A 255,287-nucleotide genomic window follows, 5' to 3' on the forward strand; every position below is an offset into this window, starting at 1 on the left:
AGCGCATGCAGACCTCTGGAGTTCACAGCTATCTCAGTCGAGATGAACACCCAGAACTCTGTGCTCCCCTTGAGCTCAGGAATTTGAGGTTCTACATAACCCAAGGTACATCAGGGGACAAAACACCAAGAAAGTCCAGCAGTTGAAAACTGGATAGCATTAGGAACAGGTCATTGTGTGCTTGGTCAGGAAAGAAAAACCTAACAGTATATTTGATAATGAACTGAAAAAAGAAACTTAAAAGATATAACTGACCTTTAATAAGTCAAACTGCACAATACTGGTAAATGTGCATATAAGCAGTTAACTTTGTAAAATGCAAAGGGGTGATTACTGGAAAACATCTGGACATTTCAACAGCAGCAGGGAGGAGGTATAATTAGAACATGGCACAAAGAAAAGTTTCTGTAGTGAGTAACAATGGTTTTAGTTTGTTTTGTTTTGTTTGTTTTTTGCCAGTACTAGGGCTTAAACTCAGGGTCTGGGCACCGTGCCTGAGCTTTTTTGCTCAAGGCTATTACTCTACCACTTGAGCCACAGCTGCACTTGTGGCTTTTTGTTGTTCAATTGGAAATAAGAATCTCATGGACTTTCCTTCCTGGGCTGTCTTGGAACTGTGATCCCCAGAACTCAGCCTCCTGACTAGCTAGGATTACAGACATGACTTATCAACACCCAGCCAATAATGTTCTATTCCTTGACTCAAGTGATAATCATAAGATTATTCACCCAAACTAATCATACTCTTACCTATTTACTAGGTGCCACTTATATGTAATTTTGGAATAAATTTTGTATGAAGCCGTGTTGACTTAAATATGCCTCTACCATTTTCAGAATAAAGATTCAATGTTTGGAAGCTGTCACAAGCAATGCTTAAACTCAGTGTCAGTACAGAGGAGGCATTGATTAAGGAAAAAGGTCCCTTTGTGTGCACCTGGCTTGCCTGACACTGAGGTTATACAAAGTATCATGTAGAAGTATTCCATGGACTTTTCCATGAAAAATTCTCTTGTACAGGGCAGAAGTCTGTAATCGTGCCTTCTGAGGTCTATTTCAACTTTTAAATTTATTGGTTTCTTTTTGTTTGGTTGGTTTTTTTGTCGGTTGTGGGGCTTGAACTCTGGGCCTGGGTGCTGTCCCTCAGCTCTTCAGCTCTTCAGCTCAAGGCTAGTGCTGTACCACTTGAGCCACAGCATCACTTCCAGTTTTCTGGTAATTTATTAGAGATGAGTCTCACAGACTAGCAAAGTCTGCTGCCCAGGCTGGCTTTGAACCGCAATCCTCAGATCTCAGCCCCCTGAGTTGCTAGGATTACAGGCATGAGCCACCAGTGCCCAGCTGGTGTTTGTTTTTTTGCCAGTCCTGGGGCTTGAATTCTGGGCCTGGGCACTGTTGCTGAGCTTTGTTTTTGCTCAAGCCTAGCACTCTACCCCTTGAGCTACAGTACCACTTCCAGCTTTTTCTGAGTAATAGTTTATTGGAGATTCTTCTGAGTCTCATGGATTTTCCTTCCCTGGGCTGATTTTGAAACTTGACACTTGTATCTCAGCTTCCTGAGCAGCTAGGATTACAGGCCACTGGCATCCAGCTAAATGTGTCGATTTTAATTTGGAACACTCTCTCAACTTTAAGAGATCACAGATGCCCAATGTAATATAAAATCAAAGCCTTTAAACCATTTTCTGAGTTTATTGTGAATCTGAATCTGTAATATGCTTGTCCATATTTTTTTTCTTTTTTTTCTTTTTTTTTTTGCTTATGTGGTGCTGAGGAATCGAACCCAGGGCCTCAGGCATGCAAAGCAAGCGCTCTACCACTGAGCCACCTTCCCAGCCCACTTGTCCATATTTTTGCATACATAATGTTGCTTGTTGATTTAAGAAGCCATAGCCAAGGTGTGGTGGCTCATACCTGTAATCACAACTACTTAGAGGCAGAAGTAGGAGGATTGAATCCCAGGGCCAACACTGAGCAAAAATTTGAAAACCCATGTGAAAAACCATCACAGCAAAAAAGGAGGGTCAGGGCCATGGTCAAGTGGCAGAGTACATGACCAAGTCAAACTATAGCATCATAAAATGGGGGCGGGGCTGCACATGGGGGGGGGGGGGCGGGGAAGCCAGGCACTGGTAGCTCACACCTGTAATCCTAGCTAGTCAGGAGGCTGAGATCTGAGGATCGCATTTCAAAGCCAGCCCAGGCAGGAAAGTCCATGAGACTCTTTTTTTCTTTTTGGTCTCTCATGGGGCCTGAACTCTGGCCTGGCCGCTGTCCCTTGGCTCTTCAGTTCAAGGCTAGCACTCTACCACTTGAGCCACAGTGCCACTTCCAGCTTTTTCTGCTTATGTTTTACAAAGGAATCAAACCTAGGGCCTCATGCATACAAGGCAAGCACTCTACCACTGATCCACCTTCCAATCCTCACCGCCCCTCCCTCCCCCACCTCCTATGAGAGACTCATATCACCAATTAACCACCAGAAATCAGAAGTGGTGCTATGGTTCAGGTGGTAGAGTGCTCACCTTGAGCTGAAGAGCTGAGGGACATCACCCAGACCCAGACTTCAAGCCCCACAACCGACTGAAAAAATAAAAATAAAAATAGCATTCAGCCAATCAGCACTGGCTCAATCCTATAATCCTAGTTCCTCAGGAGACTGAGATCCTGTGGATTATAATTTGAAGTCAGTTTAGACAGAAAAAGTCAAGAGAGTCTAACTTTAAACCCTTAAAGATGTAGGCTGAAGTAGGCTGATGTAGGCTGGCTCAAATACTGTATCACTGGCTGAAGAAGTCAATGCCTCTGAGTTCAAAGAGCATTTTGGCCTTGGGCAAAATAAGCTTAGGGGCATTGATCAGGCCCTACAATTCAACCCTGCAATTAGCATACACACACACATACAGAGAGACAGAGAGGGAGAGACAGAGAGACAGACAGAGACAGATTCTTGATAAGCTTCACACAATCATGGTGAAATTAGTATAATACCAGAAAGGAAAAGGGACATATAGAATAATAATGATTGGGAGGAGGGTAGATAGAGTGTCTCTTTTTAGAACTAAATATAAACTCGTGCTTCCACAAATATTAACGTTCTCAATTTCCCATTGAAGAAATGAAATTCTTGTATTTATTTCATATAATAAGAACTTGATATTCAGACAGCTGAAATTACTTCCTAGGACAGGGAGGTTCCAAGCAGTGGAGCTGAGATTTGATACCAGGTACGTGGAGTCTAGAATCTGTACACTTAAGTATTGTACTGGACTTAAAAGATATATTACTGTGTGAGCACTCAATACTCCTTTGTTAAATTAAGTTTACAACCTCAAACTAAGAAACACTATAAACATACCTCACGTGAATGACCAGTGAAATTCTTTCTTTATCATTACAATATTTTCAAATTCTAACTCCCCTTTATTGAACACTGATTTAAGAAAATGCATTTTGCTATATACTGCCAAAAATGAAGTCATTATTCCATTCACTTACAGTTAATGTAAATATAGGCTAGATCAGAAGTTCATGCACAATCTATTTAATTATGTGATATAATATTCAGGATTCAATATTTGATGAGTCAAATATTGACTTTGGGAGTCAAAATATTATAATGATTTTATATTAAAAGATTCCAAAGCAACAAGAAGATACACTCATATAATTCCTAAATTCCAGAAGATGAACAATTCAGGGTTTATTAACTATTTTTTAATTAAATTACCTGCTTGGAAGCCAGGCACCAGTGGCTCAGGTCTGTAATCCTAGTTATTCAGGAGGTTTGATCTAAGGATCATGGTTCAAAGCCAGCCTGGACAGGAGAGGCCCTGAGACTCTTATCTCCAATAAACTACCAGAAAACTGGAAGTGGTGCTGTGGCTCACTCCGTAGAGCTCAAGCCCCATAACCGACAAAAACAAAAACAAAAAAATCTGCCTGGCATTCTGCAGAATGGCCAAGTGTATAGAAGTATATAAGTATATAGAAGTACATACATATATAGAAGTATGTAAGGATATAGAAGTATATAAATATATAGAAGCTCACAGTGTTTGTTGCCCTGGGCCCTCTCTTAAAATTATATACTTGGTTTCATCTTATTTTAAAAGTACAGAACCACGAGTGGCAATGCATATTAACCCTTCTCAATGATTCATAATATACTCTGAATGAGTTTACCATCATAATTTAGAGCCACTTTGGATATGAGTAGACACAGAGACACTATAAGTGCTGAACACCAAGCAAATGTTCCTAAGAGAGATGACTCAGAAAACATAGGCAAATAGTAAGTTTGGCATAGTCATGACAATGTCAGTGCCACACAGTTCTAAGGCAGACTGACACCAGGTTTGGTAACCATGACATTATCTCCTAGCCTATCATAAAGGGCCATGGAAACAACCAATGGAAGTTCCAGAACAGACTTCATCCTTCTGGGGTTTTCTGATCGACCTCACCTGGAGCGCATCATCTCCGTGGCTGTCTTCATCTTCTATCTGGTGACTCTGTTAGGAAACACAGCCATCATCCTGGTGTCTTATCTAGACGCCCAGCTCCACACCCCCATGTATTTCTTCTTGTCTAATTTGTCTGCTGTGGACCTCTGTTATACCACTAGCATCATCCCCCAGATGCTGGTAAATCTGTGGGGCCCAACAAAATCTATCACATACGGAGGCTGTGCACTCCAGTTCTTCTTCGCCCTTGATCTGGGAGCCACAGAATGTCTTCTCTTGGCTGTGATGGCCTATGACCGCTATGCTGCTGTGTGCCAGCCTCTCCACTACATGGTCATCATGCACCCTGGGCTTTGCCACAGGATGGTGCTGATCTCCTGGTTGGGGGGGTTGGGAAGTGCCTTAATTCTTTGCTCCTTGACATTGAAGTTGCCAAGATGTGGCCACCGTCTAGTGGATAATTTTTTCTGTGAGATGCCAGCATTGATCAAGATGGCTTGTGTCCATTCAAGAGTCATTGAGGTTTTCGTCTTTACTCTTGGAGTTATATTTCTTCTAGTACCTCTGTCACTGATTCTCATCTCCTACGGAGTCATCACTCAAGCTGTAATGAGGATCAAGTCAGCCAGCAGGTGGAGAAAGGTCCTGAACACCTGTGGCTCCCACCTCACAGTAGTGACTCTGTTCTATGGGACACTCATTTACATGTACATGAGGCCACAGAAAACCAAGTCCCAAGATGAAGGGAAGTTCTTCACTCTCTTTTACACAATCGTCACACCCAGCCTGAATCCTCTGATCTATACTTTAAGAAACAAAGATGTAAAGAGTGCTCTGAGCAGAGTACTGGGAATGGACAAGTGTTCCTCAAAAGTGTGAAGCAAATGGAAATCTCCTACCAGAGTGTAGGGAAACTAAAGAAATAATGGCCTTCCACAACAGAATCTGCACCGGTTATCTTAATTTATCAGCAATTTAACCAAGATTTTATTAAACTTTTAATAAATGAGAAGTACCAGGAAATGTGAGGCAGGTAGAGATCCATGATAATATACAATTCCTAGACATCAAAAACTAGTCAAACATCACTGTCAAATATGTAGCTACAAAATATGGTAGGTACAGAACCATAGATCTACAAAGTGTAACTTCTTTTTTCCCCATGCATTTTTTCCTTGCTGATATGAGAATGTGGAGAGCATCTAGCTTTGGCAATGCACGTGGGAACAATATGAAAAGCTTCCTTATTACTGTGGGGCACTCTGACCGCTGACATTCTGGGTCTCAGTTCTCCAGAAGGTAATTGTGGCCCATGGTTCTCCTTTATCACTATTAGCATTCAATTCATCAGCCCTCACTTAGACAGTAGAACTTAATAAAAACATAGTGTTTCTATTTGGGGCTTCCCCCCTTCCTGAATGTTCTCCAAATTTCTGATTCCAAAAGTGAGTTTTTATCAGTTTGCACAGGGGTTTCCATTGCTGCCTTTTATTCTTATGGACGCAAGGTGGCGCTGTTGGAAAAAATAAACAGTAGAAATGATTGTTCCAGATCTGCACAGGCCATGACGGTCCCAGAAGACTTTCCCTCCCTTGCCGTGGCAATTCTTTCAGTGGTCCTGGCGAACATGAAGTAACACTGGCCCTAGTTTTCAGGTCTTCGGATCTGAAAACCAGTCCCTTCCAGCAGAATGCTTGCAATCCAGGGACTGGCAGAATTGCTCCAATAGGGAGGTTCTGGTGGCCGTGACCCCATTGCCCTCTGCCTCCTAGAGATTCCCACACTTGTGGTCAGTGTTTTCATCCAACAGGAAACAAAAGCAAAGCAAAAGGCGTGGAGGGCGCACCGACTGCGCGCTCTCCTTCCCAAGACTAAAGGACACCTTTTCCCAGACTTCTGTATAGTGACCAGTACGACCTTCGGATACTTTTCTCTGGGACTGGGAGGAGAGAGCTAGGAAGACTAAAATAGCTTGTGAATGAATGAGCATTGAAATAAGAGGCGCCCTGGTCACTGACGTTCTGGATTTCCATTCTCCAAGCTCCCCTCTCCCCACGCCCCTTGACACTGAAACATCTGGGCTGCAGGACAAATTGTAGCCCGAAGACCCCATTTATCTCCAGTGTCTTCTCCCGGAATACCCTTTTCTGATGTCGTTAGCCTTACAATCACTTCGAGTGTCTCTTGGGTGAAGAAGCATTAGTAAATGGGAGAGGGGCCACTGCAATCCCAATCTTTCCTGAATGACTTCCCAGGATCTTTGGGGGGAGGAAAAGAAACAGGACAGGAGTCAATGTGGCAGCGCAGTAACAGCCACCATGACAGGTCTCTGATAAGGCAGGATCAGGGTGACAGAACATAGCATTGTCCTCCAAAGTTCTTGAACCTTCTGAAAGGCTAGAGACTACTCTGAGGCATCAGGAATTAGTGAGCCTGATGCAGTGAGGCAGTATTTTCCCTGTAGAAATACTTTCCAAAGCACTCTAGTGCCTGAAAAGCTGAAGGAGCCACACCTCCTGCTCCTAGTCTTAAATGTTTTGAAATTAGCTCAATAATCAACCATTGCTAAACATGCGGGCAAAATGGATGTCTACATCACCATTGACTGGACCTGATGATGCTTAAGTTCGAGTTGTTTGGACTCTATGAAGTTGAGACAGTGGGAATAAGACTGTTTATGTGATGGTTGTGGATTTTGAAAATGTTCACAGCTTCCCTCTGCTCCCTAGCAACAAGGGAGTTAGAGATTACTGTGTAGACCAACTGTGTCTCGTGTTCATGATTACAACCATGATTGATACCTTGTTTCCTGCACATACCTACAGTAACCTTTCCTGTACTGAACTAAATAGACTTGCTTCCAAGAGCCCAGGGTTCAAGAGCTGGTGAGCCTTGTACCCCATAGTCCCCACTTGCTTAACTCCTTGTCTTTTCCGTGTCTTCAGCTCCAATATCCAGACATGCTGTATCAGGTTGCTAGCAACAATCAGTCCTTGGGAAATCTGAGATTAGAGGAAGCCCCTCTTTCCAATTCCACCTAGCTCACTTCCTAAGTATTCTGGAGTGAGATCCACTTCTTAAAAAGTGATAAGAAGCCCCTGGAGAATTTTAAGGGCCATTATTTGACTTGCACTTCTTTTTATTATCTTACACTACACAGAGGGGAATTCCATTGTTCTATCTCTACACATCTATGTGTTCTGATCAATATGTCCCATTCACAATGTTCCACCCTTTTATCCAAAACAAGTTCAAATGGTTTCTTTATTCAACTTCCCTAGTTATGAACCTGACTTGCAGTTTTAAATACTACTATAGGCTCCTCTGAGGGTGTGTCTAGCGTCTACCCCATGGGAAGGCAATAATGACAAGACCTATATGGTAAGGAACAGATTCACAATAAATGTTAGCACTGACATCACTCACTGATATTCTCGATAAAAGGATGCAGACTCTCAGGTCAGGTGGTGGTATATATGCAGATATTTATTTTTCTCCTTCCCCGATATTCCTTCAGATGCCCGGCCAAATACAGAAATTCAGCACATGTGGCTTATTCACAATAAACATTCTGTGGCCACAGAGGTAAGATCAAAGCATTATTTGGACTTAGAATAATCCACCAATCCACCAATGACAAAGTTCCCTGATTGCGTGTTTATATTCTGTATATACCCTGAGATCATATACACAATAAATAATTTCCATAAATAAAGCACTGAGATAATACAATAAATAAATACCATAAAGCACTGTATATTAGAAGTTATTAAGGGCTCTGGGGCAAAGTAGGGTAAGTGTGAGTAAGAACATGCAGAGGACAAAGACACAATGGTAAATAATGATACATTCCCGCAGAGCAAGCAGTCATTGGCATCAACACTGAGCAGAAGTAGATGGGGAGGAGACTAGGAAAAAACAGTGGACTCTGTGGTTCGTTACTTTCTTACTGGGGGGATTTCTCCTCACTGTGTTTTCTTCTCTTATGCCCATTAGTTAAGGTCCGAGCTCACTCGGAAAGCTTTCCCACACTTCTTTTTGTCGGTCCTGGGGCTAACCTCTGGGCCTGGGTGCTGCCCTTCAGCTCTTCAGCTCAAGGCTAGCAATCTACCACTTGAGCCACAACATCACTTCCAGTTTTGTGGTGGTTTATTGGAGATAAGATTTTCCTGCCCGGGCTGGCTTTGAGCTGTGATCCTCTGATCTCAGCCTCCTGAGTAGCTAGGATTACAGGTGTGAGCCACCGGTGCCCAGCTTCCCACACTTTTCACACGTGTATGGTCTCTCCCCTGTGTGAAGTCTTCTATGTACATTAAGTCCTGAGCTTTGATGAAATGTCTTCCCAAATCTACTACATCCAAAGGGTTTTCATTATGGACTTTGTTGTGAGGCATCAGACCTGAGTTGTAACTGAAGGTTTTCTCACACTGCTAGCATTCATAGGGCTTCTCCCCATGTGGATTTGTCTGTGCTTCATCAGGTCTGACTTCCCTACAAAGGTTTTCCCACGCTGGTTACAACTATATGGCTTCTCCCAGGTGTGAATTATTTTGTTTGGTAAGGTCAGAGCTGCAGCTGCAAGCCTTCCCACACTGCGTGCACTGGTAGGGCTTTTCTCCTGTGTGAATTCTCTTGTGTTTGGTGAGATCTGAATTCCTGATATGGTTTATCTCTGCTGTGTTTTTGTTTGTTTGTGGGTCATGGATCCTGAACTCTGGGCCTGAGTGCCATCTCTCAGCAATTCAGCTTTGAGCCACAGCACCACTTGTAGCTTTTTCTGTTTATGTGGCACTAAGGAATCAATCCTAGAGCTTCATGCATGCGAGGCAAGCACTCTACCACTGAGCCACCTTCCCAGCCCATCTCTGGAGTGGAGTTTTTTATGCTGGGTCAGGGCAGAGCTCTGGCTAAAGGCCTTCCCACGCTCTTCACAGCTTCTCTCCTCCGTGATTCTTGATTCTTTTCTGCAGGACGAGGGTTGATGTCACCCTGGGGGCTTTCCCAAATTCAGCATTTTCACAAGGCCTCTCCTGACATTCATTTCCTCATGAGGAACAAGGCCTGGCTGCCAACACTGTACATGTTCACAGCCTGTGCTGCCTTCACAAACACTGTGCCCACTAGGAATTCTCTTGTACACTACATCACCTGAGCTCATGCTTGACCTTTCCCTTAAATCTTGACCCTTCAGTCCTGGCATGCCCCTCAGAATTTCTTTCTCTTTGTCATTTGCCTCCATAGAATGTGTATTCTTATTTTTTAATGATTCTCCTACAGAGTTTCCACGTTGATTCTTCTGGTACTTTTCAAGGTGACCCAGCTTGCTACCTCGTTTCCAAAAGTCATTTCAACTGATGGCTCACCCCTTGTCTTCATCCTAAGAAAGAAACAAGAATATAAAAGAAAAAGAATAAAAGAAAAGGGAGAAAAGTGGGGGGGGAACACTTTACTGAAGTTGGGGGAGGGGAGGGAAGATGCTGACAATGTGGAGAAAGAACACTGAGCTGGGAGTGGATTTCTCTAAGCCTAGCCAGGCACTGGTGGCTCATGCCTGTAATCCTAACTACTCAGGAGGCTGAGATCTGAGGATCAAGTGGTGAAACCAGCCCAGAAAAGGAAAGTCTATGAGACTCTTATCACCAATTAACCACCAGAAAACCAGAAGTGGACCTAAATAAACTAAATGAAGCTAAAAGAATAGATTGTATCTCCAAAGATCCCATTAGAGAGCTCAACAATATCTAATGCTAACATGTACTCCTACTGATTCAGACATAGGTGTCCTGGGATGGCATTCAAGGAGATACTTTCTAGTAGACCGGTAGACCTTTTGAAAAGGATACTGGATAACAGCAATAAAGATCTCATTGCACAAATTGACCATTGCTACCCTTGTGGGAAGTCTAAGGGTGGTGGGGTAAGAGTATGATAAAATGATGATTATAACTAAAGTGGTAAAAAAAAAAATAAAGTGAGCTGGGATGCAAAGGACTCATATGCTTTTGAGTGATTGCAGATTGTGGTTAATCATCTTTCTAAAAATTGCAAGTTCAATATTGTTACCTAAGAATGATTTATACATTGTGTCCTTATACTAGCAAGATAAAGAAGGAAGGCATAAGGTAGAAACTTCCATTCGAATCTTCATGCTCACCTGCACAGGAGCTTCCGGGAATCTCAGTTGCTTGTGGATCAGGAACATAGGACTCCCAAACCTGCTCCAGCTGGGAGATCACAGCAGGTTTTGAAAACTGGAATGTTCCTTGTAAGGAAGGTAAGAGGATGCAATTTCCCAAAGACTAAAACTCCTACAGAACATAGCTCTAAACATATCATCAGTAAGAAGTCAATAAATCAGCCTCTCAAAACAACAAATTCATGACATATCACAGGAAACCAAATCAGGGAACTAACTTTCTATCTCTGAAAGACACATTTTTAACAAGGCTTGTCTGTTTTTTTCTAATTAAGGTAATCATTTCTGATGGATTAAAAAAGTAAAGCAAAACCAAAGTGGGTGAAGGAAGCCCTTACCTAATAGAAGTAAATTCTCATAATTCTCAAGCATCACATTCCTATAGAGATCCCTCTGAGCTGGAATCAGACACATCCATTCCTTCTGGGTGAAATACACAGCTATGTCTTCAAACATCACCAGCTCCTGAAATAATAAAGACTTATTATCCTGGGAATCGTCTCATAGTGACTTCAATAAAAGAAATAAGGAGCTGCTCACTGGTGGCTCCCTCACCTACAATCCTAAGGCCTCAGGAGGCTGAGATCTGAGGATCGAGATTCAAAGCAAGCTCTGGGGAAGAAAAGGCCATGAGACTGTTAACTCCAATTAACTACCAAAAAGCTTGGAAGTGGAGCTGTGGCTCAAGTCGTAGTGCATGAGGCTTTAGCAAAAAAACTCAGGGACAGTGCTCCTGCCCTGAATTCAAGCCACAGGACCAGCACAACAATAAATAAATAAACAAGGAGATCTGGCTAAAGTGTTACAACATTATTAAAGGTTACGGAAAGGGTAGAGGGGAACAAAAGGGAAAACTATAAGGACATTAGGGGATACGCTAAAAGAGTTAAACCATTAAATAAAACTAAAGACTAAATATATAAACCTTAGAGTGGATTATCAAACACCACCCTGAGGGTGTAAATTATAACTGGTTTTCTTCAGGAAAAAGTATCACTATCCAGGAAGAGAGACTAAAGCCAAGCTTACCAGGGAATGGCTGACCCATAGTGCCTCTTCCTGTGCTCTGCCTTCATGGTGATTTTCACAAGCCAACACAGAGAGAGGCAGGGGAGGCAGATGCTGAGAGAGGAGAAAGTAATCAGTGTAGCCATTCTGGACCAGTTCTGCAAGGGATATTTCCCTTGAATCTATTAATCTTTTCCCAATATGTGCTGAAAACACAAACTATGGGACTGGGGGTCTAGCCCAGCTGAAGGGCTCCCGCCCAGTGCGCAGGCCCTGGGTTCAGTCCTCAGCCCTGGAAACACACACACACACACACACACACACACACACACACACACACACACACACACACACACACACACACACACACACACACACACACACACACACACACACACACACACACACACACACACACACACACACACACACACACAAACTATAATCACATAAACTAGAACCATCTGCTGTCAGCTCAGCTTGCTTCCCTGGTAACACTTGCCCCATTTCCCAATCTGTTAACAAGCTAAAACCCTCCTATGTGTTGTTTTGGAATGTAGGTGGTTGTGTGTGAGCATTTACTCTGAAAAGTCAGTATGCTGTACACTTATAACTCAGAGCTTCCCTTCTAATGTTTTATTGCCATCTGGGATACACTTCTCCCTCTTCTGCCTCATGACCAAAAAAAAAAAAAAAAAAAAAAGATCAGGAGAAAAAGAGAAAAGACTTCGTGAATGGAAGCCCTGCCACATCAATTTTAAAACTCAAAGAATAGAGCAAAGAGAAAAGAATAGTGCAGAGTAAAGAAAGTTAAATCCAAATTTTAGGACTAGGGCAGTAGCAAGATTAAAAGTATAAACCGGGCCGGGCACCGGTGGCTCACGCCTGTAATCCTAGCTACTCAGGAGGCTGAGATCTGAGTATCATGGTTCAAAGCTGGGGGGGGGGGAGGTTGAAAGTCCGTGACATTCTTAGCTCCAATTAACCACCAGAAAACTGGAAGTGGCGCTGTGGCTCAAGTGGTAGAGCACAAGCCTTGAGCTGAAGAACTCAGGGACAGAGCACAGGCCCAGAGTTCAAGCCCCACAACCAATCCAAAAACAAAAACATAAATCCGGGACACCAGACCACCTGGGCTTTATTATCCCCAATTAACCAGCTGTGCCAACAGGAATAAGCATATTCCCTTCTCACAGTGTAAGGTTGCTACCTAAAGATTGGGATAATACTAGAAAATACTTGACTGCGTCGTTTGAGAATTACATCGGCCTGTTCTAAATAGACATACTCAAGTTAGTTGTTTGCCAAGTAAAACTTTAATCATTTAATTTTCAAGGATGGTTTAAAGGATGAGGGGCAAATGAAGAAGGGGGAGGGGGGAAACAGAAGAAAAGAGGAAAGGAAAAAGGTGCCTGGCTGGAGGCACCACCCACATCCCATTCCACCTCACCTCTGCACCCCATGGCCCACCGAGCTCCCCACCAAGCCCACCTGCCCACCTGCCCTCCTGCCCACCTGCCCAGCGGCCTCAGCTCTTCAGCTTTGCCGCAGCATTTTCAGGTCCTGAGTTTTCAGAATTGAGGTCAAGGAAGCCAAAAGACATCTCCAGCCTAGGTCCAAGAAGCCCTGACCCCTCCCACATCTGAGAGACCCGAGCCACCCAGCACCGAGGACCGCTGGGCTCTCCCTGGTTTCCATGGTAACGGGCTTCAAGCCCTTCTAGGATGTGCAGATGATTCTTGTCTTTGGCCCTACCCTTTAGACCCTGAAAAACCGCTTGCTGTCTGAAATACACATAGCTCAGCTTAATTTGGGGCTGTTACCCCGTTTGGGGAAACAGACTGGCTTGAATAGAAAAATTTGTTTTCAGTGCACAATGAAAATAAAGAGGATGGAAACACTGGTTAACGTAAAAGTATGTTTGGGTAAATCCTTAACAAGCCACTGGAATTAGCCCAAAACAAATAATGTAAGTAAATGTATCCTAATTAGACTAGATTATTAAAATGGTTTAAAGAAAGTCCTTTACAGAGGAAGTTTAGCTTTCAAAATGTAGAAAAACTTGTTGAAATAGATAACTCACAATTTAACAACACCTAATGGATTGGTTGTTTTGGTCAAAGAGCATTAATGGATAAAACCATCAGAGGTAAGGTTGATGGGGGGGTGGGGACAAAAAACGTGTTTCCTGCTGCACAGAAAAGAAAAATGAAAGCCAATAGGTGGAACACATCCAGGCCCACACAGTTGACCTAACCTATTCAAGAACTTAATAATTTGATTAAAATATTAATTCAATAATTTATTTATATTGGGCAAGTGAAGAATGCAGTTCGCATCTGAACTAAAAGAAAATTAAGGTTAAATGAGTGAAGCTCTAGGTTCAATCCCAGAACTGGAGGGGGGGTGGGCAGGGAGAGAGAGAATGAGAGAGAGAACCATACTAATGTGCAAATTAAATATTGAATAAAGAGAAAATATTTGTCACCTCGGGTTTTGCCCTGGTGAGTCTGTCGGAAAGCTTAAGAGATTAACTGAAACAAGGTGTTGGATTGTTGCTTTAAAATACTGAAACAAGGAACACAGAGTAGATAAGTGCAGCGAGTTTGGCAAAGCTGTGTTTTCCATCTGAGGGGTAAGATCATGTGGGAAAGTGGGACGTGTATACGCTTCCCTGTCATAAAGGCCTCAACATTGGAGCAGGCTTAAAAATTCGCTAAGAGAATTTATTCCTTTTAATTCTTGAGGACGTAGATTTAGCTCAAAACTGTCCATTCCTGGCCAGCCTTCCCTCCAGAATAGTAAGAATCACTGTGACCACCTTCCTGCAAACCTGCATTCTTCCCACGCTCCCTGAACCCTGGCACAACCCCCTGGGAGCTGACCACCCCCACCGCCCCCCACCCCCCTTACCCCCCACCACCTCCCACCACCCCCCACCACCCCCCACCGCCGCGCCCCAGTCTGGTGCGTAACCAGAGAGTCGTGGCGGTTCCTAGAACGTCGCAGGAAGCGGCGGTTGGCGGACTCGGAAGTGGAGGTTCTTCAGTATTGGCTCTTCTCATTTCTGTGCAAAGTCCCTGAGAGAAGGTGTGCGCGGCATCCCGCGTGGGACTGCGTCTGCAGCTCGGGGTCGGGGGTAGGCAGGCGGCCCTGCGCTGCTACTTGGGTGGTGGGTGCAGGCGCCTGGCACCCCCTGCCCGCCTTCTGGACCCCTCCTCCCTGGGGCCCCCCTGTGGCTGGCGAGCACCTCGCGGTGCTCTGGCTCTGCATTTGAAAAGGAGTCCCTTCCACTCTGGGCTTCTCTCTCCCATTGTACCCACCCCCTCCCATTCTTGCTTCCTGGGGTCCCCTGACCCCTTTCCTTCAGCATCCGTTCATAGATTGATTCGCTCGCACCGGTCTTAATCCAGTGTTGACTAAGGCAGACACACATGTTTGGGGCGAGCAAAAGCGATCAAGACAAACCCGTTTGGTGGTAGTAGAGATTGTAGTATAGTCATATTTACATCTTCCGTTTGTCTTTCTTGGGCTCCCTGATCTCCCATAGATGATTCTTCCGTTCCTCTGCGGAGCTTTTCGCTGTCGTCTCATGCCTCGTTTCTCCAATTGTGCAGGAAAACCAAGATGTGAAAGCACAACTGACCTGATGTTACTGATAAACCTCAAGTCCAGGTCCATGTTTGACGTATCAAGCCAAATAGCACCGTCCCTGTGGGTCAGCAAGGACCTTTTGTCTGGCGCCACCAACACGAGCAGCCCAGAGAGAGGCTGCCAGCTACAGCAGGAGCCACACCGTTGCTTGTTTGATAGTTGGAGCTGAACAACAGGAACAAAGCAAGAGTGATCAAAGTGATCATCTTGTCACCTGGGTGAAAAGATGCAGCAGGTAAGAAGAGGAGAGTCTGTGGCACATCACAAGGAGGAAGACAAAATGAGTCCATGAATAAAAGTCATGGAGTGATGGTGGGCCTGGACTTGAGCTCTCTCCAGATACTGGTTTTCCTACTTGACTTGGTGATCGTTAAAGTTATATAGACAGTAGTTGGGTAAGTATATCAGGTATGGAACCCGATTTTCTCTCCATGTTCGGTATTTCTGGGAGGCATTTTCTGTGAGTCAGGTAGAGTCCCTCATTCTCTCTCCCCTTTTGGCATTTCTGGAAGAAAATTTGGGTTGGTTGCATCTTTCCAGTTAATCTCTTCACCATCAGGGAATTCACTCTGCATCTTGCAATAGGTCATGCTTTCAGAAGAGACACGAAGGCTATCAAGCAAGCTACTTTGGATAGCCACAGATACCCAGCTACTGGAGGATAAAGCTGAGACATACAGATGTCAAGACAGCTGAGATTAGAATAGGGACATAGAGGGCTCTTGAGGGTCAGAGAGAGAAAGAGGGAGAGAGAGATTACTTCTGGAAACCTTTTTGGAAACCCTTAAAATTTTAAATGATACAAGTTCTTGAGAAAAATAAAACTAAGTGGTAAAAGAGGGAATAAAGACTTTCCCATGAAGCACTGGGGAAAATGACAGAAGATGTACTAATGAGAGGCCAAGCTTTAGAAGTATTCTTGGTGGCATATGTGAAGAAGAAAGTGGTTAAGATTTGCATAAAAGGCATGGATAGAAGTGAGACCTAGCAGATGATATTTAGTAGTTGGGGAGTCAAAATCAGGAACAGGGACCAGGCATGGCTCAGGTGGCAGGGCATTTGCCTGGCCAGAATAAGTCCCTCAGTTCAAATGCCAGTATGGCCAGAGAAGCCCAGAAAAATCAGGCTTTTCTATCTTTTTGGTAGAAGACTAAGGACTCCCCAAAGTAGCCTTTTTTGTATATATTTCTAGGTATATAGTTGAGTCTTTCAGAAGAGAAATCTTGAAATGTCTACTACGTAACAGATCAAATGAATATCAATGGGATAGAACAAATTTATTATAAATTTAGAAGTAGAAAATAAACTTGAGGACTCATTGTGTTTCATTTTTTAAAATATATAAATATATGTTATGAATTGATTCTTCTCACCTTCATTCTCTTAACTCTTTGAAGTTTCCTATTTGCAAGACCAGAAAGTCAGCAGTTACCTAACATACACATATATTAATCTCGTCCAAGAAAATACTTGTATATCATTTGAACAAATAGTTTCATGTGTCATTATTTTACATGGAGCCTTTCTTTCAAGTTATTTGTAACTTGAGAGAGAACACAGACCTTTTAATTTCTTTAGCTTAAAAATGACTATGAGTGCTGGGGATGGAGTTGCATACAAATAATCCCAGGAAGAGAATTACTAGTTCAAGATTAACCAGGAATAGTAGCAAGTTCAAAGTGAGCCTCAGCTACATAATGAGACTCTGTCTGGAAAACAGTAATAATAATAATTAATGGTTAATAATAATAGAGACGGGCTGGGAAGTTGGCTTAATGGTAGAGCGCTTGCCTTGCATGCCTGAGGCCATGGATTCGATTCCTCAGCACCACATAAGCAAAAAAAAGAAAAAAGCCAGAAGTGGCGCTGTGGCTCAAGTGGTAGAGCGCTAGCCTTGAGCTGAAGAGCTGAGGGACAGCACCCAGGCCCAGAGTTCAGGCCCCACGACTGGACCCAAAATAATAATAATAATAATAATAATAGAGTCAGTTTAGTTCTAAATTAAAGTTTTGGTTAAACTCAAATGGTAGTTTAAGGATCCTGAGGACAAAGGTGACCCCAGAGTCTCACAGACCAATGACCTCAACATTGGGTGTTTTTTTGTTTTTTTGTTTTTTTTTATTGCTTGCTTGGTTGCTTGGTAACAAGGTTCTCAGTATCTAACCCATGATGGCCTTGAAGTTGCTATGTAGCGAAGACTGGCCTTGAACTCAAAATCCTCCTTCCTCAGTCTCCCAATTGTCTGTAGAACTACAGGCATATGAAGCTTTGCCAAGCTTCCTCTCCCCAAGTCTTTTTGAGGGAATGATTTCTATATTCCAGTATAGGAAGAATGATTATCTTAAAACTGAGAGTCAAATTTGGATATTTTTTTTCTGAATGTGTTTGTAGATAGGTTATTATACAACAAAAACTGTCCAGAGAAAAACATTTCGTAAGAGAGAAGAGACTCATGACCTTACAGTTGGCATGGCTGCCATGCCAGGGGTCTGATACTGAAAACGAAGATCAGAGAAGGAGTAGTGGATATTCTATAAGCAGTAGACTGAACCCATGGGTGAGAGCTGCAGATTCATCTGCATCTGTTAAAGAAATAAGAGCAGTTCTCATTAATGGCATTCTAAACTGACTCTTCACTCACTTTTCTTTCCTCAGCTCTACAAATTCCTCCATATCCTGCCTTAACTAAGGATAGAAGTCAAGGAAAGCTGCCAGGAGCAGATATGTTGAACCAGGACCAAGTGAGCTGAGGCCCTTGCATTTCTCCTGAAAATATATCACTGCCTCCTAAATATGAGCTTATTTTTACTTCATTCTCTGGCTGTATCACTCCCAAATGTCCCTCTTGTGAGGCACATTTTATTGGATGGCAAACCACTTATGGACAGTTTTATTTGTTGTTCATTTTCATTATCAAAATTCCAAATAGCCACCGATGTGTAGAGGCCTTTCACCTCTGTAAGCCTTCTCCTAAAGTACCTGCCCACTGCCTTTGTTTCCAGAGGAAGCTACGGGGCTTTCTCCAGGAACATATTGTTTCAGGAATCTATGACATTTGAGGATGTAGCTGTGAACTTCACTAACAAGGAGTGGCAGAGTCTGACCTACTCACAAAAGGATCTTTACAAAGATGTGATGTTGGAAATTTATGACAACATGATATTCCTTGGTAAGGTCCTCCCTTGCACTTGGTTTAGAGCTTTCTCCCTTCCTTTTATTAAAAAAAAAAGGCTATATTCTTGGTACACATGGGGTCTCCTATTGAAGGTCATAGCCCTCTTCATCATCAGGATCTTACCCAAAATTAGAGTTTTGAGTTGCCTTTGTTATAAAACCAAATAATTTTTTGAGTATCCTAGTTGTTTTTTTCACCTTCTATTTTCCTTGGGTTCTTTCTTCCTCAACCCTCCAAATTTCTCTTAAATGATATATCTTCAGCTCCTAGTTGAAATTGCTTTCTACCAACCTAAAACTTTCTGTACAGATATCCCATTTTCCTAAAAATAAGATGTGACTGTTCTTCTGGGCCTTCCTGAGTATGGCTTTTCTAAGAAAGTCCCTCAAACATGTCCTTCTACCTGTTTCCAGATCCCAGAATAAACCCTCTTCTCTACCTAAGTGGACCCTCCCCTCCTGTCTTCATATGCAAATGAGAGACTGAAGGTATTAAGAGAGTTCTGTGTGGTCCTACTCATTCTTTCTCCTTTTCTGCTATCAGGACTTCTGTTTCCTAAACCTCCTTTGATCTCCCATCTGGAGCAAAGACCCAAGCCTTGTAATCAGCATCCACAGGATGAGGAGTACCTGAGCTGTACCTGTCCAGGTAAGCGACAGAGAAGCTTCCAGTGCCCAACCATCTTCCATGGGACAGAATGATCATAGAATATATTTAGTGGTGGATCACCCATCCTGAATGTCCCAGGAAGGAAATCCATTAAGGAATACTTAGAGAAAAGAATCCAGTAACAATTATTGTGGCATTATCTAATTCGTATCATATTTACCCTCAAAAACAAAATCTCAGAAAAGTCTGCTCCCCTCTGACAGCTTCTCTATCACTCACCTGGATAGCCTACTTAGTATGGAGAAATAGTTGAAAAGTAATTAAAGTATTTAAAAATTTAAGATTCAACTTTAAGCATTTAAAATTCTATAAACTTCTCATTATTTCTATAATTATTTATGCACACTAGGGTCTGCACTCCGGGCTTCCCACTTCCTGCTAGCCCAGGCTAGACTCATGCTCACACTCCTCCTGGCTCAGCTTCCTGAGTGCTGGGATTAGAGGTGTGTGCCATCCTGTCCTGCTAACATGGACACATGTCTGCTGTGTGATTCTTCCCACAGGAGATTCAATGTCAGTGCAGTTTCCTTTCAAGCAGCCATTTTTGACTCTGTGTAGGCTATATTCCTTCCTCATCTTCTCATCTTCTCCTCTCTTTCCCCCTCTTCTCCTCACCTCTCATGTCCCTCTCTTGAGCACTTAAAACTGAGAACTAGTGGTGACAGAATGTTACATGGGGTGGGGGCAGAAAGGGAGGGAGGAAGAGTGAACAAATTCAATCACAGTATTCAATATACATGATATGGAAAATGTGGAGGAGGGAAGGCAAAGGAAGCTTGACATTGTCCAAAAGAGAATTGTACATATTACCTGAATTATGAAATGGGTAACTCCTTTGTATAATGCCTTAATAATAATAAAATTATAGATAGATAGATAGATAGATAGATTTTTTTGGGGGGGGGTCAGTCCTGGGGCTTGAACTCTGGGCCTGGGTGCTGTCTCTCAGCTCTTCAGCTCAAGGCTAACACTCTACCACTTCAGCCACAGCACCACTTCCAGTTTTCTGGTGGTTTATTGGTGATAAGAGTCTCATGGACCATGATCCTCAGATCTCCGCCTCCTTAGCTAGCTAAGATTACAGGCATGAGGCACTGGCACCTGGCTTAAAATTATATTTTTTAAAGTCATTTACTCATCACACAATATTGTATCACTTCTCCCTTCTCACTTATTATGTTACATTTTTTCTTTTCTCATGTAAGTGTCAACTGACAAGCCATGGCCTGAGAAGGAGAAGACAAGTTTAGAACAAGAGATTTTTGAAAACCAAAAAGTCTGCTGCGTAAAACATGACAAAAATCTTCTTAACATTATTGCTGAAGATCTTGCAGCTAGAGGGGTGTGTATACAAGATGACCAGCTAGAGAATCGAGGGGATGTGCCCAGAAGAGAGAAATTGAGAAAAGAAAGAGAAGGCTCTGGGGAATTAACCTTCAAGAAACAAAAAAACAAGAAGGTACTTAGGCACAACTTCAATCCAAACTCTAAATGTATTCCATATGATAACATCCATACAGCCCAAAAATGTCATGAATGTACCCACTGTGGCAAAAACTTCAGCTGGCATTCAGAGCTAATCCTCCATGAAAGAACGAATTCTGGTGAGAAACCTCACGTGTGTACAGAGTGTGGGAAAGCATTCAAGACCAGAAAGCAGTGTTCTCTGCACCAGATAATCCACACAGGGGAGAAACCCTTCGGCTGCACTCAGTGTGAGAAGGCCTTTAACAGCAGATCAGCTCTTTGTCGACATAAGAAAACCCACAGTGGGGAGAAGCCCCATGAGTGCCAGGATTGTGGGAAAGCCTTCAAGACCAGGAACCATCTCAGTATCCATCAGATGATCCACACTGGGAAGAAACCTTACACATGCAATGACTGCGGGAAGTCCTTCCAGTTCAAGCATGCTCTTACCATCCACAGCAGAATCCACACTGGAGAGAAGCCATACAAATGTGGGAAGTGTGGGAAGGCTTTCAGTGGGAGTTCAGATCTCACCAAACACTCAAGAATCCACACCGGCGAGCGACCTTATGAGTGTAACCAATGTGGGAAAGCCTTCTGTCGGAGCTCAGACCTAAGCAAACACAAACGAATCCACTCTCAGGAGAAACACTTTGGGTGCCCGCAGTGTGGAAAAGCCTTCCGTACGAAGGCAGAGCTCAGCCGACATAGCAAGATCCACAGCGAAGAGAAACCTTACAAGTGTGAGCAGTGTGGGAAAGCCTTTCGCCATAACAGTAAGCGCAGGGCTCATGAGCGGGAACACACAGGGGAAAAGCCCTATCCATGTGGGGATTGTGGGAAAACATTCCAGGACCGCCACTGCCTTGCCATCCATCAAAGGATCCACACTGGAGAGAAACCTTATAAGTGCTTGGAGTGTAGCAAAGCATTCAGCTGGAAGTCAAACTTGACCAATCATCGCAGAATCCACACTGGGGAAAAACCTTACAAATGTGAGGTGTGTGGAAAGGCCTTTCATCATAGTTCAGTGCTGAGGCAGCACCAAAGAATCCACACAGGCGAGAAGCCATACACCTGCGATGCATGTGGCACTGCGTTCCGCCAGTGCTCAGCGCTCATTGGACATAAGCGAGTTCATACCGGAGAGAAACCTTACAAGTGTAAGGAGTGTGGAAAAGCTTTCAGAGTGAGCTCAAGTCTTAGTGTACATAAGAAAAGAAAACATGGAGTTCAGAGAACACATGAGCTTGATCAGAGTGGAAAATCTCTCCAGTGATCATTTCCCCAGCCCTTCTCAGGAATCAGTGTTTTCACACACATGCCTGAGTATAATATTCTTTCCATTTTTCCTTCTACCTTTTAGACTGGTCCCTCTTCATATATTAGGTATTAAATGCTTTCTTGGCCCCGTCTTATTCAGCAAACACATTCACTTCCAATAGTTTATCAATCACTTGATAACAATAAATACTAGAGCTTCAGATGCCAATGGTAAGACCCAGTCTTCTGATACTTCTGCCTAGCTATAACTTGGTGACTCGTGTGTGTGTGTGTGTGTGTGTGTGTGTGTGTGTGTGTGTGTGTGTGTGTGTGTGTGTGTGTGTGTGTAAAATTGGTGTGTCCCTCTTCAAATTAGATAACTTGCTGGAACAGCCTACACTATTTCAGTTCAGGACTACACTATTTCTATTCACCAGGTTTGCTTTGTTTTTGTGCTGGTCCCAGGGCCTGAACTCAGGGCCCAAGTGCTGTCCCTGAGCTTTTTTGCTCAAGTCTTTAGTGCTCTAGCACTTGAGTCACAGCTCCATTGCCAGCTTTTTTGTTGTTAATTGGAGATAAGAGTCATGAACTGCCGGGCGCTGGTGGCTCTCGCCTGTAATCCTAGCTACTCAGGAGGCTGAGATCTGAGGATCGCGGTTCAAAGCCAGCCCAGGCAGGAAAGACCGTGAGACTCCTATCTCCAATAAAACCACCAGAAAACTGGAAGTGGTGCTGTAGCTCAAGTGGTAGAGCGCTCGCCTTGAGCTGAAGAGCTGAGGGACAGTGCCCAGGCCCAGAGTTCAAGCCCCACGACCGACAAAAAAAAAAGAGTCATGAACTTTCCTGCCCCAGCTGGTTTCAAACATCAATCCTCATATCTCAGCCTTCTGAGCAGCTAGCATTACAGATGTCAGCCACCACTGCCTGAAATTTATTTTAAGGATAATCTACATGGAAGAGATGAATGGAAAGTTCAGCAATCGGTACTCACAATTTTATACTTTCTCGGGGTGAATTTCCCTCCTAGAACTACAGGGATGGATATGAGAGAAAGTCTTGTAAAGATAAACTTACTAGTAAAGAGGAATTCATATCATGCAGGTAGATAGAGCAGTATTTGTAACTTAAGCAGGTTTCATGGTCCTTCATGTGTAAAGTATTGGTTGAGCAGTATACACTTATTACCTATCATTTCTAAATCTGCCCTTCCCCAATTCCCTTTTTTCTCTGAATTTCAGCAATTCTAACACAATATGGAGAACTTAGGTTTCAATGCTAATCAGTTGTTTTTTTAAGTTTATGCTGAACTATATCTTCAGATTCTCAGGGTTGAAACCCTAAATATAGGATGTGCATTGCCTCTCAGTGGTGTTAGAATCACAGGTGATGTCCAGGCCCATAGAACATTGAAAATTGGTTGTCCATCAGTGAAAACAGTGTAGAAACCCTTCACAACTTATACAGATACAAACCCATGGAAATAGATCTCAACCATCACTGGGCATCTATTAGTGACTGGACTATTTTATCATGCATGTGTTCTCTAGTTTCTTCACGCTTCTAAGTATGGGTCATCATTCAAGACCTACACACAACAATTTTGGAGGAGAACAACAATGCCCTGGAGCCCTAGGAGAACTGTGCTGAATTCTAAATTGCATAGGGCTCCTTTGTACTGTTTCCTCCCTAGTTGTAACTCTAGAACAGGTGGAAGAGACAGAAAGAGATCAGGGAAGGCTTTCAGGAGAAAGCAACTTCCAAGAACAAAAGATTTAGACAATAGGACACAGATGCCAAGTCCACAGATATTCCCACATGGGATGTGGATGCCAAGAAGTGCAGGTCTCCAAGCCGATTCAGTTACCAGAAAGGCAAGGCACTGCTTAAGTCTCTTCCAGTCCATGTAAGGAGGGCCACAAACATGAAATGAGCACACTAAGAAGAGGATGGGGGAAGGGCAGGCACCGATTTGGAGGAATTGGTAGGATCCACATTGAGGTAAGACTCCAGAGGTCTGACATTCATTCACAACGAGGAAGTATGTCCCATGAAAGCATTTTAGCTGCATTCCTTATCTGTTAGTATACACTGCCACCGCGTGTGGATCATATTTACCTCTCAAAAACCGTATTTATCTGATTCTTAGAAGAATACAGTCTCAGAAAGAGGGTGTGAGAAATGTTCAGGATAAAGCATGCCTTATAAAGCAGGACAGGAACTTTTCAGTGCTAAAAGTCCTGGCAGCGGTGGGATTCGAACCCACGCCCCCGAAGAGACTGGAGCCTTAATCCAGCGCCTTAGACCGCTCGGCCACGCTACCACCCCTGCAAGTCAGCTTGCTCCATACTTTCCCTATAGGCAACTGCAGCCTCTTTACACTCTTATTCTGGGTCCTAATTTTCACCCAAACAAAAGAAGTGCACAAAGAAACTCCTAAAACCTGGGACCTGCAAGCACAGACTGAAAGCCCCAAGTGGTAGTGCGGGCGGCTTGTCTGTGCTGCAGAGTTACGTCTCGTGGGAGCTGCAATTCTGTGACAGCTCAATTTTCCAGCTCACTCAAATACATCCCCAAGGTGGAGCACAAGGCCTAGGGCTATTCTTTTTTGAAACAGCAATTTGTCAAAATTCAGATCGTTTAAATCCTGTTGTAATACAAGGTGGTACATAAAGTTCTTCCCGAGCTTCTCTTCTTAATTCTTGTGGCAGTGCTCCTTCTAGAGTCAAAAGATTCCCTTCTGTCAAGGAAATCTAAACCCTTTAAGACTAAACGACTTTGCATAAAAGGCCTTTATGCAAATTGTGATAGAAGATTGCACAAAAGGAAGCTCAAAAGTTACTATTCGCGTTGCCGAAAATGCTATGAGTATCACTAGCCCAAAGCAAGGTGTAATTTGACCCAACTCCCACTGGGGACTAAGAAAAAAAAAATCTAATCTTTTGTGGCTCTTCAGCTTCTGTTGCTGACAGTCTTTCCAGTCAAATAGAAAATTAGTTGCTTTTACCAAATTCCAAACGGTATTTCCTATGGAAATTAATATAATGACTAACAAAAAAAATAGTGACTCCTCCCCAAGAAATAGTTACCCCTACTCTTCCTCAAGCTAAAGCCTCACTTTTCCCTGCCCCTCGGTACATCCTGAGCCAAGAGTCTCTAACTGCTGTGTGTAAAAGGGGGGGGGGGGGAGGGGATCTAGACAAACACATACTACATTTATTTATTCCCTTTGCTCCCATGCTCCCTTTTCCAACTAAACATCAGGATTTCAAAGATAGAATCATCGCGGCATTTTATGATGGCAGGAGAGGGGCAGGGGAGAGGAGAGGCAACAAACTTGATCACCTGGAGAACTTGCTAAAAATGTCTATGTACGGCACAAAGATTCTACACATCTCCTCTCCCTCTTTCTGTCCTTTCCCTCTCCATCTGCCCCACTCCCAACTGGAGTCTCCTGTCCTCTCAGGACTCTGCGCCTATTACCAGTTCTACATCTCTAAAGGAAGAGGGCCAGAGCTTCAGGGAGACTGCCGGCTTTGTAACTACTTGAACCTACAGGGACGCAGAACAAGCACACTCCCCTGCTAAGTATTCATCGGCTCAGTGCTTTGTCAACTTCATCTTGGTTCATCAAGGGCATCCATCCAGGGACTGATTTTTCTCTCCAGTGTTTGCATTTTTGTATGACAAACGAAGAGGAGGAAAAAGAAATCAAACAAACAGAAAAATGACAGTGTTTTGTTTGTTGAGAGAACTTGACTCAACAAGTGGGGGGGGGGGGTCAGGAATCCATTGAGACTATTCTGGAGAAACACTGACCCCTGCAGGACTGCGGGTGTCAGTTCAGTCTGTAGGCCCACAGGGGACCTCAGAACGGTCAGGAAGGGGACATGTTTATTACATTATTACAACTAAGTGTCCTGATAGAAATGCTGGGGTCATATAGCTAAGGAAGCCAACTTAGTGTAGTTCTAGAAGGGCCTGCTTGGAGGAATGCACTGAGGAAAGAAATAAGAGTAAAGGTTGGACTCAGAAAAGATAAGACTCCTAAAGTTAAAAGTAGACTTCTAATGTACTGGGCCGAAGCAGGACGGACCCCAAAACCAGACCACCTCTTTCCCTCTCCCCTAGATTCTCTCCTGAGGGAAAGACAGAGATTCCTGTAGGAGCTCCAGATAAAGGGAATGGAGAGAAGGGGAGGAGGAGGTTTCCCACAGCTGCAAATCATCATCATCATCATCATCATCATCATCTTCATCTTCATCATCATCATCAGGCTTGCCGAGGGGTAGACAAGGGGTCCGGCTTCGCCCAGATCCTAAGATTCCGAGAAATGAGAGGCTCAGCCGTGCTTCTTCAGAAAACACAGACGCAACTGGATTCGGGGAGGAACTTCCATGGGGACGGGTGGGATTCTGCGCCCAGCGACCCAGCGCGCGCGTGCGCCCGGGAGACCCCGGGGACCGCCTTTCCCGCCGGCTGTGCTGGAGCCGCCGCCGTCCCGCGCCAGACCAGCGGCTTTGCCTAAGAAGCGATCCGGAGCTGCTCTCCCGGATTCCTGGGGATCGACGCGTCCTCTCCTCTGCTTGGATTTCCCGACCGCACGGACGGAGGCATGCTCCGGTAGGCCCTTCCGTACCCGCCGGGGACTCGTCAGCATTTGTCATGCCCTGAACTCAGTTCTAGCCTTAAACCGGGAGCCATCGGGTCCTCAATCCGACCTCGAAGGAGCCGCGACCTTCTGATAGCTCGAGTGCAGAGCGTCTCTGAGAGGTCCCTCTAGCTGAATCCCGGGGGTGAACAGATCAGCCTTAAACACACGCACGCACACGCACACGCACGCACACGCACACGCACACGCACGCACACGCGTGCACGCTCCTTACATATCCAAAACAGTGCTGGGTAGCATTGGTTTCCACCACGTCGAAGACTCATTGCTGAGGTTTAAAAAAAAAAAAAAACAGTGGATGTGTTGCTTTCCCTGACCGGGAATCGAACCCGGGCCGCGGCGGTGAGAGCGCCGAATCCTAACCACTAGACCACCAGGGAAGGTGCTAAGGAGTTTCAGCAAAACCCATATAAGCTGAATCTTACATACAAATGGTTCTCTAAGTGCAGCGACGTTTTCCGTTCACGCCACGGACCCCCAGCTCCGAGCCAGCAACGACGCGACAAACGGTGGGAAGGCCGGAAAAGTAATTCCGAAAGGCACGAGGACGGATGGTGTCCGGCTTTCTGCCTGGACCTGTAGGTTGAACCTAGAGTTAGTGTTGTATTTGACTAACTCGCTACAGAAGCTCTTATAAAAGCGAAGTCTTTCCTTCACAAGTTAATGAAGACGTCAATGATAAAGTCATTATGTCTTACTGTTAGCACAGCGTGGGCGGAGCCGAAATAGCTCAGTTGGGAGAGCGTTAGACTGAAGATCTAAAGGTCCCTGGTTCGATCCCGGGTTTCGGCAGAGGTTTAATTTTAGCCTACAAAGCTTGTCATCATTGCATGTCACATTTAGCATCTCATCAAAGACAGTGAAGGAAATCTTCTTGTTTGACTTTTGTATTCTTTACTGTATTCTTTACTATCCTCTTTCTTGGTTTGAACTCGGCTCTGTTCCACGTGTTTCTCCAAACGTATCTTTTCATTCCCATGCAGCGTTTTAAGCTAAAGCTATCAAGTACACACACACACACACACACACACACACACACACACACACACACACCCTCTACCCCTACCCCCAGGACTTTGGACTCTACCTCTTGGGTGTCCTTTTCCCCTAAATCTTAATCCCTGCCAGCTTCTAATACAAAACTAGAGGCGGAAAGATGAAGTTCGATGTGAGCAATATTCACTACAGTGATCTCTCTCTTCCTCCCCATGGCCCTTTCTGGCCCAAGGCCTGAATTCCACAGCAGGCACTCCTGTCTTGCTCTCCCAGATTTTTCCTCCCACCACCAAAATGGTTGCAAGAATGCTGTGTATCCCCACATCAAGCCTGTCAGTTAATGGTTTATCAGCTGAAGTCTGCCTTCCAATTCCAGGGAACCTCTGCTTCGAAGTGCCTCCAGCAATTCCTTTTTAAAAAATGAAAAATAAAAACAGAAATAAGCACCCCACCCCCACCCCAAGAAGCAGCCATTTCTAGGCATGGGTGGCAAAAGACATACAGTCGCAAGAGAATGGAGAATTGAATCCTAAGCTCAAATGACAACTGTTTCAGTTGTCAATAGGTTTGTATCCTGTGCAGAGTTATGTACAGGGTCAAAAAGCCAGAGGCTGAGTTACAACCCCAGTACCAAGAGGAAAATAATAATAATGATGATGGTGGCGGTGGTGGTGGTGGTGGTGATGATGATGATGATGATGTAATTAAAAAGCCTGACACTCACATCTAGCTACACTCACTCCTAGCTACTCAGGAAGCTGAGATCTGAGGATCGCCGTTCAAAGCCAGCCTAGACAGGAAAGTCTGTGAGCCTCTTATCTCCAATTAACCACCAGAAAAGCTGAAGTGGCGCTGTGGCTCAAGAGGTAGAGCACTTGCCTTGAGCTGAAGAACTGAGGGACAGAGCCCAGGCCCAGAGTTCAAGCCCCATGGCCAACAAAAAAATAAAATTTAAAAGAATGAAATAATTGTAGGTACACACACAGTTAGTTATAATACAGTGCCATTCCATATTCCTTTTGCCTAATGGCTTCCACTGGCAACATCTCATGAAACTATAGCAGAAAATTAAAAATCCAAATACTGGCATTAATAAAACATAATACAGAATAGTTGTTTCATCCACCAAGCCTCCAGTCACCCTCTTCATAACCACCCCCATTTCTCTACTACCTCAGCATTAACCTCTGGCAATTGCTTTTTCATTTCTGTAATTCTATCCAGATTATCATTAATCCTGTTATCACAACACTAAGAGACAGAGAATTGAGTTAAGACCAATTTAGGCTCCATGTGGAGTACCAGGCCAGCCTGTTTTTTAAAAAAAGAAAACAACTATATGACCACCATCATACTATATTTGTCTACTTCTCACTGCTAGAACAAAATTTGGGAATATGAGTTCTTTGTACAGAGGTGGGAAGGGGAACTCCTTTCCTGGAGCTGCAGGGGGTAGCTCGGTGAGCCCCATGGCATTGGGCCTTGAGAGGGCTTTGGTAGCTTCATTCCATTATAATGTATGTCATCATCATGGGAACATGTATGAAAGAGCGCATATGTCAGGAAACGTGACAGCCAAGAAGGGGCTTTTACAACCACTTTCTCTGGAAAGCTAATCAGGATTCCGTGAGAAATTACCTTAATCTCTTTCCAGGGAAGCCCCCTTATAACATAATTACCTCTTGACAGACTCTCTTAAAGATCCCACCCTCTCCCAGACATCCCTCCTCCACCCCCCCTCCCCCGTGCATGACTCGTCCAGCACAGGAAACGAGAGACAAGCCACATCCAGACCCGGCATAGCACATATGTGCGCCTTATTGTGATTGGCCGTTTACATTCTCTGCAGGTCTCCACAGAACCATCCAGGTGGCTGAAGACATCAACACTTTGTGCCCTTATTTTTTATTGCTGTGTAATATTTTGCAACTGGGTGTTATCACCATTCCTTGAAGGGCATTTGGGCTGTTTTCAGTTTTTGACTACCATGCATAAAGCTGTCCACAGATCAGCATTTGTGCGTAGGTTTTGGTGTTGTGTGAACACAAATGGTCATGTCTCCAGGATAAATCGTGAGATGCAATTATTGGTGGTGTCGTCATGGTTGCATATCTATTTGTTCGTTTTTTTAAAGAAATGCCAACTCTCTCCAGAGGAGCGATACCAATTCATATTCCCATCAACCATCCACACTGCCTCGTCAGCATTTGGCCTTGCCACTGTTTTTATTTTAGCCAGCCAGACAGGTGTAGGGGCTGTGATTTGTAGTTCCCAAATACTGATCAAGTCTGGTATGCCTGTAATGTGCATTTTCCCATATGCTGATGATATTGAAACTTTTTAGGTTCATTATGTATCTCTCTGTGTGTGTCTCTCTCTCTTTCTCTTTCTGTCTCTGTCTCTGTCTCTGTCTCTGTCTCTCTCTCGCACACACACACACACACACACACACACACACACACACACACACAGTTCTTTGGTGAAATGTCTCTGTATCCATATTCTTCAATCCAACTAGAAGTCTGTGTGGCAGGTTTCGTGCGGAAGTCCATTTTAGACACCGCTGGAAGGTCAGCTTGTGGCAAGCCCCTTCCTTGAACTATAACCGTGTCACGCGGGGAGATCGTTGTTGTTTTGCTTTGGGGTGGGAGGTGGGGGTGAGAAAGAGGGTGGAAAATGTCCCAAGATCGTAGGCCGCGGAGTGTCTTCCGGGCCGGCTGAACGCCTCCCGGATCCCTGCGCGGCGCCCAGTCTGCAGGCAGCGCCGCGCGCACGGCCTCCTCCCCGAAGCCTGTGTGCGACAAAAAGGGTTGGGGGGAAGAAACGCAAGAAGAGGGATGAAAGAAAGAGACCGGGTCTCGTCGGATGTCCCGGGCGGAACTGCAGGCATTGCTCGCAGGCGCAGTCCCACCGCCGCCCAACACGGGGAGTTTGACCTGCTCCGTATCCGGCCTGGGCCGGGTCCCCCCTCCTTAGACAACCTGGTACCCCCGGGCTCCCCCGGGAGCCCCATGTTGGTGCCAGGCCCGGTGCAGACGCCCGCTCCACACAGCGCCGTAGCCCCGAACTCCCGGGCACCCTCGATCCGCCGGCCTCAGCCTCCCAAGAAGCTGGGATTACAGGCGTGCGCCACAGCGCCCGGCGAGGGGCAGTGGCGACACAGCCGTACTGGAGGCTGAGGCCACTGGCGAGGCCCCGCCCACTGCCACCCTAGCTGCCAGGAGTGGCTGGTAAAAATCCAGCTGAACAAGCTCAGGAATCACCGGCAGAGAAGCGGATGGATGGATGGATGGTTTGCTTGGTAGTCGCCAAAAGAGCAGCTAAAAGAAAAAGGAAAGAAAAGGAAAGAGAGAGCTGCAGATTTAGTAAAGGCTGAAGGACTGTGCTGAGCGTGTCTCAACGAACTTCAGTCCGTACCCGAAATCACCTGGGGTTCTTGCTAAAATAATGTCTGCAGAGTGCCAGAAATTAACCCCTTCCTCCCTTCCCTTTCTTTCTGCGTTTCCTTCCCTCTCTTCCTCCTCCTCGTTTTCTTTTCTCTTTTTCTTTCTCACAGTATCTCATCATATGAGCTCTTATAGATATATTAATGTAAGAAGGGCAAATGCAAAGGGTGCAAAACATAGTCATAATGTAAATGAATATAATCCCATAAAACTCCTCGAACAGGTATTAATCACAATTAGTGTCATAAAATCACATTTCGTTCTCTCCGATGATACAGCAGCTCAATTCTTGAATTGTCAATAAAAGCCTGTTTAATATTTGAACCATATTTGTCAAGCTTTTTTCTTTAACAACATGAAGTATTCGCTTCTATCTTGTTGAAGTTCTATATTCTCTCTCTCAAAATACTTCCAAATCTGAAAAGGACATCTCCCTTCTCCCACACTTTGAAGATGTGATTTTGTTTTTCCCAATCAGGCCAACATTTTACCGTCTTTTCTATGGGTGACAAAATGATTGCCATCTTGAACTCTATCTCCTTCCATTTCATGAAGTCAAACATTTCATTCACTATTGCTACACATTTTGAGGAATCTAAAAATGACCATAAACCTTAATAACTCCAAAAGGCTTCACTATGTTGCTTAAGCAAACCACAATCTTGTATAGCAATTGTGATGTAAAAGGACAATTTAGCATATTATGATCTAATGGAATGTGTCCGAATTTGCACTGTCCAGTAGGCAGGTAGATAGGCAAGAGCTACCTGTGCTTGGCCAACAAATCAAAAAAAAAAAAAAAATTTGGTCTAGCACAAAAGGTCAAACCCTACATACAGGCAGGTGCAGATGGCTCCTGTCTGTAATCTTAGCTACTCCGGAGGCTGAGATCTGAGGATGGTGGTTCAAAGCCAGCCCAGGCAGGAAAGTCCACGAGACTCATCTCCAATAAACCACCAGAAAACAGGAGTGGCGCAGTGACTCAAGAGGTAGAGCATTAGCCTTGACCTGAAGAGCTCAGGGACAGCACCCAGGCCCAAGTTCAAGATCCACAACCAAAAAAAAAAAAAAAGCTATGTACATATGACCATATAAGATGATGCTAAGCTGAATGAACCCCAAGATAGAGACACAAGAGGTTTTATCTTTCTTGCTGCTATTTTTAATGTACTTATAATGTACTATGTGATTTTTTTTGTCTCCTTTGTATGTTCTTCCCCCTATCAATTATCCCCTTTTTACACTGTATTTGATTCTGGTACCCTGAATCTTGTATATATGTTTTTTCTAATTTGGGGAGAGGAAGGGAAATAACAAAATGCTAAAATAAGGATACAGGTTGACCCATTGTAACAATGAGATGTACAAAACAGTATGTTGAAAACAAATTTTATAGCTTGGTGAGGAGAGAGAAGTTGGGGAGGTGGGGAGGGAGGGGATGGTAGGGACAAAACAAAGGAGAGGGTAACCATGCTTGATAGGAAATGTACTCATTACCTTACTCATGTAACTGTAACTCCTCTGTACAGTATCTTTACAATAAAAAAAATCAAAAAAAATGTCCTATGCTTCCCATGGTCTTGTTGAATGGTCATACAAACCAAGAAGATAATGCTCAAGATCATTCTCTAGAGAAGAGACAGAATAGTTCCTTTTCTCTCTCTCTCTCTCTCTCTCTCTCTCTCTCTCTCTCTCTCTCTCTCTCTCTCTCTCTCTCTCTCTCTCTCTCTCTTTCTCTCTCTCTCTCTCTCTCTCTCTCTCTCTCTCTCTCTCTCTCTCTCTCTCTCTCTCTCTCTCTCTCTCTCTCTCTCTCTCTCTCTGCTGAGTTGATACATCACTGGCTATTTTGTGAAGAACCAGATTTTCTGATGGAATGAGGCAATCAACCAGGCATACAAGGAGCAAGTGAGTGGTGTCAAAGTTTCCCAGACTTCACCTAAGGAGCTGGAAACTTGAGTGTTAAAGCCAGAGGGGGATGTGTGCAAAAATCCCCTGGCGGATGAAGGGTGAGCCAAAGATAGCTTTTACTGTTTTCTGTTTCCATTATCTCTGTTCTCACAGAGTAGAAGATTGCCAAGAGATTGCATCAGTCATGTTTTACCTATGAACTAAGACCTCCCATTTGTGTCAGAGACCCTTTTCGACTTCCCATGGATAGTCTAGAAAGACAGTAAGAAGTTGAAAAGCGAGTGGGACTTTTGCTACCAACGTTACTAACGTGACTGGTGTGAAAGTAAATGAGATAAACGATCCTTGGGAATCAAAAAAGTTTTGTGTTGTTAAAGAGCAAAAGGCTTGAATGTTTCTTGTGGGAAAGATCTTGAGGTGGGAAAAGGAGAGGGGGGAGAGAGAGGAAGGGCACAGATTTCCTCATCCATGAAGGCACAATGGACTGACGCCCATCAAAGTCAAAGTTACCTTTGGACAGCTGCAACTGTAGGTAAATTTCCACCTGGTGTGAGCACTGGGGGCGGGGATGCCTTCCGTTTAGCAATGACCGGGGGCAAAGGACAGTAGGATCACTAGTGAGTTTGTTTTTTCCAGCTTACTGAGGTTAGTGAAGCCGTTTGAGCCCCTGAAATGTTCTTCGTTGGAGAAGTGTGAGAGGAAGATGATCCACAAAAGTAAAAAACAACTTTAAGCAAAGTAAAATTCAGTTATAAACATTGGTGATGAGAAGCTTGACGCATCTGCCTCCTTAGCGCAGTAGGCAGCGCGTCAGTCTCATAATCTGAAGGTCCTGAGTTCGAACCTCAGAGGGGGCAGTTTGGTTTTGCCGGCACCCCCCACCCACAACTGCCACGGAAAAAGCTGATGTTACTTGGAAATAGATGATATTTAATCAAATACTAAAGTCTGAAGTTTGTTCCTCTTGCTTTACAAGTTCTGTTTCTTCTCCTTGATTTATGATTCATGATTACTATTGCTATATTTTACTCTTATATGGGAATTCGGTCAGCCCGACACAGAAGCCACGTTTTGAGAGGTAGAATTGGGAGTCTTTACTAGAAAACTGGAGACTGCGGTCTGACTCCTGCATCCCCGAATGCAGTTATAACAGAGCTTATGGGGGGGGAGGGGGAATAAAGGCGGGGGGGGGGGGGGGGGGGGGGGGGGGGAATCAAGGTAGATGTCACATGATAAGGTAACTAACCAAACTTGTTTTACTGAAGCAAGTTATCTAGGGGGAACAATCAGTAACAACCAAAGGCAAGTATTCTCTGGAGCAAAACTTTCCTGGAGCTAAACAAAGCATGGCATACCTCCAATTTAAAGAATATCACTTCTATATTGCTTAACGACCCACAACGCAACTGCAGATCAAATGAAATCCTATATCACCTCTAGAGCTCTTGGAACTGGGTGAGACTTCCCCAGCATTTAGTAAGATGCCAAAATGGCTCTGAGGACAAGATGACATTACTTAGATCCAGTATCCATAATTCACTAGTAAACAAGCCATTTTTGTCCAACGCCTTTGACTTCGATTTATTTTTTGGAGGACAGCAGCATTCTACCACACAACTTTAATAAAAAGACATTTGTCAACAAATGAAAACTTATTTATTCCATTTTCCCTCACTTTTTTTTTTCATTTTCATACATGCGTGAAATTTTCTTGTCACAGACCTTCTTATACATTCTGATCTATCTCTACTGGTTAAACGGGTTTCCACAAAAAATATCTGGTCCTGAAACCTCCAGAAGGGAGTTGATTTGGAATGATCTCTGTGGACATAAGTAGGTAAGATAAAATAGGGTTGCTTTGGAATAGGGCAGTTCCCCTGGACAGTGACTATTGTCCTTACAAAAAGGCTTTGGGATGAACCATGACACAGGGAAGGTCAGTCTCTGAAGACTAGCAGAGGTTGGCCTTATGTTAATACCCAATGAAGGTCAAGATTTGTCTGTAACTAACTACCAGAGGCTGCGAAGCACCAAGAAGCATTTGTCTCAACTGTCTTCAGGGAACTCAGCCCCACCAATGTCTTGATTTCACACTATCACCCTCTAGAATGAGGTGGAAGGAAGGTAAGATGAAGTCTGTATTGGGGCCAAGACTAGCTCTCTCAACAGTTATCTTCCTGAGAACTTGAGGATGCATACCAAAAAGAACATTTTAAGATCATTTAAAATCTCTTTGTAGAATCAGACACTTTTTAATTCACTCGAGTTTTTTTTTTTTTTTCAGCTCTTCAGGATTGATTTCCAATATGCAAATGTCAGAAATATTTATTCCAAGCCAGAATGTGAACTTGGTATGGGAAGCAATAACAACAGGAAGTTGTTCTGTGCCTCTGAATCAGACAGCAGGGCAGCTATGACATCATGTACCACTGAAAGTCAAGCGGAGCAAAGATGAAGTTTGTTGTATTGTGGTTGCTCCTGATGGAAACACAGAACTTCTGTTACAGGATGCTATCTTCCTAAACAAGGCCAGGGTACAGGGGTTAGATGAAGTTATGCTTTGTATTTAATACTTATCTTTCTTACTTTACTGAACTTGGATGGCCAGAAACTCTTCTTCAGCCATTCATTTACCTATCAGCTCTTGAGTAAGTCACTTCTATCTCACTTTTAAGAGACTTCTACAAATGGTCAAACTCATCCCTTACAAGGAGGTTTTATAGTAAGTTCTCTCTGGCTTGCTCTATCGATCGATCGATCAATCGATCTATCTATCCATCCATTTACTGATTTGCTCACCTATTTTTCAGTTAAATGAGGTTAACACAATTCTATGTACTCTTTCAGGTTAGTTTTCTTCACAAAACCTTAGGTCACTTCATGGAGTGATCCCATGTAAAAGCTAACTATCAGATATTTTGCTTAAAGAGCTTAGACTGGTTTGAGAGGGTTTTTTTTTTTGTTTTTCATGTTTTGCTTATTTTGTTTCTGACATTCTGACCACCTGTCTAATCTGTCCAGTATATATAAAATGTTCCAAATTTCTGTTTTCTGAAAGGTTGCATCAGACCTAAAAGGATATTTAGCGCCCGAACAGGGACTTGAACCCTGGACCCTCAGATTAAAAGTCTGATGCTCTACCGACTGAGCTATCCAGGCCCCTGCAGACCTGCATTCCTCATCAAATCTAGTGTGGAGACAAGTATTTGTGAGGTTCTGATATTTTTTACAATTCCTCTCCTCTCCTCTCCTTTCCTCTCCTCTCCTCTCCTTTCCTCTCCTCTCCTCTCCTCTCCTCTCCTCTCCTCTCTCCTCTCCTCTCCTCTCCTCTCCTCTCCTCTCCTCTCCTCCCTCTCCTCCCTTCCCCTCCCCTCCCCTTCCCTCTTCTCCCCCTCCTCTCTCTCCTCTCGATTCTCTTCTCTCCTCTTCTCTCTTCTCTCCTCTCTTCTCTTCTCTCTCTTCTCCCCTCTCCTCTCCTCTCCTCTCCTCTTCTCTTCTCTTCTCTTCTCTTCTCTTCTCTTCTCTTCTCTTCTCTTCCTTCCTCCCTTCCTCTCTTCCTCCCTTCCCTCCTTTCTCCCTTCCATCTTTCTCTCTCTTCTGTTTAATTTTACATTTGCCTCCTTTTACATATGGCTCTCAACCATTTCTGCCCCACCATCACTTATGGAAAAACATCCACTGTGTATAATGTAGACACTAACTAGAAAGGCAATCACCTATTCAGTTTTGCCTTTCATCCTCAAAACCTCTGTATGCTCAAGAGTGTAGAGACCTTTAGAATGCCTAGCACAAAAGAGCACACAAGAGATTCTGAGAATTATTTTTTTTGAGCATGCTTACTGCTCTGCCCTGAGTTCATGTTAGTGAAAAGAGTCCGTATCTGCCCTTGTGAGTTCACAGTTACACCAATATTGTTTAAAGGGCCATTAAGATAAAAGCTGTCTGGGAAAATTCAGGTTACAAGATATTGGAAGAAACAAACAAGTTATAAATAATCTTATGACCTGAGTTTCCAAATTAAATGATACAATATAAGCAAACTCTTAGAATAATATTTATGCCACTATTTGAAACCATAGTTGAGGGCTGGGGGTATGGCTTACTCAATAGTGCAGCATTTGCCTGGCATATATATGTCAAGCTCCAGAAATCCCCAGCACTGGAGAAAAAAAAAATTTAAGGAATATGTTAATAGATGTAAACGGGGATGAAGAGAATAGAGAAATAAAAAGTAAAAGCCAGGTAAAATTGTGCGGATCATCTCCCCACTCCATTCCGAAGAGACTATTATAAGGTGAAATGAATTCTTTCCAGAGACTAGAATAGTCTTTTCTCAGGAAGTGATATTTAAACTGAGACCTGAAAACATAGGAAATCCATCAGTTGGGCAAAATGTTTGGCTGTAGTATTCTCGGAAATTTCAAGGGCAGAGAACTTTGAAAAGTCAGAAACAAACAAACTGAAGCGTTTCTGTGCAAGAAGCTTGGGGAAATGTGGATGGAGGTGAAAGGTGAGGTGGACAGAAAGTTGGGGCAAAGCCTAACTGACAGGCTCCAAAGTTAGATCTAGAGGTCAGGTGTCATTCTACAAGCAAGATGAAGCAAGCCACTGGGCATTTGAAGCAGGAAGGTACTTGATCAGAAGTACTTAAAAAGATTATACTAGGGTCGTGCAAAGAATGGGTCAGGATTAGGCTAGAGATGTTGTAAAAGCATAAAGTAAACCACTGGAGAGTCAAAGATCATGCCAGACTTGGCCTACCGACTTTGAGACAATGCGCATGTGGTGCAGTGAGACTGGAGAACTTGGGAAAGGAAGTGGAGGACTTGCACCCAGAACACTCCAAGGAGAGAAGGAGGCGCCCCGTGATTTGTTTTTCTCAGTAGCTTATTTCCCAAATAAATAATTTACAGGGAAGGTCCGAGGATGTGTGTGTGTGAGGGGGGTTGGGGGAGAAGCACACTTGAGATCTCTTGAGAGTTCTTTAGAGAGCACAGAGCATTTGTGGAAAGCAGAGGCGATTACTACTAAGTGCTGACCACTCACTAAGCAAGCCCCGAGTAATCAAACAAAAAGCAAGGAGAATGTTGACAGGAAGCAGCCTCTCAAGAGGTACCGGCAAAGCTTGTCCAACCTGGGCTTCCAAATGTCCACACCTACTGGAGGGGTCATTAAAAACGACAAACGATCCATTCCGTCTCATCAAAGCAACTTTAATCGATTTTTTTATTAAAGGAAAAGAAAACACATTCGACCTATTTTTATAAAGGAAAAAGTCCAAGCACAGAAAGAAAAAGGGAGCGTTTACCAAATTCTTTTGTTAGTTCGCTTGTCTTCTTTGGGGTTGAGTGGAAAAAAAGTACACTGCCCCCTCTGAGGTTCGAACTCAGGACCTTCAGATTATGAGACTGACGCGCTGCCTACTGCGCTAAGGAGGCAACTGGCCGACGCCCTCCGACCAATCGCCTACCAACATCACGACAAAAGCGTCGGGACATTTCCTTGGGAAATTTTCAAACCGAGGGGCGAGGGAGCTGTCACCGCCTCTCACAAGAGTTTAGATAACAAAGCCCCGCAGGACAAAGCCAGGGCCGACTTTCAAGTCGGGGCAGCAGCTTTCTCCACTGCTTAAAACCAGAGCTTTGCCAGAAGCGCCGCTCTGTGCAAGGCGAAGAAGACTTGCACGGCCAGAGCTGCGCCCCTGGGCGCACTGGCTTGGGGTCCCTTAACGTGAATGAATCAGGCACCGGGAAAAGGCTCCACCCAGACGATCAGCACGGCTCGCGGCACACGCCTGCACGCTTGTTGCCTCGGGGTGGGGTGGGGGAGGCGGGGGTCCCCCTCCAGCAGGTGTGACACGCCTGGACTCCTCAGAAAATCGTTCTTCTGTGCCACCCCTTCATTCTGTGCCTGAACAACCAGGAGCCTCCTCCCCGCACAGCCTGTAGAGTTCAGCTCGGAGTCTATATGGGAGCTGTCAGAATACCAAGTATGGGGGTGATGGAAAAGAACTTGGGGTGTGATAGGGAGCTGCAGAGTGCTGGAGGGAGACCCAGCCTGCAGGGAACAGAGCTGGGGCGGAGCAGGGCGGGGCGGAGAACTACCAAAAGCTGTTTGATCTCCTTTGGGGAAGCGCGGAGAAAGCGCTACCATGTGGGTGGTAGCGTGGCCGAGCGGTCTAAGGCGCTGGATTAAGGCTCCAGTCTCTTCGGGGGCGTGGGTTCGAATCCCACCGCTGCCAGGTCTATCTTATCCTCTAAGGTATCAGTAGATATTCCCTTTTACACACAACGTGGACACTTTTCACCGTCCCCCAGTCCTGCAGCTCCTTTTTTCCTATTACCTATTTTCCCTGGCCAGAAATAATAATATGCATTTCTCCAAAACAGTATCCAATCCATAACAGGTGTCAGTTAATTACTTCAATTAACAAATACCTAATTAATTGTAAACACACACACACACACACACACCATAATTTGGCACTAATATATTTACTTAGGACTATAGATGCCATTTAAAATATATATACATATATATGTATATTATATATATATATATTATATAAATATATTATTCAATGAATGAAGGCCAAATGTATGGCCATGAGTCTCCTTGAATCTGCTTACAGCCAGAAACAGGTCCAGCCTACACTACTGAAGGAATGAATTCTTCCTAATCTGGAGAAAACCATGTTCATCATCTCCATTGACATCATTTCACATTAGGAACTTTAAACATGTGTCTCACCGCTGTTAGAGTCTACAGAAGACTAGCCATAACTGATAAACATTCCTTCCATGCTACCAGCTGGAGGTGTTTTGGCTTCTCTGGGCAAAGTGTCTATATCTTCCTAGAGATAGTCTCCAGGTTCCTCCCCCTGACTGGCTTTGAATCCTCTAGGCGCCAGCTTACAAAGGGCTTTCTCCTGGAAGATTCTCTAGAGTCTTGTTACAAACTCCTGATTACAATTAGGCACCAAGAATACAGAAAGGAAAAGGAAAAAGGAGACCACCTGCCTTGAGGCCTACCTACTGGAGAAGATAAGACTTAGACACTTCATAGCCTAAATGACACACAAAGTCTTCTGTAAAACAATGAGAAGGAACTATGAATGGCATCTGAGACTTATCTTTACCAGAATGAATAAAATAAATAAATACAGAATAACACAACAGTGTAATATGCAGAATACATTGTTCCTTGGGAAATAATCAGGGGAGAAAAAAAGGGACATTATAGATGTCCCTATAAATGTAATCATGAATGCTTCTGGTTGTGTAGTTACAATGAGTGGATATTTATTTCATAAATAGAATGAGTCCAGGAGTCCATAAGGGATTTTTATTTTAGTCCCAATCTGCCAAGTGTAGAAAAGGACTGGTCAGGCCCCTGCTCAGTCTTCTCTTCCACTGGCTTGGTCCTATTTACCTGGGGACACTAGGGGCATCTAAATGCCAAAATGCTCATCTAGGAGCTGGAACCTGGAAAGGTAAAAGAAGTAAGAGAAAGAGGAGGAAAAAGTAATCCTGTCAATGGAGTAAAGGGGGAATCCTCCAAAAAGTCCAGAGCTGGGCTACCTTGAGCATGCATTCACTTGTTTCTTTGTGCATTCCTTCTGTGTTCATACAATAAGCACTGATTGAGCTTCAGCTGAACAAGAGACCTTGGAATTAGACTTAGACTTAGACTTAGGACATTTTGGAATGGAGGGCAGGTTTTTAGAAGTTCGGGCTCATGCCGGCAGAACCAAAGCATTCATCCGTTGCTCGAGAGACTTTTGCAGACAGAGTAGAATATGTAAGTGAAGCAGTAGAAAGGAGCAATTTGTATTTATTTGCTCCTTTTTAGACCTAAAATCCAGTGTGCCCTTTTGGGAGATGGAAATGCAGGCAAGTCAAAAACTGCAGGTGGTAACAGGTCAGATGATGCCCGGTCCCTGCGATTAAGGGAAATAAATCTGGGAAGAAGGGGCAAACAGTAAGACTTTCAACTGCTTGCCTTCCCATCTCTGCGTTTGCCATTTCTATTGCCCAGCCGCTGAGCACAGATGTTTTCTGTTTCGGGGAAATGACTCCTGTGAACATTTGTGTGTGTGTGTGTGTGTGTGTGTGAAAGAGAGAGAGAGAGAGAGAGAGAGAGAGAGAGAGAGAGAGAGTTAAGAGGCAAGGATAGAACTCTCTTTAAAGAGCTGCTCAATCCTTCATTTCAGTCCACACATCTCACTTTTAGGGAGCACAAGCAAAGAAATCTGAGATGGACAGCCTGTGTCCAGGCGCCGAAGGGAGGTTCCATGGTGTAATGGTTAGCACTCTGGACTCTGAATCCAGCGATCCGAGTTCAAATCTCGGTGGAACCTTTCGCAGCTCCCCTCGTTTTTCCTTCCGAGTTCCTTCCGAGCTCACATTGAACACCTCCTCCCTTGAAGTCCTGCACCCCTTTTTGGTTCGTTTCAGCCTTTAGAAAAGGACGTCCTGGAATATGTGCCCTCGGGCCTCAGCACAGAGCAAAACGTCCTTCCCGATTACGGAACAAATTCAAGAGAGATGAACAAGACAGATGTCACTCGTTCTCGTTAGGATCGAAGAGGAAGGGTAGGCAGAGTCGGGAAAACAAAGAACCGGGGTGGGCGGGGGGGGGGGGGGGACTGAAACTTAGGCGATTGAAGAGGAACGGGAAAAAACAAAGCGGGTAAAAAAAAAGACGTGTCAGAAGTGGGATTCGAACCCACGCCTCCATTCGGAGACCAGAATCCCCACTACGAGGAAGCAAAGCTTGAGTCTGGCGCCTTAGACCACTCGGCCATCCTGACACTGCTGTAGTGTGCTCTTCAGTGAACAAACTCTCCACCTGCCAGGAGGCCTCGCCCGCAGGACGATACTGTGTATGTTTATAGCCTGCATTGGAAAGGTCAGCCTCAATACGTGAACAAGTTTTTCCCCCTCTGTCAAGTCAGGAATGATGTTGCAATGATAGATTTCGGGGGAGTCTCCTCCGAATCCAGCCCGCTTCCTTCTTTTAACCCTTTCCTGGATATCCACCTCAGGGCACAGAGGCCCCTGAAGTGTGAGACTCCAGACACCTGGGTTCTGACCCGGGACCAGGCCACAGAGAACCCCCTCCACCCTGATAGGAAAGCACACACACAGTGGTCTCTGTTTCCCGAGATGCTATCACTGCCTTACCAAAGCTGGCATGTTTTTAAGGGTTATAAAAGTTAACAGAGCAGGGCGCTGTGGCTCAAGTGGTAGAGTGCTTGCTCAGCTGAAGAGCTCAGGGACAGTGCCCAAGCCCAGAGTTCAAGCCCCACGATCGGCCAAAAAAACCAAAAACAGGGGGAGGGGGGAGGCTGGGAAGGGATGTGAAGGGTAAACAAAGGAGGAGGCTGCAATGCTTGGTAAGAAATGTACGCATTATCCTGCCCATGTAATTGTAACCCCTCTGTACAGTATGTTCACAAATAAAATAAAATAAAATTAAAACAAAACCAAAACCAAAACAAAAAAAAAACAAAATAAAGTTAACAGAGTGATGCTTCTATTTGCATGTTTATTGACCATTTGTCCTTTTTCTTTGCACCATCTCTTCAATTTTTTTTCTTTTCTTGTGAAAGTATTTTCTTTCAAGGACACTCACCCCTTTATCCTATTTACTTATATATATATATATATATATTCCTTATTTTTGCTTTATTATTTCAACTGTGTCAAGGTATTTTTCCATGGGGAAGTTATTTGATTTTTTTAATCTTATATAATCTAATTGACTCAGTTATGGCTTCTGGCTTTTGGAGTCACATTTAGAAAGAACTTCTAGATAATTTTATTCATTTTTCGTTCCCCCTAGCCTTTGGTTTTGGATTTTTTTTTTAAGTCATACCTCTAGCCCCGTTTATTCTGGCCATTTCTGAGTCCGTTTTTTTCTCCAGGCCAGCCTGAATCTCAATCCTCCTATTTATATTTCTCACAGTAGCTAGGATGACGGAATGCTATCACCTGCATGAGTTCAAGAACTTCTGTCTGATAAAGTCTCACAAACTTTTTTGTCTAGGCTAGCCTCAAGCTGAAATTCTCAGGATCTCTGCTTCCCAAATAGCTAAGGTTACAGGTTATGAGCCAACAATGCCAGTAGTATTGGGTTTATGGACTCAAGACATTGCTTACCACTTGAGCCCTTTTTTGCTTATTTTTCAGGGTCTCATATTTGGGTCCTCAGTGAGTCTTAGATTGGGATTCTTCTATCCCCACCACTCAAGTACCTAGGATTACAGGCCTGAGCCTCTGAGCCCAGTGTTGGATTGATACTTTGAATTTAAATCTTTCATCAATCGGTAATATATTTTGGTACTAAAAAATGAGATAGTTTTTTCCCCCTCTACGAGCCACTTCTTCAAAGCTCATTTCCTTAATGTACAGCAACAGTCTGCAAGTTCTCTTTACATTATCCTAAATTCTTACTGATGTTTTAGTCTGTTTTTGATGTTTTGGTCTGTTTTTCATATTCTGTTCTGTTTGCTTTTACTTCAAGTATTGCAGCCTTGTGGAGTTTTTTTTGTTTGTTTGTTTGTTTTTGTTTTCAGACTTGTGTTTTCTCTGACTCTTACTTTCCCAGATTAATTCTGGTTAAGTATCTGTTGGCAAAGCATAGATAAAAGGAATTGAAACAGAAATACCTTAGCCCTCATGAGGTTTCATGAGATGTGGAGGCCTGAGAAAGGTTTCCTGGATTTAATTTTTTACTAGTATACACTATTCATACAAAGGGAATTTCACTGTGACAATTTCCACATATGTATCTCGGGCAACCTATCTCTTCTTTAACTCTGGGCCTGGGCGCTGTCCCTCAGCTCTTCCGCTCAAGGCTCATGCATGCAAGGCAAGCGCTCTACCACTGAGCCACCTTCCCAGCTCGGAAATGCATCTCCTCTATCAGTCTCCCCTATCCCACTTCTCCTTAAAACAAGGTTGAACTAGGCACTGGTGGCTCACACCTGTAATTCTAGTTACTCAGAAGGCTGAGATCTGAGAATCACAGTTCAAAGCCAGCCTGGACAGGAAAGCCCATGAGACTCTTATCTCCAATTAACCACCAAAAAGCCAGAAGTGGAGCTATGGCTCAAGTGGTAGTAGAGTGCTAACCTTGAGAAAAAAAAAAAAACAAAAAACAAAACTCAGCACCCAGGGCTGGGAAGGTGGCTCAGTGGTAGAGTGCTTGCCGTGCATGCATGAGGCCCTGGGTTCGATTCCTCAGCACCACATAAGCAAAAAGAAAAAAGCCGGAAGTGGCTCTGCGGCTCAAGTGGTAGAGTGCTAGCCTTGAGCTGAAGAGCTGAGGGACAGTGCCCAGGCCCAGAGTTCAGGCCCCAGGACAGGACCCCCCCCAAAAAACAACAACAACAACTCAGCACCCAGGCTCTGAAATCAGTCCCTAGGTACACACACACAAATAATTTTGATAAGTTTCATTGTTCTATTTTCATACATGAAAATAAACTACTTTGACTATCTACCTCCTCATTCACCCTCTTTGTTAGTTTTCCTCCCTCCCACTAGTACCCATTTTCCCCATCCTAATCTGTTTTACTTTCAGTCATTTTTTAGGGTGTATTAATTGCACCAGGAGATTTCACTAAGGTATTTCAGACTTGCAGACTTGTTTTCCTGGACAACCCTATCACTTTCTATTCTCCAACCCTGCCAGTACTCTGTTGATGAACAACTTTCACTGAGGTTCCTTATGTCTTCATACATAGCTGCATTGTACTTCAAAAGTATTCCCCCTCCATCTCCCATTTTCCCTCTTTCCTTCTCCTTCTCTTACATAGTCCCACAGTTAGAATTATGTTCTAAATGCATGTATGCATATGTATATAGGCACACATACACATGTACATGTTCATAAATATATCTTTCAGGTCCAGCTTCATTTCATGTATATATACATATACATACACACATATGTAACATGTCCATAAATAAATATATATGTCTTTTAGGTCTAGGTTTGTTGGGGGGGGGCTAGCTTTTTTTATATAAGTGAAGATGTATATTTGGCACTTGGGTTATTTTGCTCAACGTGATGTTCTCCAATTTCACCCATTTTCCTGAAAATAACATTTCATTTTTCCTTATGACTGTGGAATATTCCATGATACATTTGCACCATATCTTCTTCATTCATTCAATCTGCTGTTGGACACCTTGACTGGTTCCATAGTTTGCTATTATGAACTTGCCCCTCCCTAAAATGGGCCAAGTTATATAGTAATTTACATTCCTTGAGATATATGCCCAAGGGTGGTAATATAGCAAGGTATTATGGTAGGGTCTACTTTTTTTTTTTTGGGGGGGGGTCCAGTCATGGGGCCTGAACTCTGGGCCTGGGCGCTGTCCCTCAGCTCTTCAGCTCAAGGCTAGCGCTCTACCACCTGAGCCACAGCGCCACTTCCGGCTTTTTTCTTATGTGGTGCTGAAGAATTGAACCCAGGGCCTCGAGCATGCAAGGCAAGTGCTCTACCACTGAGCCACCTTCCCAGCCCCGGTAGGGTCTACTTTGAGGAACTTCCATAACATTTCCATAGAGGATGCACTAGTTTACATTCCCACCAGTAGTAGTATGAGGTTTCCTTCCACCCACTCCCTTGCCCTCCTTACCCTCAACCCACATCTGGGCCACCTTTGTTGTTTTCCTTGATGCTTGACATTCTGACTGTGGAGAGATGTAATCTAGTGCAGTTTTGACTTGTATCTTCTCTATAGTTAAGGATGGTGAGTATTTCTTCATATATCTGTTAGACATTTATATTTCTTTTTCTGAGAACTGCTTTAATTTTCTTACACATTCACTAATTGGATTTTTTGTTATTTTTTTTCCTCTTTGTGTACTTTGGATTAGTGTTTACCTATAGGATAGCTGTGAAAGATTGTCTCCCATTGTGTAGATTGTCTCTTGGTACTAGTAATTGTTTCTTTTGCTGTGTAGAAAGTTTTTAATTTGGTGCTATCCTACTTGTCAATTGTTTTTATTTTCTGGGCAACTGGAGTCCTATTCAGAAAAATAGTTACCTGTGCCTTTAACTTACAGAATTTTGTATATGTTTTTCAGTAGTAGGAGTTCCCTGGATTTGACCAGTACAAATAGAAGACACTGTTTTACACAGTGCTAGTAAGTTGGGTAAAGGTGGCAAATAGGAATTTATTTCAAACAAAACATTTTGGTAATAAAAATTGTATTTTACCTTATCAGGCCTATATATTAAAGGATATAGACAAAGAGAAATTCTGAAGATTTTTTTTCTTTTTTTTTGCTTATATGGTGCTGAGGAATCAAACCCAGGGCCTCATGATGCAAGGCAAGCGCTCTACCACTGAGCCACCTTCCCAGCCCCTTTTGAAGATTTCTGAGCAAAACATGACAGAATAAAAGCAGCATTATAGAGTTTTTAAATATGATTACTTTACTGGAGTTAGTATGTAGGTAGATTACAGGAAAAGACTACAGAAAACTAAGGAAAATGATTGTGTTCATATGGACACTAATTCACTTAAAAATACTTGTAAACTTTCATATGGTTGTAGTAATTTAGATCTGGGGGTAGTATCAAAAATTTAAAAGAACAGGCAAATTGAATGATGTAGCAAATTCCATTAAACCGAGAGGATGGAGGACAGATCATTTGAGAAAGGGAGTTAGTAGAGATTATCATGTCAATCTGTCCTTTTTATTCATACCCTCCCTACCCAACTTATCTATTTTGCTCTACCTTTCCCTACCACCTGATCAGCTGCCTTCAGAGATCATGAAGGGTGAACACTACCAATCCTCACAAAGCTATACTTTAGGCCTGCATGCCTAAAATAAGAAAGCAATGATGGGCAGCCTTATCTAGCCTGCTGCATTCCCTCATACTTCCAGTTTTACAATGCTCCTTTTTGGAGCAAAATACAGTAAAACCATCTCTTAATTTCTCCAAACTTCAAATTTTGACCCCATTTCAAATTAAAGACTAGATTATGGTAAGCCTTATTCCAACTCTAATTCTACTCTATATTTTACTGGAAATGTTCTAGGACTATTTGGGCCTGGGATTTCAGACTCAAAGTGTGGCTCAGAGGAGGATGTGTGTTCAGCATTGTCCACTCCACTCAATTCCTCAGATTTCTTCCCTATGAAGAAAAGCACCTTCACTCTACAGTGAAGTTTTAGAAGCAGAAGTCCCTCATGATCAGGTTCAAGAACAACACAGATAATCCTAAAGGAGAATAGGAAATATGTCAGAAATGAAGAACACAAAAGAGATGGAAATGTATTAGATGTGGCGTACCACATTTATTTATCAGGCTCTGGGACACCAGACGATTTTCGATCTCTTCTTCAGAAAAGAACATTTTTAGGCTCTACTCAATGCAATCCAAACACAATGGGTATTTAACTGCTATTTTATTAAAATTAACAGATAAACTTCCTGATGGCTCAAAAGGTAAAAAATAAAAGTGTTGGGATGTAACTACCATCCCCACTTCATGGGAGAAAAAAACATTGAGTCTTAGAATGATAAACCAACTGCTTGACTACAGACAGGAAGTAGCAGAACCCGGTTTCTCTTTCTCCCCCACAGAAATGTTACTGTAAATAAGTAATGTTTCTGGTAAATAAGCCTCCTATTTTTTTTTCTTTCTAAACATTTTAATTGCTCATAGTGGGTTATCCTCGATACAGCGCTTCACATACCAGATGGGGCCTAACAGCTCTTCCCCATCCTCCAGCCTCACTGACAGGCCAGCTGGCCTTCCTTCCCACTGTCTCCACAATGCCATCTTCCATGCAGAAGGGCTGAGAGGCCTGGGCACCAAAACTCAACAAAAGAGTAGAGGTCCAAAGTGGAGGTTAGGACGGGTCCCCCATAATCACTGCGATCAGCAGACATCCACAGCGCCCGTGACCGGTCCTCTCAGGGCTCAGGACGTCCGGCCCAAGAGCAGGTAGCAGGGCCTCGAGATCCGGCAGAACTGGGACAGTTGGAAATACTCAGGCCCCGAGGCCGAGAACTCGCTTCGCGCGCCTGGGCCAAACCCCGCCCTCCGCCCCGCCCCTTCCGCTCGCACCGGGGCGGGGCCTACGCGGCGGCGGGGATCCGTTCCGACGCGGCCACGTTGTCCTGCGCGCCCTGCGCGCCTTGGCCCTGGGATCCTGGGGGTCCCCTCCCGCGGCACCCCTTTCCTAGGCTTTCCCCTCACCCCAACTTTCGCCGCAGGGCGGTGTGGAGGGGCCGCAGCAGTGTTCCCGGGTAGACTCGGCCGTGGCACCGGGAGCAGGCCTAGCCAACATCCCCCTGAAGAAGGGGCTCGGATCGGGAATCTGGGCCCGAGAAGGCGCCGCCCTCCGTCCGTCCCGCTCCCCGCGCCGCCTCCCCTCGCCGCCCCGGGCAGCCGAGAAGCACCGGGAAGAGTTGGGTTGGGGGGAGTAGAGCTCGGCGCCTGGGCCCCCATGCCCGTGCGCCCCCGCGGGCCCGCGCCATGGCCTCCGGGAGCGTGGCCGAGTGCCTGCAGCAGGAGACCACCTGCCCCGTGTGCCTGCAGTACTTCGCGGAGCCCATGATGCTCGACTGCGGCCACAACATCTGTTGCGCGTGCCTGGCGCGCTGCTGGGGCGCCGCCGAGACCAACGTGTCGTGCCCGCAGTGCCGGGAGACCTTCCCGCAGCGGCACATGCGGCCCAACCGGCACCTGGCCAACGTCACCCAGCTGGTGAAGCAGCTGCGCACCGAGCGGCCGTCGGGGCCCGGCGGCGAGATGGGCGTGTGCGAGAAGCACCGCGAACCCCTGAAGCTGTACTGCGAGGAGGACCAGATGCCCATCTGCGTGGTGTGCGACCGCTCCCGCGAGCACCGCGGCCACAGCGTGCTGCCGCTCGAGGAGGCGGTGGACGGCTTCAAGGTGAGGGCGCCTCGCGCGGCCCCGGACAAAGGGAGGCGCGAGCCAGTGGAGGCCGCCCTGGGTGTGTGTGTGTGCGTGCGTGCTTGTCGGTGTCTGTGTTTCCCGCCTAGAAAATGGCTGAGCCGGACGTGGGCCGTCATTTCCTCTGTCGGCTGCAAAGCCGCCTGCACGCCGATTGGGGAGGGAGAACCTGTAGCTGTCCAGGAAGCCAGAAAAAGTCTTCTCCCCCTCCACCCCATCCTCATCCTCCTTTCCCGACTCGCCCGCACGCTGGCGAGTTCGAACGCGACCCTTGCTTTCTTTGGACATAAAAAGATGTTGTGTCCAAACTCCGATCGTTGCCTGTAATCCTAGCTTTTACTAAGAAGCTGAGATCTTGAGGGTACCCGGTTCAAAGCCAGCCCGGGCAAGAAAAATCTGTGAGACTCTTATCATAGTCCCAATTGAACTATCAGGAAACCAGAAGTGGAGCTGTGGCCCAAAGTGTTAGAGCCTTGAGCCAAAAAAGAACAGGGACAATGCCTGAGTTCAAGCCCCATGACCGATCAAAAGAAACAACAAAAAAATACAAACAACTCTGTAAATATAGATAGGACTGCATCAGAGACCCAGGCATTCTGACCGACTCCCAGATAAATACCAAAACACACTCAGACACGGAGTGGCTGTGTATGCCCATTACTTAATCTATAAACATTTCCTCATGGCTTTTCTGTAAGTAGTCCATGTGTTCTAGTAGCTAATGAGAAAGATCAGAAAACTTACTGCTCATTTAACTAGCCAGGGGACTCTAGAGATAAAACAGTTACTGTGAAGAGTAAGTGAAATCATAGGATGTGCAGAGGCCTTTGAACTGTTAAATACAGTGGCACAGTTACCTGGGGGTGGGGGGGATATAAAATAGTTCTAGTTGATACTGATAATCAGTAAGAACTCGATGCTGTACTTTTTTATTTTGAGGGCTGGAGGAATATGTACACCGTTTTGTTTATGCGTATTCAAGTATGAACGATGACAAGGCTTGTAGAACTTTCAATTCTGTCATTTCACTCATTTTCTCATAACTGTAGTCCATTGGGAGTTTACCTGCTTCACCCATGAGAAACATAAGAGAAGTCATTTTCTCAGTGTGCCTTTGGGAGAGCTACAGCTTAACTTTGAGTCCAGTCACCTTTCCATAAATCCATGCAGTATCCTTCCAGTAAAGGTTTGTCACTGTTTTAAGAAACACAAATTTGGTATTATCACAATAAAAAAAGTTTTTTTAATTAAAAAAAAAAAAGAAACAAATTTGGGGCTGGGAAGATGGCTCAGTGGTAGAGTGCTTGTCTTGCGTGCATGAGGGATTCCTCAGCACCACATAAACAGAAAAGGCCGGAAGTGGCACTGTGGCTCAAGTGATAGAGCGCTGGCCTTGAGCTAAAGAGCTGAGGGACAGGGCCTAGGTCCAGATTTCAAGCCCCACGACCAACCAAAAAACAAAAAAAAGAAAGAAACAACATCTGAGAGCTGTGGTCTTAGCCTGTGCTTTAGGCATAACAGTGTAATCTGAGAAGGGACTTCTTGTTTCTATGTGAGTCCTGGGGTGTCAACTCTGGGCCTGGGCACTTGTCTGAGCTTTTGTGCTCAAAACTAATACTCTACCACTTGAACTTGTTTTAAATTGGAGATGATTTTTTTGGTTTTTTTAGACTCAGTCTGGGTTTGAACAGTGATCCTCAGATTTCAGCCTCCTGCGTAGCTAGGATTAAGAGGCCTAAGCCCCTAGCCCCCAGTTATGAGAGGAGACTTTTACTGGGGACTGGGTATCAGGAGTCTGAGTTCCATGTGTGCTAAGCAGAAGAGCGAGGCTGATGCTAAAGTATATCTGGTCTTGAAATGCCTGTTTTTCTTCAGGAACAAATCCAGAATCAGCTGGACCATCTAAAGAGAGTGAAAGACTTAAAGAAGAGACGGCGGGCTCAGGGTGAGCAGGCACGAGCTGAACTCTTGGTAAGATTATCTGTCAAGGAGTGTTTTTTGTTTTGTTTTGTTTTTTTACAATGCTTCGATTCTGAGTGTATTTTGTTTTGCTTTATGTCAGTACTGGACTGAAACTCAGGTTTTCATGCTCTAGATTGGTGTTTCGTTGTTATATTTGTTTTATTGTAAAGGTGATGTACAGAGGGGGCAAGTCAGGTATTGAATACATTTCTTTTTTTTGTTTTGTTTTGTTTTTGGGTCCAGTCGTGGGGCCTGAACTCTGGGCCTGGGCTCTGTCCCTCAGCTCTTCAGCTCAAGGCTAGGGCTCTACCACTTGAGCCACAGCGCCACTTCCGGCTTTTTTCTTTTTGCTTATGTGGTGCTAAGGAATCAAACCCCGGGCCTCATGCATGCAAGGCAAGCAATCTACCACTGAGCCATCTTCTCAGCCCTTGAATACATTTCTTTTGAACAGTATCCCCCCTCATTTTCTCCCAGTTGGCTTATTTTTTTACTCAAGGTTGGCACTCATCACTTGAGCCATACCTCCACTTCAATTCTGGGTGTTTTGGTTTTTTTTTAACCTCTACTTTAATCTAGCCTCCCAAGATCTGGACAAATGGTGGATGTGCTAATTCTGTTAGAAGATTGGGGAGTGTTGAAATGGAGAAAAAAACAAAGGTGCTTGTGGCTCATGCCTGTAATCCTTTCCTTGCCTATGGCTGAGGAGCAAAGCGATTGGGAAGAAGTAAATATGACAACTAAATGCCTTTCCATGAAAGAAACAGGCAGAATTATTCCTACCAAGGTACCAGTATCATTCTTTGAGAAATATTGAATTAGTTCAACAGGTTTTTTTGTTGTTTGTTTTGGTTTGGCTTGGTTTTGGTCATGGGGCTTGAACTCTGGGCCTGGGCACTGTCTCTCAGTTCTTCAGCTCAAGGTTAGGGCTCTACCACTTGAGCCACAGCACCACTTCTGGTTTTTCTGAGTGATTTATTGGAGATAAGAGTCTCACAGTGATTTTTCTCTCTGGGATGGCTTCGAACCACGATCCTCAGCCTCCTGAGTAGGTAGGATTACAGGCGTGAGCCACCAGTGCCCAGCTAGTAGAACAGTTTTAAGTTTTTGTTCAGACTGGATTTTGTATTTCTAACATACTCTGGTTTGTCTTTGAAAGATTTCATGGTGTGTGTGCATTCATTATAAGATGGGTGGTAGAGGAATGTGTTGGAGGAAGGCGCTCAGGAGCAGTTGAGCGCACAGGTGTTGGTATACTTCTGAAAGGAGCCCGTAGTAAGTATTTTTAGCTTTGTGGCCTTATATGGGCTATGTCACCTTTAATTACCACTGTTACTGTATCTCAAAAGCAACTGCAACCAGTACATAAGTGAATGGGTATGGCTGGGTTCTAGTAAAACTAGTTCTGCATTGCCTCTTGGGATGTTTGCTGATTTGTTTGCTTACATTTTTTGCATCTGGCCTCACTGAAGTCTAGTGTGGCCTGGAGCATCAAAAGTGATGGGATTACAGGTATGCATCACCACATCAGGTATATAACCTCTTACTTAGAACAAAACCATGAAGAATGGTGTCTTTTGAGAGTGAAAGTTGGAGTGGAGAAGGGATGCACATAAGCTTTGTCAAACAAGTTAACACATCCAGTAGCTCACACTTGACCTGTAATCTTAGCTACTCAGGAGGCTAAGATCTAAGGACAGTGGTTCAAGCCAGCACAGGCAGAAAGTCCAGGAGACTCATCTCCAATTTACCAGCAAGTAGAGTATGGCTCTACTTGCCTCAAGCATAAAAAGCTCAGGGACTGCTGGGTGCCTGTGGCTCACGCCTGTAACCCTAGCTACTCAGGAGGCTGAGATCTGAGGATCTCGGTTCAAAGCCAGTTTGGGCATGAAAGTCCGTGAGACTCTTATCTCCAATAAACCACCAGAAAACCAGGAGTGGTGCTGTGGCTCAAGTGGTAGAGTGCTCGCCTTGAGCTGAAGAGCACAGGGACAGTGCCCAAGCCCAGAGTTCAAGCCCCATGACCGACCCCCCATTCCCCCCCCCCCCCCCGCAAAAAAAAAAAAGCTCACAGATAGTGCCTAGGTCTGAGTTCAAGCCCCAGGACAGGTATAAAAAGTTAGCACAGGTTGGTTCTTGGTCTATGCTGGCATTTGATGGGTTATGAGTGATAAAAAAATTAGCACAAAGAGATAACTAAGAGAAACTCTTCCCCCAAACCCCAACCTCCTAAGGCAGAGAAGTTGGGGAGTATCTCTGAAAGACAGAGAAGAGAGAGGACATACTTTACAGATGAAGCACTGTTGTAGGAAATTGTTTATGCTTGATTAGACCAAACCATCCACCACAGGGCAGATACCTGGTCAAGTCCTTTCTCTGTGTGGCAGTCTTTCCTGGCTTTCACTTCCAATAATGTCTTTACCCCCTTTGCCTATGAGGTACAACACAATCAGGTCTCCTTTTTCCTTTTCTGGCTTCTTCCCTTAGCACTTGATGTAACTCATGTTCTCCAGCCACCCAGAATCAACCTTTCCCTTTTCTCTCCATTTTCTTTTCTTTTTCTTTTTTTCTTTTTTTTGGTCAGTTGTGGGACCTGAAATCTGGGCCTGGGCACTGTCCCCCAGCTCTTCAGCTGTAGACCAACGCTCTACCACTTGAGCCTCAGCCCCACTTCTGGCTTTTTCTGCTCATGTGGTGCTAAGGAATCAAACCCAGGACCTCATACATGCAAAGCAAACACTCTACCACTGAGCCACCTTCCCAGCGCCTCTCTGTTTTCTTGCTCACACCATTTCTTCTCCTTGGAGAGCCTTCCTGCTCATACTTATGTGATGAAGTGTTTTGTTCCACAAGACCTGTGTGACCCCTGCTTCGGTGAAGTCTACAGGCTTCCCTCACCACCCTGCACCGCTCATCTTTACCCTTCCATGACAATGTGTATCACGCCAACCCAACTCTCACTTGAATGAGTTCCTGAAGGGAATTTAATTATCACCAGGATGACTCAGCTCCTGGTCATTATGTACCTGGACAGGAAACACTGGAAATAATGAGTGAACATTGTGCTTTTTTGTGGTATGGATGAAATAATGAGGTCTTAGTGTAGGTTGTCATGGGGAATTGTCAGAGGCTCTAAAAGTGAGCCTTTCCTCTTCACTGCTCTTGCCTGTCATTGCTACAGAGCTTGACTCAGATGGAGAGGGAGAAGATTGTTTGGGAGTTTGAGCAGCTGTATCACTCCTTGAAGGAGCATGAATATCGCCTCCTGGCCCGCCTCGAGGAGCTAGACTTGGCCATTTACAACAGCATCAATGGTGCCATCACCCAATTTTCCTGCAACATCTCTCACCTCAGCAGCCTGATCGCTCAGCTGGAGGAGAAGCAGCAGCAGCCCACCAGGGAGCTTCTGCAGGTAAGGCCCTGAGATCCCTTTTAAGAGCGCTCTCAGGAAAAATGGCATTCCTTCTCGTCTGGCAAGTAGTGTCCAGGCCCCCTGTCTTCCTTTTTAAGAAAGAAGCAATTTCTGCTGGAGTGGCAAGCACATGGCAAAGCTAGTGGCATGGTAGAAGGGAAATATGCATACTAGAAGTTGTGGTGACAAAAATTGGATCATCAGGTGCATTGTCTTATAGAGAGGGAGAAGAAGATCTACTGCCCAGGACCACTCTGCGTTGATCAGTGGTGTGATCGTGGGCAAAGCTCTTGACCTCTTGCAACCCCACTGACCATTTGCTCATGATCTGAGGGGCTTAGGATACAAGTCACTGAAACACCTGCCACATTCCATTACCCTGTCATTTCTATAGTGTGCACTGCTGCATTCACAAAACAAGAAGCATTTGAGCAGGCATGTCAGCCTGAGCAATCCTAGGATTTAACTTTGGTAATATTAGGTGGGAGACCTTGGTGCAGGTCTAGCTAGAAAAATCACAGCTAATGAGTACTGTTCTATGCACTGGGATTAATTGATAGGTGTTAGGAAAATGGAGGCTAAAGAAAGAGGAATAGGCCAGACTCTCCATCTCAACAAGTGAGGACTGTTTATTGTATGAGGAACAGCATCGAGGTGCAGCAACCTTCATGTGGGAATGGAGGTTGTATGAGGGACTGGGGCTTATATTGGTCTTAATGAGGAAACAGAAAATTAAAAAAGAAAAAACAGACTACGGTCTCTTAAGGCCAAGGGCGGGGACCCTTGGCCTGACCCAAAATGGAATGCTTTGCCTGGGGTGAGGAAACTTTCAGCCAGGCCTAGGTCAGAATGACCTGCCTGTGGTCAAGCATCATGCACCTGGTGTTTTGCTTGACCTGAGGAAATAAAGCAGTGGTCAGTACTTCAATGGGTAAGTAAACTAGTGTGAAGCTCTGACAGTAAGTGCACAATTATCACAGGTGTTGATAAATGCCAAATACGGATGACAAGAGGTAGTTGTGATGACACACTCCTGTACTTTCAATACTTAAGGAGGCTGAGGTAGGATCACCACAAGTTCAAGGCCAGCCTGGGTCACATAATGAGTTTAAGGCAAACCTAAGCTCCATAGCAAAACTGGCTCACACCTGTAATTGTAGCTACTCAGAAGGCTGAAATCTGAAGATCTCAGTTCAAAGTCAACCAGGGCAGGAAAGTCCCTGGGACTCATGTTTCCAATTAACTACCAGAAAAGCCAGAAGTGGAATTGTGGCTCAAGTGGTAGAGTGTCTACTAATTTTGAGCAGAACTCAAGATAGAGTATAGGTCCTGAGTTTGGGCTCCCCGATAGAGTATAGGTCCTGAGTTTGGGCTCCCAAGACTAATACACACGCTCACACACAAACACACACGGTGAGAGTTAAGCCAAAGTTTAGCACTTTATGGCCCAGGATCTGTTTCTGAATGACCTTGGAGCTTTTTTGTTGTTCTTAGTCATAGGACTTGAAGTCAGGGCCTGGGTGCTGTCCCTGAGCTTTTTTTTTTTTGAGGCTAGCGCTCTGCCAGTTTGAGCCACATCACCACTTCCAGTTTTCTGGTGGTTCACAATCTGGTTTACAGACTTTCTTGAGCCTGGGCTAGCTTTGAACCTTGATCCTCAGATATCAGCCCCCTGAGTAGCTAGGATTACAGGCATGAGCCACCAGTACCTGGCTAAATATTTTTATATATTTTATAATATTTTTAAGATGTTTGGAAAAATCTGAAGGATCTTTCATTGGTAAAATTATATGAAACAAATTCAGTTTCTATTGAAACAGAGCCATGCTCATTCATTCACGTATGTATGTATCACTATATTTTAGCCATCACTACATTTTAGCTACAACAACAGCATTGAGAAGTGGCAACAAAGACTGTGTGGCTCATGAAGCCTAAAATATTTACCACCTAGTTCTTTAAGAAAAAGATTACTTTGATCCCCAGCTTGAATCTTAATAAGTCTTATATTTACTTGCTAGGAAGAGAAGCTCTCCCTTCTGACCACCTGTGGAGAATGACTAGAAGAAAGAGTATTTCAGTCAATAAGGAGAAAGTATAGACAATAGATTAGTGCAGTTGATGTTAAGTAATACCAAAGCTAATAAATTTGGTTTAAAAACATAGTCACCAGTGGTGACGTTTTCTTGAATGTCAAAAAGGAGTAATTTGGGCAGGAGTTGAGTAGTAACTGGGTAAGATTAATGGAGGCCATACAAATAGCCAGCACTGGTTGCTCACGCCTATAATCCTAGTTGGCTAGGATTATAGGTTGAGATCTACAAATCATGGTTTAAAGCCAGTCCTGGCAGTAAAGTCTGTGACATACTTAGCTCCAGTTAACCACCAGAAAACCAGAAGTGGAGCTGTGGCTCAAATTGGTGCAATACTAACCTTGAGCAAGTTCAGGGATAGCACCCAGACCCTGATAGTGATGGGTTATCATAAAGAAAACGGAAATTATGTCATTTGAAGGAAAGTGAATGGAGCTGGGGAAAAATTGTAATATTGAATAAGCCAAGTATCACATGTTTTCACTGATTTGTGGACTTTAAAACATTTGTGTATATTTAGACATACACATATAGAGAAAACAGGAATGTTGTATGGAACATTTTAGGGAATGAAAGAGAGGGGAGAAAGGGAAAATGTTAAAGGACAAGTAATATCAAAATGCATGGTGTCTGTATGAATGCAACATAAAGAAATTCACTGTATGCTTAGAACTTGGGGAAAAACTGTGGCTCAATTGGTAGAGCACTAGCCTTGAGCACAGAGAGGCTCAGGGACAATGCCAAAGTCCTGAACTCAAGTCCCACAACTTACATACAAAAAAAAAAAACAAAACATGAAAATGGAGAAAATAGTTGAGAGATGAGGTAAGCTTGCTGAGCTTTATCTAGAGGGGATTCTTAAACTAGTAAAATATATTTTCAAAATGTACTTGGAGAAGTCTGTTGTAAGAGTCCAGTTGATCCAGGACTGGAAATAAAAGGTTTTTTCCTTTGTTTAAAAAAAAAAAAGAGTCCCCCACGATATAACCCCTGCTTTCACTATATTTGATGTTGGTATAATTTGTGGAGGGGAAGGGAAAAAAACAAATCGTTTAAATAGGGATACAGGTGGACCCATTGCAACAATGAGATGTACAAATCGTTATGTCGAAAAACGAATTTTACAACTTCGGTGGCGGGGATGTGGGGGGGAGATGGGAAGGGGAAACAAAGGAGGAGGCAACAATGCTTGATAAGAAATGTACTCATGCCGGGCGCTGGTGGCTCACGCCTGTAATCCTAGCTACTCAGGAGGCTGAGATCTGAGAATCGCGGTTCAAAGCCAGCCCGGGCAGGAGAGACTGTGAGACTCCTATCTCCAATAAACCACCAGAAAACCGGAAGTGGCGCTGTAGCTCAAGTGGTAGAGTGCTCGCCTTGAGCTGAAGAGCTGAGGGACAGCGCTCAGGCCCAGAGTTCAAGCCCCACGACCGACAAAAAAAAAAAAAAAGAAAGAAATGTACTCATTATCTTGCCCATGTAATTATAACCCCTCTGTACGGTATTTTCACAATTAAAAATAAGTAAATAAGGGAAGGTGGCTCAGTGGTAAGAGTGCTTGCCTTGCATGCCTGAGGCCCTGAGTTCGATTCCTCAGCAACACATAAGCAGAAAAAAGCTGGAAGTGGTGCTGTGGCTCAAGTGGTAGAGTGCTAGCCTTGAGCTGAGGGCCAGCGCCCAGGCCCCCACAACCGACAAAAAATAAAATTAAAAAAAATAAGTAAATAAATAAAATAATAAAAAGGGGCTGGGAAGGTGACTTAGTGGTAGAGTGCTTGCCTAGCATGCATGACGCCCTGGGTTCAATTCCTCAGTACCACATACACAGAATAAGCCAGAAGTGGTGGTGTGGCTCAAGTGGTAGAGTGCTAGCCTTGAGCAAAAGAAGCTCAGGAACAGTGCCCAGGCCCTGAGTTCAGGCCCCAGGACTGGCATAAAAATTTAAAAAAAGAAAAAGAATCCAGTTGAAATGAAAACGGTAAACTGATAAGATTAGGGTGGTAAGTTGTAGGGTGGTAAGTCTGGGGAAAGAGTTGACTATTGTATATAGGTGAAGTTATTTTACAACATAAAGAAAACAAGGGAGGCAGTTGAAGTAGAAGAATAGGATGCCTGAGTTAGAAAATCCTGTTTTCCTTTGCCCAGTTTTTAGCTCCTTGTGACTAAGGTATGTTCTGGGATTCTTGTTCTGGTTTCTCCCAGGAGGGCCATCCAATTGTTAGGTCTTCAAGGAATGCCTGTGAAAGGAAACTCAACTTACAAATAACTTCTCATGGTTATCCTTTTTCTTTCTTTCGTAGGACATCGGAGACACATTGAGCAGGTACAGTTTTCTCTGCCTGTAGTGTTAAATCAAGCACAAGAAGATACCTTATTTGTAAATCCTGAAAGGAGACGAGTCTTGATTTGGACATCTTAACTGAATTGCTGTTTGCCCCTGAAGGTGCTAGACAAAGCTCAGCTTTTGGGAAAACCTGAGAATTATTGACAAATGGTGTGGTGTGTGGGTGTGGTAGAGGTTCGCTTTTGAGATTTCCAGAGATTTCTCAGTGTGAGGACATTTCACTGAGAGGGTAAGGACTTGAAGTGACTTGGGTAGAGTCCAAGGATAGGTCGTAGTTCCTGTGTATTTCAGAATTCTTTGCATTTCATTACTTTTTTTTTTTTCTTTCCTATAATGGGATGGGGGGAATTAAGGAAGGTAAGAGCAGCTTGGAGTTACATAATGAGCCACCTGTATTAAGAGGACTTTGGGGTGGGGAACTCAGTGCAAAAGCACATTCTTATCATGAGCCAGGATCCCTGGGTTTGGTCCCCACTATGAGAAAGGGGTAGGGGTGAGGCGTGAGCACCTCCCCTGAAAATTGTGACAAAATAGAAAGGGATCACTTGAAGGGGCCAAGAAGCTAGGGCACAGTTGAATTTGTAGGATGAATGGCATGAACAAATGGGCTAGGTCTTAAGGACATAATGTTCAGTACAGTAGTGCCTATTAGTTGAGATTGATTTTGAAATTAAAATCTTGAATGGTGGAAATCTTCCTTAGGAAAATGCAGTTAGATTGTATCAGAGCATTTGAGGAGACGAAGAGAGCCTCCTAGATGGGGTAGGTTGACTGGGCAATCAGCAGATAGCATTATACTGATAGAATTGTTATTCTTGAGGGTCCTTGGGGTGGAGCTAATGTGCTAGGACTGGTATAAGATGGCCCTCTAGCTACTTCTTTTTTTTTTTTTTTTTGGGTCCGGTCGTGGGGCCTGAACTCTGGACCTGGGCACTGTCCCTCAGCTCTTCAGCTCAAGGCTAGCGCTCTACCACTTGAGCCACAGCGCCACTTCCGGCTTTTTTTTTCCTGCTTATGTGGTGCTGAGGAATTGAACCCAGGGCCTCATGCACGCAAGGCAGACGCTCTACCACTGAGCCACCTTCCCAGCCCCACTACTTCTTTTTTGATACTAGCCTACTTCTGACTTTACACATGGGAATATATCTCTAGGATTCTAGCAATGTCTGGCAATAGGATTGGGTTTGGCTATGTGAGATAGCAAATAGAAAATTTCATTGGCTTAGTGCTTAAACATAATTTTTTAAAAAATTGCCACCATGTTAAGAAATGGGTGCTTGGGTAGCAGTTGAGCTGATACTCTAAATCCAGTGATCCACAAAGAGTGATTTCTTCCTGTTCACTATTCTGGCATTCCTAAGGTACAATCCTTGATTATACCAAGGGAGAGGCTAAAATGCCAACCAGAAAAAAAAACAAAAGTCATACCACATTCTTTATTACGCAGATCGTGAGATAGTTCTTAACCTCTCATTAGCCAGAACTGAGTCACAAGGTCACATCTGGCTATAAGGAAGACTAACCAGCCATGAGCCATAAAACAGGGAAGATGGGAGAGAGGGTTATTGGGTAGACAACTAACGGTCTTTGCTATAGACTCCCTTGTAGAGGTGAGGAAATCGGGTACCGTGCCCCACAGAGTGCCTATCTGTCTGAAGATGTCATTCTCTCCATGTTTTGGAACCGGAAGATTCTGGACAGTTACCCATCATAAATATCAAGGACTTTGTCATGGAATCTAGTGCTTTCTGGCAAGGTTAGCCTCATAATTCAATTTAATTCAATGAACCTTTCTGAAGGCTTGCTGTTTGTGAACTCATGAGCTAAGTGCTTTGGGGAAAATGAGTGAGATCTCCCTTTTTCTGGTTTAGAGGATTATAGTCTCAGAGGAGGAGATATGAGAAGGTATAGTAGTTGGTTCTAAAGACTGCAGCTGTGTTGGACATTTTAGCCTAAGCTCTGTCCTGGCCCTGGGAAGGTTATAGAGTTGGAGGAAAGCAATCACATATGTTTTTAAATTTAGGGCTGAAAGAATCAGGATCCCTGAGCCCTGGATCACACCTCCAGATCTGCAAGAGAAAATCCACATTTTTGCCCAAAAATGTCTGTTCTTGACCGAGAGTCTGAAGCAGTTTACAGGTAATGTGAAGAGAGAAGTGGGGTCATGAGAAGAAATAGATTTTGATTCTGAATTATTACTTTCCAACTAGATATAACACTGTATACTGAATATGTCTTTTTTTTTTCCTTAGAAAAAATGCAGTCAGATATGGAGAAAATCCAAGGTAAATTTGCCTGTTTACAGGGCTTTTGATTTTGGCGTTTCTTGGGAAGAAGAGCACCTGTAGTAAAAGTGTGAGAAAATGGGTGGGTGATCTTGCTGGCCAACTTCCTGCTATTTTACGTTTCTCTTACCCATTCCTTCCACCCCTTTTTTTCCCCCCCTGGTTTGGTGAGACAGGGTCTTACTATGTATATAGCTCAGCATGATCTTGAACTTCACCATTTTTTGACTTAGCTTCCTGAATGGCTGAGATTACAAGAGTGTAACCTCTTAACATGTTTGTTTGTTTGTTTTTTGTCTGTCATGGGGCTTAAACTCTGGGCCTGGGCACTATCCCTGAGCTCTTCAGCTCAGGGTGAGTGCTCTACCACTTGAGCCACAGCACCACTTCCAACTTTCTGGTGGTTAATTGGAGATAAGAGTCTCATGGACTTTTCTGCCCTGGCTGGCTTTGAACTGGGATCCTCAGATCTCAGCCTTCTGAGTAGCTAGGATTGTAGGCATGAGCCACAGGTGCCCAGCTTCTTACATCTTTTTATTAGTTTTTTATTAGCTTCTTATTAGTTTTTCTAATTAACAGCCTTATTCTACATTGACGAAGGAAGAAAAAAAATCTGGAAATGATTTATCTAAAGATCTCTTTAATTTAGAAAGAACAGACTATCCTGGCTACATTTTACTTGAGCCAGTATTTGTGATTTACTTGAGCCAGTATTTGTGTTACAGGTGCCAAGTAGCCCAAGAGGAATGAATAACAGTAGCTAAGTCAACACCTAGAGGAATCAGGCTGTAGGATTCCAGCCTGCCACTTGATAATACTAGAATATTATTTGCTCATCTTTATATATAAAGTGAGGGAAATAAACACTGTAGAATAAAAACTGATATCTTTTTAGAACTCTGTTCCTTAAAGTTTTATTGGCTTTTAGAGGAAATTTTTCCAGACCTAAGAATTTCTGCACATAAACCACTTCTAGCAGTTAGCTAATTGAATATGAATGTGAAAACAAATTCTTAAGAATTCTGATGGCATTGAAATCCTGGTAACTAGTAGGCCCTATTTTTTTTATAAATCCCCATAATCTTTGAAAATTTCTTTTTATGTAGCATCCCCATTTCATCTTTTGAGATCTATACTTTTATTGGCATCTAGTAATTTTGATTTAGGGAACATATGCTCCATGAGCAACACAAATGGGGAAGAGAGCTTCCTACATTAGCCTTCTGAGTGCTGGTATAGGGTGTAGCCCACCATGCACTTAATACAGGGAATAGCACCAAATCAAATGATATGATTTCATTTACTAATGTTCTTTGCCATTTAAAAAGAATCATATGTCAGCTGTCAAGTTGTTTACCCAGAATGGCAGTGGGTGTCACTGAGCCACCCAGCCTCTAGATGGTTTGTGAAAAGTAAAAGTCAGGAGTGGTATATGACACACGAGAACTGGCTGGCTGGAAAGTGCAGTGGTTCTGTCGTGGCTCAGTTGGATACCTTTTTTTATTTTTTCCTTTTTTTTAACCAATCTGAAGCATGTGGCTATTCTACCCAAGCTCCCCAGTGTCCTTCCCTTAGTGTCCTTGGGTGGATGATGGAAACATACGTTGTGTAAAGTAATAATAAGTGCATGGCTAACAATGGGAGTTCTGATTTATTTTTATTTTTTGTTGGTTGTGGGGCTTGAACTCTGGGCCTGGGGACTGTCCCTCAGCTCTTGATCTCAAGGCAAGCGCTCTACCACTTGAGCCACAGCGCTGCTTCTGGTTTTCTGGTGGTTTATTGGGGATAAGAGTCTCACAAACTTTCCTGTCCTGGCTGGCTTTGAACTCTGATCCTCATAGCTCATCCTCTTGAGTAGCTAGGATTACAGGTGTGAGCCACCGGCACCCGGCTCTGAAATTTTTAATGCCATTGCTATATAATTAGCCAAAGCTTTCTCACTAATTCTGGAAATAGTCACATGGCTTCCATAACTTCTCTTTTCTTTTGGTCTTTCAGAATTGAGAGAAGCTCAATTATACTCAGGTAGGTTGATGGAAGACAAAACCACGGCAAGGCCAGGAGGAATAAGTCCTTGTGAACCCAGTTACCAAGTGGTTTGAGAATTATCTTAATTTAGATCCTTTAAATTATATATGTAGAAATAGCATATGACAACAGTCTATCGTCATTGCTGTTTATAATCTTTACTTCAGAGCTGAAGTGATAGGGAGTTAAGGATTCTAGTGGAAACACACATTTCCCTAAATACAGAAGTTCTACTGTACTGTGTTGCCTCCTTTCCAGTTTCAGGGGCAACATGCTTTTGGCTAGCAAGGATGATTGAGTTCACCTCTTACTCTCAGCTGCCAGAGTCTAGGCATCTTAGTCATCCCACTTCTAAGGTTGAAACCACATCTCCCCTAGATAGCCATCTTCACTCTGTGATTTGGAAAGAGTGGATCTTCTCTGATCCCAGAGCACCCACATCTAACATGTATGTACTTCCCTCTGCTGTTGTGTGGAATCCTTTTCATGAAGAAAAGGATTTCACTTGGACCTCCTTGTTCTGATCTCCACTTCCAGAGCAATTAACCCATTTTCCAAAGGACAATAAATTTTTCTTAGACCATTGCCTATAGACCATATTCCATTGAGATATTACCTGAGTACTTTGTGTCCTGCACAGTCTTAACATGTAGGGTAGTTCAGAAAGAACACAAACGTATAACCACTATCCTGCCTTTACATAGTCTGCTTGTATGTATGAGGTGTACCCACAATGCAAGAAAGAAGTGGGGCCTAGATGTATAGCTCACCAATAGAGTGTGTGCTAGGCATGTGTGTGAGGCCTTGCATTAGTAGTTCTAGCATAGAGAGGGAGGAATGACATTGATCAAAATGCATTGTACTCATAAATTGATGTTGAATTGAAACCCCATTGTACAACCACTTACAGATAACAATCGTGTGTGTGTGTGTGTGTGTGTGTGTGTGTGTGTGTGTGTGTGTGTATTTTGGTATTGGTTCTCAGGCTATCCCTGAGTTTTTCCTCAAAGCTAACATCCTACCACTTAAGCCACAGCTCCACTTCTAGCTTTTTGGGATTAATTGAAGATTAGAGTCTCATAGTCTTTCCTTCCCAGGCTGGCTTGGAACCAGGATCCTCAGATCTCAGCCTCCAGAGTAGCTAGGATTATAGGTGTCTGGCTAAAGATAATAGTTGTTTTTTGTTTGTTTAATTCATCTGTAAAAGAAGACAAAAACCAAGAGTTCTGGGGTTCTCGTCAACTCCATCAGCCTGTCATGAATCTTTTTCTTTTTTTTTGGTCGGTCGTGGGGCTTGAACTCTGGGCCTGGGCGCTGTCCCTCAGCTCTTCAGCTCAAGGCAAGCGCTCTTACCACTTGAGCTACAGCGCCACTTCTGGTTTTCTGGTGGTTTTTTGGAGATAGGAGTCTCATGGTCTCTCCTGCCCGGGCTGGCTTTGAACCGCGATCCTCAGATCTCAGCCTTCTGAGTAGCTAGGATTACAGGCGTGAGCCACTAGCGCCCGGCTGTCATGAATCTTTTGTGAAAATATTTTAGCTTGTGGTTGGGGTTTGCTTTCTGAACATGATATTAGAACTAATGAGAGAATGCCTTTTAGTGCTTTGAAAGCAGGAAGGTACCACATGACTGCAAGAGGCAGTGATCCTGTCAGGGGGAGATACTTTGCCTGGTTAATAGTTTTATGTTTAAAAGCAAATTGGTATAATGGCATGATCTGGTTAAGAAAAACTGAGGAGGGCCTGGCACAAGTGGGTCATGCCTATAATCTTAACTACTCTGGAGGTAGAGACTGGGAGAATAAAGGTTCAGAGTGATCCTCATATATGTATATATGAGGCCCCATATATATCAATTAGTAGCTGGACACAGTGGAACTCCTCTTTATCCTAGAGAGCCATAAATAGGTGGGTTGAGGGCAGGCTGGCTTAGACATACATATGAGATTCTTTGTTAATATGATTATGTGATGCTGTGCCAAACCCTACCCACCTAGAATTTGGAATGGCAGTGTTGGCTACCAAAGCTTTCCAGCTAAAGGATTGTGGACATGTAAGCCTCAAGACTAGGTGTGTGGCTCAAGTGGTAGGATACTTGCCTAGCAAGAATGACATCCAGGGTTCAATCCCTGGTTCTGACTTTAAAAAAAAAAAAAAAAAGCTTCCAGATTTGTATTGTAGTGGATATTGCGGCGTAAGAAAGAATGGATGTGGATAAAATTTTAGTATATTCAGTGTATAATCAATACAGAAGGTAGCCAGCTAATCTAACTGTAATTTTTTAGATGAGAATTTTGCGATGATTCATCATAAAATGGATGTATTCTTTAGTGGGGAGCTCTTACTGTTCCCAGGGAGCTAGGAGAAAAGGCAGTGAAGCCTCCTGACCAAAAGACTGACCCCCTTTGTGTTTCTGCAGTGGATGTGACTCTGGACCCAGACACGGCCTACCCCAGCCTGATCCTCTCTGATAATCTGCGACAAGTACGCTACAGTTACCTCCAACAGGACCTGCCCGACAACCCTGAGCGGTTCAATCTGTTTCCCTGTGTCTTGGGATCTCCATGTTTCATCGCTGGGAGACATTATTGGGAGGTAGAGGTGGGAGATAAAGCCAAGTGGACCATAGGTGTCTGTGAAGACTCGGTGTGCAGAAAAGGTGGAGTAACTTCGGCCCCCCAGAATGGATTCTGGGCAGTGTCGTTGTGGTATGGGAAAGAATATTGGGCACTTACCTCCCCAATGACTGCCCTCCCCCTGCGGACCCCTCTCCAGCGGGTGGGGATTTTCTTGGACTATGATGCTGGTGAGGTCTCCTTCTACAACGTGACAGAGAGGTGTCATACCTTTACTTTCTCACATGCTACCTTCTGTGGGCCTGTCCGGCCCTACTTCAGCCTGAGTTACTCGGGAGGGAAGAGTGCAGCTCCTCTGATCATCTGCCCCATGAGTGGGATTGATGGGTTTTCTGGCCATGTAGGGAATCATGGTCATTCCATGGAGACTTCCCCTTGACAAGGTGAACTAAAGCCACCAGGGTGGTTGGCTCTAATCCTTACCCAGCCACAAGGCATCTTGTTCTTGCCAACTCCTATCCATCAAAGCTGGATTTCCTTACCATTTTCCATGTTCTCTACTATCCTTTCCCAGCCCCTGCAAATTGTAAGATGTTATGAAAAAGTATCAGTATTTCCCAGAAATAAAGAAAAAAAAAGATGTGTCTGTCTCCAATGTTTCACATTTTTCTAGTCTTACAGGACTTAGAATAAAGAATTTGTATATTCCAGTGCTGGTGGCTCATGTCTGTAATCCTAGCTACTCAGGAGGCTGAGATCTGAGGGTCACAGTTCAGAGCCAGCTCAGGCAGGAAGGTCTGTGAGACTCTTATCTCCAATTAACCACCAGAAAACAAGAAGTGGTGCTGTGGCTCAAATGGTAGAGCACTCACCTTGAGCTGAAGAACTCGGGGATAGCACCCAGTCCAAGTTGAAGCCTCACAAATGACAAAAAAAACTATAATCCTTAGATCTCACTCAGCCTCCTGAGTAGCTAGGATTATAGACGTGAGCCATGAGTGCCCAGCTCTTAATTTTTTTTTTTTTTCTGGTTGTAGGGCTTGAACTTTGGGCCTGGGCACTGTCCTCTGCCACTTTGAGCCTTAACACCACTTTTTGTTTTCTGGTGGTTAATTGGAGATAAGAGTCACAGAGCTGGGTGCTCATGGCTTATGTCTGTAATCCTAGTACTCAGGAGGCTGAGATCTGAGGATTGTGGTTCAAAGCCAGCCAGGGCAGCAAAGTCTGTAAGACTCCCTCAATAAACCAGAAAACTGGAAGTGGCACTAAGGCTCAAGTGGTAGAATGCTTGCCTTGTAAAGAGCTGAGGGACAGCGCCCAGGCCCAGAGTTCAAACCCCATGACTAACCCCCTCCCCCCAAATAGCCTCATGGACTTTACTGCCTGGGCTCACTGCAATCCTCAAATCTCAGCCTCCTGAGCAGGATTGCAAGTGTGAGCCACCAGCGCTCGGCTTGTCCAGCTCTTTTTACTTTTATGAAAGGTATTTTTAGGTGCCAAATGTACATCTAGGATTTTCTGCCTGTCATGGTCCACTGTTTCTAGCTCTTATTCCACAGAGTGGTGATTAGGTGTGATCAGTCACACACCATTGCTGGAAGGGTTCTGGGACAATGTTCCAGGGATATACTACCTTCTGCCACTTTTTCCCCTATGTCCTTTGGGGGATAGGGAAAGTGGCCTTCCTAAAATGTGTGCCTTAAAGGGACAGCTCCCTCCCAGTCTCCAGTGGGTCTTGAAGCATTCTGGACTTAGAAGGCTAAATCCAATCCCTTTAAGAAAGCCCTGTGATGGTTCTTAATCCTTCTCTGGATACATGCCTCATTGTTTAAAGGTAAAATAAATATGGATGTTCATACTACTGTTGTTTTCTGGGTCTTGGGAAGATTGGGTTGGAGTGGGAGAGGATATTAATTTTCAGTATGGGTCCATAATCTCATCCTAGCCAATATTTTCTTCCAAGCAGGTGGTTAAGTTTCTCAGTGCCCTATCCCTATTTTCTGTTGGTGTTGAGAAAGTTGTGTTGGATATCTTATATTGGTTGAACCTGTAGTTTTAGTGGGAAAGTGTGTTTATTTTAATTGGTAATGGGATAATGTAGCCCTTCCTAGAATCAGTCAGAGGAGCCAAAACTTGCTTACCAATACAGAACCACCAGTGCAAGCACATGGAGCTGAGAAGGAAAGATCGGCTGAAAGCAATTGGAATCTTTTCTGCTTCTGGACACAGCCTGAGAAGACAATTCTGTGGACTATGGTATACTTACTGCTTTCTAGGCATTGGAGTTCTATGGCAAGTGTAGGTGAAGCTCTACTGATACCAGCCTTGAGCCAAAAAAAAAAATAGCTACACAAGAGCCAGAGGCCTTGAGTTCACACCCCAGTCCTGGTACCAAATTAAAAAATCACTTAGTGACAGCAAAAGCAACTTACCTTCATTCTTTGTTTATTCATTATGATTTAAGGGAGAAAAAGGACTACTGAAACGGGCTTACCTGAGTCTAAATTAGCTAATACTAAATACTCTGTGATACATAAAGTACTATAATCACAAAAAGCCAAGGCTTGTATGAAGAGCTTGAAGCACAGCAACTTATGACATAGGGCCTGTTGTACTTATTTTACAGAAAAACAAGATAAATGACATCTAAGGTACACAGCCAGAAAGCAGCAGAACCAGAATTCAAACTGACATGGAATAGGTGACCACACACATCACATTCTGCCCACAGTGCCTATAGATGATGCTTTTGACATAGAAAGGGCAGAGTAGGGACTAGGTGAATTAAAGTTCCAGTCAGTTGGTCTGGGATGCCAGCCTGCTAACAGTGACTAGACTGGAGGATCTGCAACTGGAAAATGGAGACCTCTCAACATCATACTTCACTTTGACCTAGGCCTGTAGAGGACACTTTTTATCCCTCTAAGGAAGCAAGCCCTTGAAATGGATTCCTAGTTCTTGTTCCAGTGATGGGGCTGTCTCCAAGTTAACTTAGAGGATCTCACATTGAATCAGCTTTAGTAGACCTAGTAGATCTAGTTGCTTTAGAAGCTGTAAATCAAGCATCATCTTAATGTACTTTGTTAAAATCAGTAGCGGCTGGGTGCAATGGAATCCAAGCTATTTAAGAAGCAAAGATGGGTGGGAATGCCATTCAAGGAGGCAAGTCTGGGCAAAACATTAGAGCCGCACTACCTCAACAAAGAAGGCCCTGAGTTCATACCCTAGGACTGTCAACTTCCCCTCTCACACACAAAAAACAAAAGACCAGCAGATTCAACAAAGATGCCTTACATTTGAATAAGGACATATCTGTAAGGACTATTTTTATTAATGTAGAGTGGAAAATACTGATACTATGTCTAATTAAACCCTTTTAATAATATGAACAAAAAGGCCATGGTTGCGTGTGGAATGTGGAGGACAGAAAGGGAGGAGGCTATAGGCTGATAGGTGTATTGATCATCTGTGGTTCTTGGGGTGGTGTGGATTCACAGGCTTTTATTTGAAATTTTAATTAAAAGATTGCCATTTTGAATGGGGTTAACTTACAAATAATCCTAAATTACTCATCTGTAGAAAGCTTGGGCCAATAAAGGCAAACACAGCCCAAGACTTTTTGGGAACCCTTCTGTTTCTTTTACTTGGAACAACTCCAGTTTGTTAGTTAAACTTTAGGGTTTCAGCAAATCTCCAGTTTGCATTTTGCCACACAAAAAACACAAAAATTGTGTATGCATGTATGTGCACACGGGTGTGTCTTTAGCTTTTTTTTTTTTTTTTTACTATAGCCCAGTGTTCAGAGAATACCATCTTCCTCAAAAGCAGAAGAGGCCTAGAAGAGATATGCTCAGAGAATAAAGAGAAACTGAATATAGCCTATGCTGTGAATGTTTAAGAGAGATGTATGTCATAATTGCCACCTGAAGGCCTTATGAAATTAAGAACAAATAGCTCTTCGATGATAAATGAACCTTATTCGGTTGTCATTGGTTTTCTCAAATCCAGACCAGAGTATAGATGGAAGCTACACGCCTCTCAGTAAAAACCAAAAGTGTTCTTAATGTAGCAGTAGTGGGTGTGTTGCTTCTTCTTCTTTTTTTTTTTTTTTTTTTTTTGGTTGATCATGGGGCCTGAACTCTTGGGCCTGGGTGCTGTCCCTCAGCTCTTCAGCTCAAGGCTAGTGCTCTACCACTTGAGCCACAGAGCCACTTCTGGCATTTTTTTCTGCTTATGTGGTGCTGAGGAATCATTGAACCCAGGGCCTCATGCATGCAGCGCTGTTGCTTCTTGACAACTGAAAAACAATGGTTCTTTCATTCAAATACACAATTAAGTAGTGTTGGGCACTGCAGCTGAAACTGGCTTGGCGGGACTACAAGGTAACATGGCTTCTGCCCTTGGAAAAGTTACAAGGCAGTGGGGAAGGAGGGAAAAGGAAGTAGAATTCAACAAAAGGTTTGCAGAAAACAAACATTTTGTGTTGTAGGAGATAGTGTGTGTGCAGCAGTAGTCAGAGGAAAGTTTTATGTTCAGTCTATATGTCTTCCTTGTGCCTTTTTGAACATTTACCCTTTTCACGTATGTATAGACCTTATATAATAATTTTAGGGAGCTTGACTTGGGATGTAGCTCAGTGGTAGAACATGTTCCATGGGTCAGCCTGAATTCAATTTTTAAGCCCTTAAAGTCAAGAGTTTCATTTCAAAGTTGAAATTAAAATCTTGAGTGAGGGGCTGGGAATGTGGCTTAGTGGCAGAGTGCATGCCTAGCATGTATGAAGCCCTGGGTTCGATTTCTCAGAACCACATACACAGAAAAAGCCAGAAATGGTGCTCTGGCTCAAGTGGTAGAGTGCTACCAGAGAGGCTCAGGGACAATGCCCAGGCCCTGAGTCCAAGCCCAGGATTGGCAAAAAAAAAAAAAAAGTTTTGTTTTTTGTTTTCCCCCAAGCTTGAATGATAATAACTTCTCTTCACTTATTGACTGCCATTACAAAACAACACATTCATAACAAAAAAGTTTTCTTGATGTCAGAAGATGTACTCTCTCAAAATATTAAGTAAAATGATTAAGTAAAATGATGTATACTATCAGTATTGTTTTTTTAATTTGCCAGTCCTAGGGTTGGTTTGAATTCAGGGGCTAGAAGCTGTCCCTGAGTTGCTTTGTTTGCTTAAGGCTAGCACTCTACCACTCAAACCACAGTGCTACTTCTAGCTTTTTCTAGTTTCTTGGAAATAAGAGTCTCATGGACTTTCTTGCCCTGGCTTTGAACCACAATCTTCAAATCTCAGCCTCCTGAGTAGTTAGGCTTACAGGTGTGCACCACTAGGACTGGGTTCAGTTTTAAAAGTTGAAGTTAGTCAGGTGCCAGTGGGCTATGGGGGGTAAGAGGAGAAAAAAAAGGGGAGGGGAGGAGGAAGGAGAAAGAAAGGGAGGGAGAGGGAGATACAGAAGGAAAGGGAGAGAGACAGACAGACAGAGACAGAGACAGAGGCAGAGAAGAAAAGGAAAGGGAGACAGAGCCAGAGAGGGAGGAGGAGGGAGATGGAGGGAGAGGGAAGATAAAGGAAAGCTAGCAGTGTATGTATCATATCTATTACATATGAACACATGTGTGACATATGAAAGGATTCCCGTAAACATGTCAGATGTTAATAGTAGTTACCTCTTTGAAGTGAGATTATGAGTAATTTTTAATCTTGACTTTTTCCATATTTTCTACATTTAATAGGTACTTTGAAATTAGAATAAAACACTAATTGTAGGTAATTAAGTTATTGTAATTTCCTTCCAGTAGAGGTATAGTTTATGGAGGAGAAAAAAAATACAGAAAATTTTATATCTTGAAGAAAAATTGAGAAATCAGTGTTCATTGTACTCCTTCCCCTTTTAAAAAAATAACACGAAACCTAACACAGTTATGGAAACCTACTTAGGGACTTCTAAAACTGAAATTATTTCTTTTCATGCAAGAAAGAGAACCTTTGCCTTACAGGAAAAGAAAACTCATGTGTGTGGTACTTAAAAATAGCCTAAGGCTGGCCTGGTGGCTCTTACCTACAATCTTAGCTACTCAGAAGGCTGAGATCTGAGGATAGCTATTCAAGTCAGCCCAGGCAGGAAAGTGAGACTCTTATGTCCAATTAATCACCAAAAGGTTGGAAGTGGAGTTGTGGCTCAAATGGTAGAGTGCTAGCTTTGAGCAAAGAAGCTCAAGTATAGCACCCAGGCTCTGAGTTCAGGCCCCAGGACCTGCACGAAAGTAATATCAGCACTGTTTGTTTGCCATCCTGGGGCTTGAACTCGGGGCCTGGGCAATGTCCCCGAGCCTCTGTGCTCAAGGTGCTCTACCACTTGAGCCAGAGCGGCGTAGTTTATTGGAGGTAAGAGTTGGCTCAGGCTTGTCAGATCTCAGCCTCCAGCGTAGTTAGGGTGACAGGCGTGAGCCCCCCAGCCACCCCTACCCCGCGCCCCGGCTTCGGTACAATTTATAATTAAGACATGCAGACTTGGGTTACTGCTCCCTAAACGCATCCCACACGTAGCAGTCAGGACAGCTGAATTTCAGCACCGTACGTGTACGGTTTGCCCGGCGCCGCCTGCCCTGGGTGGCACTTGGGTGTCCACTTAGCAGAATCATTTCCTGCTGTTTTCAGTCTTCGGGTGTTATTAAAATAAGCAACCTCTCTGGACTTCCAGGCTCAGAGAGCCAACTGCTTGGAGCAAAAGCGAAGGAAAACTGGAAAATCCTGGGTCCGACTAAAATATGGATGCTCCCGCCACTCGCCTTTTAAAACTCCCAGGGAGTGTCGAGCGGTTGGAGGGAAGCGATGGAGTGGGGTGGGGCTCGGGGTGGGGTGGGCTTGGGTGGGAGGAGTGCGAAGGGTGGGGGGTAGTGAAGTGGGTGGCTGCTGCGCATGCGCGATCTGGAGCCGTGCCCCCGCCTGGGGGAGGGTCAACGTGGGGAGGGGGGGGAGGAGACCCGCGGGGTCGCGTTCGGTGCCCCTTAAAGACCTTGCAACGACAAGGCAGTTCTGGGGACCAAAGAGCCCGATCCTCGATCTTTCCCGATGACTGAGCACCGCGATCTGCTTAAGAAGCCGTCAGCAACTGAGGACGATTAACACTCCGATCTGACAAACGGACTCAGGCTCCCAGGCAAAGATCATCTTCTTCCCTTCCTTCCAGAAGGCCCGCGGTGGGCCGTGTGAGCACCCCGTGTGCCTGCGGAGGAGAAACTTGTGCGAGGCCCGGGCCTGAGGCTTCCTAAGACACCGTGTCTACTTTGATGCACCCACTTGCTCCTCTAGTTGTTTTCTGGTTCTCTTCGCCGAGGCGCGTCTTTCCGAGCCGCAGGTGGCGGCGGTGCCCGTGTTTCCCCGCCGCCCGCAGCCCTGACGTGCGCTTCCGCGTCACAGACAAGGCTCCCGCCCGCTATCTACGTTAGGGGAAAAATTTCCTCCGTTCCGCAGGGTGTCAGGATGGCCGAGTGGTCTAAGGCGCCAGACTCAAGCTCAGCTTCCCTGCTTTGGGGATTCTGGTCTCCGAATGGAGGCGTGGGTTCGAATCCCACTTCTGACACAAGCCTTTTTCTTCCTCTACCTTCCGTTTTTGAACATTGATTTGAGCCGCGCACATAACCAAGCGTTCCACTGCATCTATACAACCTTATATACCTGCGTGGCTTTTCTTTTTTATGTTTTTCAGAGACTCACAGGAACTGAAAGGCTAGAAGCGAAAGTACCGCAATCTGCTTAAGAAACCGCGAGATCTGGGGGCAAAGAGGCTGAGGTTTACTGAAGGGGGATCTGATCTGGAGGAGGAAAGATGAGGTGTGAGAATCCGGGAACGCTAGGCTGCAGGGTTCTCCGCCCGGAGACTGGCCGGGATTCCCTCCTGCTTTTCCCCAGATGCCCGTTCTCCCCTGAAGACGTCCTAAGCGCTTTGCTACCCATGCACCTCACCACTCTGGCTGACGGTCTGTCGGTCGTGCCATCCCTAGAGAAAAATTAAACCGGCCCTGTGCTCTTTTGTCCCATGTTTCAAAAGTTATGGGATGAGTTCTCACACACGTCCTAAGCCAATCACGCCGGTTCCCACTCGCGCTGCATCTGCTGATAGTCTGGGTTCTTCAGTCGGAAGTGAGCACTGTCTGGAGCTGTGGCTGTGGCTCTTTCCCCTTCCTCCAAAAAAAAGGGGGGGGGGCAAACAAACTTTTGAATGAAGTATTAATCATAGAATGGCAGAAGGTTTGTAAAGTTTTCTTGAAGGCGTGTGACTTTACGTTACCTGATTTAGGCTCTGGGTTCTGTGGATCAAAATACGTTTTTGTTGTTGTTTTTCAAAATAGAGTGTTTAAATATTTATAAGAGGATTTCTTTGTTGCTTTGTATGTCCCTCCCCCACGGTATAACTCCTGTTTTCACTGTATTTGATGTTGGTATAGTTTGGGGAGAGGAAGGGAATAAACAAATTATTTAAATAGGTTTACAGGTGGATCCATTGCAACAATGAGACATACAAGACATTCTGTCGAAAAATGAACTTTACCTTTGGTGAGGGGGGGAGATGGGAAGGGATGGGAAGGGGAAACAAAGGAGGAGGCAACAATGCTTGATAAGAAATGTACTCATTACCTTGCTCGTGTAATTGTAACCCCTCCGTACGGTATTTTCACAATTAAAAAAAATAGAGTGTTTTAAGAGTCACCTTTAATATATAATTTGGTTCAAAGGTGCCTCTAAAAGGAATCGAGTATGTAATTGCCAATGATAGGCAGATGGTGAGACAACTTGCAATAAAAAATGAATGCAACGGAGCAGTGCTAGCAATGAATCACAGGAAAACTTGTGGGGGTACAAATACCAGCAGGAAGGCCAGCAGAGCGGGTGACTGTGGTCCAATTACTTTATATTTATATATGATAGAGGAACAGAACCTATTGAAATTGTTTTAGAAGAAGAGAAGATGAGGGAGAGTGGAGAGGATGAATTTGATCCGGAAAACTTCCACACGTACTTGGAAATGACTCAATGAAACCCTTTTCTCTTTACAATTAATATATGCTAATCAGCTTGTTATTCACCTCACGGTGGCTGGCATCTAAGAGGTCGGAGGTCAAAGGACCTCATCAAATGGGGACTGTTGATAGGGACTTTGTAGTGTCTGGAGGAGAGAGTAGCATATAACGACAGGACATGAAAGTGTCAACGAACAGAGCCAACAACACTGTCACCTCTTACAGATCCCTTCTGGTCCCACCTCTTAATATATAGGGATTACATTTTCACAGGAGTTTTGATAAGGCCCCATTATCTAATTGTTTATTGGTTCCAACACGTACAAAAGGGCAGGAAGAATTTCTTAATGAGACAGTACCCCAGAAGAAGTGAGGGGAGCTTCCCAGAACTATCCCAGTGACATACTTCCCAGGGAATGGGAACAAGAAAGAATATTTCCTGAGAAAGTTGTAGGCAATAAGAATGCCTTGATTTTAAAAGTGTGTCTGCTGCTATGTTCTGACCATTCTTAGAACTGTTTTTCCCTTTGATCCAGTAGAGCTACTACATGCACCAAACAATATAGTGAGATTATATATTAAAATGTCCCTATGAGTCCAGAGCAAGTAGCTCTCATCTAAGATATGATTTGGGTAATCATTAATCCTACTTTGGTGATATTATTGACTTTGTAGTCCTCTACTCTTTTTTTTAATGTTTTATTTTTTGCGATATTGAGTCTCAATTCCTCATATATGCTAAGCATTAACAGGAATGAAATTTTAATACGTTACAATATGCATGAATCTTAAAAAACATTTTCCTGAGATAGACACAAAAAGACAAATACTGTGTAATTCCTCTTATAGGCAACATCAAGAATAGACAATTTTATAAAGATGGAAAATAGATGAGTGGTAGGTGAACAGGGGCTGAAGGAATTAGAAGTAATTGCTTGACTAGATTGTTGTGATAGTTGTTCAAGTCTGTGAGTAATTAATGCCATCGAATATGTGTGTGTGTGTGTGTGTGTGTGTGTGTGTGTGTGTGTGTGTGTGTTTCACCAGTACATGGGTTTGAACTCAGATCTTTACCTTTACCCAGCTGGCACACTACCATGGAAACTGCAGACCAATTTCCTTTTTTAATATATTTATTTATTTTTATTTTAAAGGTAATGTACAGAAGAGTAAAGATTCAGACCAGTTTCTTGCTGGTCATTTTGGAGATGGACTCTCTCACTCAGACTTTCCCTCCAAATCTGTAGCTTGGATTACAGTTGTGAGCCATGAACCCCAGCTAATACCATTTTTACACTTAAATTACTAAATTGGCAATTTTATGTTATATATGTGTACACACACACACACACACACACACGAAACTCTACCATGCACATAGGCAAAAATCTATTGGTTGATTAACTGACTATTGTTCTGGGATCAAACCAAGGAGCTAATGTTCTATCATTGAACTACACCCACAGCTCCACAAACCCTTGATTTAAACATTGAACCTGTGCCCCCCAAAATGATATATCTTGGCTTACTTTTCTGATTTACCAATTATTAACTGTGTAGCTTTGTACAAAATAAATTAATTAAAAAAGCGTACCTTCCTAAGCCTCAGTTTCTCCTCTCTAAAATAGGAACATTAACAAATGTCTTGTAGTATTATGTGGAAACATGCATTTAATGTGTGTATTCAATGAACACTAACCTCTGCTGTTGTCAAGTTTGGGAATGACTGGCTTTTAGGTTTTAGGCATCAAACCCAGGGCCTCAGAGAGGGACATTATCAATGAACTACACTTGGAGCTGGTGGTCTTTATTATTATTATTATTATTATTATTCTCAGCCTCTTGCTTATTTCTTTTCATAGGTCTTGAAGCAAATTTTAATACTTGAAATATTTTTTCCTCCCAGTGTTAATCAGATTTTATCAAAGTAGTAGAAAGGAAATTTCCTGTGGACAGGCCCTTTTTTTTTTTTTTGTTCACTTGCAAAGCACTTGCCACCCAACAGGAATTTCCTATGTATTGGTTAATAATTGTTATTACTCTTTTTTGTGAACCAGCAGTCAGGTGAGAATAACCAGAAGGGTAAGGAAAATGTTGTAAGTGAAAATTTAAGTATTGTCTAAATTGCTTCATTCTTTAAGAATCAGATCCAAATGGTGATAGGCAAAAAGCTCCCGACCACGAAGGGACTCGAACCCTCAATCTTCTGATCCGGAATCAGACGCCTTATCCATTAGGCCACGCGGCCAAGCGATGAGGAAGTTAGATCACGTAAGACCCAAACAAATGTAACAAAGGTGGGGGAGGGGACTTTCCAACACTGATTGTGAAGATCTGGCTTGATTTAAAAAACAAAACAACTTACTTTAATTAAATTTTACTTAAAGTTAACCATTTAAAGAACCATCTAAAACAGGTTTCAGGAACTATTACAGTATCATTACTTAGATAATTGTTTAAATGTGAACCTGATGAAGTCTTGGACTAAGGAATGACTTGAGAGAGAGGGTCAGAAGAAAGATTCTGAGGTCAAAGATCAATTTGCCATTGTCACACAACCGTTCAGAAAAGAAGACAGAGAAAATCATCCTGATTTTCGGAGAGTAGGATTCCGAAAGGAATATAACCTGGAAACTTCAGAGATGGTTTGGCTGGAAAACGTAAGATTAACCCAAGACTGGAAAATAAAGAAGTTATAATATTTACAAATACTATTGGTTTAAAAAGAGTGGAGCGAATGGCTCTTTTTTAGAGATTTTCATGGAGCTTGAATTACTTCTGTGCTTGGCTTGGCAACTTCTCATGTTTGATTTGGTCTTGACAAGAAGATGTCCACTAATGCACTATGGTTTAATCCACAGAACAATAGTTTTGTGGGGTGGAATCCTGTGGTCATCAAATGTGGATAGCTTAGAAAGATGTAACATATCCATCCCTAGAAGTAAAGCCATGACACCACCATTTACATAGTCTTGGTTTCTTGATAACCTCAAGCTATTTAAAACAAAATGAAATGAGAGCCAAATTTCTTTCCTTCCTACACTTTTACCCACAGACTTTTCCTCATCGCCTTCCATTTTGTTTTTCTCCCAGTAGTTTCTCCCGTAGTATTTTTGAAGACAAAGATGAACTTCATTATCTCTGAATTTTTCAGTCAACATTTTAAATGTGTCTACTATGGATCTTAACTTCTCACTGAAGGCTAAACCCTAAAATTATTAATCAAGGAGAGACCACAGAGTGGAAGTAGGGGATATCTCAGTGTAAGCACAAAATATGAAATAATAACCTGTGTTTCCCTGCCACTCAGAGATCTATACATTCCTGAGCACATAGAGATGAAAAAACATCCCAATTCATTTTAGAAAAACATCTTAACCTTGATTCTAAAAGGTGCATTAGAATGAATGCAGCAAATAATTGAGACCAGGCAAGTTTCAGTAGCTTTTCACCTGAAAGGGGATGACATCAATTTGTGTGCTTGTAGATAGGGATAGTAATTTGTGCCTCAGAGTACAAAGTCGGCTTAAGATGCTTAAACTTAGAAAATCTGGGGATAATGTTTTCCATTGGTATTTCATCAGCCAGTTGCTCAAGATTCTGACATACCAACACTCTGTGACAGGCAAGACCATAAGGACCATTGCCTTCTGCTTCGATACTTTAGAACATGGGACTTTCCTTAACCTCTAGTACTTGGAGGAAACCCAGGGGCCATGGCGATCGAGGGCATTCTGACTGGAAACATCTAGAGATCATTGGGAGATTTTTCAGGCTCATTTGTTTCCAAGCTCACATGATAAAATTCACTAACACAAGATTCCCAGGCCTTCTTTTGGAGAGGTTGTAAATGCTCAGAGTCTCCAGGATGATACCAGGAAAAAAAATGTTTTAATTATGTTTCTTAGGTAATTTATCCACTGAGTTGACCACTATACCACAGTTGGATGAACGGTCGGAAATGCCCGGTGTTTGCATCGAGTGTGGGTAGTGGGGATGTCAGGGACCCCTGGAATCAGCACAGAGCTTTGTAACGATAATCATAGTTGCAGATGAAACCTTTAAAAAGAAAAGGAAAAGCCTTCGTTTGGCGTAACTTCCGATGCCGCGAAGGCTTCCTCCGGAAGGGGGCGCCATAACCGCGGGTGCGGCCGTGCGCCTTTCTTTCCCGCGCGCGTCTCGGTGGTTCTCAGCACCCGAGCCTCGGAGCCCGGGGAGACGCACTCAGTCCACGCGGGTTCCCGAACCCGAGATGCAGCGCGGGAACTCTCAGGAGCCGTCACTGCGGGCGGGCGGGCGGCAGCCGATCTCCAGTCCGTCTCCACCCCCCACGCATCTTTCCCCTCTTAATGTATCCAATCCCCACGGCAGCGTTTAAATACTTTTCTGCTTATTATTATTATTGTTATTATTATTATTCCTCTTCCCTCATTTAAAAAGCAGAGATCACCATCTCAGCCCTCTCCCAGGGGTGACCAAGTCAGACAATCTCTTATCCCCCTACCCCGAAAGCAGCCATCCAGACAGGCTGAGGCCCTGGGGGATCCCGGAGCTAGAGCAGACTTTCGGTACGAGGCAGTATTTAGTTACACAGGACTCAAAGATTGAATTTGACATCGTGGAGCGTAGCCTCCCTATTGGTTGTAACAGGTCATAGAAGAATTTGGAGGAAGGTTGCGTCGTGAGGGGGTGTAGCTCAGTGGTAGAGCGCGTGCTTAGCATGCACGAGGCCCCGGGTTCAATCCCCGGCACCTCCACTTTTTCCAAACTCTACGTTTGCCCACAAATCCAGGGCTGTTTCTCTCTAGTTTGATAATTTTTCCACTTTTTCCAAACTCAACGTTTGCAGACAAATCCAGGGCTGTTTCTCTCTAGTTTGACAAATTTTTTTCCCGTCCTGGATCAGTTCCAGTTCACATGGAAGTCAAAGAAAACAGAAACAATCCAGTATCTTTTGCTTTTAGTACAGATGCGTTTGTGCTCTAGGGGCTTGGCACTCCCTGGGGAGAGAGAGGGGAGCTGTGATCACTGGCAGGAAACAGACGAACCCGGACTGGAAGCCAGGATTTGTTCGGGATTCAAGACTTTCCCCCTCCCCCCCACCTACCCACCGCCCCGCCCCTGCCCCCAGCCCCCAAACAAGCAATGCACCCGATTAACAAACCCAATCACATTCGTTATCCTTACCACCATTATGAAAGAACAAGAAATATGGCTTGCAAGATACATAGGAAATTCTGTTAACAGTCCTTAGTTTGTGGAGCAGCTCCCGAGGACAGGAAAACTGATCCCCCACTTCCCTCCTAACATTCTCCACCTCGTTTCCCCTCTCTTCCCTCCCTCCCCCACCCCATTTTGGCACTCTACGTGCATTTCTTTTTCACTCGGTGTTACTGTTCCTGATTCTACTCAGAGTAAATTTTAGTGTGTCATGTAAGGTTCAGATCTAGATAGAAACCTGTGACAGTGTTCATTAACTTCAGGCTTTTGGTCCTGCCTCGTTGGAAGAAGCAAGCACTTGGTTCAGATCGTTTTAAAAGAGGAGACAAGGTGGGTGAGGCTGTTGGAGAGGGTGACACTGATCGAGATGCCTTTGTTATATGGGATCTATTTTGTGCAATTGCATAAAGAAAATTAAAAAAATTTTGAAGACAGGAGGGGAATGTAAAAAAAAAACACACCTAATAAAACACACTTTGATTCTCACCTCTTTCCTGATGGAAGGGCCCCAGACACACATGTGATCCTTTAACACATATTTCCTATGCATAACCCTGGTAAGAGCCCATTACTAGGTCTCCCGTCAAGCCTAAGGACGCAAACTCGAGCGTTCTGGATTCTTAAGAAGGACGGTCGAATCAGAACAGGCCTTGGGAAAGGCAGTTCACAACTGTTTTGGCAGATAATACTGGGAGCTTGGATAAAGGTGTGGACTTAATGCCCATAGAGACATGTATAAAAGTCAAGGAGACCCAGGGCTAACCATGCAAAAGGATGCAATAGAAGAGGAGAGGAAGAGTGATAGCAGGGCAGTGAGGGTAATTGGGATACATTGTATACATGTCACCATGAAACCTCCTATTGTAAAATGAATGCATGCTAATTAAAATGAACATTGATTTTGGCTTTTACCTTTTCTGCATCTCTGGAGATAATCATGGACAGGTTTTCTGTTTGTTTTTTTTTGGCCTGGATGCTGTCCCTGAGCACTTTTGCTCAGCTCCACTTCCAGCTTTGTTTGATATATGTATGCACTTACTTATTTATTTGGGGTTTAACTGGAGATATATAGTTCACAGACTTTCTTGTACTGGCTGGCTTCAAACTGTGAGCTTCCTATCTGAAACTCCTGAATAGCTTCCATTACCAGCACCCGGGCCCAGGGACAGTTTTACTGTATTTGTCAAGTTGACGGACCGTGTTAATTAATGTCTTTCCTAACCGTGAATGATCTTTGCAATTTAGGAATAAACCCCACCAGGATGTCCTGGTTATTATTTTTAATGTGTGGTTGAATTCCATTTTCTATTTCCTTTAAGCTCTAGGCATTCAATGTCTTATGTGAAATGAGCCTGTAGTTTTCCATTTCATCATTTGAGCAAACAGAAAAGTTATGATAAACACTAAATGCATTTTATAAAGTAAATTGAACTTTATTTTATAAACAGCATCTGTTTTTGTCCTCTCTCCTCATCTGGGAGCTAATATCTCTATACCTGTCTCCTCATCCTACGTTAGACTTTGTGACTCTTTAAGAAGCGGGGTAACAGAGGGAGAGTGCGGACTGTGTTTGCATGTGAGTGCAGAGTGACCGAGTGGGAAGACCCTGTAGTACGAATGGAGGGCCTTTCCATCTAGAAGGTCAGCGATTTGGTTCTCTGCGAGGCGGGTCCCCGGATCCAGCTTGCGATGGAAAAAACAAAACAAAACAAAACAAAACAAAAAAACCCACAAAAAACCAGCAAAATGAAATCACTCAAAAAAAGCAGTTTTCTGCTTTGAATGTATTCCCGAGAGCATGGCTGCGTCAGGGGGGTGTAGCTCAGTGGTAGAGCGCGTGCTTAGCATGCACGAGGCCCCGGGTTCAATCCCCGGCACCTCCAATGTTTTCCTGCCATCCGTGGTGTCCCCCGCCCGCCGTCCTTTCACTGCGTTATTCTTTCCCCTCGCTCACACAGGACATAAGATCCATCCATTTCCCAACCTCTGCCCCGCTTTTACTCGCGCTCGGGCATCACGCAGCGCGGCTGCGTTCGCAAAGACCGAGCCAGAACACAAAGGAAAGCCCCAACCGCAACGAGGCGCCAAATGGACAAGCAGGTTCGTCTCCGGTGGCATTAGGTTAAAAAAAAAAAAGCTGCAAAGAAAAGATACGGATGGGAAGATTGAGCCCGAGGAACAGCCCAAGCTCTCAAACATGTCTCTTAGTCTTTCTTTGTCTTTCTGAGCCCTGGCTGTCCGCGATCACCCTTTGCAAGGCTGCGCAAGTCGAAGAAACGTGGACCCTTGCAGGGCGGGAAGACCAGCAGTGATTCTCCTCGAGGAAGGTTAGGGGCAGCACGCTTCTGCGCCGGAATGGCTCCCTCGGGACGCGCCTGGAGCTGGAGGTCGTCAAAGCCCACAGCTCCACGTCCAGTGTGGTTCTGGACCGAGAATTTCTGACTTTCCTACACGATTCACAGGCTTAATTTTATCTAAGACAGCTGCGCCCTCTATAGGAAAGGGATATTTCAGATGCTTGATCTGGGAGCTTGTTCAAAGGGCCAGCTCAGCTCCCAGTTAGCTCTCCAGAGAGCCCAGCACCTTTTATTTGGGTTGCCAGGTGAGTCCTCCATGCCAGAAAATTTAAGAAGCGCTAGCTTGAATGCCATGACTTAAAGGGATGGATCATATCTGTGGTTGTGTCTAATCTTATAAAGAAAAAAATTGTGCAAATGAGTTTGTGTTGCTGAATTATTTTTTTTAATTTCCGGAATCACTATATATGAATGGAGATGAAGTAAAGTATTTGTTTTCTTTTAGATATTTTTTAAAACAAATCTTGTGCTTACTTCTAATGTGAACTGGGAAGTTAGGTGTTTTTGTACCTTGCCTCATTGTAAATAGGAAAAGTTATCAGAACTCAGAGCTGCCTTCCCACCAGCCCCCACTGACTCTTAAGGACTTGTTTGTATTAACAAAAGGTCTTTAAACAGTGGTAGATTTTTACTTTCTGTGTCTTCCATGTAAGTTTGAAGGCCAGGGCAATAAACCTTGGATTCTAAGAGTCATGGAAAACATGCACTTGTTTGTGTATCACAACCATCAGTAAATAAGTTCTTGATCTCAAATTAGTCTTATTTTACTTTTTCTATGTAGTCACAGTAGTGGGCTGATAGTAGGGAAATGAGGGAACTTGACGTGGCAGTTTTGGAAGGGATCTGAACATGCACAAAACTGCCATTCTATAGTTTTAAGAATGTGTACAAGATGCAACCCATATACATGAAGTCTTAGGTAGGAATATTTTTGCACAAAGATCAGGCTAAGGACAAATATTTTCCACTGAGTAGGTGCCTCAGTTTGGTTAAAAGTGGTCCAGAGTTTTTGTACCTCTAGGGAAAAGACCTAACTGCAAACTAACCACTAACTACTCACAAGGAGGAGTGATTGTGTTTTTTTTTTTTATTTTGTTTTGTTTTTCCTTAGTACTAGGATTGAACCCAGAATTTGGGGCATAATACCATCCAGCTGTGAAACCTCACCAGGGGGTTTTTGTTTTTTTAAGAGTTTTTTTTTTTCAAATGGGAGAGTCATATAAAGCAATACGTTTCTAAGAGTCAAACACAGCCAGTTATAATCAGAAAATTTTCAAGAGGATGGTGTATGTGAAATGCTAAAGCACAGACTAGAAACATGCTCCAGGTTAAAATAATGTGATGGGAAAAAGACCTTAGGATGGCTTGTTCACGGCCATATAAAATGAATAGTATTCATTTTATATTTAACTTAGCTTTCTCCTATTTTATCTATAAAGACAGAGAAGGGCATGGTGTAAGGAACTTAAAAGTAGCTGAATTAAAATCAAGAAGAGACAATTATCTCGATTTAATCATCAAAGACTTACAGATAGTCACTAAGTCATGCTTTTGCCAAAAAACGTCACTAATCCTTGTTTTTGGGGCACCCTGCTGACATCCTGGGGGTATAGCTCAGTGGTAGAGCGCGTGCTTAGCATGCACGAGGCCCTGGGTTCGATCCCCAGTACCTCCATTGTTCTCTAGAGTCCTTTAAAGAAATTGTTGGGCAATTTTTCCTTTACTGTGTGTGTTTGTCAAGGCTGTCTGTGATGTTTCACAACTTGTGTCACAGGTGAAGCTATCACAGACTATTTGGTAGCAACTATATAATCCGTCTGTTATTCTCTCCAAACAATTCTTGCAAGTCATTTAATTTTCTGTCACATAATAGTCACTGTTTAACTACAAAATTTTTGACGAATGAGGAAAAAAAGCAGCCCAAATCTAGTAGACAGAACTAGTAGTTCTTCAGGTCTGCTAGCAAACCTCCAGTCCAAAATGCCAAGAGACTGAATTCCAGAACCTAAGGGCTGGGAAGGTGATTCAGTGGTAGAGCGCTTGCCTTGCATACCTGAGGCCCTGGGTTCGATACCTCATATGAAGGGAAAAAAAAAAAGCTAGAAGTTGTGCTGTGGCTCTAAAGCCCAGGCCCAGACAGAGTTGAAGCCCCAATGCACGACCAAAAGTGTCTCACAGAGTTCAAAATCAGGCTGGAGGAAAGTTCTTTTTTGTAATTTCTTTTTTGTAAAGACAAAGAAGGAACTTGATTCTCCCAATCATAATAGGTTCTTTCCTCTTTTTGCTTCCCCCCGCCTTTTTCAAAAGTTTTAAAGTGTATATTGATTAACTTCAGCGTACTTTAATTAACTGAGGGTTTTCTATATGTGTATATATAATGTATAACTATCTCCTCTATTACATTTCCCTTATCCCATTCCCTTCCTTGCTTTCCCCTAGTTCTTTCATATCCATAATTGTCTGCCTTTACTTCATGTCCTCCCCCCACCAGATTACATCTGAGAGAAAATATATGTATTTATCCTTGCAGAGCTCATTTCCCCTAACAAGGTAATGTCAGCCAATGGACCTTTTTCAATCTCACTCTTTTCCACAGGAAAACAAAACAAAAACAAAACAAAAAACCAAAGACTGCTGAACAGTGTGTCTATGTGTGATGTGGTGTGTTGTGGGGTGGGGTAGGGTGGGATAGGTGAGCTGCTGGGGTTTAAGTTAAGAGTGGATCAATATTGTTTTCTGTCTCTGGGAAAGTTCAGGCTTCACAAACCGGAGAAGAAAAAAAGAAACGTAAGGAAATCGAAAATGTTTTGGGGAGGAAATCCTCTAAATCTTAAATCTGAAGCGATCATGGGAAATAATCATTCTGAAAGCTTCCCATTTTCTGCAATGGGGAATTGTGCTTTAAAACTGCCCAGATATATTGATGGTTTTTATTAAACATTTGTTTTACAAGTGGCCCTTGTTCACAGCAGCAATTTTCCCCCCTGAAAATTCTTGAAATTGTTGCCATTATTACTCAACAAGAGGAATACGACTTGCCCGCACATTTGAATGGGGAACATAGATTTTCTAATGTTGTAGAGTTTTCAAACTACAACTTAAGACCCTACCTACATTGGTGTGTGGCTGGGTGGCAGAGCGTCTACCGAAGCATTTGCTTCCCTGATACCCCAACAACTGGGGGGGGGGGCGGAGGGAGAAAGTAAACAACTAACTAGTAGAGATTTAAGACGCGCCCACATCTAAAAGCTATCTAAGGCGGATGTTCTTCTTATTTTAAATGCACAGTTGGTTTAAATAAAGTAAAATTCTCAAATCTTACTTACCTACGCTAGATCACGGAAAAGAGGCTTGCCCCGGCTATGTCAGGGTTTCCGTAGTGTAGTGGTTATCACGCTCGCCTCACACGCGAGAGGTCCTCGGTTCGAAACCGAGCGGAAACAATGGCTTTACCCTTTTAGGATAGTGTCACAATTCGAGCCCTAAATTTAAACACCAATAAGTTAAGATGGTGGGAATGACTCATTCAGTTCCTTTCTTCTTTCTTTCTCTACAGATAGGTAGATAGATGGATAGATCATCTTCCTCTCTTCTTCCCTCTTTGTGCTGGGGATTTAATCCAGGACCCTGGCCATATTAAAGCACTTTACCACTGAGTACAGTCATGTTTCCTTTCAATAACATGAACAGAAGCATTTCCTTTTGTACCACTATGACAAACATCTGGGACCATAATTTATAAACACACACACACACACACACACATTTAACATCTCACAGTTCTGGAGGCTGAGAAGTCTCAGATCAGGGCTCCAGCGTCTAGAGTCTTATGAAACTCTTTCTGCTGTTTCCACATGTTCTCAGAGGTGGAAGAACAGAAAGGAGCAACAAAACAAAATATTGCAATGTGAGGACAGAGCCCCCATACCCTTATCTCTTCTTAAGAGCCCTACCTTTTAATAATAGTACACTGGGGACACCCTAATTTTACATGGGACACATTCAGGCCATGGTAATACATACTGATTTGGGTATGGATTCTTTGATTAAACATTCCTTAAGAACTATATATAATTTGTTGCTTCTAGCAGTAGTTCTTTTCTAGTCCTTTTTATGGTGTATCTCGTTGTATAAAAACTATACAACATAATATACTATTTTATTCTATTAATGGACATTGAGTGCTCCTAGGGTTTTTTGTTTGTTTGCTTTTGTTTTGATAGAAAGTCTAACTCAATTACAAATAGGCCTGTGAACATCTTTCAAGGGAAATGCTCACAAATTTTTCTTGGATCAAAAGTTATAGGCTTATTTAGTTTTAGCCTATATTTTCAAATATACTTTCCCCAGTGTAGAGTTATAAATTTCTCAGAAATTTGTAAACATTCCAGGCTCAACCACACTTGATATTGTCAGTTCTAGGATAGGTGATTCTAGTGAAAGCAGATACTATTTTATTATATTTTAAGTTCACATTTTCTTGATGTAAACCTTTATATTGCTTATAGCTATTTTGAATTACACCCTCCCCCTTTGGTGAAGTGCATATTAATCTGTCCATTCTAATTAAAATTTGAGGGTTTTTTTATTTGCATTTTTAGGAGTTCTGAGTATATTACAGACAAGAATTCAAATGTACTCTTGTAAAACACAAATAAAATGTTGAGATTATGAAATCTCCTTCCAGATTGAGGTTGAAGATCTAAGACAAAGTTCTGTCCCAACAACTTTCTTTGTGGTTGGGGGAAAATATCCCCAAGTAGTTTGCCTTGGAAGTGGACTAACGGGGTGGAATATTTTAGGAGCAGAAACATAGTTGTTTGGAAATTGCCTAGAGACAATCTTTCGAAAACTACCCATTGTGATATTTTCATACATTCATATATCCACCTATCTATTACTACTTTACTCACACTTTTGAAAATGTATTTTGTGCCAGGTGTTGGTGGCTCACACTTATAAACCTAGCGACCCAGGAAGCTGAGATTTGAGAATCAAGGTTTGAAATCAACTTGAGTGGCCAAATCCCAGACTTAATCACTTCTTAGAATGAAGGCATAGCTCTGTAAGTGGAAAAGGCAGTAGGAGACCCTGAGTACAATCCCCAGTACCAGCATAAATAAACAAAAATATATGTTTCATGGAAAGAAACACATTATAATTCCCATTTCTAATGCCTGGGTCTTTGCACCATTCAGAGTGAATGTATCAGCATAAGAAAGACAAGTAAAAGGAAGAAAATAATGGAAAAGGATTGATTCACTTGAGATTTCTTTAATGGGAAGACAAAAAAAAAAAAAAAAGAAGGTGCAAATAACATGCCAAATAATCCTCTATTCCTTTCTTGCTGCATCATTGAAAGTAAATAGCTTTGTGGGTTTTTTTGGGGGTGTGTGTGGTGTTTATTTATTTATTTATTTGCTGGTCCTGGGTTTGCTGACGGGTTCCCGTCAAATCTGGTCCTTAACATTCCGATTGAACAAACCATAACCATAGCAACTATGAAGCATTTTAAGCAGGAAAAAGCAAAGTTTCTCTAATTGCTCAGTGTCTCGGGCTAAGAGATAATCTGGAAGAAATCAGAAGAATCGGAACTTGATTTCTTGCCAAACGCCGTGGGAGACACTTCACACCTCCTTTCAACTGTTTTCAAGCCACAGATAGAAATGTCTGGAGATTATCAAACGCACGTTTGCAAATCTCCTGCCCTCCATTTCCAGTCCAACGCTCTCCAGAATCAGTGTCGGCCGCCGGTCACTGAGCGCCTGTCTTCTTCCCAAAGCCGAGAATCTCGGCTACTAACCAATGACACAGAGGAACCTGAAGCCTCTGAAAAATAAAACTTATTTCTAGGTGAGCACTAACAGCAGCGACACAAGGGAAGGGGGTGTAGCTCAGTGGTAGAGCGCATGCTTTGCATGTATGAGGCCCCGGGTTCGATCCCCGGCACCTCCATATGCGTTTTTGCTCTGACTGAGTTCTGTTCTAATTTATTCCTTAAGAGACACAGATTCAGCTCTGCTAATTTTTGTCTGTGTTATTCCCACATACATGTAGTAAAAACAACACAACACAACGGATTGCCTTGAACCTCTCCCGACTCGCCTATGAGTCTCAACATCTCCTAAGAGTCGTCTACCCGCAGAGAGAAGACAATAGACAGCGGGCAGGACAGGAGCGGGTTTCTACTGGCGTCTCTTGAACTCGCATAAAAGCTTGCGCCTCGCAGGCAGTTCATGCAGGCTCCCGTTTTGCCCCATTATTAAAGACAAGGAGAAGAGAGGACGGGGGAATCCTTAGGGGGAGGGGTATTGTGTCGCCCCACACCCTCTCTCCTGCAAAAGACACACATAAAAGAGAGGGAAGGATGGGGGAGAGAGGAGGAGGAGGAAGAGAAGGAGGAGGTGGGAGTCAAAGAGGGGGAGGAGGAGGAGGAAGAGGAGGAGGAGGTGGGAGTCAAAGAGGGGGAGGAGGAGGAGGAGAGAGAAGAGAATGAGAGGGAATATGCTACTGATTTCCATACCAGTCTCAATCGACCTGTGCAGAGAACACAGTGAGAAGTTTGGTCCAACAATGAATCTTGGATTGCCGTGAGCCTGGTTTACGTCTGTTAAGTCCAGCACTATGCCAGATTGAGCAGGGGTGGAGAGTTTGAGGCCAGTTGGGGTTACCAACTGAGATCATGTCTCAAAAATCTTTAACGAACAAACAAAACAAAACCACTCTGGGCTGCTGTGGATCGGATGTCTTTTCAGATAAGTGGGTGGCAGGGCGCTGAGAAGGGAATTAGAGGCCTTCGAACACCAAAGTAGAAGCAGTGGTGAATATAAGCAACATATTCTCAATGGGTGTCCCCTGATTCATTTTCCGACATTTCCTCAGTTACTCCAATTTTTGCTTTTAATCTTAAAACGTTGTCTGGAAACTTCTATATCTCTATATAAAGAAGCTTGTTTACTCCAATGGTGTGATGCTCTATTCTCACTGGATTTCTGTCATTGCTCTTAGGTCTCCTACAGTATTTAGAACCTTCCCACTTTTTGATTTAGTGGAGAAATAGGGTCATTCCTAAAACACACATAAATTGTCTTTTCTAAATGCTTGAAGGAGTCCAACAATGACTATGCAAATTGAGATGCTGCAAAGATCAAATTAGATATTCACATAAGTGCATTTGGGACAACCCCAGAGCTTAACAGACAAGGTGATGACTGACAGAAGATCAAACTACGACCCAAACATACTGGTTCTGACAGTTCTTCTCTAATCAGTCAGATACCTTCTTTTTCAGATTTTAGAAAGTTACCTGTTGAATTGGTACACTGCAGGTTGTTGGGTATTAAGGTTAAATCTTTAATCATTTTAGACGATTTTAATGTCCTAATCTGTGTTCAGAATCATTCAAGAGCTTGTCTTTGTATTTTCTGGCACTGTTTTTTTTGTATCTTTCTGGAATCTTTGTTGGTGGAGGAAGATATTTTAGGAAAGGATAATGTGAAAACATGCCCCCTCAAAATCAATTTGGGGACATTTTCTTTTCTCTTAGGGTACTGGAAGTCCCAGTTAGTTGGAAATAGTCCTTATAGGAGACTACCACCAAGGGAAGATCCACGAGGCTTTTGGTGCATGATGCATTTGTCCTCTTAACAGCGCTTCAAGACAAGGTTTGGTTCATAAGACTTCAGACACAGAAAGAAAGCTTAGTAAAAATTCTCTACCTTGTCATGACAGATCATCAGTCAGACTATAAAGGAAACCAGTAATGTGAAAAAGTGTAGCACCTCTTCTGTTTCTAGGGCTATAACTCAGTGGTGGATGATGTGTTTAGCATGCACTAGTACCTGGGTTCCATCTCCAGTGCCTCTACCACACTTGCTCAAAGCTTTCAGAAAGGAAAAAAATGATCAAAGTTATAACAACTTCAAAATTCTTTAAGTTTTAATTTCTTTTCCCAATGCAATCTCACATTTGCTGAGCAAGCAACCCACCATGAAGTAAGATGAAGTCTTTCTATTAACTCAAAACAATTGACATTCTGCCTAATTAAGGAAATGAACAATGCATCAGTAAGCAGCTCTCAAGCAAGGTTCACTGACCTAGCAAAACCTTTACAATGGGAAGTCTTGCTCGAGGTACAGTGGACACTTGAAAGAACAAAGCGGAAGATCTATGGAAATATTCAAACAGTGCCACCAATTAATTTAAAAATGCACAAGAAAATCCTGCTGAGTCTATGCCAATACTTATCCACAATAGGCTGACAACAGACAAGTTAAAACATGTTCTGTGTCCAGTTGTTTTTCTTTCAACTGCCATCACCTCTGCTTATAAGTGTCATTAAAGTACAAAATAATGTGCAGAAATTTTCATCTGAGTGACTGAGAATGAGGAATGGACTTGGGACTGAGATTCTGATATTCCTGAGCCAGAAACTAAATTCAGTAAGGAAGCAGTGTGGCCAAATGAGAATAGAAAATGCTGGGGGAAAATGAGGGGAGGGGGCAGCAGAGGAGAGGTGAGTATTGTGAATAAATCTGGCCAAGCAGGGAGAAGAATTTATTATTTTTTAAAAGGAAGTTTCATTTTTGACTACAAGCTTGACTTGTTTCCTAAAAATTCTTTTGTTGCAATGACATTATACTATGTGTCTTAATGCTTCCTTCTTCAAACAGTAAAAGGAATCATCTGGTACACCTCACAGTGGGGGCATTGTAATGACAGATCCCACTGACTGGCACATAGTGTATGTACTTCCTTTCTGGTCTGAAGTCAAACTTGAATGCTCCTTGCACTGAAATACCTCCTGTAGTGTTTGTTTTAGATATGTCACCAGACCACTGTACCTTTTAGAATAATTGAGATGCTATCTACAGAGCAACCAATTTGACCCTAATTTTACAGAGCCCTCAATTTTATCCCAAATATTGTTGACTTTGAACTCCTTAAAGCAAAGCAATGACACTGATATTGCTGATTTCTCCAGTGATTGACTGATTTATTGACAATGTCTCCTGCCTATAGGAGCTTGTGTTGAACATCTGGCATTAAGCATCTGTATTCCAAGATTTTTAGATACAATGGAAAGGAATGGAAAAGATAAGCAGATGGTTGGTATCATAGATGCCAAGACTTCTCTATTACTTGAGTTGGTCAAAAGCCAAATGTCCATATTACAGAGAATATGCAACCCTTTGTTTGCAAAGTTAATTCAGGTGGGTGGTGGGGCTTTCCTTAGTTTCCTCATTTTCAAATTCCCAGTTAAACCAGGACCTCTCTTCACAGTTTGTGTTCTATTTCAGGTATGAGACATAGCTTTATGAACAGTTTCATGTTCAAGGCATTTGACTTGCTATCTAATTTTTTTCCTCAGAGATAGTGGGATCTGGAAAATTCTAGTTACAGCACCCTAACTTTTCACACTGCTGTGTCGTGTCTATAGGATTAGCTCTTGTGGCTAAAAAAAAAAATGCATATCTATCTATCTATCTGTCTGTCTGCCTATCTATCTATCTATCTATCTATCTATCTATCTATCTATCTATCTATTTTTCCTTTTTGTTGTCTTCAGTACTGTCCTTGAGGTATTTTGCTTGAGGTTAGTGTTCTACCACCTGAGTCACAGCTCCACTTCTGGCTTTTTAGTGGTTTATTGGAGGTAAGAGTCTCACCGACTTTCCTGCCCAGGATGGCTTCAAACTGTGATCCTTAGATCTCAGCCTGCTGAGTAGTTAAGACTACAGGCATGATCCATGGCACTCAGTTCCTATTTCTTTTTTTTGCTCTTTGTTTTTTCTCTTTAGTTTGGTCTCATAAATAGAATGATAGCAGAAGTGAAAAAACTGGCTAATCCGATAGCCTTCATGGTATTTGTAAGATTTTTTCTTTAATTATTGTGTTACTGCATTATTTATATTTCCTTTCTATCTGAGCAGAAGGAATGAAGCAATTAAAAGCAGAAAAGCACAACAGTGGTTTCTATATTACTAAATGTATGGTATACAGGCTATTAGAAATCAGGCAAAATATGACATTTGTGGAGGTGTTGCGTATCAAACCCAAGACTTCATGCATGCAAAGAATGCGCTATACCACTGAGCTACACCCCCATATAACAAGCACCCTTTCTTTCTTTATTATGCTATGTCAGAAATAATGATGCTCATACTCTGTATTCTTTACAAAGTTCCTCCCCTCTCTCTTTTTTTCCCCTTTTTTGTGAGGCTAACTGAAGTCTGACTAACTTACCTTTCTATCTACAAGTAAAGACCAGAGTATCTTTACCTTAAATCCAGGAAGCATCTTGGTATCCTATATGCAAAATGAAAATATTCTTATTTCTAGTTATTTCCCTCAATCTCGTATCTTGAGAATTGTTTTCATGTTGGCAAGTCCAGAAAAAAGCAGGCAAGGAAGCAAGAGTCAGAGAGGGGAATGTGGTTGTTAGATTCAACTCCTGTCTCTTCTTTCCCAAGCAACCAGTGATCTATTTCCTGTCATGACAGACTGCTTTGCATTTTTTAGGGGTTATTAAGGTTTGGCATTTGGGTCCATAATTTTTCAGCCTGGAATGGAGATATTCTAGGAGTAGATGAATTGTCACTTGGTCTGTAATTCAATCATCTCTTTCTTGGTGTAGTAATTATGCAAGGTCCAGTTCAGTGATTTTAGATTTATTTCAGTGGATTTCCTCCTGCCAACAATTAGGTTTTCTAATCTGATACTAACACTAACATTTCAAGATGTATCTCCAAGAGAAACTATCATGATGTTGCTCAGAGGTATAAGGTGGTATATATGACGTTTTGAATTTGGTATGTATGACGTTTTGAATTTGATTCCCACTAGCCAGGGGAATAAAAAGTGCATAGTTTTAATTTCATTTCTTCAATCACAGTTTTCAGATAGCTACTCACTAACACCCATTGTTTTTCTAACATTTTATCTACTCTTCTAAATGTGATCTGGTGAATTGCCTTCAGTACCACCCTGATTGTAGTCCCCAGTCTTCTACAGCACTCAGGAAGAAGAGGAGAGAACAGAAGAGAAAAAATATCCCACTAGATTTGTCATCAGGAGATGGAATCCTGAACCCACATGAAGGGCAGTTAGCTTTGGTGCCATTTTTAGTATCTTGGAAAATTATAAAAGGCTAAAGAACTGAGATGGGGGAAAAAAACCAAGAAAATTTTCTTTAGTTTTCTTAATTTTCTGAACTTGCCTGGGTCCATCACCAGATGTGAAACATGGAATGCGTTCTTTGGAATACCTATCCCTTTTTCCCTCTCCACCCAACCCTGCCAGGAATTAGATCCAACAGTATGAGTAGAAAACAATAGGTTTTAACTTTTTCTAGCTGGCAAGCTCATCCAACAGTAACACTTAAAAATGTGCAACATTCTTAAAAAAAAAAATTGAAAACAATTGAAGAAAAAGAAAAAATAAACACAAAAAGTCTGCTCACAAGTAGCCGAGATAGCTCAGTTGGGAGAGTGTTAGACTGAAGATCTAAAGGTCCCTGGTTCAATCCCGGGTCTCGGCAGACTTTTGTTTACTTTGATCCCTGTCAACCTTACAAACTTTCTATAATTTACAAGTTGTGTTTTATAATTGAGATGTGGTAGAACAACAGAGCATGGGACTTTAGCAATGGGAACCTGTGTAATGTGTGTGTCTTGTTCCCCCCCCCCCCATCTCCATCCACACAGCGATTGGGGTTGAATTTTTAATTTTAATGTTGTGCAAATTAAAAATGTACTCTATAAACTTTGTGCTGAGAATTTATAATTTAAAAATGTCTTAATTAAAATGATATTAAAGAGTAAATTCTAAAAATTCCATCATGTGTGCAGGGAGGGAGGGGAGGAGGAAGAGAGGGAGAGAGAGAGAGATTTGTATTTTAGTATCTTTTATGGCGACTGTCGTACGTTTTTTGAGTAAGGGACTCGACTTGGTACCTTGAGTTGCACTGGGCCTCTGTGCATTATGTAGCTGGCGCTGAACAGTATTAAATGAGAATCCTAGTATAGTGAGTGTCACAAGTTTCTTGCTCTCCTCCTCCTTTGACAACCCCACCCCCAGTTGAATTATAGTCCTCAACCCTGGCGACCGTTGTATTAAAATCCTCGCCCACATCCACACACTGAACGCCAATTGATCGTTCTCCCGTCTTCACACGATATAAAGATTGGACTATGAACTAATACCACACAAGAAAATCCCAGTGGAAAGTGAGTTTTGGAAAATTTTAACAACCCCCCAAAACAAGGTAAGACACTGTCTTCAAAGCACTACTGCTTTGCTTTTCTCATAAAGTTGAGCGGGTGTAAGAAAACCTGGTTGCTTTGTATCCAAAGGCTTTGGAGGTTTCATGTAATGCACAAATTCGGGATTGGAGAGGAGTTTGAGAGAAGAAACCAGAAAAGGAGGTTTTAGAAAGAAGAATCCTTCCTTCCAAGGTCACCTGCAAGGCCCCGCTGGGATTTGAACCCAGGATCTCCTGTTTACTAGACAGGCGCTTTAACCAACTAAGCCACGGAGCCCACATCATGTACTTTTTGATTTCCTTTTATCAGAGAGTACAGGTACATAATACTGTAGAAAAATGTTATTAGAACGCCCACATAAATGAACATTTCTCGATGAGAGAAAGTTATAAGAAACTCAGCTTTACATATATACATATATTATGTGTAATATTAGATTCCATATTTCACGGCCTTATTTCAGCACAGCTCCTTCCTTCATGTATGGATTTTCGGTAACTCCTGATGGTCTGTACGGACTGGGGTAGGTGCTGCAGAGACGTCGAGCGACGCCCTTTCCTTTGGGCTTTGCTATAGTGTGGATGGAAATTCCTCCATCTGCAGTGACAGTGACTAGGTAACTCCCATCTCCCTGCTGTACCAGCACACCTCAGTGTCTATTATGACATTCTATCAGCTATATACAATATGACAAAACAATAAAAGAGGATTTCATTACTGAATTTCAACCGTATTAACGATAATAGAGCCCTGGGTTCACTGTTCAGTATTGGTTAAAAAGTAAAAACAAACAAAGACAAAAAGGAAGCAGCGATTTTTTCCAAGTTGAATAGGAAATACAGTTAGGAAGTTTATTTAGCTAATAATACTTGATTCAAGAAGGTCACACTACTCTCAGAACAGAAGCTTATGAAAAGAGTACACCTTGCCGAGACCCGGGATCGAACCAGGGACCTTTAGATCTTCAGTCTAACGCTCTCCCAACTGAGCTATCTCGGCAAGCTCAGAAGTGTTCTTTTGTCTATTTCTTTTACAATACTTAGTTTCAGTTTCCTCCCGCCTTTTTATGAATGCTTCAGAAATTGCTCGATTTTAATTGCTCACCCAGAAAGATTTGCAATTCGTTGTTTTCTGTGTATGTCGATTGGACCTGATTCCTGGCAGTATGAATGGATAGACGGAAGAGGCCGACATGTTTTCAAAGAAGGCATTTCTGCTCCCTGCAGTCCTGGCAGTTGACCTACACACAGCCCAAAAATGTAAAAAGCTAAAGAAAAAAAAAGATTCTTGGGGTTCCTTATTTCTCTCTTATCTTTGTACTTTGGTCTTACCTAATGTTCAAAGATGATGAAAAAATGGAACTAAACAATGACAACTTTGCTAAAAGAATACAGAATATGTGGATACCGACAAACACACTTACATAAAAGCAACTGTCAGGAAGTTAGAAAATTAAAGATGGCATTTCCCATAACAAGTTTTTCTTCACTTAAAAAGAAAAACTCTGGGAGAGGTGAGGGGGGGGGGGAGGGAAAGTAGGAGAAAAATGAGGGAAGGGATAACAAGTTTGGCAAGAAATGTACTTTTTTAAACTTACTTATGTAACTGTAACCCCTCTATACATCACCTTGACACACCAAAACAACACAAAACTCTTTTAAGTTTTTCAAAGAATGTCAGTAAATCATCTTAAGGTTCGTATTTGTTTTCTGTCACTGAAAGAACAATTTAAAAGGAGGGTAGATTGATCTTGCCTCATAGTTTCAGAGATTTCCATGATTCCTTGGCACCATTGTTTCTGGTCTGTGGTGAGACAAAACATCATGACAGAAAGTCATGAAGACTTCAATAAGTAAGTTTCTGATTGGTTCATTGGTTAGTCAAGCAAGGGAAATGTTTACCATAATGAGGTAATAAAATTTGTTTAATTGTAATATCCAAATAAATGTATACTTAAGAAAATAAACCTGTTTAAGACTATTAGACTTAATAGTTTAATAACTGGGTGAGAATAGTTAATAGATGATGAGAGGATAATAAGAGTGACACTGGTATTTAATTTAAATATATGGCAAATGATTGTGTATAATGTTTAATGAGTCAAAAATTGTTAATAATGTTTATCCTTTGTTTATTCAAACAATAAGAATTTAAAATGACTGAAGAAATAAACAGCACAAATCATCTACATGGAACAACTATAGATGAAAAATAAATTCCCTAAGAAGTTAAAAAAATACTAATTCATTCTAACCAGAAGTGAAATCTGAGAAGATACATTATAACCAATGTTGGTAAGCTTATGAGAGGAACAGAAAAAGGTTTATTTGAATAAGTTTAAAGTTTATGAGAAATTTAAGCCTATGGTTATTTATAATGTTATTCACATTTGCCTCAACAATTAGTCCAAGAGAAATACTTGAATGCATCCTTTATTTTTTTGTTCTCAGGGTCAAACCCATGACCTCTTATATGCTAAGCAAGTACCTTATCTTTTCAAGCACATAATATATTATTGAACAAGTTATATCAATAGTGAATTTAATCTGCTCTAGTAGATCCAGCCATTATTACTTTCATACATTTCTGTCAGAAATTGGAAGCTAAGGCCAGGAGGGGTAGAAGAAAGGGGGGTGGTGCATGTCTGAGACAATGATATGTTTGGTGATTTGTATGTAGCCATATATATTTTGGGGGTTGTTACAGTTCAAGCACAGGGTATCATCCACACCTCCAGCCTTACATTTATTAATTTAAATAAAATGCTAAAGAAATAAGATTTTATGGCATATAAAAAACAGTCTATAAAAAGCAAAAAAAAATTCTTATCAGCTAAAAGGGTTAATTGGCAGAGAAAGTATTGTTGGACTTTTATTCATATTAAACATAAATGTATTCTGATCTAAATAATAAACTTTAGCATGTACTAAAATGAATAAGTTTGTGTGATCATAATTTTTTTAAGCCTACTGGTGATAGAGAGTAAAAATTGAAGGTAGGGAACAAGTCAACCAACATGACTTTCCTAGTATGACAGTGTTGGGATTGAATCTGTCTTGATGGAATAAAGATGGATAAAATAGAATAGAAAGCTCAGAAATAAGCTTTCAGATATACCATCAAATCATTTTCATCTAGAGGTCCAAGACCATTAAATGCACAATGAAGTTGGATCATTAAGATCATGCAAAAAGAAAAAGGGAAAGGAATGTGGCTTAGTGGTAGAATGCTTGCCAGGCATGCATGAGGTCCTAGGTTCCATTCCTTGGTACCACATAAACACAAGAAATAAAATTGTAAAAAAGAAAGAAAAAAAGTGAACAGGTAGTAACTCATTACTTATAAGTATGAAGTTCTTTTATGCAGTGCTTCCTTTTTTTTTTTTTTTTTGGTGCAGTACAATCGGTTTTGATATTACTTCCCTCCCCATCATCTTTTTTCCTCATGGTCATATATAGCAGTAAAGAAACAAAAGGTACCGAACAATACAATACAATACATGGAGGTGCTGGGGATCGAACCCAGGGCCTCGTGCATGCTAAGCACGCGCTCTACCACTGAGCTACACCCCCAATGACTTCCAAAATACTTTACAGAAACTCAGGAACCATTTGCCCATATTCCAATACTTAGCTGAAGTAACAGCATCTGCTCTTCAGTTGAGCTGTTTTTGAAACCCTCAAGTTTTCATTCCGGACTAGAAGTTCCCATTAGCTCTGTGAGTGTTTTTCATAATTGCTGAACCCCAACGACCGCTTCTAGCAAACTTCCCGGGCGGGCGAGTCCCAGGAATATAATCGGATTCACCCACTTTCCTGCTAATATTTATTATGTCCCCAGAGAAACATAAACAACAGAGTCAAGGAATACTCAGATCGATACCACGAAAGCTGTTTAGGACACAAGTCCAGGTAGAGAGATAAGAGGGAGATAGAATCGTTCACAGTAATAGCATCAAATGAGTGGTTCGGTAGAACCACCGTGCCCAGCATCCTGCAAACTCGGAGCCCCGTTCTGACCAAGGCATGGCAACCCAAATTGTTTGAAGCCCCAAGAATCAGAGCGAAAAGATTACAAAAGTCTTTTCTGTAGTTTGAGCGCCCGTAACAACAACAATTGTTTCAACCACGAGACGTATAAAAAGGAAACAAAGAAAACCAATTAGCTTTTGGTAAGACTTCCCAACTCCCAAAGCCTCTGTTCTTGGGGCGCAAAAAGTGGATGTTTGGCCATTATTCAAAACGTGCGAAGTTTGGACTCAGTGAGGTGGGAGAGGAATATACTGTAATTCTGAAACTTCCCAGATGATTCTGCAGATCGACAAGGTTGGAGGAGTACCATCAACCTACCCTCTGAGAACTAAAGGCACCCGGAGACCATTGTAGAGGAGGAAGGGGTTCCGGGCGCCGAACGCGTTGGCTCTGCGCAGCAGTTTATGCAGCAAAGAACGCACAGTTCTCCAAACCTCAGAAATTGGGACAAAATAGAATCTTCCTGTGGAATTTATATTTTCAGTCTACTTAACTTAGAAGAATAGAGTCTTCTCTCTTACTTGGTAGAAAACGCAGGACAGACAATGAGAGTTCCTATCCAAACGTTATCTAAAATACTTCCCTAGGAAGACCTTACAGGTGTTTCGATTCCCTTGTCAAGCCTCTTCTGGTCTCCTGATTCTCTTGCTCTTCCGCATCTGCTGCCTTTTCTATTATTCTAACGGGTTTTCCCCGCTACTGTTGCCTTAACTATGTGTGCAGCTGCGAGTTAGAACACAATTTCAGGACTTAAGAATAAAGTCATATACAGAGTCTCTATGATGGATCTTTGTGTATAAACTTCAGATATAAAAGTCTCACAGGCAGAGCAAAAGACACCAGTACAATATTTGCAGAAGAAGGATCTTGAGCAGTGGGGGTGTAGCTCAGTGGTAGAGCGCATGCTTAGCATGCATGAGGCCCTGGGTTCAATCCCCAGCACCTCCAGGTATTTCTTTGGCTGTAGGTAACTTTTCGCCTCTGCAGCTCTGATCAGTTTTTATAGCTATAGGAAAGAGGATGATGGAGAAAGAGGTGAATAATATTAAAATACACTGTACCTACATTTAAATGCGTTGTACCCACATTAAAAAAAAAGTGAGCTGCATAAAAAGAACTCTATACTTGTGGGCAGTGGTCTACTTTCTATTGTTATTATTATTACATGGTCTTGTGTAAGGATCCAACATCATTCTGCATGAGGATATCCAATATTTCTGGGACCATTTCTTGAAATGATTGTCTTTTTCTCCACTTAATGGTGTTGGCTCCTCATTAAATGGTATATCTGAAGGTTTATTTCTGAGCTTTCCATTCTATTTTATCCATCATTGATTACATCAAAGAGTTTAATGAGTAATCTCACATTCCTTTGATTTACTTCACAGTATACTGGGGGAAGGGGAGAAAAGAAGTATCAGAGGAGGAAAACTTTTTTTTTCTTTCATTTTCTCCTTCTTGGCACTATTGGTGCTTGAACTCAGAGCCCGGGGCAACTCGCACTACTGAAGTTATTCCATTTCTTGGGCAACCTCTCCTGCCCTGGCAGTCTGTGTTTATAACAACTTTTGTCTTCATAATTGTGTCTGTGTAAGAGGAGGGATAGAAAACCCATCTTGATTTTCCCTGCCCCCCACTTCCCTTCCACATATACAGAAGGCAGTGGTTAGGATCAATCACTCAATGGCAGGATCTGGTTTCCAACTGCTGAGTGAGGCAGAAAGGAAAAGCCATGTCTCAAAGATTAGAGTGCTTTGCAAACCGGGCAGTGAACATGGAGGTGTGGCCCATATCACTCAGTTGGGAGAGTTGGAAAGGAAGGTTCAAAACACTCCAGAGTCTGAAAGGCCCAAGATTTACAAAGTAAACTCTTCTTGAAGCTTGTAACTTATTCACAAACATCCTCCCACATCCAGTTTTCTCAAGAAAATCTTAAGGCTAAGGAGAGAAAAATACAAATTGCATAGCTTCAAGATTCTTTGACTTAAAAAAGATTGACTTTAGAGGTTAACACTTTTGTTCAGTATTTTAAATCTTTAAATGAAAACATGCCTTAAATACTGTGTCAGTGTGTTATTGGAGGACCTTGGAGGGCTCAGTAAAAACAGACTGAAGGCTTTGATATCAATATATAGATCCTATCAATATATTGATCCTATACACTAGTCTGAAACTATCTAGGGCCATTACCTGTGCTTTTGCCTAAACCACCTGTCTTACTTTAGAGTATTTAGGAACTCTTCTGTTTTCCAGTTCAGCACCATTTGATGCTTTCAGGACTTTAACTTTGCTTCTTTCTTTCTTCCTTCCTTCCTTCCTTCCTTTCTTTCTTTCTTTTCTTTTCTTTCTTTCTTTCTTTCTTTCTTTCTTTCTTTCTTTCTTTCTTTCTTTCTTTCTTTCTTTCTTTCTTTCTTTCCTCCTCCTCCTCCCTCCCTGCCTCCTCCTCCTGCTCCTCCTCCTCCTGCTCCTCCTCTCCCTCTTCTTCTTCTCCCTCTTCTTCTTCTTCTTCTTCTCCTTCTTCTCCCTCTTCCTCTTCTCCCTCTTCCTCTTCTTCTTCTTCCTCTTCTTCTTCTTCCTCTTCCTCTTCTTCCTCTTCCTCTTCTTCCTCTTCTTCTTCTTCTTCTTCTTCTCCTTCTTCTTCTTCTTCTTCTTCTTCTTCTTCTTCTTCTTCTTCTTCTTCTTCTTCTTCTTCTTCTTCTTCTTCTTCTTCTTCTTCTTCTTCTTCTCCTTCTTCTCCTTCTCCTTCTCCTTCTTCTTCTTCTCCCCCCTCCTCCTCCTTCTTCAAATATCTACATCTATATCAGCTTTTTGCTTATGTAAAATTTCCCAACCAACCTGTGTCTACCTACCCTATTAATTCCCCCCCTCCTGGGGATGAGGGTGGGAGTCATTTCATTTAAAGGGGATGGAGTGTTGACTCTGTTCTTTAAACAAGGATGTCAGTATTCCTGCAAGGGATAAAGATGAAGGGGGGCATGGGAACTCAGGGCATCTCAGCATGTGGGATATTTGAACCAGCTTGAGTCAGATGAAAATAAATGTTGACTCAGCATCCCAGGCAACACTGTACCAGATCAAGGAAAGTTATCACTGCCCCTGGATAAGGAGCACTTTTCTCTGGGTTAATATTGTTTTGACATAGGTTGGAGATTTTCTTGGGGCTTGCCTGGAAGATGTAAGTCACTTTCACAGAGTGAGTGGATGAAGAGCAGGCTAATAGGAATGGGAAGGTTCTGGGCTAAGAAATGGTGCTATCTAGCTAGAATCCAATTGTTCCTCTAATGACGTCACTAGATAGTATATCATTCCTTAATCTCAGGAATCATGAGATTTAACACAGTGGGCTGTGTTCGGCCAACACAAAATCAAAAAACAAACCCCATACGAAAAATACTAGGCATGGCTCAAGGTAACAGCTGGGGGTGTAGCTCAGTGGTAGAGCGTGTGCTTCGCATGTACAAGGTCCCTGGTTCAATCCCTGGCACCTCCACTCTTTATTTTCTTCATAATTTCCTTCCTTGCGAGAAAAGGTAGTCCAATGGATTGCCTTTCGCATTGTGATCTCTCATGTCTACTTGAGATTTAGTATGTGTCCCAGCCTCTGGCAACTGTGGCTAAAAGAACACAAGAATGAGGCTAAAAAGGAACGGTCTCCACTGAGGGTCCTCTACTTCCTGAACAAGATGACCGCGCATTCCCACTGAGTTTATCATGGAACACGGTACAGCATGGCTGGGACAAAGAGGAAAAGACAAAAAGTGGTTCATACTACCTTCCAAGTGATCTGCCTGGATTTTCCTGTGGCGATAAAGGTCCTTGAAATGAGGGAAACAGAAAAGAGCTTGCTTTTACACTAATCTTGGAGGTTGGGATTCCATTGTTTCGCTTCCGCCGTCTTCCCGCCCAGCGTCTCTAAGGTACACGCCGCAGCGGATCTCGGGTGCGCACGGAGTTCCATCCCTAGGAAGTCTCGGGACCCCCCAGAGTTTTCTGGTCCTCAGCGTTCCCGCTCCCCCAGCTTGCTTCTCCTCTGTTTATAAAGCTGCTCAAACGGAAAGCAGAAAGATTCAAAGAAGACGAGTTAAATGCTGCCTGGGAAGATTTATTTCTTTGCAGATGAGATAAGACAAAAGTGAGAATTTTGCCCAGAACCTGGACAGTGAGTGAGGGTCTAGCAAACCTAGGGGACCCGGCCGCTGCTTCCTCCTCTTCCTCCTCCTCTCCTTCCTCCCGATCACCCGCCCCTCCCACCCCCATCCCCGTCTTTTTCTGTTGCTAAAAGTTTGAAAGATCCAAAGCGAGTAAAGAGCTAGAAGAACGGTAACCGTAAGATACCTGCATATCTGCTCTCAAAGGAACTCTCCACCGAACGAACGAATGGAAGGCCACGAAGGTGTGTGAGCTGGGGCGCCAGGTATGGAATGAACGGACACTTTTTAATACCTGGACAGCGTCTCAAACCTTATCCGATGATGAACGCACAGAGTGCGCGTTTTCTCCTTTGCCACTACTGTTTTGCATGAAAGTCAAGCCCGAGACGAGTTTTGGATGAAGCCTATGTAGGGCTGGGGGGTGATTTGTATCGTGCATGAAGGTTTCCTGATTCAAAACCAGGCTTGTGTGGGGACCGGGAGGAGGCGAGGTTGGAGTTAAGAGAAGTGGAGAATGGCAGGCTTGCATGTGGATCGTTCACATAGACTATCAGAATGTGATGGGTGGATAGGTCACGCTTCCAGGCTTCGCACCTTTTCTCTTCATTCTCTAGGAATGAGATTCTATTGGAGCCCTGAGGGATTTAAAGGCGGGGGAGGGGGGGAATGTAGAACATTTTGTCCCATGAAAATACCCCACACTTATTTACCCACTCGGTTGGCTTTTTAAAAAGTTTTAAAATTTATTATTATTATTATAAAATGATACACAAGAGGGATTGCAGTTACATAAGTCAGGTTCTGACGGCTTTTGAGATCTCTTGGAGCTGTTTCCATATCTAAAGCTCTTTGGGACACACCAGTGTGGCCAAGTAACAGCTGTGGCTGGTGGCTTCCAGACCAGGGGCAAGTCAAATGGGTGTGGTGAGCACAGGTTGGTGAGTACAGAATTAGGTTCCATTGGTTGCTTTTGGCTTGAAAGTAGGAGGTATGTACATAAAGAGTTGGGTTTCTTTGATAGTTTTCTCAGAATTGAAGAGAAATATTAAGTACCTTAATATATTTACCTTTTATAGACTATTAGAGGACACATTCTTTAGGACCCTGGGTAGCTTAGTTTGTAGGCATTCAGCTTTTAATTGGAGGGTCCAGTGTTCAAGTCCCTGAGTAAGAAAACCTTTTCCTCTCCCTATCCACCCAAAGCCCCCTAAACCCAACTTTCTCTTATTTGTGAGTCACTAAAAGCCCCATGCATCCAGTTTTCTATTTGTAAGTGTCCAGGTGGGAAAAGTAGTTAATGACTGAAGGGATATCTTAATGTGACAGATTCCACATTTTGTAAAGACAACAGGGATGCATCCTCACAGCTTAAATCCATTCTTCTTTCAGGTACTTTTGCAGGGGGAAAAATGCTCTTTTGCTTGTTGATAGGCTCTTTTTGCATTATGGATGTTGAAGAGGCCAGAAAAGAGAAGATTGTGTATGAACATGATTTAATAAAGGTGCTTATGAATTTAAAATGCAGCCTTGTGAACGTTTTTGGCAAACAGTCTCATAGTCTGAAAAATAAAACTCTGCAGGAAATCTCTGATGAGGGTTCAGAAGCTACAGAAGAGAGGGAGGCTTCAGGATGACTTGAAGATTGGGAGATCCATTGAAAATATTCATGGAAAAACTTTACATTAAATTGGAGTGACACTGGCTTTAGATTAATTCTGGATAGCCTGCTATTCCTGAAAATGCCTCAAAACCACCAGGAATTGTTTAGATGTCCAGTCAAGTTTATTGCTACTTTTCTTTTTGTCCTACTCTGCCCATAGGAAACTTTTTGTTTGTTTGTTTTGTTTCATTTTTAAGGTTCATCAAATTCCTAAGAAACAGTTTTGGACTTGAGAGAACCCTGTTGATCTGGCAGAACTCTTTTTGGTTGACTCAAAAGTCTCACCAGAATGCTGGAATATAAGAACAGGAAGCAGTAAGAGTAAGTCTCCTTGAGTGAGAGAATTAAGTTGGCATCACATTTAAATATGTATGCATTTATGTTTGAGGTGGAGAGATAAATCCACTTTGTACTTGGCTCTGGATCTTGATGTAAAGAAAGCCTGATGTCCTTTGTCTGGACAAATCAGTGCTTTACATTGTGCTGGAACAAACTATTCCAAGTGGACTGTTGCATATTCATGATATTCATGATATTCATGACTGTTTCCTTCTGCTTGCATTCAGCTATACCTCAAAAATTATCTCATGAATTACTATGGAAGATCCCATCTTCACACACCATTTTGGAAACATTTATTTGGGGTTCACTTAAGTTACAGAATTTTCTGTGGAACCCCCTCTCTTACTCAGAAGACAAAACATACTTGTGCCAAATACATAGGAAAGCTTAGAACACATGAAGCATACATTGAGTCCACATATGTTCTGAGGGGAAAGAGAACCTAGTTGAGTGTTGTTTTGGAATTCCAGTGAAGATGTGTTAGAATGTCATTTCACTTGAGCACATTGAGATATCATTACAGATACCATGTATGCTATACAAACCCTTTTATGTGGGCCTGTTTCACAGATAGGGAAAGAGTAATGAAGTATGTTCCAAAGGTTGTCCTACATTGCAAACTTTTCAATGGTCTTATAGTAAAGGCTCAGTTTATAGGACTGAATTATTGTTTCAGAGTGTAATACAATACTTATCCAATATAAAAATACACAATTTCATAGATTATACTATTATATGCATCCCCCCCACAAATTTTACATGAGCTATTTATACCAGGCCTATTGGAGGCATGCAGAGGTTATTGCTTAGTGATGTCCAAGCTCCATTTAATATCTTTGACAAAGGGATTTCCATAATTATATCATTGATGAAGTTAAATAAAATAGCAAAATGCCCAAGTTAAATCATCTTTGCAATTAATTTTTTTTTTGTCCCAGTCCTGGGGCTTGAACTCTGCCTAGGCCTTGTCCTTCAACCTTTTTTCTCAAAGCTGGCATTCTAACCTTTGAGCCTCAGCTCCACTTCCTGGCTTTTTTGGAGATTAATTGGAGATAAGAGTCTCACAGACTTTTCTGCCTGGTTGTCTTTGAAACCTGTTCCTCAGATCTCCTCTTCCTGAGCTGCTAAGATTATAAAAGAAAGCATTAAAAAGAAAGATTAAAAGAGAAAGCATTAAATAGCATCCTAATTTTTTTTCCAGTCCTAGGTCTTGAACTCTGGGCCTGGGCACTGACCCTGAGCCTCTTTGCACCCAAGGATAGTGCTCTACCACTTGAGCCACAGCACTACTCTTGCCTTTGAGTAGTTTATTGGAGATAAGAATCTCACAGGGAGTTTTCTGCCTGGGATGGCTTCAAACTGTGATCTTCAGATCTCAGCCTTCTGAATATCTGGGATTACAGGCATGAGCCACCAGCAGCTGTCCACCACAGTTTTTAAATTGGTGGCTCTTATCTGGAATTCTGGCTTGAAGCCAGATAAGGCAGGAAAGTCTGTGAGACTCTTATCTCCAATGAGCTACTGAAAATCAAAAGTGGAGTTTGTGTTCAAGACTCTAAGTTCAAGGCTCACAATGGCACAAAAAGAAAAATTAAAAAAAATTATGTCCCCAGTATAATATGCTTATGGGCTTAGTTTCTGACTCCATTTTACAGGAGTGGTACTGAACCTATCTATCATCATCTATCTATCTATCTATCTATCTATCTATCTATCTATCTATCTATCTATCTATCTATCTATCTATTTTGTGAGGAGATACTAACTTTACTAACTGACTGGGCTAATCCTAGTGGTTTGCTTGCAATATGCAACTAAGAACTATTTCTTTTGCTTTTTCCTTCTCCATGGATAGTAGGCCATGATAGAAGACCAGCATCCACCATCAACATCTCATGGCAGGGTGTATATTTGTAACAATTGATGAACCTATATTGGCATATCATTATAACTTAAAGTCCATAGTATATTTAAGGGCTCACTCTTGGTGTTTTGACAAATGTATGACATATATCTGCCATTTCAGTTTCATCTAGTATTATTTTCTTTGTCTTAAATTCTAATTTGCTTTGCCTAGTCATCCCTTCCTCTTCCCTAACAACATATAGTTGGAATCTACAGTAGTTTCACATTGGCTTTTTCTTAGTAATATGTATTTAAAATTTCTATATGTCTTTTCCTGGCTTGATAGTAGATTTCTTTTCAAGTACTATTCTATTGTCTGGATGTACCATGGTTTATTTATCTATTCACTTATTGAAGTATCATCTTAATCGCTTTTAAGTTTTGGAAAATATGAATAAAGCAGTATACTCATTTGTGTGTAAGTTTTGGGGTTAACATAAGTTTTTAACTCTTGAGGGTAAATACATTAGATGCTATTGCTGTACCACATGGTAAGACTGTTTAGTTTTGTAAGAAATTACCAAACTGTGTTCCAAAATACTGTATGATTGTGCATTCCCACTAGCAATGAGTGTGAATTTCCATAACTCCTCGGCATTTGGGTCAGCATTTGGTGCAAACAGTGTTTAGGATTTTTGGCATTCTGATGGGTGTTGACGGCCTATTTTTAAATTGGATTGCTTGCTTTGTTATTGTCTCATTTTAACAGTCCCTTGTATGTTTTAGATAATAGCCCTACGTTAGATAGGCATCTTGCAAATGTTTTCTGCAAAACTGTGGCTGGTCTTCTCTTTTTTATCCAGTGTCTTTCACAGAGGCTACATTTAACACTTTAACTCCATCCCACTTACCAATCAGTTATTGCTTTTATCCACCACGCCTTTGATGTCGTTTCTACTTTCGAAGAGTCTGTCCTCTGCCATAGAACTTCTGAACCAAGAGACAAAAGCCCTGCCTGTGCCTGCCGCAGCGCGGCCTAAGGCAGAGCTAGCTTTCAATGGGTTATAGCAGAGCAGCCGCAGCCAGAGCTACCACCGACCCGTGCAGATCCACAGTGCAGCTTCACCCAGATTCATTCTTCTGCACCGCAGCCTTATCGAGACTCAGAACAAACTAGGATTCTTTGAGAAGCCAAGATTCATAGATACATGATCTAGTATCAGATGGGCTAGATGATCTGTGGAGTGGGGCGGGGGGCGTTGCCTAGCGGGACAAGGATTAGGGCGGGAGTTACTCATTTTCTCTTACAGGGACTGTTTCTGCTTGCTACTGGGACCTCGTGGAGAGGCGACAGCTCGCGAGATGCAGTTAACTGTTTGATGTAATCAGATGAGGAAAAAAATGGATTGTATTTCCCATGAGTTTACCTGACATCCCCCCGCCCGCCCCCCCCCCCCCAAATCTACGTCTAGCGAGGAAGGGCGGAATCCCGTAATCCTTTCAGTTTGGGATTCGATTTGGTCAATCAAACACTTGTTAGGCTTCTAAAATCGAACTTTGCTCTTAGTCACAATTGGAGAGTTGGATGTTGTCGGTGTGGCTCGGGAGGAGGTTCATTGGACACGATCGGGGTGAGGTTTTAGGTGGAATTTATTCTAAGTCAAACCCCTCCTGATGAAACTTGCAATAATGTGAAATCGGGCTTTCACAATACAGGAAGTCCACCTAAGTGGGGGATTGCAACGGGGGATGTAGCTCAGTGGTAGAGCGCATGCTTCGCATGTATGAGGCCCCGGGTTCGATCCCCGGCATCTCCAGCAGTGTTTTTTTTTTTTTCTCTTGTTTATTCAACTTTTTTCACAGCATCACTTCTTATTTCTTGTCTGTATGTTTATTTCTCTTCCATTTGGTTTACTAGCCTCCCACCACATTTCCTGTGTTTGGGAACCTTCCCTGCTGTCTTTATTATGTTAAAAAGCAGTGCAAAATCTAAGGGACAATTCAAGAGTGAATTCATCCTACCGTGTATACATCCTGGAAGAAAGAACACAACAACATTTAAGATAATGAGTCATCCTCAACTAAATAAGACACTATTCCTGCTGTGCAGTGGGAAACAGTAAATGGAGTGGGGTTTTTGTTTGTTTGTTTCCTGCTAGTCGGGAGCTGGGTGGGAAAGGGGCTGGTATCATGCCTTTTTAGTATTGAGGTGGGATTTGGACATCAGTATTCAAGAATCTACCCCAGGACCATAACAAGAATTTCTTCATGTGCTATAATTATTATCTTATCTTTCTCAAGGTTTCTATGCAAAAGAACGGATCATATCCAGAGAAAGAGTCTGAGACAATAGTAAAGGTTAAACAATAGCCTTGTGGAATTGGAAGACAGCATTGGTTAGAAATTATATTAAGATTGACAACTGGGCATGGGGACACATGCCTGTAATCCAAGCACTTGGGAAGTTGAGGCAGGAGCAGCCCTGTCTCAAAAATATTATAACACTACAAAAACAAAACAGTTATTTAACAAGACAGAGTATTCAACTAATATTGTATTTGGTGCAATGAATAAAGTGAATTTCTTGGCTTACATGAGTCCTGCTTTGTTCTTGCATTCACTCTGGTTCATCTGAGTGCTCTGGAATATAGATAGCAAATGTGTTGTATTGCTTCTGTCCACATTAAAAAAAACACTAAAATGACAACATACATGTCTTTTTCCAACATTGTTAAGAGGAAATCTAAATCTTTATTTAAAAATATTGTTACTTATGTTCCTATATAACTACGCTAAGAGACTGAAACTCAATTGATCATTAACATTAGGTTCTGAACTTTTGTGTATGTACAAACATTTCATATTCAGTGGATAATACAAGAATATAACTGCTTTTTAAGGCTGAGGAACCTTGAAACTTTTGAAGATTGTTGACCATTTGAACAAGAGGAGCATACTTTTGGATTGTGAACATCCAACACAAGGTGTCTGTGCCTTCATCTGTATTTGTTTCATCCACATTGGTCTTTTTAAAGATGCAATATCTTGACTGTATCATTATTTTTTCCTAAAAGTCATTCTAAGTATTTGCATAAGGAAAGATACATTATTTTATTGTATTTTAAATTACTTTATTTTTATCTTTTATTTGAATACCATTTCTAATTTACATGATTTGGGGAGGAAAATTATGTAAATATCTAATTGAAATAATTACAAGGGTACTTTTTTTTCCCTAAGAGGGTATTTTTTGAACACAGTGCCTTGTATTTTCTTTGCTTGCTTGGTAGGCTGGCATTCTACTACTTCAGCCACATCTCCAGCCCTAAGTATGAGTTTTTTAATCATGTTGCAAATATTTGCTGTAGAGAGAGCCTTGGTTCTGTTAAGGTTAAGAACCATGTCTTTAACTACATTATGATTCAGGTATATTGCTGCCTAAGCAAAATTACGTTTTTGCAGACAAAGGAAGAAGGACCAAATGACTACTGGGTAATTAACCCAGTGGCTGTCCATAAGCTATTATACTTAGCAGCAAAGTCTACAAAATCTAGCCTCTTGACTCTTTATTTTTCAGACTTCAACTACAATGGCCTTTTAAAGTAATGCTTAACTGGACTAAGGCAATATCTTCCATAGAGCTTGTTGCCTTGGATGTTCATTCTCTACGATTATGTGATTGGCTTCTTGTCAATCCGGTTCTTATATTAACCCACTTTACCTAATACCCCCCTTTTCCCCTCCTGCCCCCCTTTTGCTCTCTCTCATTTCTTTGCCCTTCTTTTTTTAAGGGAGCACTCTTTGGAAGCTAAAATTATCTTCAAGATACGATATGAACCTACTGATTTGGTCTAAACCTTGATAGCAGCTTTTAGAAAAAGACAAGAAAACCCAGAACATGGAATGAGTATACTTCAAAGTAGACCCATCAAAAATCCCTTTTCTGTGTCAGTGTTCTCAGTGCCTTTTCTGTTTTATTTTAGTTCACATGCTAGGAAGTTCAGGTGCTAGGAAGAGAACCCAGGTCATTACCTCTGCTAGGTAAGCCTTGTACCCCTGAGCATACCCCCCAGATTACAGTGCCTTTTCAAGTCCTGTTTTCGTTCTCCCAGATAAGGAATTTTGGTTGTTTTGTTCAATATATCAGATGTTTGTGTTAAAGTGAACCTGTCTCCCCTCCATTACCAAAGAATAGCCAACTGTCTAGAAATAATCTATTAACAGGATTTTCAATGTACATTCCTCATATCTCTGGGATTTTATGGGCTCCTAATGAAGGAATATTTAATATGTTGCCTTTAAGATGTGAGACAACATTGGACCTATAATTTTTAATGTTTTGCTGTACCCAGAAATTTTTTTCAAGAAAAGTAGAAGTCAAATTGTGTTCTTAACACATGCACACACAGAAGGAAATTTTGGAGGTGATGGTCATGATTGATTTCACTGGTATAGGCATATGGTCTAGTCCATCAAAATATATATTAGATATGTTCAGATAGGTTCATGTAATTATGGTGAATAGCAAGTTTGAAATTTATAGAGCTGCAGGTTGAAGATTTCAAAGTTAATGTATGTTTGGCATTAATTTGTTAACTAATTGGCATGAATTGAGAGGCCAACTCATACTATGGAGGTTCATCTGCTTTATCCAAAGTCTGCTGATTTTCAATGTTAGCCACACCTAAAAAACAAAAACAAAAACAAAAACAACTTTACAGAAACACCTAGTTTGCTGCTTGACCAAGATGAATATTATAGTGTAGCCTATTTGATACATAAAATTGACTTTAACATCTTTGCATGTTAGAAACACCACCCCTGGATATCAGGTATTGATGCAGTCTTTATGCTCTTCTTGTTTTCAGTGTCTTAAATGTCATTGCTTTGTACATTTTTGTTTTTTTTAAAAGACTTTATATCTGGGTTAGTGTTGATAACATGTTTTTATGCATTTTCCATTTCTTGTTGTGGAATTGCGAGAATTCAAGGCAAATATCATGATTTCTCATATTAAAAATCTCCTGAGTAGCCACTGAAAATATTTTACTGCTACTCACTTCTGCAAACTTCTATTTCTTTTCACACCTTTCTTTTCCCTTTTAAAAGTATTGAAAATATTTGTTTATGCAAGGTATTATAGTGAACACTTGGGCTTGTTTTTATAACAGGAATCCCTGCTAGAGTTGGCAGTTTGTCTAACTTTCATCAATGTTGGTTAAAACTCAGGCAACACAGATCAGGACTGACTCAGTTTCCTATGCTGTAAAAAACGCTCTGTCTGGGTTTTGCCTCTAAGGAAGGTCATGAAGCCAGGGGAAAGCCTGTAAAATTGTTTCTCATTGGAAACTACCTTGAAGCTCTGTTCCTGCTTGTCAAGACTGTTTTAAGAAGGAGGGAAGTGGAATTAGGTAGAATGATGGATGGGGTGAGGTTTTAGAAATGTCACAATGAATGACCTCTGTGTAATAAATGTGTGCTACAATGTGAGGTGATCACAATCCCTTGATGACATATTCCTCTCTCTCTCTCTCTCTCTCTCTCTCAGAGAGGTGGAAATTGTAATACTTGTTTAATTTCAAAAAACTTTCAAGTGCTACAAAGGAGTAAATTTTTGTTTCATTTCATAAGGGTGGATTAGAAATATTGCTCCTTAGGTGGCGGGGATGTAGCTCAGTGGTAGAGCGCATGCTTAGCATGCATGAGGTCCCGGGTTCGATCCCCAGCATCTCCAGCCTTTTTGCATCTCTAAATCATCCCTGAACAGTCTGAGCATGCATTGACTTGCCTCCGGTATTGTGTCTTGCTGCCGCTATGTTTGTACCCCTCCTACCGAAAAATTTGATTCTCTGTCTTCAGAGCTTTTATATCGTGATCCATAAAGCAAAAAGGCCAATAAGGATTTGGGATTGTGTTCATGAAAAACCGACTTTATCTTTACAAGCGCCGACACAGAAGATTTTAGTGAACGCATTTGAGTCCTTTGCTCTTAACTTTGATGCTGGGGTTTGGAATAGGGGATAGGCTTCGGGATGCACTTCCGTCTTCGGGTTCACATTTTTAGACTCAAACAGAAATGGATTTTTACCGGAAACAAAATACACTGTTGCCCGGCCCAATGCTCTTCCAAACGCAGCGGTTCTTTGACATCAAACACAAAGAGATGAAACCGAAGCATTTCAACCGACAAGCAACCGACATGCCGACATGCCGTATTCCTACAGTGCCTGCGTTTATCAGCAGCGCTCCCCAAAGAGGCTCGCCTCCCTCCCTCCTTCTCCTCTGCTTCCTCCTCTTTCTCTCCCTCCCTCCCTCCCTCCCCCACTTCTCTGTCTCCCTCTCTCCCTTTGTCTTGGAGCTTCTTGTCACATTAGTAAATAAAAGGAGTTTAGAAAACAACTTTCCTGTGTTTGTTTGATTTTCTCCCAGTCATTGGCAGAACCTCTCTGGTTTGGGGAACATAATGGGGAGGAAAGTACCAAATTCTTTAAAATAGCAGTAGCTGCCTATTATCTCTTATATCAAAATCTAACCTTTTGTTCTCTCAGCTGAAAGTGGACCCAGAGCTTGTACCAATTGATTGTCAAGAAAAGACAGAATTAAGGGTCTTAGCATAGGCTTGTGGGTGTGTAATGCATTACCTTTGGCTTTAGTTTAAATCATGGAACAGTCCTTATTCTTAATATTTATTATAGGCCTATGATAATGTAACTCTCACCTAGCCTTAAAATTACTCAAATATTTTGAACTAAATTTAAAAAATAGCAGTCATAGCACACCCCAATGAGGAAATAATCCATACAGCTTTGCCTTGCCAGTTCCTGAACTTTTTTCTTTTTCTTTTATGTCATTAGTAGGGCTTGAACGTAGGGTCTCATACTCTTTCTTAGCTTTTATGGTTCAAGACTGATGCTCTAAGACTCTACATTCAGCTTTTTGGTGGTTAAATTAGATTAATTAGGTGGTTAGAGTCTCATGGACTGGCTTTGAAGCAGGATCTCAGATCTCACTCCTCCATAACTAGGATTATAGGCTTAAACCACAAATCCTGGCAATTATGGTGTGTTGTACTACCCACAGTTTAGGTGAGAACTCTTATGAGAGTACTTGTTCTTACTACTTATGGTAGTACGCCTGGCAGAGTACTATCTAGTGTCTAGTTTCAAATTGTTTAATTCTAACCTTAACTTAGAGCCCTTCATCTAGCCCAACCCCTTTGTAATGTTAACCATGACCCGAAACTCTAAATGTCACTCTAACTCAAAACCTAACCCCAGTCCACACAATCAATACCATCTCAAAACTAAACCTAACCACCATTGTAGAGCCTAATTCTAAGCCTAACTATGAATGCTGATCAGCCCTAGCCTTATTCCAATATGAACTGTTAACACTCACTGTCACCCTAACCCTACTACTAGTGCTAAACCTAACTCTTAATTCTAACCTTAATACTATATCTAATCCTAGCCACATCCTAAACCTAACCCCAAATTTACCTAACACTAACAAACATAATGTCTAATCCTAATGCTAACCCAAATCCTATGTCTAATTCTAGCTCTAAATCGAACCTTAACCTAATAAATACCAAAATCTAACAACAAACCTAACCAAACCCTAAACCTGACTAATGCCTAATAATAAACTTAACTCTTATTCCTAATAAATTCTTACCTTCTTTATAATGCTAACCCTAGCCTAGTTCTCACCCTAAGTCTAAACCTAACCATACTCACATGCTAAACCTAAACCCAAACCTAAATTTAATGTTCAAATACTAATTTTTTTTTTTTTTTTTTTTTGGGTCCGGTTGTGGGGCCTGAACTCTGGGCCTGGGCGCTGTCCCTCAGCTCTTCAGCTCAAGGCTAGAGCTCTACCACTTGAGCCACAGTGCCACTTCCGGCTTTTTGCTTATGTGGTGCTGAGGAATCGAACCCAGGGCCTCATGCATGCAAGGCAAGCACTCTACCACTGGGCCACCTTCCCAGCCCCTCAAATACTAATTTTAAGCATAACCCTAACCCCAAATTTGCTCTATTCCTAATGCTAACTCTAATCTTAATCCTCATCCTAAATCTAAACCTAACCCTAATCTACAACCTGAACCTCACCTCAAACCTAATCTAACCTTAACCTTAACTATAACATCTACTTCTAACAATAACCCAAAGGCTGATCAACCCCTATTTCTATGCTAACTCTAAACCCTAATTATAAACCTAACCCTAATACATACTTGGAATAACCACAATCTTTTTTTTTTTTTTTTGTCGGTCATGGGGCTTGAACTCCAGGCCTGGGCGCTGTCCCTCAGCTCTTCAGCTCAAGGCGAGCGCTCTACCACTTGAGCTACAGCGCCACTTCCGGTTTTCTGGTGGTTTATTGGAGATAGGAGTCTCATGGTCTTTCCTTCCCCGGGCTGGCTTTGAACCGCGATCCTCAGATCTCAGCCTCCTGAGTAGCTAGGATTACAGGCGTGAGCCACCAGCGCCCGGCTGGAATAACCACAATCTTAATCTAACTCTAACCCTAAATCTAATGCCTTTTTCTTACCCCTTACTCCTGTTCAATCCCATCCCTGTTCATAATGCTAACCCTTACACTATTCCTACATTTCACCCTAACTCTAAACTGAATCCTAATAATATACACTTAATTTCACCCCAAACCTAAACCTAATTCTAATGTATAATTCTAGGGTTAACCCTAACCTTAACCTCATAACCTAATGTTAACCCCACCCCTAAATCCCAATTCCTAGCCTAACTGTAACACTAACCCTAAGCAATTGTCTAAATCTAACCCTAAAACTAACATAACCCAACCCTGTCCCTAATGCAAAACATAACACCTCATGTGAAACTTAAACCTAACTTCTGACCCACATTAACCCTATTCCTAATGCTAACTCAATCCCTAAACTTAATTCAGACTCTAACCCTGATCCTAACACTAATCAGAAGGCTAACCCAATCTCCAAGCTAATCCTAAAACTAACACCTAATTCTAACTTTACCTCTGACCACTGATCAACTATATCATTTTATAATGCCGACCCTAACCTTAATCCTAATTAAAATTCTCAACCTAATTCTACATCTAATTCTCAACCTAATTCTACATCTAAGCCTAATTTAAGTACAAATCTAAACCAAACCCTCACTCTTGTGTCTAATTCTAAGCCTACCTCTAACCCTTGATCTTGGTTATTGTGAATAGTGCAGCAATGAACATGAACGTTCGGGTGACCTTATATCCTGGCTCAAGATGCTCAGGGTAGATGCCAAGGAGAAGTATGGCTGGGTGGTGGGGAAGGTCTATGTTTAGGTTTTTGAGGAACCTCCGGATTGCCTTCCGGAGTGGTTTTACTAGTTTACATTCCCACCGCAGTGCAGTAGAGTTCCTTTTCCCCCACATTCCCAGCATTTATTCTTACCTTATTTTTAATGCTAACCCTAATCCTAATTCTCATTCTTAACATCAACCTAACCCTAACCCACACTCTTAAAACTAACACCAAACCTCACCTAACCCTAACTCCGATTATAACGCCCAAGCTTAACATTAACCCAAACCACTGATCGACTGTAACTCTATAAATAAACTAAACCAAATTTTAATTCTAAACCACACCGGAAACCCAAGCAGGGCAAGTAGCCTCTCTTTTTACACGAGGTTGAGATCTGACAACTGTTTGGAGACGCAATGTTTAGGCGATTGTTTTTCAAAGCACGTGTGTGCTGGTTTCCAACAGCCAGGAATGCCCTTCATTTGATAAACGTTCTAATTGACCCCTTTTGCTAACCCTTAGATGCTTCTGCATTACCTCAAGCAGATGGACCAGAAACTGGTTTACCATCCTCTCGCGTAGCAGCCCAATCTCCCTTCCGCGGATACCGCTCTTTCCCGTGGCTTGATCTGCCCTCCGGACACTCTGAGTATGCTTTTCAGGGTATTGTCTGAGTGTGGTTACGGGTTTTCTGGGCAAGAAGGGAATGATTTTGTTTTTTTCCCCATAACATCGATCTGTTTAAAAAATACTCACATGACCTCAATTAGCAATACATTTCACCTAATCAGATACAATCTGACCAGTAAGGAAAAAAAAAAGGGCAGCCAGGTGGCTCTGTGGCTTAGTTGGCTAAAGCGCCTGTCTCGTAAACAGGAGATCCTGGGTTCGAATCCCAGCAGGGCCTTGTGGGTGTTGTTTTTGCAATTTTAAAGCAAAGAAGCAGCAGGCCAGAGTGACGTTGATTAGTATCAGGCTTGGGCTGATCTTGTTTTCATGAAGCAACAATGGTAGGGTAAATATTAAATCTTATGAGTAGTGAGGTCCTCATTGATACTTTAGACTTGATTGAATGTGGTCTGATTTTTGTTTTTTGTTTTTGTTCTTTTTTGGTGCTAGATATTGAACCCAGACTCTCTCATGCTTACCTCTTAATCACTTAGCAATAACCCCAGCTAGGTTTTTGTTTAAAACCAAAGTTAACTGAGCCCCTTGGTCCTTGTAATCTAGCCAAATGTCCCATTCTCACTGATAGTTTACAAGAACAATTTTCTCAACTTACTATTTCAGGGAATATCATTTTTTTCCTATGCTAATTAATGTCCACTGGTAGCAGTTTACAGAAAGGATTAAGGGGAGACAAGCTAACAAAAACAATTTCTTGCCCTTTCCAAACATTTTTGTAAACTCTTCCCTTACTGGAAGACTGTTCTTCATCTACAATTTTTCCTAGTCACCTTCTTAGTTACAAGTAGCCAACCTGTTAGAAATTACACTAGTCCTACTATATACTACAATGTATTTACTACAGAAAAAATGCTTATTTATTTGTAATTTGGAAACATTTATGATTCAGTTCAAAAGGCTATTAAAATAAGGGGCTGAGGCAGAAATGAACCAATACATTATTTCAGTTTAACGTTTTTGCCATCCCTCCCCATTTTCTATTTCTTCCAAAAAGTATGTAAATTGATAGTTGAAGGCAAGCTTTTTTTTTTTTTTTAATACCGACATTTATTTCTCAATAGAGGAACAAGAGGACAAGATAGGATTTCGATATTTAAAGTTTAAATGGCTTAGAAATATCAATAGCCTTATGAAGCCTTATGAAACTCAAGTATACATTTCTGGAGATTCAACCTTGAAATGTGGACAACAAGAAAGTGGAGATGCTGGGGATCGAACCCAGGACCTCATACATGCAAAGCATGCGCTCTACCACTGAGCTACATCCCCACTGCCACAGTGGCACTGTGGATTGAAGGACTGTTCCTTGTAGTCATTTTACATCTGGTGTAAAAATGTGCTTTGTAGAGTCTGTAGTACAAGAAGTGAGTGAATTTTATAGATCTTGAATGTCAGATAGATTTGTGCAAAAAATGCCAAGAAGACTTTAGATTCATATGAAACTGACAGGCACTGCTTAGAATCAATGCTTGCAAAATTGGCTTTTATTCTCAACAAGACAACAAACAAGCTTTCATACCACAAGCCATTTGGAAAGACTGACGTCAGAAAAAAAAACAAACTACAGATGCATACTGCAAACTTCTGGGAATTTCCCTAAAATATAGTAGAAAGTCTCAGTGCATACAGAAGTCATTCCAGCTGGATAAAGAGCCGAGGTAGATTGGTATACCTTGTCTCAGGTTCTGAACTTGGAATTATTGATAGTCAAGATATGTTTAACTCTCAGCCTGATATAAGGAGAAAAAAACATGATTCAGTAGAGTATATTGTATCCCATGATAAGAGATACAAAAGAGTCTAAGTTATAATAATTTAGGAAACATTTTAACATAAGATGGTGGATCTGAACTTGTGGTCCAGCAGCAGCAGGAAATAACAAGGATGTGAAAGGATGCTCAAATCCATTAGCAACTGTATAATTAAGTAACAGTGAAATATTAAGTTCCACAATTGAAACTGGCAGAAATAGAAATTTGTGCAATGTCACAGCAAAAAAAAAAATCAACAAAATAAAAAGCAACCTGTGGAATGGGATAAGACATTTGCAAATCAATACTGACATAGTACCAAATTTATCTAATCACATCTTATCCTTGATGGGAAATCTATGTATCTATCTCCACAGAGAGAGTATTGGCCATCATTCGTGCAAATGATAATCTATTTATTTTAACCTTACATATGATATCTCTGTTCTCTTCAGAGTTTTCAGTTAATGTGTGTGTGTGTGTGTGTGTGTGTGTGTGTGTGTGTGTGTGATATTTAGATAGCTCTTTGTTCAATATTGTGGCAGTAATTCAGGTCTTGATTGGGGGAGGGGGTTACCTTTTATGCCATGCAAGTGACCTTAGATTCAACTGAAATAGAAAAAAAAATACAATACTGATATCCCTAACCCTAACCCAACAGATGAAAATTACCCATTTAGTGGAAATGCCAAGGACCGAAACCAGAGCCTTATGCATGTAAAGCACTTGGTCTACCAATAAGCCCATCTCCACATAAAGTATACAGGCCCCACATCTGCTTTCAAGGTTACCCTAGCTGTTCCTGTGTCTATGGGGAATTCTAATGAAGTCCTACCACATACTTGTATGTGTTCAGGTGGGAATATTTTTATAGCAACTTTCCTTTCGCTATACTCAGTGATTTTTTTGTTGCCTATCCTTGAAGGAGTAGAGTAGCAAGGTAAATGTGACTATAGGGAGAGGGAGTATATTCTCTACTCTTTTTTTTTTTCAATCACATTTACTAGTTCATATAAATACTTGAAAACAAATAGATCTGTCCTCCCTTTCTGTATTCTTTGCATAATTTACTGAAGTGGCTAATAAATGACTGTAGATATCACAGAAGGAAAATAAAGTTTAAAATATGAAAGGGGTTAATAAATAGCCAAATATTTCTACCCACTGAAAAGATTACCTATTTTTAGGATTAAGTCACTGATTTGCAACTATCATTAAAATGAATCTCATCTGTAAAACAAGGTAATTTATAACTTGATACCAACTTTTGATAGCAATTTAATTTCTATATTTAAAAAATTGCAAAATTTCAACTAGAAAAACAAAGTACTTAGACACCAGTTTGTACTTTAAAAATTTAACCAGCTTTAACAAACAATGACTACTCATCAATTTATGTTAGTAGTGAGGTCCAGAATCTATCTTCCATTAAGCATGTCGATGTTTCTGTATCATTCAGATGAGGAGTGCTTCTAGTGGGAATTAGTGTACAGTCTGTCCTTGATGAAGACAACACTAGACAGGTAATGCTGAATGTGACAAAACCAGTGGGATACATTAAGATATTTCTCCTTTTCTTGAACTGTCAGGTCAACTATAAAGCGATGAAGTCCATAATACAATAGTATATCTGCTAAGGTAAAGTTATTTCCTGTAATGTAGACTTGTGGATATCTTCTTTATTGGAATGTCCGTCCACACGAGTGACTGTATTCTAACCACTGCTGAACTACTGCTTTTTCTTCTGCAGTACTCCACAGCAAATGTTTTTGTTGGCTTGCTTGACTAGGTGAGTGGCTATAGTGGTCAATCCTGTTAGACTTGGACCATTGTTTGTTTGAAGAACTGGAATCTGCCGTTGTATTTATTCTCCTTACTTATTTGGCGCTGTATTTATTCTCCTTACTCAGCCCCAGGGACTTCTCCAACAGCTTCAATTCCATGGCCGCTGCCAACTTCCCTGTTCTCTATTCTTATACTCAATACAAGACAGACTATTAAAAAGAAAGAAAACATAACATTAACAACAATAAAAGTACAATATTATTCCTTTGGTCACTAAAATGTGTGTGATGAGCAGTATCAGTTGGGTGTCCTGTAATTCAATTCAGTTTTGATTCTATTTACCTGGTGTTAACATTTATATGCTTACTTTTTTTTATCACTTTTTTTTTTTTTGAGGAGGTTCTGTGGTTCAAACTCAGGACCTTGAGCAATCTCAGCAGATGCTTATCTCTTGATCCAAGCCTCCATTCCACAGCTTCTCCTTTCTTGAGCCTATGACAGGCAGCATTTTATTGTTCACAGTAATAATGGGGCCCAATGGAGTTCATGTCCATATACAATGATTCAAGAGTGTAAAGTAAGAGGTGACAAACTCAGAAGGAAGAAATCCACAAGGTACTTTTCTGCTATTACAACCCCCCCCCCCACACCAATTCTTTGCTCCAAAAGCTTTTGGGGACAAAGGAGGGGAGTTTGCGGCACTGAGGATTTTTCTTTCCCTTTTACTTTTTTTTTAGCTTTCATAATTCCGTAGAGCAGAAACCAGGCTAGATAACTGTCAAAAGAAGCTGATTACACCCAGGAGTGGAGGTGCTGGGGATCGAACCCAGGGCCTCGTGCATGCTAAGCACGCGCTCTACCACTGAGCTACACCCCCTGATGTTCCTGTGGGTTATTGGATTCCTTCTGTGTCGTGTAAATTAGTTTTTTTTTTTTTTAAAGATTAACCAAATTCCAGGCGAAATAATGCCCAAGAAGATGCTGTGCCCAGCACCACCTCCCTAGGAACAAAGACTTTCAAATATTCTCTGTATCCCCCAAGCCAAATATGTATAGTAAACATCCTCCCCCCACCCAGCCTCCTTTGGCAACTCATTTTGTGTCTTTATTCTGGTGCTGCTGTGTGGGAACCAGCTGAGATTTTCCATAAACCAGAGTGTAGTTTTACATACATCGCCTGGAAATTATCTTCTCCCCACCCCCACCCCCTTTCCATCAGTAAAAGAGTGCTTTCTGCCGATGAGTTAATATTTAGTATTAATTTATCAACTCCATAAGCCATGGTTTCTCCCATACAGCCTAAATATCCACAAAAGGATAGCACATTAACGATGTGAACCAAGGATATGACTGGAGGTGCTGGGGATCGAACCCAGGGCCTCATGCATGCTAAGCATGCGCTCTACCACTGAGCTACACCCCCTGCCGGCCCTCTCTCGGGTTCTTATGTAACACGATTACACAGGTATCTGCCTCTGTTTCTAGCGTAAAATGGGAGTATCTGTTCTGGGAAGCACTGCTAGGATTTTTAGAATAACGCTCGGGCCCTCCGAGGGTTCCTTCCAGCAAACTTCCCGGGCAGCAGTTGCCTTCCACCGCCAAGCGATGCCGGGGGTTATTCTCTTAAATCGTCAACTTGCCTCCTTTCAGACACCTGAAATCCCGGGGAATTGTTCTCATCAGGGGCATCGGTTTCCCGAATGCGGAAGGCAGGGACGGACCGAGGGAGTCCAGGCTCTGGGGGAACACGGGTCAGCGGATCGCCGTCGAAGTCCTGTGTTCATCCCCGAGCTTCACGAGTATCTTCACGGTGGGTACTTGGGCGCACTGCCTTTTACATTTCATACTTGCCAAGCAACCGAATCACGCTGTCCTTGAAAAGTGATGTTTGCTGTGAGATGTACTTGAATGTATGCGCTGCTGGGTGTGGTTGTGAGGACTAGGTCCGGATTAAACCAGAAAAAGGATGATTATCCCAAAATAAACTGCAGGAGGAATAAAACGATTTTGGGACAGCTTCCGTGTGACGAGGTGGCCGAGTGGTTAAGGCGATGGACTGCTAATCCATTGTGCTCTGCACGCGTGGGTTCGAATCCCATCCTCGTCGGTGCAGGAGAGTTTTCTTTAATCCTTTCAATGAGGATCCTTGCTTATCTCTGCCTCCCTGCCTCTCATCTCTGTTGTGTTGTACCTCAGTTTTCAGTACTGAGCAGCAGACCCATTCTCATGTTTGTAAATGAATAATTGAGTAGAATTTCGCCAGGGACTCTGCAGGCTTTCTGAGGAAGTATTGAAAAATTAATTCCGGACTACAGAAAAGCACTGCTGGATGTACTTAATTTTACAGGTTGTTTTTCAACCTACTGTTAACCACACATCATTTTTCAACATCGTCGCTAACTTAAAAGATTCCTCCACTAACAAAATATTTAATTACTGTGGCTTGAGGAGTTCTAGTTTTGAAAAGGAGTGTGCTTTTCTACTTCAAGACAGTTGGAAAAATACACCCCATACTCCATTCCTAATTAGATCTTAGTCTTCTGATCTCCATTTGTTGGGACTTCATGGGAGAGGGGAACACATATTTCTTTTCCTTTAAGTTTTTAACTCACATTATTGCAAAAGAATAAAAAGCCATACAACAAAATCTTACACCCACGGGCAAGTAATTATAAATTTCCTCTGGAATGCCATTAAGAATATATGACTGTACATTACATAAAATAAATATTTCTATTTCTGTGTGTGCGTGTGCGTGTATGCAAGTGTAAATATGCCAGTTCTATTCCTTGAGTGTTGTTCTTGAACTTTTTTGCTCAAGTGTAGCACTCTACCATTGGAACCACAGCTTTTGGTGTTTTGGTAGTTAATTGGTATTAAGAGTCTCCCAGACTTTCCTACCCTGATTGGCTTCCAACTGCCATCTTCAGATCTCAGCCTCCTGAGTAGCTAGGACTATAGGCGTGAGACACCAGCACCTGGCTCAATATTTCTATTCTTCTCTCATAAAGGAATAGTAAAACTGGTAACACATTATGCATATTGGTCTTCATCTTGCTCTTTTTCTCTAATATATCTTTCCAAATCATCACAAAAAGTGATTTCTTACTCTTTACCAAAGATGCATGGCATTCAAATGCACAGGTTATTGCATATTTTTAACCAGTTCTGGGCTGGACAGTTTGTGTTTTCTTCCTGTTTTACTGTTAAAAACTATGTTGTAATAAATAACGAACATGCACATCATTTTGAATGTGTAGCAATAGTCTATGCCTTAATCTATTGCATTGTCATCTTCAGTAATACGTTTTTGAATCTGTGATCTAATGAAGTATTAGATATTTATGGACCTGAGGCTTGAGCTCTGGGCCTGGTGCCATCCCTGATCCTCTTTGTGCTCAAGGCTAGTGTTCTACCACTTGAGCCACAGCATCATTTCTGAGTTTTTGAGTAGTTGGAGATAAGAGTCTCACAGAGTTTCCTGCCCAGGCTGGCTTTGAACTGCAGCCCTCAGAACTCAGCCTCCTGAATAGCCAAGATTACAGGTGTGAGCCACCAGAGCCTGGCTTATATTTATTTTAAAGCCCTGGCTCGAGTATCTATATGTTATAGACAATCATCTAGAATTCTCCTTATTTCTATAAACATCCAGCCCTTGAAAGCTATTCCGGTTTTCAATCTTCCCAGAACTTCCCTGCTGTTATCTTGGAATGTAATTACTTTCTTATTTATCAATTTAGCAGCCCTGAAGGCTTGAACTCAAGTGTCTCAAGGTTGCTAGGAATGTAGTGTACCACATGAACCATGCCGCAGCTCTCAGATACTGATTTATTTCGTCAGTGGTGGGGCTTGAACTCCAGTCCTGGATACGGTCCTTGAATTCTTTCCAAGGCTAGAGCTCTACCACTTTGATCCACGGTGCCACTTCCAATTTTCTGGTAGTAAAAGTCTCAGCCACTTTCCTGCCCAGGCTGGCTTTGAACCATGATCCTCAGATCTTAGCCTCTGAGTAGCTAGGATTGCAGGCCTGAGCCACCAGCGCCCTTATATATATAATATATATATTTAAATTTCATTTTATGTATTTTACCTTGATGTGCTGAAGAGTTTAGGACTTATTACTCCTGTCTATTTAAAACTTTGTTCTCTTTAACCAATAATCCTCCATTTTACCCCACCCCCACAACCACCACCAAGCTTTTGGTACCTATCATTCTACTCATTACTTTGATGAATTCACTTTTTCCACATATAATCCTGTAGTACTTCATTCTATGCCCAGATGATTTTACTCAGAATAATGTTCCCCAGGTTTGTTTTCATTGTTTCAAAGAACAAAATTTCCATTCTTTTTACGGCTGAATAATATTCTATTATATAACTATACCACATTTTCTTCATCCATTCATCCTTCAGTGGATATTCAGGTTGATTCTTAGTTAAGGCATCAGTGTACATGGAAATGCAGATACCTCTTTGTTGATTTAAATTCCTTTGGATATATATTCGGAAGTAGTATTGTTGGATCATATAGTTCTATTTTTAAGTTTTTTTCAGAGTCCTTTTATAATTTTCTTTCCCTCCTCATCCTTGCCAACATTAAGTCTTTTATCTTTTCCATAAAAGTCATTCTTAAAAGGCATTAGGTTACTCATGGTGATTTTAATTTGCATTTCTCAGATGATTCCTGAGGCTGATTATGTTTTTATGTACCTGTTGGCTCTTTGGATGTCTTCATTTGAGAAATGTCTGTTCTAGGTCCACAGCACTTTTAAATTAGGTTGTTCATTTTCTTGCTGTTGCTTGCTTGAATTCTTCACATACTTGTATACTAACTTTGTATTAAACCTACAATGTATTAATTTATTTTTTCTAGTACTGTAACTAAACACCTAAGGTGCGATAACTTATAGACAAGAGATTTATTTAGTTTACAGTTTTGGAAGCTGAAAATCCAAATGGGACAGGTTCTGGTGAAGGTCCTTCTGGTAGATGGCATCATGGTAGCAGTGTGGGCAAAACTCCTTTGAACTCATGTGGTATCCTGAAAAGCAAAAGACACAGTCTGAGACAGAGGTTCTAGGAGAACAATATTCAATCCCTCCTGAGGGACATGGTCATTATAAACAAGAACTTCTTTCTTAAATCAATCACCTCCAGTATCGCCACACTAGGTACCAAGCTTCCATATTCATTAAATTCTCTCAGTGTTTGAAGACTGGTCTTTCCTTCTGTTTATTATTTCATAATGTTTTGGTGGGGGACCCTGGAATCAATTTGAAAAGTCAATGTTGATGGGTTGGAAACCAGTTTTGTCATTCCCCTCTTCCCCCCACAGCCATAGGCAAAGAACAGCTGGGGTTTCTCCGGATTCTACACAGGGAGAATACTTTGGATTTGATTTCATCACAGTAGCATCAACAAAGTGGAAGACAGGATAACATATGTTAAGACAAGCAATAAATAGCACAAAGGAAGAAGTCGTTTCCCTTGCAATTCAATTAGCACAATTACAGTCTAATAAAAACTGGAAGTTCAATCAAGCACTCATAAAGGGAATCTGCAGAATCTGTTTTTACAAGCTTTAAGCTAATTGTCTACAGCATCTCTTTGTAACCAGTTTTAATTCATAATAGGTGCTAATGAGTTCTTGTTCTAATGAATTCTTGGACTCGGTGAGAGGACTCCACTTGCTTTTCTGTTATGTAGAGAAAAATCAAATATCCGGTAAGGAATAAGTCTGAAAATAAATCAGTGAGTTGAAAGATTCTGATGACATAGAAATGGTACTTGTTCTTTTCCCGACTTTAGTCCTTTTCTTTTGGGGAAAATGTACACCCCCTCCTCCCGTTTTCCTCTCCTGCTTTGTGAATGTCCTTTTAGGTTCGATCAGCAATATCTACAAGTCCTTCCTTGTGCACACACTGAGGGTTCTGGGGTACACTTCCTGTCCCTGAGCTCCACCTCCAGGGACCTGTTTCTCGGCTGCTGCAGATGAACTGGTTTGGCAGTTTCTGAAGGAGGAGCGGTCAGTGGCGCTGGCGGCGGATGCCACGCGGGGGGATTCCCGAGGAATCAGCAAAGCCGAGACCGGTCTACCCTACCGCTCCTCTCTCCCCAACACGTGGCAGTGTGGCTTTTAGGGCTGCTCCTTAAGATGCTTGCCGAGGCCGGCTTTGGAGGACCATTTCCAGATCCACGTTGCAGTGGTGGAAACGAAAATGCAAAGGTTGGGGTTGCATTGTCTCGGCACGATGGAGTCGGGAAGAGGGGTCTGACTCGGGAGGTGAGGTCCGCGATCGATCGGGGTAATTTGGTGCCCTTCGGAAGGTCTTATTACTTGTTGCTCTTGGGTAGAGAAGGAGCGCCAAATACCGCGTGCTCACTGTCGTCTTGGAGAGACGTCTTGGAGAGCAGAGGAACGAGTTTTTCTACACTTAGAATGTCAACCCAGAAGTTATAAAAGATTCTTCAGTGAAAGGTCCCACCGAGATTCGAACTCGGATTGCTGGATTCAAAGTCCAGAGTGCTAACCATTACACCATGGGACCGACAATAAAAGGAAGGATAGTCTTGGTTAAATATATCCTTGATAATGAACAATCCAAAAAATGAGATAGGCTAAAGCTTTGTTGCACAAGAGGCAATGGGCATTATGATGAATTGATTGTGTCCCTCTCACTTCCGTTAGGAGGGTAAACTAGCTTTGAGAAGGGGGTGGAAGAGCTAGACGTTGTGAGGTCTGCAGTTTATGCAACTTTATGCCCACCTTAAGAAAAATAATGGACCTTAGAAACATAATATTTGTTATGGGTTATCTGAGGATAAAACTGGAGTAGAGGGAGCTGGCCTAATTTCCATCATAAAAGCATACTTTTTTTTTTTTTTAAACCAACTTTACAGAAACATGTTCTTAAGGCCACTGAAAAGGGTCCTACAAAGACCGGATTTTTAGACTGATGATAAAAGTCATTCTTGGATACAGTTTAGCAATATCTATTAAAACAATTTCTATATCATTAATGGTCTCCTAAAATTTTAAAATAAAAATAAAAATAAACACCAAATCGTTTTGGGGTTGGAGGCATGGCTCAGGTGGTAGAGGGCCAGCTAACAAGCAAAAGCATCAGATACCAAGTTTAAGTCCCAGTCTCCCACAGCAACAACAAATTTCCCAGATTATATATTATGGTACCTGAGACTATGCAAGGGAGAAAGACAACAGAATCCCTGACCATAAACAATGGGAACTAGATGACTTTCTTATTATTTCTTTGTGTTTCCTGTAAGGTCGTGACACCAAAGATTTACTCTTATCCTTATTTCTTCACTTTTTATTCTCCTCTCCCCCCCCCCCCTTTTCCTTTTTCCTTTTGCTTTTGTAACCCTCCCTGTAAGGCAAGTTTTGGTTTATCAGTTTATCCTGCTACCTATAAGCTATATAAGCAGAATTTCTCTGCCTGCTTTTCTAACTTACATCAATAAGACAAAAAACCCAAGCCTATAAACTATACTATACTATACTATACTATATACTATATACTATACTATACTAACTATACTATGGCACAGATGGAGCCAATACTCATGTTTACATTGTAATCCTATAATCACTCTCTACTTTCCCACTCCTTCCCCCAACCTGGGAAACTACTACTTAACACTGTTGCTTACTCTTGACCTCAGCCCATATAGACTAGAACATGGGCTGGAAATTTCTCATAATCAATCTCAGTAAGTACTCAAATGCCAAGGGTTAATATGGTTATTCTTATCCTAGTAACGACACTTTCAGTCAATTCAGAGTTTATTCTTTCCCAATAGATTTTATTTTTACTATGTTTGATGGCTTGCTTGAATTCTCTTGCTGCCCCGATCTTCCTTTAACAATCCAATTGGAGAGTATGACCCAAGGAGAGAATGGGGAAGCAGAGCCACTCAGTAATATGCTCTGGGACCTGTTATTTTTTTAGCACTCTTTACAAGGTGTAGGGCAGAATGAGGTGGGGAGGAAAATGAGGATGCAAGGATTTCCTGTGGGAGGCTTTTCATGCTTCCAGATTTCTGACTGAAGCCAATGTTCACAACTCTTCCCTCTTCAACAGTGTGGTTAAATGCCTTCTCTCCAGTCCTTCCCAGTCTGCAACACCTTCAAATACTTTTCCTGAGAATGCACACTGCTAGAAGAATCATGAGCTACACAGGAAATGTCTGATAAACTCCACAGCAATGTGTGGAGCTCTGAAAAATCCATCCAGATTTTATTTGTTCGTTCTCTGGGGACACTTTCCCATAATTGTGGCGGAAGTGGCTGCTCCTACTCAAGAGGAAAGCTCCTTCTTACTGGGTCTTGGTTTTCACACCAGGCATTGGAGACTAGACCTTACTGGATTAGACCTTAAGAGTCGTTTTCCCAACTCTGCTTTACAGTGATGGTTAATGGAGAGAAGGGCTCGAAATTAACAAGAAAAGGGGGGAGAAGGGATGGAAATTAACAAGGAAAAGGGAGGGAGTGCCAAGGAGCGTTGGGATGCCCTTGGAGATTTGTTTTAGATGCAGACACTCATTCCAGGAAAACCCAGAGCAGCCTCAGAGTGTGGTACTCCTCACCAGCATGGGAGATCACTTGTTTTACTCCTGAGTTAATGGTCTGTAAGTTCCAGACAATTTGCCTCCCCGATTCTACCAGTCCTGCACAAGTTTCCAGAAACACGGGGATGTCTAGCACCATCACGATTCCTGGAGCGGACCGGAAGTGAGCGAGCCTCCGGCCCTGCAAGGACTTCCTGGTGTGCGTGTGTGGAGCCCGCCCCCGCCCGGAAGTGTTTCCCGTGCGCACTGGTCCACGTTTGGCGGTCTGCGCTCTGGGCTGGAGGCTGTGGCCGAGGGAAGGGGATCCTGTGCTTGGTGGGAACAAATCAAAGCCCACCTCCGCTGGTCGGCCCTGGGGTGAGAGGAGTTCAAACTCCAACCTACAGTCTCAACCACAAAAAAAAAAAAAATGTTTTAAAGAAACAATATAAGCCGCAAGGAACCAAGCCATGTTCTTCAGCATATGTCCAATAGTTACAATTCCTCTGACGAGTCCTAATGACAGTTACTATTCCAATCTTTGAACTTAAAAGGTGAGTTTCTTGCTCATCTTAGCAAAGACACCAACTCAAACAGTTCGAGTCCATCGTGATGAGACACAGCTTTATCTTGTTAGGGAGCTTTCTATTGCTGTGACTAGCTTAGTCAGCTTTGAGGGGGAAAGACTGGTTTTGGCTCTTGGTTTCAAGGTTTTTAGTACATTGTCAATTCCTCGTTGTTTTGAGCCTATGGCCAGTGAACAGGAGAGGGATCACCGGGTAGAGCAAAGCTGTTCACCCCATGGAAGAGAAAGGGAGGCATGGGCCAGAGTTGTGATATCAATTAAGGGCATACCTCCAATGACTTGAATTTTTCTACTAGGTCTCCACTTACTAATAAACTCTCAGTAGGGTCATAGGTTAGGGACCACACCTTTAGCATATGGGCATTTAGAGGACATTTAAGACCCATGCTATTCAATATTACTTTAACTTCAACTGGTAAATGCCTGTGGTACTTACAAGCAAGTTGTATATTATTTTCTAATCTTCCTTCTCTTCACAATTAAGCATGACTTATCTTTTACAAAACTACACACTTCAAAAGCCTCAAAAACAAAATTTCCAACAGATAGACATTAAAGACACTGAAGAAAATAGAGGGCTGGGGAAGGGATCCACCTTGAGTTTTGCAGATAACTGGCTGGCACTCCTGGGAGATTATTATCAGAAATATTTGCTGAAACTTCCAGCAGTAAGTTACCCCACCTCATTCCACACACGTCAGGCTTTATCTACCATTGGACTCCTGCTGGATGATGACATGTTAACAGAATGGATGATAATGCTGAATAAAAATGAAAAGACAGTCCTTGGCTTGCCAAAAGTTTTTGGGGTTTCAATCAGGATCACTTGAACGTTTTCTGCTTTTGAACAGGTGTACCTTGTGAAACCTTAGTCTGTTCCTAATTCTGAGAATTGTCTTCTTTTGTCTTAGCTGTTCCTAATTCTGAGAATTGTCTTCTTTTGTCTTAGCTGAGTTGAATATGGAGTCATGTAATTTTGGGGGACCCTAAGACTGGAGGGAAGATTGTAAAATGAAAATAATTCTTTAGAGAAACAGCAGTTTCCCTAAGTTAACATAAAAAAGATAAAAGATAAGATTCTGTAAACAGCCACGTTCAAGGGAAATGCTGGAGGTTGAAGGTAGGGTGAGTGTAGCACACAGCAGGTGGCTCACACAGCTGTATATGTGTTTCTGGTCCCAAAGACTATGATTGTGCTGGTTCAGAACTCAAAAGGTGTGATTGTCCTGCAGGATATTACGGGACTCAGAAAGCATCAGGAGCTACAAAGTTGTCTGCGGGTGGAAGATGATGAGAGCAGAAATCCTGAGGAACAAGAAAGAAGGTATTTAAAGAGGATCTTGGTGGCCCTTTTCTAATTTCCACAGAAAAGGAGCTGACATTTTAAGCATCTCAATGTCTGGTACTTTTCAATGGATAAACAGTTGGCTAGGGCTTTCCACGTGAATAATACACGATAAAAAAAAAACCCCAAATGACTGTAAATGTATACAATTAGCTTACAGTAAATGACTTTAAATATATTAAGATTTCAATGAATATGGTGGTCATCAGAAATTAAATAAAAGTAGTTTTCTGAAACTGCCAGTCAGCCTGGCTCCATGGCTTAGTTGGTTAAAGCGCCTGTCTTGTAAACAGGAGATCCTGGGTTCGAATCCCAGTGGGGCCTCTTTCTGATGGTTGTTTTTTAAGAATCATTCCTTTAGTCTTGCGATCTGGTGCAGAATATAAAAACTTGGTTCCGTTATCGCTCTCCCGGCTCCTTCAATTCCCGCCCCATTACACCCGGACAATATCGCCAGAACTGACTTGAAAGATTCACAAACTTCTTCCCATTGAAAAACGTAGAGAACAAAAAGGCAAGTTAACTTGTTAAAGTTTTTCCGGGAGAGTGCAGGGCGGGAGGGGGGGGGGGAGGGGGGGGGAGTCTGCCTTTTTTGATACCCTTTGGATCCCCATGGCACCTCACGCTCCTTCCACAAGTTCCAGAGACAGAGAATGCAGCCTGCCAAAGACCTTTCTAAACTCTGCGACCCATACTTAAGAAGGGAACACTTACTACTATTTTTGAGATTTTTCTGGGATTTTGTGACTCAAGCTGCCTTTCAATAAACTAAGAAGCAGGGTGATTTAGAGTGCACACTCTGACTCTATATCTCTGTCTCTTTTAGCTGTTTGTTAAATTAATAAATTAGTACATGAATGAATCTATGCTTCCAGTTTCTGTATTTCCTGCCTTTAGGGTTCAAAGCCTCCTCTGGCCCTTCCTTCCCCCTGCTCATCCTGCCTTCCTTCTCTCTCTCCCTCCTTCCTTTCCTTTCCTCTCCCTCCCTCCATCCTTTCCTTTCTCGCTCCCTCTAGATTGTGAACAATAGGAATTTCTCATATGTTGTAAAATGACCTGTAAAAGATGTGTCAATTGATGTCTACTGACATACATTTTAAACCTAAACGTAACATCTCTTGACAAATCAATTTAGCAACAGAGAGCATGTGAGAAATGGACATGCATAACTTCTGATACTGAAAGACTTATTTTTCCTTCAAATAAGGTAAGACATTGGTTAACACAGTGATTTGACAACCTAAATAACAATGGATAGGCTTTTTCCTTGATGCCTTTTCCGCTTTGAACAGAGAATGAGCACATCAGCCAAGTAACTGCCACATAACACCCTGATTGCTTTCTGAACTCTGGAGATGGCAATCAGCATCTTGCAGTCTCTTTGAGGGAAGCTTACATAAAGACCACAGCTGCTAGCTGTAGCAGCACAACTCTGGCTTCAGAGGACACTATCCCCAACTAAGACCATCTAAAATAGTTTCTACAAACTATTTCTGGCAGCTCTTTTCACCCAAGCCACACTTCCTCAGGTGGCACAGCAAAAGGGCTATGTCCTGATTAGTGCAATCAATTGGTCCTTCATTTGCATGAGTCACTGTGCAGTGATTGGTTTCAATACAGTCCATCATTTGCATGAAAGAATGCAAAGATTGATACAAGCACTCTCTTGTTTTTCTTATTTCCCATTGTATAAACAGGCTCTTCAGATCACTTTTGAAATAACCGGAGAGACAACTTCTGGTATTTTTCACATTATATAAATAAAAGGCTTCTGTCCAGTGGTTCCCGCCCCCCTTGCTTAGTTTTAATTTTTATCATTAGACTGGAATTAGCTGGTAACAAGAAAAGAAGATGGCGGCGGCAGTGAGAGAGGGCAGCTGAAGAGTTCAGAGAGTGACTCAGAGTGAGCACAGGCAACAGAGACAAGGAAGGCTGTGAAGAGCTGAAGATAAGAAACATCTGTCAGTGTGAGCCTTGGAAAATCTTGGTCCAGGATGCTGCCAAGCCTTTAGGTCCCAGGTTCCCAAATCCTTTGGGCACGCGAGCTGTGTCACTAACTGCTGTCAGAGCCGAGGGTCCCCACATTTAGAACACATTCAGTAGCAGTTGATTTCTGTTATTGTCTGCTATTGCTACTTCTTACTGCTGGAGACCAAGCATTACAACCACTGCCAAGTTCTAGAGCCACTGGTGATTAAAGCCCTGAGCAATAAACCTCCAACCCACAATAGATCCTTATCTCTCAGGGTCTGCAGCTGTAAGTTTTTGGGATTGTCAGTCCATCCTCCAGCATGTTGGATGCAAGAATTTGGAATCCAATTCAAGAGGAGCCTGTTTCCTATTCATGATTTCTAACAAGAAAGAGCAAAATGCCCTAGCCAGTTGATTGTTAATAGTTATTATGTTAAAGAAGCTAGTATTATTAGAATTTTGTCACCAAAATGAAATATGTGAGCTAGGATAAACTTATAAAGAAAACTTTATTGAACTCCTAGTCTGTAGGTTCCAAGTTCAAGATGGGGCTGGGCTGGTGATAGGTGCATTGTTTAGGTGAAGTTCTAACAGCTGCGTCACAACAGTGAGAGTGCATATGAGAAGAGATCATATCTGAAAATGGAACTCAGCAAGCAATTTCATGGGGCAGGCTCACTTTTATAGCAACTTTTGAGAACTCATGGGTCCCAAATAGCATCTTGAATCTCTTCTATGGACTATCTTCTCCAATAATTTTAAGGCTCCCACCACTTCTTGTGACCAAATTAAAAAAAAATCACTTTCCCTATGTAACTAAAACAGATCTGGAACTCTGTGCAGCACAAGCTGGCCTGAAACTCTCAATCCTAGCTCAGACTCCCAAACTAAGATTGCCAGTGTGCACCACCGTATCTCAGTTCACATTCTGGTGAGTGCAAGCTAGAAAAGCTGGACTAGGAAATAAAATAGGGGAGAAAATTTTATTTCAAGTAAGAATAACACTGGGGATTTTGCAAAGCAATGCTCTCCAGTAACAAAGATGTGAGGATTTTATTGGGGATCCTACACATATGCACATAGGGTGAATAGGGTGGGCACATTACTGAGTATGTTCAGTTTAGTATGAATCAGTGTGTGTGATGTTGGTTACTTCCTCCTTATAAGGAATAGAAGTGGAAATTTCTGGTATTATCCATGTGTTCCAAATTCTAAATAGAGTCTTTTAGGTTTTTTTAAAATTTGTAACTATTGAGCTTCCTGGTGATCATTTTTGTGTATTAAAATATTTTCTTATTTCGTATTGTGTCTCAATCTTGACTGAAAATTGAGTATTGGTATCCATGATTACCATGGGATGTTTAATGCTTTTCTTTCTTTCTTTACAGTTCATGTTATTGTATGACAGAGGCATTGTGGTGCTGCACAAACTTTTCATGTAAAGTTTTGTGTTAGAGGTAGGCATCTGGAGAAATTTGGAAGCTGCATTTTACATTGTCCTGTTATTGTGTAAAGTTGGAGGTTATTTTGCTTTTATGGGTAATTGCAGGATCTTTGAAATAAAAATTAAAAGATCGTGTCATTCTATTAAAATTACATAAAACAACATATAATGGTCCAACTGCCAAAATTGAAGACACATATTATACTTTTTCATGTGTTTTCTTGTGCGGGACCACGTGGCCTAATGGATAAGGCGTCTGACTTCGGATCAGAAGATTGAGGGTTCGAATCCCTTCGTGGTTGGAGCAACCTTTTCCTACTCTTTCAGAACTTGAACTTTCTGCTATTGATTTTCAAATAAGATGAGGTCGCTGGAGATCCGACGGAATGTAAAAGGTGGGGACTTCAGCTTTTGCCAAGATACCTGGGTGAGGGGAGAGTGGTACTGAATGTGATTGAAGGGGATGGAGCATGAGCCACACTTGTAATGGCTTGCGTGGGCTCAGTAGATGGAGCCCAAATGCATCAAAATAAAGGACACCACCCCTATTCCCCCACCACGTTCAGGGACCCACCCATTCTTCCGTCGATCAGTATAGATTAGATATTTAACGCGCAGAGGTATTTATGTTTCTGCATTTTGAGAACTTTGTCATTTTCATTTCAATACCGCCCTCTTTCGAAAGGAAACTGCCACATTCCAAAGGACTTGAAGAACCTATTCAGGTGGGTGTCGAGGCTACGCGCTGCCTCTGTCTCCTCCAGCATTCCTCCACCCCGCTGGGCGAGTTATTCTATCCTCAAAATCCGAGGAATCAGCTTTAAACAGAAAGCAGAAAAAGAAAGAAAAAGAAAGCCAGGTGAAAATGAGAAGACAGGGAACAGCTTCTCCAGAAGAGGAGAGTCCGGCAAGATGCATCCGCGTATTTAGATAACGTGGACAAAGATTATGCTGTAGGAAAAAGGAACTGGATATAAAATTATGTCTAACATGAATGACTAATCATTTTGGTCTCAAGTTTATACCAAGAATGAAAGCTTAGATTATCTTTAGAAAATAAAACATTCTAATTAAGCATATTAGGAATTAAAAAAAAACCTGCACGTGAGTACCTTAATTGAAAAAAAAAAACAGCATTCAATAATTTTCTACTCATCCTAATCTCTGAGCATCCTAGTAAAAGAAAACAATTTCTTTAACATGCTAAATAATATACAATATAGTAAGGTAATTTTTAAAATTAGGATTAATCTTAAAATATGCTTATGCAGTATTGAAAACATTCAGTTTGAGATTGGTCACAAATTAGCAGTACCAGCTCTCACAACTTCTAGTCAAGACTACCCTGTGTACCTCATTCATTGCTTTTTGCAGGCAAATTGAGAAGAAAAGAAAGAGAAGAAAGGAAGAAAGATAAGATGGTTGGAAAGGCAGAAATAAAAGTGGCATTATTTGCAAGTGATACAATTCTACAAAGGTAAGTTATGGGTTATGATAGATCTATTACAATGTAAAGGATTTTAGAATCTGATGGATTTATCAGCCTAAAATGAATACAGAGACAAACCATGTGACACCTGAGAAAATAAAGGACTTTTTTTTTTTGGTCCAGTGGTGGGCCTGAACTCTGGGCCTGGGCGCTGTCCCTCAGCTCTTCACCTCAAGGGCTAGCGCTCTACCACTTGAGAGCGCCACTTCTTTTTTCTGCTTATGTGGTGCTGAGGAATCAAACCCAGGGCCTCATGCATGCAAGGCAAGCACTTTACCACTGAGCCACCTTCCCAGCCCAATAAAGGACTTGTAAACTCTTATCCAGTTTTATATCTAAAAAGCCTTTTTCTTTCATTCTACATAAACCCTAGAATGTGATAGTTAAATTTATCTATGAAACAGATTTCAATCTTTTTTTTTTTTTTTTTTTTTGGTCGGTCGTGGGGCTTGAACTCTGGGCTTGGGCGCTGTCCCTCAGCTCTTCAGCTCAAGGCGAGCGCTCTACCACTTGAGCTACAGCGCCACTCCGGTTTTCTGGTGGTTTATTGGAGATAGGAGTCTCACGGTCTCTCCTGCCCGGGCTGGCTTTGAACCGCGATCCTCAGATCTCAGCCTCCTGAGTAGCTAGGATTACAGGCGTGAGCCACCAGCGCCCGGCTTCAATCTTTATTTTAACTAATCAGGACAATCTTCACACAAGTGTCTGACAAGTATGTGGGATGCAATCCCCATTTTCTCATTCATATTTCCTCTCACTTTAGAGATCTAGAGGCTCTGGGTCCAGGACAGGAACTCTGAACTTGATGCAAGGCACTTAAGGAGCCAGAAGCTAACTTCAGTGTTCAATAACTCAGGATACCTCACAATCTTGGGGTCTTCAGGCTATGGACTCAAGTCTAACTTCTTTTAGACTCTAACTTTGTGCTCAGAACTGTGCTAAATGTTTATGTCCATCATGTATATTTATATAACATGTCTCCTTCAAAAGTAGTGGCTTTAAATAATTTTATTTTTGTTTGCAACACTGCAAGTCAACAATTTGGATCAGTTAGCTGTTGGGGATCAGTTAGCGGATCAGTGCTGTTGGGGGTTTTGTCTCAGGTGCTCATGTGAATGCATTTGTCTGGCAGAATTCATGGTCCTAGTTGGGGACTTTTTGTAACTTAGATTGGATGATCTAATATAATCTCAACTCATTGTGTGGGGGTTGCTACCTACAAATTGGCAGGGATGGCTGAAATGGCTGGAACCCTTTCTCTTTGCGTGTGTACCCTCTAAGAGGCTAAATGGGGTTTCTTCACAGGATAAGCTTAAGGAAGGCAAGAAGGAAATCGAAAGGCTTCTGTGGCCCAACCTTGAAACTCCCACATCACTTTTTTTTTTTTTTTCCGCTTCACGAATTTGCGTGTCATCCTTGCACAGGGGCCATGCTAATCTTCTCTGTATCATTCCAATTTTAGTATATGTGCTGCCGAAGCAAACACCCACATCATCACTTCTATACACGATTTGCACAGCATTGTGTTGGTCAAAGAAAATCACAAGACAACTCAACATATAAGGAGAGAAATAGGCTTTACCTTGTGAGGAAAGCTAGTGTAAAATCACATTACAAAGCAACATGCTTTGTCTCATGGCCATGAGACAACTGATGACTGGTTATCAACAATACTGTAAATAGTCCTTATTGATAAGTCCATGGTACCTCTTGGTAAGTAAATTAGCAGTGGTACTCACTAGACACTATGGTTGAAAATGAACCGTACAACTTGTGGGTGGGGACAGGAAGAAAAAACTGGGAGAGTGAGAGAGGAGAAGATGGTGACACTATCTGAAAAGAATGTACTCTTTACAGTTACATACATCAGGTACATCACCTTTACAATAACAATACATTAAAAAAAAGTTTAATGGCATACACAAAGGCCCTACTCTAAGGCTGTAACCAGTTAAATCCTTTTCTCATTTCCTGAATCTTACTCATGTCTACAGGCATCATGATCTTACAATGGTGATAAAAATCCCAGAGGAAGCTGTAGGAATGGGAAAACAGGACAGAAATTATCTACCAAAATAACTTCTAAAAACCACCATCACCTTTATTTAGTCAAGAAACCAGTAATTTCTCTATGTACCTGAAGGCTGAGCCTGAGATTATGATGGTTTGTTGTTGTTTTTTTTTTAAATATAAAATTCAGTACAGTGAATGACTTTCTGCCAAGTGTTGGCAACCAGTCATCAAAAGGGCTCATGGAATGCTCTCTGTCTCTCAGAGTCTTGAAGAAGTCTGGTTGTAGTTTGTCACAATATATTTCTTTAAAGAGACCTTTAACTTTAATATGTTCTCTCCCTTTGTAGAGGCTAGAGGGCACTAACACCTTGGCATTGCCTGCAGTGCCCTTTGGCATTATGCCACTGGAGTCACAATTAGATGTTCATCACTCAAGGCTAGGAATGTGGTAGTAGTAAAGTGCTTGCCTAGCATGCATGAAACCCTGGGTTTTATTCCTCAGTACCAAAGAAAATGCAGAAGTGGCATGGTGGCTCAAGTGGTAGAGGGCTAGCCTTGAGCCCAAGAAGCTCAGGAGCCAGGCGCCAGTGGCTCATGCTTGTAATCCTAGCTACTCAGGAGGCTGAGATCTGAGGATCGCAGTTCAAAGCCAGCCCAGGCAGGAAAGTCTGTGAGACTCTTATCTCCAATAAAAACCACTAGAAAACCAGAAGTGGCACTGTGACTCAAGCGGTAGAGTGCTCACAGGGACAGTGCCCAGGCCCAGAGTTCAAGTCCCAGGACTGACCCCCCCCCCAAAAAAAAAGAAGCTCAGGGACAATACCCAGGCCCTGAGTTCAAGCCCCAGGACTAGTAAAAACAAATACAAAACAGACTCTAAGAAAGAGTTATTGAGGATTTAGCTCTGTGGTAGAGCATTTATTTAGCATGCTTACTATGTTGATTTACTTCTGGGTTAACACCTAGGGCTGTTAGTAGGTTCCATTTTGAATTTGGTTGTTATCCTGGTCAGAGAATAGAATACACAGCTAGCAAGGGAAGCAGAGTTTATCCAAGGGGAAAACTGGGATGCAATACAAGCACAAAAAGGCATCAGGTATCTCAAGAGACAAAATTGGCCTGAGGCAATTCCTGAAGACAGCTGATAATCATTAGGTGACAACTTTCCAAATATCTGGAATGGCAAATCATTCTGTCTGGGTTAGTTTGTGTAATCAGGGTATTATAACATCACTGGTAAACTGAACAAGAGGAGGAGTTTGGTTCAAAGCTGGGTGCCTGGCTACTCAGGAGGCTGGGATCTGAGGAACAAAGCTCAAAGCTAACCTTGACAGGAAAGCCTGACACTCTGATCTCCAATTTACCACCAAAGCCAGCCAGAAGTGGTGCTGTGGTACAGCTTTAGTCTTGGTTGAAAAAGCCAAGAAACAGAACATAGGCCCCTAGTACTAGTACAAAAGAAAAAAAAAAAGAGTGAAAAGCAAATAAATAAATAGAAGATGAGTCCAAGTGTAATATAGGATTAAACAGACACCACCACAGAGATCTTAGATCCTGCAGAAAACAATTTATTGGAGAAGTAACAAGTTGATTCTAAAGCTAAAACATTTTGGATTAAAGGGAGAAAAATCTCATCTTTCCAAAGATAAAAGAATATCCAGAAATCATAACCTGAAGATGCTAAAAGATCAGGTAGTAAGTTAACACAAAGTATTTTTATAAGGCTAAACAGAAGGAAGTCCCATTTTCAACAACATGGGAATGCCTTCCTTTTAGGTGAATCAATGTTCTCTGTTTCTCCCTTATCCCCATTGGAGAATGACAAATATTGAGTATCCTGGATGAAGACTTCAGAAGGGACAATACATAATTTTTCTAGGAAACAAAAATGTTAGGAATCACAAGCTATATCATATAACTTCATCAGTATTTCTACATCCTCCGGGTAGAGAGAGGAGGACTCAGAATGGCTAAAGAGTTCTTGGAGATATGAGCCCTTCTCCTGGAAGGATAGTCTTCTTTTAGTAGCTATGAATGATTCAATCCTTTTTTTTTTTTTTTTTTGGTCAGTCGTGGGGCTTGAACTCTGGGCTTGGGCGCTGTCCTTGGGCTCTTCAGCTTGAGGAGAGCGCTCTACTGCTTGAGCCACAGCACCACTTCCGGTTCTCTTGTGGTTTATTGGAGATCAGAGTCTCATGGACTTTTCCTGCCCGGGCTGGCTTTGAAGCTCGATTTTCAGATCTCAGCCTCCTGAATAGCTAGGCATGAGCCACCGGCAGCTGGCATGATTCAATCTTTTAACAGAGGGATTCTATTATTTTATTTTTCATCCACATACGTTTTCAAAGAGGAATATCAATAGCTGTCTAAATAGAAATCTATCTACTTGGTAAAGGGTAGAAACTTCAGCAGTTATAGAGGTGACTTAGTCAAGTGGAGTCTGTTTAGAAAAATGTTTGATGAGAAGATGAAGTTTTCCAGCACAGGTCTGTAGATGGGAAGCAAGATGGCTTCTGCTCAAAACTCATCCTTCCTGTTTAGTTTTGAGTTGCTTCAGGTACATCAGAATGTCTAACCTGACTGTGTTGATTGCAGTCCGGTGGAACCAGCGCATGACAGGGACTCCATCAGGTCCCACCAGAAACTTTTCAAAGTTCCAACGGATGTCATGGACTTTTACGGGCTCCCAGGATATATGTCTCAATGAGCCTAGAGTCTCAGAGGGGTGAGGACAGGAGTGCTGAAGGGAGACAGAAAAGAGACAACAACATCATTCCTCTTCTCTGATGACCAACGTAGTTTTATCCATTCTATGCTGGACATTTTAATTTCCTGTGATTCCTAGTAAATGCCGTAAATTCTCCTAATTACCACCTTGGCAACTATCAAGAATTTGCAGATATTAGAGCTGAACTCTGCTCTTTCTGATTTTGACTCCAGGGTCCCATCATATAATCATGTCATATAAGATATGTCAATTCTCCAACTTTCATTTTTCTTTCGGACAAAGTGATTGATTTGGATTAGAATGTGCTTTCCCAGGTCAGTAGCATTTTAATCCATTTCTTTTTGGGAATGACTAAGAACTATTAACATTTTACCAAATAAGAAAAAAATTTAAGACAACATCACTTAATGTTAGAAAGAGCAAGTTGAGCAGTGGGTATAGCTCAAGTGGAAGAGGACTTGTGTAGCAAGCACAAAGTAACACACCCATGCGTGTGCACACACGCGCGCACACACACATACACACTTACACATGATAACATTGTAATCTGGTAAGGGAAGTCTTATAAGTTAGAAGTCTTTAGTTTATGGTACCTTACTTCTTTTTCCAAAGGTACTGGGATTTGAACTCTGGGTCAAGCCTGGGAGGTGCTCAATCATTCGAGCCATGCTCCCAGTCCTTTGTGAGCCCTCATTTCACACTGTTCTATTTTCTTCAACCTACTAAGGATATAGGAAAATGTTACCAGTGCACTGGTATTGGTTCATCGTCCAGTATTTAGGTATACTTCACGCTAGTTATCTTTGGGGCCTTTTCAGTGCTGGCAAAGTCTGTGTCTAAAAGTCAACGTTAAATGAGGTACCCACTACACGATGTTGTATTTATGAATTTCTAGCTCTCTCTTTAGGATAATCTCCTCTAGGACTGGACTGAATTTTTCATGTTAATGTTCTTTTTATTTAGTTTGCCTTATACATAGCAAGCACGTTAAATATTCCTTAAATGAATGAATGAGTGTTAAAGGGCAAGAGATTGCTACTCCACACTATGCCATGAAGGCTAACATTAAATGCGAGTCATCGTGCTGATCTGGAGATTTTATCCACATTAATAATTCCAACTCCAGGCAGCATCCCTAGGGTCCAGTCCACCACATCAGCTGCTAAGAATGTTAGAGAAAAGTTGTATGTGGTGGCATATTCCTGTAATCCTAGCCACATCATACCAATTCTGTGCTAAGACTATTAGGGGAGAGCTGTGTATGATAGTATATGCCTGTAATCCCAGCACTTGGGAGGCTGAAGTGGAAGGATGGAAGGGTCAGCCAGAGCCACAGAGTGAGTTCAAAGCCAGTTTCAATGCACTGTCTCCAAAAACAGACAAGAACATAAGGGAAAGGAGGGACGGTAATTCACTCACCTTCAAGAACGTGAAGACTTTCTGTTCTTTTTCACCATTCACATCCCCTTTTTCAAAAAGCTGGAAATTAGGTACATATCCTCCCCCGGGCCGGATATACCTGCAACAAGCCAAATGTTCCCAGGAGGCAAGTGATTGTAATGGGACCCGGGGATTTGAAAGTCGCTGAAAGGTCAGAGAGGGGCTGAGACAGGAGATGGGAGGAGGGAGGAGAATAAGGGTAGGCGGGGACTCTGGGCTTCTTGATTCACTTTGTTTTTCGCTGTGCCAAGTACCTCTGTTCTCTGGATTTCTACCGTCCACTCAGGTGTCAGCCAAAGACGGAGAGAGAATCTCTGGACATAATCAGAGACATCAGCAGCACACAGGCCATAGTTAAAATCAACTTGCAGATAACCTTGAGCCTGTTAAATCTACTCCCTAGCCAGAAGGTTCACAAGATGGAAGGACCTCTGGAAACAGGACAAGTGGACAAGTAGCTTCTTACTGGGTTCCAAGCAGGCACTTACCTGAGCCCAGGAAGAATCTCCTTGTTTTCTCCTGGTTCTTGCTTTCCAAACTGATTACAGGGAAAGCCCAATATGATCAGGCCCAAGGGCTTCAGCTCCTCCTGGAGTGCATTCAGTTCTGCAGTTAGAAAAGGGATAGCATGGCGGCCTGGCCTATGACCCTCAGTGTAGACAAAGATCCCTGGGGTGACTCATTTTACAGAGAAAGAAGGGGAGGGGGAGACATTTCTAGATCAGGCTGTGAGTGGCATGGCTGTTAGATACTGGGCCTACAGACAGACTCTCTACAGCCCTGTACTCTGGTGCAGTATACTGTAATCACCTAGAGACTCATCATTAAAATCAGGAATGCCCAAGTCCCCATTTTAGAGAGGTTTCTGACCCCATTCCTCTGCGAGGGGGCCCAGAACATTTTTATTACTCAAAACTCCAGTGAGTTTTAGACAAAGCGGGGTTGGAACATCACTGCTCATCAGTTTTCCTTCTCTGATTGGTTAATTGATAGGTTGAGTCTTCCTTTCCTAAAGGGAAAAGACAATGTCAAGGAGACTGGCTTGCTCTGAGCAGAGAGCAGAGGCAAAACAGGGAAATTTCAAGTGGGGCTTCCTGATGCTGTTCAAACATCTTCAGGATAATAAGGATGCATTCTACCTAAAAATCCTTGGTGCTGTGCCCAAACTCAATCTCCAATTGCCTTTACCACTCTCTAGAGGTGTTCTATCCTGTCTCTTCAGATGTCTGTAATCACTTTTGTTAACGTTTTTTGCTCTTGCTAACGGTGGCATGTTTCAACTGTAGCACTGGTTACTCCACTCAGATCTCAGATTTAGCTTATTCAGTGGGTAGCTCCTGTTAGTCTTCCTTCCTTCCTTCCTTCCTTCCTTTGTTCCTTCCTTCCTTCCTTTCTTCCTTCCTTCCTTCCTTCCTTCCTTCCCTCTCTCTCTGTCTTTCTTTCTCTCTTTCTTCCTTCCTTCCTTCCTTCCTTCCTTCCTTCCTTCCTTCCTTCCTTTCTTTCTTTCTTTCTTTCTTTCTTTCTTTCTTTCTTTCTTTCTTTCTTTCTTTCTTTCTTTCTTTCTTTCTTTCTTTCTTTCTTTCTTTCTTTCTTTCTTTCTTTTTCTTTCTTTTGCTAGTCCTGAGGCTTGAGCTCAGAGTCTGGGAGCTGTCCATGAGCTATTTTTGCTCAAGGCTAGTGCTCTACTACTTGAACCACAGCTCCACTTCCAGTTTTTTGGTAGTTAATTGGAGATAAGAGACTCATGGCCTTTGTTGCCTGGGCTGGCTTTGAATGATGATCATCAGATCTCAGCCTCACTAGTAACTAGGATTACAGGCATGAACTATCTGTATTTTAAAAAATAGTGATTGCTTTCTTGTTTTCTGTTTTCACATGTTTCCTCAGGACCTCTCATATCTTTCTGCTTGTCTTCAGTACTGCAGACAATCCTCCCTCTAGGAAAAAGAAATCTTGAGCAACTACTATTCTTCAGTTTCCTCATCTGTTATTTGCTAAGCAGAAATGAAATAAATTGATTTTTAAAGTCCTATAAATGGAGAAAATGAATAAGGTCCAGTAAATATTAGTGGCTTTAAAAGAATGAGGGAATGGACTGAACTCAAAAGTGTTTTATTACTGGATGTAATAGTATATACCTGTAATCCCAATACTAGGGAAACTGAGGCAAGGGGAGCATGTGCTCCTGGCCAGTTTGGGCTACAGAGTAAGATCCTGTCTCAAAAACTAAAAACAAATAAGAACCAAAAGGAAAAACATAGAGTATCTTGGTCAGTTAAAAAAAAATCAAGACAAGAAGAAATAGTTGTTGTATGTTATCAACAGGGAGAGAGCAGAAAAGGAATATTTTATAAATATTGGAGAGAAGGGAAGAGAGCAAAAGATTTTTTTTTCATTTCTGCAAAACACACTAGCATTAAAAACCTCAAATAAGTGGTGTTTTTTTTTTTTTTTAATCTTTTTTGTCTTTTTTTTTGTGTGTCAGTACTGGGGCTTGAACTCAGGTCCTTGCATTTCCACTTAGCATATTTTTGTTTTTTGGCCAAGGCTACAGCTCTACCACTTAAGCCACACCTTTATGTTTGTCTTTTTGCTGGTTAATTAAAGATAATCTCAAGCTGGGCACTGGTGGCTCATGCTTGTAATCCTAGCTACTCAAGAGGCTGAGATCTGAGGATTGCTGTTTAAAGCCTGCCTGGGCAGAAAAGACCGTGAGACTCTGATCTCCAATAAACCACTAGGAAACTGGAAATGGCACTGTGGCTCAAGAGGTAGAGCACTCGCCTTGAGCTGAAGAGCACAGGGACAGTACCCAGGCCCAGAGTTCAAGCCCCACAACCGACAAAAAAAAAAGAAAAAAAAAAAGATAATCTCTTAGGTTTATCTTCCCAGGCAGACTTCTAATCTCAATCCTCAGATCCCAGCTTCCTGAGCAGCTAGGATTACAGACATCTGCCACCAATACCTGATCTTTGACTGACTTCTGACATCAAAGGGTGAAGTCACCCAAATTATTAGTATTAATTTTGGCATGTGATTACAATTAGAATATAAAACCAAGTTAGAATATAAATCACAAAGACGTAGAGCTCTGACTTCTTACCAGGATATTGAGCTGTTAGAGCACAAAAAGTAGCCACGTTGACAAAGAGGACATGCTTGCCAGCATACTGCTTGAACTGAATACGTTCATTCCCATTAATACTGAAGGCCTCGTAGTCATAAATGGTGCCTTTCACATCTTTGTAGCAATCCATCTGGAAGATGTTTTAACATTATTATATCATTAGTAACAACAACTCGACATTGGTATAAATTTCTAGTTAATTTCAGAGCAAGGTGAAAATATTCCCAAAGCTGCCTTTTTGTAGAACATGTTATATGCATAATAATTGTGGCATAATAAGAAAGTATTGTTACCCATAAATTAGTGATGGGTAACTTTCTACCAGAACACAGAGAATTCACTATGTGAATTGCTTCTAACTTCTTGATTCCTTTTTGCCTCTAAGTCATCGTATTCATTATGATCTTACCTTGAACTGCCTTCTACTGTCAGAGGCACACATTTTATCAATAAAACAATTAAAAGTGTGGGAATAGAACTGACACCATACCATGAGACATCTGATTCCAATTCCAGTTGTTTTAGTCCTCTGATTATTTGTCCCCATGGCTTTTATGGATCTCTGATGTCTCTATGACTTTAACTCTACAACTTCTACATTCACTTTTTTCTTTCCATCAAGAAACCTTCATGCATGATCATTTGTGTCTGAGATGACTTGGCTCATCTTCTCCTCCAAACCCCAGTCCCTCAGACCCAGCTGGCATAGCAGGGGAGAAGGTATCTAGGTGGCCTCCATTTGGAGAAGGAGCAGAGAAAGGATCTCACTGCAAAAGAGATCCTTTCTTCTCTACCTATATTCAAGGAACAACCATTTATAGACATGAAGAAGATTAAAAGAGAGGAGAGGTTTATGAAACCCAAAGGAGGAAGAAAACAGCTAACAATCTTACAAGAAGGACTGCAGGTTGAGATCTAGATGAAGCAGGACAGAAGGGTAACCACACTGTAACCTGCAGCCCTCCTCTCTGCAGCTTACTCACCTTCATCTTCTCTGGCTTGGAATTTGTCAAGCCAGAGAAGCCAGGTAGAAGAAGGAGGAAAAGATAGGAGGCTCTTAACTTTGCCTTCATGACTAGTGTTGTAGATCCCTAGTCTGAGCCCTGAGTTCTTTGTGTACCTCCACCGACTTTTGATGCCTTGGCAGAGACTAATGAAAGCCCCTATAGGCCAATGACAGGGCAGCAAAGATTCCTGATGTGTGACAACCAGAAAACTCAAGTCATCTTTTCACCTACTCACACCCCCAGGCACACTCAGTGCTCACCGGTGCCATGAGAATCTGGCAGAATTTATATTAGCCTTCTTAGGTCTTTCAGGACTATTGTGTATCTTTCCTGAGTGGATGGAACTGTCTAGATGTAGATGCCTTCTCCCAGACTTCTCTACAAAAGACACCACATAGACATTCTGAATACCATTTCTAAGGTTAAGGATGTAGCTGAGTAGCAGAGTGTTTGCTTAGCATGCTTAAGATCCCAAGTTCGATGCGCAAAGCAAAACGAACCAAAAAACAACAGAAAATACAAGTATTAAGTATTATACCCAATATTTATTTTGCTTTATTTTATTATTTTGTCAGTTGTAGAGGTTGAACTCAGGACCTCGGTGCGTCCCTGAGCTCTTTTGCTCAAGGCAAGTGCTCTATCACTTTACGACACAACACAACTTCTGATTTTTGGGTGGTTAATTGGAGAGAAGAGTCTCATGGGGACTTTTCTACCTGGGCTGGCTTTAAACCATGATTTTCAGATCTCAGACTCCTGAGTAGCTAGGATTAGCCACCAGTGCCCAGCTAATATTTTATTTTAATTTTTTAATCAAAGAGAGACCACCTAGGATCTATTTGGGAGAGGTGGGAAGAAAGGGGGTGGGTAGGCACAGTATATATCAGCACATTAATATATTTATTATGTAATTGCTTTCAGAAAAATGAGAACCAGACAGGAAATCAAGTGGCTTCTGTGGTAGGATACAATGTTCTTTCACCAATAATCAAAGAAGTATGACTAAGAAAAGATGTATCCTATGTTTATCAGATTGGCAAAAGTTAAGAGGAAAGGTGGCATCCAGCCTGGGTGCAGTCTTCTTACACACTAAGCTTGTATACATGAGGTAGAGGCTGGAAAATACTGCCATTTTTTTTGAGGACACTCTCTTATTCTGAATGCAGTACTTTAAAAAAGGTAAATAACTTTTAAAACTTTGTATTTTGAAATAATTATATTTTTCAGGAAGTTGCAAACACTCCCCTTAACCTAGAAACCAAAGGGCCCAAGATAAATTATGGAAATGAAAGGCAAAGTCATCTCAGAATAAAGATGTTTTACCTTTTAACCAGGACATAAACACCCATCCATTTAGTAGTCATTTATAACACTTGTTCCTCGTCTTTTGGAATAAGTGAGTTGATAAATGTAGTCCTTCAACCATAGGGACTTCTAGATTTCTGACATAAATTAGCATAGTTACTCCCTACCCATCAATCCAATGGAAGTCTGACCATGATTTTCCTCTACACTAGAGCTGTTTTTTCTTTTTCTTTTTTCTTTCCTCAAGTGCTCATGTTTAATTAACTGTAATCCTAAATTCATGATCATTTGTAATTGGAAAAATCTCACTTTAATCTCGTTAATTATCTATGTTCTTTGATTTCCAAACTCCACTTTCCTTTCCCTTACCACAGGCCTATGTAATATGTTTAATACTGCATGCATGTTTGAAAACTTTTATATTCCTTATCAGATTTTTAGCTCCAAAGGGACCTTAGTTTCAAAGGGTTGTGTGTAACTTTCAAGTTTCTGACATTTTGTTATTATTAGGTTATAAAGTATTATGAAATAGAATTCATTTTTAATATTTTTTTGTCTTCAATCTAATTAGTACCACTTTCTTACCTTTGGGAGAGGAAGAGTAGCAAAGAAACAGATATTCCAGATCGTAAAACTGGCAACCTGAGATAATTAACAAACACAGGCTGAAAAATATATTTGGATTAGTAAAGAACCTGGAGGTTGGCTCTCTTTACCACATTTCCCATACTCCCTCCCCTCCCCTGTAGTATCTGTACTACAAACTCAGTTTACAGAGTTCTCATGTTTGTAGAAATGAGAAACTCTTCCATTCCAGCCCCAATTTCTTTTCTTTTCCACTAGCCCTGCGTCTTCCAGGTTCACAAATCCAGTTTCTTTCTCCTCCTTCAAGCTGAAATCTGATGAGGTTTACTCTTCATGCTACTGGAAATTGGACATTCATGGGCTCTCTTAGAAAATAGAAGCTTTTATCATCCCAGATCTCTTATCTCTTCTCAGACGCCTCTAATCTGGGCTCTGGAGCCTTAAATGATAGGCTTACCCAGCCACAAATCTCCTTTAAGGAAGCTTTGCAGTTTTCCTGCTCTAAAGCATCTTCCAAAGATGCTGTTTCACTAGCCCTCCCCATCTATCTCAGCTCATAGTTATACAGATGAAAATATTAAGCCTCTGAACAATGTTCTTCTATTCCTTAAGCATTCCTAACTGTGACTTTGGGCAAATTGTTCTCTGTGCCTCTGAATCTCATCTAAATAACTGGGCTGGAATAGTACAAACTTTACAGAGCTAATTTAAAAAGCAAAGGAGACAAGACATGGATTCTTTTCTAGTTCTTCGGAGTTAGGGTGCAACAGAAGGCCACATTTTTATCACCTTCTAGTCAGTCTCTCATAGCTATTTCACACCTCACCAGAACCACATATCAGATTTTTACCATTTCTTTTCTGGAAGCTGAAATTATCTCCTACTTATCCTCTTAAAGAATCTTAGCCTCTACTTAGTCTCCTAAGGTCTTTTCCCCTTTAATCCTTCTTCCTCAATACCTTGACAGTCAATACGTATGGGAGATAACCCTCTACTGGCATATAGTCAGTAAAGCAAACTAATTTATTATGTCTTTAAACCTGCACTCTCCAGCATGGTATTGAAAGCTCTTAAGCTAAGTTCTCAGCCTTCTTTCCAGGGTCCATTTCCAGACCTGATGAATTCTTTCCATTCCTCAAGATATAACTGATTGATTGACTGCCAGTACTAGGGCTTGAACTCAAAGTCTGTATGCTGTCCCTTAACTTTTTTTTTTTTAACCACTTAAACCCCAGATCCACTTCCAGCTTTTTGGCTGCTAATTGGAATTAAGAATCTCAGAGGCTTTTCAGACCCAGCTGGGTTGGAATTGCAGTCCTCAGATCTCAGCCTCTTGAGTAGTTAGGATTACAGGCAAGAGCCACCTGTGCCTGGCTCATGTGTTCAAATTTGAAATGAAAAGTGAGTTCAGAAGATCAAAGTGGTCAAAGGCATTATAGTATAGACCAACATTACACTAAAGTGGAATTTTTACTCAAACCCTCTTGACTTACTGCCTTTTGGGCTCAATTTCCTGTTATATGTTTGAAAATGCATAAAAGTAAGTGGTGATTTGCTTATCACTTTATGACCTCCTCCTCCAGAAAGAATAAAACTTGGGATTTAACATTAGTCAGTGCTGATCCTGAGCTTTCACTTAAGCAGCTGACCCTGACGTGCAGACGTCTGGGTTTGTCCATAAAAACAGCTGCTTCTTGGAAGTTGGAATGGGGAGACAGTGAGAGGAATAATGTGTACTTCTCTAGGCAGTGTTCTTGTCTATTACACCTGCCTTAATGGGCTGGAGGAGGGTGTGGGAGAGAATACACTATGTTCATGGCCAGCTACAGGAATTCAAGTAACCCACACTAAAGAGAAGAGAAGGCTGTGTGTGTGTGTGTGTGTGTGTGTGTGTGTGTGTGTGTGTGTGTGTGTGTGTGTGTGTGTGTGTGTGTGTGTGTGTGTGTGTGTGTGTGTGTGTGTGTGTGTGTGTGTGTGTGTAGAAAGGGGATGGGGAGAAACTGAATCTACAATCGTTCCAGGGGTCCTTTTGCTTTACCCAGATAAAAAACGTGAGTAGGCAAGAAACTCTTCTAGTACTGAAAGTTCTGGGCCCTTGCATACTTGAGGTTTAAGGGTTGGACTGGCAGACACAGAGGCTCACAGTTACTAGCCCTGAGAGCTGAGGGTCTTATGGATGGACCTGAGCTCTATGTGCTCAGTTTAGAGGCTTATTACTCTGAGCCTACTGTTGTAATAGCTCTTAGGTGCAGAAACTAATGCTTCACTCCCCACCTAGCTAGTGTTTTAACTATTGGGCCTACTGGTGTCTAAGACATTAAAAGTTGGCAGCTTTCTGCAACCCTTTCAAAGCCAGGGTCTGAAGTTTTTCTCCTCTATCTTCTCATAGACTTTTCTTCAACTCTATCTGCTCACACTTTGCTCTCTACTCCTGCCATCTTTCATTGAATCTGCTACTTATGCCTTGTCATTTCTATCCTATTCTCTGAAACTCTTCAGCTGCCTCTTGCCAATACAGCTACTGTTGGCCCTTGCCCCCTTTTTCTGCTCTGTTGCAGCTTCTACCTTCTTGACTCTGTTACCAGCTCACTCTACTAATGATAAAGATAAAAAGTAGAGCAGAATAGAATATTTGGGCCATGGATAGCAGCACATGTGTATAATTCCAGCTACTGGGGAAGTTCAGGCAAGATTGGAAATTCGTTCAGAACAAAGCCAGCAAGACACTATCTTAAAAACCAAACATAAAGGAGGAGGATGTGTTTGCTTAAGGGTAGGATTGGATATGGCTCTAGTGGTAGAGCACTTGTTTAGCATGCTCAAGACCCTGGCTTCAATCTCCATCACAAAACAAGAAGAACAAAAGACCATTTGAGACAAGACCCATATTACACCTATTGTTGCAACACCAGCAAGTGATAAAACAGGGTGATTCCTGGCTGACTTGAAAAGAACAGCTTATATAGTCATAAAGCTGTGTGTAGTATTTGCAAACAGGTATGTGTATGATAAGAGTGATCACACAAATCACAGTAGACCTTTATGCAAATGAAGGACTATGTTTACACCAATCAGATGCATTCTGATGTGCCACTAGGGACACTGTGCCACTGTCCTTCTAGCTTGGGTGAAAATGGCTGCAGAACCTGGAGTTAAAAGAGCCTTGTTGAGCTGGGCACAAGTGGCTCCTACTTGTAAAACTAGCTACTCAGGAAGCTGAGCTCCGAAGGTTGTTGAGCAAAACCAGGCCAGGAAGGAAAGTCCAATTAACCAGCAAACAAACAAACAAAAAACAGATGGGAAGCTCAAGTGGTAGTTTCTTTTTCACTCAAGCCAAACTTGAGTAGAATAAATACAGAGCTCAGGCCCTGAGTTTAAGTCCCAGTACTGACACATACACACAAAGGAAAAGAAGGAAGGAAGGAAGGAAGGAAAGAAAGAAAGAAAGAAAGAAAGAAAGAAAGAGAGAGAAAGAGAGAGAAAGGAGAGAAAGAAAAGAAAAGAAAGCTCCTTTCCAGTCTCTCCACTCCCCCGCACTGTCATATTTCTTTTTTTTTTTTTTTTGTCATATTTCTTGTAGGAAAATTTTCCTCTGCTCCCTCTTACCAGGGTGCAAGAAAGGCATTTAGGGCTCACCCAGATAATCCAGAATAATCCTCCTTGAATAATCCTCCTTAACCATAGCCGCAAAAATCTGCTATAGAAAATACCAGTTCCAAGGATTAAAACCTGATACCTGTGAGGACTATTGTTTACCACGGAGAAGAAAAGGTTGGAATTTGGGATTAAGAACATACTTGGGCAGGGTGCAGGTGGCTCACACCTGTCATCCTAGCTATTCAGGAGGATGAGATCTGAGGCTCGTGGTTCAAAGCTAGACCAGGCAAGAAGGTCCCTGAGACTCTTACCTCCAATAAAGCACCAGAAAATGAGAAGTAGTCCTATGACTCAAGCGGTAGAGTACAAGCCCCACAACTCACACACACACACACACACACACACACACACACACCACACACACACACACACACACACACACACACACACACACACACACACACACACACACACCCATACTTGACTGTGAGTTCCAGTCCAATATATTACTATTTACTAGGTCTGTAACATTTTCATTTTGTATTATTATATCTGAGATGGGAAAAATACTAACCTGGAGATTATTTTAGTGATGATTAAATAGACATCTATCTAAACATTCCTAGCACAATATCAAGAGAGTTTTTTTTGCCTTTTTTTCTTGCCTGTCATATTATATTCTTTCCTTCCCTGTTTTTTCTACTATCTTTCACTTCCATTTATAACTGTATTTCTTCTCTCTCCTCTATTTCTCCTCTATCCTCTTCTCCTTCTCTTGTAGATCAAATCTGCTTATATCACCTGCTCTTACTGATTTTTCCTCACCCAGGTCATGATCCAGTGACTAGACAGACTTGGCGTTGAGAAAAGCTGAGAGTTTGCAGGGACCTACCAAACCAGAACCTGGTGTTGGACCATCAGCAGTAAGAATCAAATTGAAGTAGGGAGCTAGTGGCTCGCACCCATAATCCTACCTATTCAGGAGGCTAAGATCTGAGGATCAAGATTTGAAGCCAGCTCAGGCAGGAAAAGTCCATGAGACTCTTATCTCCAATTAACCCCCCCACACACACACGTCAGAAGTGGAGCTGTAGCTTGAGTAAATGAGTTCAGGACAGTGCCCAGGCCCTGAGTTCAGGTTGAAGAATCAAAAGGGAGTTGCACAAGGTGGCTCACACATGAAATCCCAGCACTCAAGAGACATTAGGACAATAATGAGTTTATAGTCAGCCTGTCCTAAATAGTGAGGCTTTGTCTCCAAAAATCAAAGCAAAAAAAAAAAAAAGGTCAAAAGCAAAGAAAAGCAAATGGGAGATATGTTTTTTCAACCCAACTTAGTTGCCTCTACTTTATTTGATAGCTACCATAACAAAGGCCAATGTCTGTGCAAGATCTCAGTGGTCTTTCCCTTTAATTTTGGGGCTTATTTCTTTCCATATTTGAATTGCACAGGGTGAAATATTTGAGCACTAGAATTCTAGAGTTTGGGAGTCAATCCTCTCATTTCCTGGTCTTGTCAAGGTGAGAATTGTTCAGATTACATCACCAAGAGTTTGGAACGTCTCAAAAAATGGGAAAATACTGACTAGAAAATTTGAAAGGAAGTAAATACAGCCATCTTTTTTTTTTTAGTGATAAACCTTGACTCCTCAGGTGAGTAGATGGATTTTGGTATACAATGTTAAGGAGATAAACCTATTTCCTCCTTCCTAGAGAATAAATAGTAGGACTGTGCCTCTTTTGAGTCATCTGGTTCTGTGGCCAAGTGAGTTTGTTAGCTCTCTTGTCGGGGTAGGGTGGGGATTTCAGAAGCATGTGTTTATTTATGTCCACAGTAGCAGCTTCTCTGGTCCATGAAAGTAAGAATCATGGAAAGAACACATTGCTCTTTCCACATTCTTCCTTTTGTCTCATCAGCCTCTAGAATTATTTCCTGGTGGTGAATGAAGGTAGAATTTGTGGCAGTGGTGACAAAAGCCTCAGGAGAATTTCATGTCAGGATTGGCTGCCTTGATGACCAAGCTTTTGGGGTCACAGCCTGCTCATTGCTCAAGAGTGTTGGAGGATGAGCCAGGAGTAGGCACATCTATGGACAATAACGTAATGGGAAGGAAATGACAGCAAACACATTCCCAACATGTATTGTTAGTATATTTGAAGAAGTCAAAGGAGATTTAAGAAACAGAAAAAAAAATCTCTAGATTTGAAGTCAATTCATAATTTTAAGTTTATATGCACGTTTGTAAGGATTTCTGATGGTTCACCCTTTAAAAAAAAAAATCTGACAACAGGAAGAAGCTGAAGAGCTTGGGACTATGCCACAAGAGGCGAGCCTTCTGCACAGTTTCCCCAAAGATCTTGGGGACCGGTAAGGCCAGATCAGGTATCAATAATCAGGCCTTAGATAATAGGTCTTTGAGAAGAGCCCAGAAACTTGAGACAAAAGATTATATTCCAGGAGAGTTTGTAAGAATACAACCTTGCTTGGACTTCAGTTCCAAGAGGCAGAGAGGCTTTTTTTTATTTGTATTTTTTTATGACCCTGGAAGAGGCAGAGTGGATGGGGAGGGCTGAATGGTAAGAGGCTTAGGCCTGAAGAGGAAGATCCAATCACTTAAATGAGCAAGGGAAGGTCATGAACCTACATTTCATACTGAAAAGCAGTTAGATGAGAGAATAGGAGAGGAAGTAGCCTAGGCACATAACTCAATGGCACAGCCATTCAAATATTCTGCAACAGCTTTCTTGTTATCTTATTAGGACTTCCCAAGAAATAGGTTCATGGATTAAGAGGGTCAGGAATGATCACAATCATTTAAGGACTGCCCAGGGCAGTCCTTGACTCACATTTCAAAGCTTTCTCCTTGCTAGCTTTGCATGGTGAATGCATTCCCCTCATTTGCGGCTTCCTCTAAATCAAGGAGCCTTCTCCAGGGGACAGAGGCTGAGCAAATCAGCTGAAATATTTAGGCCCCTACAGCTGCACTTTATAAGCAGAAAATACAATGGTTTGTTGTCTGAAAGGTAAAAGTTGGAAGGCACCAGGGCAAAGGATGACGCAATAATTTGAGGCAGTGCTTTCCAAAGTTTAGTTTGCATACAAGTCACTGTAATGGGGTGATTTTTTTGTTAAAAAAGCAGATTCTGATTCAGTAGTGGTGGCATATTTCCTGGATTTGGAGCCAATACTTAGGAAGTCCCAGTTGCTTAGAGAGGGGAGGGGACTGATAGTTCAGGTTCCCAAAAGGAAATCCTCTTTCTTTACTCCATCAACACTACCCAAACAAGCAGTGTGGGCCTCCTAATCCAAATGAGGAAGAGTAGAGAGGAGTGAAGGAGAGAGAGAAGAGAGGGGGAAGTGTGGGTGGGTGTGTGGATGGGTGGGTCTGAATGCCACTCTGTGATTGGTTGGCACATCTTCAAACTGGTGCCTGCTGGGTGCTCAAAAAGGATCAGCATCCTTGAGGACCACAGCCTCACCTCTGCCTTGTAGTAGGAGCCATGGTCCAGCAGTTTTGGGCCTTTTATCTTTTCCCACTGTTCCTTGCTGGCTTCGCTCAGGAGACCCTGAAGCCACAGGAGATGAAGGTGGGTGCCCCACATGGGAGCCAGGCTGCTTTCTGATGACCTCCTCAGTTGCCAGAAATTCAAGTAATTCTTTCCTCCCCTTGAAGGATGAGCTTCCCTTTCCAGCTTTTCTGTCCCCTTCTGGTATGGGCGGTAGAGACTGCTCTGCCTAAATCAACTGTGTCTTATGTGGATCTTCTCTGCACCTGGTTGTTCTTTTAGCTGAATATATGGACTAGCCCTGGGCAGTGGGTGATGGTTGCCTTCAGTGCGTTCTCCTTTGCCGATTCCCCACAGATAGCTATTTGGTAGCCCAGAGTCTTTCCCCTTCATGATAGTCTATAACTTGGGGCAAGCTCTATGGCCCGGGAGAATGAGTCATACAGTAGTAAATGGTTTGAAAGGAGAGCTGATCTGGTTGCTTTCAAGCACAGTACTGAATCAGAGACCCAGAGAAAGTGGAGATGACAGTTCTTAGAATTTCAAGATATTGCATGAAGAATCGTTAAGTGCTGGGAAAAAGTAGAGATGTTGGAAACTGTCGGATCATACAGTTACTTCTATCATATTCCAGGTGGATTGTGACAAAGGGGTGACCGGCACCATTTATGAATATGGAGCCCTCACTCTTAATGGTGAGGAGTATATCCAGTTCCAGCAATATGCAGGCAAGCATGTCCTGTTTGTCAACGTGGCCACCTTCTGAGGCTTGACAGCTCAGTATCCTGGTAAGAACTCAAGTTTCAACGCTTTCAGAACTAGCTGTCAGGTAGTCAGAAGGTTCTGCTGGTGTGTTGTTGGGAATGAGAGCTAAGTGATTATGTGACTCTGCTTCTCTTAATCCTGCTACTGTTTTGCTTCTTTGAATGTCAGAAGAATTATCTTCAGATTTGGAAACTAAGGCTTCCTCAGGTTGAATTGGCTGTTCTGTACCACACAGGAAGAACATATACTGTAAAGAACCAAGTGTTAGAAAAAATGTATTATAGAATCTGAGCTTGCAGTGGATGATTTGGGGATGGGTTCAAGGAACTAAAGCTTTGATCTGGATTAGACACTGTCAGGAAATGAAGAAATGGGGATGGTTATGTGATTGAGTTTGTTAATAAATTATACCTTCATAGAGAGAGAAAAAGAAGAAGAAAGCTATAACTGGTTAAAAAACAAATGCAAGCTGGGCACTTGTGGCTCACGCCTGTAATCCTAGCTACTCAGGAGGTTGAGATCTGAGGATTGTGGTTCAAAGCCAGCCTGGGCAGCAAAAGCCGTGAAACTCTCATCTTCAATTAACCACCAGAAAACCAGAAGTGGTGGCTTACTCACCTTGAGCTGAAGAACTGAGGCCCAGAGTTCAAGCCCCATGACCGACCCCCTCCCAAAAAAATAGAAAAAAACAAAACAATGGCAAAATCACTCAGATGGACAAGAATATAGCAATGCAAGATGGTTTTTGTGATTTGTGCAACATTCATATTCTTCCATATGTTCAGATATGATGGTGGAGTGATCCTGTTTTTTGTCTCAACGAATCACTCTTATGGTTTCAATGTGAAATGTCTCCTACGGGCTCATGTCTTGAAGACTTGATCCTCAGCTTCTTAGTTCTAGAAACTTTAGAAGTTGTAGTTAGAAGAATCAAGTCAGTGGAAATGGGCCTTTATAGTTTATACCTGGGTTTCAGACACTTTCTCATTTCCTGCTTTCCTTTGCCATGAGGTTGAAAACCTCTTCCTCCCAATCCTGCCGCCTCGAGGATGTTCTGGGTGCAGGGGCCAAACAGCCCTGAATGGACTCTGAAACTATGATCAAAATAATTGTATAAGATTTTGAGTGTTATTCTATACTGGTGTATGATAGGATAGTTCTCCCATTCATTATTAAGGAATAGTTACGCACTTAAAGATCATGAGACTTTTAAAGAGCATCTCATTCAACTTTGCCAAAGAACTAGACTCATGCATGCTAGTCAAGCATTTTACCACTAAGCTACATTCTCAGCCCATAGTAATATACTTTAATAATAAAAGTTTTTTCTATCTATTCTAAAGAAATATATAGGTCCTGGGTGCCGGTGGCTCATGACTGTAATCCTAGCTACTAAAGGTGCTGAGATGTGAGGATATGTGTTCAAAGCCAGCCAGAGCAGAAGAGCCCTTAAGACGCTTACCTCCAATTAACCACCAACAAAAGCCAGAAGTAGAGCTGTGGCTCAAATGGTAGAATGCTAATCTTGAGCAAAAAAAAAGCTCAGGGACAGTGCCCAGGCCGTGAGTTGAAGCCCCAAGATGGGCTCAAAACAAAACAACAGCAATAATAACAACACAACCATAGGAAGGTACTCTCCATTTAGGGAGAGGTTCCTAGGCAAGAACCTCAGGCAGAGCTGATTCTGATTGACAATAGTTGGGGCTGATTCTGAAAAACAAGTAACTGAGCTGAAAATAGCTGGCAATGAAAATACTGGTACAAGTCCAGCAGACAAGTCAGAGGCTTCCTGACAGTAGTAAAAACCTGTGTAGTAAAAAACCTAGTTCTAAGCAAATGGCATTAGTTAGTTTCTCTGAAATCGATGAGAGGGTGGAGAATGCTCAGGAGCCTGGCTTGGAGTTTCTCTGTTTCCTTCTACCACTGCTAGGGTTCACCTGGAAATGTAACAAGTGTCAGGTAGAGTCATGAGACAGAGGGAAAGGGGATAGGGAGTTATGTCTATTTTGTTTGCTTGTCCTTAGAAAAACATCTGAGCCATTAACCCACAGAGTAATGATGAGAGCAGCATTTGTAGCTAGCTTTTCTTCAGAATCAAATCTAATTCTCCACAAAAAGTCTAATCAATCTGTTTGAGATAAGGCCGCCCATTGGAAGGTAAAACACATCCACTTATGGGAACCACTGCCCAACAAACCTAGCAGTCATTTGGATGAATGTCTGGAAACCTGTTACAGTTTTTGCTCTACTGGCTTGAACCTTCCCTTTCATAGTCTTCAGTTTATTCATATGATCAATGGAAAAGGCCGGTGGTCTTTCACTATCCAAGACAGGCTTTCTGACCCTGCTGATGGGGCTATTCATTTTCTCCTTACAGAACTGAATGCACTACAGGAGGATCTGAAGCAATCCAATGTCATCGTGTTGGGCTTTCCCTGCAACCAGTTTGGAAAACAAGAACCAGGAAAGAACTCAGAGATCCTCTCTGGGCTCAAGTGAGCGTCTGAAAAGGACATTACAGAGGCTGTCATGGTCCTTTTTATTCCTTCTGCTTAGATGTCCTCCCATTCTACAAACTTCTAGGTTGTATGAGAGAGATCAATGGATTCAAAAATATCACCATGATCCTTTGAATTTAATTTAGTCCTATTGGTAGCGTTCAAGTAGTCTCTCTACCTTTAAGAGTATGGAAAGATCTAATGAGAAAAAAATGTCCACAGGAGAGGAGAGAATATAGAGAAAATGGAAATGAAGCCTACTCCTTGAAGTCTTGGTTCCCAAAGATGTCTCTTTCCTCACCTTCCCTGTTTGCAGCTCTTCCCCTTTATCTTTGATTTCCCTTTGTGTGGAATTGTTGTTGGTCATTACTATTTCCTTTTTATTTAATTTATATCCTTTTGGGAACATTCTGGTTCACTGCAGGTATGTGCGTCCAGGTGGTGGCTTTGTCCCTAATTTCCAGCTCTTTGAGAAAGGAGATGTTAATGGAGAAAATGAACAAAAGGTCTATACCTTCTTGAAGGTGAGTGAACATAAACCTTCTAGAGATTGTTTAGGTAGAAATGCTCTAAAAGCAATGGAGCTGGTATCTAGGATTGGGGTGAGATTCCCTAGAAAGAGTTCAAGGATCATGGCAATGTTTATTATTTGGTTTTAAGTAAAAAAAAAAAAACAAAAACCAAAAAACACATATAATAGTTTGACATGGGCTATCTCCCTCTACTGAGTGATAATCATTCATTCACTCAATAATCATTTATCAGGCCCTTGTTTGTATAAGGAGCTGTGTGATATGAATGAACAAATATTATAGGATAGTATCTCTTCCCTGAAGGAGTTAATAGTAAACCAGGACACAAAGATACACATGGGTAAGGAAGAGTGTCCAGATGAGAGCCACAGTATGTTAGAATCACAAAATGCAAAGATAAAAGTACCTCCAAGGGTATTTTAGGTCACCTGTCTTTAAACACTGGCGTGTAGGACAAGGCTAGACTTTGTTGATATTTTCACCCATCTACAGAAAGCAGGAAAACTAGGAGACAATGTGAAGAGTTTCTTAAAAACCTCAGCTTATTCAATAAAATATAAAAGACCACATTTATTCTGATAATTAGTTATGCCAGATATACTGATTTTTTTTCTTGCTCAAAAATAGTAACACCAATTTGAAATAATTAAGACTAATATTTTAAAATTCTTTAATTTGTGAATTTATGGTAATAGTAGATTTTGAATTTTTCTTTTTTCTCTCAGTAGTAAGTAATGGGGTTTGAACTCGGGCCTTTATATTTGCTACGCAGGTGCTCCACCACTTGAGCCAGGTCTTCCACTTTGAACTTTTCTTATTGTCAAAATGAATGTTGATTATCCTAAATTAGTTTCCAATACATAGCCATTAAATCTTACTGGCCCATGCAACTCCCAAGCTCTAGGAACCTATTAGTTTTCGTCCAAAATACCTGAAATTTCAGAAATAATATGATTTGGCCAAGGAAATCAAAGCTATTTTTTCTTTCTGATGCACCATGAACAAATCATGAGAGAGGAGAAAGAGCGAAACCAGGTGCCTGGGAATCATGCCTGTAATCCTAGCTACTCAGGAGGCTGAGGTCTGAGGATCACAGTTAGAAGCCAGCTTAGGCAGGAAAATCTGTGAGACTTAACTGAACTACAAAAAAACCCAAGAAATCACTAAAAACAAAAATGAGGTGGTGGGTCAAGTGGTGGAACACTAGGCTTAAACACAAAAGCTCTGGGACAATGTCCAAGCCCAGAGTTCAAGCTATGGAACTGGTAAAAAAAAAAAAAAAAAAAAAAAGAGAGAGAGAGAGAGAGAAAGAAAGAAAGAAAGAAAGAAAGAAAGAAAGAAAGAAAGAAAGAAAAAGAAAAAGAAAGAGGGAATTCTTTCTGTTTACAATGACAGTTTCTAATGCCTACTAAGACTGGCATTTGGTATACTAGTGCTGACAAATTGAAATGTCAAATCATTAAAATATTAAAGTGCAGGGGCTGGGAAGGTGGCTTAGTGGTAGAGCGCTTGCCTTGCATGTGTGAGGCCCTGGGCTCGATTCCTCAGCACCACATAAGCAAAAAGAAAAAAACCGGAAGTGGTGCTGTGGCTCAAGTGGTAGAGTGCTAGCCTTGAGCTGAAGAGCTGAGGGACAGCGCCCAGGCCGAGTTCAGGCCCCACGACCAGACCAAAAAAATAATAAATAAATAAAAAATAAAATATTAAAGTGTATAATGGTGAGTAGAGGTGGGAAGATTGAACCACCCAGACACATAAATAATTATCTTTTCACAATTTGGGTCTCTGCCTCAGAATTCCTGCCCTCCAACTTCTGAACTTTTGGGCTCATCAAAACAACTCTTTTGGGAACCCATGAAGATCCATGACATCCGCTGGAACTTTGAGAAGTTTCTGGTAGGGCCTGATGGAGTCCCCGTCATGCGCTGGTTCCACAAGATTCCAGTGAGCACGGTCAAGTCAGATATCATTCAGTACCTAAATGTGTCTGATACCCAGTAAGACGCACCAGCCTCTGGCAGAAGCAGCTGCCCTGCTTTCCACCTGAAGGACATGGGAAACAGAGTGTATCTTTACTCCACATTCTTTCCTACCTAAGCTTTCATATTTCCAAACCATTCTCTGCTGTCTACGTAGCTGCACACATTTTGCGTGTGTACAGCCTTTTATGGAGGTGTGCAGCTAGGTGTGTGTGAATAGACTTACAGAAATGGGTTGGGTGATGTATATACATACTTGTGTGCCTATCTAGTCAAATGTTTGATTTTGAAATATCAGGTTTTCCCAAGCTATACTTACAAACATCTTGTGTCTGTAAGAAAATAATCCCTGTAATAAAATATTTTCTATAGTTTAAAAAAAAAAAAGAAAATAATCCCTGTAGATTGTTCCATCTATTCTTCTCTGTCCTGATGGATTAAAGAAAGCAGGAACTGGCAGTAAGACTCTCTAAGTCTCTTCAGCATCCTCTGTCCTCCAAGCTGAACATGCATTATAAAGCTTTCTCTCACATAAATTGACTCTCTCTTCTTCCCCTGTTACCTATAGTTCTTAGAGGATTCTAAAGCAGAGTGAGAGCAGAAAGCCTATCATTTGAAGAGTGGGGCATCTCTATGATGGTAGGTCTCAAATCCCCTATGGGTCAGACTCTACCAGAAATCTTCCTTGGTGCCTGTCCCTTTAGTGCATTCAGGTCAGGCACTTGGGCAAGGATATCCCTTTATTCTGAATGCTGGGCTTTCTCCTCACTCTGAGACTTTCTAAACTTTAAACTCATTCTTCTTATTGTCTCAAATAATAAAGAAAAACTGCATCAACCAGGCTCTGTGTGATATTTTCCTAGTCCCATAGTATGTCTGTAGCCATACCTTCATTCCTGGGCTGGTTTTGAACCACAGTCCTCAGATCTCAGCCTTGTGAGTAGCTAAGATTATAGGTGTGAGCACCAGTGCCCAGCTGTAGCTATATTTCTTCTTTCTCTTACCTATGTGCTTCTGACTTTCTTACGTTGCTCTTTAACATTTTTTTCCAAAAGTACTCTGGAGATTGGCCTGGCACATTTGAGAGCACCAGGGACAATTTGTAGGCATATTGCTCTTGTTCTATGCTCCTGATGCCCTCCAGTGGCTGTCCCTGAAAAGAAATGTTCTAGGGGAAAGCCAAAGCCAGGGAAACCAGATACTTTTATTGGTGGTGGAATGTGAGTCTAGGGGAGGAGCAGGTGTGGGAGTAGCAGTCTAGATGCTGGTGATGATAATAGTTATGTGAAAGTCTTTATTAAGAGAAGACCAAGGGGGAAAAATGTTATTAGTCTCTTCCTCAATCAGTTCCTACAACAGATCTCAGTCCCAAAGGGAATCTATACACTGTATCTTCTGGGAAGAGGTAAGACTGTCCAGAAATGTCTCAGGAGTTCACATCTATCCTGACAGTTAGAAGCTTGATAGTACTAGCATTGTTACTAGTTATCACCACAGGTACAATGATGGCTTCGGAATTTTTGTCTTCCAACCAAAAGTTCCCACCATTTATCATGCAAATCAGATAAACTACTCCAAAAACAAACTACCAGGCATCTACGATCACTAAAGTCTCTGTGGCTCATAAAGTTTTTGGCAAAGGGGTTTAGGCAGATCAGGAAGGCTTGAACAAATCTCAAGCACACACATAACCGAGAGACTGCTCTCAAAAGAAAGGAAATCCTTGAAATAGGACAGGGCAAACGAGAGAGAAGTAAAGATGGGTTTTCTGCTGGAATGTCGCTTCAGGATAAATCACCCTATGCAATCCCTGTGGAAGGGAGAGAGAGAGCGTTGGGATAAGCCCTGACCGGCAGTTATGGGCTTGGAAAACTTTCGAGGTGAAGTATCTCCTTTTGCAGTACTGATGTTAAAACTCAGGGCCTGGCACTTGCTAGGCAAATGGGTTCAATTCTAGTGCAGTTATGGATACTAAATGGCCACCCTATGAAAGCAGGCTCATTAGTAGTCTTATTATTTCCCTAAAATTACATTAAAACGTTTTCAAAATTCTTAAAGCCATTGCTTTTCCTTTCTATGAAATGTCTATTTGCTTCGTTTTCGAGTAAATCCCTTGATGTTTCTTTTATTGAAAATAAGAGCTCTCTCTCTCTCTCTCTCTCTCTCTCTCTCTCTCTCTCTCACACACACACACACACACACACACACACACTCCATTTTAAAATCAATCATTGACAAAAAAAGGTTTAAAAATCACTTTGGGACCGGTTTGGGGCCTTAAATTTTGCAGCTGCTTATGGCGGCTGGAAGTTGATTTCAAAGTGTTTCCTCCCCCTCTACTCGCCTTCGATCTCCATCCACGAGGATAACAAGTCCTTGCTTGTGTCATGAAATCCTTATTTGTGACAAAGACACGCAAAGAAACATCTGTGCGGCCAGATCCACCCCCTCCCCTCGCCTTTTAAAAGTCTTTTATGAGTTCAAGCCCTTCATTCTCCAAGTTCAAATCCGGGACCCATTTGCTTTTGGCGCAGGCCTTTGCATCCTGTCCGGCCCTGGGCAGTGTCCTGTACTGTACTGTACTGTACTCCACTCCAACCCCACGAGCGCAATCGAGCTGGGTCCCTGGTATCTGGGTCTCCTCCGATCCCAGCCTCCCTTCCCTTTAGGCCTCGGTGGTTCTCAGTCTCTGCCAGTGTCTGGGGCCCTGGAGCCCTTCCCCCGGCCTTGTCCCAGGATCACAGCTGCATTCTCGTTCCTAATTCCAGGCCCCGTTCCCTGCAAATCCCCGGGACCCAGCATGCGTGCGTGTGTTCGTGGTAGTGCAAGGACCAGGTAAGAGAGGAGAACGCGTTATCTCGTCTACGAGATTTTTTTCAAAACATCTCGAGTGGAGAATGGAATAAAAAGGCCCGGGAGGAAGAGAAGAGGACCAAGGGAGAAACTGGGTCACACACCCCAGCCTTTTCGGGGTCAGAGGCTTCCAGCATCCACCGACCCCTTCGGGCCAAAGCTGCAAAGCATCCTGCCGCCGGCCACGCCCACCCCTCTGCACCTTTCTCCCAATGGCTCTAAGGGATCAGATGTCATTTGGAGGTTCCAAGAGGACCTAAGCGAGCAGCCACCTGTGGCTGAAGATGGCCTTAGCACCCACCCTGTCACTGGCAAATTGGGCTGTTTCGAGTTCCCTAAGCAAGTGACCGTGTTACTTTTAGCCAGTTATTTTTTTAAATTATCTTTAAGTGGTTGTGCAAAGAAGTTCCCATTCTACAAAACATTATATGAATACAAAGTGTCCGATAACATTGCCACCCAGTCTCAGCCAGTTATTTTATGTTAACGCCTGGAAGATCCAAAGGTAGACTACATACATACACCGACTAAATATTCAGACATCTCATCTATTCGCCTGCCTTGTATTGTATGGTTTTTGTTTTGTTTTAAATCACGAATCGGGTAACCTCACATTTCTGAAATACTTTTTTGTCCTTGCAATGATAGAAAAAAAAATCTGTTGTTTGACTCTGTTAACTGCCTTCGTGTTTTCTTTCCCTCGTGTATTTTTCCCCTTATGTATTTTTATATCTGTAGCACATGCAGAGGAGGAGTGAAACAGCTGGAGTTGGTGTGATTTTGGAACATAACCGAGTATCACCAGATAGTGTGAACTCAATTTTTTCACCCAAATTGAAATAAAATAAGATAGATTTGGCTCTTTTTTTTTCTCCCCCTTGCTGTGGCCCTATGGCTCAGTTGGTTAAAGCGCCTGTCTCGTAAACAGGAGATCCTGGGTTCGACTCCCAGTAGGGCCTTCCTTTCCTTTTTCCTTCTTTGATTTCCCAGATTTCTCACAGTGCCTACAGCATAACTGTACAACTGTACAAATACAAGTTGTTTGACTGAAACCCGGTGAGTTTTCTTACTTTTGAAAAGAAGTAGATTCAAACAATTCAGATTCAAACACTGCCAAAATAATTCATGGGTCTTACCTCAATCACTTATTACATACGTTTAACATTAAATGATGCTGACATGTTTTGGAGCAGCCTCCAGTCACCATGTACCTATTTTAAAGCACTGATATCTATATATGTGTATATATATGTACATAATATAGGTATGTATGTATATCCAGATCCTAACATTCTCCAGCTCTATAACTGATTTCATAAGATAAGAAATTATTGAATAATCAACCTACTATTAATTTATAGAAGAAAACTACACGGTAGGGGCAAGTTTCTTTTTTTTTTTTCTTTTTGCTTTGTTTCTTATTCTTTTGCATTGCTTGGAATAAAATCCAGAGCTCTCCACATGCTAAATAAACACTCTACCACTGATGTTTGGCCAGCTCTATGCTTGTTATTTTGAAGAGGACACTAGGAAAAGTCATGTAGATAGCCATTAACATCATAGCACATGCTTCAGAGTGGTTATCTATAGCAAAGCTAGTAAGAGACTATAAAATATGTAGCTCATCTGTGTGACCTCCCCAAATCGTGATTTTTTAGAAAAAAGCAAGCAACTATGAAGGAACAAGGGATGGTTGGTGTAACTGACACTCAAGCAACTTATAATTATTGGCTGGCAATTATCCAGGAAGTCTATCCTCTGGTGGAATCTTATAAACTGGAGACTTGTTACAAGAACCAGTGAAGCTCCAGGGAGATCTCCAAAAGGGAGGAGGTCTTTACCTGGCCCTTGGGTCCTGGGTTCATGTTACAGTCACAAAATAGAATTTTAGGACATCTCAAGGTCAAGACTAAGAAAATGCATCAGTAAAGCAAGCAAAGGATAGTATACAACCTAGAAATGGGTGTGGGTACATCTGAAGACTGCACAATCATCTGGTGTTCATGGTGAATAAGTATGTTAGGGGTTTAAATTGGCCTTATTATTGAAATAGTGAGAGCAGAATGAAACCAGCTGTCAATTTATCCTCCCAAGAGGTTGTTTTGTTTACCTGACAGTGGGTTCTAGGACCACCCCCCTCCCCCAGATAAAATATCCTTCTTTCATGGGTAAATTCATGATTGTCTAATGAGTTCTACAGAGGAAGACATAATCTTAGAGAGGCACAGGTAACACCTGTCACAGCCCTGTTGATAAAGAGCTGTCTAGTCTAATTCCATGCTATCTCAATTTAATAGCCAAAAGAGAAATCATCCAGGGTATGGCACCAAATGTCCATAGATATTGATGATGCTTATTTTAATGCAGGGATTTTTTTTCCTGCCAGGAAATGAATTCTATTAAAAGCAAAGGACTGACTCTAGGCTGTATCTGTCACCTAACATGGATCAAGGCAGTCACTTGATACCTGGACCCATTGATGGCTTGAGGAAGATACATGGTGCTGAGTTCTGACCAAGCCTCAAGAGCAAGCCTGGGTGAACAAGATGGAAGGGACTTCAGTCTGGAGAGGTAAATTCAACATTGTTTTTCCACTCCCTCTTCTCACTCGACAAGGGTCCCCAGGCCAGAAATGCTCTTGTGAGGATTTTTCAGGTATAGCTATCTGGGCTGCTTTTCTGGGTCGTACAGTGACAATTTCCATAGGGAAATGCCCAACTGAACAATAAACAGGGCTTCTCACAGGATGACAAATGTCATAATAAACTGCATCTTCAAGGAGTTTGATGCATAAGGAGGTTTTATCAGCAAAAAAAAAAAAAAGAGGGAGAAATTTATTCTCATTGAGGTGCTATTGCCAGGCAAAGGTTCTGTTCAATACATCTTGTCTGAAGTGCTGCATCTTAAAGAATATTAACTATAAACTTGATTACAGAAGCATGTACTTATGTGTATAGCATGTACATGGAGTGCATATACAATGTAGAGGGATTTCTTGTGTGCTTTTTCTTTTCTCTTTTTTAGGTCCAGTCCTGCAGCTTGAAGTCAAGGCCTGGGTGTTATCCCTGAGCATTTTGGCTCAAGGCTAGTACTCTACCCCTTGAGCCAGCACTCCACTTCTGGCTTTTTGGTGGTTAATTGGAGGTAAGAGTCTCACAGACTTACCTGCTTGGGCTAGCATCCATTCAAGATCTTCAGATTTCAGACTCTTGAGCAGCTAGGATTACAGGTGGTGTCCAGCTCTTGTGGAGTTTTTTTTTGCTTGTTTTTAAAATGAAGTCCTCCAAATAGTGTGATTTTTGTCCTTGATTTTTCCTCTTGGTAACATTTCTTCTTGGTACTAGCATCTTTTATAACCTGAAGGACACTGTGTCTCTGGATTAGAATGTGAGGGTCTCTGTGTGTGGCACTACGTCAACCCCAAATCACAAATCATCTCTGGGGAATGCATTCATCAGACAAAGAAGAATGGATGGACATATATTGAGATTCCTCAGATCCAGCCAAGGTAGTCCTCACAAGCTCAGGGTTGCCCTGCATAGCTTTATAACTCTCCCACTTGGGTGCAATGTTTAAGATCCAAATGGCTTTTTTTGAGACAGGGTTTACACTCAAAGTGTCCTCAAGTTGGTGAGCTTTGTGTGTGTGTGTGTGTGTGTGTGTGTGTGTAATTGTTGCTTGGGACATCATTCATTCTAGCTTTCACTATCTCTCCCATTCCATTGTGTATTAAGTCCATCGTATGCCCATGGGAACATGCTGTGTTGCTTGGGCTGTGAAAGAAGGCTCCTAGGTCTGATTGGAGCCCAAATGGACATGTGATCCTCCCAACCCCCAGCAGAGGTGTTTCTCTATGGATGCAAGGGTGGTGATTGCCTCTCTATGGTTCAGAGATGGTTGTCCTGTAATCACAATACGCGTCAGTAGCAATTGTCCACATCGTGTTTATTTCCAAATGTTTATTGCCTTCAGCTGCAGGGAAGTTATGGTTTTTGTGGACAGTTTTCTTGCAGGTTTTACTCTAGAAGAAGCCTCCTGCTTTTGAAATTCAGCTTTCATGCTCCTGGTAACTCCAAGCAAGAGTTTGGTCCCCTGGTTAGATGCATACAGGTGTCTTTTAACTGAGGAATTGTGTTGTTTTACTCAAACTGCGCCACCTGGTGGGAGATACTTGATATTGCAAGGCTTCGTCACCAAACAAGTATGTATTAGACTGCGGGCGATTCTCAGAGCCAGAGATGAGACTACTGTAATAGAGGTCCCCAATGTCCCCAGGGCCAAACAATGCCGCCGGGCTCTAGAACCTGATGAAGAGAAGAAATGGATTCCTTCCTGGAGCTCCCAGAAGGAAGGCAGCTCTGCCCTAGTTTCATCTTAGCTCGGGAGAACCTCCAAAAATATGCAGGAAGACACTGTGTTTATTTGAAATGGAAAAAAAATGTGTGCTAATTTTCTAGGGTAGTAGTAGGAGGTAACTAACACAGCCTTACATTATAAGGTAGAACTTGTAATATCCTGTGGTCAGCGGATTTAAAAACTGTTGTGAACAAAGAAAGTGACACAGCAAAAAGACCCAGAATTTTCTTGAAAGATTAATTTGTAGTCACATTAACAATTGCCCTAGAATCTAGACAATATCATAAAACATGATAGGCTGGATAATTTTCTCTTCCTCTGGGCATTTTCTCTCAACTGAATGAACATAGAAAGGTATAAAAACACAGCTGCCCTCTCTGAGGTTCGAACTCAGGACCTTCAGATTATGAGACTGACGCGCTGCCTACTGCGCTAAGAAGGCGCTGGCTGTCAAAGGTTTTGGGTAAATCCATTGGTTCTAATTCTTTCGTGGACACATAGCATTTCTGAAGAGTTTGACTGTTTATGACAAGGTAGGAAATGATGATGGATGTTCTATCGTCTGTTTATTGTTCCTTTAGATATGTTCCTCACTGCTGCCCCAAATTGTGTTAGGATTTTCGCCTTGTTTAAATGCCTCACACAGCATGGGTAAAGATGTAGCTAGAAAGTGATACATTAGAACAAGTGTGAAGACCCCCCAGGCCGCAACAAGGCTCTGGAGTTCCTCACTTGCCTCGGCTTTCTTTACCACCCATGTTACCCACACACCTGAATGCAACTTCAAAAGAGCCCAAGATAAAGACAGATGACATTGGGGGAGGGGAGGCTGGACTGGGGTAACTTAGAATGGAAAACTAACATTCTGGATTGCAAGGTAAGGCAATCTGAGAAAATGTCCTACACTGTCAATTGTGAATCAAGTATCAATCTTCCATGTGCCTTCTCTTTATTTTAGTTACAGAATTCATCTGTGAATTAATGAATTGTGTTGCGGACATCATGTTACTTAATTTGAAAAGCTTCACCATCTGTGAACTAACATCTCACACTATCACTTAACACATTGAACACTTGACACAAAATACTTCTCTGTGAATCCTAATTAACGACACAAAGGAGGATGGCAAGCTTTCTGGAGCGTTTATGACGAGTCAGATAACTCTTTTTCAGCAATTTAAAAGTACTTGCTTGAAAATAAAACTGCTATCTTATTGTTGATTATTAAGGTGTTGTACAGTTGGGGTTGCCATTCAGTAAGTCAGGGAATGAGTACAATTGGTTTTTGAACAATATCAGAGCTAAAGGAAAGTCATATTGTCTCCATTTTACTTAGGAGCAAAGCAAATCAATTAATTTGTTGTGCCCACTTGCCAATGGCGCTGTGGTTTGGAGCCTTGAAAAGGACGGGGAGCCCCGCCCCATTTGCAAACGAATCCTCTCGCTGAATGTTGGGAATGAAGACTTTCAGCGGACCACCGGTCTGCCTACACTGTTCTCTTTCTATGCAAATAAGAAATCCCATTCCAAACCGAGTGCTGGGGTTTGATGCCTGTTGGGTGTTGGCTTCGGTTCCTTTATACGGTCAGGTATCAGAGCTCAGAATGAACCGGTCTCTGGGGTGAAGTTCTAGAATTTTGAGAGCTGAACCTGTTTGCCGATGTGATGGGTGGTTGGAAATCATTTGTATAAAAATGTTCTTAAAAAAAAAAAAAAAAACCAAAAAGAAAAAATTGGTAGAGAGAGCACACTGGTCTCTTTTGTACTATTTAGTTGCAGAAAATATGTGTGGGTGGTAGCGTGGCCGAGCGGTCTAAGGCGCTGGATTAAGGCTCCAGTCTCTTCGGGGGCGTGGGTTCGAATCCCACCGCTGCCAGTTTTCTTGTAACAAGATCTATAAATTGCTTGGGAATACACAGGCGCCTAGTTTCATGAAAGGATCATAACTTAAACAGTTCTGTAACGGCTTAGATCTCACTTAAGAATTACAGTTGGTCTCCAAAGGAACGGTACTTCTTCGTATTTGAAATAGTCATACAGAAATAAGTAGAGCACATGGATTCAATTTTTCTCTATTGTAAGTAAAAGAATACAATCACAATGAAAGTCTACCTCTTTTCCCATCCAGTTCTGTGGAGTCTAGAGTTACATTTAAAGCATGTATTTTGCGCGTGCAAGCCAATAGAAGAGTATTGCTTTCTTCACACTTTATATTTTTCATACTTAGTCTACTGTACTTTGACTTTTCTGCTTCATGTATTTTCATATCAAGAAAGAGCCTCTTCCTTTTGTCTCCATGGCATTCTATTGTGTGGATATATCTTATTTTATCTCAACTGTCGCTTTTAACAACACAAATAATATTTGGATAAGCCAATTGTATATTGGCATCTACAAATATGTGATTTTAGAGAATTTTTTTCTTTTTTCCTCCTGTCCTTATTCTCTCCTTGTTCCTGTTTCTCCTCCTCCTCCTCCTCCTCCTCCTCCTCCTCCTCCTCCTCCTCCTCCTCCTCCTCCTCCTCCTCCTCCCGTTTTCCTCCACCCTCCTCCTCATCCTCCTCTTCCTCATCCTCTTACTCCTTCTTAAAAAAAAGTCTCTGAGCCGGGCGCTGGTGGCTCACGCCTGTAATCCTAGCTACTCAGGAGGCTGAGATCTGAGGATCGCGGTTCAAAGCCAGCCCAGGCAGGAGAGACCATGAGACTCCTATCTCCAATAAACCACCAGAAAACCGGAAGTGGCTCTGTAGCTCAAGTGGTAGAGTGCTCACCTTGAGCTGAAGAGCTAAGGGACAACGCCCAGGCCCAGAGTTCAAGCCCCACGACCGACAAAAAAAAAAAAAAAAAAAAAAAGTCTCTGGGTTATGGCAAAGCGCTTACCTACCAAGCGCAACGTCCTGGGTTCGATCCCCCGTAGCAAGAAAGAAAAGTCGAAAAAATACAGTTAAAAGAAGAAAGTTGATTTTCCTGCTTCTGCCCCCACACTCGTTTTTGTTTCTCTTATTGAAAGTAGCATGAATGGTCTATTCATTATAGTTATAATAGAAATTAATTAGTATGAATTAACAGTCATATTTCTAGAGCTAGTTGTATTTCTTTTTCCAAGAAGTTGATGTCCACATCATTTGCACATTTTTCTTATGAGTTGAAATTATTTTTTTTCTGAGATGAAGAAGGAAAGTTCAACTTTTAAAAATGCAAATCACATTTTCCTCCCACAATTTTTGCTTTTGATTTTTTTTCTCATTTGCTTACGCATTGTTTGAGGGGATGGGAATACAACGTTTTTTTTTCCATGTAGTGAATTACAGCAATCCTTTATTCTTTTTGAAAAAGTTTTCACCACTAACGTTGTATGAAACACTGTCTTACTGATACTTACGCTTGTGCGTTTCCATTCTTTGTAAATTTATGTTTCTTTGAAATTTAGTATCAGAAGACATCCTGATAAAACGTTTTAAAAGGCCGGAAGTGGAGCTGTGGCTCAAGTGGTATAGAACGCTAGCTACGGGCACAAAAGCTCAGACACAGAGGCCTGCCCAGGACCTTTCCTGCCCCCCATAAATAAACAAAAAATACAAACAAATTTGCAAACATGAAGGGGACCACTGATCCTCACCTCGAACTTTGTAATTATAAATCAGTGTAGATTCTCTAACCTTTTCTAACGCACAGTTAATGTTTAAAAAGATCCCGAGGTCTTATCCAGGCTGCCCACGGAGATAAAATAAGATAACCTACTGGATCTGTGTGAGCGTGAGATGAGGAGTGGAGAAAAATGAGCCCAGAGACGCGCGGATGCTCCCGCCACAGTCCCGCGCAGGTGAGACGCCAAGTACCCAAACTCAGCATTCGAGTCTCCATGGAGTTCCTTCCTCCGAGATCCCCATCAACCCTTCGAACGCAGAATCCAAGTTTAAAAAGACAAGGGAAGTGTGCGCTTTAAAGACTATGTCGTTCAGAAAAAATGGATAGTCTCAGTTCTCACTGAATGGTATCCTTGGATGAATTGTAGCGTTTTTGGCTGTAATATTTAAACAGCGGGGAATCTTCCTGCTTGTGTTTGTTCCGCAATGCGTCTAGCTAAGTAAAATCACTTTGTGGAGTCTGTTTTCTTATGGTAAATTACATAAATCGTAGAAACTTTGGATCAGGAGTATTTAACATCCAAGATACAGTATACTAAGCCTAAGTAGCCGGTGGGCTCCATGGCTTAGTTGGTTAAAGCACCTGTCTTGTAAACAGGAGATCCTGGGTTCGACTCCCAGTGGGGCCTTGTTTTCCCTCTCCTTACAGTGGTGATATAAATAGGTATTAAGTAAAATCCTGTTCTGTAGCTGATTTCAAGAATCTGTATAAATGAAAAGTACAAAGTGTACACAAAGTAGTAAAATGTAGAGCATCGGGATATGTGCAAGGTCACACTTGCCTTTGGAGATGGTAAAGAATAGTCAGAAATGAACTAGGCACTCCTCAAAATGACAGTAGATCAAAAGCTGTATTTGTCGATGACCTCTCACTGGGGTTGAGACCTAGGTTTTGAAGGTATAGAGAAAATTGAAAGAATTGTTTATTTTTAAGTTAAGCACTGATCTTTGGTTGATTGATTTCATTTCATATGTTCATATCTTCCATTATTCTGACCATAACTTGACATTATTTATTGACTTCTTTCTATGCACCCAACCACTGTACAGTTCCACGTGCCAGGGGTAGAGCTTATCAAATAAATAAATAAGGCCAAGTCTCCACTCCCCCTCATGGGACTTACAATCTAGAAAGAGAAAGATAATTAAAAAAAATAAAATCTCAGATTGTGATAAAGTCTATGGAGAAAAATCAAAGAAAAATGAAGAGTGTGTGCTATGAGGGATTTTTCTCTGTCCTTCTGATGTATTTTGGTTTCCTCTCTTTTGTATGAGAAGAAATCACAGCGTGATTATAATCTCCATGCTAATACCGCATCTTCTAATAGTGAGTAGACCTTCAGGTTTACTTTTGCTGCAGCCTTAAAGGGTCTCTTTAAGTTTTTCAGCATGACTTTCTAGAGTTTCTCTATTCAGTCTACTTTATCACTCATGATTCTCTAGCTTTGTGCAGATGAGTATCCTTTGTCTTTCCAGAACTTTCTTGTCATAATTTTGTTTTAACTTTACTATAGTTCTTACTCATCTTCTCTTATTTCCCATTGGAAACAAAATGCTTCCAATGCTTAAGGCTTTTTCTGAATTCTGATTTAATTTATTAGTTAGTCTAAGGAAGTTAGGATTATGTTATCTGTTTTACAATATTTTCCAAATATTTTTAGATTGTATTACAGCAATGATCATTCATATTTGCTTATATACTTTAAGTTTTCAAGGAAGGCTTTAGTATTTGAGGAAATAAATAAATTAGCTCCACTGGCATTTAAACTTTAGTTCTACAATTTTTAAAAAGAACATAACAAATCAGTGATTCTCCACACGAGTGTGCCTTCGAATCCCCTAAGGATCTAGTTAAAATACATTGCTTGGGACTCATCCTCAGAGATTTTACTTCTTGTTTGGTCAGTGTCCCAGAAACATGCATTTTAATAAGCATTCCAAATGAGTTTGAAGCAAGTGAATCACATTTGTAACACTGGGTTCAAATATTACACAGAGATGAATTAAAAATCAGGCCCACCCAGCTATCAACTCTTGTAAACAGTCATTTACCCTTTATCACAGGGAAAGGAAGTGTTATTTACTGAAAGTCTACCATTATCCCTGGTCTTTTCAGATAAACTCATTTAATTAACCAATAATCTTGTCACATAAATATTCTAATCATCTCTTTGAAGATGAGAAAATAGATTTAATGATGTTCACTGTACTATTACTCAAAAAGGGCAAATTTTATTTTCAAATATAAGTCGTCTGTCTCTGGAACCCATTGTTTTCCTTCTTCCTTCTCTCCCTCCCTCCTTCTCTCTTCATTCTTTCTTTCCTTCTCTCTTTCTTTTTTCTCTTTTTCTTTCTTACTATTTGTTAACTTTGGACAAATCACTTAGTAATTTTAAGCTTCAAGTTCTTCAGCTATAAATGAGAGCAGCAATTGTATCTTCCTCAAGGAGTTGTTAAGAGCATGAAATGAAATAATTATTATTAATGTTATTAACAACAACAGTAATGATTTTTAAAAATTGGTGGGGGAAATCCCTATCTCCCTTGTTATTAAAATGAGATTAATGAATGGAGAAACTGATGTAATCTATAATCATCACCAAACTGGTAGATAGACAATGGATGCTGTTTCTCTGGGGAGATTTGTTTACCCATTAAAGTCTCTATGGGATCTCTGGTCTGTTGAGTGAAACTGGGTTTTAATCTGCTTTTGGATCAGATCTGGAATGAAGAGAAAGCATTTACTGCCTCCAGAATACATTCTATCTACTACACCAAGACTTTTGGAGGCTTTTATTGGAGCCTTAATGTGATCAGCTCCGTTCCCCTCTGACTTGAGACTTTTAGAATCTGATAATTCTATAAACTTTGTCCTGACTATGCTGCCATAGCTGACCACATCTGCTTAATATATATCCATATGATAAAAGGTACGTGCTAATAGCGATGTCTCTTTCCATCAATATCAGCTTCAATATCCTTGGGTTTTATTTGGTTTTATTAGGGTTTGAGAGGAAAATAAGATTTCTGAGTCATACAGGATCAAGGATGCTAAGATACCTCAATGAGCTAAGTGAATTCTCACTATGCTGAACAAATGACCACCACGTGTTCATCTCAGTCTCAGAATTCTGTCCAAAGATCAGTTGACTAGGAGAGAAAGGAAGGAGTGAGTGTGCCCATCATATGACCAAACAAAAATTCTTTAAAAGCCAAGTACTCTGAAGATCAAATTGAGGATCAAACAATATAGAAAATTCCCAAACGGAGGCGGGAGGGAAGGCATGGTAGGGGAAAAACAAAGGAGGAGGCAACAGTGCTTGATAAGAAAAGTACTCATTACCTTGCTCATGTGGTTGTAGCCCCTCTGTACAGTATTTTCACAATAAAAAACTTCTTTTAAAAAAAAAGAAAGAGATGGTAGGGGGAAAACAATGGAGGGGGTAACAATGTTCAAGAGGAAGTGGAAGTGTACTCATTACCTCACTCATGTAACTGTAACCCTCTGTATAGTATCTCTACAATAAAAAAAATTAAAAAAAAAAAAAAAAAAAAAAAAAAGAAAGAAAGAAAAAAAGAAAATTCCCAACCATCAAATGATTGGGGAAAATTTCTGTCAGGGCAAGATTTTGAGCTGCTCTTTTCTTCTGTGAATTTCTATGGAAACACACTGACTTCCTTTCAACCATAGCTTATTTTCTTTGTTTTTGGAGACATATTCCATGCTTGTATTTGTTTACCATCTCCTACCCCTGCTGGTTAAAATGGCAAAAACAAACTATCCTAGCTATGGGTTCAGGTAGTTCATGATTTTGCAAATGAGTAGCTGGTCAAATTGACCCAGATGTTTCTGATAGAGGCAGGAATCAACCTTCAGGTGAATGGGTCCTCAAGCGATTCCTTATAGGCCAAACTTAAATCTGTACCTTTAAATCAGGTCTTCTTTGCTTAAGTAATCAATTCCAAACTGTCTTAATGAATGCCCGGTTTATTGCATTCATTTTTCTAGTACCTCACATTACTATTTCAGTTTGTGTCAACAAAACCATCAACCTCCATCAGATAGTTGTGTCCTCAGCATCAGTGGGCCTGATCAAGGCTGTTGAAGACCCCTCATGGAGTTCACCCACCTGCTCCTATGAAAGAGTATCAATGACACTTGGATTTGCACCAATGACATGCTTGGGCTTGTTCTGCCCAACTTCATCTGACATTCTTTGGGGGCAGTTACTTCTTTCCCCTCCTTTCTCTTCCTGATACTATCTCATTCCGATGGATGCTCTAAATATGATATACAAATGAACAGGACCATCATAGGAGTGGGCGTGGTACATTGCTTCCCAAAGGTACTGTGCAAGGTGTTTGGATGCTAGATTAAAGTAGTTGCTTTGAAAATAAGTTTATGTGGAAACAGTACATGCACTAGAAAGGTACTAGCATATCCCTTATTAACCCCCCCCAAAACCCTGTACCTCAAAGAAGTGAAGGAAAATATAGCTACCTAACCACATAGAGATTGATGTTTTACATGTCTCATGACACAATAAAGCCACAGTCTTTTCTTAACAAAAAAAGTGTGAAACCATTCTTTTTCTACTAAAGCCTTTGTCAGATGTTTATAATGTTAATATAAAAATTATTCTAGTCACTATTCTTGTGACTTTTACTGAGGATATTCACCACCTCTCTCCCATAAAAGTGTTTTTTTTTCCCTAGTGTTTCAGAATTTCTTCCATTTCAGGACTTAAAAATCATCCTTCTTCCCCATCTTGATTTTAGCAGGTTCCTCCTTTCAAAATTCAATGAAGCCCATGAATGCAAGTTTTCCAGAGGATTTCCTTCTCCTGGGCTTGACCAAATATCCATGGCTGGATCTTCCTCTCTTCTTTCTCCTCCTGACGTCATACATGTTCACATTGTTGGGAAACTTTGCTATCATCCTGGTCTCTCAACTCGATTCTCAGCTCCAAAGTCCCATGTATTTCTTCCTTACCAGCCTTTCCTTTTTGGATCTCTGTTTCACCACCACAACAGTACCTCAAATGCTGTTTAACTTAGGAGGGCCCAACAAAAAGATCACTTACATAGGCTGCATGGCCCAGGCCTATGTATTTCATTGGCTAGGCTGTACTGAATGTGTCCTGCTTGGCATCATGGCCTTAGATCGCTATGTGGCTGTGTGTAAGCCTCTAAGGTACTCTGTAATCATGGACCAGAAGCTCTGTCTGCAACTGTCCAGCACTGCTTGGCTCATCGGTTTGGCCAATTCACTGCTTCAGTCCACCCTCACAGTCCAACTGCCCCTGTGTGGGAATCGGGTGCTGGATCACTTCTTTTGTGAACTGCCTGGTCTTATTAAGATGGCTTGTGGGGACACCACTATCAATGAGATTACCTTAGCAGTGGTGGCCACATTCCTGATCATGGGACCCCTCTCCATGATTCTTGTGTCTTACAGTTACATTGCTCGGACTGTGTTTCGAATCCCTTCTGCTGCTGGGAGACTTAAAGCCTTCAATACTTGCTCATCACACTTACTGGTGGTGTCTTTGTTTTATGGGCCTGGAATCTACATCTACATGCAGCCTTCTGGGGACGGTTCTCAAGATGTTATCAAGGTCTTGACCCTGTTTTACTGTGTCATCACTCCCATGGCCAACCCATTCATCTACACCCTAAGAAACAAGGAGGTAATAGGAGCTATGCAGAGGCTTCTGAGGAAAGCTATTTCATCTAAGAGACTGAGAAAATGATGCTTGTTTTGAATGAATGAGCTCAAGAGTGTCTGAAATACCTTTGTTGATGTTTGTTGACTTTTTTTGTGAGATGGGGTCTCACTATGTAGACAAATCTAGTTTCAAATTAATAATCCAGCTGCTTTTGCCGCTAAAGTGCTAGGATTACAGACATGAACCACATGCTAGGTTGAAATATCCTCTTTTAATTCATATTCCTTTACAACCATGCTCAAAAGTAAAGTCAAGAAAATTTACTTATGCCTACCAGCTACTTTACAACACACCTAAGAGTTTGTGCGCAAATACTTTTCACCTTTCAGTACAGTATCAGGGAAATGTTCAAACCATCTGAAGTTCTGGAATACCCAAATCAGAAGAGTTACCTTGAAAAGTGTCTCATTGTATTACAACTCTAAAGACTTAAAAATAATTATGAAGCTGGGTGCTTGTGGTTCACACCTGTAATCCTGGCTACTCAGGTTGCTGAGATCTGAGGATCATGGTTCAAAGCCAGTGTGGGCAGGAAAGTCTGTGAGAGTCTTATCTCCAGCTAATCACCAGAAAACCAGAAGTGGTGATGTGGCTCAGAGTAGAGAACACTAGCCTTGAGTGAAAGAAATCTCTGGGGCAGCACCCAGGCCTTAAGTTCAAGCCCCACGATAAACAAAAATAAAAATAAAAACAAAAATAATTTAAAACTGGATAAAGTTTTCTTTAAAATATGAAACTATTTTCATGAGTTTTTCTGATAGTTTTAAGAATGTATCACATAAAAGGAAATACAAATAGGAAAAGAAAACATAGATTAATTAATGTGAATTCCATAGGATATTGTGAATAACTTTGATCTTTATTTTAATCACAAATTATAATAAACTTAAATAAAAATGCTGAAGTTCTAAAGTGCTTCCATTAAAAATAAAATATCTTTTTTTAACACAGTTGTGAAAAAAGTTTATTTCTGACAAGTCAATAAATAGGAAAAAAGTGAAAGGCCTCAGGATGAACCACCGCAGGATGATGAAGACATACGTAGCAAACTAAACATTAAAAGTGAGGTTTAAATGGGCAAGGTAGCATATGCCTGCAATCTCAGCATTAAGGATGCTGAGGAAGGATTGAGAGTTAGAGGCTTGGGTTACCTTGAAACACCAACATAGCCTCAAACAAAAAAGCTTGAAGTTATTGCTTTGAAATGGTAGATGACATTACATGTGTACGAAATATAGGACTTAACAGTTGTTCTTATTATAAGAAACCATTTAATAAGCAACAGTAAGTACACAGATACTTTGTATGAGGAAGATAGTCAACATATCATTACTTGGCAAAACTCAAGCAAACAAGTTTGTTTTTTAGATTACAAAGTGGCAGGAGTTCTGAGATCTTTCTGCCAACCCAAGCTAGGAAATATGATCGATGACCATAAGGAAGAGGATGGATCTCACAAACTAGTATTTTAAAAAGTGAGAAATGCTTTGGCCTATGGAAGTCACTTGAATCATTTTATCTCTATTCCAGAGAATTCCTTGAAGCTACAACCAGAAGAGAAGCTGGGAAAACCTTTCTCCAATAGGACAAGACAGAGTCCTTACCCATCACTAGGCAAATGCAGAGAGATGGGGTCTACATTATCCTTTTCATGCCAGAGACATACTGGTAGAGATAGAACATCACCTATTAGACTATTATGTAGTAGTTTTAAAGGAAAAAATACCCAGATAGCTCTAATTTCTGTCAGTGGAGGACTGGCTGAATAAACTGTGGAAAATACAAGCAAGCAGTCACTTCCCAGATGCTGGGGCCTCTTCAGTGACCTGCTCTTCTGGACCTGTGGGTGAATGGATACCAGGGCTCGCTGGCCACCACAAGTCTAGGACCAGATGCTTTGGACATTGGTCACCTGAAGCCATCCAGGGGCTGAATTTTGGTCTCCTTTTCTCCCCTTTCTCTCCTGACTGCCAGAGTCAGATTTTTTTATTTTGTTTTTGTTTTTTTGTTGGTCATGGGGCTTGAACTCTGGGCTTGGGTGCTGTCCCTCAGCTCTTCAGCTCAAGGCAAGCACTCTACCGCTTGAGCCACAGCACCACTTCTGGTTTTCTAGTGGTTTATTGGAGATAAGAGTCTCACGGACTTTCCTGCCCGGACTGGCTTTGAACCGTGATCCTCAAATCTCAGTCTCCTGAGTAGCTAGGTTTACAGGCGTGAGTCACCAGTTCAGAGTCAGATATTTGTGCCTGGTTTGGGCTGACTTCCCTACCCCATCTGGGCCTGTCTGAGCAAATCAGTGTTAATTTCTACTTTTCTAGTTGTTTCAGACAAGAAAAGAATCCCTGATTGTAAGAGATGGCTTTCCTGTAATCCAGAGCACCCTTGACACAGAAATAGGGACACTCCCCCAATCTATGAATCAGTTGTTTTTGAAAGCACATTTTGAAAGAATTTTAAAGAGCAATACTATGTGTGTATGATATTTTGAATGCCATCAGGAGTCTGGGAGTCCTACATTCAATCCTACTAGTATTTTTTTATTTTTTATTTTTTGGTCCGGTCGTGGGGCCTGAACTCTGGGCCTGGGCGCTGTCCCTCAGCTCTTCAGCTCAAGGCTAGTGCTCTACAACTTGAGCCACAGCGCCACTTCTGGCTTTTTTCATTTTGCTTATGTGGTGCTGAGGAATCAAACCCAGGGCTTCAGGCATGCAAGGCAAGTGCTCTACCACTGAGCCACCTTCCCAGCCCCCTACTAGTATTTTTATAATAAAATATGACTATGGGTGGTGGAGGTTCATGTCTGTAATCCTACTTACTCAGGAGGCTGAGATCTGATAACCCCTATCCAAAGCCAGCCCACTAGGAAAGTCCACATGACTGGCACATACACACACACACACACACACACACACACACACACACACACAGAGGTACTATTTCTGTTTATTTTACATATGTTTAAACATAATATGTACACAATCTTATTTTCTCTGCTATAGAGAAAGATGGCATATTGTTTATACTTCTATACCTTGATCTTTAGATATTTATGCATCATAAAAAGAATTACCTCATTCTTTTTACAGGCATGTAGTATTTCAGGTATTCTATCGTTTAACATAACACTTATGTATGAAAGAATTACTATTTAAAAATGTTATTTAAGTCAAGTGCTGGTGGCTTATGTCTGTAATACTAGCTATATACAGTGGGCTGAGATCTGAGAATTACTATGTGAAGACAGTCCAGGCAGAAAAGTCAGACTCTTATCAAAAAGCCAGAAGTAGCTGAACAACTGAGGCTCATGCCTGTAATCCGATCTGAGGATCAAGGTTCCAGCCTAGGCATGCCAATTTGAGAGACTATCTCTACCAGCAAAAAGAATGGAAGTATGGCTCAAGTGGTAGAGCACTAGCAGTAATTGAAAAAGTTAAGGATGAAAGGTCTTTTGTTAAAGCTTCAGTACTGACATAAAAAAGTGGGCAAAGGCATATATGGGGTTAGATGGTGTGGTACAGTACGTGTCTAAAATTCCTGCTACTCAGGAATCCCATGTAGGAGGATTGCAGTCTGAGGTCAGTCCAAGTAAAAAGTGGAAGACCTTATTTGAGTATGTCTAGAGATGTGGTAGAGCACTTTCTTAGCAAGCACATCATCCTGGCTTCAATCCCTGGTACCAGATACACAAAAAATCACAGAGATTGTAGAGTGTAGGTAAGTACAATATGGTAGACTTAAGTATGAAGTAAAACAAACTTTTCATGCAATGATGTTTTTTTGGAAAGTTATATAATATCCAGAGCTCATAACTCTCTTTAATGACTCTCCAAATATCAAGGCAATATGTTTATATAACCCCATTACGTCTGGTCCTAAAAGATTTAAAATATGAACAGGTGAGGCTTTTAAAGGATGTTTCTAATAAAGCAATTATTTTCCATTTGCAACTTGGATTTTGATTTTGTGCTTTCTTTTACAGCTTCTCAATTCTCATTTTTTCTCAAATGGTAAAATACTAAGAAACAAAAAGTGTTATATATGCTGTAGAGGCATATGACTTTGAGTGCAATGATACTATGATTAAAATGACAGTTCACCTTACTACCTTCCCTTGTTGTCTGTCAATTGTGCTTATTCTCTTATGTTTATTATTTTATTAAGGATACAATTTCTCATTTGCTGGGTTGTTTGGTGTACAGTTTTCTAGATTCCTACAAACCAGCTCAGTTTCTGAGGCAGGCCTGAGAATCTGCATTTGAGCTAGTACATCCTGCTTCTTAAATATAAGGGAACTATGACATCATCCAATCTTGAGACATTTGAGAGGCATAACCCAGGATGTATATGCTCCTCTTTCTAGTATCTTGCACTAGACAATATCCCTTAAATTGAAGAGTCAGAAAGTGAGACTGAGAATTAGGAAGGAGACAATGTTCTTTCATGAAAGCTATGGAAATATATGAAATAGGCTGTTAGAGACCGGTGTAGACTACCACCTTCCTAGTTTTTAAAAATAACCAACCAATGTAACAGATCAGTTAGATTAGGAGTAAGACAGTATGTCTACAAAACCAGAACAAAAGGATTGTACCCTTGCACCCTCATCCCCAGGATCAGAAGTGAGGAAATATCTAGGAAGGAAGCAGACCAGATATTGTGTGCTTAATTATATTTAATCCACATAAACCTTGTCTGTGGCCCTAGAGCCCTTATACCATGGAGGTACCCAAGATAAATTACAACTGACACTGTAGCCATATTCAATTACTTCAAGATCATTCACACTGGGGCTGGGAAGGTGGCTCAGTGGTAGAGCACTTGCCTTGCATGCATGAGGCCCTGGGTTTGATTCCTCAGCACCACATAAACAAAAAGAAAAAAAGCCGGAAGTGGCGCTGTGGCTCAGGTGGTAGAGCGCTAGCCTAGAGCTGAAGGGCTGAGGGACAGCGCCCAGGCCCAGAGTTCAGGCCCCACGACCGGACCCCCAAAAAAAAAAAAAAAGATCATTCACACTGACTGTGAACTCAGGGCCTTGCTGCCCCTGAGCTTCGTGCTCAAGGCTAGCACTCTACTTCAGGCTTTTTGCTGGTTAATTGGAAATTAAGAGTTTAACGGACTTTACTGCCCAGGCTAGCTCTGAACCGTGATCCTCAGATCTCAGCTCCCCGAGTAGCAAAGGTTACAGGCGTTGAGTCCCCGGTGCTGGGCTATGGAGAGATTATTTTAACGCAGTATATTGAAAGCCTAAGAAAACGGATGGTCCTCAAATTGTGTTCTCCAGAGCCTTAAGTGTCTTCTTAGATGTTACTTGGCTGTCAGCGAGTGTTTCCTAACAGCTTCATCTGTAATAGTGTCATCCTGGAAACCACGCAGACGTCGTTCAGTGGTGAATGGTCAAATAGTGGGATGTCATACCACGGAATACCATTGCGAGGTAAAAACAAACGAACCATCTAGGTCCATGTAAAAGTTACATGAGTTAATAAGCTCTTTTAAATATAGCTTTCCCATCGAACTCCGGTGCTTCGGCACATCGTCGAGCACATATACGGGCATCGCCGACGAAACACAAGAAACCAGCAGCAGCTGGGCTTTGAGAAGACCGTTGGAAGGGTCCCTTCCATGGTGGGACCTCTGGAGGGCATTCCTTCCAAGCACTTCCAATCCCAGAAATGCTGAAACCCAAATTAAACTACGAGTGGAGAAGGCTGAGAAGTCCCTCTTGAATCTCCAGAGAGATTCCAGCCAGCTTCGACCTAGTCAAGGGGGAAAGGGAAGTGGGACTAAACAGTAGTAAAAGCGAAAGGACAGAGATAACCAATCCCGTTTACGCGCCGGCTGCAGAACCTCCCTCCCCCCTCTCCTATTGGTCCTCTGGAAGAAAAGCAAAGACCACAGAGTGGGAAGCCCCGCCCTCATTTTCCTAGCGCTACCGCAGCAGTGCGCCGTGCGGCTGGAGCTAGCCAGCCTTCCAAAGCCGTCGCTCGGCCGGTGCGAGTCCCTCTGGTGGGTTCCGGTTCCCGGGGAGTCTCATCTTCAGTCCTTCTTCCCGGGGAAAGAGTCCTCAGATGGCCTTCTGCGGCCTCCGGCGAGCGGGACTTGTCCTCCTGGCACGGCGGCTGCCGGCGAGAAGGCGGGGACTACCGCGTCCGGGTGCCCTGGGGTCCCGCGAGCCTGCGCATGCTCGTTCGGGGCGTCCGCGTCCTGTGCCCGTGCGGGTGGCAGGAGTTCCTTTCCAGCCGAGGCCATCCCCAGTCCCCGGGGGAGTGGGGCCCGAGCCCGGGCGGCGAAAGACCGCAGTGAGTCAGTCTGTGACTCCCTCGGTCTCCCGGGTTTGTCTTGGGCCTCAGGTTATGGATCTTCCATTTCCCCGTGTTTGGCTCCTCGGGGTCCCTCCCTGGGAACACTGCTGGGTTCGTGACCGCAGCCAGTTCCCCTGGCCCTTGCGTCCTGCCACCCGTCGACGCCTCGGTTTAAAGAGCCAGACACAGCCCCGCTGGAGAACTCCAAGCGACCTGTGAAAGTAGCAGGATGGCTCCCGTGTTTCCCCTGCCCTCGTTGGAAAACATGAGAAAGACTGGGGCGTCTTTGGGGTTAGTTCACTACTAGACTCAGATGAACCAGTTGATTGAGGGCTTCTGGAGCCGATGTGGATTTGCGCGTGGCTTGTCTTGATCCAGACGTGGTGAAGGCAGGAGGTCATATAGGGTTATCATCTTTGTTCACACACTGGATGAGGGCTCTTCTTTGAGGTTATTGGGACTTAATGCTAACCTGTAGGCCCCAGGAATTTTATCAGCACTTACTGTGACCAGGTGAGGTGATTTTGGGGTGGGAGGCATTTCTTTGAAAGCCAGGGGCGGGTCTTGGACCGGATGTGGTCTTCTGAGGTCCTAGTAACTGTGGAACATAGTTTAGTTGTTGCCCCGGCAACCAGAATCCTTTGTGCCATCTACCTACCTTTAAATTTGGGACTCGAGGGTAGAAGAAATCCATTAAAAAAAACTCTAAAAATCCTATTGTTTTCCTTTATAAATGAAGAATGACACATAAAGACCTGTAACTCGTGGAAAAAATGTCACATGACTATACCACTTCCATGATTGTCACAGTTTCCAAAGCCATCAGACACTGATATGAAATATTTATTTTAGCAAGGCGCTGGTGGTTCAACCTGTAATTCTAGCTACTCAAGTGCTGAGATCTAAGGATCACAGTTCGAAGCCAGCCCTGGCAGAAAAGTCCCCATGAGACTCTAACCTTCCATTAACCACTCTAAAACGAAGTGGTGCTGTGGCTCAAGTGGCAGAGTGCTAACCCTGAACATAAAGAGGCTCAGGAACAGGGTCCAGGCCCTGAGTTCAAGCCTTACAACTGACCAGAAAAAAAAAAAATGTTTTATCCCACTTGTTCCCTCCTTGCCCCCAAGGGGCTTTTTTCTTGGCGGGGGGCGGTGGGGGGGGCGGTCATGGGGCCTGAACTCTCAAGCTCTTCAGCTCAAGGTTAATGCTCTACCACAGAGCCACTTCCGGCTTTTTTTTTCTTTTTTGCTTATGTGGGCCTCAGGCATGCAAGGCAAGCGTTCTACCACTGAGCCATCTTCCCAGCCCCAGCTTGCTTTTTTTTTTGGGGGGGGGGGGGCTTGAACTCTGGGCCAGGGCACTGCTCTTCAGCTTTTCAGCTCAAGGCGAGTGCTCTACTACTTGAGTTCTGGCCTTGAGCAAAAATGCTGAGTATAAGCCTTAGGATTGGAACTAAATAAACAAATAAATGGGGGCTATGATTGTTACAAATGCATGAAGTCCTGGTTTGATCTATAGCACCAGAAAAAGAAAGAAAGAAAGGAAGTGATGAAACCAGGCTTGCTGAGAGTCAAGGTATGTCCATCAGATTCCTAACTTCAATAACCAGAAACAGTGCTAAATTCAGAAAAGCCTTTATGGCCTATGGTATCCAGTCTTCTTCCTCTCAAAATGGTCTTTCAAGCTTTATTAACAAACATTTTTGAAATAAATGAGTAGCACATGCTAATAATTTATAAGAATTCCTATTTTCTCCGAATTTACTTAGTTTTCTAACACAAAGGTCCATCTTTTTCTTTTCATTGTATTATCCAACTAAGTTTTTGGGTAGAAGTGTTAATCAAAGCTCAAGAGTACCTGTTAACATTTTTGTCTGTTTACTTTTGTCTTAGGAAGAACACTAGCTACAAGGCAATACTCCTGAAAAATTGTGAACCCTAAGCTGGAGTGAATCTTCTGCTGAACTCTCTGGCCCCAGAATGGCAGTCCTCTTGCAGGATAGATCTCTTAATAGTTGGCTGATAGTAGAGAAGAGGACTGTGCCAGAGACCAAGAATCAGTCCCGTAAGGAAATCACAGATCTTCTTTGGACTATTTAGGGTGTTACTTCCAGGTATAAAAACTTGAATCTCAAAAAACTTCAGAAGACTCAGGAAACTTGGCTATATGTAAGGAGGAGGTGCTGGAACAGGTCCTTAGTCTAGAATAGGATGATATCCAGAATGTGGAGAGGAGGCATTTGTTATACTGGAAAAATTTCTGTGACAATTTGAATGAAGGATAAGCATAGTGGGAGGGTTTAGGAGGATCCTTTAGGGCTTTATTAGTGAAAGGCTTTGGAAATAGCACAGAAAACAACAAAAGTGAACTTAGGATCCAGGAGATGTCTCAAGCAATTATCCTGATGCTCCCTCCCTGATGTTCATGTGCACCACTGGAACCTTCTCTGTTAGATATTTTTACTGAAGATTTAGGTTCAAAGTATGTTTTCTAAGACCAACTTTGTCTAATTGCCTTCAAGTCCCCAGGGTAAAAGCAGAAGATATACAAGGCAGAGAGATAGTAACCTTGAAATCAAATGTTTCATGTCCAAACTAAGATCCTAGTTTAACTCTCAGCTCTGTTACTTTTTGGTAAGGAAAAGTGAAAACGAGAAAAAAAAAATCTCTGGAGAGACAGAAAAAGAGAACCTCACAAGGGAAGCTTTGTAGTGTCCTGACTCTTGAATATTTGTCTCTATCCATCTCCTACTTATGTGTCTTATTCTTTAAATAGAAACTCAGCCATATGTATGAGGTTTTGATTTTTATTTTTAACCTAATAAACTCCACTAGCTTCAAACTTTGTGAGAAATGATGAAATTACCTGCATTCTTTTAATGTTAATGTATTAATTTACTATTATTTAAGTATATTTTCAATATTTATGTGAAATTGGTTTTTTTTTCAGTTACGGGGCTTGAACTCAGGGCCTAGGTGCTGTCCCTGGGCTCTTCAGCTCAAGGCAAGCACTCTACCACTTGAGCCACAGTGCCCCTTCCATTATTTTCTTTTTTAGTACTTTTTAGATTTAGATTTTACCTTCTGGGATAGAGTATCAGGTGAAGTGGGAGCTTTTCTGAAGCTGGTGGTGAGCAGCTGAGGTTCTAGAGTGGTGTTTATTGACCTAGGGGCTCCTGATGTCACACATTTCTTGGTTAGACTGTTCTTCAGGTTCCTTGATGGTTGGTGGTTCCAGAGGATTTGGGAGGTTGTGTGTGGAAAAGGCTACCCCTTTCAGTCTTCTCACTGTTCCCAAGCACTTACTTTTTCAACTTCATGTTTATTTGCAGTTGAATGACATCCTAAGTCAATTCTCATGGTCCATTCATGCTGGATTCTGCACTAACAGGTTGTATTATTACTTTGATTTGTGTGCCTATACATTCATAGCATTTTGTGCCAGCCTTTGAAGCAATTTTATCAATCAGCAAGTCCCTTACCACATATTTGCGCTATAAATATGTGAGGTATTTCCAGTTTGCCTTGTATTTCCTGCATTGGTTCTTTTTTACAATTTTGCCTTTGATCCTGTGTATATATTATTACAGTGAGTTACTGGTCAATTTATTTTGTAATTGGAGTCATACTGAGTTAATGAAGGTAACGTTGAAGATTTAGAATAACTACCTAGTCTAATTTTAGATATGCTAATTTTTTTATATTTCTACTATAAGTATTATGCTGAATAATGTATTCTTAAAGACACTGGTTTGAATTTTACCCACACAAAAATTCTGCACAAATTAGTCATTTTAGGTATAAATGGTCCTTAGAAATAGGAGAGTTTTCATCCTAGAAATATTTTCCTTCAACAGCCTGTTTTTTGAAATTTTGTGCCCTAAAAAGGTTTTATGATATAGCAGCTGATTTATTTTGCTAGTTTTTATCAACTGAACAAAAATAGACAGATTTAGCCACTCTTATCTGGTAATATGACTACTATAACAATCCATCAACACATTACAGCAATTACTATCATTTTAGCAACTACACAATATTAGTTTTTGGTCCATTAATGCAACACATATTTATGGACCAGGAACTATTTATTTTAGGTATTGTTATTAGAGACATAAAGATACGACCAAATGAAAACATAATGAATGGACATCTAGTTCCTAACAATATACAGCAGATAAATTCCTGCTAAGTACAATAAAGCCCTAGATTTTATGTAAAACAAAATTCTGAAGGTTGATGAGAAGATAGCAGCTAGGGACCCAGGAAAGACGCAGGTGAATTTCCTTGGTAATTTTAATTTGTTTGGCCTCATGTCATGTAGTGTCAGTAGAGACATAAATTGACTGCTAGGAAAGCCTTAATTCAGTAATGCTGAAGTTGAATGTACCTAGGAACTTATTTCAGCTGATTTTTCAGTTCTAAAATTTTAACTACACCCTCAAATTTTAGACTCCACTTTTTTCTGATACTTTCATTTCAAGATTTTCCTAAATGGACCCTGAAGTATTTTTATGATTGCTTTAAAATCTTTGTGAAATTATTCCAGTATCTGTGTTCTTGGTGTTGGTGTCTACTTATTCCTTCACTTTCACTTTCAAGTGAAGATTCTCAGACTTAGTGAAATAGGAGTGGTTTTTTTTTGTTTGTTTGTTTCCTGGATTTTAAAAGATGTGGACATTATGGTCTTTTGGATATTATTTTAATATTGTTTTAGCAAACCTTGAACTGGAAATTACATAGTAATCTGTAGAATTGCTAGACAGAAAATCAGCAAAAATGAAGAACTATTAACACTTTAAAAAATATCCATCAGAACTGGGCACCAATTGCTCATGCTTGTAATCCTACCTACTTATGAGGCTGAGACCTGAGGATCATGGTTCAAAGCTATCCTGTGCAGGAAAGTCCGTGAGACTTAATTTACAAATAAACTACTCAAAAAAGCCAGAAGTGGCACTGTGGCTCAAGTGGTAGAGCACTCACCTTGAGCAAAAGAAGCTCAGAGACAGGGCTCAAGCCCCACGACCACCACCACCAACAAAAAGCTAGAAGTGGAGCTGTAGTTCAAGTGGTAAAGTGCTAGCCTTGAGCAAAAAAGCTCAGGGATAGCACCCAAGGCATTGAGTTCAAGTCCCATGATAGACACAAAAATAAAGCAGGGCTGGAGGCATGGCTTAAATGAAGAACACTAAGTATTAACATGAAACCCTAGTAAGCCAGTTTATTATTCTTTCAACATGAACTGTGCTAGATGCTGAGGATATTCTTGACATTGGTAAACCAGTTACATCTCCTGTTCCCCAGCTTTCTCTAGCTTGATCTACAGGCTATTACTGCCAGATGAAAGAACTGTCATCTTTAGGTTGTACATGTTCTTGACTATATTGAAGATAGATATAAAATGACATGTGAAACTGAAGCCCTTTTAGAAAGTTATTTGAGGAAACAAAAGGTGGGAGCATGATGAAAAGTTTTAGTAATTTAGTTAATACTTGAAATTACAGTATTGTAATGGTTAATTTTATATGTCAACTTTGATGGGTCACAGGGTGTCCAGATATATTGTCAAACATTATTCTGATTATGCCTGTAAAATTGGTTTGAAGATTAACATTTAAATCTGAAGCACATTGTTGAGTTCCAGCATTCAATCAATTGAAGACCTGCCCTTCTCTCAAAGACTATTCATTCTGCCTAATGCCATTGAGCTCGGACATCAGTTTTCCTAACTTTAGGACTCAAACTAAAACTATGGCTTTTAGGTTTCTAGCCTGTTGACTTTTGGACTGGAACTCACCACATCATTGGCTTTCCTGGGTCTTCTAGTTTAATTAAGAATGTCTCTATAATCAAATGACTCAGTGATAAAAACATATTATCACCAACATGTAGGTACTGATTGTTTCTTTGCAGAATCCTATTATATGTTCAGAAAGCAAAAATCATGCAACACATTTTTAATCAGTTTAAGAATTCACACAAAATGACAGTATGGTTTATTGCTGTAACATAAATCATATCACTAGGATGTAAAATTTGTGTCCATTAGATCCCTGAAAAACTGAAGTAGCAGACTTTGAAACTGGCATGAAAAGAGGCGTGTATAAATTTGCTAAAATTTTGGATGCCCACTCAATTCCTAACAAAGTACATATAATAGAAGATTGTTACAACAGAAAATGCATTACGAAGTGTTAAATTATTAAATGTCAAAAGAAAACCTTGCTGCATCCTAATTCCAGAATCTTACAGATATTACAAATATAGAATATCACTGGTGTCAAAAATCAAGCGAGAAACATTAACTGCAAAAATGAAATATAAGTAATACCCTGCTGGGCACTGGTGGCTCACATTTGTATCCTAGCTACTCAGGAGGTTGAGATCTGAGGATCCTGGTTCAAATCCAACCCAGGCAGAGAAGTCCATGAGGCCCTTCAGTTAACCACCAAAAAGCTGGAAGTGGAACCATGGCTCAAGTGGCAGAGCATTAGCCTTGAGTGAAAGAAAAATCAAGGACAGCATCCAGATCCTGAGTTCAAGTCCCAGGACTGCCTCCACTCCAAAAGAAGAGAAAGTAGTCACTCTGAAACTTTTGTAGAAACTACTGAAATACACATTACTTATACAGAGCTGGCTTTAAACAAAAGATTTCTCACTTAAATTCACAGGACTAAAAATTTTACTATGAGGAGGTAAAAAACAAAACAAAACAAAAGATGATTTAACAAAGTATGTTTAAAGCAGATAACCTGAGAAGTTAACTTAATGGCTGAAGTTCTCATTGTGAATAATTAAGGAGCTGCTAGTACACACATGACTTGATAGGCACTGTCCTAGCTGAGCAGCCCCACACATGATTTTTGGAGTCAAATAATTTGAAGACCACGACTGCACATTAATCAAGTTTGAAACCAAAAGTAATACTTGTTGAAAACATTTGGTGTGAATTCACCTGCCTGGGGAACGTGTGAGCTTAGCAGGGATAGGTTTTGTGCAGTTTGCTATGTCGAATGCCTTGGCAGGTGAAAAACCACTGAGCAAAGGGCAACAACTATGTCTCAGAAATGTCCCTATTTCCAAACCTCATACCAAGTGAGATTGAGAGTGAGCCAAACCAGAATATTTCGGATAAACTTCCACAGGCACACTGGAAGCTGGGCAAACTAGTGCTACCTACAAAGGGAGGCTGTATTACTGCACATATACTGTCACTATATTTGATCATACAAGGATATAGCAAGTTAATGTCAATGTTTTTGTAATCTAATATATAAAACGCTTCTGCCTTCTGTAGGCAGTACAGAACAGAATACTGTGGAAAAGATAAGTGCTTTTGTCCAGCCAGCTGCCACTGACTGAATCTTCCACTTAGTGATGTTGGACAGCATTCATTCTTCATGGACTTCCCTTGTTGGTATGCATGAATGAGCCTTATGTCTCAAATACTGTTTCAGGTATTTTCTCCAGTCTTTCTGAAACCTCTCCCACTACCCCAGGACAACTAGGCAGGGTGGAGGCAAAATAGTTTTTACAGCTTTGAGATTTGGGGTATGCCAATGATAACTACAATTCAAGAACCCAGATGGTAAGTTTTGGAAAGTTTATCATTTTATTCTGATCTGATCACTAATTTTCACACTACCTGAATAGATAAGTTTTCTCAAGAATAGCAAAATTAGTGTCAGAAAGAAAATAAGAAAGCATGGAATTCCATTCAGAATGATTTAGTAAAAATAAGAAGCTGTTTAAGGCATTTCTCACTAGAAATCTTAGTCAGGTAAAGAAATATGGATTCTTTTTTTTTTTTTTATTTTTTATTTGCCAGACATCAGGCTTGAGCTCAGGGCCTAGCCACTGTCCCTGAGCTGCTTTTGCTCAAGGCTAGCACTCTACCACTTGAGCCACAGTGCCACTTGCGGCACACCCATGGCTTCATGCATGCTAGGCAAGCACTCTACCATTAAGCCACATTCCCAGCCCAGAAATATGGACTCTCTTTATCACAGTAACCTCACTGTCACCCATGCTCTGGCAAGCCTATTTACTTGGTAAGAAGAGCACGGGATTGACTCAGAATCTAGAACTTGAGGGAAGTAACCAATCTGGAAGCCCACTTAATTCTGATGGGGGAGAAAACACTTCCAGTTCAGTCTCTTCCAGACAACTCTGTCAACACCTTCTCTGTAGAACATAGATCATTTATCTCAGATTCTAGCTTTTAATACATGATGATGTGAATCAGTAAGGTTGAGCTCACAGCATCTATGGCCAGGAAGGGATCTGTGGTGGCTTCATTTCAATGACAAAGAGCACCAACTCTGTCATGTATGGCACAGGTCACTGTGACAGAAGTCTTTTCCCAATGTGGCTTCGCTGATGTTGAACCAGGTATGATGTTCGAGCAAAGCCTTTTCCACATGTGTCACACTGGTAGGGTTTCTCACCAGTGTGGATTTTTAGATGTTCAATAAGGCCTGTATTCTGAGCGAAACTTCTCTCACACTCATTACATTTATAAGACACAGGTGTTTCGGTATTTTCCCACTGGCTTTCCATTCTACCTTGACCTTCCCAGTCAGGCTCCCGAACATTTTTAGCTCCAGTATGGATCCTCTGATGTCTCCGGAGGTGTGAACTACGCCTAAAGGCTTTGCCACACATGATGCATGGGTATGGCTTCTCCCCGGTGTGAATTTTGTGATGCTCAAGGAGGCTGCAGCTCTGGCTGAAGGTTTTCCCGCAGTCATCGCACTCATAGGGCTTCTCCCCAGTGTGGGTTCTCTGGTGTTTGATAAGGTCTGAGCTGTGACTGAAGGCCTTGCCACACTCTTTACACTCGTATGGCTTCTCACCAGTGTGAACGCGCTGATGAGTGATGAGGGCAGAGCTCCCAATGAAGGCTTTTCTGCACTCCTCACACTCGTAGGGTTTTTCTCCAGTGTGGATTCTCTTGTGCTTACTCAGGCCTGAACTCTGAGCAAAACTCTTTCCACATTCCTGGCAAATGTGCCTCCTATTCCCTGTGGCACTTTTCTGCTTTCTTTGTAACCTGCTCTCCTGCTCATATACAGGAATATGGGCAATGTCTTCACCCAGGTGTCTAGGCTCTTGTTCTGAATGCTTTTCAGCTGCAGTCATGTCACTGGTCTTCGTCTGCATTTCCTGACCTGCAACCACAAAGGCCAGTGACTGTCAGTTATATCCTGCACGGCAGGGAGCTGTGTGATGAAAGCCAAGAAGGCAAGAATTAAAGAGGGCTCTGCATGCAGAGTGCAGGAGTAAGGATGGGAATAATGGGGATACCAGGAATGCTGGGGAGAACTGAGAATGCGAACTGGGCCATTGGAAGAAACATATAACTGGGAAAGTACAAGGAAAGATGGAAAGCTGGTGAGAACCAAGGACTGTGCTAGGGGTTGGTAAAGGGGATGGCCCTGAGAGCTCTAGTAATAGTGAGATGGGCCATATACCTAGGATTTGATATTAAAAGGGCTAAGTACAGAAAGTGATAGTAAACAGGGCAAGTAAGAGGATTTATGAAGTATCAGAAACTCAGAAACTGGTTAGTAAAGGGCTATCTTAGATTGCACCCTGGGCAGAATCACTGTCTCTATACAGAAGATACTGGTCCTGAGAAAATGAAGCTGGAGCCTCCACTGTGGCTATGTGACCTTTTCTATATCTCTGCACCTTCACCCCTAAAACCAGGGTCTGTAGCCAATGTCTAAGGTCATTTTAAACACACACTCTATGACTCCATGTCTCATCCTTTCCAAAAGAGTTCCCTCAGCTTTTTCTTCAGTCAGGCCAAAATATAGGAAGGAAGAGGAAGAAAGCAATCTTTTTTGGGGGGGGGAAGGGGTGGAGGAGGAACTCGAGTTTAAACTCAGGGACTTTCCCTTGTTAAGCAGGTACTCTACCACTTGAGATATATTTCCAGCTCTTCCTGCTTTTATTGGTTATCAGATAAGATCTTGCTTTTTTCCAAGGGCTAACTTAGATCATAATCCTTTTATTTATACTTCCCATGTAGTTGGAATGACAGGCACACAACACTATACCTAGCTTTTTATTAGTTAAGATGGAGTCTTGTGAACTTTTTTGTCCAGGCTGGCTTCAAATTGCAGTCCTCCTGATTCAGCCTCCCAAGCAGCTAGTATTACAGGCATGAGCCTCTATAACAAAACTTTTTTTCCCCCCCCAGTGACAAGGATTGAGTTCTTGGTCTTATTCAAAATGGGAGATAAGAGCCTGACACCAGTAGCTCATGCCTATAATCTCAGGAGGCTGAGATCTGAGGTTCACAGTTCAAAGCCAGCCTGGGTAAGGAAGTCTGTGAGAGTCTTTATCGCTGATAAACTACTAAAAAAAAAAAATGCCAGGAGTGCAGCTCTTACTCACATGGTAAAGTGCTAGTCTTGAGCAAAAATGCTCAAAGTCCTAGAAAACTGGCACACACAAACCCAACAAACCCCCGAACAAAAACAAAATGGGAGGTAAGCACTCTATTCCAACCAGCATTTATTGAGCATTTCCCACAAGGGAACAATACTAGAGAGTACAGTTGTATCTAATTCATCCCACTCACCTTGACTACAACACTGGCAAGTCAAAGAATGCAAGATCACAAGTGTTAAGGAGCTAGTCAGTGGTTTGGAAATCCACAAATGTGGTTTGGAATCCAAACATCATGAACTCAATAGTTTCTAAGAATCTCATGGGGTTAGTATGTTCTAATATACAGAGGATGCCAAGAAACCTGAGGAGAAATTAATGCCCATTGGTCTTACCCAGGGAGACCTGGCTGCCATAGTTCTGCCTTTCATCTCTGCAGAGGTTCATCTGAGATGAATCCTGTTGTACCCACCCAGGGGAGAGGGTCATGGTATCTTCCATTTTCAGCAATCCCTAAAGGAACAGAAGTGGTTGACCAAAGAGACAGAGGAAGGAAAAGCTGGGAAGTGCAAACAACTCCCCAAGACAGTAATGAAACCTGAGAAGCCTCTTTATATAAAGTTAGACAGTGATAAGCAACCATGAGCGAGATGAGAATATTCACATCCCATCTACAACTCAGGTAGAGGGCCTAGCTGGGAGATAAAGGTAAAATGGAGACAAAGGAACTTTGCAGAAGCACAACAGTAATAAAAGGCATTAAGGAGGGAAAGGGGCTCCAGCTCACCTGGGACTCTGGAGTGAGTCTGGCAGTTATCATTGGGTCTTCTCCACAGCCTTCCTGGAAAACTAAGAAGGAAAGATGCTCTGCGTGAGATCTACCCTAGCATCCAGCCTTCTTGCCTGTGAAATACAAGTTTAAAAACTGGAAAATTTTCTGCAAAAACAACTTTATATACAGTTGATTCCTTTCCAAAATACATGATCCCTACTAGATTCAATTATAGACCTTAAACAGATCTAATTCTCTCTGCAGATATATAAAAACTATGCAAGAGTTGGATGTGTGGGCTGGGAATGTGGCTTAGTGGAATAGTGCTTGCCTAGCATGCATGAATCCCTGGGGTCAATTCCTCAGTACCACATAAATAGAAAAAGCTAGAACTAGTTCTGTGGCTCAAGTGGTGGAGTGCTAGCCTTCGGCAAAAGAAGCTCAGGAAGAGAACAGAGGCTAAGTTCAGGCCACAGGACTGGCAAAAAAAAAAAAGTTGGATGTGTGTGGATTTGATCCCCAGCACCACCAGTGACAGAGAGAAAGAGAGAGAGTGAGAGAGACAGACAGACAGACCATACAGCCTAGAAGATAACACTCACCTCTGTCTTGTAAGGGTTGGGATTCCAAAGATTCATGCTTAAGTAGAGGCTTCATTGGCTGGAACTGGCTATTTTGTGAGACCTGGGCAGGTGTGAATGGGACCACTTTGGAATAGAGTAGTTCTTGTTCTGGATCACCACCTGGGTCCTAGAAGTCAATCATTTATTTTTATCTTCATTTACTCATCACACATGTCTATACCACTTTCTATGAGCCTGGCACTGCTTTCAAGAACACTACAACTATGGATTCATCTAACAAAGATGACTTCCTTCCTTCCTTTCTCTCTATCTTTTTCTCTTTCTTTTTGGCAGTACTGGGTTTTGAGCTAAGACCTCATACTTGGTATGCAAGTGCTCTACCACTTGAGCCACTCTGCCAGCCTGTCAACAACTGCTTTAGAAGGGAGATACAATTATTGTACTCATTTTACTGATGGAGCAATAAGATGACATACTATAAAATCCCCTAACAGGGCCTGGCATGAGTATTAAGATTTCCTACTGGACATTTATAGTTTGAGTTTCAAATTAATGTCATAGTGTAAATCAGAATTTTGCACAAAGCACTGAGAGAATTTTTTCTCATTGTTACAGAGTTCTGTGAAATGAATCCAAGTCAAGAACATTGGTTTCCTGGTAACTAGTTAGATGGTTCTGGCCCCCAGTTCTCTGAGGGAATGTGTACAAAAACACTGAACCATGCAGAGAGAAACAGTCTCATAAAACAGACAGAAAATGGAACTAAAAACCAAGTTCAAAACCAGTGCTCTGTTAACGTGGATAGGAAAAATAACAGGTTTTATTTTTACTAGTTTCAAAGAAACTAGTCCATTATTAATGGAAGCAACAAACCAATGCATCATTATACATGTTTTCCCTGTACATTGTGAGAAAATATCTTTAGAGTTATTTGCTTATCATCACTTTCAAATGACCAGTTACCTATACCGCCCCTGTCCCCCAACTGGCCCTTAACCTGGGAGGCCAAGAATAGGGCTGGTCCAAGAATAGGAATGGTACCTGATGTTTTCACTCACTGGCTGGTGCTCTACCAACTAAACCATGCCTCCAACCCGGAAATGACCTGTTTTTAACCTTGCCATTAGGCTCATTTTATTTACCCTACTAATTTAATAAAGCATATACATAACTTTATCACAAATTCATTTAGTATTTTGCTAATGATTTCAGCAAGTATGAGTTCTTTTGCAATCTTTTGGTATTTTCCTTTATGTATTTAGAAGTCCTGTTCTGAGAAAGGAGGTCCGGATATGTTTGCCTTATTCCAAAGAGGTTCAGGGTACAAAGAGACTGAGAACTCCGGACCTGAGAGGCATGTCCCTCGCTGGGAGAGTTCAGGATGCACAGATACTAAACCCATTCTTTCTACCTGCGGCATTGGCTCATCCAGCTGCCTCTCCAAATACTCCAGCAGCACCACCACCTCCTCCCCGCTCTCTGGATGTTGCTCCCGCACCCAGCCCTGCAGGTCCCCTGGCAGGATGGTCAGGAACTGCTCCAGCACCAGCAGCTCCAGGATCTGTTCCTTGCTGCGCAGGTCGGGCCGCAGCCACTGTCTGCAGAGCTCCCGCAGCTGGCTCAGCGCCTCTCGGGGGCCCACTGTTTCAGGGTAGCGGAAAGCACGGAAGCACTGGCGAGAATGCTCAGGCCCCTGGGCACCGCTGCCTGGCAAATGAACCTCCTCTGCAAAGGTGGAGGCCTCTTCCTCCTCCACCTTTATGACCAGAAGTCCGATCTGATCCTCTGTCGATTGGTCATCCAGGGCTGTGTTTGCCTTCGACTCTCTAGCCATCTTCAGTGAAAGCAGTACTGTGAGGTCACTGTAACGGCACACTGTTCATTGGCAAGAGATCTCTGAAAAGCAGAAACAAATCAGTTAGCTATTCAACTTGCAGACAGTTGCCTTTCCTCATGCCCAGGACTCTCTAATGAGTGCATCCTAGAACATTCGTGGAGATTTCTTCCCTATGTTCAACTGTCTCTTTGGCTTCATTTTTTGCACCACTCTAAACCTGATCCCCTGCATAAGCTCCCCAAAGATGACCATGAGAATGGGTCTTGCCACCCCCTACATCCTTGACTAATGAACATAAGATCTAGGCTTATTCCCAAACTCTCTAGAGAGGCATCTCAGCGATTGGCTGACCCTGCTTTGTCTTCTGAGGGGGCTGCCTGCTTCTGTCTTTGCCACCCTTTTATCTGCCACTCAAGACAGAGCCAACTTTTTGAAACAACATTCCTTCAGGCTCAGGCCAGTTTTCACCACTAAACCTTCAACATATCCTAGACAACAGACCACAGGAAGGTCACAAAGGCTGCCCTTGCAGAAGTGTAGAGATACTTCTTTGAGTTACTGTTTTCTCAGGTAAGCAGTTCCATGTTGCCTGTCCTCCTCCCAAAACTCACTATTCCCTGGATTCAAGGACCTCACTCTCCAATGCCTAGCATGTGGTAAGTATTATATTAATGTCAGCCTAGTGTATAATCCATTTGACCTTTCTTGTTTTAGGTAAGAGTGGGCCTTGGAATTCTTCTCTTGACCTTTTTCGCTTTCCACATCTTTGAATCACTTGTAAGATTTTAACTCTTTATTTCTAAGCTAAACATTCTTGATCCCTATCCTGAGCTGCTTCCCAGATAGTTCTACCTGGAAATCTTACAAACAAATTCAATTTGATATGTCCCAAATGAAGCTAAAGGAAAGAGAGAGAGAGATAGAGAGGGGGTGGGGTGGGGAGAGGAAGCAGGGACAGGGACCGAAAAAGGATACATATGACCAAAAGATGATGGTGTGGAAGGTGAGTTATGGACACATTATTTGGATTGACTAATTTTTTCTCTACATTTATGTTTGAATTTCCCAAAAATCAAACGAATTCCTACTTTCATTCCATTCTACATAATACAGTACAAAGCATGTATGTGGGGCCAAGGGAGGTAAGAGAAATGACCAGAGCCTAGCCCAGAGTAAATCAGAAGTCTAAGGGGGAGTAAGGAGGGTGTTCACATATGCAGAAGGAGGGAAGCTGTGGAAGGAAAAATAAGGCTGTTTGCCTGACATATGTTACTGTACCCCTTCTGTACATCACCTTTATAATAACAATAAAAATTTGAAAAAAAGAAAAGTCTCATATATCCTACCCAGCTGTACCCCAGACTCCAGGTTTCACCACCAGTCACATTTGGGTCCTGAGCCCAACTGAGCAGCATCAAAAGGTATGGGATTAAGAGACTTTACTAACAGGAAATATTCTCAAATAAGTAAATAAATTGAAGGTAATAAAAGAAAAGCTTCTCATGCACAGAAGAAAGTTACAATTATTTATTTTTTGTGGTCATGAGGCTTGAGCTCAGGGCCTGGGTGCTGTCCCTCAACTTCTTTTGCTCAAGGCTAGTGTTCTACCACTTTTAGTCACAGCTCCACTTCCAGTTTTTTGGTGGTTATTTGGAGATAAGAGTTTCATGGACTTTCTTGCTTGGGCTGTCTTTGAACCTCTATCCTCAGATCTCAGCCTCCTGAGTAGCTAGGATTACAGATGTGAGCCACCAGTAAGGGAAGAAAATGACACAGTATTGTTACAGTGGAGTGTAGGGGGAGGTAGTGTGAACTCATCTATGCAAGATATATGGTCCCACTGGTAGGCTTACAAAACCTCCAGATCCTCAGCACAGAGCAGGATTTCTAAGCAGTGATTTCTACTTATACTAGTCCTTCCTCATTGTTGGAAACCTCTCTTGCTCCTCTTAAGTCTCAAGCCAAAGAAAAAGTATCTTTACACCTTTAAAAACCATTATGAATTTGAACATCATGAGACACTTTGGGATAGGCTGCTCTTTAGAATATCTTATTTTTTTCCCCTCCTAAAATACAGAAATCCATTACAAAAAAAAAAACAAAAAAAAAACTCGGTGCATGATACTAAAATTAAAAAAAAAAAAAGAACAATATCCAGTTACCAATCCTACTCACTGAAAATAATATGCTACCATAGTTCACTTTCAAAAAAACTAGAAATAATAGCACATTTTTAGCTGCGCTTACTGTGTGGCCGGTGCTATTTTAAACACATGACACACTAATGCTCACAAAGACCCCAGTGACTTAAAGTGACATCATTATCCCCGTTTTACAAAGCCGATCACATAAGGCATAGAGAAGACTGGCCAAAAAAAAGTCATACAGGAGATAGTCATGGTGGAAGCTACATTTCAACCAAGCAACCCGACTTCAAGGTTCGGGTTCTGGTCCAGGACAAACAGAATCCATTGAAGACCCTGGAACTAACCTTGTCTCCAGGAAGGACAAAACTAAAACCGCTCCCATGTTCAAGGTTCGTGTATGTGACCCAAGAGTCCCAACACCAACTGAGTGACACCCGGAAACGACCCTCGCCACGGGCGCCCAGGGGGGGCCCAAACCACAGCTACGCCGCGACGGGCCCGCCCTGCCGCGCCTCTCCCAGGGGGTCTCGGTCCTCCGGCTGGGCGCAGGGGCCGGGAAGGAAAAGGTTCCACACGCGTACGCCCGCAAATGCAACCCTACCCCGGAACAAAAGAACCGCAGCATCGGCAGGTGGAGAGCCACCGGAGGAGACCTACACACATACACACACACACACACACACACACACACACACACACACACACACACCGGAAAGCGTCTCCCATTCAGCCCACACTCGACGGAAGTGTCCGGAACTAGCAAACCACCCGCAGGGAGGGGCGTGGGGTCATTTCCGGCCTCTTTAGCTGCCTTCCTGGGAGGATACTAGTTCGTTTGCTGCCTCTGGGTGTCCTCTCCTCCCCGCCCGCTTACTATTAAAAAAGAGACATTAGAACAAAAATTTCCCCCAGTGATTGATATAAGAAAGAGATAAAAGTAAGGTGTTGAACTGTGTGTGGTTTGCTATCTTTGCGAAGAAAGTGAACAAACTCATGATACTTGGTTGTGGGTCACTAAGAGTGTTTAGCACTTCTTAAATTTACAGAGCTGATTGCATTACTTAATTTTAATTATGTATTTGTAACTAATTTTAGTAGCATGCTCAGGGATTTACATAGAAAATCCAAGGTAATCTAATGGCCAGTTTATGATAACAGGTTAGCAAAGTTGTTGCATTTTAAATAATTTTCACAATCACGTTTCCACACAGCTCAAGTTAGAAACAATTTAAAAAAGACAATTACGAGCTCAAAGAAATGCAAAAAATGCCTGAACTGAAACATTATAAAACTTCTCTCATTAAGGATAAACAATTTTGACATCAGAAACTTAACACTAGAAGAGCTTCATCCTGGCCTACTCACAATTTCTATCCAGCTGATTGGTAACAGAATAACTTCTGGTTAGGGTTGATATTATGGGGTAATCTGAGAGGGTTTGTTCCTGGATTTCAAGGTTACTACAGGTTTGGGACAAAGATTGGATGTAAGCAAACATTTTGATTATTGGGAGTATGAGTAAAGGAAAAGAGCAGGAAGTTGAATTCAACAAGCTAACAAGTTATATTCGGGATGAAAAACTGAGGACAACCAAGTCTCCTTCAGTCTGGCTGAAGAGAAAATGCCACCTTTACAGCTAGGGTCCCTTTTTATTAGGTAGAAAAGAGGTCAGGAGTGACTTGCATATTGTGAAGGGGGAGGGGCATTGGCAGGATGGAAACGGGGAAGCTCTGTGCAAAAATGGAGGCAGGGGTGAGTTTTAACAGCATCTGTGTCAACAGATGCTTCAACTCTAGGCCCTTAGGCCCTTAGGGGAGGGGGAAATTATTCCAGGAGGTTGGCAGTAGGGGAAGTTCTGATAAATTTTTCAGAATGTGGCTGTCAAGGAGATGAGCTGGGCGCAGGTGGCTCACCCTTGTAATCCTAGCTACTCAGGAGGCTGAGATCTGAGGATAGCATTTCGAACCAGCCCAGGCAGGAAAGTCCATGAGGCTCTATCTCCAATTAACCACCAGAAGACCTGAAATGGGACCGAGGCTCAAGTGGTAAGTGCTTGCCTTGAGCTGAAGAGCTGAGGGACAGTGCCCAGGCCCAGAGTTCAAGCCCCACGACCCCCCCCCCCAAAAAAAGAAGATGATTGTTTCTAGTTCCAGCTGTTTTCCATCACTGGAGACTTTAAGGTGCCTTTTCAGTGGCTCTGGAATAGGATTTGGGAAACACTGACATTATGGCATGCTTTTACTTCTTTGGCTATAGTAACCCCAGAGTCAGGGCCTTTGAATAGTTTCCAGTGCTCTTCTCATTCCTCAAGGGGTTGAGAAATGCTAGGCTCTCCTTTAGCATTTAAGGGCTCAGCTTAAATGTTACCTTAGCTGTTCCTGTTTAGTTATTTTGTGCATTAAAAGAATGAAGTCCTCTCTCCTCTTAATTTCCTGTTACTGCACCTGTGCAGACTTCCCCTTCCCACCCAATTTGTTTTCTCACATCTGAGATGAAATTAGACATAGAGAAAGGTGTAACACTGGAGTTCGATATTTTCAAGTATTTTTTAATGTTATCTGTTATAAGTCTTTGAAATTCCATTTTTGATTTAAAAAATACCAGTTATGATCGAAGGTCATATAATCTATTCTCAAGCTAATTTATTAAAGGCCTTTAACATTGTGTATGTATTTCAAGCTATCTGTAAATAAAGCACTATGAGGATTGCAAAAAAAAATACCAGTTATATAATAATTGTACTGTCTATATCAGATTTCTTTGGTAGGGTGCAATCTACTAGCAGTTACAAATTTTCTGTGTCTTGCTACTCCTTGTACTTTGTTCATTTTCATCTGCCTTAATTGGACAGATTAATATTGTGTCCCAAGTAGAAATGTGCAACACATCTCCGAAAATCCAAGAGGTCTAAAGAGGAGCCTGGGTTACAGATTCTATGCAGCTGCCATGCATTATTCATAGCTACATCAACCATATAGCTCACCAATATTGAATACCATTTCTTGCTTCTCAACCTCACTCTGTACTTAGAAATAATTTGATCCATTTTACCTACACCTTTCCTGCATTCCTCATACAATTTCACTATGGATGGTTGACTTACCTGAGGGATCTCTTCACCATCTGCGAAACAACTTATCTCATTGACTGGTTCTATGCCTACAGCATTTGAGCACAGACTGATAATGCCATCACCATGCCAACGACACAAAATTATCTCATCACTTTCTTCCACTCGGAAATCAAAATACCCCCTCTTCATTTTTTTCATATGTTCTGCATTCATAAGTGGGCATTTTTCAGTCCTGTTCTCACGAATGGATCCTGTTGCCCTCACCCCTTTCTTTTTCAAAGCTGACATCAATTTGACACTGGTAAAGAAGCTATCAAAACACAAATGATAGGGATATTGACCTCTCTCTAAAAGAACATCAGCAAAGTTCATGACTAGATTTCCACCAAGCCCAAGGTCAAGATCCTTATCTGTCTCCATAGTTGATTCTTCTTGATAGGGCTCAAACCAAACTAGATAACCCTGTGTGGTTGTACCACACCAAATTTTGTAGCCAATTCTAAGAGGCTTTCCATTGAGGAATTGGTCACTATCAAAGCATTCACACATTGATTTGTCAAAGCAATAGTATTCTTCTAGGGGAGCATACAAGAGGAAATTTTTATTCATTTGTTTTATGAGAGGCCTCAATTTTGAAAACTTATCTTTTTGGTCTAGGTGACTATTATCTGCAAAATGCAGGTATGAGAAAATCAGTTCAAATCTCTCCCTTCTAATTGCATCTCTAACCAGGTTCTGGTCAGCATCAGAAACTTCCCAATACAGTCCCCTTCTGGGGCGCCTTACAAATCCACTCCAAAGCAGGACACCAAACACACACCGCATTTCCTGAACTGTGACTTCCAAGTTGACATTTTTCTGAGAAGCGTAATTGTTAGTTTCATTGACAATCAAGTTGAATGTTTCATCATCAAAAAACAATTCAAAGAGTTCTACTGGGTTCAACTTCTCACTCTTGAGGTTCAAGAGTCCAGAGTCCAGTGCTGACCAGCTTGGGAAGTTGGGTTTTAGGTCTCTTTTAGTCCAGCTTTTCTCTGAGACACTTGACACCTTTAGCTTCTTCTGTAAAGGCTGCAACTCAGGCTCAATTTCTTCCTCTACCTCTGAGTCATCAGAAAATGCAAGGCCTTGGAGCAGTTCACTCACTCGAGCTTTGTCTTTTTTTCTCCCTTTTCGAGTAATGTCTCCTGCTGCATACTGCAAGGATGCAATGTGCATGCGCGCCCACGAGTCACGAGGAGGGTGACGATCCTTCAGAGTGTTCACATTTGAGACTGTCTTTTCAGTAGTACTACAAGGTATGTGGGGTGTACAATCTCTGGGAAAGGAAAGAAAACAAAACATATGCTACAAAGATCCTTAGTCTTACTAGGTGCCGGTGGCTCACACCTGTAATCCTAGTTACTTAGGAGGCTGAGATCTGAGGATCATTGTTCAAAGCCATCCAGGGCAGCAAAGTCTATGACATTCTTATTTCCAGTTAACCCACCCCCAAATTGGAAGTGCAGCTGTGGCTCAAGTGGTAGTGTGCCAACCTCGAGCAAAAAAGCTCAGAGATAGTGCCCAGGCCTTGAGTTCAAGCCCAAGACCATGACAAGAAAGAAAGAGAGATTGGGGGGGGGGTGGGGAAGAGAGATAGGGAAGCAGGGAAGGAGGAAGGGAAGGAAGGAAAGAAGGAAGGAAAGAAGGAAGCAAGGAAGGAAGGAAAGAAGGAATGAAGAAAAGAGAAAAATTCCTGAGAGATTACAATTTCTCTATTCTTTTTTGTTTGTTTGTTTTTGGGTCTGGTTGTGGGGCCTGAACTCTGGGCCTGGGCGCTGTCCCTGAACTCTTCAGCTCAAGGCTAGCGCTCTACCACTTGAGCCACAGCGCCACTTCTGGCTTTTTTCTTTTTGCTTATGTGGTGCTGAGGAATCGAACCCAGGGCCTCATGCATGCAAGGCAAGCACTCTACCACTGAACCACCTTCCCAGTCCCACAAGTTCTCTATTCTTATCTATCCATAGGGAAGACTTCAGCTAAACTTAACATTACTAGTTTCTCCCCACCTCTCATTCATTTCTCATGACCTAAGTAATTAAATACAGAAGGGCTGGGAATGCGGCTTAGTGGTAGAAACAAAAACGTGAAACAAAACAAAAAAGCCACATAAACAAAAAAAGCCAAAAGTGGCACTGTGGCTCAAGGGGTAGAGTGCTAGCTTTTAGCAGAAGCTCAGGGACAGTACTTAGGCCCTGAGTTCAAGCCCTAAGTTGGCAAAACCAAATCAAAACAAGAAAACCAATAAATACAGAAGAAACAGGGCATCCTTAGCATATCTTCCCCCTCTGTCTTCTTTATGATGCAGATAGTCTATGCCTCTTTTGCCATAGCTTGCAATGGGCATGCCTCTGCAGGAGGCCATCTGCTGCACTCTGCCAGTATGAGCTGATTTAGATCTCAGCTGCTTTATCCAGTCTTCTTTCTTCTTCTTCTTCTTTTTTTGGTTGTGGGCTTGAACTCTGGGCCTGGGCACCGTCCCTCAACTCTTCAGCTCAAGGCTAGCGCTCTACCACCACTTGAGCCACAGTGCCACTTACAGCCTTTTCTGTTTATGTGGTACTGAGGAATCAAACCCAGGACCTCATGCATGCGAGGCAAGCACTTTACCACTGAGCTACCTTCCCAGCCACCTTCCCAGCCCCCAGTCTAACTTCTATCAGCACTGAGATCAGATTTCTAGGTCCATCTGTATTACTCCCCTATTTCCATCTTCTGATTCTTTTTCATTTTCTTTTTGTTGTTGTTGTTGTTGATGTTGGTTGTGAGTCTTTGAACTCAGGGCTTAAGCACTGTCCCTGAGCTTTTTTGCTCAAGGCTAGTGCTTTCCCACTTTGATTATAGCTCCACTTCTGGTTTTCTGGTGGTTAACTGGAGATATGAATCTCAAAGACTTTCTTGCCCAGGCTGGCTTTGAATCACAGTCCTCAGAGCTCAGCCTCCTGAGTAGCTAGGATTATAGGTATGAGCCACTGGTGCCTGGTTTTATTTTTATTCTTATAGGCATTGTAAGTCATACTTTCAGTTACCAACAGTCATGCAGATTCCTATTCTTAGTTACAACTCCATGCTATGTTACTCAATGTGGTAACTCTTCCTTTAGTGGAGTTTAGCTCAGTCCTTATTAGCTTAATGAAAATTTCATTTTTTCTTCTTAAACTTCAAAGTGCTTCTGTTGTAAAGGCTGGGAGGTAACTCGGTGGTAGAGAGCAGGGTGAGGTCCTAGGTTCAATCCCTAGCACTAAATTAATCAATACATTTTCTCTTTTAGCTGAAGTTTAGGTCCCTGTTTTCCTAAGATGAACATTTATGTCAACAATGGGAGTCTTCACTCCCAGCCCTGCTCTTTAGGCTAATTATATCATCTTGTTTCCTTCTCCTCTTTCCTCAAGTCAAGAGAAGTTAATGGCCTCACAAGAAGCCAACCCTCTGCTTGCGATTTGATTCTTCCCTTTCACCTTTAGTAACACATTACATTTCTGTCTACAATCAACATTTTTGAAGAGCCTACTTATTATAATTATTTTCTTTCACCAGCTACTTTCCTTTTGATGTTTCTTACTTAGTTCTCCTGATGGAGGGTGAAAATAGTCTACTTTCCTCCCTAAATCCTCTTCCAGCTCTGATACTTAACTGTCATGGCAGATTCACCTGCATCCTTTACTGTAAATTCTCTGCCTTCTGGCTTTTCCATTTATACCTCCCATAAGGGAGCCGAGCAGACTTGGGGTATGGCTCAGGTAGTAGAATGCTTACCTAGTAAATGTAAGGTCTCAGTACAGGCAAAACATCCATATATATAAACATGCATGCATGCATACATACATACATAAGCATATATACAAGAGTGGTCAATAGGACAGACTGGGTCAGTCGAGGATAGGGCTGTTGGAGTTAACTGAAGGCCAAATTTAGATTTTTCCTAATTATTATATACTGATAGGTCACCATCCTGGCATGGAATCTCCTAGGATCACAGAAGTGAGAGTGTCAATTATTTAGTATTACTCAGGAAAGCAGGCTTGACTACCTGGTTTCTCTGGCTCCATTCCAATTTCTTCTTATATCCACAGGATTTGATTCAGTCAGGACCAAAGACTCACCTACTGGGACTTCCTGAGGTCTTCCCACCTTGTTCCATTTCTTCAGAAGCATCTTGTTCTATATTAAGCAAACTATCTTTAGTTATAACTTATTCAGAAACAATATTTGTTATTTAAATGTCATCTATTTCATGAATTTATATAAAAAACAATCCCTAAGGTAAGAAATAGATAGTCTAAATTAATTTTTTAAAAAATCAACAGGTAGCCAGGTGCTGGTGGCTCACACTTGTAATCCTAGCTCCTCAGGAGGCTGAGAGCTGAGGGTCACAGTTCAAAGCCAGCTCAGGCAGGAAAGTCTATGAAACTCTTATCTCCAACAGAATACTTAGTAAAAGCCAGAAGTGGTGCTGTGGCTCAAATGGTAGAGCACTAGCCTTGAGCAAAAGAAGGTCAGGGACCATGCCCATGCCCTGAGTTCCAGCCTCAGGACTGGCAAACCACAACAACAAACAAACAGGTATCTTGGGGCATGCAGTTTCAGTACTACTATGAAATATGGCACAGTACAGGAAGGTAGAAAGGTTGACTAGGGTATCAGAGACCAGTTGGGATAAGGGTCTTAAGGAAAGTTAAAAATTGATGGAGAACTTCCTCTGAGGTAGAGGGATTGGGCAGAGGCAGTTACAGGGTTTCCAAGTATGAAGGGCTATCTGGAATGACAAGTTATATGGAACTGTGGGTGAAGAAGAAGATGATGCAGAGGTATCACTTAGGGGAATTAGTGGAAAGAAAAGAATAGCCAGAGAAGGTCAAAATAATTAATAACCAACCCACCAAATACTGTTTGGAAAAGTGGGGAGGAGGTAGGAGAGGAATGGGCATATGGTAGGAGGGATGAATTTGTTTAAAGTGCAATGTGTGCATGTATGGAACTACGACAGTGAGTTAGCATTCAATGTGATATTTGCAAATGTATGCTCATTACAAATGTATGTTTGTACACAGTTGTTTCCGTAGTGTAGTGCTTATCACGTTCGCCTCACAAATGTATGTTTGTATATGTAATAATTATATGTAAATCCAAAAATAAGTATCAATAACCAAGGCAATGAGCAACAGAAGACAATGTGATTGGGAAGGACGCAAAATGGTAAGGGCTGAGAAGAGTTTGGAGGCAGAGGGCAGAAGAAAGGAAGGGAGTGTGAAGACCCAGAGAAGTGAAGACTCCAAGGCCACGTTCAGGGTCAGTGATTAGAAAAGAAGAGCACTCTTACTCATCAGGCTGGCAACCTTCTCCTGAGCTGAGTTCCCATAGAGGTGTCTCTGAGTCAAACTCAGGCGTGGCCACTCCTCTGGGGCAAAAGCCTGGGGTGCTTCTTCTCCAGTCTGTGCTGACATCTAAAAGGCAAAAAATGACCCATTAGTTTTCCTTGTGACAGAGGTCCGGTTATGAAAAGTATTGAGTATATTACTAGACCAGTGGTACCATAACTAATGGCATTTGTAAATTTGTTGGAGGTGATGCTTATCACCAGCTCATGCCAATACCATTCAGAGGATGAGGCTAGATATTAGGTATCATGCAATGAATGGGAGAATCCCCATTCTTTCCACTCTCCTTCCCCACCCATACAGCAAGGTGCCCCATATCCTACAGAACTTCTGAGTATCTATTGAACCAAACCTACAGCCAGTACACACTGGCTGTACCTAAGTCTAAGAATCCTGACAATTTTTATGGGATGATATTGGGGAAAAAAAAAGTAAGAGTACTCTAGAGAAAGAAGCTTACATGGAAGAAAGATATTGTCACAGAAGCTGAGTCACTGGAACTGTGGTTCTCATTGTTTTCATACTATTTTCTACTAATGTTGATGAGCATTTCAGTGAAATATTACAATATAGCACATACAGTTAAACTGATTACAAATATATAGTGGAGGATTTTGAAACTCCTTTTAACAGAACTGGAACTTAATGGAAATGAAGGAATCTCACTGAATCTCATTAAAAAAGAGTAGTTCAAAATATTTTATAGGGCCGGGTGCTGGTGGCTCATGCCTGTAATCCAACTACTCAGGAGTCTGAGATCTGGGGACTGCAGTTCAAAGCTAGCCCAAGTGGTAAAGTCCATGAGACTCTTATCTCCAATTAACTGCCAGAAAACCAGAAGTGGCTCTGTGGCTACTCAGAAGGCTGAGATCTGGGGATTATGGTTCAAAGCCAGCCCAGGTAGGAAAGGCCATGAGATTTTATCTCCATTTAACCGCCAAAAAATCAGAAATGGCGCTAGCTTTGAGCTGAAGAGCTCAGATACAGTGCCCAGGCTGAGTTCAAGCCCCATGACCAACAAAAATATAAATAAATAAAATCACACACACACACACACACACACACACACACACACACACACACACACACACACACACACACACACACACACACACACACACACACACACACACACACACACACACTGTAGCTAGCTGTGTGTGGTGGCTCTTGCCACTTGGGAGGCAGAGACTGGATGATCAGTTTGAGGTCTCCTCTTCCCCACCACCCCGGCAAAAAGTTGGTGAGACCTCATTTCATCTAGTAGGTTGGTCATGGTGGTATGTACCTGTAATGCTAGCTACACAAAAGCAGTATGAGGCTAGCCCTGGGCAAAACCACAAGACCTCTGAAAAATATCCAAAGCAAAATAGACTGGGTGAGGGTGGGGGTGGATGTAGCTCAAGTTGTGGACAGCCTGCCTAGCAAGTGTAAGGCCGAACTCAAACCCTAAGTACTGCCAAAAAAAAAAAAAAAAAAGAAACTGAATATTTTGATAAGGAAGACATGTGTTTTTTTTTCTTTATCTCATTACTCTTATCCTAACAGAACTACTTTTATACAGAAAAGCTTTCCTCATTTAAATAGTATCATCATTCTGTATCGATATGTGATTTGACATAAAGTGAACTTAGAGAAACCATGCCATCAGCAAGGCTTTCAGGTGAAGAGTGTGGGCAGAGCACAGGTCTAGAAAGAAAACTGTTACCATTAGGCCATCGGACTCACCTGGACTCTAGGTGGGTTAAACTCGGTCAGTGCGGCCTCATTTCTGGAACTTTCTTCCTGGGCAAAGGTTGTTCCCTGTGGTGTAATCCCTAGAAAGAGAGGAGACAAAGGCCCTGAGTGAGTGGCCTTTAGAAGTGTCCTTTGTTTGGGATTAGCCCCCCAAAAGGAGTTCCTTAACCTTCCAAACTAAGATGCAGATCTTATTGTCCAAAATAGCGTATTGAGATTGCCTTCATACTGTCAAGAATTCTAAAATTCTAAAACTCTGGTGTCTTTTACCTTCCAAACTGGATAGAGTTGATGGATTTATAAGGGGCCTTACAGTGATTAGTTTTTGCATACATAAAGGAAAATTAAAATAAGGATAAAGGAGGATGATGGTGGTGATAAGTACTTTATTTTGAATAGTATAGCACAAAACCCACAAAAGTCTACTTTTGAACTACTCTGATTTGATCTCTTTTTCTTTTGCTGGCTATGTTGTAGTAGCTGTTGTTTTTGTATAGACATGTAATAGAGAAAGAATAGTTTGGGTCAAATGTCAGGAGCCTTAACTTTAAGAAGTACCTTTGCTTCTGTTGACCCTGGGTGAGTTGTTTTGAGTGTTGATCTTTCTAACTATTAATTGAGGGCACTGGAGAAGACCTTAGAATTATGATACTGTGTGATTCCTTGTGTTTTTAAAGCTTACTTAGATATAGGGATGAACAAAACTATATAACTTAATATTGATCAAAGAACATAAACTTTTTGTTATGAATAAGTTCTGGAGTCTTAATGTATAGTACAGTGACTACCCTGAATTTTATTTTTTTTTTAAGATAAGGTCTTACTATGTTGTCCAGGCTGGCCTTGAACATCTTGGCTCAAGCAATCTTACCTCAGTTTCCCAAGTACCTAAGACTACAGGCATGTGTTACAATGCCTAAGCTTCATACTTGAAATTTGCTCTGAGTAGATTTCAAGTACTCTCAACATGCACACATAGTAACTGTAAGATGATAAATATGTTAAGTGCCTATAGTATTCATTCTACAAAATGTACACAAATATAAGAAATAAAACTTGAGGCTATGATAGCACATCTATAATTCCAGCATTTAGGATGCTGAAGCAGGAGGAATACCAGTTTGAGGCCACCTTATGTTAAGTGAGTTCCAGACTGGTTAGTATATAGTGGGACCCTGTCTCAACTCTCCCACCTACAAGGAAAGAAGGAAGGAAGGAAGGAAGGAAGGAAGGAAGGAAGGAAGGAAGGAAGGAAGGAAGGAAGGAAGGAAGGAAGGAAGGAAGGAAGGAAGGAGAGAGAGAGAAAAAAAAGAAAGTGAATAAATTAGTAAGTTCTGGAGTCTTAATGTAAAGTACTTTTCTTTTGTTTTTATATAAGGTCTTACTGTGTTAAACTCACCCTCTGGCACTCACCATTCACTTCTTGGGGGAGCTGTGGAGGTTCACATGTCAGGGTGGTGACCCCAGGCAGGATATGGAGGCTCTGACATTCCAAAGAGGCCCCCTGATATTCTGCTACCACTAAGTGCATGTCCTGTCCTTGAATGTAGAATGATGCCTGGAGACAAGAGTTGTACCTTGAGAAAACATCCTGGAGGAAACTAGAGTGCATAGCAGTTAGAGCCATCCCCAAGGAAACACAGAACAAGCCCTATGCAACCCTTTAAGGAAGGAGTGAGTAGAACAGTCATACACCCCTTTGGCAAATAAAGACTACGTGTCCACTAAAATTGGCCCTATTCTATATGTGGGAATTCAGCACCAAGCAGGGTAGAAAAGATAAGTAAGGTTCCCTGCCCAGGAAAAGAACTGCAAAAAGTCAGGTGAATGTCTAAACTAGTGAGTGGAATTTTAGTGAGAACTAGGATATGTACATGGTCTCAAAAAGTCTCCTACCAATTACATAGTTGTCCGGAAAGGGAAAGTAATAACTTTCTAGTGAAGAAATCTGATAAGACCTCATCAATAATGGGATAAAACATTACTCCTGAAATGATGGACTGAGGAGAATACAGTAACTCCTGTGAGGTAGATATTCTAGGCAAATCGCACATCCTTGGATCTAATCTGCAGAAAATATAAACTGAATTTGAAACACTGGCATGGGCTTCAGGCCACTGAACAAATACATGGAAACCAAAAAAGACAAAGCAACTAAATGGAAAATGTAATGTTGGGTTATGTCCTGGATCAAAAGAAAAATGGCCATAAAGAACACTATTAGGATAATAGGGCAAATTTTTGACAAGGATTACTATTCTATAATAGTATCAGGACAACTTTATCTAATGCCCCTAAACTTGATGGTTGTACTCTGCTTGTGCAAGAGAATATCCTTGTTCATCAGAAATACACACTGAAGTATTTAGAGGTAAAGGAGAATAATGTCTGCAATTAGCTCTCAAATGGTTCAGGAGGAAAGTAGGTGAGTGAGTGTGTGTGTGTGTGTGTGTGTGTGTGTGTGTGTGTGTGTGTGTGTGTGTGTGTGTGTGTGTGTGTGTGTGTGTGTGTGTGTGTGTTGTATGTGTGTGTACACTGGTATAAGCATGGAAAAACAGAGAGATTCAGTATGGGCTGGGTTACATGGTGTACATCATGAAATGAAACAAATATTACCAACTGAGAATCTTGGTGAAGCCATAGGAATTCTCTATATTATTCTCCTCACCCTTTTGTTAAGTTATATATTATTTCAAGGTATTTCTTCTTATGTACCACCATACCTGTCCTGTGTGTGCCTGTCCTGTGGCTAGGTTCTCCAATACTGTCACTGCCTGCTCTCCACTTTGCAGACAATCCATCTGCACCCAGGCCTGAAGCTCCTTGGGCAGGATGGTCAGGAACTGCTCCAGCACCAGCAGCTCCATGATCTGCTCCTTGGTGTGCATCTCTGGTCTCAGCCATTGGTGACAAAGTTCTCGGAGCTGGGCCAGAGCCTCCCTGGGCCCAGGAGCCTCTTGATAACAAAACTGCCGGAAGCGCAGACGGCAAAGCTCCTGCGTGTGGGTGCTGCTCTCCTGTGAGTGGTATGCCTGCTCCCAGGTAGAATCTTCTGCCTTCACTTTCACAAGATTATCTTCATTTTCACAAGTGGAACCTGGCAAATCTTCAAACATGTTGAGCTTAGAAGCTAGAGGAAGACTCACTAGGCTGAAGTCTATGCTTCAGTAATGTTTTTCCAAAGGTACATCTAAAGTATAAGAATTGATCATAATTACAAAAATAATAAGTTTCAAAATTCTATTCAGTATGCTTAATGCTTGTGTGTGTGTGTGTGTGTGCGCGTGCGTGCGCACACACACACACACACACATGTGCATGCCTGCACTTGTGTTTGAACTCAGAGCCACTAACTCTTATTTGGCTTTTTACACTCTTAGCTGGTACCCTAACACTTGAGCCATATCTATACTTTTGACGTTTTACTGGTTAATTGAGGATAAGAGTCTCTCAGTCTGTTTGCAAGATCTAGCTTCAAAATAAGATTTTTTTTTTTTTTTTGGTCCATTGTGGGGCTTGAACTCAGGGCCTGGGCACTGTCCCTGAGCTTTTTTGCTCAATGTTAGTGCTCTACCACTTTGAAGTACAGTGCTACTTCCTCAAACCATGATAAAGTTTTTTATTGTAAAAATACTGTACAGAGGGGTTACAGTTACATGAGAAAGGTAATGAGTACATTTCCTAATAAGCATTACCTCCTCCTTTGTTTTTCCCCTGCCATCCCTTCCTTCCCACCTCCACAACTACATTCTCCCCTCCCCCCCCACCTCAAACCATGATTCTTAAATCTTAGTCTCCTGAGTACCCTGGATTGTAAGTGTGAAACACAAGTGCCTGAAACATACTTATATTTGTTATGTTTGTCCCCATTGGAGGTCTTGCTCAAAAGCTGAACTTGTACTGGGCACAAGTGGCTCACACCTGTAATCCTAGTTACTTAGGAGGCTGAGATCTGAGCATCGTGGTTCAAAGCCAGCTGGAGCAGGAAATTCTGTGAGACTCTTATCTCCAATTAACCACCAGAAAACTGGAGGTGGTGTTGTGGCTCAAGTGGTAGAGTGCTTGCCATAAGCTGAAGAGTTGAGGGACAGTGCCCAAGCCCAGAGTTCAAGCCCGAGGACCAAAAACAAACAAAACAAACAAAAAAACTGAACTTGCTAGCCTTTCTATAAAAGAAGTGAATCACAAGTACTTCTTAAACACTAAAGGTGTTGAACCCAGTGGTAAGAGGATGCAATATATGAGAGAGAAAGGTTAACACTTGGTTGGCCAAGTGTACTGGAATATTTTAGCACTTGGGAGGCAGAGTCCAGCCTAGGCTACAAAGTGAGACTATGTCTCAAAGAAAGGAAAAGGAAATGGAAGCTCAATCTATAACATCATTAAAAAAAACTCATCCATTATCTATTTCTCCATTTCTTTTGCTGTCATGATCTTCCATATATTTAAGCTTATACCAGGTTCTATCACTGGGTCCAGTTTTTTCCACAAAATGCCTTACAGCTATTTTTTCCTTTTTGTTCTCTTATTATCCTTTCTATTCACTATTGCAATCATTTTTTGTGTGATATTCTTGCTTAACCACCCATCATTGGATTAATATTTCCTAAAAGCAAATACTGGCTCCATTCATTATACCTCCGGAGAGCATGAAATATCTGTTTGGTATTTGTCCACTTTCCTGGCATGAACTCCTAAAATCCTTAAAATCTTCAGAGTAGTGTGTTTTTGTATTCTAATAACTGATTGCTGGTGGGCAAGTAGGTGGTTTCAGGACAGGAGCTGATCACTGAGTATGAATGACACCAAACCAGTATTACAAATTGGGACTTTCAGCCCCTCACCCCCAAAATCTGGGGGTGGTGGGAAGAGGAATGGAAAGGTAGGCTGATAAGCAATAAAGAGTGATTTAATCAATCAGGCTTTTGTACTGAGGCCTCCATAAAAATCAAAAAAGGACAGGGTTCATGGAACTTTGAAATAGCTGGTCATCAAGAAATTCCTGGAGGTTGGTCCCTTCACAGAGGGCATGGGAGCTGCACACTCCTTAACTTTGCCCTATGCAATTCTTCATCTGTATCCTTTACACTACATCAGTAAACATGTGTTTTCTTGAGTTGTGAGACTTCAAGAAAGAGGCTGTAGGAATCCTGATTTCTAGCCAGTTGGGCAAGCACAGGTAAAATAACCTGGGGCTGACAACTGACACTGGAAATTGGAGGCAGACTTGTGCAGGTAGGTCCTCAACTTATGGGTGTCAGGGATACCCTGTGATGTCCTAGGAAAAATTAACTGTTTGCTGGTGTGGGGGGGAAATCGCTACACTTGAGAATACATGCATCTTCTGGGAAAATGACTGTGGTGTAACAGCAGAGAAAAAAGTCTGTTTCTCCTATAGACAAGTTAAATTCTCCAGGATCTGCTATCTACTGGCTTTTATTTGGCTGTTATTCAATTTACTAAGCACCTCAATATTTTCCAGGCATAAAGCTTTTCTTTTCTTACCTTGAAGAAAATCATGGTCTTCCCAAATATCTCATGTCACGGCCACGATGACTAACTCAAGGTTTTCCCATTCACTTTGTACTTTATAGCCAGGATCATCTTTTAAATGCAATTCTCAAGGCTCAGTGCAAAAGGTGATGTAGGGCATAACCTTCTCTGGCCACCCTCAAACACAATGGATAGAAGGGGACAACTGTTCTGTCCTTTATGCCACACGAACGACCATGTGGCATTTCCACGGGAAACCGTACCCACCCTGCCTCCTCCTCAGATCACAGAACCACTCTAGCTTGAGGACAGGGGTTTATCTGTTAACAGACTGCACGCCCAGCACGTACCTGGTATTCAACAGATCCTGGTGGGCTCCTGATGGATGACTTTACCCAGGTGTACCTGAGATGCTAGGATTCTGGCAGGCGCCCGGCACACAGCAGACGGGTCCGTCCAATTGGTGGCGTCCAAGTGCGGGTGCAGATTACGAGTTTAAAAAAAAAAAAAAGGTGCACAACAAAAATGTGGCCGCCGACCTTGTTTAAGGGTCTCCCAGGAACCCCGGGCCGTAGACTGGGAGGCGCCCGCTGGGCCTCTGCTCGCCTCACACACGCAGTGGAATCTTGTAGCGCCCGGACGTGTCACCAGGGGCTTCTGGCAGCCGAGCTGGGGGCCGCGGGGCACGACCTGCAGCGGCAGCGCGAGCTGGAGGATGGAGGCATTTCTTCCCGCCGCGCCTGCGCCCTCGCAGCAGCTTCCGGACGGGTTCCGCGTCTCTCTAGGCAACACGCCCCCCGTCTCGCTGGTGCACCGGGGGCAGGCAATTGCCGCCCAGCCACTGGCATTTCTTTGCTCGGATTTCCTTCAGATCTGTTTTCGCTTACTCCATCACTACACATTTTTGTAAATCGTTTCAATTAAAATTCTGGACGGAGCCTGGCACTGGTGGCTCACGCCTGTAACCTTAGCTACTACCCAGGAGGCTGAGATCTGAAGATCGCAGCCAGCCCTGATATTCTGCAAAAGGCAAAGATTAGTGGTCTCCAGAGGTTAGGGTGCAGGGGGGGGGGGGCAAATAGATGGTTTAGAGACATGAACCAAGAATATTGTGGTCTATGTTGAAAAGCATCTTCCACGAAGACTTTTAATGATTTGTGCATCTTAATCTATTATACTTGGTTCTTGTTGTTCATAAGGTTCAGAGCCAAACTTAAAAAGAAACTTTTATTGAAAGTAGTATTCAATACTGCTGGCGTAAAACCAGCTTCTAAATGGAACTCAAGCTGAGGGTTGTAGTTGCTACTCTTGTTTCTCCTAGTCTTGTGGGATCATTGCTTCAGAATTTGGCCACCTTCTTTTGCTACTCTCTCAGCTGGTTTGTCTTTATTTTGTTTTTTAAGTGACTACAAAAATAGTGCCAGTTCTCTATTACCTTATGTGTCAAATGCCTAATAGAAACCAAGCAGAGCCAGACATTAGTGGCTCATGTTGTAATCCTAGATACACAGGAGGTGAGATCTGAGGATCTGGGTTCAAAGCCAGCCTGAGCAGACAAATCCAAGACTCCAATCTCTAATTAACAAGCAAAAGGCCTATAAGGGGAGGTGGGGGCTCAAGTGGTAATAATGCTCCAGCCTTGAGTGAAAAAGCTAATCAAGAGTATAAGGTTCTGAGTTCAAGACCCAGTACCAGCATGGGCATGACACAAGCTAATGCTGGTGGAAGGCTCTATAGTTAACCAACAAAAGATCATCTTCCCTTTCTAAAATATGTCCATTGCTTATGCATGAGAAAAGAGGAAGGTAAGGTTAGTGGGAGAGAGGAAGTGGTCAGTGGGAAAATGGCTACTGTTTTCCTATACTTTAAGACACATTTGAGAGTGATTTATTTCTACAACGAGATGTATATGAGTCTGTTGCTGTTACATTTGAAAAAATATCAGTCTGCCCTTACTCTGCATAAAGCTCTGGACACTCAAAGCCTTTATTCATTAATGAGGTTATTATTTGGAGATATATAATCATGCATTTATCATTTTAAAAGCTCTGGGAAATTCTATAGTGAGGGTGAAAATATTGTCCAAAAATTACTTCAAGGAAAACAAGGAGAGGAAATAGAGACAAACAGCTTTCAAATTGGCCTCCAAGAATTGTCTAATGTCAGAGTTGCTAGAGGTACATTTCATAAAATGCTATCTCCTGGCATGTATCCTCTCTGATAATGGACAAGGAGAGAATACCTCATGATGCCAGTTTGCCTTTGTGGCGAAGTCTCTGATGCTGAAAGAGACCTGACTTTTGCCGGAAGGCTTCTCCACACTCACTACACTCATACGTTTTTTCTTCATTGTGGATTCTTAAGTGCTGATCAAGATGTGAGTTTAGTCGGAAGGCTTTCTGGCATAATTTACATTTGAACGGTTTTTCTCCTGTGTGAATCCTGTGATGTCGAATAAGGTCTGAGGTCAAACTGAAGGCTTTTCCACATTCATTGCACCGATGGCTTTTGGAGTGACTATGGATTCTCTGATAGTGGGTGAGCAGCAGGGCTTTGCTGAAGGTCTTCCCACACTCCTTGCACTCACAGGGTTCCTCCTGACTGTGGATTCTTTGATGTCGATTGAGGTGAGAACTTCTCCTAAAGTTCTTCCCACAATGGATACACAGATAAGGTTTCTCTCCAGTATGGATTCGGAGATGTTCCAAAAGACCTGCGTTCTGGCTGAAGACTTTCCCACATTCTTTGCACTGATAAGGTTTCTCACCGAGATGGATTTTCTGATGTCTGATGAGGTGGGAACTCCTCTGAAAGACTTTGCCACACTCCTGGCATTGATGACCTTTCTCTCTGGAGAACATTTCCGGATGTGTGGTAACAGAACTCTGACACACTTCTGATGCACAGTGCTTTCCTCCTGGGTGGGGACTTGCACTTTCAGTCAGGCCAGAGCATTTACAGTCAGCTGTACCCTGGGGATTGTTCTGCTGCTTTTCCAAGTTAATGACCACGTGATGAGTCTCCATGAAATCAGGTATTTTCCTACATGGTTCCACTCTTTCACAGGATTCTGTCACTGCAACAAGCTTCATGTTCTCAGTCCTTGTCTCCTCACCTAAAACATGAAATATATATTATTTCTTCTTCTTGTGGAAAAGAATCTTCAAATAGGAGAAAAATGTAAAAGTGCTGTCTGTCATACCTTGTGACTGAGATCTGAGATCTGAGGTCTGAGAAATTGAGGTTCAAAGCCAGACTTTTATTTTTGATTAATCAAAAACCTGAAAGTGGAGCTGTGGCTCAAGTGGTAGAGTACTAGCCTTCACTTCAGCAAAAATATAAAAAGCTCTGGGACAGCTCACGGACCCTGAATTCAAGCCTCAAGACTGGCACAAAAAATTATATGTGGAATGATAAACAAGAAATTGTTAATGGAGAATGACTTTGGGGAAGGATATAACTTTGTGGTAGGCAGTGACTTATTTTAAATTGTTTATATTCTAGTGTGTAATATATAGCACATTCAGAGAAGCTAGCAAACTTCATTTTTTTTTTATGTACTGGAGTTTTAACTTAGAACCTTGAGTTTCCACTCTAGTCCTTTTTGCTTTCACTATTTTTTTGCATAGGGTCTTGCTTTTGTCTGGGAGTAGCCTGGGCTACAATCCTCCTATTTATTATTCCCTCATAGCTAAGGTGACAGACTGAGACAGCTTTTTTTTTTTTAATTGGTTAAGATGGAATCTTGAGGCCTTTTTTTGCCCCATATTGGTTTTGGACTGTGTTCCTCTCAATTTCACCCTACTGAGTATCTGGGATTACAGGCATGAGGACATGTCTTGTAAATGATTTGTAACAGGGGAAATACAAAAGCTAGGTGAATTGAAGACCCTTGCTCCTGTAAGAAAGGGTCACTTTTACTGTAGGTATGGTGCCAGTTTTGTCAACATAGAAGGGTACTTTAAGTCTCTGGGCTCAGTGACCTCACTAATAAAAAATAACAACAACAACAAAAAACAAAAACAAAAACACTGGACCTTCGACCTTGAGTGTAGCATGCTCAGGAAAGAAAGAAAACCTTGTATGAAAAAAAAAAATGTGTGAAAGCTTGGTCCCAGCTGGTGGTGCTCTTCACAGGTGATTGGGTCTTGAGGTTTATGACTTCATCTATGGACTAATCCCTTGGGGCTGAGAGATAAGCATCCGCTAGAACATACTTCTGTGAAGACTTTATTAATGCAAACTGCAAGTCACTGAAGGTGGTGCATTTTTTTCTATTTTTCATTTATTTTTGATATTTATCTATTTGGTTGTTTTTTCCATTTCAACAAATATTATTTTATATGATCAGGGGCCCAGAGGCATGAGAACTCATTTTTTTTGTGTGTGCCAGGACTGAGCTTGAACTCAGGGTTTCATGGTCTTACTTGGCTTTTGAGCTTAAGGTTGGCATTCTACTTCTTGACCATACTTCTACTTCTGGCTTTCTTTTGTTGTTTAATTGGAGATAAGAGTCTTTTTTTTGGGGGGGGGTCCGGTCATGGGGCCTGAACTCGGGGCCTGGGCTCTGTCCCTCAGCTCTTCAGCTCAAGGCTAGCGTTCTACCACTTGAGCCACAGTGCCACTTCTGGCTTTTTTCTTTTTGCTTATGTGGTACTGAGGAATCGAACCCAGGGCCTCATGCATGCAAGGCAAGCACTCTACCACTGAGCCACCTTCCCAGGCCCTTTTCAGTAGTTTTTTTTTTTTTGGGTCCAGTCGTGGGGCCTGAACTCTGGGCCTGGGCTCTGTCCCTCAGCTCTTCAGCTCAAGGCTAGCGCTCTACCACTTGAGCCACAGTGCCACTTCCGGCTTTTTTCTTGTTGCTTATGTGGTGCTGAGGAATCGAACCCAGGGCCTCAGGCATGCAAGGCAAGCGCTATACCACTGAGGCACCTTCCCAGCCTGAGATAAGAGTCTTAAAGATTTTTCTGTCCAGGCTGGCTTCAAACCTTGCTGCTCAGAGCTCAGCCTCCTGGGTAGCTAGGATTACAGATATAAACTATTAGTGCCCAGCTTGGAATTTTTCAAACATTAGAAAAAAAGTAAGGACTGGAGGCTTGCCTTAAGAGGTAGAACCTGCCTTGAACTGGGAGTTCAAGTCCCAGTACCACTCAAAAAAATAAATAAAAGAGCAAGATTAGCAAGATCACAGATCACTAAAGGTTTTTTAAAGAGCAAAGAAAAATTGAAGAATGTGTGTTTAAATGATGGAGAATTATCAAAAGGAAACATGGCTTCAGTGGAAGAACTAAGGTAACACTAAAGAGAGAGAAAGACAAGGGAGAGAAATGATACTTGTTTTACATGTGTGAAAACTCTTTGGCTAACTGGGAGCTGGTGGCTGAAAGAGGCTGAAATCTGAGGATCACAGTTCAAAGCCAGTCCAGGCAAGAAACTCTGTGAGAGTCTAATCTCCCATAAACAAGTCAGAAAAAGCTGGAAGTGGTGTTGTGGCTCATGTGGTAGAATGCTAGCCTTGAACAAAAATGTTTCAGGGATAGCACCCAGGCCCTAAATTCAAGTCCCAGGATTGGGACAAGAACAAAACAAAACAATAAAAACAAACCCCTACCTCACTGCATGGTATAGTGATGAACTTAACTGATATAAATTATACTTCAATAAACCTGACAGAATGAAAACACAAATCCCCAAGGATGATGAAGCAGTGGGAGCTGCACAGCTTAACCCACCTCCCATGTGAAAATTTGCAACTCAGTTCTTACCCTTCTCTTTCTTAGGTTTCTGAACTTCACAGTCAGGCAGGACCCTCTGTTCCAGAACTACTTTGAGAGAAGCTGTTTCTTCCACCAGCAGCTTATCTTTCTTTTCCTTGTCTGGATCCTAGAGACAATTAGGTACATGTAGAGACAATCAGGTATATGTAAATATAATTAGTTGCATGTGGGCTTAGAAAAAGAAAAGACTCAGGCTGGGAATGTGGTTTAGTGGTAGTGCTTACCTAGCATGCATGAAGCCCTGGGTTCTATTCCTCAGTACCACATACACAGAAGTGGCGCTGTGGCTTAAGTGGTCGAGTGCTAGCCTTGAGCAAATAAGCTCAGGGACAGTGCCCAGGCCCTGAGTTCAAGCCCCAGGACTGGTGAAGACAACAACAACAAAAAGACCACAACCATAGAAAAGAGAACAAAGAAATGTCAAGAATCAGGAGCACATTTCATTTCCTCCCAGCAGAGGTCAGGTAGGTTAAAAAAAACCTTCAGAGATAAATGAACACTCAGACATGCAAGAAATTGAACACACGCTTAGCTATTCTCTGCCCACTGCTACACTGATGAACACCTGTCTGGCCAGAGATTCCTGCTTCCGTGTAAAAGAGGACATTTGACCCTTACCTCCTGTTGTTCTGTTTCTCCATGTTTCAGCTGCAAATCCTCCAGTACAACAACCAGGTCTTCTGCATTCTCTGGGTGATGCTCCCATACCTGAGACTGGAGCTCCTCAGGCAGGATGGTCAGAAACTGCTCCAGCACCAGCAACTCCAGGATCTGTTCCTTGGTGTGGGTCTCCGGCTGCAGCCATTGTCGGCAGAGCTCTCTGAGTCGGTGCAAAGCCTCTCGGGGTCCTGCAGTTTCTTCATAGCGCAACTGTCTGAATTGTTTGCACAGTGGTTCCTGTCCATCGTCTCTGTTGTTGTTACCTTGCAATGTGAATTCCTGTTTCCAAATAGAGCAGTTATAAAAAAGACTTAAAGGCCAATTCTGATAAAAGTGTTGGCACTTCATTTGGGCCTGTAGCTATTTCCTTTGGTACCTTAAACTTTGAGATAACTCTGCACATAGATATGTTGTTAATCATTTTTTAAATGTCTATGTAAAAATGATTAGTATAGGCCGATGTGTGTGTGTGTGTGTGTGTGTGTGTGTGTGTGTGTGTGTGTGTGTGTGTGTGTGCATGCACCAGTACTAAGACCTGAACTCAGGGCCTGAGTGTGTTTGTTGAGCTTGCAGTCTATCCCTTGTGCCACAGCTCCACTTCTGGCTTTTTGGTTTCTAATTGGAAACAAGAGTCTTATGGACTTTTCTACCTGGGCTGGCTTCAAAGTACAGTCCTCAGCTGTCAGCTTCTTGAATAGTTAGATTTACAGGAGTGAGCCACTGGCATCTGGCTCATGCCTGTAACCCTAGCTACTCAGGAGGCTGAGATCTGAGGTACGCAGTTTGAAATCAGCTTGGGCAGGAAAGTCCATGAGACTCCAATAAACCACTCAGAAAAAGCCAAAAGTGGCACTATGGCTCAAGTGGTAGAGTGCTAGCCTTGAGCACAAAAACTCAGGGAACTCAGAGTTCAAGTTCCAGGACCAGAAAAACAGACAAACAAACAAACAACAAAAACTAAGGACAGATAGGAATAACCAAGGCAGAGTGCTAGTGGTTCATGCCTGAAATCTTTATTCAGGAGGCTGACATCTGAAGATCAAAGTTGAACCCAGTCCAGGCAGAGGCATCAAGTACTAGTGAAGCAAGAATGCAAGATCCTGAATTTAAGACCCATTACTGGCACAAAAGAGAGAAGAGAGGGAGAGAAATAAAGAGGGGGGGTAAGAAAGAGAATGAGAGAGAGAGAGAGAGAGAGAGAGAGAGAGAGAGAGAGAGAGAGAGAGAGAGAGAGAGAGAGAGAGAGAGAGAGAGAGAGGTAACTAAGGTACTTTCATGATGCCCAGAACAGCAAGTCTTTTTTTTTTTTTTTTGGCTCCGGTCGTGGGGCCTGAACTCTGGGCCTGGGCGCTGTCCCTCAGCTCTTCAGCTCAAGGCTAGCACTCTACCACTTGAGCCACAGTGCCTATCTCCGGCTTTTTTCTTTTTGCTTATGTGGTGCTGAGGAATCGAACCCAGGGCCTCAGGCATGCAAGGCAAGCACTCTACCACTGAGCCATCTTCCCAGCCCCTAGAACAGCAAGTCTTGCAGGCACACAACCCTGTGATATGAATCTGTTCCCCAAGTAGGAGCAATTATGCCCTGAAGGTGGGAGAACTGAAATGACTTCCTTAAATAATAATGACTTCCTTGGAGCCAGCAAGACTTGCAGAACTAGACTTGGCACAAAGATCACCCAGACTGCAGTTTGTCAAGACTGCTTGATTATAAGTACATATCTTGTCCCTCTCAACACCAGCTTTTGTCTTTCCCCAGTAAATCCTAAATATTTTGACAGAATCCTGAAGACAGTGCTTCTCCAGTTTCTCCTCAGTGAAGTCACTCTGAATAATAAGTTTCTTGCTTGCTTCACCACCACACATCTCTGACTGGACACCAAATCTGGTCTGCTGGTATGCTCAGAGTCAGACCTCTGAACCAGGATTCTGGTAGTAGAGCTCCTCTCTCTTCTGATTCAGAGGAGTTAAGAAATGAAAACTCACCAATACTGTTGCCATCCCCAGCTTCAGATTGCTCTCTCTATTTGGAGAACTTTGACCAGATCCTCAAGGATGCTCCTAAAAATAGAATAACAAAAACGACCCAAACAGTTAATACTAGTACCAGTAGTAGAAGTAATGGCAATGACCTTTTACCTGGGCTGGCCTCAGCCTCTTATGCTCAAGCAATCCTCCTATCTCAGCTTCCCAAGTGGCTGGGACTATAGAAATGCCCACCATGTCCTGTTTAATGCCAGTATTCTCAATGGAAGTGAAAGGGTCCAAGAAAATAATGATTATGAGCTAGAAAGTTGGTGGCATGATGATTCGTATGTTAGTTCTGGGCCACTGGATATTGAGATATTTGGTTAAACATTATTCTGGATATTTCCGTGTGCTTTTGGATGAGACTAATATTTAGCCTGAAGAGTGAGTGAGTGAAACCTTTTAAGTATTCTTGATTTCATTTTCATCCTGACAGCCTGTTCTCATTCATGAGTTGTCAGCTAAAGATGCTTTAAAATGGAAGTCAAATCATGTCTTTTCTGTTAGGTTTCATTGGCCATCACCATGGCCTCTATTTTGAGACTCCAGATCAGTATTTTGCTTGGCAATCACCTAGCCTACCTACCCCAACTGCCCTTTAGGCCATGACCAATTAGCACATTATCTGGCCCCATCAGTCCAAATAAAGCTAGTCTCCATACCTCAATACCTCTTCAGGTCTTTCCCACTAATCCACTGGAAATACCTTCAGTCTGTAAGTGGTTGGTCATCCTTAGCAGGTTTTTCTCCCAAATAAACCTGTGTTGTTCTTGAGGGTCTTTTTGCCTATTTTCTATGTTTTTTGAATCTTTTTTTTTTCTGCTTAAAAATCTTCCAAAGCCAGGCGCCACTGGTTCATGCCTGTAATCGTAAGTTACTCAGGAGGTTGGGATCTGAGGATCATGGTTCAAAGCCAGCTCAGGCAGCAAAGTCTCTGAGACTTATTTCCAATTAATCATTAAAAAGATAGAAGTAGAGCTGTGGCTCAAACACTAGAGTTCTGGCCTTGAGTAAAAAAGCTTAGGGACAGCACCCCAGCCTTGAGTTCAAGCTCCAGGACCTGCACAAAAAAAGAGGGGGGGGGAGAAAAAGAGAGAGAGAAAGAGAAAGAGAGAGAGAGAAAGAGAAAGAGAGAGAGAGAAAGAGAAAGAGAGAGAGAGAAAGAGAGAGAGAGAGAGAGAGAGGGGGGACAGAAAGAAAGAAAAGGAAGAAAGGTCTTCTAAGGTGCAGGAGGCTGAGATCTGCAGATTGTAGTGAGAAGCCAGTTGGTACAGAAAAGTCTGTGTCAGACTCTTATGTTGAATGAACCAGCAAAAACCCGAAATTGGAGGCTTAGCTCTAGTGGTAAAAACACCAGCCTTTCAAAAAAAAAGGTGAGGGAGAGGGACAGTACCTTAGAGTTCAAGCCCGGGACAGTACCTTAGAATTCAATCCCTAGTATCTGCAACAGAGAGAGAGAGAGAGAGAGAGAGAGAGAGAGAGAGAGAGAGAGAGAGAGAGAGAGAGAGAGAGAGAGAGAGAGAGAGAGAGAGAGAGAGAGCGCTTATAAAATTCACACCAAGAAAGAACTAATTCTATTCTTTACACAACAGAATGTTCACTTTCTACATGCGTAATCTCTCTGCTGTAGTCCTCTCCAGTTACCCTAATTTGCTGCACTCAAATCACTCTGGTCTCGCTGTTATTATTCAAGTGTGACAAGCTTCAGGTTTTGGCTTTTGCATTGGCCACTTCACTGCCTTGAAATCTCAGCCACTCAAAAGCCATCCAGGAGTTTTCATGTCCCTGTTTTCTGTCACCATTATCTTCTCAGTGGGACCTATCTTTGATATTGGGACCTGTCTAAAATTGTGTTCAATGGAGGTAAAAAATCCAGCAGAAGGCTGTGCCAGTGAACTAGGCTGCCGGCTTTATCCCTTTCACTGGTCCCAGGACTGGCCCCTCCTCTCCAGCCGCGAATCCCACTTCCAATTCCCAGGACCTCAAGATGAGGGAATGCTGCTCTGCACCCGCGGGAAAGCCACCACTTCCAAACCCGACAGGCCGCGGCTCTGCCCTAACTGAAGCCCACACATCACTCACTCGATTAAAGGCCCGGCTGGAGCAGCCGATGCTGGCAAACCGCGCGTTACCTTTCCTCCGCGGGCCAGATCCGGTTCCCCAAGCACTTTGGACTGTACTCTAGGACACGACTCCTTGCTGTCCAGCTACGGCCTCTGGGCGAGGGCAAGGTGGTTCCGCCCACCGAGACCCAGCGGCAGGCAATGAGCATGCGCGGGCGTGTGACTTCTGGCCTGTGGCTGTTTTCTTTTCAAAGCTGGGATTTTATTCATTTCAAAACGGGTCAGTTGGATGTTATCACAAATAGCTGCCTTCCCACTTTACTCATACATAAAAGCATCGTATTCTTTGCAGTTAAATCATCAAACACAATGACAAAAGTGTCAAAAGTATTGAAAAAGTCATTATTTGAAAATTTAGACGGTTTGAATGACAAAAAAGCCTATTATTGCAGGAGAGAATAATCAAAAATATTTTTGTTTGTAATAAATGTAGGGTACAAGGAGCGAAAAAAAAGCATCATATATCAATAGCAAAATCATTTTAGAGCTAGGCCCTGGTAGCTCACACCTGTAATCCTAGCTACTCAGGAGGCTGAGATCACTATTGGGAGTTAGCCTGGGCAGAAAAGTCCAAGAAACCTTTATCTCCAATTAACCATTAAAAACAAAACAAAGAAAATAAAAAGTCATGCCAGAAATAGAGCTGTGGCTCAATTGACAGAGCATTAGTCTTAAGGAAAAATCAAACAAGGGGCAGTTCCCAGTCCATGAGCTCAAGCCCCAGTACTAGTACTAAATAAATACATTTTTAGAGAAATAGTGCCTCTTGACAACCTTACCACTTTTTTTTTCTTTTGTCAGTCTGGTCATGGGGCTTGAACTCTGGGCCTGGGCGCTGTTCATCAGCTCTTCAGCTCAAGGCAAATGCTCTACCACTTGAGCCGTAGCACCACTTCTGGCTTTCTGGTGATTTATTGGAGATAAGAGTCATGGACTTTCCTGCCTGGCTGGCTTTGAACTGCGATTCTCAGATATCAGCCTCCTGAGTAGTTAGGATTACAGGTGTGAACCACCAGCAATGGTTCACAAACTTTTTACTGTTTTTTTTTTTTTTTTTTGGTCCGGTCGTGGGGCCTGAACTCTGGGCCTAGGTGCTGTCCCTCAGCTCTTCAGCTCAAGGCTAGCGCTCTACTTGAGCCACAGCGCCACTTCTGGCTTTTTTCTTTTTGCTTATGTGGTGCTGAGGATGAGGAATTGAACCCAAGGCCTCATACATGCAAGGCAAGCGCTCTACCACTGAGCCACCTTCCCAGCCCTGGTTCACAAACTTTTTAAAAATAGTTTTTCAATAAAATAAACTTAAAAATCTGAACACAGTTTTCTATTTATTAGCTGATACTTTTGAAATATTATTAAGTAGCACAAGAACAATTATACTATGCCATATGTCCATAAATAAAATGAAAACATAAAAAGTCAAAAACAAGAAGTTCAATTGTAACAGGGAGAGTTGTATTTATTTTTCTCCTTGGGTGTCAAAAGCCTGAAAGTACCTTTAAAAATTTAACTTAAAAATTTTTTCTTAAGTCAAGCAAATCCAGTAACTATACGAATTTTATCAACTAGAAACAAGTTAATTGTGTTTTTTGTTTTTGTCCATTGTGGGGCTTGAACTCTGGGCCTGGGCACCGTCCCTGAGTTTTTCAGCTCATGGTGAGTGCTTTACCACTTGAGGCACAGCACCACTTCTGGTGTTCTGGTGGTTAACTGGAGATAAGAATCTCATGGAATTTCCTGCTTCAGCTGGCTTTGAACCATGATGCTCAGATCTCAGCCTCCTGAGCAGCTAGGATTACAGGCATGAGCGCCACTGGCCCCTGGCCCAAGTTAATTCATTTTTTAAGGGAAACTCATACATCTGATTTAATTGTTTAACTGAGGGCTAAAAGAATACAGGTGATAAGTCCTTAGGAGCTGAAAAAGTTGTTTTTGTTTTTGAGGCCAGATCCTCCGGCCTCAGCCTCCCAAGTACTTAGAACTACAGATACACACAATAAAGTGTGTGGCAACATTTACACTTTTCGTGTGTGTGTGTGTGTGTGTGTGTGTGTGTGTGTGTGTGTGTGCTGGTCCTGGGGCTTGATCTCAGGGCCTGGGTGTTGTCCCTGAGCTGTTTTTGCTCAAGACTAGCCCTCTACCAATTGAGCCACGGCACCATTTCTGGCTTTTTGGTCATTAATTGGAGATAAAAGTCCCCAAGCTGGCTTTGAACTGTGATCTTCAGATCTCAGCCAAAGTAGCTAGGACTACAGGCATGAGCCACCAGCACCCTGTAAGGTTTGTTTTTTTACTTTATTACTCTGTGTATATCTTTGGGAGGGACAATAGTAGAAAAAATAAAAATTAATATCATTTTTTGCCACATCAGAACCAATAGCTGGGTATTGTGATGCATGCTGGAAGTATAAGAGGATCACAGTCCAGACTAACTTGGCCATATATATGAGACCTTATGGGAAAAATTACTAAAGCAAAAAGGCATAGGGGTGTGGCTCCAGTGACAGAATGCCTATATAAGTGTATCGTAGTAAGTTCAAATGCTAGTACTACTTCTTCCCAAAAAATTTTAGCTCAGCTTGTTTGGCAATATTATGGTTTGATATTACATGTCCCTCAAAGGCTCATGAGTTGAAGCTTGGTTGCTAGCCTAAAACACTCAATATTGGAATGTGTTGAAACTTTTAAAAATTAGTCTAGTCATAGAAAGTATGCCCTTGAAGGGATATCAAGACCCAAACTATTATACTCTTATTCTTTTGCTTCCTTGTTGCCATGATATAAAGTTTTTTCCTTTTCTCCTTTGTTCTCCATCATGTGTTCTGCCCTGCCCTAGGTGCAAAATGCCCTAGGTCCAATCAACCATGGACTAAACCCTCTAAAACTAAGCTAATATAAGCTAATATAAATGTTTCCTTTTTTTTTTTTTTTTTTTTGCCTGTCATGGAGTTAAACTCTGGGCCTGGGTGCTGTCCCTGAGCTCTTCAGCTCAAGGCTAGTGCCTTACCACTTGAGCCCCAGTGCCACTTCTGGTTTTCTAGTGGTTGTGGATTTTCCTGCCAGGGCTGGCTTTGAATGGTGATCCTCAGATCTCAGCCTCCTGAGTAGCTAGGATTACAGGCATGAGCCACTGGTACCCCAGCTCCTTTTTTTTTTTTTGGTCCGGTTGTGGGGCTTGAACTCTGGGCCTGAGCACTGTCCCTCAGCTCTTCAGCTCAAGGCTAGTGCCCTACCACTTGAGCCACAGCGCCACTTCCGGCTTTTTTCTTTTTGCTTATGTGGTGCTGAGGAATCGAACCCAGGGCCTCAGGCATAGCAAGGCAAGCGCTCTACCACTGAGCCAACTTCCCAGCCACCCCGCTTTTTTAAATTTCAGTATTTTGTTATAGCATAGGAAGCTGAATAGAAAACTTTAATTTTTCAAGCTTTATATATTTTCTTTACTAAGCTGCTGACAGCTAAAGTTTAGAAATAATTACCCTGTGTTGTGGAACTTTTCAAAATTATCACAAGCCAGGTGCCAGTGGCTAATACCTGTAATCCTATCAGTCCTGAGATCTGAGGACTGAAATTTGAAGTCAGCTAAAGCAGACAAATTTGTACCTTTTCCCAAGTGAGAAAGGCAAAGATAACTGTTTTGTTACTATTAAGGAGTCTTTCTAGGATTTGTAGGACAATATAATCATCTCACAGAAAACAAAGTCAATATACAAATAAGAGACGTGTCCAAGACATGTGATAAAGAGCTAATGTTTTATTATTTGAAGAGTTTTTATGATCAAGAAAAAAGACCAATGACCCTATAGAAGACTGAACAAGTTATAATGTGAGTTTACACTAAAAAGACTGCAAAAAATTATACATAAAAATGCTGTACCTTATTCTTAATTAAAAAAGCAATTTTTACCTAACAGATTAACATAGATTAAAACGCTTTTTGAAAGTAGAGTATCAGTGATGATACTGGTCTGCAAACTTATAAAACTTATTTTAAGAGATAACAGTAATATCTATTAAAAACTGAGAACACAGCTTAAATATGATATTCTTAGTCCTTTCCTGACAGTCATTTGAGGAAAGTTTTGTTTTTAATCTCTACCCTCATATTTCTTCATAGCACAGTAAAATTTGCAATGATTTGTTAACTTTTAAAACTGTCTTCCAGTAGAATGTACATTTCTATCATGCCAAAGATCAAGGCTAATGTATTCTTTGGTTTATCCCCAGAACTTTTCACACATGTCTTATTGCTTATGACATAGTAGGCACCTAATCAGTGTTTTTCTTTGGCTCAATAATTCCATTTCAAGGTGACCATTTCTCCATTTAGGAGACTTTTGCCACAATAATTCCATTTTTTTTTTTTTTTAGTGCTGAAAGGTAGGCTATTTTATTATTTTCCATTATGTTGCTTTACTTTTTTTTCCATCCCTTTTTATTTATTTTTTAAATTTTTTATTGTAAAGATACTATACAGAGGGTTACAGTTACATGAGTGAGGTAATGAGTACACTTCCTCTTGAACATTGTTACCCCCTCCATTGTTTTCCCCCTACCATCCCCTCCCTCCCTCCCTTCCCCAAGGTTTTTTTTTTTTTTTTGATTGTGATTAAGTGATTACTTAATTTCCAGAAATTCACAGTATTGTGGAATAATGATGCTCATTTAAAGTCACAAGTTCATTCTAACTTTCCTGGAGCAAATTGTCTATCACAGTCTGTAATATATAACGGTGCTCATATGTTATATACCATATATGTGATCAGCAGCATGGGGATATTTAGTAGTGGTTCAACCAGATGAGTGGGAGTTCTTTGTTTCTTAAGTCCTGTTAGTTTTGTCATATCACCTAACATTTTGGATTCATCATCCACTTATCAGGGAGACCATGTACTGTTTGTCTCTTCGTTCTTGGCTTACCTCGCTCAACATGATTCCTTCTAGCTCCATCCATTTCCCTGCAAATGCCATTATTTTGTCATTTCTAATGGCTGCATAATATTCCATTGTGTATAGATACCACAATTTTTGGATCCATTCATCTGTGGTGGGGCATCTAGGTTGTTTCCATATCCTAGCTATTGCGAACAGTGCTGCAATAAACATGGAGGTGCACGTGTCCTTGTATATTGGTTCCTGTTGTTCAGGGTAGATGCCTAGAAGTGGTATGACTGGGTCGTAAGGGAGGTCAATCTTTAGCTTTCTAAGGACCCTCCAGACTGCTTTCCAAAGTGGTTGTATGAGTGTACATTCCCACCAGCAGTGTAATAGCGTTCCTTGTTCTCCACATCCCCTCCAGCATTTGTCGTTGGCTGATTTGTGGATGTGGGACATTCTGACTGGGGTAAGGGGCTATCTCAGGGTTGTCTTTATTTGCATTTCCTTCACCACCAGGGATGATGAACATTTCCTCATGTGTTTCTTTGCCATTTTTATTTCTTCATTTGAGAAGTCCCTCTTTAGTTCCCTTGCCCATTTAGTAATTGGTTTGTTGGGTTTGGGAGGGATTAGTTTCTTGAGTTCCTTGTATATACAGGATGTTAACCCCTTGTCTGATATATTGCTGGTAAATATTTTTTCCCAATTAGTTGGTTGTCTTTCTAGCTTGGTTGCGATAGCTTTATCTGTGCAGAAGCTTTTTATTTTAAGGTAGTCCCATTTGTCGAGTCTCTCTCCAATTTGTTGTGACCCTGGGACTCAGTTCAGGAAGTTCCTTCCTGTGCCTATTAGTTCAAGTGTCTCTCCTACTCTGTCCTGCAGTAGTTTCAGAGATTCAGGTTTAATGTTAAGGTCTTTAATCCATTTTGAGTTGATGTTGGTGCATGGTGATAGGCTGGGGTCCACTTTTAGTTTTCTGCATGTGGCTGCCCAGTTTTCCCAGCACCAGCGGTTGAAGAGGCTGTGTTTCTTCCATTGTATGTCTCGGCTCCTTTGTCGAATATCAGCTGGCTGTAGGCCTGTGGATTTATTTCTGGATCTTCTATTCTGTTCCATTGGTCTTTGGGTCTGTTTTTGTGCCAGTACCATGCTGTCTTTGTTATTATAGCTCTGTAGTAGAGTTTGAAGTTCGGCATGGATAGCCCTCCCATATTGTCTTTATCCCCTAGAATTGTTTTGGCTATTCTAGGTCTTTTGTTGTTCCATATGAATTTTTGGACTGTTTTCTGTATTTCAGTGATGTACGTCATTGGGATTTTAATAGGAATTGCGTTGAATTTGTATATTAGTTTTGGAAGTATTACCATCTTTACTATATTAAGTCGGCCTATCCAGGAGCATGGGAGGTCTTTCCATTTCCTAGTGTCTTCTGCAATTTCTTTCTTTAACTTTTTATAGTTCTCATTAAATAGTTCTTTTACATCTTTGGTTAGGTTAATTCCTAAATATTTTATTTTTCGGGAGGTTATTGTGAATGGGGTTGCTCCCTTTATTTCCCTCTCTTCCTGTACATTATCAGTGTATAGGAAGGCAACTGATTTTTGTGGGTTTATTTTGTATCCTGCTATTTTGCCGAAGTGATTTATGATTTCTAAGAGTTTGGGGATGGAGTTTTTGGGATCGTGGAGGTATAGTATCATGTCGTCTGCAAAAAGGGATAGTTTAACTTCTTCTTTCCCTATGCGGATCCCTTTAATGTCTTTTTCTTGCCTTATTGCCCTGGCTAAGGGTTCTAGGACTATATTGAAGAGGAGTGGAGACAGTGGGCATCCTTGCCTTGTTCCTGATTTTAGGAGAATTGGTTGTAGCTTTTCCCCATTAAGTATAATATTGGCTATTGGTCTGTCATAAATGGCTTTTATTGTTTTTAGAAATGTTCCTTCTATTCCTATTTTCTCCAGAGCTTTTAGCATGAATGAATGTTGAATTTTGTCAAAGGCCTTTTCTGCATCTGTAGCGATAATCATGTGATTCTTGACCTTGGCTCTGTTGATATGTTGACTTACGTATGTTAAACCATCCCTGTGTCTCTGGGATGAAGCCTACCTGGTCATAGTGAATTTTTTTTTATGTGTTTCTGGATTCTGTTAGCTAGAATCTTGTTAAGGATCTTTGCATCCGTGTTCATCAAGGAGATTGGCCTGTAATTCTCCTTTTTGGTTGGGTCTTTGCCTGGTTTGGGGATGAGTGTGATATTGGCTTCGTAGAATGAGTTTGGGATAGCTCCTTCCTTCTCTGTTTCTCTGAAGAGTTTGAGGAGTATGGGTATTAGTTCTTGTTTAAAGGTTTTATAGAATTCTGCTGTGAATCCATCTGGTCCTGGGCTTTTTTTTGTTGGAAGACTTTTGATAGCTTCCTGTATCTCATTATAGGATATTGGCTTATTTAATTGGTTAACTTCTTCTTTGCTCAGTTTGGGCAACTTGTATTTCTCTAAAAATGCATCCATTTCTGCCCGATTTTCTTCCTTTAGAGAGTATAGCTTTTGAAAGTAGTCTGTTAGAATTGTTTGGATATCTTGGGTACGTGTGGTGATGTTTCCGGTGGCATCCCTAATCCTATTAATATGGGTTTCCTCTCTTCTTTTTTAAATTAATCTAGCCAATGGGCCATCAATTTTGTTTATTTTTTCAAAGAACCGCTTTTTGTTTGGTTTATTTTGGTTATGGTTTTCTGATTTTCTAATTGGTTAATCTCTGCTTTTAATTTGGTTATCTGGCTTCGTCTAGTAGCTTTAGGTCCCATTTTTTCTTGTTTTTCTAGCTGTTTTAATTGCAACATGAGATTATTTACTTGGTCTGTCTCCATTCTCTTGATGTGGGCACTGAGGGCAATAAATTTGCCCCTCAGGACTGCTTTTGCTGTGTCCCACAGGTTTCTTTGTGAGGTGTTTTCATTTTCATTGAGTTGTAGGAAATGCTTTATTTCTTCTCTGATCTCTTCTGTTATCCAGGCATTGTTAAGGAGTGTGCTGTTCAATTTCCATGTATTAGAGAAATTTCTGCGGTATGCTTTGTTATTGAGAGCTAGCTTGATTCCACTGTGGTCAGATAGGATACAGGGGATTATGTCGATCCCTTTGTATTTGCTTAAGTTCCTTGCATGAACTATGATATGGTCTATTTTGGAGAAAGTTCTGTGAGCTGCTGAGAAGAATGTGTACTGTGTTGTTTTAGGGTGAAATACTCGGTAGATGTCAGTTAATTCCGCTTGAAGTATGGCCTCTCTTAATTCGGTAGCTTCTTTGCCAATCCTCTGGTTGGTAGACCTGTCCTTTGGTGAGAGTGGTGTGTTAAAGTCTCCTAGTATTATCGTATTGGGATCTATTTTATTCTGTAAGTTTGAGAGCATTTGTTTGACATATCTGGGTGCACCAATATTTGGGGCATATAAGTTGATGATGGTTATATCCTCCTCTTGGATTGTTCCCTTTATTAATATGTAGTGTCCGTCCTTGTCTTTCTGTACTGATTTTAATGAAAAGTTTATTTTGTCAGATATCAGGATAGCTACACCTGCTTTCTTACTGGGGGCGTTTGATTGGTAGATCTTTTTCCACCCCTTCACTCTGAGTTTGTTTGTATGTTTGGCTGAGAGGTGGGTCTCCTGAAGGCAACAGATGGATGGGTCTTGTTTTCTTATCCAGTCCTCAGTTCGTTTTCTTTTAATTGGCGAGTTCAGCCCATTTATATTAAGAGAAAGTATAGAGAGATTCATTGTTGTCCCTGCCATTCCGTTTTCCTAAGTTTTTCTTTTTTCCTTTCCTCCTGTGCTTGCTCAGTTAGACTTTGAGTAACGCCTGTTTGGGGCAGGCCCCAGTTCCTGGCTGCTTTCTTCAGGTTGTGTCCCCCCTCTTAGAATTCTTTGTAATGCTGGCTTAATGTTTATGTATTCATTTAGTTTTTCTTTGCTATTAAAAGTTTTCAGTTCTCCATCAAATGTGAATGCTAGCTTTGCCGGGTAGATCAGTCTGGGTTGGCAGTTATTGGCTCTCAGGGCTCGTATGGTGCTTTCCCAGGCTTTTCTTGCATTCATTGTGTGGAGAGATCTGCAGTAATTCTTATTTTTTTCCCATTGTAGTATAGCTCCTTCTTCATTTTTGCTGCATGCAGGATTGTTTCCTTATTATTCAGATCTATCATTTTTACTATAATGTGTCTAGAAGTGTTTCTCCTGGGGTCTTGCTTGTTGGGTGTTCGATAAGCTTTTGTGATGTAGTTAAGATGGTCGTTTTTGAGGTGGGGAAAATTTTCATTGATTATATTGTTAAATAGGTGTTGCATTCCCTTGCTCTGGAATTCCTCACCTTCGTCCACTCCGATTATGCGAAGGTTAATTTTTTTAGCATTATCTGCTTGCTCTTGAATATCCCTTTGGTTTAATTTGAGTGATTTTTCCATATCTGTCACTTTTTGGTCCAGTTGGTGTATTCTGTCTTCTGTATCTGACACTCTACCTTCCATTTCGTTCACTCTGTTGACAGTGGCTTCTATTGTGGTTTGCATGGAGGAAATGGATCCCTTTATGGATTCAATGTTGGTTCTCAGAGTACTGATCTCACCTCTCAATGAGGTATGCATTACCTCTAATTTGGCGTTTATCTCACTTCTTACTGAGGTTTGTGCAGCTTCTATTTTTGCATGCATCTCTTGTTTGATACCCTGTATCTCTTTGGATAGTTCATCCTTGTGCTCTTTCAATTTCTGATCAATTTCTCACTTTATTTCTTGAGTCATTGCCTCCAGCAACCCTTGGAAGTAGCCTTTGTCTTCCATTCCTGCTTTGCTCCCACTGGGGCTCTCCCCTGTGTGGCTGCTGGCTTTTGAGGTGAGCTTGCTGTCCTGGGTGGTAGTAAACCTTGTGATTTTTCTCTGTGATTTTCACATGGAGGTTCAGGAGACTGCTCTTCAATTTTGTTTTGGTGTGTCTGTCTTTGCTTGGTTGCTGATTCTGTATTGGTAGAGAGAGTCTGTGCCTGATCTGGGTTCTGTTGGGAGCCTATTTCCAGCTGCTATTCTGACTTACTTAGGATTCTCAGCTCTCTGCTGTAGATTGCTGGCAGTTCCCGCCTTTGGAAGGGTTGAGCAGCCTAGACTGCTTGTGTTTGCTCCTACGGGTGCTCTTGTGAAGAACAGATGCTCTGGATGCACTCTCCCAAATGCTGGAGTCTGCTATGGGCTCCTGATGTGTTTTTGTTTATTTGTTTTGGGCTGGTTGTGGGCTTGAACTCTAGGTTTGGGTGCTGTCCCTCAGCTTTTCAGCTCAAGGCTGGCACCCTACCGTTTGAGCCACAGCACCACTTCTGACCCTTTTTGCTTTTGTGATGCTGAGGAATCAGATCCAGGGCCTCATACATCCAAGACTATCACTCTATTGCTGAGCCGCCTTAACAGTCTGAGCTCCTGCTTACTATCAGGTGCTGGCAGCCTGTGTTGCCCAATTCCCAGTCTAGGGTATATGGGTGGAGTTTTGGTGGGGTTTGGGCTTCTCTTGTCCTGGGCCTCCAGGTCTTTTGTTGTCACAGGCGTGCTTCCCGGGGGAGTGTTGTTTCCTGGTTTTCTCCCCTCTGTTGAGGCGTATGCTCAGCTTTTTACTTCAATTGGGAGGAGTTGGTTGTGTTGTTCAGGCGCCGGATCCCCGGGCCTGGTTCCGGCCCCAGCCTGGGGCGCGCTTGTTAGGCCTGTGCTGATGTGTATACCCCCTAGGTTATGCAGCCTGGAGCGCACTCGTTAGGCCTGTGCTGATGTGTATACCACCTAGGTTATACAGCCTGGGGGACACAGTTCAAATTTCTTCTACTGTTGGTAGTCTTGACCCAGGGGCGCTGTTCCTGGCTTGGGCATTTAAGCTCCCTTCCAGGGGTGCTCTTGCTCTAGCCTGGCCAGCTGAGTGTGCTCCACAGGTTGGTGGAGCTCTCAAACAGTTCCCAGTTTTAGTGGGTCCTGTGGTCCGGGTGCTGGGGTAGGGAGTCTAGGTCAGGGTCTGGGGATTCCCTCCAGCTCTGGTCTCCCTTGAGGGATACACTTCCCCTGTGGGGTACTCACCCTGGAGCTGGTTGTTTCTGTGTGGTGTAGGTCGTCAGTTGTTGTTGCAATCCGGGCTGGGTTGGGCGGTGGTGGCTCTGTGTGATTCTTTTCTGTCTCTGCCTCTGTCGAAGCTGTCGGGTCAAGAGTGTCCACGCTCAGGCAGCTTCTTCGCGGTACCTGTGGGGCCCGAGTGACCCCGCCGGGTCGTTGCGATGTGATCGGGCGGGTGGGTGGTCTGCAGACAGGTCCCTTTGTCGCGCTGCTGGCCGAGCGGCTTTGGCGGGATGGAACCTCTCTGCTCAGGTGGAGAGTGCTGGATCTTTGCGATCGCGATCAGGCAGGCCGGGTGGTCTGCCGACAGGTCCTTTTGTCACTCTGCTGATGCCGAGCGGCTTTGGCGGGATGGAGCCTCTCTGCTCGGGTGGAGAGTGAGGGGTGGGGGTGGGATCCTCGTGGAGACTCCCGGCTGGTAGGTTTCTCTGTTCCTGGCGATCTGCTGTTCTGCAAACCAGTACCTGATGTTCTGAAAGCGGCCCCCTGTGTCTCTGCTGTGTCTCTGGGGCTCCCGCAGCCGCCCCCGCCGGGCCGGCTGGCCGGCGGCTTGGCGCACTGCCGCGCGGCCAGTAAAGGTTGGGGGAGGGGTCTTCGCTTTTTTCTGTTCTGAAATTCTTCTTTTCCTCTCTTTCTTTTTTTGTTATTCTCTGCTTCTGGTTTTTCTCTGAGTGTTCGTCTTTTTGTTGTTGTCGGTCTCTTGGGGAGATTAAGCGTTGGAACTCGAACTCTCTTTTTGGTTGGAGAGAGCTGTGGCGTTTCCCTACTGCCCCGTCGCCATCTTGGTCCCCCCCATCCAATAATTCCATTTTATAAAAATATGCTACATATATATTGTCACACATCCATGGAGATTTTCACTACAGTACTGTGTAATAACAAAATAAGAGGAATGTCTCAACTATCCAATAACATATGGGCCTTCTCAAACAGATAGCAATCCCTATGAAGGACAAAGAATAGATGCAGACCCAAAGCCACAACTTAAAATATGTTGTATGTTAAAAATAAGTACTCTTTCTCTTAGCTTCCCCCCAAAACTTGCCTGCTATCTGTATTTTTAAATGTATACTCTTTTTGATCCCCTTACTCTCTTGGTAATCTCATAAGACTCAAAACCTTGGATGAAAGAAGAAAAGCTGGCCACCAGTGGCTCATGCTTGTAATCTTACTGAGAAAGCTGTGGTCTGAGGACTGAGGTTTGAAGCCCAGGCAGGAAAAGTTCTTGATGCTTATCTTCAATTAACCATGGAAGTGGAGCTATGGCTCAAGTGGCAGAATGTTAATCTTGAGCACAAAGGCTTCAGGACCTGAATTCAAGCCCCAGGACTGTCACTCAAAACACTAATCCCGCCCCCTCCCCTCACCCCCAACAGGCTAGCAGTGGTGGCTCAGGCCTGTGCTCTGATACTTGCAAAGTGGAGACTGTGATTTGAGGTCAGTGCAAGCAGTAACCCTCTCCATCTCAACCAGTAGCTAGGTGTTGTGGTACATGGTTGTCATCCAGTTACATGGGCAGCATAAATAAGATCCTGATCCAGTCTGGTCAAGTAAAAATTTGAGAACTTCTCCCCAAAACAATCGTAAAATAAAGGCTAGTGGTAAGGCTTAAATGGCAGAATGCCCACCTAATAAGTACAAAAGCCTGAATTCAACCCTTAACTAGCACAATAAAAATAAAAGTAATTCTCACAACAAACTGTGCTCTATAAACTTGTTACTAAAAGCAAAACGTGTTTTCTGCCATCCCTTTTCATAGATTTTCTTGATAAAGCAGCTTATTCTTACCACAAGACCAGAATCAAGATGGGATGTTCCCTCATTAAAGTCAAAATGTTTGTATAGAGAAAACACATTTCAAAACTGGTGCACATAGTTAATGAAAAAACCAGTGGAGCCTAATCTGTCTCTACAAATCCTGCAGAAGCAAAGCCTGGTGTCTTTTAGTCATGCTTCCAATTCTCCATCTCTTTGATCTAACTTCCTTGGCTTGATTTCAATTCCATTGTCATTAGAATTACATGTTCAGTAACACTTTCATACTATGAAGCTATGTAAAGTGGAAAAAAGCAGTACCAATTTGTGTTTAGCATGGTAAAATGGCTTATTCCTAAAAATAAAAATATACAGATGTTACAGTTTGGCTTTTATCAGTGTCTCTAACCCTATTTGGGAATGCTAGCTGTGAAACTGGAGTAAAAGGGTCCCTATATCACCCTGCTCTGAAAACTTTCTAGAAACTTATCCTTTTTCCCTCAGCTCTATGAGGCTTTTGGGTGTCTTGAGCCTTGAAAAAGAGGTATATCCAAGTGAAATATTTTGGGTAGTGTTGAATGAAAAATCTTAGGGTCAGTGAGTTATTAGGCAGCTATCTTCCAGTGACTCTAAGTGGAGCTACTCTAAAGTCCTCTCTAAGTTCTAGTAAGCCAGTCTCTCCACACTAATTCATTCATGTAGTACTTCCTGACCTGGCCTCTTCCACTTAAGCTTTGACAACTCTGTCTTTATGCCTTCTAATATTAGCTTTATCTGATAGTCTAGGTGGTCCTAACCAACTGCTGTTTGGTAGACTCGAGCACTCCGGATCATTTGATTAACTCTCTCTCTCTACATATCATATATATATATATATATATATATATATATATAATTTTTTGGTTGGTCATGGGACTTGAACTCTGGGCCTGGGCTCTGTCCCTCTGCTCTTCAGCTCACGGCTAGCGCTCTACCACTTGAGCCACAGTGCCACTTCTGGCTTTTTCTGTTTATATGGTGCTAAGGGATCGATCCCAGGGCCTCATGCATGCAAGGCAAACACTCTACCACTGAGCCACCTTCCTAGCCCTATATATTTATTTATAACATTTCAAAAACCAGTCCTCAGCACACCGGGGACTTACTAACAGTAAGTACAATATCACTGCAAAGCTTTTAAATGTCATCATTTAATAAGTCTGTTCAAAAAGTCCTGTGCAACAAAGTCCTTACTTGTCATCTTTCCCTTTTGTCTTCCTGTATACCATCTCTCGGAAACTGGCTAGGATCTTATTCTCTCTCTTTCTCCTCTCTTCTTGGTTAAAGGATGCAAGTGCTCTTTTCTCATCAGCACTGTAAATCTGGTTCTCTTTACGAAGTCGTACTGCTTCCATTCTGCGATGCCTGCTACCACTCATGACATAACCTGAGCATTCAAATGCAGCAATCTCTTCACTTGTCAACCCAATTTCACCTCTTCGAGGGATACGCTTTCCAGCTTTTACATACTCAGCCATAGCTGCCCCTTCACCTGGGAGCAGCGCATGGCCATAATTCAGAGGTTTCTCATCTTGACAGGTATGTATTATAGGTGCTTCTGGACCTATTAAATTTACTGTATCTGAAGTCTTTGACTGTTCGATCCAGATGCCTTCTGACAGTTCCCGTTCTAAAGTTTTACAACTTGTATTGCTGGTATCTTTTTTACTTCTCTTCTTCTTTTTCTTGGCTTTCTTTGCCTTATGTTTCCTTTTCTTCTCTTTCTTCTTGGCTTTTTTGACTCTCTTTTTATCACGATCAGTACTTGAGTTGGTCTCGGAGTCGGAATCACTGTCGTTATCAGAATACTTCCTGTCTTTTCTTTTGGAAGATTTTTTCTTTTTTGAATGACTGATCTTCCTCTTTTTGTCTTCGGACGTGGAATCCGAACTAACGCTCTTAGGATTCTTGGCTTCATCCTCCACAGGTGTGTGCTCATCGGAATCTGGCTCGGGGAACTTAGGTGACAAACCCCACACCTCAGGCGCTCCCAACTCACCAATCCTCTCTCGCTCTTTCAGCCTCCTTTGTCGGTAGCTCTCTTCCTTTTCCTTCTCGTAGTCGATGGCCCGGTCACCAGCATGGTAGTGGTGGCGGCGGTATGCACCATAGTAGACCGAGGAGGAGGAAGAGGGGAAGGCACAGTCGCGGAGCCCCAAGGGCCTCTCTCCACACCCAGCGCGGCCCACCCGGGAAGAGGCGTGGGCGCTCATCCCGCCACCTCCAGGGGTCTCCTGGAGGTTCTCACCGCTTCGGGAGTAAGGGCAGGAAGTGCCACTCCAAGGGAAGCATCGGGTCGGCACCGAGGACGACGGCAGCGGTGGTGGCGGGCTCTGAGACGAGCTGCGTCGACGCCTCCGAAAGCCCGGAGTGTCCTTGGAATAGTGCGACCCTGATACTGGCGCCATGAGCGGCGGCGTCGCAAATGGCGGTTACTACGGCCTCTGGCAAGGACCCTGACTTTCCCTAGTGCGCAGGCGCACTAGGAAAAAAAAATCCCCGTGCAGGGAGTGATTTCCCTTCCCTTTCCGTCGCGTTTCTAGGTGAGGGCCGAATTCACAGGTGGCTTGGCAGAAGGTGCTCTTCGGAAGTGGTGGAGGGGAAATCCACCGGTTCTCAGTATTAACATTCCCTATGCAGATTTTTTTTTTGTAAACCTATGATCAATAAAGATACCCTGGAAAAGTCTATAGGAACAGATGATACCAGACATTTTTTTCCTTCGGTTTGCAGTGGGCAGAACTTGTGCACATTACAGCCCTTCTGGTTTCAGCATCCAGCAGCAACCACTAGTATTGTAGCCCTAAATCATACAATGTATGCTAGTGTAGCTTCACTGCTGCTACAACCAACTATCTTCTTGGGTTCTTCTTATACTCAGGGAATAAAGTTCACAGATAGAGGGTGATATAAAGAATTTACTCCAAACATAACTTTGCTAGCCAGACTGCAGCTGAATTTAAGGGATTTTATCCTTCGGACAGTCAATGACCTATGCAAATGAGGTGTAGCATAACCAACCAATAAGAATATCCCTGACATAGCTGTATATGTACCTACTATTTATGATAATTAGGTGTTTTGGAACGTGATTCTCATTGGTCAAGTCTTGTGACATTCTGAATGAGAATTACAGATAACTATGTTCTACAAATTCCTGCCCTTAGGGTTGTGGGAAGGATAATTTAACTTGAGAATGAAGAACTAGAAGGCCTTCTGGAGAAGCTGAGGCAGAATGTTTCCTGCTGGGATTTTCGAAACAATTTTGAGGTGTTTTTTGTTTTTTTTTTTTTAAGTTTAGTGTCCATTTGCCAGGGCAGTTATGCCTTCCTCTTTGAGATGCTCTGGATTCTAATCTAATAGATTCTAATCTATTCTAATCTAATAGTTACTGAGCTATTTAACAGTGTTTGGCCAGGGGAGGAGGAAGGGGAGGAAGGTGGAGGTGTCCTGGGACTTGAACTCAAAGCCCAGGTGCTGTTCCTGAGCCTTTTTTGTGCTCAAGGTTAGTGCTCTACCACTAGAGACACAACGCCACTATCAGCTTTTTCTGAGTAATTTACTGGAGATAAGAGTCTCTTGGAGCTGGACGCAGGAGGCTCACACCTACAATTCTAGCTAGTCAAAGATTTAACCAATCTTTGCTCCGGCTTGAGTATCCGGATATTTTAAAAGCTCTCCACTAATCGGAACGTGACAGAATTTGAAAACTGCTAACTTAACTTGCTTCTCTATTTTACCTATATAGAGTATTGGGATATAGAGATCAGAAATCCAGGACATCCAGGTTCGCTGATTTTGCTAACAACGTTACGTTACGTTACCAACATTACGTTGGTGCAGCTCATACAGACAAAAATATTTCCCAGTATTCATTTGTAGTGCCCTTTGATACCTGTAATATTAAATTCGTTTTCTTCTTTGTCATTCTTTGAACTTAAAAGTTCAAAGTAAAAACTAAGAACAATATTGCCATGCTATTTTCTGATAACCTTCTGAACATGTATTTTCTTGCTTGTCCATTCACTTGATAGAACATTTACTAATACTTCAATCCAGCCAAACAACTTGCATTCACTTATAGCTTAAAATCTAGTCACAACGGATTTCTAACAAATCCCAGAGCTTCCTTTTATTCTAGGGTAAGATCTAACTTATTCTATACCACACATTCATCTAAGCACTTTATGTAATGTTCATAATATTATTTAACCATTATTTAATGCCCACAACATCTTTGTTTACAATTGCTATCTTCACTTGTAAATCAGGAAAGTTGGGCACAGATAAACTTTCCCAAATCATTCATCTGGTATTTGGTCAAACCAAGACGGCTTTGTAACATGGTCTGATCACTGAGTTAGATGGTTAGTAGAGTCTGGAATACAAGAAGAAGAAAGCAGGCCAGAATAGGGTCTCTGAGCTAGGGATAAGAGAATTTTTGGAAGTAGACAGCAGTATGACCCGGGTTGCCTAACAAGATGTCATGAGAAATGGAGAGTGGTAAGTTAGAGTAGAGGAATCTCTGGTTACTTTTACAGGAACCATCTTAGTGGCTGTAGCGGCACTTACTACCCACATTGTGTTAAAGATTAATGGGAAGCGAGATCTGGAGTCACCAGTGGAAAGGGCTGTCTTTAAGGAGTTTGGCTCTAAAGGGGAGGAAAGAAAGTGTTAGATTAAGAGTGAAGAGGACAAGAACCAGAAGCAGTCACTTCTGTTTCCAGACAATGGCTTAATGATGGGTATGCTTCTTTTTTTTTTTTTTTTTAATGTTGCTGAAATAAAGTTCCTGCCAGAGTTCTGGAGTTTCTGGGTCACTCTACTTTCGAGTTGAATTTTATTGTCAGTTTGATGCTAGCTGTTTAGGCAAGCTTTACAGTAGATAAAAATGGAAGCCCTAGCAGAATCCTTCCAGAACTTGAAGATTTCCTATTTTATTACCCAGGGCCAGTTCCCCCCTCCGCTCCTCCCCCCTCCCCCACCCCCCACCCCTCGCCTTTTCCCTTGCTTGGAAGCAAGGATAGGATCCCTAATGGGTTAATTCGGAGAAGACGATCGAGAGGAGCTTCCTAGAGCGCCCAGGAAGTGGTTTTGGTTCCCACTGAGGTTTCCCGTGCCCCAGCCTCAACTTTGGTCTGTGTCTATTTAGTATTCACCTTTTTACCATCCCGAGGATATCCTTTGGGAGTGTTTATTGTGGGGTTCAGGATGGATGCAGAGAACTCTGCAAAGACACGGGGAGATCTGTCCTTGGACTCCAGTTTTACTGGCAAATAATTCTTCCTCATCTTTCAAGAAGTCTATGAAGATAAGCCGCACGCAGCGAGAGGCGGGAAGCCAATACAGCCTTAGCTCAGGATGGCTGGAGAACCGGGACGACACACAGCACTGGATGCCCACTCTTCAGAGGACCAGATGAAGATTTTAACTGTGAAGGTGGAGAAGGAGGAATTCTCCGCCTTGGCTACAGACTCGGGTACACCCTGTAGTCGCGTCCGGGGCCCGGAGTGCTCCCGCCAGCGTTTCCGTGCTTTCGGCTACCCCGAGACCGCAGGCCCCCGAGAGGCGCTGAGCCAGCTGCGGGAGCTCTGCAGACAGTGGCTGCGGCCCGACCTGCGCAGCAAGGAACAGATCCTGGAGCTGCTGGTGCTGGAGCAGTTCCTGACCATCCTGCCAGGGGACCTGCAGGGCTGGGTGCGGGAGCAACATCCAGAGAGCGGGGAGGAGGTGGTGGTGCTGCTGGAGTATTTGGAGAGGCAGCTGGATGAGCCCATGCCGCAGGTAGAAAGAATGGGTTTAGTATCTGTGCATCCTGAACTCTCCCAGCGAGGGACATGCCTCTCAGGTCCGGAGTTCTCAGTCTCTTTGTACCCTGAACCTCTTTGGCAGTAAAGCCAAAATACCCTGACCTCCTCAGAATAAAATTTCTAAATACTAGGATAAAAATCTCTAAATACGTCTTCTAAATAAGATCCTTAAATATATCGAGGAAACTATGAAAGAGTGCAAAAGGCCGGGCAGAAAAGTCTGAAAAGAAATATCTTGGGCTGGGAAGGTGGCTCAGTGGTAGAGCGCTTGCCTTGCATGCTCGAGGCCCTGGGTTTGATTCCTTAGCACCACATAAACAAAAAGAAAAAAGCCGGAAGTGGCGCTGTGGCTCAAGTGGTAGAGCACTAGCCTTGAGCTGAAGAGCTGAGGGACAGTGCCCAGGCCCAGAGTTCAGGCCCCACGACCGGAAAAAAAAAAAAAAAGAAAGAAATATCTTCAATTAGCCCCCACAAAGCCGGAAGTGGAGCTGTGGCTCAAGTGGTGGAGAGCCAGAAGCTCCAGAGGTGTTTGAGCCCTAGTAAGAGTGCGTGTGCGCACACTCACACACTGATGCACACAAAGATTGAAAAAGAAGTCAGACTTGCTGATATTCAGTTAGCAAAATGCTGAACAAATCTGTGATAGTTATTGCACATGTGCTTTTAAATTAACATGCCAAATAATATGGCCCAGTGACAGGTTAAAAACTGGACATTTCGAAGTGATGATTAGCAAATGATAATTTTTTTGCAATGTGCTGTGAAAACACACGTAATGACTGAGTCTTGCCACTGCTTAGGCCACATTGGTTTGTTGCTTCCATTAATAATGGACTAATTTCTTAGAAACTGGTAAAAAAAAAAAATAAAACTTTTTTTCTATCCAAGTTCATAGACCACTGGTTTTTGAATCTCTGGTAAAAAAATTTGGATTGGTTTTTAGTTCCTCTGCCTGCTTTTTTAGAAAACATTATAATGGTGACATACAGACATAAGTCAAGTAAAGAGTACATTTCCTTTTGGACAATGTCACCTCTTCCCTCCTCTTCTTCTGCCTGTGTTTTGACAGTTTTCTCATTGCAGTTTAGTGTCTTTGTGTACAATCAGAGGACGGAAGACCAGAATCTTCTAACAATTGACCAGGAAGCCAAGCTTCTTGGATCTATTTCACAGAACTCTATAACAGTGAAAAAAAATCCTAAGTCTCAATGCTTTGTAAAGGATGTGGTTAAATTCTGAGCTGTCCATAAGAAAGTAACATGAAAACAAGTTAACTATGAATATCTGAAAGGAAAGCTGCATTTAATGAAGACATACCATATGTCAAGCTCTGTGTTGGGGTGATTTTCAATACTATAATCATATTTACTATTCCTCCAAACCCCATGAGCTAGAAATTAATATGCTTTTTTTTTTTTTTTTTTTTGCACATAATAGACTTGGATTCAGGCCCCTGGTGCTATACCTTAGATTTTTTGCTCAATAATGGTACTCTACCACTTGAACCACAGCTTCATTTCTGTCTTTTTGATGGATCTTTTGGACTTTCCTGCCCAGGCTGGATTGGAACCATGATCATCAGATCTTAGCTTCCTGGGTAGCTAGGATTACTGGCATGAGCCACTGGTGTCTAACTGCTTATTTTTCAAATATCAAGAGATGTCAGTATTCTTTTGAGACTTTAACACCAGTTTCCAAAGGGTTTCCTAAGAGAAAAGGTACATAGTGAGGAAGCACACAGTACTGATGTTTGAGAGGACAGCTTCTGTAGTCATTCTGCAGAGCCTGTATGATCTCCCATCATAGTATTTCTACTTATAAGTTGGGTGACTTGAAAAACTTTTTTGTCTGCCATGGGGCTTGAACTCAGCCTGGATAGAAAAACCATCTGATTAAAAAGTTAAATAATTAAACATTTTTATTTTCTCTAAGTAAGCCTTGTCTGATGTCACAAATAAATTCTTTATTTTAATCTTCTCTAATTACTTTTTGGTCGTGGGGCTTGAACTCCAGGCCTGGGCACAGTCCCTGTGCTCTTCAGCTCAAGGTGAGCACTCTACCACTTGAGCCACAGGGCCACTTCTGGACTTTCTTGCCCTGACCATGATCCTTAGATCTCAGACTCAGACTTGGAAAAACTTTTTAAACCGGGTCTCAGTTTCCCAACTGCAAATTTCACATAACAATGGTTTATATAAGCATTGGTGCATTAAATGAGTTAATTTTCATAAAGCTTTTTAGAATCAGTGTCTAGAAAATAAAAAGTAGTAGTACATAGAAAGCATGGAAATATCTGATGACTATACAAAAGCAAATGAATTGCTTTTAGGTCTTAACTGGTGACTCGAGGCAAGAACCACTCTGTTGTAAGATGGCATTGTTGACACCAGCTGGGAGGTCCCAAAGTAGTCAGTTGCAGCCAATGAGGGCTCTGTTCAAGCATGAATCTCTGGGATTGCAGCCCTTAGAAGAAAGAGGTGAGTACTATCTTCTAGTCTGGAGAGCAGACTCCTTTGTCCTTTTTGTGCCTGTCCTTATCTGACTCCTCTTAGTTTTTCAGAACCAAAGAGGAAAGCCCACTAATAGCTATGGGAGACATTTAGCCACACAATAAAAACTTTTCTTTTCTTCGCCCCCCCCCCCCCTTCATAGCAATAAAAACTTTTCTATCCCCTTCTCCCAGCAAAACTTCAGGGAGAAAGTTCTAGAAATATAAAGCTTATTTTTTTTCTTTATGTTACGTTCATTTCACCATTCCTACAAAGGATTATTCCCCCACTATTTTGTTGTTGGTTCTTTTTTGTTTTACATATCTGCAGGAGCTCACTTGAACTACTTAAATTCTAGAACTGGAGTTTGGAAGTGATCTGGAACTTTAGAAAACACTCTGTATAAATGTCTCCATACAAATTTACTAACCGAATTTTTATCTTGATTGCACATGGCAAGGAGGCTGAAGGCCAGGGCAGATCTCATCCAGAGCTTCTTCTCTTCTTAGTTCCCCAGGTTCCTGGACTTGCTCAGAGAGGAAGTTACAGAGAAGATGCCAGAGGAGTATCCAGGTCCACTCTACAGGCCCAGGTGAGCTGGAACCCCTCCTTCTTCCCAATACACCATACCTTTCATTAGTGTTGGGCTTTAGGTTAAGTTCCTCCCTCCCCAGTACTATTCCACTTTCATCCTAGATTTATATGAGATTTGAGTTTTCTCATCTTACATTGCTTATTGTTGAGTATCCATTTGGCTTTCACTTAACAGGTTTGCCCCTCTATCTTGGAATCTTTTTTTTTTTTTTTTTTTGCTTTTCAAATCTTTCCTACCCCATCTCTGGTAGGCCTTTCTTCAGTGGAATTTCTTCAACAAGGGCAGTATTCAGAAAATGCAAATCAAAGGGTTTTTTTGTTTTTGTTTTTTTTTTTTACTAGGGTGGTTTAGTGTTTTTTGTTGTTGTTGCTTTTTGTTTTGGTGGTGGAGGGCATGCTGAGGTTTATACATGATAAGCAAATGTTCTACTTAGCTTCTTCTGCCTTGTTTTGTTTCTTAATATATAGTATCTTGGTGAGGATATGTTCACATATCTCACTTTGGGGAGTGATTATGAGCAAGTGGTACTAGGTGGGGTTCCTTATTGTTTTAGGGATTGCTGAAAATGGAAAATGTGGTCCTGAGCCTCTCCTCTGGATGGACGCAGCAGGATTCATCTCAGATGAACCTCCTCAGAGATGTGAGACAGGAGAATTGTGGCAGCCTGGTTTCTCTAGGTAAGACTCCTGGGCACTGATTTCGCTTAAGGTATCGTTTTCTCCCTTGTCTTAGAAGCTAATCGAAGCTTTGTACATCAGAATCTATTTGAAGCTTATTTTGATTCACCATTTCTGAACCCTTGTTAAGGACCAGCTGTGTAATCAGCTACTTAAAACCCCTGATTTGCCAGGCACTGGTATTTTATGCCTGTAATCCTAGCCACTCTGGAGGCTGAGATCTGAGGATCATGGTTCAAAGCCAGCCCAGACAGGAAAGTCCAGGAGACTCTTTCCTCCAGTTATCCAGCAAAAAGTCAGAAGTGGAGTGGCTCAAGTGGTAGAGCACTAGCTTTAAAGGAAAAAGCTAAGAAACATGGCCCATCCCTGAGTTCAAAGCCAGTACTGGCACAAGCATGTGCAGGCGCACATGCACAAATGCACACATGTGCGCGCACACACACACACAAATGTAAAACAAACAAACAAACAAAAACCCCTGACTCTTGCTTTCTTTTCTAGCATAATAGTATTCTAGTCCATTTAAGTGATACGAGGTAGAAATACTTGTAACAATGGCCTGGCTTATTGTAAGGTATATTAAGTAAGCAGGTTTCATTAGGTAACCGATGAAGAGAACACCATGTGCTATTCAGGAAGGAAAAGAAGTTTATTTATTGAACTGCTGCCCCGAGTGTGCATAGTGGAGAGGCATGGCTGAAAAGGAAAGGGCGACCCACCCCTAGGCCAGGATTTATCTAGGCCAGGGACAGGAAGAGGTGTGGCCAGGTGGGGGAAAGGTGTGGCCACACTGGATCCAGATGCGACCTCAGGGTCTGGGACCTTCCAAAGGTCAGATGGGAGGCATGTGACCAGAGGTGGCTGAGGATGTGACCTAGCAGGAGGGGAAGGTGAGTGCTTCCAGGTCTGCCAGTTACCTAGGTAACAAGATACTGGGCAGAAGCTTAGCCAAGAGGTAGGGAGGTGTCCCTGTGCAGACCTTACACTTATTACTAGATGATCCCTTTAAATTTCTAGTTGTGACAGAGAGAGGAAGTTGATGAGCCTCTTCAGGAAATGGGCCATGAATTCATAGAGTATAAAAGTTAGTGATGACTTTAGACATTGACTGTAGATCCTGGCATTGGAGGTGAGAACCCAGAGGCACAGTGGGTTATCTGACTGCTCAGAGGTCACACAGCTGATTGGTGGCATGATGGGGGCTTCAGTTCAGAACTTTCTATTCTGATGCTGATTCTATTTGGGGATCCTACCTCCACTGGGAATAATTAGTGACAACAGCTTGAATCATACATCAGTGACCAATTTCTTAGTCTCCACTTTCTCCATTTCTTCTACAAGGTCTCAAACCTCTTATGTCTTTGTTTAGTGTCTTCACCTACTCAGCCCTTTTAGTATCTAATATGGGTGTATGGCTCTGCCTCATTATTCTTATCACTTGCAGACCCAACCACATGTATCTCTCTTTAGCTTAGTCTTTGAATCTCACCACCTTTCTTCCATTCCTTCATTTCCCAGTTCTAGACTTGGTCTAGTGTCTCTACTCTCACTGTCAGGCTTCTTTTATTTCCCTTTACCATCCTTATTTTTCAGCACTTAAATCTTCATCATGGCTCTCTGAGACCACTGTTATTCTTATTTCCTTGCTCTTTATCACAGACTTTTCTTTCATTGCAGGATGTAATTGATAATCCCTGATGTTTGTGGTTTCAGGTCAGGAAATGCAGATTAAGGCCAGTGTGGAGACTGCAGCTAGAGAATATTCAGAACAGGAGCCTAGGCAGACACCATGCTGCGTGGGTGAAGACATTCCACAGGCTCCTCCAGATGTAGAAGCTGGTGAGCATGAGAGCAAGTTACAAAGAAAACAAAAAAGTGCCACAGAGAATAGGCGGCACCATTGCCGTGACTGTGGAAAGAGTTTTGCTCAGAGTTCAGGCCTGACCAAGCACAGGAGAATCCACACTGGCGAGAAACCCTATGAGTGTGAAGACTGTGGGAAGACCTTCATTGGGAGCTCTGCCCTTGTCATTCATCAGCGAGTTCACACTGGTGAGAAGCCATATGAGTGTGAAGAATGTGGCAAGGTCTTCAGTCACAGCTCGAATCTTATCAAACACCAGAGAACCCACACTGGGGAGAAGCCCTATGAGTGCGATGACTGCGGGAAAACCTTCAGCCAGAGCTGCAGCCTCCTTGAGCATCACAAAATTCACACTGGGGAGAAACCATACCCATGCACCATGTGTGGCAAAGCCTTTAGGAGGAATTCACATCTCTTGAGACATCAGAGGATCCATACTGGGGCTAAACATGTTCAGGAGCCTGATTGGGAAGGTCAAGGTAGACTAAAAAGCCAGTGGGAAAATACTGAAACTCCTGTGTCTTATAAATGTAGTGAATGTGAAAGAAGTTTTACTCGGAATAGAAGCCTTATTGAACATCTAAAAATCCACACTGGTGAGAAACCCTACCAGTGTGACACATGTGGAAAAGGCTTTACACGAACTTCTTACCTGGCTCAACATCAGAGAAGCCATGTAGGGAAAAAGCTTCTGTCACAGTGACCTTTCCCATGTCTATCAAACTTGGTGTCCATTTGTCATTGAATTGAAACTATCAAGGAGCCTTTATTGGACACAGAAGTTATGGGGCTGGAGTCATACCACTATACACCTTCAGGTGTTAGATAATAGGCTCTGGCTGAGATGGAGTATGTTCTGTGTTCTAGAAGGTGACTAGATCAAATTAAAAGACCACAGGAGTGTTTTATTCCTATTCATTTGACTTAACTGACCTCCCAGAATAGCTACTTGTCTTCAACCAGCACTTGTTTTCTCCTGGATGGATGGCTCTTGATTTGAGGGTTGCTGCTTTTATAGTTTACTTTGACCACAATAAATTCTTCATGAGTTGGTCAGATCCGTGAAGTCTTTTATCCCTTATTGTGCCTTGTGCTAATTTACTAAAGATACCAGTGAAATGACTTTTATTACTCTGAAAAATCTGTCTTTAGATTTCTGAGGAATTGCTACCTAAGATCATTTGTGTTTGTGTCTGAATAAACTATTATGTCTATTTACATTACATCTCCTATGCAAGTGTGCATGGTAGGAAAATATTTGGTTGAAAATGTGTAGTTCTCTTATGTTTTGTGTTCTATGAAGTTAATTAGTGTATTTGTGTCATGTATATAGTGTTGCTAGAGTTTGGGGTGGGAAAATATATAGTTCATGAGGATAGTTAGAATGCCTTAAACATATTTTTAATCATTATGATATTGGGAGATTACTTATTATACACTTTAGGGGAATTTTTTTCACAGTCAGGTAAATAAAAATCAATTTATTGTCATATCAAAATGATTATGAGGGTTGGGAAGGTGGCTCAGTGGTAGAGCGCTTGCCTTGCATGCCTAAGGCCCTGGGTTCAATTCCTCAGCACCACATAAGCAAAAAAAACAAGCCGGAAGTGGCGCTGTGGCTCAAGTGGTAGAGCGCTAGCCTTGAGCTGAAGAGCTGAGGGACACTGCCCAGGCCCAGAGTTCAGGCCCCACGACCGGACCCCCCTCCCAAAAAAAACACAAAAAAAATCAAAATGATTATGAATTTTGATGTAAATTATATAATTTTAACATCTTGTTACATTTTACATACTTTAGGCCTATCCAAGTTCCAGAACATGGTTTGTAACCCTCTCCTTCAATGTATATCCAGCTACATCAAGGGTTATAAACTTCCTCTAGGTCAGAAGATTCACACCAAATGTGTGGGGTGTGTGTGTGTGTGTGTGTGTGTGTGTGTGTGTGTGTGTGTGTGTATAATTATTCATGACTTCCAAACTGTCCTGTGGGTGGGAATAGGAAAATTGAGTTAGTGACAGGTTTCTCAAGTTTGGAAACTCTGAGATAATTCTCAGTGTAAAGGAACTCAAACTATGTAAATGTGAAGTCAAGACTCAAAGCTGTGAAATAAGACTTTTGTGGAATCTGCTATTTATCATTCGAATTACCTATGTCCTTCAAAGATCAGTAACTTCTTTTTAGGTGCTTGAGTGCACAATTCCAGCCTCCTGCTTTGCCAGACTGTATGGATGGATTCTGTTCTAGTGGAATCCCTGACCAAGTTGCTTTGCTTTGCTTTGTTTTCTCCTGGTGCCCAACATAGTATTTGTTCTTAGGTACTCTTTCTGGATTCCTGCTCTGAAGTACTATGAGCTGACTAGGAACTTAAAATCAAAGGGATTGCTTGCTGGGTGTTGGTGTCTCATGCTTGAGATTCTACCTACTCAAGAGGCTGATATCTAAGGATTGTGGTTCAAAGCCAGCCTGGGCAGGAACGTCCATCAGACTCTTATTCTCAATTAACCACCAAAAAGAGCCAGAAGTGGAGCTGTGGCTCAAGTAGTAGAGTGCTAGCCTTGAGCACAAAAGCTCAAGGACAGCACTGTCCTTGAGTTCAAGACCCAGGACCTGTGCACACACACCAAAATAAAAAACAAATAAACCAAAAACTCAAACAAAGGGCTCTCCCTTCAACAATTCCCTAAAACCTTTCATTATGCTCTCATTATGCTCCCATTCCAGTCCAATTTAAAACTTTAACTTTCCAAAGTTCTGTTGATTATACTTTCTTTTTCTAGCCTTTAAAGTTTCCTTTTAAACTATACTATTTTCTTCTAAACTAGCTTGACTATTTCCACAAAGCAAACCATCTTTTCTCTCCTTAAACTTTATACTACCTAAATACTTCCTAATAGTGCCTATCTTAAATAATCAAACTCAGCCGGACACCTGTAGCTCACACCTGTAATCCTAGCTCAGGAGGATGACATCTGAGGATTGCAGTTCAAAGCCAGCCTGAGCAGGAAAGTCTGTGAGACTCTGATTTTCGATTAACCACCAGAAAATCAGAAGTGGCCCAGTGGCTCAAAGTAGTAGAGCACTAGCCTTGAGTGAAAAAGCCAGGCCCCAAGTCCAAGCCCCACAACTGAAAAATAAACAAAAATCAAACTCATTACTGACAAGTTCTGTCCATTTTTCCTTTGGTGCTTGTTTCTGATATTATATAAAGAGATTTATATGAAAGCCTTTTACACCAGAAAGCATTATGAAAGCATAACTAAATGAGATTAATTATTGATCCCTGTATCTCCTCTCACTTTTTGGTATCTAAAATCTTCTCTGTAGGAAAGAGAAATACTGTAGAAAAGTACTTTTAATGCTTATTATGTTAACAGCTGAAGGGACAGAACTAAGTACGTGTGTGTGTGTGTGTGTGTGTGTGCACACGCACACGCACAAATGCACACGTGCCTATAACCTTAAGCTTAAGCTTTAATATAGTAAGGTTGATAAGACTTGAACATGAGAAAGGAAACATAGCAATAAATTCCCTGTGAGTGGAAACAGGGCTGTATAAGTGCAGAGGAAGAAACTTACAACCTGCTGTGAACCATTATTTTCACACAAACAGGGTGATCTGTTAGAGATCTGAAAAGATTGCAATGACTTTGTCAAATTCAGAAAATAAGGCAAGTTAGAAGAGATAGGTACATTATAGGGATTTTTTATACCAGGGTAGGAAATTTAAATTTTATTCAGTAAGCACTGGAAAGCACTGAATTTTACCATCAAAATATTTTCTAGGATCTAGGATATGACTCTCGATAGAACACCTGCTTAGGTTGCACAAGGCTTTGGTTTGAACAAAATGTTAGCAAAAAATTGGCAGTATTGTGTAATTTCAAATAAAAAATAATTTTGCTGATAGTCTTAAGCTATCACACTTTTGCATAAAACTAGTTTATTTATAAAAGAGTGAATTATAAAAGAGGCTTACAGCCTAGTGAGGTGGTCCAATGAATTATTTTCAAGTGAAATTAGATCCAATAAATTGCTTCATCAAGAAATGGGATTCCTGTCTTTGGAAGTACCTTTTGGCCTCTACTTTCATTATCAGGTGCTCTTCACCTACCTCAGGAGCTAGAACATCAGGGATAAAACCTTCTTTGAATCTGTATTCATTCTGATTTCCAATAGCTGGCATTATACTTCAAGACATATGCTTGAAGGCTCCCTCCTCAGCAATAAAAATAATCGAAATATGGCAATTACTGATGATAGAACTGATAACATAAGCAATTATCATAGATCCTAAAGTTTTAAAGTGATTTAGTAGTCAAAGACTAGAAATAATAGAAAAATACTGAGCTAGGCATGCTGGCACACATCTATTATAGCTCTACTAGTTGGGAGATAGAGACTATTTGGGAATTGATCACAATTCCAGACCAGCCTAAACTGTCTCAAAAACAAAACAAAACACCACTAAGAACAAAAGGACTGGAGGTGTGAAAAACCCTATACAGCCACAAAGAAAGAAAACAAAGATATAACAGCATAACATACAAATAGTATACTTAGACTTTCAAGTTATTGTGACATGGATTTTACATTAGTTCTTTCATTGATTGTGTCATCTTATATTGTTTCAAATTGCAGTCTGTGTAAATGAAATAGAATTTTATCTTGTAAAACTCATGGAGGGGTTGGGAGTACAGTTTAGTGGTAGAGTGCTTGCCTAGTATGTGTGAGACCCTGGGTTAAATCTATAGCAAAGAAAGAGAGGAGGGGAGGGAAGGAAAATTCCTTTGCTTAATAGTTGATGCACATTACTCCAAATTTTTGTATAAATAGTTTGAACTCAGTGGGTTGTGCTGGCACACTCACAATCCTATCACTTAGGAGGGTAAGACAGAAAAATGGGAAGTTCAAGGTCAGCCTGGGCTATATAGCCTGGAAATAAAAAGAATGTTGAACTCATAAATTCAAATTAGAAAATGAAATTAGAAAGCACTGTGCTTGTTCTTAACTAAATGAACAAACCAACTTTTATTGAAATCTTGACTTTCTTAGGCTTCAAAACAACCACTTAAGGCTGGTATTATTTTTGCCAAGACAGGGATCTGTAGACCCTAAAGGTTGCTTTAAACATTAGCATGAGCCGGGCACTGGTGGCTCAAGCCTGTAATCCTAGCTACTCAGGAGATCTGAGGATCATGGTTCAAAGAGCTCAGGCAGGAAAGTCCATGAGACTCTTATCTCCCATAAACCACTAGAAAACTGGAATCAGTGTGTGGCTTAAGTGATAGAGTGCTTGCCTTGAGCTGAAGAGCGCAGGGACAGCGCCCAGGCCCAGAGCTCAAGCCACAGGACCGACCAAAAAACAACAACAACAAAACATCAGCATGGAATGTAGTGGTCTGTAACTGTAGCCCCAGCTACTCTTGGAGTTGAGGCAGATTCTTTCAAGCCAGGGATTAGAGAAGAGCCTGGGCAATAGTGTGAGATCCTGTATCAAAAATAAGAAAATAATTATCATAGGAGATATTAATGAAAAAACGGAAGCAGGGATAAGGCTTATGAATAAAAAGAATAAAATTATCAATTAATAATTAATGAAGTTTGAGATACATCACTTTGTGTATATAACTCTATGGAATTAA

At 42.0% G+C, this 255,287-nt stretch overlaps 11 protein-coding genes, 1 long non-coding RNA gene, 37 other non-coding genes and 1 pseudogene across 58 annotated transcripts; 29 read left to right on the plus strand and 21 right to left on the minus strand.

Annotated features, from left to right (window-relative positions):
- The first annotated feature begins 4,400 nt into the window (after positions 1–4,400).
- LOC138827827 (putative olfactory receptor 2W6) lies at positions 4,401–5,345 on the plus strand. Its single transcript, XM_070023441.1, has one exon. It carries the CDS (start codon positions 4,401–4,403, stop codon positions 5,343–5,345), a length of 945 nt encoding a protein of 314 aa, XP_069879542.1.
- Positions 5,346–14,694: 9,349 nt separating this feature from the next.
- Znf311 (zinc finger protein 311) lies at positions 14,695–22,106 on the plus strand. 6 transcript variants are annotated; one of them, XM_070024335.1, is made up of 6 exons: positions 14,695–14,760; positions 15,288–15,719; positions 17,980–18,065; positions 18,367–18,493; positions 19,043–19,147; positions 20,374–22,106. In XM_070024335.1, the coding sequence occupies exons 3-6, from the start codon at positions 18,048–18,050 to the stop codon at positions 21,912–21,914; spliced, it is 1,791 nt and encodes a 596-aa protein (XP_069880436.1). In that variant the 5' UTR covers positions 14,695–14,760; positions 15,288–15,719; positions 17,980–18,047; the 3' UTR covers positions 21,915–22,106. The 6 variants fall into 6 exon arrangements, with proteins under 6 accessions (XP_069880436.1, XP_069880435.1, XP_069880439.1 ...); XM_070024334.1 differs by having other exon boundaries at positions 14,749–14,809; XM_070024338.1 differs by having other exon boundaries at positions 14,749–14,809; positions 15,288–15,559; positions 18,327–18,493.
- Positions 22,107–24,136: 2,030 nt separating this feature from the next.
- Trnal-aag (transfer RNA leucine (anticodon AAG)) lies at positions 24,137–24,218 on the minus strand. The gene has a single exon. It is a non-coding gene; the product is annotated as a tRNA-Leu (tRNA).
- A 2,657-nt stretch (positions 24,219–26,875) lies between these two features.
- Positions 26,876–26,947, minus strand: Trnae-cuc (transfer RNA glutamic acid (anticodon CUC)). The gene has a single exon. It is a non-coding gene; the product is annotated as a tRNA-Glu (tRNA).
- A 339-nt stretch (positions 26,948–27,286) lies between these two features.
- On the plus strand, positions 27,287–27,359 carry Trnaf-gaa (transfer RNA phenylalanine (anticodon GAA)). Its single transcript has one exon. It is a non-coding gene; the product is annotated as a tRNA-Phe (tRNA).
- Positions 27,360–33,701: 6,342 nt separating this feature from the next.
- Positions 33,702–33,774, plus strand: Trnam-cau (transfer RNA methionine (anticodon CAU)). The gene has a single exon. It is a non-coding gene; the product is annotated as a tRNA-Met (tRNA).
- A 2,229-nt stretch (positions 33,775–36,003) lies between these two features.
- On the minus strand, positions 36,004–36,076 carry Trnak-uuu (transfer RNA lysine (anticodon UUU)). Its single transcript has one exon. It is a non-coding gene; the product is annotated as a tRNA-Lys (tRNA).
- A 2,206-nt stretch (positions 36,077–38,282) lies between these two features.
- Positions 38,283–38,355, minus strand: Trnam-cau (transfer RNA methionine (anticodon CAU)). The gene has a single exon. It is a non-coding gene; the product is annotated as a tRNA-Met (tRNA).
- Positions 38,356–39,076: 721 nt separating this feature from the next.
- On the plus strand, positions 39,077–39,158 carry Trnal-aag (transfer RNA leucine (anticodon AAG)). The gene has a single exon. It is a non-coding gene; the product is annotated as a tRNA-Leu (tRNA).
- Positions 39,159–41,204: 2,046 nt separating this feature from the next.
- Positions 41,205–41,276, plus strand: Trnaq-cug (transfer RNA glutamine (anticodon CUG)). The gene has a single exon. It is a non-coding gene; the product is annotated as a tRNA-Gln (tRNA).
- A 347-nt stretch (positions 41,277–41,623) lies between these two features.
- Positions 41,624–41,729, minus strand: Trnal-caa (transfer RNA leucine (anticodon CAA)). Its single transcript has 2 exons — positions 41,692–41,729; positions 41,624–41,669 (listed from the first exon to the last, which is right to left on the minus strand). It is a non-coding gene; the product is annotated as a tRNA-Leu (tRNA).
- A 6,307-nt stretch (positions 41,730–48,036) lies between these two features.
- Positions 48,037–66,208, plus strand: Trim27 (tripartite motif containing 27). The gene is made up of 8 exons (XM_070024342.1): positions 48,037–48,852; positions 50,749–50,844; positions 54,017–54,247; positions 58,641–58,663; positions 60,708–60,823; positions 60,937–60,969; positions 62,968–62,994; positions 65,414–66,208. Exons 1-8 carry the CDS (start codon positions 48,433–48,435, stop codon positions 66,007–66,009), a joined length of 1,542 nt encoding a protein of 513 aa, XP_069880443.1. The 5' UTR covers positions 48,037–48,432; the 3' UTR covers positions 66,010–66,208.
- Positions 66,209–73,051: 6,843 nt separating this feature from the next.
- On the plus strand, positions 73,052–73,157 carry Trnal-caa (transfer RNA leucine (anticodon CAA)). The gene is made up of 2 exons: positions 73,052–73,089; positions 73,112–73,157. It is a non-coding gene; the product is annotated as a tRNA-Leu (tRNA).
- Positions 73,158–76,770: 3,613 nt separating this feature from the next.
- Trnar-ccg (transfer RNA arginine (anticodon CCG)) lies at positions 76,771–76,843 on the minus strand. The gene has a single exon. It is a non-coding gene; the product is annotated as a tRNA-Arg (tRNA).
- Positions 76,844–79,280: 2,437 nt separating this feature from the next.
- On the plus strand, positions 79,281–79,352 carry Trnaa-agc (transfer RNA alanine (anticodon AGC)). The gene has a single exon. It is a non-coding gene; the product is annotated as a tRNA-Ala (tRNA).
- Positions 79,353–81,626: 2,274 nt separating this feature from the next.
- Trnaa-agc (transfer RNA alanine (anticodon AGC)) lies at positions 81,627–81,698 on the plus strand. Its single transcript has one exon. It is a non-coding gene; the product is annotated as a tRNA-Ala (tRNA).
- A 2,077-nt stretch (positions 81,699–83,775) lies between these two features.
- Positions 83,776–83,847, plus strand: Trnaa-agc (transfer RNA alanine (anticodon AGC)). The gene has a single exon. It is a non-coding gene; the product is annotated as a tRNA-Ala (tRNA).
- Positions 83,848–85,542: 1,695 nt separating this feature from the next.
- On the plus strand, positions 85,543–85,615 carry Trnav-cac (transfer RNA valine (anticodon CAC)). Its single transcript has one exon. It is a non-coding gene; the product is annotated as a tRNA-Val (tRNA).
- Positions 85,616–88,055: 2,440 nt separating this feature from the next.
- On the plus strand, positions 88,056–88,127 carry Trnaa-ugc (transfer RNA alanine (anticodon UGC)). Its single transcript has one exon. It is a non-coding gene; the product is annotated as a tRNA-Ala (tRNA).
- Positions 88,128–93,638: 5,511 nt separating this feature from the next.
- Trnaf-gaa (transfer RNA phenylalanine (anticodon GAA)) lies at positions 93,639–93,711 on the plus strand. Its single transcript has one exon. It is a non-coding gene; the product is annotated as a tRNA-Phe (tRNA).
- A 926-nt stretch (positions 93,712–94,637) lies between these two features.
- On the minus strand, positions 94,638–94,711 carry Trnat-agu (transfer RNA threonine (anticodon AGU)). Its single transcript has one exon. It is a non-coding gene; the product is annotated as a tRNA-Thr (tRNA).
- A 650-nt stretch (positions 94,712–95,361) lies between these two features.
- Positions 95,362–95,434, minus strand: Trnaf-gaa (transfer RNA phenylalanine (anticodon GAA)). The gene has a single exon. It is a non-coding gene; the product is annotated as a tRNA-Phe (tRNA).
- A 2,501-nt stretch (positions 95,435–97,935) lies between these two features.
- On the minus strand, positions 97,936–98,007 carry Trnaa-agc (transfer RNA alanine (anticodon AGC)). The gene has a single exon. It is a non-coding gene; the product is annotated as a tRNA-Ala (tRNA).
- A 1,335-nt stretch (positions 98,008–99,342) lies between these two features.
- Positions 99,343–99,414, plus strand: Trnaa-agc (transfer RNA alanine (anticodon AGC)). The gene has a single exon. It is a non-coding gene; the product is annotated as a tRNA-Ala (tRNA).
- A 2,470-nt stretch (positions 99,415–101,884) lies between these two features.
- Positions 101,885–101,956, plus strand: Trnaa-cgc (transfer RNA alanine (anticodon CGC)). The gene has a single exon. It is a non-coding gene; the product is annotated as a tRNA-Ala (tRNA).
- Positions 101,957–108,209: 6,253 nt separating this feature from the next.
- On the plus strand, positions 108,210–108,281 carry Trnaa-cgc (transfer RNA alanine (anticodon CGC)). The gene has a single exon. It is a non-coding gene; the product is annotated as a tRNA-Ala (tRNA).
- Positions 108,282–112,126: 3,845 nt separating this feature from the next.
- On the plus strand, positions 112,127–112,198 carry Trnaa-agc (transfer RNA alanine (anticodon AGC)). The gene has a single exon. It is a non-coding gene; the product is annotated as a tRNA-Ala (tRNA).
- A 4,391-nt stretch (positions 112,199–116,589) lies between these two features.
- Trnat-cgu (transfer RNA threonine (anticodon CGU)) lies at positions 116,590–116,663 on the plus strand. The gene has a single exon. It is a non-coding gene; the product is annotated as a tRNA-Thr (tRNA).
- Positions 116,664–117,640: 977 nt separating this feature from the next.
- Positions 117,641–117,712, minus strand: Trnaa-ugc (transfer RNA alanine (anticodon UGC)). The gene has a single exon. It is a non-coding gene; the product is annotated as a tRNA-Ala (tRNA).
- Positions 117,713–119,666: 1,954 nt separating this feature from the next.
- LOC138827986 (eukaryotic translation elongation factor 1 epsilon-1 pseudogene) lies at positions 119,667–120,723 on the minus strand (annotated as a pseudogene).
- A 61-nt stretch (positions 120,724–120,784) lies between these two features.
- On the minus strand, positions 120,785–120,856 carry Trnaa-agc (transfer RNA alanine (anticodon AGC)). Its single transcript has one exon. It is a non-coding gene; the product is annotated as a tRNA-Ala (tRNA).
- Positions 120,857–121,330: 474 nt separating this feature from the next.
- Positions 121,331–121,402, minus strand: Trnaa-agc (transfer RNA alanine (anticodon AGC)). Its single transcript has one exon. It is a non-coding gene; the product is annotated as a tRNA-Ala (tRNA).
- Positions 121,403–122,004: 602 nt separating this feature from the next.
- Trnas-gcu (transfer RNA serine (anticodon GCU)) lies at positions 122,005–122,086 on the plus strand. The gene has a single exon. It is a non-coding gene; the product is annotated as a tRNA-Ser (tRNA).
- Positions 122,087–126,458: 4,372 nt separating this feature from the next.
- Trnaq-uug (transfer RNA glutamine (anticodon UUG)) lies at positions 126,459–126,530 on the minus strand. Its single transcript has one exon. It is a non-coding gene; the product is annotated as a tRNA-Gln (tRNA).
- Positions 126,531–130,731: 4,201 nt separating this feature from the next.
- On the plus strand, positions 130,732–130,805 carry Trnat-ugu (transfer RNA threonine (anticodon UGU)). The gene has a single exon. It is a non-coding gene; the product is annotated as a tRNA-Thr (tRNA).
- A 3,320-nt stretch (positions 130,806–134,125) lies between these two features.
- Positions 134,126–134,198, plus strand: Trnar-ucg (transfer RNA arginine (anticodon UCG)). Its single transcript has one exon. It is a non-coding gene; the product is annotated as a tRNA-Arg (tRNA).
- A 2,566-nt stretch (positions 134,199–136,764) lies between these two features.
- On the minus strand, positions 136,765–136,871 carry LOC138828516 (U6 spliceosomal RNA). The gene has a single exon (XR_011372270.1). It is a non-coding gene; the product is annotated as a U6 spliceosomal RNA (small nuclear RNA).
- Positions 136,872–138,945: 2,074 nt separating this feature from the next.
- Gpx5 (glutathione peroxidase 5) lies at positions 138,946–145,839 on the minus strand. Its single transcript, XM_070024368.1, has 5 exons — positions 145,677–145,839; positions 144,670–144,823; positions 142,055–142,172; positions 141,546–141,645; positions 138,946–140,138 (listed from the first exon to the last, which is right to left on the minus strand). The coding sequence occupies exons 1-5, from the start codon at positions 145,764–145,766 to the stop codon at positions 139,923–139,925; spliced, it is 678 nt and encodes a 225-aa protein (XP_069880469.1). The 5' UTR covers positions 145,767–145,839; the 3' UTR covers positions 138,946–139,922.
- An 8,849-nt stretch (positions 145,840–154,688) lies between these two features.
- On the plus strand, positions 154,689–161,089 carry Gpx6 (glutathione peroxidase 6). Its single transcript, XM_070024370.1, has 5 exons — positions 154,689–154,775; positions 155,329–155,482; positions 157,837–157,954; positions 158,382–158,481; positions 160,285–161,089. The coding sequence occupies exons 1-5, from the start codon at positions 154,689–154,691 to the stop codon at positions 160,489–160,491; spliced, it is 666 nt and encodes a 221-aa protein (XP_069880471.1). The 3' UTR covers positions 160,492–161,089.
- A 3,118-nt stretch (positions 161,090–164,207) lies between these two features.
- Positions 164,208–164,281, plus strand: Trnat-cgu (transfer RNA threonine (anticodon CGU)). Its single transcript has one exon. It is a non-coding gene; the product is annotated as a tRNA-Thr (tRNA).
- A 3,766-nt stretch (positions 164,282–168,047) lies between these two features.
- Trnam-cau (transfer RNA methionine (anticodon CAU)) lies at positions 168,048–168,120 on the minus strand. The gene has a single exon. It is a non-coding gene; the product is annotated as a tRNA-Met (tRNA).
- Positions 168,121–169,472: 1,352 nt separating this feature from the next.
- On the plus strand, positions 169,473–169,554 carry Trnal-aag (transfer RNA leucine (anticodon AAG)). The gene has a single exon. It is a non-coding gene; the product is annotated as a tRNA-Leu (tRNA).
- Positions 169,555–171,880: 2,326 nt separating this feature from the next.
- Positions 171,881–171,954, plus strand: Trnat-ugu (transfer RNA threonine (anticodon UGU)). The gene has a single exon. It is a non-coding gene; the product is annotated as a tRNA-Thr (tRNA).
- A 4,156-nt stretch (positions 171,955–176,110) lies between these two features.
- On the plus strand, positions 176,111–177,078 carry LOC138827987 (olfactory receptor 2B11-like). Its single transcript, XM_070023560.1, has one exon. The coding sequence runs from the start codon at positions 176,128–176,130 to the stop codon at positions 177,076–177,078; it is 951 nt and encodes a 316-aa protein (XP_069879661.1). The 5' UTR covers positions 176,111–176,127.
- A 5,889-nt stretch (positions 177,079–182,967) lies between these two features.
- LOC138828348 (uncharacterized) lies at positions 182,968–186,627 on the plus strand. Its single transcript, XR_011372228.1, has 3 exons — positions 182,968–183,060; positions 183,405–183,647; positions 185,249–186,627. It is a non-coding gene; the product is annotated as an uncharacterized lncRNA (long non-coding RNA).
- Positions 186,628–189,343: 2,716 nt separating this feature from the next.
- On the minus strand, positions 189,344–199,688 carry LOC138828315 (zinc finger protein with KRAB and SCAN domains 4-like). Its single transcript, XM_070024341.1, has 6 exons — positions 199,441–199,688; positions 196,524–197,008; positions 195,131–195,278; positions 194,544–194,605; positions 194,152–194,269; positions 189,344–192,528 (listed from the first exon to the last, which is right to left on the minus strand). Exons 2-6 carry the CDS (start codon positions 196,944–196,946, stop codon positions 191,699–191,701), a joined length of 1,581 nt encoding a protein of 526 aa, XP_069880442.1. The 5' UTR covers positions 196,947–197,008; positions 199,441–199,688; the 3' UTR covers positions 189,344–191,698.
- Positions 199,689–201,664: 1,976 nt separating this feature from the next.
- Pgbd1 (piggyBac transposable element derived 1) lies at positions 201,665–215,542 on the minus strand. Its single transcript, XM_070024326.1, has 7 exons — positions 215,167–215,542; positions 212,047–212,513; positions 210,737–210,881; positions 209,315–209,403; positions 207,529–207,652; positions 206,312–206,369; positions 201,665–203,487 (listed from the first exon to the last, which is right to left on the minus strand). The coding sequence occupies exons 2-7, from the start codon at positions 212,437–212,439 to the stop codon at positions 201,936–201,938; spliced, it is 2,361 nt and encodes a 786-aa protein (XP_069880427.1). The 5' UTR covers positions 212,440–212,513; positions 215,167–215,542; the 3' UTR covers positions 201,665–201,935.
- Positions 215,543–216,388: 846 nt separating this feature from the next.
- On the minus strand, positions 216,389–236,467 carry Zscan26 (zinc finger and SCAN domain containing 26). 5 transcript variants are annotated; one of them, XM_070024348.1, is made up of 5 exons: positions 236,384–236,467; positions 223,240–223,314; positions 221,215–221,535; positions 220,585–220,702; positions 216,389–217,931 (listed from the first exon to the last, which is right to left on the minus strand). In XM_070024348.1, the coding sequence occupies exons 2-5, from the start codon at positions 223,252–223,254 to the stop codon at positions 217,060–217,062; spliced, it is 1,326 nt and encodes a 441-aa protein (XP_069880449.1). In that variant the 5' UTR covers positions 223,255–223,314; positions 236,384–236,467; the 3' UTR covers positions 216,389–217,059. The 5 variants fall into 5 exon arrangements, with proteins under 5 accessions (XP_069880449.1, XP_069880446.1, XP_069880444.1 ...); XM_070024345.1 differs by lacking the exon at positions 236,384–236,467 and adding an exon at positions 225,414–225,507; XM_070024343.1 differs by lacking the exon at positions 236,384–236,467 and adding an exon at positions 225,364–225,507.
- Positions 236,468–239,298: 2,831 nt separating this feature from the next.
- On the minus strand, positions 239,299–240,635 carry Nkapl (NFKB activating protein like). The gene has a single exon (XM_070024349.1). The coding sequence runs from the start codon at positions 240,616–240,618 to the stop codon at positions 239,401–239,403; it is 1,218 nt and encodes a 405-aa protein (XP_069880450.1). The 5' UTR covers positions 240,619–240,635; the 3' UTR covers positions 239,299–239,400.
- A 2,685-nt stretch (positions 240,636–243,320) lies between these two features.
- LOC138828314 (zinc finger protein with KRAB and SCAN domains 4-like) lies at positions 243,321–250,805 on the plus strand. The gene is given in 6 exon segments (XM_070024340.1): positions 243,321–243,994; positions 246,350–246,497; positions 247,019–247,101; positions 247,658–247,781; positions 249,495–250,331; positions 250,334–250,805. Coding segments are annotated over 6 exon segments (1,677 nt in total). The 5' UTR covers positions 243,321–243,571; the 3' UTR covers positions 250,396–250,805.
- The last annotated feature ends 4,482 nt before the right edge of the window (positions 250,806–255,287 follow it).

The sequence above is a fragment of the Dipodomys merriami genome, unplaced genomic scaffold, assembly GCF_024711535.1.
Source record: "Dipodomys merriami isolate MVZ:Mamm:240054 unplaced genomic scaffold, mDipMer1.0.p SCAF_16, whole genome shotgun sequence".
NCBI lineage: Eukaryota > Metazoa > Chordata > Mammalia > Rodentia > Heteromyidae > Dipodomys > Dipodomys merriami.

Bases quoted from the DNA above. Each gene is read 5' to 3' on its own strand.
- LOC138827827 (XM_070023441.1), top strand. From the start codon at position 4,401: ATGGAAACAACCAATGGAAGTTCCAGAACAGACTTCATCCTTCTGGGG.
- Znf311 (XM_070024335.1), top strand. The intron at 18,494-19,042 runs GTAAGGTCCTCC...TTCTGCTATCAG, and splicing joins TGACAACATGATATTCCTTG to GACTTCTGTTTCCTAAACCT. The intron at 19,148-20,373 runs GTAAGCGACAGA...TTCTCATGTAAG, and splicing joins CCTGAGCTGTACCTGTCCAG to TGTCAACTGACAAGCCATGG.
- Trim27 (XM_070024342.1), top strand. From the start codon at position 48,433: ATGGCCTCCGGGAGCGTGGCCGAGTGCCTGCAGCAGGAGACCACCTGC. The intron at 60,970-62,967 runs GTAAATTTGCCT...TTGGTCTTTCAG, and splicing joins AGATATGGAGAAAATCCAAG to AATTGAGAGAAGCTCAATTA. The intron at 62,995-65,413 runs GTAGGTTGATGG...GTGTTTCTGCAG, and splicing joins AGAAGCTCAATTATACTCAG to TGGATGTGACTCTGGACCCA.
- Gpx5 (XM_070024368.1), bottom strand. From the start codon at position 145,766: ATGAAGGCAAAGTTAAGAGCCTCCTATCTTTTCCTCCTTCTTCTACCT. The intron at 141,646-142,054 runs GTAAGTGCCTGC...GGCTTGTTGCAG, and splicing joins GAGATTCTTCCTGGGCTCAG to GTATATCCGGCCCGGGGGAG. The intron at 140,139-141,545 runs GTGAGTGAATTA...GTCTCCCTTCAG, and splicing joins AAGTCTTCACGTTCTTGAAG to CACTCCTGTCCTCACCCCTC.
- LOC138827987 (XM_070023560.1), top strand. From the start codon at position 176,128: ATGAAGCCCATGAATGCAAGTTTTCCAGAGGATTTCCTTCTCCTGGGC.
- LOC138828315 (XM_070024341.1), bottom strand. From the start codon at position 196,946: ATGGCTAGAGAGTCGAAGGCAAACACAGCCCTGGATGACCAATCGACA. The intron at 194,270-194,543 runs GTGAGCTGGAGC...CTGTTCCTTTAG, and splicing joins GACTCACTCCAGAGTCCCAG to GGATTGCTGAAAATGGAAGA. The intron at 192,529-194,151 runs GTAAGACCAATG...TTGTGGTTGCAG, and splicing joins TGGCAGCCAGGTCTCCCTGG to GTCAGGAAATGCAGACGAAG.
- Pgbd1 (XM_070024326.1), bottom strand. From the start codon at position 212,439: ATGTTTGAAGATTTGCCAGGTTCCACTTGTGAAAATGAAGATAATCTT. The intron at 207,653-209,314 runs GTGAGTCCGATG...TTTGCCTTTTAG, and splicing joins TTAACCCACCTAGAGTCCAG to ATGTCAGCACAGACTGGAGA. The intron at 206,370-207,528 runs GTAAGAGTGCTC...TGCTTAATATAG, and splicing joins GAAGGTTGCCAGCCTGATGA to AACAAGATGCTTCTGAAGAA.
- Zscan26 (XM_070024348.1), bottom strand. The intron at 220,703-221,214 runs GTAAGGGTCAAA...AATTGTCTCTAG, and splicing joins GAGAAACAGAACAACAGGAG to GATCCAGACAAGGAAAAGAA. The intron at 217,932-220,584 runs GTAAGAACTGAG...TTCATGTTTTAG, and splicing joins GAAACCTAAGAAAGAGAAGG to GTGAGGAGACAAGGACTGAG.
- Nkapl (XM_070024349.1), bottom strand. From the start codon at position 240,618: ATGGCGCCAGTATCAGGGTCGCACTATTCCAAGGACACTCCGGGCTTT.